The 288,358-nt window shown below is 41.0% G+C and overlaps 2 protein-coding genes and 1 non-coding gene across 4 annotated transcripts in view; 1 reads left to right on the top strand and 2 right to left on the bottom strand.

Annotated features, from left to right (window-relative positions):
• The first annotated feature begins 57,042 nt into the window (after window positions 1-57,042).
• LRP2 (LDL receptor related protein 2) lies at window positions 57,043-242,856 on the top strand. Its single transcript, XM_060105959.1, has 81 exons — window positions 57,043-57,176; window positions 57,557-57,659; window positions 76,757-76,781; window positions 82,163-82,270; window positions 84,570-84,692; window positions 88,224-88,340; window positions 99,939-100,049; window positions 100,359-100,469; window positions 101,909-102,028; window positions 103,164-103,316; window positions 104,693-104,812; window positions 110,083-110,211; window positions 111,834-112,003; window positions 116,105-116,328; window positions 118,215-118,421; window positions 121,302-121,504; window positions 123,322-123,462; window positions 126,035-126,238; window positions 133,337-133,529; window positions 136,021-136,146; window positions 136,834-136,964; window positions 140,788-140,925; window positions 141,270-141,551; window positions 142,583-142,825; window positions 143,968-144,087; window positions 144,707-144,823; window positions 146,789-147,166; window positions 148,317-148,565; window positions 149,980-150,191; window positions 151,072-151,256; window positions 152,116-152,344; window positions 153,150-153,324; window positions 155,204-155,326; window positions 159,900-160,066; window positions 161,020-161,163; window positions 164,923-165,032; window positions 167,602-167,779; window positions 170,058-170,271; window positions 171,578-171,814; window positions 173,248-173,436; window positions 175,124-176,044; window positions 176,178-176,343; window positions 176,700-176,858; window positions 178,152-178,438; window positions 179,379-179,582; window positions 180,150-180,392; window positions 183,209-183,334; window positions 184,477-184,596; window positions 187,186-187,317; window positions 188,613-188,814; window positions 189,856-190,151; window positions 191,620-192,136; window positions 194,965-195,117; window positions 195,632-195,802; window positions 200,999-201,225; window positions 202,387-202,564; window positions 203,629-203,825; window positions 204,551-204,796; window positions 205,532-205,660; window positions 206,595-206,714; window positions 207,465-207,581; window positions 208,334-208,450; window positions 209,318-209,455; window positions 213,368-213,490; window positions 216,908-217,036; window positions 220,812-220,943; window positions 221,979-222,110; window positions 223,806-223,949; window positions 225,684-225,849; window positions 227,492-227,620; window positions 228,686-228,906; window positions 229,686-229,862; window positions 232,766-232,885; window positions 234,453-234,543; window positions 235,263-235,330; window positions 235,518-235,635; window positions 236,139-236,268; window positions 237,309-237,443; window positions 239,225-239,332; window positions 242,446-242,517; window positions 242,695-242,856. Exons 1-81 carry the CDS (start codon window positions 57,043-57,045, stop codon window positions 242,854-242,856), a joined length of 14,166 nt encoding a protein of 4,721 aa, XP_059961942.1.
• Window positions 165,970-166,042, bottom strand: TRNAG-CCC (transfer RNA glycine (anticodon CCC)). The gene has a single exon. It is a non-coding gene; the product is annotated as a tRNA-Gly (tRNA).
• A 32,635-nt stretch (window positions 242,857-275,491) lies between the features above and the next one.
• The window catches only part of DHRS9 (dehydrogenase/reductase 9), a 19,663-nt gene continuing 6,796 nt past the window's right edge, over window positions 275,492-288,358 (bottom strand). Inside the window, exons 1-4 of one of the 2 annotated variants that reach the window (XM_060106293.1) lie at window positions 286,383-286,718; window positions 284,921-285,179; window positions 280,794-280,957; window positions 275,492-277,726 (exon numbers count right to left, since the gene is read on the bottom strand). In XM_060106293.1, coding sequence (XP_059962276.1) covers window positions 277,503-277,726; window positions 280,794-280,957; window positions 284,921-285,179; window positions 286,383-286,695 — 960 coding nt within the window. In that variant the 5' untranslated portion in view covers window positions 286,696-286,718 and the 3' untranslated portion in view covers window positions 275,492-277,502. Of the gene's footprint in view, window positions 277,727-280,793; window positions 280,958-284,920; window positions 285,180-286,382; window positions 286,754-288,358 lie in introns of those variants that run through there. The other variant, XM_060106292.1, reaches the window with a different exon arrangement.

Genomic DNA, 288,358 nt, shown 5'->3' with positions numbered 1-288,358 from the left:
GAGTTTTAAAGACTACGAAAGATGGGAATTTGGGTGAACTGGAGAACACAGGTCCCATCTTAAAGAGGTGGCCACTACTCAGCCTTAGCATTTTCTAAGGAGGAGTACAAGTCCAGTGTGAACTGAATTCAGTCCAGTGTGAACTGAATTTTTAAGAGAAGCAGGAAATCCAGTTTTTTATAAAAAATCTTCCAACTTTTAAATGACATCAACTCTCTGACAGTTTTAAAATCACTGTGCTGAATGGATCTGCATTCTGAATTTGACCAGCATTTCAGGACATCCAAAGCTCCACTGTCCTTCTGAAGTTTAGAGAGGAGTGAGGAGGTCAGAAGTGATTATGCTACAAAGCATATATATATTCTATATTTTGTGATAACCTATAATGGAAAAGAATCTGAAAAAGAATCTATATCTATATATCCATCTCTGAATCACTTGGCTGTATGCCTGAAACTAACACAGTATTGTAAATCAACTATAGTTCAATAAAAAAGGAACAGAAAGTTAATAATTATAGCTATAATAAAGAAAAATATCCTGAATTAAAAAAAAGTTTTTCTTCTGTGGCAGATTCTAATTTCCCAGTCTTTCCCCCACCAGAAGCAACTTCTATTACCAGTTCTTATGTATGTTCCTAGATATATCCTGTATGCACATACATATTTTTGAAAACCACCACAATAAAGGGGAATGTAATATAAACATTGTTTTACATTTTATTTTTTCCACTTATGCATCTTGGATATTATTATTATTATTATTATTATTATTATTATTTTTTTTTTCCTTTTTGCGGTATGCGGGCCTCTCACTGTTGTGGCCTCCCCCGTCGCGGAGCACAGGCTCCGGACGCGCAGGCTCCGGACGCACAGGCTCAGCGGCCATGGCTCACGGGCCCAGCCGCTCCGCGGCATATGGGATCCTCCCAGACCGGGGCACGAACCCGTATCCCCTGCATCGGCAGGCGGACTCTCAACCACTTGCGCCACCAGGGAGGCCCCTTGGATATTATTTTTAATCAATACACATATTGATTAAATATATATTATTTATATTTTTATAAAAATAATTAAATGCTTCATATGTATCATATATAAAAATCTCATCATTTCACTGCTATGTAGCATTTTATTATATGGTACTACCGTAATTTATTTAATTCTCCTGTATGATTTTAGGATTCTTTTTCTATTCAAGCAAAATCATGAATGTCCTTGTACATGAGTCTTTGAATATAAGTGAAAGTGTGACAGTAGAATAAAAGTTTAGATGTGAAATTACTGGGTCAAAGAGTATATGCATTTATGTTTTGAAATATTTTGCTAAGTTTTTTTCGAAGAAATTGCCAACATACAGCACTCCCCACAGGGGCCACCTGTCACACTGCACTCTTGCCAACAACACAGATTTTTTGTGTGTATTATCAAATTTTTTGAACTTTTCATTTGATAAGTAGAAAATAGTATTTCATTGATGTTTTCATTTTTACTTCTTTATCTATGAGTGAGGCTGAGCATCTTTTGAAAATCATTTGCTTCCCTTTTTTCAGTTATTCATTAAATATTTCTTGACCATGTATAATATGCCATGCATTGTGCTAGGTACTGTAAAACTGAACCAAATGCACACAACCTGTGATTCATAGAACATATTGTCTAGTGGAGGTGACAGACATGAAACAATTAATTACAGAAATAATTATTTGGTTACTGTTGTGATAAGGGTAGGGTGTTATGAGAGTGTGTAACAGGGGGCCTGTCCTAGTCTAGGAGGACAAGGAGGACTTCTGGGAGAAGTAAATTGAGATCTGAAGGAGGACTGGAGTTAACAGGATGCTAACAGTAACATCACAATGCCTTGGTCTCCCTCTTCTGACCCTCCCAGTCACTTAGGGAGTGACTACACTTCCTTTCTACACCAAACTCAGGCCCACCTGACCAACAGGTGATCAGAGAACAGGATGGGAAAACAAATCTGAATCAGTTATTTTCATTATTCTGGTGAAAAGTCTGGTGGCTGAAATCAATGACTAAGTTTTATTTTGAAATACACATTAACTTTTTTTTTTTTTTGGCTGCGCCACATGAGATCTTAGTTGCCTGACCAGGGATCAAACCCATGTCCAGTGGTTAAGTGCAGAGTCTTAACCACTGGACCGCCAGGGAAGTCCCTGAAATATATGTTAGTTTTAATAGCCTATTTGTTAATTTGTCAAAAATCAAGAGATAACTGAATTGAGATTATTTGGAATATTTGACAGAATGACGTGTTTTGCACCCCCTCCAATATTTTACATTTCTATTTTTTTTGACTACCCAAAACCGGATTCCTTCACCTAAACTTAATGCTGTCTAACAGCTGTTAAATCGTGAAAGTTTGCTGAAAAGATCTTTTTTCATTTACAGCCCTTTATAATATTGAGACCTTGATAGTAAGATTTCATATTTGAATTATGGGGAAATGAGAGCTGGAAGACATTTTTTTAAAAAAAGAGTGAAATTAGCAGTCAGCAAATAACTTAGGGAAAGACTACTGGGAAGTCATGTGACCTCAACCTAAACCTCATTGTGTCACCTTGTTATCATAATATCGCCTTGTTCTTTTTGAAATTTTAGTTATTTGTCTTAAATTAATTTTTATTGGAGTATAGTTTCTTTACAATGTTGTGTTAGTTTCTGCTCTACAGCAAAGTGAATCAGCTATATGTATACATATATCCCCTCTTTTTTGGATTTCTTTCCCATTTAGGTCACCACAGAGCACTGAGTAGAGTTCCCTGTGCTATACAGTATGTTCTCATTAGTTATCTATTTCATACTTAGTATCAATAGTGTATATATGTCAATTCCAATCTCCCAATTCATCCCATCCCTCCTCCCACTTGGTATCCATACGTTTGTTCTCTACCTCTGTGTCTCCATTTCTGCTTTACAAATAAGAATATCTATACCATTTTTCTAGATACCACATATATGCATTAATATACGATATTTGTTTTTCTCTTTCTGACTTAACTCACTCTGTATGACAGTCTCTAGGTTTATCCACGCCTCTGCAAATGACCCAATTTCGTTCTTTTTTTATGGCTGAGTAATATTCCATTGTATATATGTGCTGCATCTTCTTTATCCATTCCTCTGTTGATGGACATTTAGGTTGCTTCCATGCCCTGGCTATTGTAAGTAGTGCTGCAGTGAACATTGGGGTGCAAGTGTCTTTTTGAATTATGGTTTTCTCAGGATATATGCCCAGTAATGGGATTGCTGGGTCATATGGTAATTCTATTTTTAGTTTTTTAAGGAACCTCCATACTGTTCTCCACAGTGACTGTATCAATTTACATTCCCACCAACAGTGCAAGAGGGTTCCCTTTTCTCCACACCTTCTCCAGGATTTACTGTTTTTAGATTTTTTGATGATGGCCAGTCTGACCAGTGTGAGGTGATAACTTCATTGTAGTTTTGATTTGCATTTGTTTAATAACGAGTGACGTTGAGCATCTTTTCATGTGTTTGTTGGCCATCTGTATGTCTTCTTTGGAGAAATATCTGTTTAGGTCTTCCACCCATATTTTTATTGGATTGTTTGTTTTTTTGATATTGAGCTTCATGAGCTGTTTGTATATTTTGGAGATTAATCCTTTGGCAGTTGCTTCATTTGCAAATATTTTCTCCCATTGTGAGGGTTGTCTTTTTGTCTTGTTTATGGTTTCCTTTGCTGTGCAAAATCTTTTAAGTTTCACTAGGTCCCATTTGTTTATTTTCATTTTTATTTTCATTACTCTAGGAGATGTGTCAAAAAAGATCTTGCTGTGATTTATGTCAAAGAGTGTTCTGTCTATGTTTTCCTCTAAGAGTTTTATAGTGTTTGACCTTACATTTAGGTCTTTAATGCATTTTGAGTTTATTTTTGTGTCTGGTGTTAGGGAGTGTTCTAATTTCATTCTTTTACATGTAGCTGTCCAGTTTTCCCAGCACCACTTATTGAAGAGGCTCTCCCTTGTGTATTCTTGCCTCCTTTGTCATAGATTAGGTGACCATAGGTGTGTGGGTTTATCTCTGAGCTTTCTATCCTGTTCCACTGACCTATATTTCTGTTTTTGTGCCAGTACCATACTGTCTTGATTACTGTAGCTTTGTAATATAGTCTGAAGTCAGGGAGCCTGATTCCTCCAGCTCCATTTTTTTCCTCAAGATTGATTTGGCTACTCGGGGTCTTTTGTGTTTCCATACAAATTGTGAAATTTCTTGTTCTAGTTCTGTGAAAAATGCCATTGGTAATTTGATAGGGATTGCATTGAATCTCTAGATTGCTTTGGGTAGTATAGTCATTTTCACAATGTTGATTCTTCTAATCCAAGAATATGGTATATCTCTCCCCCTGTTTGTGTCATCTTTGATTTCTTTCATCAGTACCTTATAGTTTTCTGTGTACAGGTCTTTTGCCTCCTTAGGTAGGTTTATTCCTAGGTATTTTACTTTTTTGTTGCAGTGGTAAATGAGATTGTTTCCTTAATTTCTCTTTCTGATCTTTCATTGTTAGTGTATAGGAATGCAAGAGATTACTGTGTATTAATTTCGTGTCCTGCAACTTTACTAAATTCATTGTTTAGGTCTAGGAGTTTTCTGGTGTCATCTTTAGGATTTTCTATGTATAGTGTCATGTCATCTGAATATTGCCTTGTTCTAATCCTGTCTGAAACTATCTGAGGATGGCTTTATTGGGAATTCCCTGGTGGTCCAATGGTTAGGACTCTGCACTTCCACTGCTGAGGACACAGGTTCAATCCCTGGTCAGGGAACTAAGATCCCCTATCCTGCATGCCATGTGGTGTAGCCAAAAAAAAAAAAAAATGGGGATGGCATTATGCAGTTAAGATTCAGTTTGCTCTCTAATTTGAGCTGTTGGTATCCTAGCACTGTAAAATCTGTGTGGTTGTGATGATTACCCAGGCATAACTCAGAGATATTGTAGGTTTGGTTCCAGACCACCACAGTAATGCATATATTACAATAAAACAAGTCTCATGAAGTTTTTGGTTTCCCAGTGCATATAAAAGTTATGTTTATGTCGAAATGTGCAATAGCATTATGCCTATAAAAACCATGTATATACCTTAATTAAAAAATATTTTAGGGGGCTTCCCTGGTGGCGCAGTGGTTGAGAGTCCGCCTGCCGATGCAGGGGACATGGGTTCGTGCCCTGGTCCGGGAGGATCCCACATGCTGAGGATCAGCTAAACCCGTGAGCCATGGCCACTGAGCCTGTGCGTCCGGAGCCTGTGCTCCACAATGGGAGAGGCCACAGCAGTGAGAGGCCCGCATACCGCAAAATAAATAAATAAATAAAATAAAATAAAATAAAAATTTATTGTTAGGGAGTTCTCTGGCTGCCCAGTGATTAAGACTCTGTAGTCCCAGTGCAAGGGGCACGGGATGCAGGGGGCACGGGTTTGATCCTTGGTCAGGGAACTAAGATCCCACATACCACATGGTGAGGCCAACAATAAAAAAATTATTGTTAACAATGCTAACCATCATTTGAGCTTCCAGCAAGTCATAATCTTTTTGCTGGTGGAGGGTCTTACCTCGATGTTGATGGTCCAGACTGAGACTGATCAGGCTGGTGGTCGCTGAAGTTTGGGGGTTGCTGTGGCAATTTCTTAAAATAAAACAGCCACGACATTTGCCCCATTAACTGACTCTTCCTTTTGCGAATGATTTCTCTGTAGCACGCAATGCTGTTTGATAGCATTTTACCCACAGCAGAACTTTAAAAATTGGGAGTCAATCCTCTCAAACTCTGTGGCTATTTATCAACTAAGTTTATGTAATGTTCTAGATCCTTTGTTGTAATTTCAACAGTTCTCACAGCATCTTCACCAGGAGTAGTTTCCATCTCTAGAAACCACTATCTTTGCCCATCCATAAGAAGCAATTCTCCATCCTTTTTTAAAAAAATTTATTTAATTAATTTATTTTTGGCTGCGTTGGATCTTCATTGCTGCATGCGGGTTTTCTCTAGCTGCTTTTGACGTGCCTTCTCTTAAGCTGAATCATTTCTAGCTTTTGATTTAAAGTGAAAGGCTATCCCTTTCACTTGAATACTTAGAAGCCATTGTAGGGTTCTTAACTGGCCTAATTTCAATATTGTTGTATATCAGGGAATAGAGAGGCCTGAGGAGAGAGAGAGAGAGAGATGGAGAATGTCCAGTCGGTGGAGCAGTCAGCACACACACAACACTCCAACACTCACTGATTAAGTTTGCTGTCTTATATGGGCATGGCTTGAGGCACCCCAAACGATTTTTTTTTCTTTTTTGGTGGTACGCGGGCCTCTCAATGTTGTGGCCTCTCCCATTGCGGAGCACAGGCTCCGGACGCGCAGGCTCAGCGGCCATGGCTCACGGGCCCAGCCGCTCCGTGGCATGTGGGATCTTCCCGGACCGGGGCACGAACCCGTGTCCCCTGCGTCAGCAGGCGGACTCTCAACCACTGCACCACCAGGGAAGCCCTGCTCTCCAAACCATTTTAATAATAACATCAAAGATCAGTGATAACAGATCACTGTAACAAATATAATAATAATGAAAAAATTTGAAATATTGTGAGAATTACCAAAATGTGACACAAAGACGTGAAGTGAGCAAACGCTGTTGGAAAAATGGCACCGATAGACTTGCTGCAGGCGGCGTTGCAACAAACTTTCAATTTGTAAGAAACAAAATCTGTGAAGTGCGATAAAATGAAGTAAGCCTGTTAGTAGCTTCTTGAAGACTAGTTGTTTTCTTTTGGGGGGATGTCAATAGCTTTTTTGATGGCCACATGGGGGAGCTCCACCTTCCTTAACAGTTACCTTGGAAAATCACATTCTATGGTTTTGTTTGCATATTTATTTATTGTGATTACTTTTTATTTTCATCAAAGTAATCACCCACAAAATTAAGAACAATCAGATGGTTCTACCTCATCCCTCTACAACTTAGTCTTACTCCCTAGAACCACTTACTATCTATTTTTTAGCCATTTTCCCAAGTATCTATATTTGGCTCTCTGTTTCTAAATGTGGGATTTATACTGCCCTATCTTGATTTAACAACGTCAGATAGTATATTACATATGTTCTCTTATGGTAGATGTGGATTTAGCAATCTAGCCCTCTGACTGCCTGGATACACCCTCCCCACCCCCCCCATCCCCGGCCCAGTTGTGTAATTAGAATGCTTTCAAGTGAGAATTACAGAAAACTCTGACTCTACAGGCTTCATAAGGGAATTTGTTATTTCCATTTAATGTGAGGCTGAAAATAATATTTCTCAAGATTGCACAATTCAGTGGCATCACTGAAACCTGGGTACTTTTTATCTTTGCTCTGCTATCCTTGGGGTATTGACTTTGTCTGCAGATTGACTGCTCTCATGATTGCTAGATGGTGGCAGCAAATTTATTTGTCTTTTCCACATGTCCAGAGGAACAAGAAGAGACTGACTCTTCCTTCCATTTCTGTTTAAGAAGCCTCCCAACAGACTTGGATCTATGTTTCTTCCTAAAACTATCACAACTAAAGGGAATGGGGTTGTCATGATTGGGACTAATTAGACTTACCCTTTACGACTGGAGTTGGGATCAGCCTCCTCTAAAGCACGTTGCCAAACAGAAAATAGTAGATACTGGAACAAAATCTAGGCGGAGGAAGGTGGGAGATGGAGGGAAGGAATGTTGGATAGACAATAATACTCCACCATGATAATAGAATTATGTCATAATTTTTGGTCCAATTGATAGTTATGCATAACATCATATCATATAAATATTGTTCACTCCTGAGCCAAATAATGTTCTATGGTTTAATTTCTTTGCTTTTATAGTTCTTGTGCTTGCTCTTCCTGAAGTTGATGATTGTAACATTTGTTTTATGTATATACTTTTCTATTCTTATCCTTATTTTTTTCTATGAGATTTGTCAAATGCCTTTCAATAGTTTCCCAAATGCTGAGCAAGTCAGATAGTTTATTATCTTCATTCCTTTTTCTGGGAACATTCCTCCTGGAGCTCTCTGGGGATCACTCTGTACTGGTTGTTCTCTAGGTCAGCTGTCAAACTGCGATTATTCTTGAACTCATTCTTAAATTTGACACTCCGTTTGGGGGAATCCATGATTTTTCTTTTTCTTGATTCATTTGCTTATTTTGCTGGACTCATTCGCTTTCTAAGAAAGGGAGTAAGTTTGTTTAGCTATTACATGTCTGCAAATGCTTTTAGATTACTCTAAAGCTTGACCAGGTATAAAATTCTAACTTGAATTTCTAGGATGAAAGTCGTTATCTGTCAAAGTTTTTAAGACTTCTTACTTTTTGCCTTCTATCATCTAAGGTCATTATTGAGAGATTCAAGGCCATTCTCATTTCTGTTCATTTGTATGTGATCTTTTATTCTCTCTTCTGAAGACTTAAAGGATTTTCACATTATCCCCAATGGTCAGTAACTGTATGATGCTTTCCTTGGAGTGGGACTTTTGAAATTAATAGTGCTAGTCATTTGGCAAGTCCTTTCAGGCTACAGACTTGTGTCCTTCACCTTCACTAGTTGTCTTAAATTATTTCTTAGATTATCACTCTTTCATTTTTTTTAAAGTCTTTATTGAATTTGTTACAATATTGCTTCTGTTTTATGTTTTGCTTTCTTGCCGTGAGGCATGTGGCTTCCCGACCAGGGATTGAACTTGTACCCCCTGCATTGGAAAGTGAGTCTTAACCACTGAACCGCCAGGGAAGTCCCTCATTTTGTCTTTTTTTCTCTTTCTGGCACGTAGAATAATCAGATGTTGCATAACCTGGACTAATTTTCTGATTTTCTTATCTTTTGTATTTTTCATTTTTCCCTTATTCCCCTGCTCTCTTTTTCCTACTTTCTGGGAAGACTTTATTTTCCAACCCTTCTATTTAATTAAAAATGTTTTCAATGTATAGCTTTTTAATTTCTTTTTTTAAAAATTAATTTATTTTTGACTGCGTTGGGTCTTTTTTAAAAATTAATTAATTAATTAATTAATTTTTGGCTGCATTGTGTTTTCATTGCTGTGTGCAGGCTTTCTCTAGTTGCAGCGAGCGGGGGCTACTCTTCGTTGTGGTGTGCGGGCTTCTCATTTTGGTGGCTTCACTTGTTGTGGAGCATGGGCTGTAGGCACACAGGCTTCAGTAGTTGTGGCACATAGGCTCAGTAGTTGTGGTTCGCGGGCTCTAGAGTGCAGACTCAGTAGTTGTGGTGCATGGGCTTAGTTGCTCCGTGGCATGTGGGATCTTCCCGGACCAGGGCTCAAACCCGTGTTCCCTGAATTGGCAGGTGGATTCTTAACCACTGCACCACCAGGGAAGCCCTAGATTTTTAATTTCTAAGAGCTTATTCTTGGATTATCTGTTTTTGTAGTGCTTTTTTTTTTTTTTTAAGGGTACACCTTCTGTCTGAGACTATTCTCTTGTTTGTAAGTTTTAATCTCTTCCCTGTATTGTATACCCCCTTTTCCCTCCCCACTCCTTGAATATTTTGTGTTCTTTCTCTCTTTCTTTTCCTGTTTGCTTGTTGTGATTACTCTCTTCTATGTTGTCTTCTAGAAATATCTGATAAGGCATTCACTTATATTTAAGGGCAGAATCCTAAGCAGTTGGTTGGAGGTCTGTGTGTAGCCACTTCTCCTATGAGATCTTTCATGATTCCTCTAACCTATGTGCTTTTAGTCTTTTAATCCCCAAAGCACTCTGAATCTCTCTTATGGCATTCACATTCTGCTTTATATCAGTTACCTCTAACCTAGCTTATAAATGTAAACTCTCCTATGAGATATGGATTCATTCCCCTGGGATAAGTCACATCAAACCAGCCTGGATAACCCTGGAACGTTTTCTTTCTTCTATTTCACTGCCAATGTTCTTTATCACTGTCAGTTCTTGTTAATCAGGAACATGGTTGAAATTCCTGGATTAACCTTGCATAATCTGGTAAAAACAACCATAGAGTATTTTGCTAAATTTACTAAATAAAGGTTATCTATCTGTGTTTTATTTTTGCATTTTCATTGATTTGTGGGCAGGATAGTTATCCTCCAAGGTGTTGTGTCTGCCAATCATCAGGGAGCAGCAAATGATACCCCAAGAAGCCATAAAAGAGGGCTTGCTAAAAATTGGAGTGATTTGTATACATCCCTTGAATCAAAGAGTGATGTATAATAAATGCCTCTCAACTCAAACAAAAGTATAATTAGAAAAGAATTTTTCTTTTAAAGATGGTGAAGAGCTTCTAAGAAATATAGTGCTTCAAAGTGAATACATTTTTGTCAACTTCTTTAACAATAGTCATTATTCACTTGACTATCAAGAATATATATTTTTAAAGAAGGTAAGAATGATTTTAGTGCTAATAGATTAAATATTTTACGTCTCTGTTATGGACTAGAGAGAACATTTACCTTGAAACATTGCTATATAATTGTATATCAGGAAACAATGGCTAGTGTGAAAAATAATGATGTTTTTTAAAAAATTGAGTCAACTAATGTAAAAGAGTTGATAGAAAGCTCACTAAGATTTTCTGAAAGATGAAAAAAATGAAAGCTTAATTTATGTTGATGGTGAAAAAGTCACAATTTGCTTCCCTTTGCAGCCAAAAAAACCAAAAAAAACCCAAAAAGACTCTGAGTTTTCCTGAATCTTAAGCATAACAGAGATTTATTTGCTTAGCTAATTCCCTGAAAACTGTGGTGTGTGAGTGGCATGTTTCTGTGCTTGTGTCTGTTCTTGGCCAGGTGAAGTGATAGAAGGGGGAAGAAAGCAGGGTGCTTGATCTCAGAGATGCCTTACCTTTGCCTGATAACCCAAAATGGGGAAATGATGACCAAAAAATGCACACTTAGGACATCATTGTGTGTATTCAAGCGATGGTGAAAAAAGGTATGGCGGTTTTTAAGAATTGGCTGCCATTCTTTGACATGCCTCCCATCAAGGAGTATATATCCCCTCCCTTTGAATCTCAGCTGGCTTGTGACTCACTTAATAACCAGTAGATGGAGCAGAAGTGATGCTGTGTGACTTCTGAGGGTAGGTGAGTCACCATGTAAGTTCCCATGCTGCCATGTTGAGAGAAAACACTTGTAACAGGATCTATAAATGGAAGTTTAAGCTAAGATCCTAAGGTGACAAATGCCAGATGGCAGAGTGGATTGTGAGGATTTGTCAAATTTCAAGGGAAGTTTCTAAATCTTTCTCATATCCAAGTTCTAAAGGATAGGGTTGGAAATGGGAAGAGAGGATTGGATAGAGGATGTCTTTGAAGAGGGCTCTGTTGTGAGCCCTCCCTGCTTCCTTTCTCTTCATCTTAAACATGGTGAGAAGAGTTTCTGAGAAATCTTGATATGTGATTCATGCATTTGGGGTGGGGGGCAGAGGGTAGCCGTGAGGACTGATGTCTGACTTTTGACTGAAAAATGTAAAAGACAAGAATGTGGACTATCCAGCTGATCCAAGGGGAGCAAAGGATGTGTGTGTGTTTCCTCAATCAGACATGGTCACTGGGAGAAAAGACAGGCCTGAGGCTCTTTTAAATCTTGTCCAAGCCTGAGCAGAGTGATGGGAACCCAAAGGAGAAAATGGAGTGTGGAATGCTGAGGTGGAGCAGCTAGCGGTGGGGGGGAGAATGCATCCACCAAGACTAAAAACAAAATTGAAAGTTCCCACTGAGGACTTCTAGAAGGACTCATAAAAGGAACCATAAATTAAAGAGCCAGCTTTAAACGTCTATCAGATAAGAGGGCAAGGACCATTTAATGACAGTCTTGATTAAGTAATAACTTTCCTGTTCTCCCTCCCTGCTCCCCTTTCCCTTCTCTCCTCCTGCTTTGACCCTTGAGGAGTCAGATAACACATAGCAAAATAGGACATAGGAGAGAAGGGGTACAAGCCCAGGGTGGAGAGGTGGGATCATATTCCAGTCTTTGGTTGACTTACGTACAAAGACCTCAGTTGGAAGAGGGGAGAAGTTTAACTGTTAAATCAAATTCAATGTTTTGGTAATTACTTGAGATTGTGCACTTTCACATTCATTCTGAGACTTTGTTTGCAACTTGATGTGGCCATTTGGGCTTTTTATCATCTAAGAATGACCAGAAAAGTCTAGGACTGCCTGATTTTTATTCAGGGTGAAAGAAGGAGGGAACCAAGGAGCAGACCCTTTACTTACAATTTGAACTTCCCTCCTTGTCCCAACCTAGGAAGCTCTTTTATTCTTCTGGAGGTAAAAAGATGCCCTTTCTTTCAATATGGCACCATTACCATGGTTTTTACAAAGTTCTAGGCTTAGTCTTTTAGGTTTTTGCTGAAATCTTGCAAGTCAAATCCTGTTGCATTTCAAAACAAAATTATCACTGTACCTTCTCAAGCACTTGCAACTCATTCCCTTTGCTTTTGTTTTCAAATTGTTGTGTCTTCTGTGAGCTGATGGAGTAACTTGACTGGCTTCTTTGTCCTAGGCTAGGTAGGTAGGTACCCTCAGGGAAACTAGGAATAACTAGGGGTTATGAGACCAAAACTGCATTAGTTTAATATTTAAAAAATATTATCCTGCCTCACACCAGTATTAGGCAGGCCGATGGCATGTATTTCCACTGGTCTCCATTTGGCTTATACAGTAATGTACTAAGGTAGGGGGTGCCATTTGTGAGGTTGTCTCTGAGTTATAGGAGCAGGTGTAGAAATATCAGTTGACTCCATTTCAGCAATTGTGGTGCCTACAGAGGAATTATTGCTTCCTTCAATTTGTGGACTTGTGAGACCTCAGTTGGTGGAACCAAAAAACTAAACTAAAATAAAACTAAGTAAAATCAAAGTCAAATGGCATTAGAGGAAATGCTAGAGAAAGACCTTTATTATTGATCGATATGATATGGCAATTTTAAATCTCACCTGACCTTGGAACATTGTATGTTAGAGTTATCATTATCTGAGTTATGGTGCCAGGAACTCTTTTTCTATTCATTTCCACAGATCTTACTCTTGTGGTTAAAAAAATGAGTGAAGTTTAGGTACAGATGGAACAATATCTCAAATAAACTGTTTTAGGCTGGCTGTAATTCCTCAAGGAACATGGAATAAAATGGTTCAATCAGCATTCTGGAACCAACTATATTTTCCACATAGTATAGTATTTACTATTATTGTTGAACATGGAGTAACATTTTAATGATAAGAAACTGGGAAAATCTTATTGGCCACTCTCCTTGAAAGATTTTTGATAATTTGTACCATTCTTCCAGACTATTTGTTTACAGTTACCTATTGGTTGATTCCTTAATCTCAGTTTGGTATAAATATAGATGTTGTAGGGACAATTTCTGTTTCACTGAAAAACTATGCACTGTTTAGAGGATATCCTTCCGTGTTATATGGTTCTGATTTTTTATAAGCTTTTCACAATTCTGTAAATTGTTGATAACTGATTGCAATGTAAAACAGTTCTTGTCTATAGACATGCAGATTCTATCCTGTCTAGTAGAGGTGCAGTTGACTACTCTCTGCCACTGTGGAAGAAGCTAGTTTTGCCTCCATTTGCATGTTCATTTCACCATTTCTTTACTCCATGGAAAGCTGTGCTTTTTTTGACTTTCCCTTTGAATTTGTTGTAACACCTCCTCAGTTTCCTCACTGAGTTAAATATCTTTAACACACGTTCATTTTCATAGCTGTATGAGAGTCATGAGTTTACCTTAAAATATTATCTTTTAGGGACTTCTCTGGTGGCACAGTGGTTAAGAATCCGCCTGCCAATGCAGGGGACACAGGTTCAATCCCTGGTCCGGGAAGATCCCACATGCCGCAGAGCAACTAAGCCCATGCGCCACAACTCCTGAGCCTGTGCTCTAGAGCCCATGAGCCACAACTACTGAGGCCGTGTGCCACAACTACTGAAGCCCGTTCACCTAGAGCCCGTGCTCTGCAACAAGAGAAGTCACCACAGTGAGAAGCCTGCGCACTGCAATGAAGAGTAACCCCCGCTCTCCACAACTAGAGAAAGCCTGTGCGCAGCAACGAAGACCCAACGCAGCCAAAAATAAATAAATAAAATAAATAAATTATCTTTTAACAGTGTATTGTCAAAATATTAGTGTCTGGCAATCCATACGTTGCTCACCAATGACATGAAGTGGTGATTATTGTAGCAGAGATTTGAAATGGAACTATGAGTTTTAAATCAAAGTTTCTTGCTCACTTATCCTGGAAAATCAGTGACTTTGGTGCTTATGCTGCATAGCCTGTTATTTATGGGCAACAGATAAAAGGGCAAGGAATGTACATGTCTGGGGCAAGAGAATTCCGATGACTGCAAAACTATTATGGAATCCCTTAGCAACTCCCCCTGCTCACCTTCCCATTACTGAACCAGAGGACAACAGGAGAACAAAGAGACCAAAATATCAACATCAAATTACAGTAAACAAGGCCACCCATACCTCCCTGTGCTCCAGGGCATCCAGAAGGAGTTCCTTTCTGATAATACCAGCAGAGATCATCCCTAGAAGCTTAGAAAAATGTAAAGGCCAGTTTCTATATTTAACTAAGAGACTTCTGATGTTTTTTGATGGCCAATTAAAAAGAATCAGAGTGGTTCCTTGGCATGAACATCTTCTCCAGACACACAATATTATTATAGCAACAAGTCATGAAGAAGGCCTGATATAGGTTGACATCCATGACCTTGTCAACATTGATGGGAGCTTGTGTGGAAACCAACTTTTGTCCTCTTTGAAGTCTGAAGGTCTGAGTAGACTCTAGCTGCTTTGCTAGGGCCCTGACACTGATTCGTTCTGATCTCTACCTTTTAAGATTCTCTTAGCAATTTGGCTGCTGTACAAGTGCTGCCAGGGGCATGTGCTACCATTCCTCACAAATATGGTAGCGTACTTGGCTTTACAGTTTCTGACGCAGATGAAAACAATGCCAACTGAAGTGAAGCATAGTCACTTGTTGAAGTATAAACACATTCTAAGGGAGTATGTTTTCCCCATCTACTGGCCTCATCTACCAACTCCACTTTTGATACTACTTGGTCACTCCTCAGGCAAGAAGGGAGAAAGTATTGTGTGTGATCACCTTAAAGTCTAATTAGAGCAGAGATGTCATATAAGCCTGGCACATTTCTCTGGACACTTTCTTGGTGACGGGAGCAGAGTTACCCCCATCTAACCTTGATAATAGTTATTGAAATAATTGTTGCACCGTTGCCTCATATGAAACACATTCACATTTTATTTTTTAACCTAAAAGTTGAAGCCACTTTGTAACTTGGAGAATTAAGGTGAGCTCATTAAAATTTTATGTGGATTATTGCCCTCTACTGAGGCTTTATGTCAATGTCCCTGAGTTTTAAAAAGGGAGAGGGGCGCCATTCCACCCTGATCCCTGTGAATCTATAGAGATTAAAAATATGCAACACGGGGCTTCCCTGGTGGCACAGTGGTTGAGAGTCTGCCTGCCAATGCAGGGGACGCGGGTTCATGCCCCGGTCCGGGAAAATCCCACATGCAGGGGACGCGGGTTCGTGCCCCGGTCTGGGAAGATCCCACATGCCGCGGAGCAGCTGGGCCACTGAGCCATGGCCGCTGACCTTGCGCGTCCGGAGCCTGTGCTCCACAACGGGAGAGACCACAGCAGTGAGAGGCCCGCGTACCGCAAAACAAACAAACAAACAAACAAACAAAAAAAGCAACACGATGCCCTGGGCCTAAAGGTTGTAGCAATATGAGCTTGTCAGGCAATTAATTAGTGAATGGAGGTACATATATGTATAGGAGAATGCTTCCTTGGGCTCCCATATGTTCTTCATTTAGAGGTAAGTCTAGAAGCAGGAGATTGTAGTGTATGCTAGTCCAGTGGTTTCTGGCAGAACTCCTGCAAGGGTATAAGAAACAGAATCCAGAATCTAGGGATAGATTAGGCAGGCGCTAGGCAGGGAATCAGGAGGTGAAATATTCTAGAAAGAGCATGTCATTTGGAGCCAGACTGAAATGGTTATCTGGGTATTTCCCCTTCCTAGCTGTGTGAATTTTGTAAGTTACTTAACCTCTCTGAGTCTCAGTTTCCATAACTGTATGGTGGATTGGTAATCACTACTTCATAGGTTGTTGTAAGGATTAGAAATACTGTATGTAAACTACCCAGCACAGTGTAAGTCCATATGATGGCATCTACTCTAAATTGGTTAAGATACAAGTCCTAGTAAAGGATGAGAGCTCCAACCAGGTGAGCGGAGGCAGATGCTCATTTTGAAGGACTCCCATGACTTGGGTCAGAGAGAGGTCAGGTAGGTCCTGCCTGCTTGAAATTCCAAGGCTCATCCCTAGCAGAGTTCACCTTGTCTACAGGCTGAGAGGCCTGGGGCTGCTGATAAGGATTGGCTCAGAATAGGCCTAGGACTGAGGCTAGCCCCTATAGGGGTCAGAGGACAAAAAGGGCAATCGGAGAAGGCAGAAAATGTCAGTGCTTTTTGTTAGTAAGACTTACCTGTATCCTCGTGGAGTGGTCTTTGGTCTCTTGTCTAAAGAGACCAGATCTTTCGGGAGGATACTGAATTCTCAAATGTGTGTGTGTGTGTGTGTGTGTGTGTGTGTGTGTGTGTGTTGCAGTTTTACTGTTGCAGGAGGAAAGGACGTTAGCAATAATGATAGTTATTCATAGAATCTTTTCACTAACCTATATTATTAATGCTATCCTCACCACAAGTGTAAATATTATCATTTTTGCCTAATACATGAGGAAAATAAGGTAGAGAGTGATCAGGTGACTGGGTCATATCACAATTGGGACTAGAATCTATGTAGCATTTCTCCTGAGCCAGAGCTTTTCCCATTGTATAGATTTAAAAATAAAATGTATTGAAGGGATATTTTTGGTGCTGATAATAGGGCATATTTTCTTCTGTGACTTGTGGGATTTTTTTAAAGCCATGTAACAACATATGGGCAACTTTTAATTGTACCTCTATGTAGATTACACTTGGAGTAAAATTTATAGGAAATTTTACGGCAGAATTTACATTCCCAGTCCCAGGGAAACCTTTCCTGATAGTACACTTTTTGAGGCAGCCAACAGCTCAATAAACAGGATGGTTCTGGATTTGTCTGTAGCCAGCTATGTAGCTTTAGGCACGTTTCCTAGACTTAAAAATCCGGGAGACTGTCATTCTAGCCTTACCGTCTTACGTGACCTATGAAAGCTTCCTTCAGCTCTAAGTAATGATGATACTGCACTCCAAACACTGTATTTTACAGACAGTATCATATGTAGGTATAACCACCCTCCTTTGATACAAGAGAACCCTGAGGCTCAAAGAGATGAACAGACTTGCCAAAGTCATAAATGGAAGAGCAGTTTTCAGTGCAGGATGGGGACCTCAAAGCCCTTGCTTGTTCTACTGTGCCAGATCACCAATCAGTTTATCTCTCTCCCCTTTACTGGTAAAAAGTCAAACTGTTAGGGTAACAGCCTCCAGTATGGGGGTACCCCCTCAGGCATGAGCAAGATACTCTATTGGGGAACAGAGAAGAATGTCTGCACTTTGATTTATATTTATCTCATACTTTAAATATTTCTATTTTGGGAGTGTATTTTAAAATGTATATAATCAGTGTAATAGTACGTGTATGTGATGTGTAAATACATTAATTTACACACATCATACATGGAGGTTTGTGGGGTATGCAGTAAACTTATTTTTTCCTGAAAGTAAAAAAATTTGGCGAGCCCTGATTTTCAATCTAATTTTAATATTTGATTTAAAAATATTGTGAAAGTAAAAAGGCCATAAAAATGTTTTGTAATAGAAACTCAGTGGTAGATAATTCTATTTGGATTATTTGATCTTTTGGATTATTTACACTTTTAGATTATCTGGGGCCATTATTCTACATCAAAGCAGATGCCAGAAGGTTGATTGAAGAAGAGATGTCTGCTTCATGTGGGTATCGTTTGACTTTTGTAACCTTGCTTTTTCTTTTCCTTTTTTTTTCTTTTTAACTTTTTATTTTATATTGGAGTATAGTTGATTAACAATGTTGTATTAGTTTCAGGTATACAACAAAGTGATTCAGTTATACCTATTCATGTATCTATTCTTTTTCAAATTCTTTTCCCATCTAGGTGTAACCTTGCTTTTTCTGATATTCTGGTAGTAATAATAACTACTGTTTATATATTTATGTGCCAGGTACCTTGATAGCATTTTAAGTTGTATCTCATTTAATCCTCACAATGGCCCTGTAAGTCAGGATTAATAGCTCCACTTTATAGACAAGGCAATTGAAATTTAGTAAAGTGCCGAGATTTGCCCAAGATTACCCAGTTAGAATTTGGACTTTGGTCTTTCTGACTCCATAATTCACTTCTTTCTTGTTTGGTAATCTGTGTTAAACATGTTAGATGTATTTGCTAAAATATTAATTTCATACAAATCAAGGTTTTTTTTCTCCTTTAGAGCCATTAAAATGGATCCCACATTACACATCTCATCTAAACCTTATCACAAAATTTTCAAAGTGCTCATATAAGAGATCATTCTAACAATTATATATTTTATGTCTTTTTCTCCTCTTTAAATAGAGGTAAAATTAAACTCTGAAAGGGTTCCCTAATTAGCATATTTTATGAACAGTTATATTACTCTCAAGACTTTAAAATTACTAAATGTTAGATTATTAGAAGTAACTTAAAATGGGTAATTTTGCTATTTGATATAGGAAAAGTTAAGGCTATAAATTATTTTATTGTTTAATTAGGTTTGCTACATAATTCCGATTTGTCCCATTAGTTTGTATCAGAAATTGAATACGTTGTTTCATCAACAGAAGGCAAATTGTTTATTAATGTTAGGTAAGAAAAGCAAACAAAGAGGTTACAAACAAAGAGGTTAATAGAAAAAAATCTATTAATTATGTGTGAAGCAGTATTTACTAATTTAATTTGTCTTTACAAGATACAATTCACTTTCAGTGAACAGGTCATAGATTTAAATAATATTTTCAATTGAAATTTTGGAAAACGGCTAATCACATAGAAAAGAATTTCAGGGACAAAAAGGATTAACTCTGGCCACTGGGTGTCAATCTTGATCCATATTCACAAGTAGTAAAGGCAAGAGAAATCAATCTTAAGTGACTTCAGCTTTTCTTTGTAATTTTCTCTCCAGAGAGTTAAGGGAGTGGTTTTATTTAATAACTAACACGGTAGCACATTTTCTCTTTTAAAGTCTTTATGATTTCTCTTTCACCACCATGAAGAGTCTTCAGAAAATCTGAGGAGAAAAAAAGACTAAAAAAAGTAGCAAAAGAAAATCTTTAACAAAATGGACTGATATTTGCACTTTTAAAATCTTCTTGGGCTAAGCTGTGTTGACTGGCTATGTAAGACATCACTGGGTCACTTTATTTCTGCACAGTACTCTCACTATGTAAAATTTCAAAGCCCCATAGGTCAAATATTGGTCTGGAAAGTATAGCTCTCTTAGTGAAACAGTGCATTTTTTTGTTCATGATTACTTTTTCAAACTTGGAAGTAAAACTGTAAGAGGTGTATAGAGTGGGGGAGACATATCAGCCCCACGATCCCCTTATATTTACCTCTTTCTAATGTATCCTAGAATCTAGATATACTCTGTGCATACATAAACATTTATGTATACACATCTCCTCCTCTTTTTGGGTATACAAGTGGCACAATATACATGCCATTCTGAAACTTTTAAAACAATTTATTAGTGTATCTTGGAACTTGCTTCATGTTAGTCAATATAGATCTGCCTCATTCTGAATTGAGACCATCCTTTTTTAAAAGATAATAACTAGTGCTCCGATGTTCTCATCACTTAGTATTTTAAGAGTGGCACCATGGGCTTCCCTGGTGGTGCAGTGGTTGAGAGTCCACCTGCCGATGCAGGGGACGGGGGTTCGTGCCCCGGTCCAGGAAGATCCCACATGCCGCAGAGCGGCTGGGCCCGTGAGCCATGGCCGCTGAGCCTGGGCGTCCGGAGCCTGTGCTCCGCAACGGGAGAGGCCACAACAGTGAGAGGCCTGCGTACAGCAACAACAACAACAAAAAAGTGGCACCAAAGGCAAGAATTTGGTAGCACGTGCCAATCCAGATTAGAGGAAATGGAACGAAGGGAAGTTCGAGGCCTTTACCTCTAATGTCTGCAAGCCTTTGATGCCCCTTCTCCTCCTCCTTCCAACCCCCTCCAACAATCCCAAACATGCCTCCGACTTCTGTTATCTTATACTCCCTGATGAGCCTTTTTAGAAATTGGTGGTCTACTTATGCCAAGCCGCAGCCATGTGATTGTCCCCAAGACACATCATAGCATTGTAAGGGCCCAGAAGAAAACATATCATAAGATTAGATAAAGTTGGATATTTGCAAATAACATTAAAAAAAACCCAAACACCTCTCATTTGCATGAAAACCATGCAGCTTGATTTCATTCATTTCTGAACTACTGAACTGGATTGAGCATATTTTCATTTTCTCAAATTTAGTAGTTCGACTTAAGTCTGTCATCCTAGTAACAGGGCTGCCTCAAATGAGGGTCTATAATTATGGTGGATGCTGTGGCCCCAAATGTACCCTTCCATTATGTTGGACTGACATTGAAACCATATTGGACAAAGTGCCAGTAATCTTTCTAAAACCAGTGCAATCATGATGTGCTGAGATATAGCCTCAACAGGTAGCTGATGATTCCTGACTTTCTGGAGCTGCTGCACTCAGCTCTTGGGTTTCAATATCCCCTCCCATCCCAAGCACCATGGGAGGCTGTACTTAGGTTTTGAATTCATCTGGTATTGAGCACTTTCAGTCTTGCTCTGTATCTCTTGGTATCATTAGCTATACCCTGGGGGTTAAGTGCTGGGAATACTTTTTACCAAACTGTGTTCTCTTTCTCAGCACAGGCCCCTTGGTTAGTAAATGGACCTTTGAAAAGACTCAGGGCTTCATAATTCTACAAATGGTATAAAGCAGGCCCATTTGGAGCGACTCTGTTGCATCGCCTTCTAAGAGTTAGGAGACATGGTTGGTGCTTGTGTCCAGAGGGGAATGTTGGATGTTTTATGCCCTGTTAGGATTTTCAGAGGCTGCCCTTGATTTGCACCTGATGTCTCTAGTGGCCTTAGAACCTTCCATTGCACCTTGACTGGGAATGACTTTAAGTCAAGGCTGCCCAGCAGGTTGATTTGCAGGTCTTCCGGAGCAGTGTTTCAACGCATCCTTAAACTTTGCTGCTGTTTAACTCATCAGGCCTTGAAGGCATTAATGCATCTTCTGAAAGGGTCCTGCATAAAGATGGAGGGCCAGAGATGCCAGCAGCACAAAGAAGAGTGGCTCTCAGGCCTCCACCACCAATCATCCAGAGGAATGAATTCCCTTCCTGGATTGCTCTGGGGAACTTTGGCCTCTAGTTTCTACTTTTGCCTTTGGCTGGTAACTGCTGCCAAAAGCAGGGTCAGACTAGCCTTTCGGAAAGACAAGTATGGGAATTAGTGTCATTTCTTACGTGCCCTTGGCCTAGGTAGTAACAGTTTTTCATCTATGAAATAAAAAAAATAATAATGACACTGCCTGTGGAAATCAGTGAGATGGTGTTTGTAAAGAGCTTGGTACAACACTCAATAAATAGTTGTCACTAACATTAAGAGAGAAGGTTGCTTTAGTAGTTACAGGAATAGGGTAGTTTTTGTTGTTCCTTGACTAAAAGAGGACCTGCCCTCCTGACTCTGATTCATGAAGTTATGTAACTAGAAATTCACTTTCTTTCTTTTTTTTTTTTTTTTTTTTTTTTTTTTTTGCTGTACGCGGGCCTCTCACTGCTGTGGCCTCTCCCGTTGCGGAGCACAGGCTCCGGACACACAGGCTCCGCGGCCATGGCTCGCGGGCCCAGCCGCTCCGCGGCATGTGGGATCTTCCGGGATCGGGGCACGAACCCGTGTCCCCTGCATCGGCAGGCGGACTCTCAACCACTGCGCCACCAGGGAAGCCCTTTCTTTTTTAAAATATTTATTTATTTACGTATTTTGGCTGTGCCGGGTCTTAGTTGCAGCACGCAGGATCTGTTACTTGCGACATGCGGACGCTTCATTGTGGCATGCATGTGGGATCCAGTTTCCTGACCAGGGATTGAACCCAGGCCCCCTGCATTGGGAGCATGGAGTCTTACCCACTGGACAACCAGGGAAGTGCTGAAATTCACTTTTTAAAATCAAAATGTCTTGGTAAGCGTGAGAGAGAACATTCAGACTTGGCAGCCACTTACACGTTAGTGAGAATAAACTAATCTTATTTTGATAGGGAGTGATAAGGGAACTGAGCACTTTGGAGAAGAGAAAGAGTTCCCAATGAGTAGATGAAAAGCAAAAATTATTAAGCCTCCAGTCACTACAGATGAACTTCCTCTACTTTAGAGTTCTATACAGAGCTCCTCTACTTCCTTGAAGTCTGTGCCCCTTCGGGAAGAAATATCATCTAGTGATCCATGCGTATTTAGTCCCATGGCTCCCCCGCTCCATTATTAATCACTCATTAATTTCTTTGCTTAAGTTAGAGCAAGACTGGAAACAATATGGGGGCAGGGACCCCAGATCTGCTTTTATTAGCGCATGTATAATGCCATAATCAATATTTGTCTTTACTATACTACAAAGCTACAGTGATCAAGAGAGTATGGTACCGGCACAAAAACAGAAATATAGATCAATGGAACAGGATAGAAAACCCAGAGATAAACCCACGCACCTATGGTCAACTAATCTATGACAAAGGAGGCAAAGATATACAAAGGAGAAAAGACAGTCTCTTCAATAAGTGGTGCTGGGAAAACTGGACAGGTACATGTAAAAGAATGAAATTAGAACCCTCCCTGACACCATACACAAAACTAAACTCAAAATGGATTAAAGACCTAAATGTAAGGCCAGACACTCTAAAACTCTTAGAGGAAAACATAGGCAGAACACTCTGTGACATAAATCACAGCAAGATCCTTTTTGACCCACCTCCTAGAGAAATGGAAATAAAAACAAAAATAAACAAATGGGACCTAATGAAACTTAAAAGCTTTTGCACAGCAAAGGAAACCATAAACAAGATGAAAAGACAGCCCTCAGAATGGGAGAAAATATTTGCAAATGAAGCAACTGACAAAGGATTAATCTCCAAATATACAAGCAGCTTATGCAGCTCATTATGAAAAAAACAAGCAACCCAATCCAAAAATGGTCAGAAGACCTAAATAGACATTTCTCCAAAGAAGATATACAGATTGCCAACAAACACATGAAAGGATGCTCAACATCACTAATCATTAGAGAAATGCAAATCAAAACTACCATGAGGTATCACCTCACACCAGTCAGAATGGCCATCATCAAAAAATCTACAAGCAATAAATGCTGGAGAGGGTGTGGAGAAAAGGGAACCCTCTTGCACGATTGGTGGGAATGTAACTTGATGCAGCCACTATGGAGAAGAGTATGGAGGTTCCTTAAAAAATTAAAATAGAACTACTATATGACCCAGCAATCCCACTACTGGGCATATACCCTGAGAAAACCATAATTCAAAAAGAGTCATGTACCACAATGTTCACTGCAGCTCTATTTACAACAGCCAGGTCATGGAAGCAACCTAAGTGTCCATCGACAGATGAATGGATAAAGAAGATGTGGCACATACATACAATGGAATATTACTCAGCCATAAAAAGAAACGGAATTGAGTTATTTGTAGTGAGGTGGATGGACCTGGAGTCTGTCATACAGAGTGAAGTAAGTCAGAAAGAGAAAAACAAATACCATATGCTAACACATATATATGGAATTAAAAAAAAAAGGTTCTGAAGAACCTAAGGGCAGGACAGGAATAAAGATGCAGACATAGAGATTGGACTTGAGGACACGGGGAGTGGGAAGTGTAAGCTGGGACGAAGTGAGAGAGAGGCATGGACATATATACACTACCAAATGTAAAATAGATAGCTAGTGGGAGGCAGCCACATAGCACAGGTAGATCAGCTCGGTGCTTTGTGACCACCGAGAGGGGTGGGATAGGGAGGGTGGGAGGGAGACGCAATAAGGAGGAGATATGGGGATATATGTATATATATAGCTGATTGACTTTGTTATAAAGCAGAAACTAACACACCATTGTAAAGCAATTATACGCCAATAATGTTAAAAAAATATTTGTCTTTGAAGGCAGGTAAATGGGCATATTTTATAAATCTCTCTATGTATAAATATATATGTACCAAAATCTATATATAATTATAAACTATATATAATTGGACCATATATTTTTATATTATTAAATATATCTTCAATTGACTAAGTATTTATATATGAGTATGAATATTATATTTGAATATATATAATTATATATGTACACTTGAAAGTGATACATAGTTTAAAGTCTATATCCTTAATATTTTCATTCTGATGAGTACCTTCTTTCAGAAGGGAACTTGTACCTTTTCTAGTTAAATGTGCTTATTTTATAGAGAGGAATTTAAGGGCCAAAATGGAGAAGTTATTTCCTCTAGATCTCACAACTCATTAGTGGCAGGTCAGGGACTAAATCTGGGGTCTTTTGTTCCAAAATGGTGCTTACTATATAATACTCAGCATAGCTGAGTAGTCAAACAGTGAATGCCTGGGATGGCAGCTAGGTTAGTCCAATACATACCTGCAGATTTTATCTGGAGCCAAGTACTCAAAAAGACACAATTCAATTGCGTGAAGATTTATACTTCCTAAAATGAACCTATCTAGTTAGAGGTCAGAATAGTGGTTACCCCTGGGGGAAGTGATTGAAAAGGTCATGAGAGGAGCTTCCGTGATGTTGATAATGTTCTATTTCCTGATCTGGTGCTGACTACGTGAATTAATTTGTGAAAAATTCATCTAACTGTATACTTAATGATTTTTGTGTGTGTTTTATTCTTTAATTTTAAAAGTTTATTTAGAAGAATATAGATTGGCGGGCTTCCCTGGTGGCGCGGTGGTTGAGAGTACGCCTGCCGATGCAGGGAACGTGGGTTCGTGCCCCGGTCCGGGAGGATCCCACATGCCGCAGAGCGGCTGGGCCCTTGAGCCGTGGCAGCTGAGCCTGTGCGTCCGGAGCCTGTGCTCCGCAATGGGAGAGGCCACAGCAGTGAGAGGCCCGTGCACGGCAGGAAAAAAAAAAAAAAAAAAAAAGAAGAATATAGATTGGCTAGGCGCCATCTACATGAAAGACCTTTAGATGCTATATTTTACCCACATTAAAGTAAGAATTGAAAGAAGTAGTGTAAGGACAGAGGTGCACATTTTAGAATGATCGTATTTAATCCTCCACCTTTGTTCTTTTATTGTCTCCTGGAAGTCCAGTTCCTCCAAAGTAACTAAATTTATTTAAGCAATGTAACAGATAAAAATCTACCTCTTGGGCATCTTTTGACCAAATGGAATTGGAAGATACGAGGGCTTGTAGGTTTATGATTATTACCATAAGCCCAGAGTTAAAAATGCTTGTCACCTGTTTGGCCATTTTTAAGTGCACTTATCTGATCTTCTTTCCACTCCCAGCAGTAAAGGGGATGATAATTCCTCCTCTGGGCCTCGCAAGGACATTGTTCATGGGAGGAGGGGCGGAGGTGCCAGATGTAGAGCCATGAGTTGAGCAGAGCTATTTCAGATGTTCAGCATGTTTCTCTGCTTCTGCTCTTCACAGTGTGAAGGCTTGTGCAAGGCAGGTTCAAGCATATTTTTCTTGAAATGAATGTTAGCACAGAAGGGAGTGGGAATTAATGGGTTTTTATCAAGAAATAGGAGGAGGAGGCGGCTGAATGCTATTGATGTGGAGCTGACTACGGCCTGCAACCTATTTCTCATTCTTTGATCTTTTGCCATGATTTCCACCTTTAAAAGTTTTAATTAAGGCTTTGCCATAGAAAATATGGCGTCCTTATGGGCCCACCAGAGTAAGTGCAGTTTTGCAGTTTTATAGATTTTAACATCTAAATTATTTATAGAAAACCTGGGCCATTTTTTATTTAAAAATAACTATAAGCTTTCTAGAAATGTAGTGATAGTTGTCTCAAGGTTCTGTATTCCCATTCATTAGCTACTTTTTTTTTTAATATGACAACTCACTATACGCTGCTCTTTTTTTTTTTTTTTTTTTTTTTGCATCCAGACTTGCTAAAAAATTCTTTTGAAGTGTAGTGGAAATTCCTTCAATTTCACTTGCCCTTTTCTGGTTGAACTAAGAAAAAACATTAATTTAAAAAATATATACATCAATTTTAGCAATAAAAAATGTTCTTACATAGTTTGAAACATTCAAAAATAGCAAGAACCTCGTCAACATTTTAATTGAGTTCATATGATCATTCACTGCCTTTGCCTCCCTATATTTTTTCAGCTTCTTTGAGGTATAAGTGACAAAAAAATTGTAAGTTATTGAAACCGTGCAGTGTGATGATTTGATACATGTATACTTTGTGAAAGAATGTATATACTGAGTTAATTGACACATCCATCTGCGCACATTTTTGGGGGGTGAGGGGTGGGGGGTGGTGAGAACATTTAAGTTTTACTCTCTTAGCAAATTTCAATTATACAACTAAAGTGATCATGTTATACATTGGACTATTAGATCCTCAGACTTTATTCATCTTAAAACTGAAAGTTTTACCAACCTCTCTATTTTACTTTTCTATTCTCTGTTTCTATGAGCTCGACTTTTTTTTTAGATTCCACATGTCAATGATACCATGCAGTATTTGTCCTTCTCTATCTGGCTTATTTCACTTAGTATACTGTTTGGCTACCTATTTAAAGTGTGTTGAAACTCCTAGGTCTCAGCTCTCTGTGTATCAAAGCCAGACCAGAGACATTTATTTATGAGTAAATAAAAACAGACAAAATTTCAAAGAGCAAACATTTTGACTTAGTGCTATTTAAAGTTCAGATTTTACAAGATCTTTGCCATATAGTTTGCCATATAGTTCAGCAATCCCATTTTTGGTCTACCCACTATGTATCAAGCTCCATGTCAGGCAATGTACAATACAGTGACATTCAAAGTTGCATTTGGATAGAAGGGGTGTGATTCTTCCTCAGCTTGAGAATGAAATAATTGTATCAGACATAAACTCAAAGAGAAATTGGTCTCTGAGACTTATTTTGTTCTGCATTTTCACTCTTTTGATATTTCCATCTTTCAGTACATGTTATTTGAAAGCCATGTCTTTATAAATGCAATGATGCATCCAAAATAAGTTAAATGACAAAGCTTCAAACACAGCTGCTATTTAAAAAATTATATGTAGCTGAGAGGAGAAAACAAAAACTAAGAGACAAGTGAAAATTCTATAGTCACTAATGTGAAAGACTGGCGTAAATGAAATGGAGACACAAGTATTGACTCAGTACTTATTTTGAGCCCCAGATATTAAATGAGTATTTTTTTCCATTGAATGATATTGGGAAACCTCTTTGAAAAAATGCTGTGCTTAGGAGCACATCCATTGAAAAGATTCCGGGACTACTACTCCCGTCTGCACCCACATTCCAGCCCTATCTCTAGTTCAGAGATCTAAGAGTCAGAGTTAAAGAGATTTTAGAAAATAGTAATTTTTTTTCTTTTTGCTGTAATTCAACCTGAGGGCTTTTCATTTAAGTTGTCATTCCTGGGGGAAAACAAAAACCTACCTTCAAACCTGATAATGCTTCCTTGGCTGGCTGCAGATAAGAGCGCTTTTGCCGTAAAGGAATGAGTTGACTTTGATTAGCTTAAAATTACTCCAGTGAATTTGTTGTCAAAGGAGATATAATATCTTTGCATAAATTTCATATAATATCTATATTTTCAGTAATGTATAGCATTTTTACATGTTTACCCTTGTTGTCAAGGAATAAAATCTGATTTAAGATCACAAAAGGTTATTTTCATGATATATGTATAAGTGAGATTCTGATTAATTAATGAACTGTTTTTTTTTCCCACCATGGACTTGTGAGCATTACTCCTTTCTCTTATTATGTTGTCTAGAAAGTCATTTACTTGTACTAAATTAACTAACGTCTACAGGAAATCAGAAGATAAGAATATCGAACGAGTCTCTCTCTCTTTTTTTTTTTTTTTTTTTTTTTTGCTGTACGCGGGCCTCTCACCGTTGTGGCCTCTCCCGTTGCGGAGCACAGGCTCCGGACACGCAGGCCCAGTGGCCATGGCTCACGGGCCCAGCCGCTCCGTGACATGTGGGATCTTCCCGGACCAGGGCACGAACCTGTGTCTCCTGCATCAGCAGGCGGACTCTCAACCACTGGGCCACCAGGGAAGCCCCGCCCCATCTTTTAAGCTTTGTTTTTATGAGATTTATTGAGTACTAAAGATTAGTGCTTTTCCCATTGATTCTTATTCTAATAGTCACATACCTAGTTCTTGAGCCAGAAGAATATCTTTAGTCAAGAAGTGCTTATAGATTTGGGGGGACCCTTGGACGATCTAAGGGCTTCTATGGCCTTACTCTCAGCTGTGGAGACCTCAGCTGTAAATATCAACATGATACAATTCAGTTGGTCTCTAGCTCTACTATCCAGTAATATAGATACTTCTAACAGTAGAGTTCTAGCCTGTTTATCTTTCTTGCAAATTAAAAAGACCGGCCTTTCTGAAGCTGAAGTTATTAGATCTCATAAAGAACCACAGTGGGGTCTGATAAATCATGGTAAGAAATCAGGGTGCACACCAATGGAGGTTTATACTACATGGTGAAAAACGGAGGGTCATTAATAGAATGGACTCTGAGAAAGACTGAGGATTCCGTGACAGGAAGAGAAGAGCAGTAGGTATCTTGATTTTCTAGAGGACTTGTACATTGGAGCTGTCAATAATAATAACTGATACTTACTGAACATTAATCCTCACAAAAACTGTATGGGATAAGCACTCTAATTAGTCCCACTTTGCAGATGAAGAGACTGAGTCACAGGGAAGTTACAAGCTGAGGTTGTGTTGTCAAGGTTACGTAGCTGCACAGAGGAGGTAGAGTTGGGATTTGAGCTCAGGCTCTTAATTATGACGGTTGCCTGTGTTAGGCTCATCTTCATTATTATTGGGAGGATTTGGGGTGAACTTGCTGAAAATACCACCTTCCTGTAATACCAGCAATGCTCCCCTGGGAAGTGCTGCCAACCCTGATGTTGGCAGTGTTGCCCAGCCAAGTTTGCCCATGAAACTCCTTATGCATTGAATGTGTACAAAGGCAGCAACAAGAGCTAAACATTTCCTTTTCTAACCTCCCCCAGGGTTTATCAAGTAAAACAGTTACCTTAATCATCTCAAGGTCCAAGAGTTGGAACTTTGCTTTTTCCTAAGAGATGACTTTCTGGGAAGGTTTCTAACTAAGAAAACACCTTGGCAAAAGAGTAAAAAATTGACTATTTAGTGACTCAATCCAGGAGGCTCAGGACCTTTGGATTACTGACACAGTTCATCTGCTTTGGCAGTTATCTAGGATTTGTGGGGACTGGCACACTTTTATTAACTGCCTGTTAAGCCACCAGACATGCAAATGTAGACTTGACATATTAAAATACAGTCATAAAATGCTGGGGTATTTTTTGGGTAGAGTGTCACATCTGAAGACTAAAATTATACAAGCTTCTGTCCATTTTATTCAAATCACTGATAGTGTGGCTATGACCAATCCAATTCAAGTGTCTTCTATTTTTCAGACTATACAATTTTTTTTAACACACTTTGCTCAATAGTTCTTGCAATGCACTGAATTCCAGACAAGAGTGTTGAGTAAGAATTAATATATTACTATATTTAAAATTTGATGTTTGTGATTATTAATGATTTTTAGCATGTAATTAAGAGGGAGCAACCACTAAGTTATTCACATTTTTTGTTCCCAATAATTCCTTTTGATTGTAGCGTTGGAGTGTCTTCTCCCCAAAGCCTTTTTCTGGCTTATACTTTTCCTTCCCCTCTCTCTGTGCAAACTTGTCCCTTTGTTTAGAGTCTTCTGAATTGTCACATATTGAAACCCTTGTTGTCCTTTGATGACCAGTTTGAATGCTGCTTCTTCCATGATGCCTTCTTTAATTGCTCTGCTCTCCTCTGCAAGTCTCCCAGGATTCAGCACTGGGTAGGTGTCACTCACACTATGTTTACCTCATCCTGTCTGGATTTGCTGTTATTTCCATATGCATTTCACTTCACCTGCTAGATCAAGGGCTGGCAAACTTTTTCTATAAATGGCCAGATAGTAAATATTTTAAGCTGTGTGGACTATATGCTCTCTGTTGTAACTATTCAAATCTGCTGTTGTGTGAGATCATCCTTAGTCACTGTGTAAGTGAATTAGTATAACTGGGTTCTAATAAAACAATTTTTGGACACAAACTTGAATTTCACATAATTTTCACGTAATGAAATACTATTCTTCTTTTGAATTTTTTCAGCCATATAAAATTGTAAAAACTATCCTTAGCTTGTAGGCTATACAAAAATAGGCATCTGGTGGATTTGGCTTTGCAGTTTGAACTCTCTTCAAGACTATTAATCCACAGAAGGCAAGAGCCACATGTCAGACAACTTTGTGTCTATTTTATATGCGTGCCACAAAACCTTTAGCCAAATCAATGTTATTTGTTGAATTAATGGGAAATAAAAAGAAGACATATCTGTATCATTGAACAAAATCAGAAAACTTGAGTGGTTTATGGTCGTTTCAGGCTCAACGGCCATGGCTCACAGGCCCAGCCGCTCCGCGGCATGCGGGATCTTCCCAGACCGGGGCACGAATCCGTATCCCCTGCATCGGCAGGCGGACTCTCAACCACTGCGCCACCAGGGAAGTCCTTCATTTATTCTTTTATTCTTTCAGCTGCAAGGAAGTTTGAAGACACGAAAAAATGATGGATTTTGTTGGTGCAACTTTACATAAGCAGAATTAACCCATTAAAATGCTACTGCCACACGAAGAGCCTAATGAATAATGTAGCCATCACTTTACCTGGAGTTTTACCAAAAAAACCCTTCTGAGTTCATTTGGAGTATAAATGTTTTAAATTACACATTGCTTTTGAAACGGGGATGAGTAGGGGTTTGTATAAGTGAGCAGAAAAAGGCAAGAAATTCTGAAGCCCCTAAGAAGGACAAAGACATAAGAAGGTCTGAAGGTACTTTTCAGTGTATGTTGATTACCAACTGGATTTTCTACAAAAAGAAAGTAGGGTAAAGCTGGCTATTGTTGACTTCCATTTCTTTTTCTCTTATTGTCTGAATTTTTTGCTTATGGTAAAATATACTTAATGTAAAATTTGCCATTTTAATAATTTTAAAGTGTACAATTTAGTGGCGTGACATTAAGTACATTCACAATGTTGGGTAACCATCACCACTATTCATCTCCAGAATTTTTCATCTTCCCAAACAGAAACTCTGTACCTATTAAGCAATATTTCCCCATTTCTTTCTCCCCACAAATCCTAGTAACCATTATTCTTATTCATTTCTGTCTCTAGGAATTTGACTACTGTAGGTACCTCATTTAAGTGGAATCATACAATATTTGTACTTTTGTGTCTGACTTTTTTCACTAAGCATAATGTTTTCAAGGTTCATCCATGTTGTAGCATGTATCAAAACTGTATTCCTTTTAGTGGCTGAATAGTATTCCATTGTGTGTATATACCACATTTTGTCTTTCCATTCATATATTTTCAGTTCTTTTGATTATATACCCAGAACTGGAATTGCTGGATCATATTGTAATTTTATGTTTAACATTTTGAGAAAACACCAAACTGCTTTCCACAGTGGCTGCACCATTTTACATTGCCACCATCAATGCACAAGGGTTCCACTTTCTCCACAATGTTTTTTTTTTTTTTTTTTTCTGCACCGCATGGTACGTGGGGTCTTAGTTCCCTGACCAGATATTAGACCAGATGAAAATCAGCCAACTCTGAGGATGCAGAGGCAAAGGCACACAGGTATGGAAGATACCCTCATCTTTATCCACCCACTGGAATGGGCTGTGCTGGAAGAAAAAAAATTGCAAGTCTCTCTTCTAAAGCTTGTGTTATACAGTGCCTCCAATTTTCCAGTTTGAGAAATAGTAAGGGTTTTATTAGAAGGAGTCATATAAGTAGTAAATTAGTTTTTTTTTTTTTTGCGGGACCGGGCCTCTCAATGTTGTGGCCTCTGCCGTTGCGGAGCACAGGCTCCGGACGCACAGGCTCAGCGGCCATGGCTCACAGGCCCAGCCGCTCCGCGGCACGTGGGATCTTCCCGGACCGGGGCACGAACCTGTGTCCCCTGCATCAGCAGGCGGACTCTCAACCACTGCGCCACCAGGGAAACCCATAAATTAGATTTTAAAGAAAGATTTTTGCAGCTACTTGGTCAAAAGTGTTCTGTCAATTTACCCACAATTATCATGGTCAGTGAAATCAGATGGCAGCAGGATCAATATCTCTCTGCTGCTCACCAAACATTATTAATGGCAGTTTGTATTTTTATTTTTACTGTAATTTAAAAAATTTTCTATTTTGCCTAATTTGCCTTTCAGACTGAGGTATTTCTAGGCTTAAATATTATTTTATAAAGTTGTCACCTTTAAGTTGATAAAATGTTCAAGTTCTGAAGAGTATAGGTACATTTTTATTTATACTGATTATATCATCCAAGTGTTGTCTTGCAATATATTCAAATATAGCGAGTTATTCTTCTCGTGACATATTTGTTACTAAAGAGGTTCCTGTAACAATACGGTGCCCTGCAATCATTAGGCAGAACTTACTATGCTTTCAGTTGAAAAATTAGAAATTTGGAAAACTTATATCTGCCAGTGGACCTTGATAGCTTAAGAATGCTTGACTATTTTTGCTTGAGTTTTGTGGTAATATTAACCAGTGTGATTAAAAAAATTCTGTAATGAAATATATCAACTTTTTAAAGAACTGAGTAACAGTAAACTAATATTTTCCAAATGACTAGTGCATAATGTTACAAAATCCATTCAAAGTGAAAGACAGACTAATGGATTTTAGTATAACTGAGGATGAAAATTTCATTGATATGGTTTCAGGTTCCTTATTTGTAATTAACCTTTAAAAACTACAGCTTGATGGGTTTTGGTGTAGCATCAGAGAATAGTCACAATTATATAAAAAATATATTTTAAAAATTCAAATAAAAAACAACTGTTTAAAGTCATTGGAGAGCAATAAGACATCCAACAACTTGCGAGACCAAGATACAAAAAAGAAGGGGAGGGCCTCCCTGGTGGCGCAAGTGGTTGAGAGTCCGCCTGCCGATGCAGGGGATACGGGTTCGTGCCCCGGTCTGGGAGGATCCCATATGCCGCGGAGCGGCTGGGCCCGTGAGCTATGGCCGCTGAGCCTGCGCGTCCGGAGCCTGTGCTCCGCAACGGGGGAGGCCACAACAGTGAGAGGCCCGCATACCGAAAAAAAAAAAAAAAAAAAAAAAGAAGGGGAAAACACTGAGGTAAACCCCCAACTCTACTACGTTTTTTCTCAAGGCATTTCCATTTTGTAAGCTTCACTGAACTAAGAGGTCTAATACAAAGTGGATGCTAAGATGTTTAAATATCTATTTATTTATTTGGTTGTGTGGGGTCTTAGTTGTGACAGGCAGGCTCCTTAGTTGCAGCATGTGGGCTCCTTAGTTGTGGCACACGGGCTCCTTAGTTGTGGCATGTGAACTCTTAGTTGCGGCATGCATGTGGGATCTAGTTCCCTGACCAGGGATCGAACCCTGGCCCCCTGCATTGGAAGCATGGAGACTTATCCACTGCGCCACCAGGAAAGTCTCTAAGATGTTAAAAGTTTACTCAGGGCTTTTGGTAGTATGATGCTTCTGCTGAGGTAAATACTGGAGTTCATATCTCATGTTTCCACTGAGATACCTGAGGGGGCTACACCCTAGCAGTAGGACAGACCAGAGCCAGTTCAGCTTTCTTTTTTTTCTTTTTAAATTTATTTATTTATTTATTTATTTATTTATTGTCTGTGTTGTGTCTTCATTGCTGCAGGCAGGCTTTCTCTAGTTGCGGCGAACGGGGGCTACTCTTCGTTGTGGTGCGCGGGCTTCCCATTGCTGTGGCTTCTCTTGTTGTGGAGCATGGGCTCTAGGCACATGGGCTTCAGTAGCTGTGGCTCTTGCGCTTTAGAGCACAGGCTCAGTAGTTGTGGCGCACGGGCTTAGTTGCTCTGTGGCATGTGGGATCTTCCCGGACCAGGGCTTGAGCCTCTGTCCTCTGCATTGGCAGGAGGATTCTTAACCACTGCGCCACCAGGGAAGTCCCAGTTCAGCTTTCAAGAAGACTTAAATCCAGTCTTGATACACCTCAATTTGACTGGATCAAGGATTTACCTCTATTCTAACTGCCTGCTTGAGGGAAAATAAATCTTCTTTGGAGAAGGTGGCATCATCTATAGCCTAAACAATTTTTCATACTCAATATAAAGTATTCAATAAAAATTTGCCAGGCATACCAAGAGCTAGGATGGAATGCCTGAAAACAAAAATATAATTAATTAAAAACAAATCGATTGGGCTTCCCTGGTGGCGCAGTGTTTAAGAATCCATCTGCCAATGCAGGGGACGCAGGTTTGAGCCCTGGTACGGGAAGATCGCACATGCCGTGGAGCAACTAGGCCCCTGCGCCACAACTACTGAGCCTGTGCTCTAGAGCCCACGAGCCACAACTGCTGAGCCCGTGTGCCACAACTACTGAAGCCCACGTGCCTAGAGCCTGTGCTCCGCAACTAAAGAAGCCACCGCAATGAGAAGCCTGTGCACCCCAACGAAGACCCAATGCAGTCAAAAATAAAATAAATAAAATAAATAAATCTATAAACAACAACAACAAAAACAAAGCCAAAGGTGGTTCTTTGAAAAGACCAACAAAATTGATAAGGAAAAAAAAGAGAAAAGACAGCAAATAACCAATGCAGTAATGAAAAGAGAGATCATACAACAAATCATGCAGATTCCAAAAAGGTAATATGAGGATATGATGAACAAATTTATGCCAATACATTTAAAATTTTGAATTAAATGGAAAAATTCCTAGAAAAGCACAAATTGCTAACACTGACCCGAGAAAAAGAAAATCAGCCTCTTGGTGCCATGTTGATTACCATGGACCTTTTTCATATGGAGGGAGAAGCGATTTGTCCTTCTTAGAATCAACAGATCCTGTAATATGGGTTTGTTTTCCCTTCCCACAGTGCCTCTGCCAGCACCATCATTTGAAGGCTTACAAAATGCCTGATTCACTAACACGGAATCTTGAATCGTGTTGCCCCAGAACAGCAACCCATTTGTAGTGAAGGAGGTTTAATGCTGGGTGTTTGACCTTGCAATGCCTTCATCCTATTATGTACTTCATAACCCAGATGGAGCCACCCTAATGGAACAATGAAATGATCTATTAAATTCTCATTTAAATGACCAACTCAACAACAAAACCATGGGATTGGATGCTGCCTTCTGGGATGTAGTATGTAGCAGATATATCATGCTCTGTCCCTAAGAAGTGGAAGAAAAATTGGTGCCTCTCACCATCATCTCAAGAATTTGCTAAATGACAGAAATGTAATTTAGGCTCTGCTGGTTTAGAGGTTCTTGTTCGTAGGCATAATGATTCCACTGGGGGACACAATAAAAGTACCACAGGACATTTAGGTATGACAGCTCCCTGGTCAGTAGGCTCCTCATACAGGCTTCAACTCACGCTGGAAGCATTACGCTCCGGGTGCCTGCTGCAGCATACCTTTTACTTTTTGCCCTGGAACTTCTCCACTGCTGCAGACACGGGGGCCTCAGCAAGCGTACACGCATACCCCAGGTTATGGGGAAGGTAATGCCCATGAAGATAACTCTTTACCAGTAGTGGATGGGAGTTGATGGATGATTATTTCTTCCGGTTGATAGTCAGGTGGATAATTCTGAAAAGCATTCTCTACTCTTCTTAGAAGCCTCTGGGAAAACTAAGTGCCAGGTACCACAGTGGTGACATTGATATAGCACCCCTATATAGCTTTCCTCCTTCCCTGTCTCATTCTATCTGGTGCCCCAATATTGCTGCTTGGAGTTATTTCTCAAATAAATGACAGGCACTCAAGGGTTTGTTTCAGGACTCTGCCTTCAGGGGAAGTACAAGCTTAGGTACTCTGGAGCTGATCAGACTGGGTTCAAATTCTAGGTCCGCTAACTATCTTGTGATGTTCAGAAAATCACTTAACTTCTCTGGGCTCAGTTTCCTTTTTTAGATAACAGGAATAATTATAGTACCTACTTCACAGGGTTGCTGTGAAGATTAAATAAGTTGATATTCATACAGCACTTTGAACTGTGTCTAGCATGTAGTAAGCATTGCATAAATGTTAGCTATTACTTGTTTAAGGATCATTTTTTCATTTTATTAGTTTCTAGGAACCTTTCTGTAATATTAAATATTAACTTTTTTGTCATAGGTGTAAAAAGTATTTTCCAATTTGTCTTCAAATTGTTTATTGTGTTTTTTTGCTTACAAAATCATTTTATTTTTATAGATAAAATTATCAGTTCTTTCCATTCTGTATTGTAGGCTTTGTGCTTTGTAATATTAGGTTTTCCCGTTCTAATATTATAAAAATAAAATGTAATAGAAATAATTTCCCCAGACAATTCATTAAAAACAAGGTGTATCACTATTTGCATACTAGTTAGCTGGAACCTTGCTTGATGTCAGCAAGTTTTCATATGCATGTAAGATTCTTAGCTCATATCTGGCACATAAGTGAATATTCATCAAATCTTAGTTACTAGTTTTTTTTTTTTTTTTTTTTTTTTTTGCCGTACGCGGGCCTCTCACTCTTGTGGTCTCTCCCGTTGCGGAGCACAGGCTCCGGACGCGCAGGCTCTGCAACCATGGCTCATGGGCCCAGCCGCTCCACGGCATGTGGGATCTTCCCGGACCCGGGCACGAACCCGTGTCCCCTGCATCGGCAGGCGGACTCTCAACCACTGTGCCACCAGGGAAGCCCTGTCACAAACCTTTTGATTGCAGTTTCAGGGTTTCTCATCCTTGAATTAGTGAAATTTGAGGGCAGATAATTCTTTGTCATGGGATGGGGCGGGGGGATGGAGTGGGTGGAGAGGTTAGTCCTGTTCATTGTAGGATGTTTAGCAACATCCCTGGTCTCTACCCACTAGATGACAGTACAACCCCCAGTCACAACAACCAAAAAGGTCTCCAGATATTGCCAGATATCCCCATGGGACATTAGAGAAATAATGCTCCTTTTATAATTCAGATTGCAATGTTAATTGTAGGCCCTAAAGGCAAGGATAGCTAAGGAGAGGTTAAAACTCTGAAATACCTTTAGGATATTTCCCACAGTATACGAGATCTCAAGATCTCTTCAGAGTAAGTTGCATCTTGTGAGGTCTGATATGGGTGAAATGCCAGAAGCCAAATGCAGAGTTTATACTGTTTTATTTCATTTGTTCATTTATTCGTTCTGCAAACATTTACTGAGGGTTTGCCATGTATCAGGCCCCATGCCAAGTTCTGAGAATTTGGTGTTGAATAAGACAGACCCAACTCCTTTGATAGGGATCCTGGCTGAATGAATTCTGATGCAAGTCTCCAAACAAGGTCAGACATCGAAGACTGGAGTTATGTCTAATGGTGATACTGAGATAGTTATCCTAATTGATTTCACCTGGAGGATCATATATGGATCCTGACTTTACATAGGCCCTTTCTTCATGCATATACTGCTCCTTATCACATACCTTTCTACAACCTCCAGCCCTCTCACAACCCCTGAGATAAGAGATGGACTGAAGGAATTGTATTGGTCTTCTGGCTCTCAAGAGTCATTATCCAGGCAGATGTTTTCACCGACCTTTGCCTACAGAAGTTGCTCCTAAGAGAGAGGAATTTGAAAGCAGGAGGCTCACCAGGTTGACCCTGCTACTGTATTCCTAGCCTTCCTCATGATGCACTATCAAGTGGCCCCGCATAGACTCTTGACTGGTGCTTGTGGTAGCGTCACCATCTGAACACGTGTGCCTGCCCTAGGCCTGCCTGACTCCCAGGGCTTCCTGCCATTCTGTCTTTAAGTCCTAAGTTTTTCAGGCAAGTCCTAATTTTTTTTTTTTTTTTTTTTTCTTTTTGCGGTATGTGGGCCTCTCACTGTTGTGGCCTCTCCCGTTGCGGAGCACAGGCTCCGGATGCGCAGGCCCAGCGGCCATGGCTCACGGGCCCAGCCGCTCCGCGGCATATGGGATCCTCCCAGACCGGGGCATGAACCCGTATCCCCTGCATCGGCAGGCGGACTCTCAACCACTGCGCCACCAGGGAGGCCCGCAAGTCCTAATTTTATTGAACTTTTTTTTTGCAGTCTGTGAGACTCATTAGATTCTCTACTGTTTCTTTAAACCTCTGCCAAGATGTTCCCTATGACTATATTTGCAAAGAAGGAGGATTCCCTTGTCATATTACACCTGGTGTCTCCGTTTTTGGTTTGGAAAACATGGCTGCTGCCCTTGGTTGTCCTTTTAGGTGTGGCTGTGGCTTTTCCAGGCCTGGCTACCCACCAGGAACAGGCAGCTGACTTATGGCTCAGGACCTGGTCCTGAGGCTGGCAAGTCAGAAGTTGGAAAGAAAACAACAAAAAATGTTCTTTCCTTGTGAATGGCAGTTGTTATTACATCAGAAGCATACTGGGGCTGCCTGGTAGGTGAGATACCTTGTGATGTCTTTTTGGCAATTTTTTATGGTTTCAGTCTGGCTCTGTTTTACAAGGGGCAGAGATCCATTCAAACTTACTCAAGAAAAAGGAGGATGATTTTAAGGATAATCTAGGTTAGAAACTAGACCTGGAGTGCAGTCAGGAATTTAATCAGCCCCATGAGACTCTGTCTGTATCTCCGCCCTCAAGGCTGGGAAAGCAGACAGTATGTTTGAGGAAGCAGGTGGAGGCCAGTGTGTCTGGATAGTCATATGAGGTTCACAAGATGGTCAGTGTGAACCATCACTCCAGATCATTCAAGAGCTAGTAGCCTTGCTAAAATTTTTGAATTTTATTCCAGGAATAAATGGGGAAACTACTGAAGCGTTAAGACCAAGTGACTGATATGGTCTGGATGACTGAAAAAAAATTACTCTGGCTTCAGAGGGAGAAGATTTCAGGAGGCCAAGGGAACACAAAAAGTGTGACAAGAGCTGGGCTGGGGGAAATCAAGAGAGCTATAAGGGCATATCGAAGAACCTCCTAAGTCAGTGGCAGTGGTTAGGGAAGGCTTCCTGGAAGAAGAGGTATTTTAAATGAGACTGGAAAATTGAATAGGAATTAACCAGATGAAGGGAAGCATTGGGAGGAGAATAATATTCTAGACAGAGGGAATAATAGGAGCAAACCCTGGGAGACAAGAGAGGAATTGTCCTTGTGGAACTTATGACTTGATGCAAAGTTTCTTAAACTTAAAAAAAATTATTTTATTTTAACATAATTTTAAGCTCACAGAAAAGTTGCAAGAATAGTGCAAGAGACTCCCATACGCCATTTGCCCATTTGTTCTCTTTCTCTCTTCCTAATTGATAAATTATGAACTCATGTTCCTGAACCTCTATTTATTTATTTATTGGCTGTGCCACAAGGGCAGGATCTTAGTTCCCAGAACAGGGATTGAACCCCAGCCCCAGCAGTGAAAGCATGGAGTCCTAACCACTGGATGGCTAGGGAATTCCCGTTTCTGAACCTTCAAATACTTCAGGATGTATTTCCTAAAAAACAAGGACATTCTCTTTCACAACTAATATCATACATTATAGGATATTATTATTCAATCTACAGTCCATATTAAAATGCCTCTATTTTTTTCCCAATAATACCCTTTAAAGCTATTTCTCTCCCCAGTCCCAGTCCAACTCAAGGCTGTGCATTGCATTTAGTTGTCTTATCTCTAAAAAGTCCCTCAGCTGTTCTTTGTCTTTTGTGACCTTGCCAACCTGAAGTGTAGAGGTTGATTATTTTATAGAATGTCCCTCTGTTTGGATTCTTCTGATGCTTTCTCATGATTATGTTATGCATTTGTGTAGGTATACCTTGTGGTATCTGCTTTGTTTACCATGTGTCTAGCTTCTGTAATCCTGATGCATCTGCCCTGCATGCATATGCTGGACACACCTTGTCCTGATAATATACCTGAGTCACCTTGCCTTGACCTCCTGCCTCCTCCACAGTTTTGGGGTGGGGGCTGTTATGTTCAAATACTAACTATCCAATCCTAAACATGCTTACCCTGCCTGTCTGTTCCCTGTTCCTTCCCATGGAAATCACAATAAAGGTGCTTGCCCACAATTCCTCCCTTTTCCTCTCTGACTTATGACTCTGATGGTTGCCTGTGTGGCCCCCGATGTCCTGACTTGTATTCCCTCTTTTGGGATCTGTGAGCATAATAAACTATCTTTTCAGTGGCCATCATTTCCTGATCTGTTGGCCTTACCATACCTAAGTAATAATAAAACCTATTAAAACACCTGCTAGTTTCTCCACTTAAAGTTACTATTTTCTCTAATTAACGAGGAATTTGTAGGGAGGTACCTCAAACTTTTTTGACTGAGATGCATAATAAGAAATACATTTTACATAGTGGAATGCCTGTTGCACAAGAGCTTTGTGAAACAACACATGTCCTTTCCATATGAAAGTTATTTTAGTTTCTATTCTGCTCTGTTTTATTTGAAAATAAGTCTTGTCTGACCTACTACCTTGATTTCATAACCCTCTAATAGTTAATTACCTTTGTTTGAAAGCACTAGTCTGGTGGAAATATCACTTTGATCATCTGTTTGCAGAATGGAAAATAGATGTGAGAGGGCAGACTGACAGCAAGGAGCCCATGATAAGGTTCTGGCCATAATTCGGGTGAGAGAGGTTGGTGGCCACTGGCAGTGAGATTGAGAGAAATGGGTGAGTTTGAGAGAGAAGTGAGTGGATTGAGGAACTTGCATATGGAGTGGGGAAGAGAGAGGAGTCAAGAATGACAATTTTGGCCTTGGCCTGTGGGGTGGATGGTGGTGCCTCCTACTGAGACAAGAAACACTGAAGGTTTATAGTTCAGGCTCCATCATGTTGAGTTCGAACTCTTAGGAACATTGGCTTGGAACTGTCCAGTGGGCAGTTAGCTCTGTGGCACTCAGGAGGCAAATCTGGGTTAGATTATTAGCAAACCGAAGTTGGATCATACTCAAGGAGATTTTACAACTTCATGTCCACTGCAGGAAGCAGAAGTTGGATCAGGATAGGAACAAATGCTCTGAAAATGTTTCCAGTAATTTGGCGTTGAGATGCATAATAACATAGACAAGTCAAAAATAAATTTTAGGAAATCAATGAACACAAATTTACTAGGATAAATTTCACTTTTCCATACTTTCCTGTCTCTTTTGGTTAACTGTGCTGTAATGTATAGATGCATAGATGTAGAGAGAAATGTGGAACATAAAGAAATTACACGTTTGCATTACGTAGGAACAATGCTGGCGTAAATCACAACTGCGTTAGCCTGTGCTTTGCCGGATTCTGGTCCTTAGTTGTAATCCTCCAAATCTAGCAACAGGCATTCTCAGGTATAGATGCGGAGATAAAGACATGCGCACAGTGCAGGCTGTAAAAGATGCTTGGTTTTAAGTGGCACGAGTTTGGGACTGTATTGAAAAAAATGAGGGTTTCTAGTGGAAAAGAGTGTGGATGTGTGAGTTTACATACAGTGTTGGGAATGATGGGCCGTGCTTCGTTATTGGTCCCTCATCCTCCATCCCCACCCCTTTATCTGCTCCACTCCCTCCCCCTTCCCTCCATTCTTCCCCCCTTCTCCGGCGTTATTCTGGGATTAACGGCGGGGTCGGCCCCATACACAAACGCAGCTGGTTCGTACGGTCAGCCTGAGCCCTGCTGTGCAACCACGTCAGGAATTCCAGTAAGTTGGCAACACTGGAGCACAAAGACAACAACAATGAGGGAAACCCTTCAGTGCAGAAAGGAATGTTTGGAGCGGGGGCTGCTACAGTGAAAGGACACAACCCTCCCCCCCCACCATCGCGCCTGCGCTCACCCTCCCGCACCTCCGCGAGCCCACGCGCGCTCTGGGAGGGACGCAGCCCCTCCCGCGCCTCCTGTGCCCCCGCCCGCGTGCCGCTCCAGGCGCGCGCCTCCCGCGCCCGCCGCAGCTCTTTGTAACTCGGTGGTGCGGGGACGCTCATTGACTATGCAGCGCGGCCCCGGCGGGCGTCGGAGCGGCTTGACCCCGGCGCGGTCTCGTACCATCGCCCCGGCCGCCCGGAACCGGCATAAATCACCCGCCGAGACTAAAGTGCAGCTTCTTGCCCCCTCGCCCCTTCCCTCCTCCCACTCGCCTCGTCCCCCTTACTTCCCAGCCCCCCTGCCCCTCGGGTCCCCAATCCTGCCTCCTCCTCGGCGCCGCCCAGCGCCAGACTCTGTGCAGGGAGGCACATAGCGTTCCAGTGACTTTGGTCAGAGCAGAGAACTCTGGATTCCCAGTCCTCGAAAAGAAAGCCACAGAATCTCTCCCGTCCCTTCTCGCACCCTACTCTTTTTAAGGCGAAGTTTTCTCTATCTGTGGCTATTTCTCTCGTCTTGTCTTTCAAAAGTAATACCTATCTCCCCCTTCCACCTCCCCGCAAAACTTCACCAACCACTAAAGTCCGACTGTTGGGGGTCAGCAGAGTCCCACAAGATCCATGCTCGGGGGACTACGTGGAACGTGTTGGGCTGCCGCCTTCACGGCCACGGCCCCTCTGGCTGAGGGAAAGGGCTGCTGACTCCCTGGACCAGGGCCTGACTCCTGGGGCAGGAAATTCTGGGGTGACCCCTGGCCCGGAAACGGCCCCTCCTCACACAGGGCTCCCAGTGGCCAGGAAAGAGGTGGCACCAACCCTCCTTTTTTCTGTGGGCACTGGAGTCACATATCGGGTGAGGACGATGCTCTGTAAGGTTAGCTCAGTGCTTTTGGTGGCCGCCCACCCCCTGCCCCTGCCACCCTGGCTAACGCTGCCCCAAAGAAAGGAACTGCGGGGCCCTCTGAACCCCTTACGTTTCTCCCTCACATAAAGGGCACCAGCATCATCGAGAAGACGTCCATTCTTTCAATTTTGCTTCAAAATGGACAGATTTGTACGAAGTGCGATCTGGCCGTGACACCTGTAGACGTGGTGCTTACGAAAACTAAACAAGGATCCGAGGCGCCCCCCTGCCCCCAATATTGATCCAGCTCCCCCCATAACTTGTAAAAACACAGAGCACCCCATCTCAGCGCCCTAAGGGGGAAACCAAGGTGTCCGAGGGAGCCTGAGGATTGCAGACTAGAGAATGGTCTCAAACCTCTCCAGCAGCCTCTTTACTTCTCTTTCTCCTTCCCTTCTCTTCCTTCTCTCTCTCTCTCTTTTTTTTTTTCCCCCGTTTTCAAAAACTGTATAGGTGGCAGATATCCGCGTGGACCGCCTAGCGGACTTCAGTGCGGAGGCAAATCCTGCCCGCGTGTGAGTGTGTCAATGTGAGTGTGTGACTGTGAGGGGCGTGTGTGCGCGTATGAATGACCGCGTGTACCTGGGAAGTGTGCGTGCACGTGTGCGTGTGTGCGCGCGTGAAGGAGCGTATGAGACTGCGTGTGAGGAGTATGTGCCTCTGTGTGCGCGAGGCTGTTTCTGTAGGAGTGCATGCGTGAGTGTGCACGCATGTGTTCGGGTCCCCGCTCCTCTCAGAGCTGCAAAGTGCAGGGGGCGGGCCGGGCGGCAGGGGGCCTGCCCCGCGGGATTCCCGCATGCTAGTTCCGGGGCGGGCGGGTCTAAAGGGCTTTATGCACTGTCTGGAGGGTGGGGACTGGCGCGGGTAGAAAACGGGATGTCTCGGGCGCGGGGCCCGGCTTTCTGCCACTGGGAGCCCGCCGAGGTGCGGGCCTGAAGGAGCGCTCTCCAGCGGAGGCGCTGCAGTGCTGAGTGCGACGCGCGCCCACCTCCCGGGGAAGGAACGGCGAGGCCGGGGACCCGGACCGTCGCGGGAATGAAGCGCACGGCGTCGGCGGCTTGCACGCTGCTGCTGGCTTTCGCCGCCTGCCTGGCGCCGGCCAGGGGCCGAGGTAAGCGCTCACCGGCCGGAGTTCCGCGCGGAGCGCCGGACTTCCCCGCCTGGGGCAGGGTCGGGTCCGCGGACAAGCGGAGGGGACCGCGACCGGCAGAGACCAGGAGCGGGCGGCGGCGCGGCGGCTCCCCCTGGGGCGCTCAGGTTGCCCAGCGCTGGCAGAGCGGGAGCGCCCCTCTTTCGCCCGCCCGGGAAGTGAGCTGTCGCAAACTTGAGAAAGCAGCCCCTCCGGTTTCGGTGACAGCGCACCCCACGGGGACCCCGCCTTTGTTCCCATCGGGGTTTGTCCCAACCCTTCTGGAAGGCACTTTGCGGTTCTCCCCGCGAGTCCGCAGCCTGCTCCCCTCGCTGGTTTACTCTCTGCGGGGCCGAGCGGTCCTTGGCGCTGCTCGGTGCGCAGTTTTCCACCTGCAGCGCCCGGCCCGCGAATCCCTTCGCGCGCCCAGGCTGCGGGCTCGCGCACCCCGCCTCTCTTCAGCAGCGAAACTTGGTCTCGCCGTGACCCCCAAGAGACCGTATTTCGATAAAGATCATTTACGAGCCAAGATAAGGCCGGGAGGTGGGATTGGTCGAGAGAGCGGCTGATGTGCTGCAGCGTTTTCTTGAAGGGTTTCCCTTTCCACCCGGGGGGGGGGGGCTTTTGTGTTGATGAATGGGCCCGTCTGCGCGGCCAGAGTTTTGAGGGCTCGAATGGAGAAAGTTTCTGCTATGAAGAGCTGTAAACTTCTCTCAAGCCGTCGGGGAGTTTTCGGTTTTTTACAGAAACAGGCGAGGGAAAGAGGAGGAGCAAGTAGTGGAGAGAATAAAAATAGTAAGGTGAAAAGGAGAGAAGACAAGCAAGTAGAGAGTAAAAGGGAGAGAAGGAGGGGAAAGAGAGAGCGGGGAGAGAGAGGGAGAGGGAGAGAGAGAGGGAGAGAGGGAGAGAGAGAGGAAGCTAGGGATGAATGGGAAGGGCGAGGAGGCAGGGGAAGCAGCGAGCTCTCTCCCTGGCTTTGCGTTGCTAGGTAGCAGCCAAGAGCTGCGTGTGACCGACCGCCAGACAGACAGAGCGAACTCTGCTGCCTCCACGGGGACTAATCTGTCTGTGGGGATGGGAGACAACCCCCCCTTCCCCTCCTGCTCGGACAACTTAATTGCCCTACAATGAAAATGAAACCCCTATTGTTGTAGGATTAGCCAAAGCAATAAATTGATTTCCCTGGATCACATATTGGGGTTGACGGGTGGGGACTGCAGAAGCCCCCATTGATGACGGAGAGAGGGGAGGGCTTGTGGATGGGCCGTGGCATGTATTCAAATGGTTAATCTGCTTTCTTTCCTCAATTCTTAGCGTAAGCTCCTTAGAAGGAATCAACTAAGTAATTATACAGCAACTCCTAGCAGTACCCATTGCAGACTTCCTGGGAAGAAGTTTGGAAACGCCAACAAACCCCACTGGTTGTGTAAAAATCTTTGGAAAAGGAGGGGAGGCAGGGGGAGAACGTCAATAATTCTAACTTTGAACACCTTTTCTCAGTGTTGGTAACACAGAAAGAGGACTTATTATTATTGTGGAGGGTTTACTGCAGTGCTTAGCGTTATATATATCTCGTGTCCTAAATATAGCCATAGGATTTACTGTATGTTCCTGTCAGTGCCTGGCAAAAGGAAATGTTGTCCGGATTCAACTGGGATACATCTGGGTTGTCCGCATACAGCCAAAACAGATGTTCTCTTCCCTGGCTTGATGGTTTAGTCACCAAGTAACCTGTACTTACTCTTCTTGGTAGTTTAGACCCATCCATCTTTCATTCGATAATAATAATAACGTAATAATAATATGTATAGTAATAGTAACATATCATATACTTATATATGTGGCAGGCCCTGTTCTAAGTATTTTACACTTCTTGACATTTAATCTTTACCACACGCCTTTGAAGTAAGTACTCTTACTATTTCAGTTTTACAAATGGGAAATGGAGGCATAGAGCAAGTAACTTGCCCAAGGTCATGCTGCTAGGACATCACAGAGCTGTGAGGCAAATCCTAGAGATTCTGACTCCAGAGGCTATAATTTAACTCCTACTGTATGTGGCTCTCTATCTCTTTTGTACCAAAAATGTCATGCCCCGTAAGTTACTGTCCCCTAAGTTACTGTCCCCGTGTGAAGTTACTAAGGAAGCTGAGGGGCATTTTGCAAGTTTTTGCCACATAATGTAAAATCTGCTTACTGCTCATAACTAGATATTTTCAGAAACTCTTCAGGTTTCTATCACCTGAATCCTACTATCCTCACTCCCAGTCCTCCTTGATCATTTTTACATACGTGTCCTCTGAATGTCCTCAACCTGGGTGTTTAAGAAGATTTCTAGATTCCTGTTGTATTGATTTTTGATTTAGATGAAGTAAAGTATGATGACAGTGTAAATGCCCTTATTTTAGCATAAAATATTTCAGGTAAGATCTTACTGCAAACTTTGTATCATTAGAAGTTGGAAAGAGTGTCATAGTTAGTCTTTTAAAAAATATCACATGTCTGCAGCTAAAAATTATTTGCATTGTCTCTACTTTGTATAAAGCTGTTTAAGAAAAAAAAATGTGGGAGGGCCTGAACTCCATCAATGGCTTCACCACTTTCTAGCTGTGTGACCTTGGGCAAGTCATTTAACTTTGCATGGCTCAGATTGCTTATCTGTAAAATTGGTATGCTAATGAGGGAATCTACTCCATGACATTTTATGAACATAAAGAGATAAATGTGCTTAGTGTGGTGTAAGGCATGGTAGACAATGTTCATAAATAAACTAGCAGCTCTTTTTATTATTTTGATCAACAATAAATGTTACTTTTTTTTTTGCTTACTACTCATATTTCTAATTTCCAAATGCACATAGGAAAGTCTTTAAGCATTTTCCGTTTAACATTTCTTTGAGGAATTCCCAGATTCCAGAATGTGATTTGAAGTTTTTTGAGAAAATGGTATTGATTCTCAGGACAATGATATTCTTTCATCCAACAGAAGTTTGGTTGTGCCCTTAATAGTATCAGCTTTTATGACAATTACATCTTTGGGTGCAGTTTATATAGTTAAAAGGATTGTGTGGCCAATAACAAACAGGCAACATTTTGGTTCCATCACATCTCTGATACCTGCTTCTGCTTTTATTTCACAGCAGTTGGCTTCTCTTTCTCTTACTGAAGTTCTTCCTTGCCAGTCTTTGGGGCTTCTGCTTAAACTCCCTTCAACAGTGTGCTTGTCCTGTTTTAATAGAAACTTTAATAACCTTAGATATCAACTGGTCTTCTTGCATTATTTTATAGATAAGTAACTAAACCCTGGAGGAAGACTGAAAGGGAGTGAAAGGGTGGGGATTAAGTGCCTTGCCTAAGGGCATAAGGCCTGTGATAGAGCCAGGATCTGAACCTGAGTCTCCTCTCCTCATTCTACAGGACCTTTTTTAGAGACATGTCCTCTAAATGTCCCCAGGTTGAGGAAATTTCTAGATTCCTTTTGTGTTGATCCTGACTTATCAGATGAGGCAAAGTATGATGAAGAGATGATCTTGGCGAATCTTCAATTGGATGGGTCACCTGTCTCAGGCCTAAGCTGAATCTTATGATAACCATGTGTTTTTAGCTTGGTCCAGAACTTATGCCATGTCAGCACCCCAACTCACAAAGTCTCTGCCTCTGGATCCGTTTTTCAAAACCTTGGGCCATCAGAGCACATTCCGGAAGGTCTCTGGGTTTTGTAGTGAAGGCTGCTACATGACTAGATTTTTAGTGTTATTCAAGGTAATTATTCGGTCCTGGTTAATCACTGTCCATGTCCTTTAGTCATGTACTATAAGAACACTGACGGGTTTCAAAAAATGTAAGTTAAAAGTTAAAAAAATCATTTTAAAATAATGATATCAAGAACTTAAATGTATTTCCCATGTGACTGGAAGCACATTGCAATATTGTCTTTGGGGTTTCTGTTAAGTCCTAGTAGCTAGAACAGGGATGTAGAAAGTTGAGGTGCTTACAGCAGTTTGTTGAATTGAAAAGAGTTGGTATAACTCACATAGTTCTATCATATACTATTAACTTTGTGATCTTGAGGAATTAAAAAAATTGTCACCACTGTGGCATTCCACAAACATTTATTAATAAGTATCCACAGTGTGCTAGTGAGTAAGCAGTATCAACACTACAGAAAGGTTAAGGAGGATGAGAACTGAATAGAGAAGTCTAGGTTTCACAATTAAAATGGGCTGCAACTTTGCCTTTAAGATTTGGAGATCGTCATTCTCTAGTTCCTAATAACCCTGGCTATGATCTCACCAATATCAGAAAGATTTGACATGTTCCAGCCTCAGTGTTTTGGGCTGCTTCTTGAGAATGATCAGGTTGGTAGATGTTTTGAAACGTCAAAGACATTTCTTTGATGCTCCCCGTGTTCTATAGGGGTCTGTGCAAATGTCTCCTAATTGATTTCTTGACAGTCTTAGCATTGTGAGACAAAGTAGGAAGAGTGTGAGATTTTGGGGTTAGGGGATCTGGGTTTGAAACTTGCCTCTGCCATTTGCTATCTGGGAAATTCATCACAGTGTACTCAACTGCTCTGGATTGGTTTTATCTGTAAAACAGGCACATGTCTACCTGATAGGGTGGCTATGCCAATTAACTGAGATGTGTGTGAAGTGTTCTTTAGACTGTGAGGTCTCATATATTCTTCTATCCATCATTACTGCCTCCTTCAAGAATCTAACTTTTTCCAAACTTGAGGAGAAGATATTGTATCTTGGTATCCTTTTTTTTTTTTTTTGCGGTATGCGGGCCTCTCACTGTTGTGGCCTCCCCCGTTGCGGAGCACAGGCTCCGGACGCGCAGGCTCCGGACGCGCAGGCTCAGCGGCCATGGCTCACGGGCCCAGCCGCTCCGCGGCATATGGGATCCTCCCAGACCGGGGCACGAACCCGTATCCCCTGCATCGGCAGGCGGACTCTCAACCACTTGCGCCACCAGGGAGGCCCTTGGTATCCTTTTTTTATTTTTATTTTTTTAATACAACTGATCCTTTGAGTGATATTCCTGGGCATGTTTGACATAGTGCTTTAGTGGCTACAGCAACTTTACATAGTAGTCTAAATTCTCATGTTTGTGAATGACAGAAACCTAAGTTAAACTGCTTGAAGCCAAAAGGGAAGTTTATTGAAATACGTAATTGAAAAGATAGAGCCATTAGGTTGAACCATATGAGATTGCTGTTTTTCTAGGTCAGAAATAGTCAAATATGGCAATTTCACTTGGTTCAACCTAGTACAAATGGGGGCTCAGCATATGTCATGCTGATCTGGATTCTCTTTCTGTCTTCTGGCTCTGAGATGACTCTGTTCTCTAGCGTGTTCTTCTCTGGTGTTATAAGATGGCTGTTAATGGCTTCTGGAACCACATCCTTTCATGTCATATCCAATGGGAAAGAGCAAGAGTTTTTGTCTTAATTGTTCTCTGCAAAAGTCTCAGTTGCATTTCAGGGGCGCTGCTTAGGTCATAGCTTATCGGAGAACCAATCACTGTATCTAGGATGTGAAGTGCGTCTATAGCTTAGACTTGAGTCACATGCTTCGTCCCTGAAGTCATAGACTAAGGCTAGACCCCAGAGGGAAAATTGGGTAAGGCTTCCAGGAGAATTGTGAACAGATGTAGCGCTGCAGAAACAACAGGTGTCTAGAACACCTTATCAGATAAAACCATTTTTCCACATTATGTATGAAGACAGACTTGAAAAGGCTGTAGAAATTTCTCAAGAGCAGGCAGTCCTGGGGTAACTCAATAATTGAAGGGGGAAAAGTACTGGAAACATTTAAGGCAAAAAACATGGTGCTGTGTTCGTGTGGTCATGTTGCAACCAGAAGATTTGCTTGTAGCCTAAAGGATTCTTATTTGGAGCAGAACTTTGTGATGGACAGGAACGTTCTAGAAAATGAGCTGAGAGATCAAAGTAAGGAGCTCTTGAGTCCATTGTAGGATTTCATTTTTCAGTGAGTCGTAGGCCCTTGCTCCTTTTCCAACTTACTTCATTTGTTTTTATTCCCAAGATGTTGTCCCTTTTCCAGGCACTAGACCTTGGCTGTGAGAAAGAGGTAGAGAGAAAGAAGAGAGAAGTGTTTGGAGACATATTAAGATGCGTCTATGGAGACAAAGTGCACCTTGGTGCAAATCTAAGAGTCCTTAGCATACACCCTAGGGTCTTCTTCTATAAATGGTAGAATAGGTGTCTTTCACACTTCACTGGATTAATTCAGAAATGCCAAACATTTGCACTCTATGCCGATGATTATTTTGCTGGTCTTTAAGGCTTACTTCTAATATCATGTACCAAGAAACTGGAAACATCAGTTTCCTGGAAATATAAGTCTCACCAAGAAAATGACAGATGAGACAATGTGAAGTTTCATGTTAAAATCTCTATGCTTTTGGTCATTAGCCCTCAGGTCATGCCTAACCCCCAAGGTTATTGGAAACAGTGAGAAATGAATGAAAGCAGGAAATGTAATTACCATTCTGTGCATTGAAAAGTTAAGCCACTGTTACCATGGATACAATGGCTTGTTTATTGTCCAGATCTTGAGATTCCAAGTTTGGAAGCAATACCAGAGGTCTCCTTTAAGTTTATGTACCATCAGCCTCATGCAGATTCTTAGTAACTTTTAAAATAAGCCTTTACTCAATGATTCACATTAAGTAATAGCATACCTACTTTTGAGTGTCCAGCGGGTGTTGAGGAAACCCAATAAAGGGAAAGAAGACCGCAGCTACAATTCTGTTATGCTAGACTTTCTTGGATTCTCATATAAAAACATCCTGTCTTATAGTGTCAGAGGTTTGCTTGTCACCTTGGGTCCAATTCTTTGGTGTTTTTTTTTTTTTTTTTTTTTTTTGCGGTACGCGGGCCTCTCACTGTCGTGGTCTCTCCGGTTGCGGAGCACAGGCTCCGGACGTGCAGGCCCAGTGGCCATGGCTCACGGGCCCAGCCGCTCTGCGGCATGTGGGATCCTCCCAGACCGGGGCACGAACCAATGTCCCCTGCATCGGCAGGCGGACTCAACCACTGCGCCACCAGGGAAGCCCCCAATTCTTTGGTTTTTATTTTATTTTATTTTATTTTTTATTTATTTATTTTTTTCTTTTTGCGGTATGCGGGCCTCTCACTGTCGTGGCCTCTCCCGTTGCGGAGCACAGGCTCCGGACGCGCAGGCCCAGCGGCCATGGCTCACGGGCCCAGTCGCTCCGCGGCATATGGGATCCCCCCCAGATCGGGGCACGAACCCGTATCCCCTGCATCGGCAGGCAGACTCTCAACCACTGCGCCACCAGGGAGGCCCTCTTTGGTTTTTAATCTCATTAACAAGGAGAAGTTTTTCTCAGTAAAGGCTGAAAAATCAAAACTCATTATTTCAATAGGGAAATCCTCAAATAAAATTGAATTTAAGGATAGAAATCTTTTTTATATGTCAATCTTACCTACCTTTTAATCTCACTAAAGGGGAGGAGAAAACGCTAGTGTGTACTTCCACACAGGTTTGATTTTGATGTGGGAAGGGTGTGGAGGAAACTTTTTGTTGCAAGAAACAGAAAACCCACCTCAAATTGGCTTAAACAATTAAGGGTATTTATTGGCTCATGTAAGTAAAAACTTCTGAGTCATAGCAGGGTTCAGGTGAGGTGCAGTCATGGCTCCAGTTCTCTCTCTTTGTATTTTTCTTGACTCCACTCGCCTCTAGGTTTCAGCTTTGTTTTCAGCCTGGCTTCCCATATTGTTATATTATAGCTGCCAGGACAAATGGGGCTACATGTTTTCTTGATCCTATCTAAGAACAATTCAACTTTGGGAAGATTTCAGCTATGTTCTCAAAAGCATTATTTCATCATGATTTATAGAATGCTATAATCTCTAGGGTCCCTAGATGGGAATCAGCTAGCTTCCTACATTTGGCATATCATCAACATCACATGGGGAGCTTTAAACGGCATGTAGATTCTTAGGCCAAAACCCACACTTACTAAATTAGAAGGATGGAATCTGTTTTGTTAAGTAATTCTGAGAGTCAGACAGTTTGGGAACAACTGATCTGGGTAACCTGTCTGATTTTAGTTTTGTAAACGGAAACTAATTTGCCATGGCAAATTCCTTCCAGTAGCAGTGAAGTCTACTCTGTTAAATCTATTCTTTCTTTTGGGTGGGGATGTTACAAGGTAGTTACGGTAACGGGGAAAATTACTCTTTTATATCTGAGGGTGATATGAAGTACTGCCCCCGTTCCTGGCGGGTCTCCTTTCCTGGCCAACATGACAGTCCCTCCCTGTAGCTACTATTTGTGTCTTAATTAGATTCTTTGTTCTTTCCCTGGACACCCTTGATGCCCTTCCTCCCGCTCTAAGAACCTGAGATTCTTTGAGCTACTACTTCCAACTACTGTTGGAGGTCTTCTTGCCCTTTTCCACCCAAGTCAGGGATTCATCTCAAGAGAACCCCTGGCAGAACTCATTGGAATCTAAAGCAGCCGTCTATGTTTGGTATGGGAGTATTGGAAAACCTTGTAGCTCATTCACTTTATATCCTAAGCCCAACTCTTTGTTGATCCCACTGGCACTTATAGTCCATTGCTCCTGCCACCTCTTCACTGCCCTTCAAATCCCTCAGTTATTCACTTCTTCAGCTTATATTTTATGGCCCATCGTTAGCATCACTTCCTTGCCTCCACCCTCAGCAGTCTGGTCCTCTTTTCTCAAACCTCCATCCAACACCACCTGCTCAGACAACGTTGCTTCTTATAAACATGAAAATAGAAGCAATCAACAGAACTCCACAAACTCCCATAGCCCAACCATCATCACTTGAACTTCAGCCTGTACATTTTGTCTTTCCTCCTGTTACTCTGGATGAACTTTCCATGCTCTGTAACCAGTTCATTCATGTTCTAGATCACATTCTCTCTCACCTCTCACCATTTGTCTTCTCTCGTGAAATCTTCTTTTCCCCACATTCCTTCTTGCTATCACCAATTTTCTCTGTTTCTTGGCAAAAATCTCTTGGCAGATTTGTCTTTTTTGTTTTTTTGGCTGCACCATGCAGCTTGCAAGATCCCAGCTCCCCAACCAGGGACTGAGCCCAGACCCTTGGCAGTGAGAGCACAGAGTCCCAACCACTGGACCACCAGGCAGATTTGCCTTTATCCACTGTAGTTTTGTGTCAGTTGTTCTCAAATCCATGCCATTCAGGTTTTTTCCACCCCCACCCCCGCCGCCCCTTGACAGGTATTTCTTTGGCCAAGGTCACCGATGACCTCCATGTTGTTAAATCCAAAGATCCATTCTCAGCTCTCTTGTTTAGCTGATTAGCAACATTGCACGTAGTGTGTCCTGCCTTCCTCTGTGAAACCACATTCTCCTGGTTTCCTTCCTTCCTTGCTGGCCTCTCCTTGGTATCTCATGCTTGTTCTCATCCATCTTCCTGATTACTTTTCATCTCTATCTACATTATTTTGGTTGCCTCATCCTGTCTCTTTAAATACCATCTGTATGCTGACAACTTACAAATTTATGAGTGTAATCCAGACCCTACCCTAAACTCTAGTCCTATATGTCCAACTGCTTATTTGATATATCCACCTGGTTGTGCAATAGTCATTTCAGACTTATGTCCAAAAACTGAACTCCTGATCTCCACTAATGCCCCAAACCTGCTTTCTCCATAGATTTCCCCATATTAGTAAATGGCTTCTCCATCCTTGTTCAGACTCCACACCTTGGACTCTGCTCTGACTCCTCTTTTTCTTTTATACCTCACATCCAATACATCAGACAATCCCATTGTTTTCGATCATCAGAATATATGTAGAATCCAACCACTTTTCGTCTTTACCACTACTGCATTGATCCAAGTCATGGTCACGTCTTACCTGGATTATTGCAGTAGCTTCCCTACTGATCACCTGCTTCCCTTCTGTCCCCTCCTGTCAACTCTCACCCCCGCTTTTAGAAACCAGTCAGATCCTGTCACTCCTCTGCTCAAAAGCTCCAATGGCTTTTGTCACACACGAGTTGGGTTTTCCAGAAACAGACGCTGAGATGGAGTTTGGAGTGCAAGATATTTATTAAGATCAGTGTCTGTAAAGGGAAAGGGAGGAAGCAGAAATAGGCAGAGGAAGAAACTGGACTGTGACAAGGCCTTGCTTGACCCACTGGGGAGTTCTGGAGCTACAGTTGGCAGAGAGAGTGTTCTGTGTGTCAGGCTGAAATGGCCTTCCTCAGTTGCTAGATGTGGCCTGCCCTGGCAAGGTACCTTATTCTACAACTGATGGACCTCAGAGGAGCTCAGTGTAGGTAGAAAGTCCTCCCCTGCAGCTGGTCCTTCCTTGAAGGGGAATCTGGGTGGTACATCTCCTCATCTCCCTGTCTATCATTGCTTCCCAGCTCATAAAGAGTCAGTGTCCAAGTATAGACCCTAACCATCTGGCCTGCACATCACCCCCCTGAACTATCTCCTTCTCTCTCCCACTCACATTGCTCTAGGTACAATGATATTCTTGCTTTTTCCCCAACGCAGTGAGCACCTTAAGGCCTTCATACTGGCTTTCTCTCTTCCTGAACATTCTTGCCTCAGACTGTGTATGACTTGTCCCTCACCTTCGATAGGTCACTGCTTATATGTCACTTTCTCAGTGTCACCTTCTCTGATTTTTTCCTCCTACTTTCTTCATTGCACTTAACACCCTCTGACATCATGGACATAAGTTATTTGTTTTTTTAATTTATTTACTTTGTTTTCCCTTCCCTAAGATATGAATTCCAAGAAGGCAGGCATTTTTCTGTCTTATTCATTGACTTATCCCTAGTGTCCATAATAGGGCTAACTAAATACATATAAGTTGAATGAATGATGGATAGATGCCACCGTGAGTGCTAAAACCAAGAAGGGCAGCCTAAGCTCATCACCATGTCCTTGGTATTGCCAGCCCTTAATTCTGCCGGGCTCCTGGAGGCCCCATCAAGGTCCTGATGGAGGAAAAAGAAAATTGCCATCTCTATCAAAACAAGTGGCTTAGCAACGCTGTTTCTCTCCATTTGACTCTCCCCTTCCTCCGCCTCACTGCCCCCCAACTACTGATGAATCCCAATGCATTTGATAGTAGTGGATTCTGCATCAGCCTTTTAAACTTCCACCCCACACACTTGGTTACCCTGTGAGGATCCCCTGTACATACAGAATGGGGCTATTTTAGGGACAGATTTGATACAGTTGCTTTTACAAAAAGATAAGCCAAAGTCTTTAGACTTTATGTTAGCGGACTGTCATTCTGTGTTTAAACAGAACACAAAAGAAATCTGTCTGAGACCACGGCACAGTGAAAACAGCCTTGATCAGACAAAAGGCCCTCTTTGAAGAGGGGAGTGGTTTCTCAACCTGGGGAGGCGGCGTAGACTATGGAGGAAAGAACATCACATGTCAAGTCAGGACATTCATGGGTCTTGTTCCTGATGAATGAACCAAAAATGGGCCCAACCGAAGAGGGCCAGACTGCTGAAAAACGCCTGTGGCTGCTTGTCCCTAGGCACAATCTTTCTCACTTTAGACCCCATTCTTTTTTTTTTTTTTTTTTAATTTGGCTGTGTCGGGTCTTAGTTGCGGCATGCGGGATCTTTCGTTGCAGCACACGGGCTCTCTAGTTGTGGCGTGCGGGCTTAGTTGCTCCACGACACGTGGGATCTTAGTTCCCCGACCAGGGATCGAACCCATGTCTCCTACATTGGAAGGTGGATTCTTAACCACTGGACCACCAGGGAAGTCCCTAGACCCCATTCTTTTGATGACTTCATAATAATGCAACTGTGACCAAATAGGTTAGAGGCAGAGGAATGACTCAGCGACATGCATGTATCGGTGAAGAAGTTGGGAGAATGACCTGACATAATTACTGCTAAAAATTTTGAGTGCTTTCTATGTGCCTGATACAGTCCTAAGTGTTTTACAGGCGTAACTTTACCCACTTCTTTATTAACAGTTTGAACTTTATGGATAAAGAAGCAAGGCAAAGACAGGTGAGGTCATTTGCCCACAGCCATCTAGTTATTAAGTGGTGGAATCAAGATTTGAACCCAGAGTCCTTAATCTTATGTGTTATCACTGTGGGTAAGTAGGAGCAAGTGCAAGATAGTGCCTCTGTATCAATCACACAAACCCTCATTTAATGGCTCATATTATGATCAGGGGACCTCATTTCAGAAGCTGGTACCTTTGCAACTCAACTCTTGGACATTTTTGTGCTACTTTTGGCAGTCATTCACTCGTTCATTCATTACGTGTCGATGGAGACCATATCATGCTTTGGCATGTGTAACCGGGTACAACAGAGGATAGAGAGATTCCTGCCACATGGGCCTACCCCAAACAGCTTACTCTTGAAGAGTACATTTCCATTTTAACCTAGTCTTCCCTCTTTACTCTTTTGGTACTGGCTGATTCCTGCTTGCTGACTTTCTCCTATACTACCATTCCTTTATCTAGGAACGTCCTCTTCTCTATAATTACACATCTTTTAATTCAGAAGACCCTTCCCCAATCAGAGAGTTCTATTTTAACTTCCTCTTAGGGATGGCAGTGATGTACAGATTTTTAAAGTCTGCCGTTGCTTAATACTGATGGAAAAATTCCTACCAAGTTCTCTTACTCAAAGTCCTAGAAGAAAGTAATGAACAACCAAGTGAGAACTGAGACTCTTTACAGCTGAGAAGTTTAATCGTGTAGAGATGGGGAAGGCGTTTGCCTGTGGGCTGGAAGGTGCGGGAAGGGCTAGAAGTGCTGGAACATCTCTTGGCTCCAAAGCATCTCTCACCCTGGCCAAAGATGTCTGCTCCGTCACCGTTAGAGCCAGTTCTTTAGCGTAAGACACTCTTCCCCCCGAAACTCTGGTTAAAGTGAGAAATGCTTACCCCTGTCTGGTAAAGTAGTTCGTTGAGATAATAACACACAGTAAACATTTGTCAGCGTGAGGGTCAGAAAGAACGAGACGCAAAGCTGATGGTTTGATGCGGTGGTGGCGCGAAAGAAGGGAAGAAGGCACCAGAAGGCGAGTCTTGAAAGGGAGCCAACCTCATCTCCTAATTATTTTGCCTAAATCAGCTTTTCTGGGGAAAAAAGATATTATTGCTTGTGCTTTTTCCTTAGGATAATATTATGGGGAGTTTCTGCTGTGAATCTGTCAAAAGGATGTCAAAGATAGCACTTCTTACTTTCCAGTAAGGCTCTCCTTCCTCTAATTAGCTTAGCTGAAATACGATTGTTAGAACAAAAGGAAAGGTTGATCCTAAAAGCAACAAAGTTGCAGCACTCTATCAATGATTCCTTCGGGATTCATCGGCATCAGGTAAGGTTGAGAGGAAGCTTTTGGATTTAGTGTAAATGGAAGTTATAATTTTTCTAGACCATAATGATGACTATTGATAGGAAATCCAGTGTTCTTCCTTAGTTAGTATGCAATAAAAAAAACAGTTTGCAAATGAATAAAGTGAAATCCACACATTCCCCAAATCCATTGCTAAATGGTTAATTTTTATGTACCACCACTCTGAATTATTTTTCCAGTTCACTTCTGGCATAAAAATTTACTTCTTCCCTAATATTTGGTGCAGCGGGGTGTTGAAAGAATTTGCTAAGTAATCACTGGAAGCTAAGATTCTAGTGAAAAACAAAATGCACGGTTTAAAAATTGAATGTACTAACTCAGAGACAGCAAAAATTAGATGCTTCTTGCTGTAAATAATTAAACCCAGCAGGGCAGACAGGAGAGAACATGGGACTTGGGCTAAGAAGGATGCATAGTGTAACTGAACACTTTCACTTCCCTCTAAGGGAAATCAAAGAGGTCTTTAATAGTTGTTGCTGATTGTGAATATGTGCAACAAAATCCCACTGTAATCCAGATTTATTTTTCAAGCATTTTGCTTTGATTGAAGGAATGAGAAAGTGAAGGGAAGAGGAACGGTATTTGATTGAGGCCCTTTAGCCCTCTTTTTCTCTAGGAGGTCCAAGTGTGGTTTGTCACTGTGACCTGGGGCTTTGGTTCCCTTCAGGGCCTTCTTGCACTGGGGTTGCATTGGTAGATCAAAGACAACTGGTTCTATTTTCTTGCCAAGAAGCAGTGGATCTATTAATTGAGAACTGGGCTGACACGAGACACATAGGATGGATTCTGTCTGATTTTCTCTAACAGGGTTGGTTTCCTTAGTCTCCCCACTTCCTCCAATTTTTCGAGGTGGGGGGCAAGTAATTGGCCTTAATTTTTCTATCTGTATAAAAGGGAATAAGATTTTACCATTTTCATACGGGTGGGCTTGAATATTAGCCTTAATGAAGTGCTTTATTTTATTATTTAAAAAATTAACGTAGACTAAAATGGTGTGTGTATAGTTCTATAAATTTTCATACATGTATATATTCGTGTAACCAGCACCGCAATTGGGATTAAAACAGTTCAATAACCCCCCACTCCCTCGATTCCCTTATGCTATTCCTTTGTAGTCACACCCTCCAAATAAAGTTTCTAAGTTCTTTTTCTGAAAACTCACTTTCCCACATGAAAGCCTCAATTTCTGCCTTTCATTTGTTCATTTTAATTCAGGAAGTGTTTCTAGCTCATTTCTGAAGTAATTCAAAATGACATGGGTGAATGGTAAGTTTGCAAGGCTGGTTTCCCCTTATTGTATGGAGGAAAAAACTGGAAAGATGGAAGCTCTTTCAGTATAGCCATACAGGAAAAAAATTGCCTAAACTTGGCTTGTTGCTAGATTGGAATCTGCAAAGAAAACACACTCAAGAAATCTCCCTTGAAGAGGAGGACAGAGGTTTATTTTTTATTTAACGATTTACCCCTTGACACCTGGGAAATGATTAGTTGATGTTTTCAAAGAAGATTAAGTCAGTGTGGTTAATTAACTGTGGTAATCAGGTGACTTAAATTAATTAACTCCTTGTTAACAATTTCCATCAATTTTGTAAATAAATGACTAAATCAGTAAATTATATTCTTAAGATTAAAGGCTTTATTTCCTGATTTATTTTATTGATGACAAATTAGAGATTTTTCTCCCCATTTCATTCCCTTCCTGCCAACCTGACAAATGAGAACGAGCTGGTTATAGTTCGAGAGGAACACACCAGAGTACCTTTTAATATGTGGTTTTAAGGGAAAGTCAGGCTAAAGGACACTTTTGCTCCTTCATCTCAGCACATTTTAAAAGATTTAGGGGAATGAAACTTAAGAAGTATGTACATAGCAACATTAAGGGAGAATGGAGGTAGCAAGTAATGATGAACTCACTCTAGGATAAACTTTTTACTATGAAGTTTTTAATGTTTTCTTTCTTTTTTCTAAGTGAAAAGTGAATGAGGGATGTTATAACATGAAACAGAATTTGGCTTTGAGCTAGAAATAAATTTTAATGGATAATTAGGTGTTCTGTTTAGAAGGAATTTGTCAGAATGTGGGGATATAGTGATTGCATTAGTCAGTAAAGCTTGATTGCAGGTTTAAAATGCCATGCAAGTATACAACTAGAATGTTCTTACTTTTTAGAATCTTTATAATTGAAAATTCTCTTCCCTGCTTACATGATTATGTCTTGGTCTCCAATGAAACATGTGAGCTGGAACATTACCAACCTGTCCCCCATGCCCTCAAATATGCCGTTGCATTTTCTGAAAGGCATTGAACACTCAGGGCATTTGCATTGTGAGACAGATGATATAAGGTTATTTAGGATTCCTTCTAGAAGGAGTACTTGGCATCTTGAATAACTTTTGAGGAGTTAGAATATATTTACGTATTTGCAAGAATTCAATGCTAAGATCACTCACATTTTATAAAGAGAAAATTCCTACAGTTTCCTTGAAGGTATAGAAGGCAGCCTCAGTTGTGGGAATGAGCTGAAGTCAGTGACGTAAATTTACATCTCTGACTGCTAAGCAAAGTTTTGGGCTCTTCCTACTATTATGGAAGCTCTCTGGCCACACCCCCTGCCCCCTTCTCCACCTACCCAAGGGTCCTCAATCTCAAGGGTCTTCCCTGGATGTAGTTCACCTGTGGCCAAACCTTTCTGGTGCTGGGGTGCTGCCTGGTGTTGGAGTTTGGAGATTTAGCTCTGTCACGTTCCAGATGTGCCTCTCTGGGCTATTTGACCTCTCTGGGCTTCAGTCTCCTGGACTACTTAGTAATTTCTACTCCACAGGTTCCTGGGAATATTTAAAGGACCTTGTGAGCATGCAAGGTCCTGGCACTTGGTGAGCATTCAGTAAACATTTAACCCCACAGGGAACCTGGTGCTAAATCATTCATAGTTGACCAGCTCTTGGTTAGGTCAATGCAGCAGAGCAGCCACCATGCTGTGTCTTTTGAAATAAAGGAACCACTTGTCACATTCTCTATCCATAGAAATTGTTGAGGAAAAAATACAGTGTTTTTTTTTTTTTAGGAGGGGGAACTGTCAAACAAGGAAGCATTAGAAGACAGGCATTGTATCTTGCCTTTCTACCCCCAAGAACATTTATTTGGACTTTCACCTTTAGGGCTTGAAAGCACAGACCCAAAATGTCATGTTACATAGTATTTCAAACTTCTCAGTGGACTCAGTGTTTCCATTTCGTGTGTCCTGTACCTACTTCCTGTAAACCTGGTCCTCTGCAGAGTTTACTGGTGATGTCTCTGTAACTCTGAGAACAAGAATGATAGAAGCATGGGTCTAAGTAGAGCTCAGGTGTGCCCTCTGGTCAAGGAGAAAGCTTTTCAGAGGGAAGAGTACGTTAAAAGATGAACACTTGGCTTTGTGACTAGTTTTAATCAGACCATGTAAAAATCATAATCAATGTTATAACAGTTCCTTATTATTCCGTAAAAACAGACAAGGGTCAGTGAGAAGTTTAAGAGGTGAAAAGCTATCAGTCAATCCAGATTTGGTTCATAATTACAGTGAATACATTGATGTATTTATTCCACATTTACTGAGAGCCTACTGGGTCCAGAACTGAAGACACAAAGATGAATAAGACATGTACACAAACAGTTGTGCTACAAGGTGAGAGGTGTGGTCATAGAGGTTTGGGAGCACAGGAAAGGGAGTGAAGTCAAATGGACCTCAGGGGGCCAAGAGCTAAGGAAGACTGCCCTGATTTGCTATTTGAACAGTCTTTTTTTTTTTTTTAAATTCTAATCAAAATAGCAGCCATCCTAATTGAAGAAATATTTTCATTTCCCAGTGTGGATTTAGATGTAGTTCAGAAATTGACTCCCTATATCAAATGTATACGTATGCTAAGCTAACCAGTCCACTACTTTATTTTTTTATTTTTTGAATTTTATTTTATTTATTGAACAGAGTCTTGAGGGAGGGTGTGTTGGCAGGAGATGGAGCTGGGAGGGTCGACTCTGGTGAGACTAGAGGACTTTGTGTGTCAAGCTAAGCAGTTTGGTGCCTTTGAAAAAAATGTAAGCTGGGAAGCACAATGATTAGACTTAGATTTTATAAAGGTAATGCTTTTTCCATGAGGAAAAGCAGATCAACCAGTTAAATTAGAGAATTACTGTAATTATCTGAGAGACAGATGATAAGGGTCGAACTAAACTTGTGGACCTCAAGGGGACCAGGAGGAGAAAGAGTCATCGTGGAATACAGAAAAAGCTTTTTATTTGTTGCTGTTTTTGATAATTACCATTATTTGTTTTATAAGTTCATATGTGTTATTTATGGGAATATTAGACATGTCTTTTCAATGTACATTCATAAATACTTGATGGTATTATCTTGAATCCCCTTATCTGAAAAAGTTCTAGCATATTGGGTATGGCAAGTGATGTTTTCCTTGGTTTTGATCATTGATTCCTAGTTGGTACAGCTTCCTTGCAGAGTATCTGGAAATGTGTAGGGGCATTTTTGGGGTTGTCACAGTCCCTGGTTGTCACTGCTAGCATTTAGAGGGCAGACAAGGATGTTAAACCAGCTGCAACACATAGGACTACACTACAAGGAATCGTCCAGTCCCAAATGCCAATATTTCTTCTGTCAACCAAGGGCCCATATTGGTTGATAAGGAGTGGACAAAGAGGCAGGAAGGAATAATACTGGTAATAAGGGCTGACATTTGTTGAAACTTACTATGTGTCTGGGATATAGTCACCAGAATTATAGCATTTAGTCCCCATTTTACAAATGTGCAAACTGAGCCAGAGTGGAGAACTATCTCTGAATCTTGCATATTTAACTTTAATGTGCAAGTATAAGTGGAAAAGGAGAAAAACATTTTCTTTGTGCACTTGTAGTTTATCAAATCTCAGGATCCACCTCCAGGAAACATCTCTTCCAGTTCCAGAGAATATTGGCAAAGCATCACCTTCCAGTATTTTTTAAAATATGGAAAATATTTGATGACATTTAAAAAAAATTAGGGTGGCTTTATGGATTGGGAGAAACTCTCATTTGACAGCAAAACAGTTGGTGCTCCATAAATGCCTGGTGAATTGAACTGACTCCATGGAGGCACTCCGTGGCTTTAGAGGGTGCCAGGATCTTACAAATTTATTTTTTACTTCACATAAAAGGAAACCTGTTTCAAGCACAGTCTTGGTAATTTGAAGGCATGTGTCCGTGACATAGGATGAAGAATGTGGCTCTTTCTTGGTCATGCCCTACACTTTCCTGCCAGTTCCAGTTTGTTCCTTCTGCCAGGCACACCCTCCTCTCAGGCCCCCATATCGTAGCTTAAAAGCACCTTCCTCCACAGGGCCTTTCTTGATCTCCACTGAATGTTATCTGAGCCTCTCTCACAGCACTTATCATCACACCATGAATTACAATTATTTATGTATGTATTTTATCTCTTCCTCTAGAATAGGACCACTGATGCTAAGAGTTATGCCTACTTCCTCTGGTATCCTGTATCTGGCACAGAGCCACGTGTAAGCAGGAGCTCAAGAAATCTTTGTTTAGTGGAAAGTTCTTTTAAGAACTCCACGAGTTGTAGTAAAGCAACTCCGTCCCCCAGGGGAGGTGATAGGCATGCTCTACTGTGGATCGCTGTTGCAGAGAGGATTTTGTTTGGCTTTGTTTCTCCCTAACGTAACCAGCAATAGGAGGCTGGCTTGGTACTTCCATGGTATCATCAGGGACCTAGGTACCTATCTTCTTGCTCCACCGTCCTCTGCTGGTGGCTTCCATCCCTAAGGTCACCTCGTCCAAAATAGTTTCTGTAGCCATAGCTACTTCTGCTCCATGCTAGGTGTGGAGGAGGAAAAAGAAGGGCATGCCCTCCCTCTTTAAAGGAGACTTCCCAGAAGTCCTACATAACCCTATTGCTTGCATTTCATCTCATTGATCAAGACTTACTCGGGTGACCCTACTTAGCTGAAGTCTGGGAAATATAGCCTTTTGGCTGCACACACTTCACCTGAATAAAACTGGGATTCTGTGTCTGAAGAGGAAGGGGAATGAATATTGTGGTAGGCTATTGTGGTCCTGGCCATAGATGGTCAGGTGACAGTGGGCATTTGTTACACTTTGAGGACCACATTTTTGTAAAGACATTTGAACTGAATTTGGAGGACAGAAAAAAGGATGATGAGAGAACCAGAAACCATGTTACGGGAGGAATGATAGAAAAACTGGGGATGTTTCTTTTGGAGAAGAGAAGAATCAGGGGAACAGTGGCTAGCTCTCTCTTCAAATATTCAAAGGACCATCACATGGAAGAAGGATAAGGCCTATTTTTAATGATTCTAAAGGATAAGAAGGGAATTGTAGGCACATAGCATGCACCAAAAAAGAAGGCTGGAATTTGACTTTAATGTCTCTTTTAACCTTTGACCTTATAGAGATGTATACTACATACATGCATCTGTGAGTCTGATTTTGAGGTTAGAAATATTGTTTGTTCTATAGTTTCTTTGTTATCAGAATCCCCTTTTCTCAGTGGTTGCTGTAGTGGTGCTACTGCATTTGTAGTTTATATTTTGAAAAGCTCAGGACTTTTCCTTCTGTGAGGTGTGGGCTCTGTTTCCTTTATGCTTGGTCATTTTCAAAATGTCATCGAGAGTCAGAAACAGTTTCCACACTCAGGCTGAAGTGAGGAGAATTCTTAGGTTGTAGATACTAATATCAGGGCTTAATAATTCCATATTGTCTAACTCAGTAATTCAATAAATATTGTCACTATCAACTTTGGACTAAGATGTCTGTGCTTAGGCAACTGGTTAATGTTATTTAGTTAAACATGAATTCTTTTAAATTATTATGAAACATTTTAAACATCTGAAATGTAGTTGCTGAAATATCTTAAAAACAGAGGCATTATCAACCAGAGAAATAAACTAGCAGAGTTAATTTATCTCATTAAATAGTGATTTATTTTTGAAACTGCATAGATGTGTACCTGAAAACTTGCCTATCTTTGTGAATTAAGTTCGATTTTTCTATTTCAGTTTTATTTTTTTTTTTTTTTTTTTTTTTTTTTTGCGGTATGCGGGCCTCTCACTGTTGTGGCCTCCCCCGTTGCGGAGCACAGGCTCCGGACGCGCAGGCTCCAGACGCGCAGGCTCAGCGGCCATGGCTCACGGGCCCAGCCGCTCCGCGGCATATGGGATCCTCCCAGACCGGGGCACGAACCCGTATCCCCTGCATCGGCAGGCGGACTCTCAACCACTTGCGCCACCAGGGAGGCCCTCAGTTTTATTTTGAATATAGATGTTTTTCTTTTGTGAACCTCAGATATAAGAAATAGTTAAGGAGAGAGTATAATTTAAAATAGAAGCGATAATTTAGTAATAAGATAATATGAAATTTCTGTATTAAATCAGCTTTTTGGGGGCAATGAGCTATAATTCTAATTAGGGTAATTTAAAAAGATCTTCAAACTGGGTTGCAGGTTATGAATACAGAAGTGCTAGAATATAAGCAAATATATATTAAACAAACAAACAAAACCCTGAAAAATTCAAAGGGGGACCATATATAGAGTTTAAAGGATCAGAAAACACCTGCCTAAAAATAGCTAACGTTCGTTGACCATGTCCTTATGTGTCAGGCCCATACTTCTTTTTTTTTTTTTTTTTAATTAATTTATTTTTTTGCTGTACGTGGGCCTCTCACTGTTGTGGCCTCTCCCGTTGCGGAGGCTCAGCAGGCTCAGCGGCCATGGCTCACGGGCCCAGCCGCTCCGCGGCATGTGGGATCTTCCCGGACCGGGGCACGAACCCGTGTCCCCTGCATCGGCAGGCAGACTCTCAACCACTGTGCCACCAGGGAAGCCCCAGGCCCATACTTCTTACACTATTTCCATTTTAACATTATGAGTAGGAGCTCTTATTATCCTCATTTTTAGATGAGGAAACAGAGGCAAGGAAATTAAATAACATGCTCACTCACCATAGTGTCAGGAAGAGGTGGAGCTGGAGTTTGAACCCAGGTGTAGACTTCAGGGGCTTCTCTCTGGAAAGTTACTTGGGTTTCTAAGCAGTCTTTCCTCTTCCCTCCCTTTCCTCACCCCCCAATCTTAGAGTAGTATATCAAGCATACAACCATCTGGTTATTCAGACTTCGTCTCTTAAACTTCTGTAGAAAAGCTTTAGACATGCTGGGCTGAATGAAAGAAGGGAAATATAGACTCCTATACTTGAGATGCATTCCTACAGGTGTAATGGAAAGTACACATCCAGGAAAGCATATCAAGTCCATTCCTTAGTCAGCAAGCTTTGAAATGTTGGGCTTCCGTGGTTGTGTGTGTGTGTGTGTGTGTGTGTGTGTATCTGTGTACATGCATATATACACAGATACACACATACACATTGGGTGGAGTTGGTGAATCTTGTATTTCCCATGGAAGGAGTTCTTTGAGTTACGTAGATAAGGGGTTTCAGTTTACAAAAGAACCAATACTACAGTGTTTCAATAAATCATGTTCATTTGTTACTTGATTCTCTAGGCCTTTGGAGTCATTCCTTTTGCAATATTTCCTTAGGGCCTTTTTCTTCAGCCCGGATTAATCTAAGACACATTACACTGATTTGAGATGTCACCAGTTCTCCTGGGAAACCCTTGGACTGTATTTTCAATGGCCTGTGCTTTTATGGAAAAATGCTGTTTCACTGCTGATGAGGTTTCTGGTATCAGCAAAGACAGTTGATCACGTACCACATTAGAAGCCCTGATAAGATCCTCTATCCCCCTAAAATCTGTGCCATCAATCTGGCGAGGAAGGTATTTGGGCATTAGAAATGCCTAAAATGCCACAATTAGAAAATTCACTTCTTTGAGGGCCTCCTATTTTCTGCTGAAAGTACCAGTATCCATAAAGGCTTTAAAACTCAAACTTTGCCGTGAATAAGTTCATTTGGGTGCAGATTTTGGGGCTCAGGGTCGAGAGCCATGAAAACTCTGGCCACGTTATGGGGGTCTAAGGGAGAGAGGGGAAAGGATTTTTAGACAAGGGTGGGGGAAATGAAGCAGAGGTAGGACGCTTTAACTAGATAAGGCCCTAATCGCCTCATTCCTGGACTATCAGAGGAGCCTTTTAGATTTAAGCTGTTTTTACCTCTTTGTAACTTTACCGACCAAGCTTAGTGAACTGTTGAGTGCTCTTAGTAAACAGAGTGACCACAGCCCTTCTCAGGGAAGAACTGGCTTCACTTAGTTTCTGGCAGGAGGTGGGCTGGCTGTGCGGGCTTGCACGAGGACAGCCAAAGCTGTTGTGTGTTTGCTGTCTTTACCGTAGTCACCTGACAGTTGTTATTCTGTCTCCTTGAGAGCACATAGATAAATGGTCTGCCAGAGCCTCAACACACGCTGTTGGATTGAATCGAGTTTGGAGCGTTTGCTCTGTGAGGTGGGGACTGTTTAGGAGGGTGGTGAGATCTCTCTGTTTCATTACCAGGGAAGCGTGTTGCTGGGGTCATGGCAATGATGGGATATTTTATTCCTCCTTTTGGAAGGGTTGGATGTCTAGGTTCACGTAAATCCATTCTTATTCAACCAAAGAGAAGGTAATAACTAAAGATGATAAAGTTTTCCTTCGAATGTATTGCAAGGCATAATCACAAATGATTTTAGTCAAAGAATGTGTGCATTTGTAGCATTTTTTTCTATTACGTAAGAGAACGTTTAGAAACTAGGATAATGAATATCTTAGCATTTTAAGGAAGAATTTGAAATTTCTTTTTTTTTGAGCCTACGCCCTGGAGAATTTATGAGCTTTCTAAATGAAGAGCTTTTTAGCTTAGCTTCAGTTGATTAAAATCCTGGATTTCTTTATGTACTCAGTTCTGTGCCATATGTTGAGGCGAGCGCTGAGGTCAATGGGAATACTTTTATGACCATCAAAAGGTCACCGTGTCCAAGTTTAACGTGCAGTATAATGATTTAAAGTCCACTCTGGGAAAGCCTCTATATTTATCATCAAATTTTGGGGCTTCCCTGGTGGCGCAGTCATTGAGAGTCCGCCTGCCGATGCAGGGGACGCGGGTTCGTGCCCCAGTCCGGGAAGATCCCACGTGCCGCGGAGCGGCTGGGCCCGTGAGCCATGGCCGCTGAGCCTGCGCATCCGGAGCCTGTGCTCCGCGGCGGCAGAGGCCGCGGCGGGAGAAGCCACGACAGTGAGAGGCCCACGTACAGCAAAAAACAACAACAACAAAAAAACAACACATATCATCAAATTTTGTGTGTGTGTTGAAATTATACACTTATGGTATTCCACATAAAAACTCCAGAGGCTCACCTGAGATCGAGTGATTTAAAATAGACGAAGAATAAAAATGCTTGTTGTAGGAAAATAGGAAAATGCATAAAGAAGAAAATAGGAAACGAGTGGCAAGCTTGGTGTTGGCCCTACCTTGACCTGTGTGTCCTAGGATAAATCTTTTCAGTCTTGCCCTTGACCTCAGACTGGACCAGTGGCTACTTGGTTCATGGGCAGGCAACCACCATCCATCCTTGCTCTAAATGCTGAGCCTCCCACAAGCAAGGTGGCTCAGGCTTTGGGAGTTTTCTCTCAATTAATTATTAAGGGAACAAACAGGTCTTATCTGGTGAAGGCATTGGTCCCCAAATATTTTACTTCCTAGGCTGTTAGAATGTTCGAGATGGATGAGAAGTGAGTGTGCCCAGGAGGGAACCACCCTTCCCGGAGGGACTGCTATACTTCAGGCTTTATGCTAGTGGTTTACAGGGACCTCTTTAATCCTCACCAGAACCTGGTTTTGCAGGTCAGAGACTTTGCCGGTAAGGAAACTGTGTATCAGAGTTTAAGTCCCAGTTCACCAAGCCAAGTCAGTTAAGCAACCAATACTTACTGACTGAAGATTTAATGTTGAATAAAACAAACAGTTCCTGCCCTCATGGAACTTTTTGAACGATATGGAGACAGTAGTCAGTGCTACCCATGTGTCTTGGCTCTTAGTCTAGTATCTTCTCCATCACTATCTTCTTATTTTGTTTTTTAAATTTTTTTTATTTTTTATTTTTTGCTTTATAACAAATTTAATCAATTATGCATATACATATGTTCCCATATCCCCTCCCTCTTGCGTCTCCCTCCCACCCTCCCTATCCCACCCCTCTAGGCGGTCACAAAGCACCGAGCTGATCTCCCTGTGCTATGCGGCTGCTTCCCACTAGCTATCTACCTTACGTTTGGTAGCATCACTATCTTCTTATTTCAGCACTTATTGAGAAATCTGAATGTCTTACTGGAGTTCATTTAAATTGTCTTTAGTATAATACCTAAGAACCTATATTCTGAATATCAGTTCATTCATTCATTGTCTAAGTCAGCACTGTATAATTCAAGATGCCCAATGTCCAGACTTAAGACAGCCACTGAAAACTCTATTCTTGACCAAATCCCTAATATCAGTTTATTTTCTTGTAATTACTTTTTTAAAAAGTGTAATGCAGACAGAATTCCAGTAAACAATGGTTTTAGTTTGTTTGTGTCAGTTAATAGAGATTTTATTGTATGTACTTCCTAGTATAGTTTATTACTGAAACCATTACTTTTTTCCAGCATTAGAATTCTAAGATTCTATTTTAATGCATGGTTAACAGTTTCTATTTATTGTGACAATAAGTTCTTACTGTCACTACTTATTGATACTTAAAATACAGATTAGGTGAAATCTTAGGAAATATACGCTACTTTTTTTCTTCTTGCTTTTGACAGTCATTGCAGATAAACTTGTAATTTTATTTAAGCTGCTCTTAATACTGGGGGAATTATAAATTCACCATATATAGTTAGAAACCCAAACACCATTTCATTACACGTGGGTATCAGTGGGTGACAATATAATATTGTTGATTCTGTGTCAACAAGCTATTGAGTTTCACATTATAACATGAAGTGATGACATTTATAGAGCCTGGAAGTCATTTGGAGACCCGTAAATATTGTTTAAGCCCAGGCATAACAAACCAGGGCCAAAGAACTCCTGGTTTAACAGATAACCTGCTGGTGAGGCGTGTCCTGAAGTTCGTTTTGCTCAATTGCTAAAATCAATATAGTAGAGGAGACAGAGGAAATTCCGTGTCATTTTACCATGAAAATCTTTGTAAATGTAATAAATCCTATTTTATAGATTCCCAAGTTAACAAAATCACCTTTACCTTTGACTCTATAGGGAAACTAAAGTCGTGCTTATGTTAGCAAATTGCTTACAATAAAAATTACAAATTTTGATTTGTGGAATCAGATATTCTCCTGTAGCTTTCTTTTTCTCCCTCCTATTTTTTGTGGGGGAGCGTATAGAGTACTCTCTACTACAGAGTAATGCTGGATATAAATGTTTTGTATAATATGGGTGGGACGGGGGGAGGGGAAGTCCCATCCTTTATTGAAATAGCAGAGAATGACCTGGACATATAAATAGGCTCCTAAGGATTTGGAGTTGACTTCTTAAGAGTATTTCTGGACTCTCATGAGGGTCAGTATGGAAGATAATTGTTCAGTTGGTAATTAGATTGGAAGAAACAGTGGCTCTAAACAGCAGGATCTATTAAAAAAGTACACAAGTCATCATGATCTCATGACTTTATCACCTTTTGGAAATCAACTTCACCCATATATTACAATGCATCATATATCGTTTAGTTATTGAGGGTCATCTGGGTACTAGGATGTTCTGTGCTAGGCACTGGGATTACAGAGGTATTTATTCCTGCTTTTAGGAGCTCACACTTTAGAATAATGCTCTGTTATTGGTAGAGTCATAATAAATTCTTGCCACCTTACTGTCACTCTTCTTTTGGTCTCTTAATCTTATTTACTTTTTCTGTTCTTTATTTTTCATATATCAGGTCATGGTGGGAGAATTTTGAGCTTCTGCTTATAAAATCCTTTCTGAGATAGAACATCACTAGAAGGGAAAAAAATACAAAAACACTGTAAAACAACAAAACCAGTTTTTTTAAAAAAGTTAATGACACAATACATATGTTGTGTATGTATTACACATACAAAAAATGTTGGCTTCAGTTTACCAGATGATTAGTTATCAGTACTTATTGCCCAGGAATAGGCTTTTAAACTTATTGGTGGAAATATTTTCACATTGTTGCTGCACAGTATTTCTTAAGAGTTTAGGAAAATTTGTTGGTGGTAGAAGCCATACATGCCCATAACTAAATCATCAAGGTTGAGTCATGCATGTGTGCTCACCTCAACTAGTCTCCTAACCAATTGATAAAAGTCAGTGTGTAAACACTGTGATAAGCCACCATAAGCCCTGCCATGATCAACATTTCTGGTCAGAGTTGTCATCAGACTTGCTTATGGATGCGTAAGTATTTGTTGTTTCAGAGTAAATTTCATACATATATATGAAATTATATATATTGTATATAAAAATATATCTGATCTCTACTTTCTGAAAATATACACATTTAGAATGAGAGCTTATTTAGCTGAAATTTGTGACTCATAAACCCACTTACCAATTACAGACTGTTCCAGCCTGGATTTGGGCCATAGCTAGATAAGAATGAGTTACCATTTTGTATCAAATTGTGGTTAGGGTGCAAGATGCAAGGTCTCATTAAATTTAGTGTTTGGATGCTGATTGTTGACCTTGATATCTCTCCTTTCCTCCCCCTCTCTCTTCCTCGTTCCCCTTTTCTCTTTCTTCCTCTATTTCTGCCTCTTCTCCCTTTTCATGTCTTGAGAGCCTACTGGTGTAACTATTGTGAATGGTCAAGAACTAAATAACAGGGCTTCCCAGGTGGCGCAGTGGTTAAGAATCTGCCTGCCAATGCAGGGGACATGGGTTGGATCCCTGGCCCGGGAAGATCCCACATGCCGCGGAGCAACTAAGCCCGTGCACCACAACTACTGAGCCTGCGCTCTAGAGCCTGTGAGCCACAGCTACTGAGCCCGCGAGCCACAGCTACTGAAGCCCGCTCACCTAGAGCCCGTGCTCTGTAACAAGAGAAGTCACCACAATGAGAAGCCCACGCACCACAACGAAGAGTAGCCCCCACTCGCCGCAACTAGAGAAAGCCCGCACACAGCAACGAAGACCCAACACAGCCAGAAATAAATCAATTAAAAAAAAAGAATGAAATAACATAGAGTAAGGGATAAAGAATACAGCAAAGTGTTTGTTAAATGAAAACAAGGAAAAATTGTACAGCACAAGGAAATATAGCCATTATTTTGTAATAACTTTAAATGGAGTATAATCTATAAAAATATTGAATCACTGTGTTGTACACCTGAAACTAATATAATATTGTCAATCAACTATACTTCAATAAAGTCAATAATAAAAGTTAAAGAAAAACTAAAATAAGATCAGAACAAAAAGGTGTTTGTATGATTCAATCCAGAAGATCTGTTTAGTAGTTACAAATGATTTGTCCTGTGACTATAGAGAATCATCCCCAGATCCACCAGTTGGGAGTCAATTTCTTTTCCTTCTGCTGCTATTGTCATAACATCTGGTATCAAGCCATTGTTCACTTGATAACCTGGTGATCTAATTTGCTTGTTAAGGTGACCAAAACAGCAGTGATGCTTGCAGCTTTAACACACCTGTATTGATGTGACTTATGGTTCAACACCTGGGACTAATTAATCAGAAAAACCCTGGTTGGGTGCTATTTATAAACTCTGTGTTAGGATTGAGAGTGGGTCTATCACACCCTATGTAATAAGCCTTAAGCGGAAAGCTGCCTATCTGGAGATCTGTGTAGTCACTTATTTCTCACATGTGTGTGATTTTCCTTTTTAGCTTTTGATTCTGTTCAACCATCTTCCAATAATTTATCTTGCTAATCAGTAAGCTGTATAGGAATACTCTGGGCAGTTGGGGTTGGAAATCAGCTCTTAAATGGGGGGATTTATAGTTTTTGTACAAGTCATGTTAAAACATTGTGTTGAAGGGTGTTGTACTCTTTTCTCATGGAGTTTGATTTATTGGGTTCTTATTAACCAGAGCAGGAGGACTATCTTAAATTTTCTTCTGTTTGGATAGTGCTCTTTTCAGCATCCTATAAATATAGCTCTTTGGCCATCAGATAACCAGTTAGTTCCTTGGCGGGGGAGTGGGGACAAAGGTCTTGGACTTAGTTTTCTCCCATGTGGAGGAGGAGTCCATCTATATGAACCTCAATGATTCAGCTGATAGAGAAAACACTGCATGGATTATATGAGGAAATACAGAAAAGACTAATACAAACACAATTTCAGTGTTTGGTAATGGCTGGCAGAAAGTTTTCATTGCTGAGTGTTCTTGGTCAAAACTTAGAGATTCTTTCAAATGTTTTAGGCACTTAGATGATTGTCAATTCATATCTTTTAATTTTTTTATTTTTTTTTTGCGGTACGCGGGCCTCTCACCATTGTGGCCTCTCCCGTTGCGGAGCACAGGCTCCGGACGCGCAGGCTCAGCAGCCATGGCTCACGGGCCCAGCCGCTCTGTGGCATGTGGGATCCTCCCAGACGGGGGCACGAACCCGTGTCCCCTGCATCGGCAGGCGGACTCTCAACCACTGCGCCACCAGGGAAGCCCCATATCTTAATTTTTTTGTGAGCGTATGTGGCAGGGGTGGGGAGAGGACATTCGAAAAAAGTTTTTTCTTTTGTTCTGATAACTACACAGATGGGAAAACGTTGCACCATGAGCAGGTGTGTTTATGACTGTTTTTCATAGCAATGACCTTTTCCATTAGTGAAGAACTGCTTGAGGACTTCAGATTTGGGGCTTGTTTTTTTGGTGTGACTCCCCCCACCCTTGAATGGGTAAGCCTGTGGATGCCCCGTGGAGCACTCCAGGGTGAAGCAGGCCTCCCTGGACCTGAGATGCTTTACCACACTCCCAGAGGAGTTCATTTCAAGGTGCTAGTACTAACAGCTGCGGCATGATATTGCCCAATCTCGGGACCTCTTATTGATGGGTGGGAGGGAGTGCGAGTGCCACGTAAGAAATTTTATTATCTTTAGGAAGGAAGAATTTTTTTATTTACAGGGGGTTTCGTAGATGATCTCTTTCATGTGGGTTAAGACATTTTGAGCTCTGAATGTCCATGCTGCTTAGAGGTTCTAAGTTGTGCTCAGCTGGGGGTGGTACCACCACTCTCAAGGGGTGTTTGGACATGTATGTCACAGGGACGGGGGATGGGCAGTACTGGCATTCCACATGTCAGGGGCCAGGGACGCTAGACATCCTGCTTTGCCCACGGCAGTTGAATAATTATCCCATCCTACATGCCCATCACATCCTGTCAGGAACCCCTGAGAAGCGTGGTTTTATTTATAGTGCACTTCAGTGCTGATGAACCATCTGGTTGTAGGTCGAGGAGGTGCTCAGTGAAAAAGAAGTGATGTGGAAGAGATGGGGAAAGGGGAGAAAGGCAGGTAGCCAGTGTTTAAACAAAATGCGTGAGGAATAGCTCAGGAACGGTGGAAATGTAACTTCCCACTTCTCAGAATTGAGGGGCTTCTCTGATGGTGCATCATATTATTCTGCCGGCTTTGGATCATTGAAAAGGCACTTTAAAAATTATCAAGCAGGGCTTCCCTGGTGGTGCAGTGGTTGAGAGTCCACCTGCCGATGCAGGGGACACGGGTTCGTTCCCCAGTCCGGGAAGATCCCACATGCCACGGAGTGGCTGGGCCTGTGAGCCGTGGCCGCTGGGCCTGCACATCCAGAGCCTGTGCTCCGCAACGGGGGAGGCCACAACAGTGAGAGGCCCGCGTACCACACACACAAAAAATTATCAAGCAAATATTTCAGCAGTCTTTGAGATCCTCTGTCTCTCAAGGTCTGGCTGAATTCCTCATGCTGGATGCTCAGACACATGCATTCAGCTTGGAGAGAACAGGACACTAGGAGGCCTTGGGTGGCACCTGCGGAAACGGTTGGCCATTTGCCATGCATTGGAGCTGCTTTGGATCGGGCCTGGGGCAACTGGAGGGGCTGCAGGGTGAGCCCCATCCCTGCTAGAGCCTCTTGGTGGACCACCCACCGGCCTGTTCACTGAGCTCATGCTCTGGGCAGGGTTCTGAGGAGCCCAAGCCCTTCTCATGGCCAAAGTCTATATCCTCATTCAGATTTGCATCCACCCAGAGCAACTTTTAGTCTTAATATAGTTACTGGCACTAGAGATTTCTAAGCTTTCTCACTCTCAACCCATTTGATCATATCACTCTGTTCTTGGCATTCAAGGCCCTTTCTTCCCCATCTCCCCAGCTTGGTTGTCCCCCACTTTAGAAGAGGTTCCCTGCACTTGGGCCATGGAGGCCTACTTATTCCCCCCTCACCCATGCTGGGCCTCCCTCAAGTTGTTTGGGCCCATGCCTCCTCCCCTCCCACCCCCATCCCGCCAAGTCCTGCTCTTTCACACAGGCCCAGTGCAGTCTTACTCTCCTTCATGAAGCCTCTCTCATTGCATCATCTTGTGGTATTCATTTTTTTCTCCCTGAGACCAATTGGTTCTTATTACCTCTGCTGCTTATTTGGAACGAAATCATCTACTGTCATATGGCACAACTTTGGAGTCATACTACCTAGGTGTGAATCCCTGCTTCTCCACCTACCAGTTGTGAGATTTGGTCAAGCCTCAGTTTTCTCATCTATGAAATGGGGCTATTAGTACCATCTCATAGGATTGTTGTGAGGATAAGTGAGATAATCTATGGGAAACACTTAAAATACTACTGGCACTTAATAAATTCTGGGTGATTGAAAGCTGTCATTTGTTTTGTGGGATGGGGGTTGAGGAATAGAGCACAGGCTCTGAAATCACACAGGCCCTGGGTCTGAATCAGACTTCGACATTTTCTGCATCTGTGGGAATTTGATTAATGCCCTTGAGATTCAAGTTCCCCTTCTATTAAATAAATATAAATCTCACTTCACATATTTCTAAGAAGATCCAGTGGATATGTATAGGGACTTCCCTGGTGGTGCAGTGGTTAAGAATCCACCTGTCAATGCAGGGGACATGGGTTCGAGCCCTGGTCTGGGAAGATCCCACATGTTGCAGAGCAACTAAGCCTGTGCTCCACAACTACTGAGCCTGTGCTCTCGAGCCCGTGTGCCACAACTACTGAGCCCGCGTGCCACAACTACTGAAGCCCATTTGCCTAGAGCCCGTGGTACGCAACAAGAGAAGCCACCTCAATAAGAAGCCCGCGCACCGCAATGAAGAGTAGCCCCAGCTCTCCACAACTAGAGAGAGCCCATGCACAGCAACAAAGACCCAACACAGACAAAAATAAATAAAATTAAATCTCTAAAAAAAAAATGGATGTGTATAAAGCTTTTTATATTGTCCAACACATAGTAGGTGCTCAACAAATAGCAGCTATTGTTGTTACATGGCTATTTAATTTATAATGCATAAATACCTTTTGTCCCCAATAAATTTGTAAGTTCTATTAAAACAAAGGATCATATCTTATCATTCTTTGTTTCTTCCACAAACCTTGAACAAAGTTTTGCACACAGTGGGTATGTTTTTTTTTCATGTGTGGCTTTATTGAATCTGACATCATATTCTTTTGGTCCTTTTTTTAAAAAAAATTTCATTTAAGTGATGTGTGTACATGATCACACATCAGCTGGCTTTGTGGGTTTCCCTCAAAGTCTTTGACTTCTTGAAATGTCCTCTCAATATCAATATTGTTTTCCTCTATCAAAACATCAGGGCTCTGAAACAATAATTTGGAAAAAGCAGTCAACTCAGTTGTTTGTAAACTGGATTAAAAAAAAAAAAGCATAATTCTGGCCACCTATTTGGTGACCTGTTCTGAAAACCAGGCAGCTAAAATGTTGTACAGAAAGAATAGTAGGGCTTCCCTGGTGGCGCAGTGGTTGAGAGTCCGCCTGCCGATGCAGGATCCCACATGCCGCGGAGCAGCTAAGCCTGTGCACCACAACTACTGAGCCTGAGCCATAGAGCCCGTGTGCCACAACTACTGAAGCCTGCATGCCTAGAGCCTGTGCTCTGCAACAGGAGTAGCCCCCACTCGCTGAAACTAGAGAAAGCCCCGAGTGCAGCGGAGAGCCAGTACAGCCAAAAATAAAATAAAATAAAATAAAATAAAATAAAATAAATAAATTTTAAAAGATTCAAAAAAGAATGAAACATTAGTATGACTCAATATTTTTCTCTTTTTAAAACTTTTAGATATTCCTCCTATTTCAAATTATACCAGGTTTCATTTTTCTTTCTATAGATTTAAGATAGTAAACTCCAATTAAAAGACTCATTGTTTGCCTTGATGGTTTTATGAATCTCTGATATGTAATTTTACAAAGAGAAATCTTCATTACCTGGTGAATACGTGTTTACTGTCCCACATGTGCCTAGCACTGTGCCAGAGTTTGTAAAGGATACAGAAGTGGTGCTCTCAATTCCGTCCTGTGCCCCTTCTGGAAAAACAAACTTCTTCCCTCCTCTAGGCATTATCTGTTACTCCAGTATCTTATCTTAACACATTCTTAGTCCAACACTTAAACCAGGAAGCTTGGGCTATGGCTATTTATGAAGAAAGGATTACTCTTGTTTTTCTCCAGCTTGGGGCTCTATAACGTTGAAAAACAAGTTTATCCCTATGTCTATTGTAATTTTTCTTGAAGAGATTGAAACTCTTTTTTTGATTTCTCTGCATTGCTTTTTTTTTCTTTTTTTTTCCAGCATTGCTTTTTCTTAAAAAAATTATTTTATTGAAATGTAGTTGATTTACAATGTTGTGTTAATTTCTACTGTCCGGCAAAGTGATTCAGTTATACATATATATACATTCTTTTTCATATTCTTTTCCATTATGTTTATCACAGGATATTTCATATAGTTCCCTGTGCTATACAGTGAGAACTTGTTTTCCATTCTCTGTATAATAGTTTGCATCTGCTAACCCCAAACTCCCAATACATCCCTCCTCCACACCCCTCCCTCCTTGCATTGCTTTTGATTGTTGCAAATTTTCTTTTGTTTTTATGTGCAATGTTTGTTGCTAAGTAGATTACTCTTCTCCAATTGTATTGTATGAGCATATGGTGTGGTGTGGATTCCACACCAGTCCAGTTAATGCATCCAGAGAATGTTGATAGCAACTTTGGAAAATAATCAAATTTTTGCATTCATTTTTTTGGTGGAATTTTTTTTTTTTTTTTTTTTTTTCTGGTTTGAAGAGAACATAGAGCACTGGTAGTCAGTACAGTACAGACGCTGGACCAAAACTGTCAGATCCAGATCTTGCTTTGCACATGTTTGCTATTTGATCTTGGGCAAGTTACTGAATTGCTCTGTGTCTCAGTTTCTTTATTTGTAAAATATGCATAATAATGACATCTATCTTGTAGGGTTGTTATGAAGGTTAAATGACAAAGTTTACAAAAAGTTTACAAAGTACTTAGAATGGTGCATACCATTTAAGTACCACACAAATCGTTTTTTCATCTTTGCACCATCTATTTTGATTTTTGGGAAAGGCAGGGCCAGCCTGGGAAAGTAGGGTGTCCCTTTGGTTCTAATGGTTCCTTGTCAATGACTGCCTGGTTCTTAAGAATAGGTTTTTATTTCAGTGTGGATTATGATGTTTTCCTCTTTGGTTTTTATTAGAGGGAGACTGTTTTAAAGTTATAAAAGATAGTTTGCAAAATTACCTCTTGGTTAAAAATGGATTGGTTGAATATGGATGTTTAGAGACCATTTGTTGAAAGAAGTGTTAAATTTTGCTCTATTTAGATTTTTTTCTTTCATAAACTATGTTTAGCTCCAAAGTATGAAATTCCCCCACTCCCACCTTCTTTGGACTTCAAATTAGTAAACAATAAAGTATAGATAATGTGTAGTAACCTTTTTAGGGGTTATGAGTAAAGGCTACTTATTTTTTAAAAAACTCTCAGGGCTTCCCTGGTGGTGCAGTGGTTGAGAGTCCGCCTGCCGATGCAGGGGACACGGGTTCGTGCCCTGGTCTGGGAAGATCCCACATGCCACGGAGTGGCTGGGCCCGTGAGCCATGGCCGCTGAGCCTGCGCGTCTGGAGCCTGTGCAAAAAAAACTCTCAGAAAATAAAGTGCATACAAACCAGTTGAAATCAGGGGCAGCTGAAATTGTTATCAAACTTGATCTAGACCTTTTCACTAACAGTGTGTTTTTTTTTTAATTTATTTTTTATTTTTGCCTGTTTGGGAACTTTATTATTATTTTTGTTTGATTTCTATTTTATTATTGTTAAAAATTTTTATTTTATATTGGGGAATAGTTGATTTACAATGTTGTGTTAGATTCAGGTGTACAGCAAAGTAATTGTGTTATATATCTACATATATCTATTCTTTTTCAGATGCTTTTCCCATATAGGTTATTACAAAGTATCGAATAGAGTTCCCTGTGCTATACTAGCAGTTTGTTTTTCAACAACACATATTTCCTTTGTAATAGAATGGATGACAGTCTTCTGACACTAGTGGAGCATTTGGTTGATTACTAAGATGCCACCCAGCAAGTGATAGAGTATCCATTTGTTCTTCTGCAGAGATGTTTCCAAACAATAGTCATTTGGGAGTTATAACAGGCATGGAAGTTAATATTGAAAAGATGAACTTGACAAATGAATTACCATGGATCTGTTGATAAGTTGAGTGAATTGGGCTTGATACATTACTTGAGATAACTGAGTATTTGGGAGGTCAAATGTGAAAAATACTAACTAGAAAGAGTTACTTAATTGTAAAACTTCCCCTATCAGTTTAATTTTTTTTTTAATGTGTGATTTTTTCCCCCTATAATGCCAGCTGCTGGGCTTAGCATTAGGATTTAAAAAAAAAATAAATTCATTTATTTATTTTTGGCTGCATTGGGTCTTTGTTGCCGTGAACAGCGGCTACTCTTCGTTGTGGTGTGCGGGCTTCTTATTGTGGTTGGTGGCTTCTCTTGTTGTGGAGCATGGGCTCTAGGCGCGTGGGCTTCAGTAGTTGTGGCACATGGGCTCAGTAGTTGTGGCTTGCGGGCTCTAGAGTGCAGGCTCAGTAGTTGTGGCGCACGGGCTTAGTTGCTCTGTGGCATGTGGAATCTTCCTGGACCAGGGCTCAAACCCAGCATTGGCAGGTGGATTCTTAACCACCGAGCCTCCAGGGAAGCCCTAATGTGTGATTTTTAAATAATTGACTTTGAAGTGCTTAAAAAATGACTTTCGGGTATCTATTTCATGTTCTTTTCATGATGTGCTTAACTTCATATTTTAGCAAAAACCAAAAACAACCTCAAAATTTGACTTGTAATAAAAATTGCTTAAGAAATGAAAAAAGAAAAAAAATAACAAATAAACAAAAATGTTGCTTAAGAAATAACACTAATTATACATATATTTAAAAACAGCTTGTATATTGTTCTGAGAATTTGCTTCAGTATGCTCAGTTTCTAAGTGTATGATTTTTCCAGCAATAGGAAACTCTTTGTAAGTAGACTGACCTTTAGATTGTTATAATTTTTCAACCAGAAATTATTAGATACTAAGGGAAACAAATGTACTGAATTTACAAATGTATTATGTTGGCTTACTAACAATAGACCTAATTGATAAAAGTGACTTAATATATGTTGTGTTAATAGCTAAACCTCCAAAGCCTCTAATCTCTCATGGAAATATTGCTTTGTAGAACAAAATCCAATGAGAAGTTCTGGGATTCCAGAGTGAATTTGTACATTCCTTAGGGGCATTTTTGCAAGGGAGGTTGTTGTGTTTTAAAGGTAGTTGATAAGAGACCTGCACCACCAACCCCAGACCTGCACCACCAACCACCATCATGCATTAGTCTATAGAAGGTATTTGGGTGTACGTATTCCTGTACCACTCGGTACCACCATTTAGCCAAGGAAAGTTTCTGACCATTTGCAGCATACATTATAAATCAGGATGTCACTACCAGACAATCAGATTTGAACATTCCATGAACAAAGTAGCCTATATCCCCTAGGAATAGATCACTTAACTGTGTTTATGTCATGCTCTTGATAGGCCTGCATTTACACAAGACAGGATAGCACATTGTTTATTTATTTTAGGGGTAGGTAATTGATCTGTATATTTACTTAATTTCAGTTTAATTAGTCAAACATTGAAATGGGTAATTTAGCATGATTGCTTAAATACATGGGGAAAGTATAATTATTCTTCCAACCCCTCGAATTATTCCTCTACCACCATGGGTTTGTGAAAGAATAATTTTGAGTCTTCTCCACGTTGGGCTGGTGTTGGCTGCTCTCTTAAAAATAAAATTCATACTTGGCACATAATGTATGGGGAGGTTGCTGGTCAGATATTTGGGGAAACTCAGAGGATCTCTAACTGCCAAATTAGTCCCCTGGGGAGAACTAGAAAAACTGCAGGATATACTGGTTGAATTAAATGAACTTGTTTAAGTTATATTCACTTTCTGGTATCACTAGAGGATATCACTGCTACTTGGAAATGTGGCTAGTTTGATGCCAAGTTTGTGCACTCTGATTGGCTGCAGAGATTTTGTTTGTTTGTTTCTTGGCCTTTGTTTGTTGGCAGAGAAGAGCCGTACCTGGCATCTTACAAATAAGTTACAAGCAAAAAGCCATAATATTGGTCTTGTATCTAAGAATGAAGAACCATAAATTGCTGTATATGATTTAGTAATAAAAAGGCACTTAAAAAGACTGTAGGGTAGGAAACTGAAAAAAGCACAGTCCCACAAATGAAAATTTACTCATGATGGTATCAGAGATAACCACCCTTAACTTTCTGGCCTTTTCTGTGCTTTTTTTCTGTTATATATGATTCTGTTACAGGTAAAATTTTGCATCCTTGTCTTTGTTATAATGTGTAATGAAATATAACAAATATTTCTCCAAATCATTTAGAAGTTCTTCATAACTATTTTAATAAGTTCCTAATATGATATATAGATATAGATATAAGAAAATTTATTCATTTTCATATTATTGGACATTTACGAGGTTTGCAATTTCCTTTATTATAAATTATGCTATGATGAAAACCTCTACACATAAATCTTTAATTCTCTGCTTAGTTTCTTAAGGGGAAAAAAATTACCTAGAAGTAAAAGTATTAAGTTAAAGAATAAGCACTTTTAAAAAGCAGGATACCTGTTGTCAAATTGCTTTCCAGATTGGTTACCTCAAGGTGCACTCTGGTCAGCTGTGTGTGAAAATGACTTTCCTGCAGACCCTGAAACAGAATATAATCATAAAAATGTTTTCCTAATTGTATAAATAATTTACATTCTTCGATTACTAATTAGTTGAATAATTTTTTGTTTTCATCAAAAATTTGTATTTTTTTGAAATATCTGTGTAGGTAACTTTTTAAACTGGCTTTCTCTTGCTTGTGGGATTACAGAATGTCACAGTGATGAGTTTCAGTGCCGACCTGGGCTTTGTATCATCGCATCCTGGCGGTGTGATGGGACCAGAGACTGCGCGAATGGCTCAGATGAAATTGGCTGCCGTAAGTGAAGAGCGGTGGGGCTAAGCTCTGTTCTGAGTAGCAGAAGTGCTTCATGGTCATTTCAGCTGTAACAAAGAGAAAGAGTTGTGCCTTTAGTAGTAGACTGGACTGAGCTCCAATCTTTTGAGATAGAGAACTGGTGGCATTAAGAATTCAGTCCCTTTTGATCACGAGGTTCAATTCACATCAGTTTCTATCTTACTCTTATCCCATGACCTTGGTATGGAACCAACTTTCTGAGCTGTTTTCTGAAGCCTATAAATGATTATTTCAGATTATTCAGTCTTCAAGTTTTGTGCACTAACAAGAACAAAAAAATAATGTTGTCTGTACTGCTGTGATTTGTAATTCAAGGAAGAGTCTGTTTTTATAAAAAGGATGTAGAAGAACTTGTGTGCATTACTATCAAGAGGTCGCAGAAGGGGCTAGTGTGGTTTATGTTTTTTAAATAATAGTTAAAAACATGATAAAATTAAAAACCCCCAATTTAACTCTTTAATTTAGAAGAATTATAAAATCACTTTCATATATTTCTTCATTTAGTTCTCTCAACAATATTCTGAGGTAGGTTTCAGATGAGGAAACTGAGGCATAGAGAAGCTAAATTATTTATTAAAGGCTTCCCAGTTGGTACACTAATCCCAAGCCTTATGTCCATTGCTCTCCCACCTTGCCATAGGTGATCCATCACTCTACTGCAATTTCATTCATTCTGACAGGTGAACAGGCAAGGGTTATCATCCAAAAACCAAGAAAGCAGGTGAAAATTTGTTTTGAATCATTGGCCATCCTGTGGCACAACAGGACAAACTTTGGTGTATTGTTTGGTTGATGATGCATTTGAAAATGGGAGAAGTGTGGGGATTAGGTCCTATAAGGTGCTTCTCAAACTTTCATGCAGAAATGGATCACCTGGGGAGCTTGTTAAAGTGTAGGTTTTAATTCCACATGTTTGAGGTGGGACCTTATCCCAGGTAATGCTGATGCTGCTAGTCTGGAAACCACACTTTGAGTAAGGGAGTAGTTCTATTTGTAGAGATATGATCAAGTGCTATCTATTTGCCTCCTCTGGGCTTACTGGGTTCATTTTAGGTTAAACACTAGGAGCAGAAAGTCAGGAACAGTGTGTTCTGAGCTAAAGGAATAATTGAACAGTCATACCAACAATTTATCAATGTTCCATAACGATGATGATAAAAACATACCAATGACAATCACTCGCAACTTATTTACATGGTACTTTCACATATGTTACTCTACTTATTTTTTTTAACATCTTTATTGGAGTATAATTGCTTCACAATGGTGTGTTAGTTTCTGCTGTACAACAAAGTGAATCAGCTATACATATACATATATCACCATATCCCCTCCCTCTTGCGTCTCCCTCCGACCCTCCCTATCCCACCCCTCTAGATGGTCACAAAACACTGAACTGATCACCCTGTGCTATGCTGCTGCTTCCCACTAGCTGTCTATTTTACATTTGGTAGTGTATTTATGTCCATGCCACTCTCTCACTTCGTCCCAGCTTACCCTTCCCCCTCCCTGTGTCCTCAAGTCCACTCTCTACATCTACATCTTTATTCCTGTCCTGCCCCTAGATTCATCAGAGCCATTTTTTTTTTTTAGATTCCATATATATGTGTTAGCATACGGTCTTTGATTTCCTCTTTCTGACTTCACTCTGTATGACAGACTCTAGGTCCATCCACCTCACTACAAATAACTCAATTTCGTTTCATTTTATGGCTGAGTAATATTCTATTCTACTTATTTTCTATAGCACACCGTGAGAAAAATATAGTCCCCATTTTATGATGCATACATTGAGATTCAGGGAACCTGCTGAAGACTGTAAAGCAAGTAAATTGTGGAAATAATAAATTATTTGATTTGGGGTCTTATTTTCCAAATCTCATGGATTTTACAATTTATCATGATGCTTTACTATTAGTTATTACAAAACACTTCAAATAATTTAATAAACTCATGGTTGATTTTATTGAAATTAAAAATTTAATATTTTTTTGGTCATAACTTTGTATGAATATGTGTTTGGGCTGTTTGTTTTATTCTCTGTATTTTTTATTGCTTTGGATCATCATTTTGTTGTGGTGCCATTGCTGAGATTACTTGACAGTGAACACTGGTTAAAGTCCACAGGCTCTAAGGTTTTTTATATTTGCTATCAAATATATTGAGCAGGAGTTGATATACTTCTTTTGAAACGAGCATTGTTTGTTGGTATAATAGGGTGGATGTTAGACATAATGAATTTTTTTCCGGTTTATTTTAGCTCACTCTACTTGCCGTTCCAACCAGTTCCTGTGTCAGAGTGAGGAGCTATGCATCCCTGCCCACTGGGTGTGTGACGAGGAAGAAGACTGTATTGATGGCTCAGATGAACGGCGGCATTGCCGTAAGTGCTTGTAGAGGAATCTTGTTTTGGCCCTTTGGACACCTTAAATTCCAACCTGTTACAAATACAAAACACAATGGAATGAATCTTTGTAAATGCAGAGTTGGGCCTCGAAGGACAAGGGAACCTGTGCCAGCCATCTCACTCAGGGGTTGGATGATACTGAAAGTGTGAATATGCTGAAGAATTATCAATATAGCCAGTGATTTGGACATGGGATAGATTCCCAGTATTTAACTCAGGTTATGTTATGCTTAAGAAAGAAACAACACACTTATTGGTATCTGTATGTGGAGGTCTTCATTTGTCTGGTTGGCAGTTGGATGAGTCCACGTGCTCCTGGAGCACACTGTGCAGGCAGAACCTTCCACCCCTTCTGCCCCACTATTAAACTCTCTTCTTTCTGACTGAGTGGAAGTGGAGGTCTGTTGGAGGCACTTCAGTGATGGCTGCTAGAGCCATCGTAGGATGAGCTGGAACCAGAAAGCAAATAGTAGCAAGGAAGAGGACATTGGCGACTGCTGATTCCTGGACATTGAAGGGGTTCAGGGCAGTAACCTGGAAGAAACCCTTCCATTCTGATTTCTTTGGGATGGAACTGGAAAAGAGTGTTTTATTGGGCTTAAACAATTTTGGACAAGAGCGTAGTCTTGGGTGAATGTAAGATGGCAACATGTGAGAAAGATGTCTGTCATCTGTAGCATTCCTTTCTCTTAAGGATATTTGTATAATTTAAAATTATTCTTGTATCAATGGGGATGTTTTTGGCTGCAAAGAGTGAAAAACACAACTCAAAAAAGTTAAGCAAAAAGGGAATTTATTATCTCACCCAAGAAGCCTAAATGTAGCATTTTTCCGGAATTGATTGGAAGATAATGGAAAATCTCAATTCCTTGGATCAGTGACATCATCCAATTTTCTTCCACTATTCTGCCCTGCCATCTTTTTAGCCTATTCGCTTTTCATGATTGCATGAAAGCTGCAGAAGTCCTGAATTTTACATTCCCATAATTCAAATTTCAATATCTAGAAGAGAAAACATCAACATCTTTTCCCTGTGTTTTTACAAGACAAAAGAAAACAACAACAAAAAAACCCCAAACTAAAACCTTTTAGCGAGTCTAAGTTGGACTGAGATGGAAATTGGAGAGAAGATACAAGGCTGTAATGAACCACCTCAGGCTCTTGACCTCAGCTGTCCTCTGGAAAAGTCCAGCTCTGATCACTGTGTAGCATTCACCTTTCAACTTCCCCACATTCTGTTTCATTAAATGCACATCCCACAAATCATTGACATCTATCATCACTGTGTGTTGGTTTTGAGATACCCAAGATCCTGCTGGCATTTTCACATGGACATTGTCCACAAAGATCAAAGAAGAAACAGATATTTTTGATGGCTACGTCATGTGGGAATTTGTTTGTTAGGTGACTAGCAGTGGAGATGCTGTGGGCTTCAGTAGGTTCTGGATGTATTTATAAAAAATTAGAATTAAGTCCAGGAATTTTGAGTCCAGCAATGGGAGTATGAACTCTTTTCAGTCGAGCCACTAGAAGCCTTCTTTTGAGGAAGATAATGGAAATTCTCAATACTTATGAGTTTGACTTTGGTGTAAAGGTAAAATGTAGACTGTATAATTAAACAATCTGTTAGGGCTTGTCAGTGCTGGTCATGAGGTCTGCCAGCAACAGAGAGATGGTGATCCTTGGGACAGGGTGGTTCAGGGGAAACCAGCAAACTATGTAGGGCTGTGGAGGGTGGTGGTGGTGACAAATGGCAGTCTTGAGGAGGGCATAGACAGGAGCTAGTCAAGGCCAGATAGGAGCACGGCATATCTCCACCAGGTCCAGTTACGCGCATCCAGATCTGAGGTGGAGTGGCAAAAAGGAAGGGAGGTGGGGGACAGTAGTTCAGAAAGACTGAAAGGAGGAAGGAAAAGTACCAGGCATAGTAGGAGCAGGGAGAAATCCTTGTTTCTAAGAAATCTGTTCTGGGCTCTGATATTTCTGGCTGGCCTCTCAGAGGTCCTAGAGGAAAAAGGTGACCTAGTAGGTACTCAGTGCTAGATTGTGAACCTCTGGAGAGCAGTGACTATACTTTATTCAGCTTGTATCCCTAAGGCTTGATATTCTGTCTAGCAGATAGTACGTTCTTGATAAGTGGACACTGAATGAATGAATGATGCGTTATTTATCTTTTGGCTAGATATGCCATTTGGTTCCATTTTCCCTTGCTTCCCACACAGAGTAGGAAGAAAGCTGAGCTGTAGATTGTGATGCAGTGTGTGGTGGATGACCCGTTGATAATAACACTACATAGAGGGGATGGGAACTACCAAGGGCAACTGCTTGGGGAGACTGGAAATAACTTTACAGCAATAATTTATGAGCAAGGTTCCATACTATTTTAAATGAGTATGGATTTTATAAGGTAACTCTTGCATTTTAAATTTTACATTTTTTTTATTGGATCATCTTTCCCCCAAATGCTTCTCTTTTATGTGGACAATTAAAAAGTCCCATCATAATTCCTGCCTCAGGGCTTCCCTGGTGGCACAGTGGTTAAGAATCTGCCTGCCGATGCAGGGGACACAGGTTCGAGCCCTGGTCCGGGAAGATCCCACATGCTGCGGAGCAACTAAGCCCGTGCGCCACAACTCGTGAGCCTACGCTTTAGAGCCCACGAACCACAAACACTGAAGCCCTTGCACAACAACTACTGAAGCTCGCGTGCGTAGAGCCCATGCTCCGCAGCAAGAGAAGCCACCACAATGAGAAACCCACACACCACAACGAAGAGTAGCCCCCCTCGCCACAACTAGAGAAAGCCCACGTGCAGCAACGAAGACCCAACGCAGCCAAAAATAAATAAATAAAAATAAATAAATTAAAAAAATTCCTGCCTCAGACTCACAGAATAGAATTCACATGATGCTTGGAATATTGATTCATTTGATTTTGTCTGTTTTATCCAGAGGCAAAGTTCATAAACTACTGGGGCTCTGCTCTCACCTACCCTAATCAACTTAGGATAAAATCAAGCTAGCTTAAATTTATGTTTATAAAATTGACAGGTATTCAATGTAGAAAGCTTATATAGTAGAGAAAACTCTAAAGAAAAAAAAATCACCCACATTCCTAATACTCAGAAATAACCACTGTTTACTCTTTGGCATATTTCCTTCTTGTTTAAACAAGGATTTCAATCCTTGTTTACTTAAGGTTTACAAACTTTACTGATCCTTGATTAATACCTATACCTGCAAAATTCTTATTTCATCCATCCTTTATACTGTATAGATTTTCAAGCTATATTGTATTCTCAACACGTGTTGATAATATAATTGTCTACACTCACAACCTTGAATGTTGATATGATTCTGGGCATTTTGATAGTATCCTGATAATAACACTTTTGCTTTCACATTGTAAGATGTCTACATAGAGTAGCTGGGTTAATGTTACTGTCATATTTGTTAGTTGGTCTGTGTTTTTCAGTAATTACAAAGTAATATTTTTTTCCTTTCACAGCTGGGAGAACATGCTCAAGCCATCAGTTTACGTGCGACAATGGTGAATGTATCCCAGCAGAATTCAGATGTGACCATTCCACAGACTGCTTGGACGGAACTGACGAGAAAAACTGCCGTGAGTCCCTTACAGTCTTTGCACTGTATTTGGTTTCACCTTTGTCCCTTTGGCATTTTAATCAATTCGTTGATGGACAGAAATGCCTACAATATGCCTCTTGTTATTGAAATCTCTTGGCAGATTCTTTTGTGGATTAGAGGTGATGTTCTGATAGGAGTCTATTTTTAGCAAGACATTCTGAGTCTGTCCTGCCTTAGCACATCAAGTTTCTGTATGTCTTGAAGTAAGAAACTTTTAACTTTAACATAGAATCACAAAAAGTCAATGAGTACAAAATCCAGTTTGGTCAATTTTAACTTTTAGTACGTTACCATGATAAGCTTCTAGGTCAAATGTCTCAGTTTTTCTGCACTTATGGACTCAGCGTTTTCCAGATTACCTTTGGAAACGTGTTACATTTTGAAAATGGCTATCTGTGTAATGGAAGAATACTATATCAATTTGTAACTGATCACCACAAGATAAAAGCATACAAATCACAGTATTCTATGTATAATGTTTAGATATGACCATAAGCAAAATAAGAAAGTGCAATCACTTCTTACAAATGAGTAAAGAGTAACCTGCCTCTCTTGAGGTTTATATAGAATTGTTAGAATACAAGAATATACTAATTATTCTGCTGTGTCCGTCCTCTGGTTCATCTAACTCTGTCTTTAGTCTCAGACATACCCATTTTCTCTCAAAAGCGCTTATAGGTCTATCATTTATGAATTTACCCAGAGCTTCTTTGAGTTTTTATATATCTTTCCCTGGCATTCTTTCTGGCATACTGCATTTCAGACTTCAAGGAGTTATTTTAATATTCTAGTATTCTAATAATCGGTGGATAGATTTTGTGTACCTTAGAAACCTTGATCATAAACTTCTTGGTTATTATGTTTCCAACTAAAGATTTAGGTTTTAGTCTATTCTCATGGGACAACTCTTTTATTGTTTGATCATTTTGATAGGATTTTAGTTCTCTGGACTGTTTCTAAATTCCTTCCTTTGGTATATTGTATGCTTAATGAAAGAGCCATCTTCTGTATATTTTGCTACACTTCCCAATATGGCGCCATGCCTAGGGTGGGAGCTAACATAAACTGGTTATGAGCAAATTGTTCCTGTTTACTGTAGTGTTCAGATTGTGCTCTTAATAGAAGAAACACTCGTATGTGTGTCCAGATTCATGCTGCAACCTCACTGTCATCACACAGTACATTAAAACAAAACAAAAAACTTCTCCAGTGCTTTCTTCCATTGTATGTTATTTCCCTTTGAGAGGAGTCTGTGCTATTTGTCTTTATGTTTCCATTTCCTAGCAGAATTTCTGGTAGAGTTCTGTTGTAGTTTCCAACTTACATGTTTTCTTTTGAAAGAGATTGTGTTGCCTCTAGGTTGGGTCTTCTTTTTTTTTTTTTTTTTTTCTGTACGCGGGCCTCTCACTGTTGTGGCCTCTCCCGTTGCGGAGCACAGGCTCCGGACGCGCAGGCTCCGCGGCCATGGCTCATGGGCCCAGCTGCTCTGAGGCATGTGGGATCTTCCTGGACCGGGGCACGAACCCATGTCCCCTGCATCGGCAGGTGGACTCTTAACCACTGCGCCACCAGGGAAGCCCTGGGTCTTCTTTAACTTTGGAAAAGTTATGGAGAATTTAGTCTTGGTACCGGCAGTTTTAGAGATGATAGTGTGTGTCTGGAGGTCACAAATAGCAAGTCCAGAGTCAAGGACTCCCCTTTGAGCACTTTGTAAAGCAAACAATAAATTCTTTATTGTGGCAAGTGAAGAAAATATTTTTGATTAATAATAGAGACAAATCATACATTATTTTTTGCAGTATTATGTAAACTTCAAAGTGTTATGTACATTCCAGTGGTTATTGTTATTAGACCCCTCACTGAGGACATTAGGGCCAGTATTATAATACTGTCTTATGAATAAGGTAACTGAACCAGCAAAGGATGGAGTGGCTTGTTCAAGGTTAAATGGTGTGTGGCAGAGCTAGAGCTCAGCTCGTCCTCTGGTCCAAGTCTGGTGATTGCTCTTCATGAAGGACTTTATTTACAGAAGGAGGAAGTCCTCCTACCTTGTGCAAGAACAGGACCAGAGGCCTGTGCCACCAGCCAACAGTCTGTGTCTTTATCCCTTATTTACAAGTGGATAAAAATGAGTGCTTTATTGCAAATGCAATGGTACTGCAGGAAATGCTATTTTAGGGAAAATAAAAGACAGCCAAAACAGACTGGATTTATTCCATGTGAACACCCTGCAGCCAAGTCTCAGGTCACCAATACAGCTGCCTCATGACTTTGCCGACGGACCTTCTGGAAAAAAGCTGGCAGGGTACAAGCATTCAAGCGGCTCTTATAGAAAGGAATGAAGGAAAGGAAGTGAGCTTTGTAAAATATCTGGGCAGGAATCCTTAATCAAGATTTTGTTCATTTTTTTAAGTACATACAAGTAATTGTTGAACCAGAGTTAAACCTCATTGTTTCTGGAATCATACAAGTCATGAATCCTTCAGGGTTCATGGCCCTAAAGTGAATCTCACACATGTAAGGGGGTTTTACAATGAGGTATTTTTTCCTATTTCTCTCTACCTCATTTATTTATTGCTATGTGTTCTGTAAGGAAGAGTGTAAAAAAAATAACAAATCAGAGGAAATTAAAAAAGAATCCTCATACTTCCTTGTTAGTGCTTTGATCTCCTGGCCACAGCCAGATTTGTACAAGAAGGAAATGAATGACCTGGATCAAAGTCTTTAAAAAGTGCCAGTACTGGGGGGAGGATTTGCCTCATTTTATTTTCCGTCTTTGTTTGGAGCTCTTGTGGGAAATGGGAAAGGGGAGTGTCACTCCCAGGGCATCAATCACTATCGTATTCAAATTTTTTTTTTATTGGAGTATAGTTGCTTTACAATGGTGTGTTAGTTTCTGCTGTACAGCAAAGTGAATCAGCCATACGTATACATATATCCCCTCCCTCCTGGATTTCCTTCCCACCTAGGTCACCACAGAGCACCGAGTAGAATTCCTTGTGCTATACAGTAGGTTCTCACTAATTATCTGTTTTATACATAGTAGTGTATATATATCAATCGCAATCTCCTAATTCATCCCACCTTCCCTCTCCCCGCTTGGTGTCCATACGTTTGTTCTCTACATCTGTGTCTCTATTTCTGCTTTGCAAATAGTTTCATTTGTACCATTTTTCTAGATTGCACATATACGCATTAATCAGTACTACACAGTAGGTGTGAGGACCATCTCCACTTTACAGAGATCAAGAGGTAAGGGTAGATGAACCAGGATATTGACCTAGGTCTAAACCCTATGCCCATGCTCTTGGAATACTTTACTTTTGTATAAGAAGTTTACAGAGCATTTTTGCCTATAGGTTACATAGCTATTTTATTATTAAAATGATTGTTTAAAGCTTTTTATTATGGAAGGTTTTAAACATAATCAAAAGCAGAGTGACTATATCAACTCATAGCTAATTTTGTCTTACCTATATCTCTTCTCTCCATTATTTTGAAGCAGTTCTCAGATATCATATAAGTTTGTCTTTAAATAATTCAGTATCTATATTGCTAAAATATAAGGACTGAAACATTACAGTATCATGATCACACCTAAAAGTTAATAACTGTTCTTTAAAGTAATCAGATATCCATCCAGTTTTTAAAATTCTCCAATTGGCTTATTATTTTTTTACAGTGTCATTTAAATAAAAATCCAAAGAAAATCTATATGTTGGAGTTAGCAAGTGACTTGTTCTGGAGTCTCCCATAGTCTGGGTTTTGCTCACTGCACCCACCCTCCGATGTCCTTTAACATGTTCTTCTGTCCCCTGTATTTCCTAGAAATTGGTAGCTAGATCTAGAGTAAGGTTTTTCCATCTTGGAAATAATGACATTTGGGTCCAAATCATTCTTTATTGTGGGGAGCTGTCTTGTGCACTGTAGAATAGCTATCAGCATACTTGGCCTCTATCCACTAGAAGCCAGCAGCACCTCCCAATTGTGATGGCCAAAAATGTCTCTAGACAGTGTCAAATGTCCTCTGGGAGCAGAATTCCCCTCCCCTGCTCCAGTTGAAAATAGCACTAGTCTAGAGGCTTGAACACATGCAAGGGTGTGTGTGTGTGTGTGTGTGTGTAAGGGCAACAACACTTTGTATATAAAGGTATGTATTTCCATCAGGAGGCACCTAATGTCTAACTGCCCCTTTGTGATATTAGCAGCCATTGATAATCATGCTAAGCTCCATTTAGTCGTAGAGGTACTTAGCTATTTTAAATGTCACTTCAGATATATAGCAACTGTTTAATTAGTTATTTTAAATTAGAATGTTCCCACATAATGGAGGATTAAGTGAGGCTTGGCCAGAAAACCTTTTTGTGAGACATGACACTTTGTTCTATTGTTTTTGCAGTCATGATGAATAGGAAAATTACTTTTGGACAAACTTAGAATCAGTTTATGACTATGGCTTTAATTTGTCTATTTCTCAGAAATAAGATTATCTATAGGAATGGGTCTTCTAGGTACTAGAAATCACTTGAATATAGTGGTGGATGTTGGAAAACTGCCAAGAAGGACTTATTTCTTTTCCCCAAATATTTGAAAGGATCAGGAAGCTTGACTCTGTTGTTCGTAGTCCCGCCTGTCAGATCAGACCCCTAGGATATAGTTCTTACCGTTTCAAGCTTCTAAGATCAAGGTCTTGAGCTCCAAGACAGAGCACCTTGTGTCCATTCCAAGCACTCCTTTTACATAACAATGAATGGTGTGTAAGGGTCCACTCAGGGAAGCAGGGAGAAGGGAGGGAAAAGAATGGGTGAGATGGCAAGAAAGGCAAGGGTATTAAGGTCCCAATAAAAAGATTACCCTTGAAATAAATAGTTTCATATCATATTTGGTCTTTTTGTCTGCTGTGTTCCTATATGCATAAGGCATAAGATATTTTTGGTTATTCTACTGTTTGAGAACTTTCTGAAAATATATATGTGTGTGTGTGTGTGTGTGTGTGTACAGCTATGAAACAGGTAAAAGTTCATTTTTCCTAAGTTATTTTGCTCTTCAGTCTGGCCATCTGTAAAATGGCACCTGCTATTAAACAGCTTGTCAATTATTATTATTTTTTAAGGAACGGAGAGTTGAAACTGCCATCCTTTTTGCTTTTAATGGGATTAGCATCAAGGAAAACCCACTCTGAGTCTAAGATAAACATCAGAACAATGCAGCAATTATGGGTCATTCAATGAATATGTTGCACTGACTTTGTTGCTCAAAAATAGTATAATTTTTTCTTAGTTAAGTAAACAGATTATTTCATCTTTATCAAGTACCATATTAGCACGCTTTTGGTGTGAGTAAAACTATTGCTAATTATCATTGGTTTGCCGCACTTCTCTTTTGTTACTTAGGAATGCCAAAGAAAGGGTCAAATCCTTGTTACAATGGAGGCTTTCTTGCTGGTAATCAGCAGTATTTGGTCTGCCTGCCACGGGGGCGGCTTCATCTCTGAAGTTTTATTTCTACTGACTTTCTGTTCTTTAGAATTCTGTATATCTAACTTTATATTTCTAACTGTTGAAACTCCAACTGGGGGCATAACTGGGAGGGAGTGAAGAGGAGGGATAAGTCATTCTTTGGACAGTGATGCCTGGTGACGGACATGTTCATCAAACTCAGCCCCACTGCGCCTTGCTCTTACTATTCTCTACTCGAGGTGAGAAGGAAGAAGCAGACTGACCCCATCTTACATATCACATCACAGACGGACCTTTTTTTTTTTTTTTAGCAGTTTGAGATAGGATTCAGAGCCCTGAAACCTTGAGGAAAGAGAAAAATCTCTTATTTAGTCTTCATCTTACAAGCACATTATAAATATCTCCCATCTTTTAAAAGACCCTAAGATCCCTCTCAGCTGTTACCCTACTTCTCTGCTCCCGTTCACAGCAAAGTTACATAGAATTGTCTTTAATCACTGTCTATCTCCATTTCCTCTCCTTCTTTCTTTCTTGAACTCATTGAAAACAGTCCATCTCCAAATCCCCCAAAACATTCTTGTCAGTGTCACCAGTGACCTCCATGTTGATAACCCTAATAGTTCTTGTTCAAATGTCACCTTATCAGAGAGCTACTCCTCACTGTTACTCTTTCTCATTTATTTTAATGTCTGTCCTTCCACCCTCCTAAATAGAACGTAAGTTCCATGAGAGCAGGGATTTTATGAAGTTCATCACTTTCTCTCTAGTACTCAGCAGTCCCGTTACTATCTGTTGAATGAAATCGTTTTAAAAAGCTGCGTTACTTCACTTACAATTTCATTTATAATCTCTTTATCCAGTTCTTAGCACGGTGTCTAGGAAGATGGATTTCAATAAATATATGTTGCGTTATTCCCTGGAGCATTTGAGGCACAGTGTTCATCCTGTGGCTCAGTGACTCCAGTGCTAGGGCTCATGTGAGATTTTTATTATTTTTCAAAAAATTAGAACTATGTCAGCCTTTACCTCCTTTGCAGATTTTGGTGATAGTTCTGTGTATGAGAAGAAAGAGGTACAGCAGATCCAAACTCTTCAGAGCAGGCCTCTTGGGTGCTTTTTAAACTTAGGTCTGAGATCACGTCACCATGGATAGAGACCAGATAGGGATTTAGGACTTGAGACCCAGTAGTTCAAAGCGAAGGCGGTAAGGGAAACTATATAAGTTAATGTCTTTCCCTTTTTAGCTTCAGGCTCCTGAAAGCTGCTCAGACTAAACTTGAGGTTAGTCCAATTCTAGTAGCCCTTGGGAAGACCATATTTACTTTCTCTTTCCAAGGTACTGAATTGTTATTCACATTTTATAAATATTATGTATATGCTTTTTGTTGAAAGACTTCAAATTATTTTTGGAAAGACGCAGGAAATGCTTCTCTGTTGTCCTCTTGCTTATTACTGCACTGCCTAGATGCTAGTCCATGATGACAGTCACTTCAGGGACTTGAATTTGACTAACACAGGAGGCGGGGGCTCAGAGAGGAATAGGTTGGTCTCCTGCTGCTTGGTGGTCTGTTTTTTTGGTAAGGACTCTCTTGTTTGTCCTGGCACTCTTGGAAAGCTCTGTTTCCTAGCATAGGGTTTCCTGGAATTCTTAGATTATACCAGATTGAAGTCCTTAGTAGAATATGCCATAATTTGATGAAATTTAGATTTGGCCTCACTTCTCCAGACTTCCCAAAGTGGAACGAGAAACTGAATGGAAGAAAGAAAAACTTTCCCTTGCGTTGCTTCTTCTCTTTCTTTTCATGCTATCTTTTTAAGATTACTTCCTTTCATTCCATTTCATTCTTCCTCCTGTAATTTTCTCTTCCTATTACTCTGAAGCCTGTAAGTGGTAACAGTACCTATTATAGTGGTTAGGAACAAGCGTAGTGGGGCCAGGTTGCCTGAATTTGAGTTCAGATTCTCCAGCTTACCAGTCGTATGACCTTTTTTTTTTTTTTTTTCTTTGCGGTACACGGGCCTCTCACTGTTTCACTGTTGTGGCCTCTCCCATCGCGGAGCACAGGCTCCGGACGCGCAGGCTCAGCGGCCATGGCTCACGGGCCCAGCCGCTCCGCGGCATGTGGGATCCTCCCGGACCGGGGCACGAACCCGAGTCCCCTGCATTGGCAGGCGGACTCTCAACCACTGCGCCACCAGGGAAGCCCTGTATGACCTTTTTCAAATTGTTTAACCTCTCTGTACCTCAGAGAGGCATGTATATAAGATCTCTAAAATGGGAACAATAGCGTAACTACCTCATTGGGTTGTTATAAGAACAAAATGAGTTCATACACATTGAGTACTTGAACAGGCTTCTGGCACATAGTTTTCAATACATGTTATTGATGATTATTATTGTTTTTGCTTATTTAACTTCTTGGATAGTACTTGCAGCTAAGTGCTGGTGGCCAAACTAGTAAACTTTTTCTGGCAAATCATTACTCTGACTGGATTATCCTGCCTTGGAACCAGACTAACATAAAGTAACTTATAAAGGATGACTTCAAGACCTTGAAAAGTCACAGGTGTCTGGGCAGGACTTATATCAGTAACTTCTTGTTTTCCTTTTAATCTTGGCTTAAGTGTCATAATATACCTTTAAGAGGCCCTCTCTTTCATTAGAATCGATTTGTCTTCTTTTTGGCTATTTTGTCAAATTCTGAGAACAGAATGTATTTACAGCCTTCCTGTCAAGATAATAAAGAGTAGTGCCTACTATGTGTGTCTTACCCTGCTGTGAATGATTTCCATTCTGGGAGGCCTACGAGTTTCTCAAACCACATCTTCCTCCTTGATTATGTAAACAGAACTATAGCATGGAAATTTCTTGCTTCAAGCCAAATCATTAGCAGAGAAAACATTAAAAAAGTCTTCAAGCACCAATCTGACATGTATATTTGGAGGCAGCTCCCAATTTTGAGGAGCAAACATGGACATGTATCGTTTGGAAGTTAAAGAAAGGAAGGGAGAGGGAAGAGGTGGTGTGAATGAGGACGTTCTTTTTTTTTTTTTTTAACATCTTTATTGGAGTATAATTGCTTTACAATGGTGTGTTACTTTCTGCTTTATAACAAAGTCAATCAGCTATATGTATACATATGTTCCCATATCTCTTCCCTCTTGCGTCTCCCTCCCTCCCACCCTCCCTATCCCACCCCTCTAGGTGGTCACAAAGCACTGAGCTGGTCTCCCTGTGCTATGCGGCTGCTTCCCACTAGCTATCTGTTTTACGTTTGGTAGTGTATGTATGTCCGTGCCACTCTCTCACTTTGTCACAGCTTACCCTTCCCCCTCCCCATATCCTCAAGTCCATTCTCTAGTAGGTCTGTGTCTTTATTCCCATCTTGCCCCTAGGGTCTTCATGACCATTTATTCTTTTTTTTTAGATTCCATACATATGTGTTAGCATACGGTGTTTGTTGTTCTCTTTCTGACTTACATCACTCTGTATGACAGACTCTAGGTCCATCCACCTCACTACAAATAACCCAATTCCGTTTCTTTTTATGGCTGAGTAATATTCCCTTGTATATATGTGCCATATCTTCTTTATCCATTCATCTATCGATGGACACTTAGGTTGCTTCCATGTCCTGGCTATTGTAAATAGAGCTGCAAAACAGTATGGAGGTTCCTTAAAAAACTAAAAATAGAACTACCATACGACCCAGCCATCCCACTACTGGGCATATACCCTGAGAAAACCATAATTCGAAAGGAGTCATGTACCACAATGTTCAATGAGGACGTTCTTGCATTTTCGTATCAGACAAACTTTAGAGGTCTGGGCCTTAGTTAATAGGTGCTTGTCCATCTTTCCATTAAAACAAAACTTAGCAGGATGAGTTTCTCTGGTGTTCTTGTACAGTGTCTCCTCTCTTACTACACTTCCCCTTTACTTGAAGTCCTGTAGGACATTTCAGCTACTGATGGATTTGCTCCATGGGAAAATTTTACAAGGTTAGACTCAGACTCTCCAGGCAAATAAACCAAAAAATAAGACTTTAGAGATCCCCTATCACAAAGTATTGTGACTTCCTCTTTTCTGGGGTAGATTGAAACCCCTTAATTAATACTGTTAGCAGTAGAAATCTTTAAAGGAAGTAGAATCTGTTCATTTCTTACTTTGCTTAGTGTACCACTTGGACCTGTTCCCTCTGTGTGGGTATCCAAAGGGGGAAAAACTTTTGGAAACAGTTTTCCAAATCTTTTGTGTATTTTGTGTCTTGGCTCTGTGCAGTCTTTCCTGTGGGCATACCCCTCCACTTAATCATGCACAGAAGAGACCAGAAGGTGTACAGGGGTTGAGGCAAGTCCTTAGCTGATTGACAGAGATTCATTATCGGCGTGGACGGAGACAAGAAAGCTGTTCATTCTTCATTCCAAGTGTCAAACTGCTGACCTCTAACCATTCCAATACCCTCTCTGATGACATCAAGCTGGCCTTGTGGTTTGTTGGGGGAATGAGCCACGTCAGCAAACTTTTAGTCTTGTTAGTGGATACTGGTTTTCAGTTTTATAGGACTGGTTCTCAAAAAGCAGGACAGGGAGAACAAGAGATCTGCCCAGCATATTTGTCTCAGGCCCTTCATATCTACAATAATCACCTTAAATGAAAGAGTCACAGTCCAAGCCCAAATAAATTTTCCTCCTGATAGATAACTTCTCTATTGCAAAGAGTTGGGTTTTCTAAGATTTCTTTCCTGCCTGCTGCTCTCTTAAAAGGCTAGATGGCATACTGACCCTAAACGCTATCTGGCACATGGGGGAAAGGAATCGCTTGCTGGACTCAGCTGGCTTCTAGGTATCTCTTGAAGGCAGAATTACTTAACTGAGCTGTGTGACCCTTTGAAGGTGCATTTGCAACGTGCACCATCTCAATGATGAAAAGACATCAATAACCCTAAACACTAGCCGGTTCTTGGGCTATTAAAAAATAAAATAGGAGCTTCCCTGGTGGCGCAGTGGTTGAGAATCTGCCTGCTAATGCAGGGGACACGGTTTCGAGCCCTGGTCTGGGAGGATCCCATATGCCGCGGAGCAACTAGGCCCGTGAGCCACAACTACTGAGCCTGCGTGTCTGGAGATCATAAAAGGCAGACATTCAAACTATTTTTAAAAGCTTTTTAAAGTGATAACTGTAGCAATACCAAGCAATTCTTGAGCACAGTGAGTAATGACCCAGTCCCTGTACTGAGTGATGGGGATTTTAAAATGAGTAAGACAGGATCTTTGATCTCAGAGGGTTTCATGATGTCACGGGGGAAACAGATAATCAACCAACAGGATGAAGCCTACACTTAGGGATCATGAGAGATACATGTTCCAAGTCTGGGGAAGCACAGGGGAGAGACTGACAGTACCTTTTTTCTGCAAGGGACATGCTGATTTTTCCAGTGAGATCTCAAAAAACAGAGTTAAGCATCTGGTTAATAGCAGTGAAGTGACCATATGTGCCTAATGTGGTAGCAATTATTCGGGCTTTTCAAAAAGCTTTACCAGACATTGTCTTTTGAGGTCCCTGTACCCTGTGAAGGAACTTATCCAAATGTGTGGATGGGAAAGTGGTGACACAGAGAGGATGAACAACTTGAGTAAGAGTAAATAGGTACTGAGTGGTACCCCAGGTCCCAGGTTTCCTGGCTTCTAGGCCTGTTTTCTTTCTATGACCCTCCAGCCAAAGAACTGGCCCTTCATTTCCCAAAGCATATGTGGTGGTACATTACTTTCCTGGGATGTTATTTGTATTATGTAAACGAAGGTTCCATTTTGAAATAAGTTGAATTTCTTCTCATTCTTCAGCTTGAAGCTCGCAAGTCACTTCAGAGGAGACTTCCCTGGGCTCCCATTCCCTCCTACTATGCACTCTCATGGCACTCTGTACTTCCCACATTAAGCATGTAATCCAGTTTGTAATTTGCTGTTTGTGTCATTCTTAGGTTATCCAGAGAATGTATCTTTTGTTTGCCAATATATGCTTAGCAGTTAGTGTCTAGAATATAGTAGTCACTCAAGAAGTGATTGCTAAAGCAACATCTTCATTTAAGGTTTGTGTGCTCTTTCCATTCTTTCAGGATACCCAATATGTGAGCAGCAAACTTGTGCCAGTGGAGCCTGCTATAACACCAGTCAGAAGTGTGATGGGGAAATGGATTGCAGAGACGCCTCTGATGAACTCAACTGCAGTAAGTAATATGGTGAAGCTGGTTTATACTGGCCAGTTATGCACCTTTCTTCTCAAGTTTGTGTTCAGTGAATTCATGTTGGTAGCTTGAAGTCAGCCACGGTGGAGTATTTACACCATGGAAATTGGCAGCTACTACAGGTAAGGACTTTTATGTTCCTGGAGAACTGGTTATTAAACATTTACCAGAACACTACTGCATAGTAAGAATCTCTCTTTAAACTTGAGACAGAATCTTCCTATGAAATTAAGTGGCTACAGTGGAATTGAAATTCTCTCTTTTCTTTCCCTTCTTAACCTTGTGTCCCAGCTCACCGATGCTTGCGCAGTGAGTTTCAGTGTGGCAGTGGGGAGTGCATTTATAAAACCTACGTCTGCGACCATGACCTTGACTGTGAAGATGGCAGTGATGAACGTTCTTGCAGTACGGTGATTTCCTTACGCTGGGTCATGCTGTTGGGAATGTTTTTGTGTTGTTTTATTTTTTCTCCCTACCAATGTGCTCCTTTTTTTAAATTACAGTCACTATGTCTGATGGCAAAGGGAGCCAGACTGTCACTTAGGGCCCATGGCATGAGCCTCAGCAGTGTTGCTGAACTTGGACTTTAATTTCCAAGGACCTGTGTAGAGTTGAAGGGTTGTTGATGGACAGTTTGCATTCTTTCCTTAGGCTACAAAGATACAGAGTGTATTGTATCACTGGACTCTCAAATTACTCATATCTCAGGAATGGGTCTAATAACCTTCACAGAGTGAGACAAGGGCTTAGAAAGGGAGACAAGGTCCCTAATAGTAATGGCCCTAACTCTCCTCTTTACTTTGAAATTCTTACCACATTAAAATCACGAGTCGGGAAAGTTTCAGTATGGTTTCAGGTGGCTTTTTTTTTTTTTTTTTTTTTTTTTTTTTGCGGTACGCGGGCCTCTCACTGTTGTGGCCTCTCCCGTTGCGGAGCACAGGCTCCGGACGCGTAGGCTCAGCGGCCATGGCTCACGGGCCCAGCTGCTCCGCGGCATGTGGGATCTTCCCGGACCGGGGCACGAACCCGTGTCCCCTGCATCGGCAGGCGGACTCTCAACCACTGCGCCACCAGGGAAGTCCCGCAGGTGGCTTTTGTTACCTCCACATTTTCACTCTGGCCCTCCTTTTCTTTCCATGATATTGCCTGCAATGCACACGAATGCTCTCATTGTTGCCACCTCCAGACTCATTTTATTAGAACATGAAATCTCCATGAGAGAGTTTTATAAATTCCAATAAATTGACAGGTTTTTTTTTTTTTTTTTTGGTGGTCACTTATTTACCAGAATGCAGGATTTTCTCCACACCCATTTTGATTGGTGGGTAACCATGCATTAGAGGTTGTTAAATATTTTCAGTATCACTCTAATTTTCTGCGAGCCATGCCTGATTTCTTTTCTGGCGCCTGTGCTTGTTTCAGGGACTGTATTGAGAAGAATGTGACATCATGGAACGAGTTACTCAGAATCATTAGGTCCTAGATAGCAATGACTGTGCTTGTGGTCAAGTAAGAGAATGTTGGCCATTGGCGTGTCTATAGCATCTTTGTCAGTCTGTGTTCTCTGTTCTGTGACAACCTATAACATAACTGTCTTGTTTTTAATCTTGATGCACCTGAGTTCATGTCCTGGACCCAAAGCTGCTGTTTTCTTCTCCTCCTTCTCCTCTTCTTTCTCCTTCTCTTCCTCCTTTTTTTTTTCATTTTTGTCAAGATAGTTAAGGGACTAAATGGGCATAGAAATTTCAGTTTCTAGGAGCTTAGTTTAGGTGGCAAGGTGAGCACTTTGATTTTTCCTGAGTGGTTTGTATCTTTGGAGTGCAGCTGTCATTTTCTTCCAGGTTCTTATCAGACCTGCAAAGGTAACGAATTCACTTGCCCCAACGGCTTCTGCATTAATCAAAATTGGGTTTGTGATGGAGAAGGTGACTGTGTAGATAATGCCGATGAAGATGGATGCGGTAAGGAGGGGAAGAGCTTCTCATTGGAAAGTGTTTTCTTAAAGTGTTTTCCAGAACTTGTTTTTCCTACTTTCCTTGTTAGAAATTATCTGTGTGACATGCAAGTTTCTGGATTGGCTGGGCTTAAGGGGTATTAGTGGATGGGGAGGAAAGAGGTGATTCCACTAGCTTTTCCTAAAAAGACCCAAAACTCAAATATAACATAAATTATAATCCTTTCCTTCCAACACTAAGACCAAATAGGTAGGACAGTCTCTCCCCTGTCTATAGCCCTATCCAAGGTTTTCCCTTTAAGACTCTTATTTTAATTAGATGTATCTATATAAAAAATGTAGGCTGGGGAAGGAGGGAAAATGTGATTTGTCTCAAAACCTTATAACCTTGAAAAATGACTTAGAGCTGGAGATTGTTAGTTGTGGGAAAGGTGATATTTGCCCCCTTCACTGCGCTATTATCATCAGCAGTACCTCCAACAGTTCAGAAGTTGCTGACACCCATGAATAAAGCACGTCACCTTTGTGGGTCTAGCCCCAAGTATTGGGTTAGCCAAAAAGTTTGTTCAGCTTTTTCTGTAAGATCTTTATATTAAGAATGATCCTTGTTCTGGGAACATCCATTGGTTTCATGTTTCAGTGATCCAAGTAGTTGTTTTCCTACATTTGGGTGTTTCTTACACTGTTGACATTTCACTAAAGAAACAAAACAAACTGAACAACTCAAAATGACACACACACACACACACACACACACACACACACACACAAACAAACATAGGAATCCTGGCATTACCTTGATAGCCCTAGTTCTATTGTTCATGATTTAATTAACTAAATGTTCTCCTATGGGTTATTCATCTAGTTTGTTGATAATTCAGGCCCATTTCTGCTTCCTCTTCTTATAACCTGGCTGGGAGTTGCTTCCCCTAGAAAGAGTGGAACTTAATGCCATTTGCCACTGCTTAGAATCTCAATAAAAGGTCAGTTGTAGAGTTAGAAACTACTAGTTTACTGTGAAATATAGGTCATTTGTAGACTTCTTGTCCACCTGATCTCTATCCTCTCTTAACCATGTATTGAAAAAGAGTTGGCTCTGCCTCTAATGTGGCCTGTAGTAACTCTCTCTTTTTTCCCCACAGAAAGCAGAATTAACCGTACTTATGAATGTTACCCAAATGAATGGGCTTGTCCAAAGTCTGGAAAATGCATCCCAATTACTAAAGTTTGTGATGGGACTTCAGATTGTCCAGAAGGAGAAGATGAAAGCAATATCACTGCAGGACAACACTGTGGTGAGTATGGAAATTCATCTGGGCATCTTTCAGGTAAAAGTGTGTCTGTTTCTCTATAACAGATTGCCAAATACAGAGACTGTCAGTTGGTGTTTGCAGACCGAACAATCCCAAGACTTAGTGGCTTTAACCAGCGAACATTTATTATTTCTCACAGTTCTGTGGGTTGGCTAGCTCACTCACGTCTCAGGATGCTGCAGTAAAAGCACGGCTAGTCCAGGCTTGTTTGCATGGTGGTGGGAAGAGCAAACCCCAGTGAACAAGCTCTTTTAAGCCTCTGCTTATGTCATGTTTGCCAAGTGTTCTATTGGCCAAAACAAGTCACACGAAGCCCAGGTTCAATGGACTGAAGAAATAGACTCCATCTCTTAATGGGAGGAGCTTAAAAATATTTGTGACTCTCCTCTCCCCCTTCCCAGGAAGAATGGATTTAATGGTAATTGTGATGACTCTAAAGTGTTCTGGAGATTTTATTCCCTGGCTTATACCTATGGAAAAAGTGTTGTCTGGATATACTCCAAGAAGCTTCTGGTTTCAGGGATATGTACTTTGAGTCAGTGTTTCTTTTTTCCCCCTGTGGCTGTAGAATATTCCCCCACCATCACCCATCAACTCTGTGGACAACTGACTTTCTTGTAAGAAAATATAATTCATGACCTTGATTTTATCAATAGCACTCTCTCTAAATTATCTAGTAGTTGCCTAGCAGTGGCCATTAACTATAACCCTAAAGTTTTAGGGATTTTTTTCCTTGGAAAAAAGAGACTTCTATGGCTTCTTTTTGGCATTTCATTTGGGAACCCTTTTAAATAGTCATAGTACAAAAGTTAGAAAACTAAAATTAACAAAAATATAGTCACCTGAAATTCCACCACTTGAAGCTAGCCATGATTAATTAACTTCTTAGTGTTAAAAGTTAGGAGTTTAGTGTTTAGTGTCCAGTGACTTCGGAATTCTTGGGAATTTCCTTCTATGATGTTGACACAAAGATAGACTTATGACCAGATTTTTCCAAACAGCACTTCTGATGACTTGTGCTTACACTTAGTTACAACTTTTAAAAAATATGTGCTGAGCTTTTAAAAATTATTATTATTAATTTTTTAAACATCTTTATTGGAGTATAATTGCTTTACAATGGTATGTTAGTTTCTACTTTATAACAAAGTGAATCAGCTATACGTATACCTATATCTCCATATCTCCTCCCGAGCTCTTTATTGCATTGTATTGCAGGAAGGCTTGAATGGTGACAGATTTCCTGTGGCTGCTGCATGCTTACTGAGCTTTTACTTTTGAAAGAAGTTCTTACTCCTTGTAAATCAGCCTTGTCCAGAGGTCACCGTTCATTTCACCAAGTGTTTTTCTCTGTTTAGATGTGGATTTGTGTCCGTTCTTAGGCTGTGAGTACCAATGCCACAAGTCACCAGTTGGAGGGATGTGTCACTGTCCCTCAGGTTTTATCGTCAACGCAAATAGCACCCATAACTGTGTCGGTAAGTGACAGGTGGGAGGGCCTTGTCTTTCATCACGGTGCTTGTGGCACTGGTGGGTTCCATGCCCTCTAACATCATGGAGTTTGTACTTGTGGATAGGAATGTCTATTAACAAAGAGCAACACAGTCCTCACCGAAAACATGACAGTATGAAGTTTTAACTCTGAGAAGCTTTTGTGAGGCACCCAAGGCGAAAGAGTGGTTGTGTGATGAGTGAGTTGACTAGCTATGTGTATATCTTTCTACCACCCGACGATGGAGGTAGTCTTTTGGTGTTTTAAATATTTGTGTTTTATGTACTTGGAGGCAGAAATGATATGGCCATACTTGTTAAATACAGTTAGCCCTCCCTATCCGTGAATTCCGCAACTTCGGATTCAAATCAATTGGGGATTAAAAAAAAAAAAAAAAAGGCAGAAAGTTCCAAAAAGCAAAACTTGAACTTTCTGTGTGCAGGCAACTATTTATACAGCACTTAAATTGTATTTATAACTATTTACATAGCATTTACATTGTATTGATATTAAGCATTATAAGTAATCTAGGGGTGATTTAAAGTATATAGGAGGATGTGTCTAGGTTATATGTAAACACTACACCATTTTATATAAGGGACTTGACCATCTTTGGATCTTGGTATCCTGGGGGGTCCTGGAACCGACCCCGTAGAATGCCAAGGGTCAACTGTACTGAAATACTTCCATGTAGTTGGTAAATAGCTGCTGCCTTGAATCCATCAAGCACCTTACCCTGCTCCTCTGGCTTCTTCCCAGGATGTCCAAAACTTCCCAGGTTCCAGGATCTAAAGAGTGGTCACACAACAGAGGATCACCAGGTCACTGATCCACTGACCACACTGGTCAGTCAGTGCCCATGCTGTGCTGGTTGTTAATCCCATTGATTTTCGAAGCTAATACTAAAGAAAAACAAACTCTATCATGTTATTTCCATCCAGTGGCTGGCATTGAATTAGACACCAGTGCACTAAATATTTCTGACATCTTTCCTATCTGAAAGATAAGAGTGATTTCTCCTACTGGGAAAATTTTGATTTTGATGTAAGCCAGCTTTGCACCCCACTGTGATTAGGAAGGGGTTCTTATGATGGGAGAATTAGACATGGCCAAGTATCATCAATTTTCAGTTTTTTAGGGTTTGAACAATGAATTTTTAATGCTCTGATTTCTTTTTCCTTCCTTTCTAACTTTTGTTATGTGAATAACAGACATACTAGCAGAAAGTGACCACAGGGGTTTTTACTGGTGTTGGGAAAAGGCATCTGGAAGGCAACTGAAACAATTCATTACTATGAAGTATTCATCTATGGATCTTCAAAAGATAGATGATTCAGAATTTTACCAGGATATCTGTGTTCTTTTGATACTCCTTAGAAATTTGAGATTCTTTAGAGCTTTTTGGATGAAAACAAGCATGGCACATGTACGAAATACTTTTAGAAAAGTATTTCTTCTGAAATGATTTCTAAAATATTAATATAATTTGGCCCAAAATATTGAATTTGGATAAACCTAATGATGTTATTCAGTCTTTAGTCTCAGCTCATGGCTTCCAACTTAATTATGGTTGATCTTAATAATTTTCTCATAGTCAGAAAAAATTTTAATGTCAGAAAGACTCTGGGGGGGTTCCCTGGTGGTCCAGTGGTTAGATCTCTGTTTCACTGCCAAGGGCCTGGGTTCGATCCCTGGTCAGGGAACTAAGATCCCACAAGCCATGTGGCACGGCCAAAAAAGAAAAGAAAAGAAAAAAGAAAAAAAGAAAGACTCTGGTTTACAAACTCTTGAGAAAGTCTATTCCTCAGTGTTACTGAGAACTATTGTAATGGGGCTCTCTCATTTACCTGTTGTATGCCAAGATTTTTATATCCGGTAAAGCAATCCAGTTGAGGTTGTTCTTGTGGTGTTCAAAGTAGGTAATTTTAGATTTCTAATATCAGGACCGTGTCCCAAAGTTTGCCCTGGATCTGATTGCTCCTCTTAAGTAACTCTGTTCGACAAGACATGTTAAGATTAAATGCTTTATGCAAATCAGCCTGAGCGATCCTGAAGACTCAGAGAGAACTCTGAACTATTTAAGAAAGCCCCCAAATTTCTAATCGTCTCAAAACGTTTTATAAATAAAACATTTATGATCTGCAGCTAGCATTAAGTGATATTATAGGACATTTTTTGTGTTTTATTATTATCATTATCTCATTATCGTAACACTGCAGATGCATTCAAGTCATTTAAAAAGACTTTTCACACAAATGTCCTCATTTGTTAGGTGGGTTTCTGACTTTGGAAGCCCTGCTTATGCTTCCTGGCATCACTACGAGGGCTGCATCCCTTTTTTCTCGGAGTGGTGCTCATCTGTAGGTATAAGGCTGCTCGTCTGTTTTTGGCAAATGTCAGGCTTCTCCACCCCCTTTACTGCCACCCAGCTGCCAATCCGATTTCCAGTCTCTTAGTTTTCTAGGCCTCTCTGCTTTCTCTTAGTAGAAAAGGAATTCCCGTAGAGATACCAGAAGCCATGTTCTCAGTATTACACTAGCTTTTCTGTTTTTCCTCTCAGCCCCAAAGAGGAATTAGGCAAATGCACCCTTTGCCTCTGAGTTTTGAAGCTTGGTTAACAGTGATTTCATATTTCTTTCAAAGAAGACTATATTTTGCTCTCTTTGTAAAGAGAACTCATTAGTTTCAATACATGACACGACGAAACCAGTTACACTTGTTTCAGCTGAGCTTTTAGGGGAAATGTGTAGGTCTGGTCTTTCGAGCGTTTCAAGTCTTTCACGTTCCGCAAATACTCTCTTTATGGCTCTAATCCTCTGCATGGCTGACTCATCACAGAGGCTTCAGGTGTTGGAAACCTATACAACATTTACCATCTTAGATCTGGCTCCCCAGTGAATGCCTCAGTGGTCATCAAGAATAAAATGGAATAATCCTGACAAGAAATTTTGTGTCCTTCCGTTCATCTGCTCCTGGTAGGCTTGCCCTGGCTGCGGAGCCTCTGAGGCATGCTGCCGGAGCAGTTTACCGGGGTTATTGTTTCTGATGGACGGGACACGCTGTTTGTTGAGGGAATGACATCGTGGTGCAGAGTTAGAGCAGGAAGGTCATGCAGCACGGTGGGATTTCACACAGCCAGGTGGATCAGAGGGTGTCCAAGGGGGTCTATGCTAAAAACCATTTTTTGGAATTACTTTCAAAGCAGTATTTGTTGGTAGGAGGGGACAAAGAATAAAAAGGAAAGTAGATCAAGGTAATGGGCTGGAGTATTGCAGAGCAGCATTTTAGTGTTTTTTACAGTTTCTACTACCTTTTCTAGTCTCTTGAGAACCTCAGGTCTCCTTTCATTTCTCTTGTCTTCCCTTTGGCTGACAATGGATATTAATTAGCCTTCATTCCTCTTCATAATGGAGAATAGAATCTTATTCAGTCATTAAACGTGACAGTGTTTATACACGCACTTAAACCTGTAATGTATTTGTAGCCCAGGTGATAGGAAGGGCATTTGCACCCAAAAACTCCTAGTTATGACTTCACCCTCTTTTTGACACGAGAACGGCTCCCAGGGTGACTCTAGCCCCTTAGACATAGTCATAGTGTCTTGCATTCAAAATGAGGTCATGACACCCTGGGAGTCTGAGGGCGAATGTCCTGTACTTTTATTCCTGCTGAAGCAAAGCCTCACGTGGTGCTTTCTTAGGGCCGAGGCGAGGACACAGGGGACATAGATCAAATGCGGGCCTTTTATTTTTACCCACATGTCCTTTTATCTTGTCATGTCCAAATTGGATTAATTTTTTCTTCGTCACGGTCCTTGGAATGAAAGATATTCTGGTCAATGTTGTTATACTTGGTCTGAAGGGTAAATGGGAACCATTATCTTGATACCAGGACTTTCTTGGTCTTTCTTGCTGGGGAGTCACAAGATGGTGGGCCATCCAGCAGGTGTGGTAGAACTCAACTCACAACTCTGCAACTGTGATCGGGTCCGAGAAATTCTGGAGAATCCTAGACCTGAGGGTCTCAGGAATTATAATTTACTTGAGAATTTCCTGAAGCCCTGGGGGGTGGGAACCTTGTTGGTTTAGGCTGTGGAGGTCATTCTCCAAGGGAAGAGAGCAGGGTGAAGGAGGGTGAAGAGTGGATGTGAACTTGGGGGGTCAAATGAAATATTTGGCACCAGTGGACCAAAGATAGGACAATTTCTGTGCCCCTTAAGCTTTTTTTTTTTTTGCGGTACGCGGGCCTCTCACTGTTGTGGCCTCTCGCGTTGCAGAGCACAGGCTCCGGACACACAGGCTCAGCGGCCATGGCTCACTGGCCCAGCCGCTCCGCGGCATATGGGATCCTCCCAGACCGGGGCACGAACCCGTATCCCCTGCATCGGCAGGCGGACTCTCAACCACTGCGCCACCAGGGAGGCCCGCCCCTTAAGCTTTATAATCTTTGAGAAAGACACTTTCTTTCCCCCGCATATTGTATTGTTTATATGTCAATTATATTGAAACTCTTTTTACACGGTAGAACTAAGGCTATTATAGCATTGAACAGAGCTCTATTATGTAATGGATTTTCAATAAGCACTTATTAAATGAATGAATAATGCTAATGAATAATCAGAAGAGAATATATTTTTCATGTCTTAAAAATGATTTTAATTTTGGTTACGATTTTTGACATCAGAGGAAAGGCAGCTGGGTAAACAGACCTTTCCAGATACTTTATTGCAGGCACAGATTTGTGTCTTACTGAGCCACTGGGTATAAGGCAGTTTTTTCTGCAGTGATGGAAATGTCTGTGTCTTCCAGTATGGTAAACACTAATCATATGTAGCATTTGAAAGGTGGCAAGTGTGACTTGGAAATTGAATCATTAAATTTATTTTATTTTAGTTAATCTAAATATAAATTTGAGAAGCTGCAGAGGGCAGTGGCTACCATATTGGAAAGCACAGTTTTAAAGGGATGCATTTATACTAAAAGTCAGATGTTTTGTAAACCAACATTAACAAATGAAATGCAAAGGCAATGTGTCCAAGCAGTGTTGTGCATCACCTGCAAAGTTATCCTTTACGTAGATTTTAAAAAACCTTGGGTTTTCCCTAGTATGATGATGCCTATTTTTTTCCCCTTAGAGGGTACTTACTTAGGCAGGGGCATCACCATATTCCTGTATAGCTTGTCCAAGATTTTTTTCAGAAGGTGCTCAAGAAATACTGTTAAACATGATTACAAACGGTTATTTCCTATATGGCAGATTTTGATGATTGTCAGATGTGGGGAGTTTGTGACCAGATATGTGAAGACCGAATTGGCCATCACCAGTGCCACTGTGTAGAGGGGTATATCTTGGAGCACCAGCAGCGCTGTAAAGCTAATTCTTCTTGTGAGTAAATTAAAGACACTTGTGTTTCTGAATAGTAAACTTCTGATGACTATCCTCTTTCCATAGCAGATGACAAAAGAAATATCAGCATTGATGCAGATGGCAAGGTTTTATTACCACAAATCAGGAGTGGCTCCTGCTGTTGGAAGAATAGGTCAACATTAATTCCATACTTTGGTTATTAGGGACCAACTTGTGGATTAACAGGTTTTTTTGTTTTTTTTTAAAAATTTTTATTGGTTGTTTGTTCACTTTGGGACTAGAATATTATGTCATCTATCACATACATTTTATGAGTACATTTGACCTACTTTTAATTACTGTACCTACCATATGGTGACAAGTACCAATAGGCATTGTTTGTGCAAAATTTAGAAGTGGTTCAAAATGGACCTGCTAAATTTGGATTAGTTTGTGAAAATGCCCTCATTCTAAGAGTACTGTGGTAGAGAAAAGTCATGAAAATTTGTTTTAAAAAATTGGGCCTCCCAAAGCATTTTTGTCACCATGGATTTCTGGGTAATCAGATCTTCACTCTTTTTTTCCAATTGTTTTTTTCACACCTGTTTAAGATGCCTTTGGGGGCTTTCTGAAACTTATCTGCACAAATGATCTATGAATTGACCATTTTCTAGTTGTTTTTGTGTAGAAATACTGATATGCTGTGGACGAACTTTTAGATTTTTACAACTGATTTTTAACATTTATTTTTGAATAGATATTATACTCATATTTTCAAAAATTTAAAATTATTTAGAAGATATTTGACCTCCTCCCACCATCTCTGTTCCCCTCTGCCTAGTTTCCCACTTCTCCTCTCCTATGGATAATCACTGTTTATTTTAATTCTAGAGATTGTTAAATGCACAAATAAGAATATACAAATATAGACACAACCCTATTTTTACATATATGGTGGTAAACTATACCTACAGTTCTTCCTCTTGCTAATGTTGCATACTATATTTTCAAGGGCTTTCCATATCAACACAGACAGCTTTTTTTCATTTTTAAAAAAATTTTGTTGTATTTTTAAATTGAAATATAGTTGATTTCCAGTGTTTCAGGTATACAGTATTTTTTTAATAGTGGCAAAATCCATTTTTTTGGTTGTATATAATTTATTTAACTAGTCCTTTACTTATGGACTTTTATATTATTTCTTACCCTTTGATATTGCAAACAAGACCTCAGTGAATAACCTTTTTCATTTTGCATTCTTGCGAGTATACGGGTATAGCAAATTTGGATCCATCATTGCCATGTTTTTCACAGAGTGGTTTCCCACTAATCCTTAAAATGTGTTTTGTGTTTTACACAATCTAAGGTTGCACCTGGGGTAAGGTGCCCACATCATCAAAGATTCTCGATGATACCTCAGTGTCATTGAACTAGCAATCAGGACATTCGAGTTCTTGGCAGACTGTGTTCCTAACTTACTGTGATTTTGGACATTTCATTAAGCCCCTTTGTGCCTCAATTTGCTCATCTGGAAAATGGATAGAATGACATATATGTGTGACTCAGAAGGTTTAAAACCAAATAAGAAAACATAGTTGTAAGTTGCTTCGTCATCTTTGTTCACTTGAAAGACTGATAATGCCTTCCTTCTTCACATTTAGTTGGTGAGGCCTCTGTGATCTTCTCCAATGGTCGGGATTTGCTAAGGGGTGATATTCATGGAAGCACCTTTGAGATCCTGGTAGAGTCTCAAAATCGTGGATCGGCTGTGGGTGTGGATTTTCACTATCACCTACACAGAGTCTTTTGGACTGACATTGTGCAAGATAAGGTAAATAGAAATTTCTGGAGTGTAGCTTGGGAGCTGATAGAACTCCAAGCACAAAGTGTTGATAGCTTTTCATTTTTAGGGGAGTAGAGGGGAAAGTTCCTTTGTTTTCTAACAAAAAAGGCCCTTGAGATATTTTATGTTAATCAGCACCCTTTACAGCTATAGTATTACATGTGACCTATTAAACAAAGCACTCTATTATATGGATTAGCCTTGAGCAACTTTTAATTTTATTCGAAATGGAGTCCAAAAGCCTAATTAAAAGAAATAGTAGACATTCTTTCAAAACTGGGTAGATATTTGGTAGTAATTTTTGAAACTTGATCATTTAAAATGTAAAAAGTATTCTGCTTTCCTGTATGATAAAAATCAGATTTTTACCTGCATCTTCTAAATGGAACAGTAATTGAGGATTGGGTAACAAATATTGACAGTATTTTGTTTAACAGCCAAAATTTCATTATGCTCTCTTATTTGGAAAGTGTGATGGATCTGATTTCAACTTTGAGTAATGCAACGGAGATTGTTAAAACATAAATTTTAGAGACTCCTAAAGAGTTATGGAATTTTATTTCTTCCCTTACATTTCCTTGTACCATTAATAAAATTTTAATTCATTTAACTGATATTTGCATAAAATTTCTAAAAATTTTGAGACTTTGGATTATTAGCAGATCTGATTTCATGACAGCTAGAAATCAAAACAAACCACTACCACCTTCTCCACCAAGAAATCTACATTGAATTAAACTTTCTCTAACTACGAAGAATTAGAAATGCAGGCTTTTTTTGGTAAACCCAACTTTTTATATATGCCTCATATGCTTTTAAAGAAACTCCCTGCCCCCACTAACCCATGATGTAAAATAACAAGTCTCCAGTGAATTCTTTTTTTAAAATAGATCTTTATTGGGTATAATTGCTTCACAATACTGTGTTAGTTTCTGTTGTACAACAAAGTGAATCAGCCATATGCATACATATATCCCCCTATCCCCTCGTCCTGAGCTTCCCTCCCATCCTCCCTATCTCACCCCTCTAGGTCATCGCAAAGCACCCAGCTGATCTCCCTGTGCTATGCTGCTGCTTCCCACTAGCTAACTATTTTATATTCGGTAGTGTATATATGTCCATGCCACTCTCACTTCGCCCCAGCTTCCCCCTCCCACCCCGTGTCCTCAAGTCCATTCTCTATGTCTACATCTTTATTCCTGCCCTGCAACTAGGTTCATCAGTACCATTTTTTGGTTTTTTTTTTTTTTAGATTCCATATATATGTGTTAGCATAGAGTATTTGTTTTTCTCTTTTTGACTTACTTCACTCTGCATGACAGACTCTAGGTCCATCCATCTCACTACAAATAACTCAATTTTGTTTCTTTTTATGGCTGGGTAATATTCCATTGTATATATATGCCACATATTCTTTATCCATTCATCTGTCGATGGACATTTAGGTTGATTGCATGTCCTGGCTATTGTAAATAGTGCTTCAATGAACATTATGGTGCATGTCTCTTTTTGAATTATGGTTTTCTCAGGGTATATGCCCAGTAGTGGGATTGCTGGGTCATATGGTAGTTCTATTTTTAGTTTCTTAAGGAACCTCTGTACTGCTTTCCATAGTGGTTGTATCAATTTACAGTCCCACCAGCAGGGCAGGAGGGTTCCCTTTTCACCACACCCTTTCCAGCATTTATTGTTTCTAGCTTTTTTGATAATGGCCATTTTGACTGGCGTGAGGTGATACCTCATTGCAGTTTTGATTTGCATTTCTCTAATAATTAGTGATGTTGAGCATCTTTTCATGTGCCTCTTGGCCGTCTGTGTGTCTTCCTTGGTGAAATGTCTATTTGGTCTTCCACCCATTTTTATTTATTTATTTATTTTAAATTTTATTTATTTATTTATTTTTTGTGGTACGCGGGCCTTTCACTGTTGTGGCCTCTCCCGTTGTGGAGCACAGGCTCCGGACACTCAGGCTCAGCAGCCATGGCTCACAGGCCCAGCTGCTCCGCGGTATGTGGGATCTTCCTGGACTGGGGCACGAACCTGTGTCCCCTGCATCGGCAGGCAGACTCTCAACCGCTGCACCACCAGGGAAGCCCCCACCCATTTTTAAATTGGATTGTTTGTTTTTTTGATATTGAGCTCCACAGACTGGCTGAATGGATACAAAAACAAGACCCATATGTATGCTGTCTACAACAGACCCACTTCAGACCTAGGGACACATACAGACTGAAAGTGAAGGGTTGGAAAAAGATATTCCATGCAAATGGAAATCAAAAGAAAGCTGGATTAACAATACTCATATCAGATAAAACAGACTTTAAAATAAAGACTGTTACAAGACATAAGGAGGGACACTACATAATGATCAAAGGATCAATCCAAGAAGAAGATATAACAATTATAAATGTTTATGCACCCAACATAGGAACACCTCAATACATAAGGCAAATGCTAACAACCATGAAAGGGAAAATGGACAGTAACACAATAATAGTAGGGGACTTTAACACCCCACTTACACCAATGGACAGATCATCCAAACAGAAAATAAATAAGGAAACACAAGCTTTAAATGATACAATAGACCAGATAGATTTAACTGATATTTTTAGAACATTCCACCTAAAAGTGGAAGAATACACTTTCTTCTCAAGTGCACATGGAACATTCTCCAGGATAGATTACATCTTGGGTCACAAATCAAGCCTCGGAAAATTTAAGAAAATTGAAATTGTATCAAGCATCTTTTCTGACCACAGCGCTATGAGATTGGAAATCAATTACAGGAAAAAAACTGTAAAAAACACAAATACGTGGAGGCTAAACAGTGTGTTACTAAATAACCAAGAGATCACTGAAGAAATCAAAGAAGAAATAAAAAAAAAATAGAAACAAATGACAATGAAAACACGACGATCCAAAACCTATTTGATGCAGCAAAAGCAGTTCTAAGGAGAAAGCTTATAGCAATTTAATCTCACCTCAAGAAACAAGAAAAATCTCAAATAAACAATCTAACCCTACACTTAAAACAACTAGAGAAAGAAGAACAAACAAAACCCAAAGTCAGTAGAAGGAAAGAAATCATAAATATCAGAGCAGAAATAAATAGAAACGAAGACAACAATAGCAAAGATCAATAAAACTAAAAGCTGGTTCTTTGAGAAGATAAGCAAAAGTGATAAACCCTTAGCCAGACTCATTAAGGAAGAAAGGGAGAGGACGCAAATCAATAAAATTAGAAATGAAAAAGGAGAAATCACAACTGACACCACAGAAATACGAAGGATTATAAGAGACTACTACAAACAACTATATGCCAGTAAAATGGACAACCACAAAGAAATGGACAAATTCTTGGAAAGGTACAATTTTCCAAGACTGAACCAGGAAGAATTAGAAAATATAAACAGACCTATCACAGGTAATGAAATTGAAACCATAATTAAAAATCTTCCAACAAACAAAAGCCCAGGACCAGATGGCTTCACAGGCGAATTCTATCAAGCATTTAGAGAAGAGCTAACACTGATCCATCTCAAACTTTTCCAAAAAATTGCAGAGGGAGAAACACTCATTCATTCTATGAAGCCATGATCACCCTGATACCAAAACCAGAAAAAGACATCACACAAAAAGAAAATTACAGACCAATATCACTGATGAACATAGATGCAAAAATCCTGAACAAAATACTAGCAAACAGAATCCAACAACACATTAAAAGGATTATACACCATGATCAAGTGGGGTTTATCCCAGGAATGCAAGGATTCTTCAATATACGCAAATCAATCCATGTGATACACCATATTAACAAATTGAAGAATAAAAACCATATGATCATCTCAATAGATGCAGAAAAAGCTTTTGACAAAATTCAACACCCATTTATGATAAAAACTCCAGAAAATGGGCATAGAGGAACCTACGTCAACATAAGAAAGGCCATATATGAATTCTTTTTTTTTTTAAATCCAAATGACTGATTTGTGCAACAAAGATAGGTCCCTGGAATGAAGTATAGGAAAACTGCTCCCAATGAATTATGCTTAAGAAGTGTAATAATTTTGGTTTTTCTTTCAGGTTTTTTCAGTTGACATTAATGGTTTAGATATCCAAGAAGTTCTCAATGTTTCTGTTGAAGACCCAGAGAATCTGGCTGTGGACTGGGTAAATAATAAACTTTATGTTGTAGAGACCAATGTCAACTGCATAGATATGGTAAATTTGGATGGAAGCCAACGGATTACCATTATAAGTGAACATTTGGGACATCCTAGAGGAATTGCCGTGGACCCAACTGTTGGGTAAGTTATGTGAAAACATACTGATTCCAGCATTTTTGGAGTTTTATTTCTCCCCCTGTGAACAAAACATCCATTGGCATAATTGAAGGTTAATCCTGACTTCTTTTAGGTTCTGTACTCTAGAATCCATGTTTATTTCATATCTCTTTTCATAGAAGCTTTAAAGGAGTTGGCTAAATATAATCCAATTTGAGGATATGCAGTCCAAACACACCTACTGGTGTCCTAAAAATATGTGATATTTTGGGGGTATGAATTTTATTCTTATTGTTTGCCACATTCTCCTGGCTGAGAAATTGGATTCTGTTTTCTGACTCGAATAGTATTGTCACAACTAAACCATTATTAACATGATCACTCTAACGTAAGTTGTAAAGTTGTTTTAAAGAGGGGATAGATCTGAAACCACTAGGTGGCGTTGCGAGGGGCTCTGAATATTCTTTATGTCTTAGTGCAGCGAGAATTCAGCGAGAGGCAAAGTGATAGATAAGAAGTGATTTATTAGAATAGGATGCTTGTGAGGCTTACAAGCGGGCAGGTGAGTGTTGTGTTGCCCCGAGTACTTAGCGGGTTACATTTTTATAATCAAAGGAAGAGAGGAGAGGGGGAGAAGACCACCTTCTTTTTTATTCTTTGAGTCTTCCATCATTAACTCCTCCTATACGTTGGACGGGGGAGTTTTTGAACCTATATGGTGTCTCCGGGACTGTCACGGCACTATGGAGAAATTATTTCAGGTCTCAGTACAGTGAGGGTCTTTCACTTTGAAATATCACCTTTCCATAAGTTATTGTTTTTTGTGTGTGTGCAAAGAGAATGTCCTAGGGGTCATTAACTTGTTGACATCACTGGGCAGATTGTAGACCTTATTTTCCACTGTTGTTTTATTGTTTGGGGGCATGTCTCATGCTTCTGTTGCATGGTTTTGTTGGTAAGCAAGTTGGCTTGGTTTTGTTGTTAAGCAAGCCAGTGTGGCTTTGATGCTAAGCGACTTGCTCTGCTTTATGAAGTCAAGCAAGCCCACATTGTCTCAGGATTTTTCCATTACTTTCTTGAGTGATCATTAACTTACTGTGGTCTCCCAAAGCCCCCTAAAGTTCCCTCTCTATCTACAGTCCCCTAATGGGGTTTCTAAGCTGACTATTTGATTACCCTACTCTATCCCCTATCAGATCTACCCCTTTTAGTGATTTCTTGTTAGAGACTGGGGTTGAGATGTCAGTGTTAACACCTCATTACAAGTTGTTCAACTGTGAATCAATCCAGCAAGAGTGATAATGCTTACTTTTCTCCAGGTGTAAATTAAAATTTTCCTGACCTTCACATTTGAGACCAGTTATGGGAGACTAGCTTTCTCCTAGATTTTCACAGTTGGGTCTTAGGAGCCTTGGATGAACTTGAGGCTGCTTAAGTGTTGGTGAATGGTGATTATTCATTTCTATTTCATGATTTCAGCTGTCCTTCCTTGAAAATGATGTATATGTTCTCTAGACTCTGCCTTAGAATGAGGAATTAAGGAGGGAAATGGCTTGATAGTTTTTTCTTTTTTACAGCCTTTTTGCTGGCTGTAAAAAAGAGAAGTGAAGGATGGAGCCAGGGATCAGGGGAGAATATTAAGAAGTTAAAAAGGTAGATATGCTTTTTTTTTTTTTGCCTGCCAGTTAGTGTATTTTAATAGTTGTTATTTGGAGTTGTTCACTCTCCTGATTGGCCCTCACAGTTTCTGATTTTTAATACTTTAAAATTTCTCTATTGTTTTAAACCCCCATGGTTCTCTAATCAGCTAGAGGAAATTTCCATTGATCCAAACATACAATCTCAAAAAATATTTTCTAGGTAAACTTGTAAAATAATTGATTCTTTCATCTTTTGGTTTTCTTTTGTAGTTATTTATTTTTCTCAGACTGGCAGAGCTTTTCTGGGACACCTAAGATAGAAAGGGCTTTCATGGATGGCTCCAACCGTAAAGACTTGGTGACAAGAAAGCTGGGATGGCCTGCTGGGATAACCTTGGATTTGGTATCAAAGCGTGTTTACTGGGTTGACTCCCGGTTTGATTACATTGAGACTGTAACTTATGATGGAATTCAAAGGTAAGAAGTATTTTTTTTTATATCTTTGTAAGTTTTGGGGAAATACATAACATTTATGGAGAGAGAAACTGAAGGACTAGAATTAAAAGATTGCTTTGTTGGTTGACATAACTTGAATGATCTTTGTGTTGACATTGCACTTTGTGACCTGCTCTGAGTTTTAGCTTGTGTTCCATATTAACACTCATTAAATATTACCTATAGCATTTGTTCTTTGACTTCTCTTCTCCAAGCCCTCTCTCACTCCCAGATGAAGCACATTATTTTCATTAACTTCCAAGTCCATTTATTTGTCTGGGTCCCTTATGGTTTGCTTGCAAAGATCACTTTATCTTTTAGCTTTCTATCTTCCCTGCAGTAAATAAGTTTTATTATTATTTGTAATATTATCTGGTGAGAATTAATTGGGTTTTATACTGCTCTTATATATATATATTACAAATCTTAATGAGAAGTTCTGACTTTACCTGATATACTTCAAAGACATTTAAACAATATTTGAATGCAGAGTATGGCATACCTTTTTCCTTCATCTTAGTTGGATTAGAGCTCACTATAAATTAATTAAATTGTTACCTATTTTAGATTCTCTTCTTTTGGTATTTTCAAAAACTGGTTAAAACATGGTCTTTAAATTTTGACCAAGAAAAATTACTTTAGTCAGTTTGATTTTTCCAAATGACATGATTTTATTGTTTTCTCAATGAAAAGAATATTCTAGTTTTGGTTTCTCCTTTATCTCTATTTTGTAAGGATGGTATCACAGTTTGCCACTGGATTTTATATTCTTAGAACAATCTCTACTTGGTTAAATGAAGTGATTGGGTATTAAGGCTATGACGTATTGTCACTGAAACTGGTTCCCATAGTGAGGATAGGAATTAATTTAATGAAAAAATAATCATATAAGTCATATAAAAACAACTGAGAAATTGCCTAATTTTTTTTCACTTTCACGGTTTTTTTTTTGTTTTTTGTTTTTGTTGTTGTTGTTGCGGTACGCGGGCCTCTCACTGTTGTGGCTTCTCCCGTTGCGGAGCACAGGCTCTGGACACGCAGGCTCAGCGGCCATGGCTCACGGGCCCAGCCGCTCCACGGCATGTGGGATCCTCCCAGACCGGGGCACGAACCTGTGTCCCCTGCATCAGCAGGTGGACTCTCAACCACTGCGCCACCAGGGAAGCCCTCATGGTTGTTTTGACATTAATTTTATAGTCTAAATATTTTTATGCTATGGTTAAAGAAAAACATAAAAATCAATGGAATTTCAGAAAGATTCGAGTGTTTACTGGCTGTGGAGAAACATGGAGGAGATACTAAAACTCACAAGTATGGCTAAAATCATGAAGTCATTGCCTCTTGCTTTACCAGCAGGTGGCATTTAGATTTATGGAATTTATTATTATTATTATTATTATTATTTTTTTTGGCTGCTTTGTGTCTTCATTGCTGCGTGTGGGCTTTCTCTAGTTGTGGCGAGCAGGGACTACTTCTTTGTTGTGGTTCGTGGACTTCTCATTGCGGTGGCTTCTCTTGTTGCAGAGCACGGGCTCTAGGCTTGTGGGCTTCAGTAGTTGTGGCACACAGGCTCAGCAGTTGTGGCACATGGGCTCAGTTGCTTCGTGGCATGTGGGATCTTCCTGCACCAGGGATCGAACCCGTGTCCCCTGCATTGGCAGGCGGATTCTTTTTTTTTTCGCGGTACACGGGCCTCTCACTGTTGTGGACTCTCCTGTTGCGGAGCACAGGCTCCGGGCATGCAGGCTCAGCGGCCATGGCTCATGGGCCCAGCCGCTCCACGGCATGTGGGATCTTCCCGGACCAGGGCTCGAACCCATGTCCCCTTCATCGGCAGGCGGACTCGCAACCACTGTGCCACCAGGGAAGTCTTCTAGACTTCTGGAATTTGCTAAATGAAAAAAAACCCCATTAATTTTAATGTACCATGTCACTATTGAGTGTTTCAAAGTTTGCACTCACTTGCCATCTTGGGTTTCTTTGTTTTTTTCGCGTGCAGTGTGATTCCCAGTGTTAGTATCTTCAAGTCTTTTCTTAAAGCTCTATTGTGTTCTTTAGTTTTTCAGGGCTGCTGAGATTTTTCTTTGAGGTCTTTCTCCTATGCCAAAAGAAAAGAGGTTTCTTTCACGTACCATCCTCTACCTCACTTTACTTATGTGGCCTCAGTGAATTACTGCTTCTGTAGATGCAGTCATGGCAGCAGTGCTGTCCCCTTGCCTAGCACCTCGTACCTGTGTTGTCTTCCATTTCAGTGGCTCTGGGCACTCTGCCTCCACTACAAATATGCTCAGCTGACGGTTTCGTCAAAGCAGAGGTATACCAGTGGTAGCCCTGCTTTTTCCCCTCCCTAGAGTGACATCAGGAATGAGTCTGTGTGTTTGCGGTGGGTTGAATTCTCCAGCTCACTGTCTTGCTCCCTAATTGCTGAGAAACGGTCAGTGGTGCAGCGTGGAGTAAGTGTTGAAGTTGTCTACCAGACTTCCAGTCCCTTGTTACACTCTTTCCCCTACAAATTTCAAAATGATATTTCACATCTTAGACCTTTTATATGTGGAGCAACCTTAAAAGAATGAAGATCACGTGGGAAAACAGTAATTTTTCAAAAGATCTAGAACAAGCGAGGACAGAGACTGGAATTTAAGTGCCAAGGCTCTTTTCGAAGAGACAATAGGAAAATCCTTCTAGCGAGTACAGACAGAAATACACCTGCATCTTAAAGTGTATCTTGACTATATATTCTATATTTGTAGCAAGAAATGTTTTAGCTTTTTAAGCATTTATGTGAACTAATTCCACCTTTTGTTTTTTTGGAACTAATTCCACCTTTAATCAAAATTGTATGGTATATATCTTTTGTAACAGGAAGACAGTAATTCATGGAGGCTCGAACATTCCTCATCCCTTTGCAATAAGCTTGTTTGAAGATCATGTGTTCTTTACCGATTGGACAAAGATGGCTGTAATGAAGGCAAACAAGTTCAAGGAGACTGACCCACAACTGTACTACCGGTCTTCCCTGAGGCCTTTTGGAGTGACTGTTTACCATGCCCTCAGGCAGCCCTATGGTAGGCCCCTCAGCAGTGGAAAACCATGCTTGGTACTGGCCTTGGTAGAAAGGTTTTCTCAAAGTTCTCATGAGATTTGGGTGACATTCTCAGATATATGATGGATTATCTAGAGAGTTCAACCCTCTGAAATTGGCTTTGGCATTCTGGAGAACTTGATGTATTTCAGAGTTAAAATGCCCAATCTACAAAGAACTTAGAGGTGTATTTAACAGATATTTATCGGCACCTGCAGTATACCAGATCCTGTCTACAGGCTGGAGAAAGAGCAGCAAACAAACCAAACTAAAATACCCATCCTTATTCTACGGGAGGAATCTCCCAATTCAACCCTCTAATATTGCAGTCAAGGAAACTGAGGCCCAGAAGAAGAAAATGACATGCTAAGTGGTCATTTTAGGTAGTGACAGCTATTTTTTTCCTTCTTCTCTGTTTTATATTTATGACACCTGTTATTTGGTTTGCATTGGGTCTGTCATAGGTCAGCTGGGTTTGGTTATCTCTCAGGCTGGTCACTTATCAAAGAAAAAAAATATTTTGATTCAGACACTGAATGTTATTTTATAGTACTTATGTTACTTATGTTATTTTACAGTAAGTTTTATTTGTTCCAAGGTTTTAAATTGACATGACTGTTTAGACTGTGTATACAGCTCTCTTCTGTATTTGCTCATGCATCAAAGAAAAGAAACACAATGAACTAGACTACATCGGAAGAAAGCTTAATATCAGTGAATAGTAATTCAGAGAAAGACAGATTTCACTTTAAAACTGTAATGCTAAGTGATAAGTGGCTAGGATGGATAAAGACTATAAAGTAATTAGGTTGATTAAAAAAACTCAAACCAACCAACCATTAAACTGATAGATTCAGATGACTACCCTTCAATGTAGTCATCCTAGGAAACAAATACTTCATTGGAAAATATACACTGTACCTGTACTGTATTAGAAAATACCTATTTGGAATAATCAGTTCATGAGCTACTAAATTCACACCTGCCCTTGACCAAAAATATTACCCAGTTTTATTATCTAAGTTATTTCTATTATTTGCTTCAGAATTATACCTGCCTGTGTTTCTCAAAATTAATCTACCCGAGAAGGTGAAGAGACTATTTTAAAGAATAAGTCAAAGGCTAAGAAGACAATTTCAAAAGCAGACATTTTTAGCTCTGACAGCCTTGTGTACGGTGAACTTCCTGATGTCACTGCTTTGAGAGTGGTTTTTGGAAGTGTAAACTGGTTTGTGTTTCAGACATGTAGGGTTTTGGAATGAGATCTGGATTTGAATTCTAGTTTAGCTATTTGACCACTGAATAATCTTGAGCAAGTTGTCTCACCTTTTGGAACTTTGGTTTCCTTTTCTGTAAAATTGTGATAATATTTACCTCTTAGAGGCATTGATTGTTAAGTTGTCCTACAAAATAAGCATCCAGTGAGTTATAGTTATTTACTCTATTTTTTGAATGGTAAAAAATAATACTAAGGTTACTTGGGGGGCAGTTATATTTTAGTCACTGAGGCTAGCAGACAGAATCTGTTACAGTTATGGGGGGAAAAGAACCCCCAAGGTTATCCAGTTGCAGGAATCTTGGCTTTTTTTTTTTTTTTTGCCACCATCAGTTTCAGAGTAGATTCAAGAGCAACGATGACATGGGGAGCAGCTAAATGTGGATGTATTCAGTAGCAACACGTAATGATGTCTCCAAGGAGTTTCAAACCCATTTCACCCACAGGTCTCAACATGGCTTCGCATGTCTTGGATAAATATGCATTTCTAATTGAGATTTAACCATGTGCATTTTTCCCTCCAGCTAGCAATCCATGTGCAGATAACAATGGGGGCTGTCAACACATCTGTGTCCTCAGCCACAGAACATTTAATGGTGGTTTGGGCTACCGTTGCAAGTGTAGGCTCGGCTACATTCCGGATATGGATGACTACCACTGCGTTGGTAAGAAATCGGGTTTGGACTGTCTTTCTGACAGCACAGGGGTATGTGCTGCTCTTGGACTGGGCCAGTTCCCTGTAGCACTTCTTCACAGCAAATAAGCTTTTGGTAGCCCACGGGCATCTTCCTTGGTAGACACCTTTCCCTTTGTACAAAGAGCTGTGTTTGAAGATGTAAATTTCTGTCCTTTGGGACACATCTAGGGTTTCCTTGGGCTCCACTTTCCCTTTATTTCCTTCCTGAAATCTCTGTCTCTTTTTAATTTTTAATTTTTTTAACATCTTTATTGGAGTATAATTGCTTTACAATGGTGTGTTGGTTTCTGCTTTATAACAAAGTAAATCAGCTATACATATGCATATATCCCCATATCTCCTCCCTCTTGCGTCTCCCTCCCTCCCACCCTCCCTATCCCACCCCTCTAGGTGGTCACAGAGCACCGAGCTGATCTCCCTGTGCTATGCGGCTGCTTCCTGCTAGCTATCTATTTTACGTTTGGTAGTGTATATATGTCCATGCCATTCTCTCACTTTGTCCCAGCTTACCCTTCCCCCTCCCCGTATCCCCAAGTCCATTCTCTAGTAGGTCTGCATCTTTATTCCCATCGTGCCCCTAGGTTCTTCATCACCGTTGTTTTTTTTTTTTTTTTTTTAGATTCCATATATATGTGTTAGCATACGGTATTTGTTTTTCTCTTTCTGACTTACTTCACTCTGTATGACAGACTCTAGGTCCATCCACCTCACTACAAATAACTAAATTTTGTTTCTTTTTATGGCTGAGTAATATTCCATTGTATATATGTGCCACATCTTCTTTATCCATTTATCTGTCGATGGACACTTAGGTTGCTTCCATGTCCTGGCTATTGTAAATAGTGCTGCAATGAACATTGTGGTACATGACTCTTTTTGAATTATGGTTTTCTCAGGGTATATGCCCAGTAGTGGGATTGCTGGGTCATATGATAGTTCTATTTTTAGTTTCTTAAGGAACCTCCATACTGTTCTCCATAGTGGCTGTATCAAGTTACATTTCCACCAACAGTGTAAGAGGGTTGCCTTTTCTCCACACCCTCTCCAGCATTTATTTATTTATTTAATTTTTTTTTAAACATCTTTATTGGAGTATAATTGCTTTACATTGTTGTGTTAGTTGCTGTTGTATAACAAAGTGAATCAGCTATACGTATATATATATCCCCATATCCCTTCCCTCTTGTGTCTTCCTCCCACCCTCCCTATCCCACCCCTCTAGGTGATCACAAAACACCGAGCTGATCTCCCTGTGTTATGCGGCTGCTTCCCACTAGCTATCTATTTTACATTTGGTAGTGTATATATGTCAATGCCACTCTCTCACTTCATCCCAGCTTACCCTTCCCCCTCCCCGTGTCCTTAAGTCCATTCTCTATGTCTGCGTCTTTATTCCTGTCCTGCCCCTAGGTTCTTCAGAACCATTTTTTAGCATACGGTATTTGTTTTTCTCTTTCTGCCTTATCTCACTCTGTATGACAGATTCTAGGTCCATCCACCTTACTACAAATAACTCAATTTTGTTTCTTTTTATGGCTGAGTAATATTCCATTGTATATATATGCCACATATTCTTTATCCATTCATCTGTCGATGGACACTTAGGTTGCTTCCATGTCCTGGCTATTGTAAATAGTGCTGCAATGAACATTGTGGTACATGACTCTTTCTGAATTATGGTTTTCTCAGGGTATAGGCCCACTAGTGGGATTGCTGGGTCATATGGTAGGTCTGTTTTTAGTTTTTTAAGGAACCTCCATACTGTTCTCCATAGTGGCTGTATCAATTTACATTCCCACCAACAGTGCAAGAGGGTTCCCTTTTCTTCACACCCTCTCCAGCATTTGTTGTTTGTAGGCTTTTTGATGATGACCATTCTGACTGGTGTGAGGTGATACATCATTGTAGTTTTGATTTGCATTTCTCTAATAATTAGTGATGTTGAGCATCCTTTCATGTGTTTGTTGGCAATCTGTATATCTTCTTTGGCGAAATGTCTATTTAGGTCTTCTGCCCATTTTTGGATTGGGTTGTTTGTTTTTTTGATATTGAGCTGCATGAGCTGCTTGTATATTTTGGATGTTAATCCTTTGTCAGTTGATTCATTTGCAAATATTTTTTCCTATTCTGAGCGTTGTCTTTTCGTCTTGTTTATGGTTTCCTTTGCTGTGCAAAAGCTTTTAAGTTTCATTCGGTCCCATTTGTTTATTTTTGTTTTTATTTCCATTTCTCTAGGAGGTGGGTCAAAAAGGATCTTGTTGGGACACCAAGTTTTATATAAATAAATCTTAAGGATAAATTTCTCAGGGAGAAGTAAGATTGTAATACTTCAATTCAAGATTGTTTTGCCTTCACAGTATTTTCTTCCCTTCTTTCCATTATTTCCAACTATGTTTTCTACAGATTTTTTTTAATGTTTATTTCAGAATGACATTTCAGAATTATAACATGTGCTTTATGGGTGTATAAGTAATTTCTTTGGAATTGGGAGAAGGCAAGAACTATGCTGTGGCTGACTGTGTGTGTCCCTCTTTCTACAGCTGCTGAGCGATTTCTGTTCTTTTCATCTGATGTGGCTGTTCGTGGCATCCCGCTCACCCTCTCTCACCAGGCAGATGTCATCCTTCCAGTGACAGGAGGTGCTTCCGTCTTTGTTGGGATTGATTTTGATGCCCAGGAGAAGGCTATCTTTTTTTCAGATACAACAAAAGACATGATTTGTAAACAAAAGATCGATGGCACAGGTGAGAATGGGTTTAAAGGGTTTTTTTTTTTGCATATTTTGTCTGTCTTCAATAATAATACTAATAATTTTTTCAGTAAAACTTTGCATTCACTTCTTAAGCAGGGTCTTTTACTAAGCTTGCTAAATACTTTTAGATTGGGAAAAGAAATCTATTGCTTTTCTTTTGAATTAAGTTTAAGTGAACACTTCCTTTATTTTCAAAATAAGTTACAAATGAGAGTGCATTTTAAAACAAATATTGTTGGGCTTCCCTGGTGGCGCAGTGGTTGGGAGTCCGCCTGCCGATGCAGGGGACACGGGTTCGTGCCCCGGTCCGGGAGGATCCCACATGCCGTGGAGCGGCTGGGCCCGTGGGCCATGGCCGCTGGGCCTGTGCGTCCGGAGACTGTGCTCCACAGCGGGAGAGGCCACAGCAGTGAGAGGCCCGCGTACCACAAGGAAAAAAAAAAAAAAAAAAAAAAAAACAAATATTGTTGCAATTGGACAATTAAGAATATCAATATTGGGCCTCCCTGGTGGCGCAAGTGGTTCAGAATCCGCCTGCCGATGCAGGGGATACGGGTTCGTGCCCCGGTCTGGGAGGATCCCATATGCCGCGGAGCGGCTGGGCCCGTGGGCCATGGCCGCTGAGCCTGCGCGTCCGGAGCCTGCGCGTCCGGAGCCTGTGCTCCGCAATGGGGGAGGCCACAGCAGTGAGAGGCCCGCATACCGCAAAAAAAAAAAAAAAAAAAAGAATATCAATATTGACAAATATTAACCTATGGACACTCCATAATAGGAGTGTCAAATGTATGAAAGCTGTTAAAGGGTTAATTAACTAGAGGCTGTTCCCTATATTCAAGCAGCCAGACTGAGCCAATGGAATGACCTCTCTATAGGGATGCTGCACTATGTAAATGCTGGGCTTGGAATAATAATATTTATTTTTTAAAAGACATGAATTATTTGTAAATATGGATTTATTGTCAGTTTTCAGTTGATTGGAATTCTGTTAAAATCTTCATAATCCTCACAGAAAGATAAATTATAGTCAGTCATACCTTACCAGTTGGGTACTTTATTGGATGTTGTCATAATCCAGTACTTTGATTTTAGAATCCACTAATGGGTCGAAACCTGAAGTTTGAAAAACAAATCAGTAGCCAGTATAACATAGCAACTAAGAGGGGCCAGCTCAGGAGCTAAACTGCCTAGTTTTGAATCCTGGCTCCTCACATTTCCTAGTTATGTAATCTTGGGGAAGTTACTTACTTTCTTTGTACCTCAGTTTCCTAAATCTGTGAAATAGGAACGATAATAATAATAATAATAGAGGTACTACATAGCTCATAAAGTTGTTGAGAGAATTTTAGGCTAATACATGTAAAACACCTAGAATAATGCCTGGAAAATAGTAAATATTCAGTAAATGTTAGCTACTATTGTAGCTGTTCTCAATGAAAAACTCTATTGCTCCGCCCCACCCTGCCCCCAACTGAGACCTGCTCCCTAGAGGTAGTTCCTTACCATTCTTTTACCTGTTTGTTCTATTATTTGTCTCCGTGTTTCTAAATATTTTGCTTATACTGTTATTGAGTCCAAGTTTGTACTGCTCGCTGCATGACAGGCCAGTAAATCTAGAGATGAGGTGTTGGGGCAGGGAATAGCGACTTTATTCAGAAAGCCAGCAGACTGAGAAGATGGTGGATTAGCGTCCCAAAGAACCATTTTACCTGAGTTAGAATTCAGGCCTCTTTTATACTAAGAGGGGAGAGGGTGTGGTTGGTTGTTGCAAACTTCTTGGTGCTGGAATCCTTTGTTCTTGCAGCTGTCCATGTACATCTGGTCACTGTGTTCTTATAAACCACTAACAAGACAAATGTTATTCTCTGTTCTGCAACTTTTTATCTCTATATGAATGGAAAAGTCTTACGCCTTTAAAGATCAGAGCCTTGAGAATGGGCTCTCCTGTGTATTTCAGGCCATAGGCAACGTTCCTTTACGAAAGGTGCACAGCCAGCATGACTAAGCACAGGCAACAGAGTACAAAGGTTAGAGCTAAAGGAATAGATTCAAAATGGAGTCAGGTTTGTTCTTCTCTGTTGCAGTACTACTTCTTGATTTGCATATCAGACATTTATTTTCATTGTTATAGATAGGGATTTAGCTCTTACACTCCCCTCTACCAACTTCCTTCTCCCCCTGTTCTCCCTAAAAAGCTAGATTGTAATTTTTGTTCGCTGCTAAGTCAAGTAGTATTCCATGATGACATTTCTTGAACAAATTTTGATTTTTTTTCCCCTGCAGTTAACAATTGCTCCATCTTTATTTGCTTAGTTTTCTATGTAGCTATTATATTTTCCCCAAATGCTCCAACAGATCTATCAAATGCTTGTCTGTGTATCTATGTATCTATCAAATGTGAACAATCTCTAATTTTTTCCCCCTCTGCTGTTCAGTTGGATCTGGTACACAACTCTTGTCTTCCGATTTCCCTCTGCCACTTTCCTGTGCTGGTTTTCCTGTTTCTGGAAAGCCACTTGTTTCTCTTTCCAGACTGATTTCCTTATTTTGCTGAAACACATTATATAGTACCTTCTTTTTTTAAATTTATTTTTTATTTTTTTATTTTTTTTTCCTTTTTGCGGTACGCGGGCCTCTCACTGTTGTGGCCTCTCCTGTTGCGGAGCACAGGTTCCGGACACGCAGGCTCAGCGGCCATGGCTCACGGGCCCAGCCACTCCGCGGCATGTGGGATCCTCCCGGACCGGGGCATGAACCTGTGTCCCCTGCATCGGCAGGCGGACTCTCAACCACTGCTCCACCAGAGAAGCCCATATAGTAGCTTCTTAAGAAGAATGAGTTGGTGGTACATATTTCGAGTCTGAAGGTGTTTTTATTTTGCCCTCCAACTTGATCATTTGACTAGGTGTAGGATGAAAGTAATTTTACCTCAGAAATTTGAAGACATTGCTGCACTCTCTTCTAGTAGCCAGTGTTGGGAGTCCTATGCCATCCAGAGTAGCATTTCAGTGTGTATGACCTTTTTGGGGGGAGGTTGTTTTTGTTCCTTTCTGGAAACTTTTAGAATCTTTTGGTTATCCCATTCATCTTGAGATTTCTCTCCTATTCTGGGAATTTTCTTGCCTCTGCTTTTTCTATTCGAGGATGTTAGATTAATCATCTATTTTTTTCTTATCTTTTCTTTCCTGGTTTTCATCTCTATTGTTTTGTTCTACTTTCTGTGAGACTTTTTGGCATTTTAGTTTTAGCCTTTCTATCGCATATTTAATATCTCTTATGTTTTCAATGTTGAAGATACCCTTCTTGCTCTCTGATTATTCCTTTTTAAAAATAAAGCCTTTCTTGCTTCATAAGTTCAATCTTTTCTTATTCTATGAAGATATTAATTACATTAAAAATTAATTTTCCTCTTTCCATCTTCTTTGGGTTCCTTTTTCCTTTTGGTTTGTTTCAACTTTCTCCTTCATGGAGGAAGCTTTCTTCAAATTTCTTTGAGCCTTGTTTGATGTTAAGAGCAAAGCTATGAAACACTGATCAGAAGGCTGGTGGTATGAATGGGCCTCATCAGCTGGTGATAAGGCAGCCTTTTTGTTGGGAAGCTTCCAAATGTCAGTATCAGAAAATCCTCTCTGGAGATAGTCAGTTTCTCCTTAGTAGCTGCTTCCATTCTCCCTGTTGGGGTGAGGAGTAAGAGGGGGAAGCTAGTATCTGTTTTGGGAGCAGTACAGAGCACAGGGAGCTGAGGCCCGTTCAGTTCAGTGTTCACATATATAACCCTCCTGTGCTCAGTTCTGTGCCGATCCCAGCCCTCCATTGTGCAATGTGTCCTCAGCCCACGGCCTCTCTGCTTGAGGTCCCCCAGAGAAGAAAATCTCTGGTCTGTTCGGAGAGGAGTGTCATACATGCTCAGGCTCTGGGAGGAACCTCTGGGTCCAGTTGCTCCCGATGCCAACTTTTAACTAGGCCCCTTAGCGTCCCGCCCGTACCTTTTTCAGAGCCGGTGCTTCTGCGTGCAGACACGCTGAGGCTGTGTGTGTGTGGGTGTTGGCGCTCCCCCCTGCCGGCACGGCTCTCCTTCCGCTTAGTGAGTTACTTTGGAGAAGTCTCTTTCTCTTCCAGACTCTGTGGAAATCTTTCATCTGCTGTTCTTTCACTGTCATTATTAAAAGGAGTTTGGAAGGAAGAGGAGATAAACACAGTGGTCAGTCTGTTATTTTGAACCAGAATGCATCTTTTCTGAGGACTAGAATTAGGTCTGCTGAGCTACACACAGGCTAAGTCTCCTGTAGACGCCTTCATAGGTCAGCTTCCTTCTGCTTTGGCAACTGCAATTCTCATCGTGGGTTTTTTTGTTTTGTTTTGTTTTGTTTTTTTAAATCAAGTTCAAGTCCACATGCTGAGCAAATTGCCTTTTAAAAGTTTCTTATAGTTAGTGGTTAAACTGCTTGTGCTTCCGTGAGGGATGTATTATTGTACATTGCCCTGTTTTTCCGAGTGAGCAAGTTAAGTGTCAGTGAGTTTATATGCAAAAACTGAATTGTCAGAAATCAAATTGAAGTCAAGATGGGCTGAATGAAGCCCTCAGGGAACTTGCTCCATCAATGATCCCTTCTCTCCTCCAACTTCTCTTGTTCTACTGACTTTTCCCCATCAGATATGCTCAAGTCTCTCCCATACTAAAAAACCTTCAACCCACCCTTCACTCCACATTCCTCTCTGGTTGCAGCCCTCTCTCCTCAAGTTCATGAACAAGCACCTTAAAAGTTTGGTCTACACTTTCCTGGCCCTACTTCCACATTTCTCACCTCTTCACACTCTGTCACTTGAAACCCCTTATCCTGGTCACCTCCAGTCTCTTTGTTATAAACTTTATCCTTATCTTTGGCACCTTTGTCGTCTTCTTTAAAATGCTTTTTCCCCCTTGACAACACACTCGTGAATTTCCTTCTATTTCTTGACCATTCTTTCTAGTGTTCCTTACACGTCTTTTCTTCTTTGCCTGTCCTATACACAACTGTGATCTCTAGTGTTCAACATTGGTCCTTTTTTTATTTTTGTAATTTTTATTTTTTAATTTGTATATTTATTTTTGGCTGCGTTGGGTCTCCATTGCTGCGTGTGGGCTTTCTCTAGTTGTGGTGAGCAGGGGCTACTCTTCGTTGTGGTGCACGGGCTTCTCATTGTGGTGGCTTGTTTTTGTTGTGGAGCACGGGCTCTAGGCGCGCGGGCTTCAGTAGTTGCGGCTCGCAGGCTCTAGAGTGCAGGCTCAGTAGTTTTGGCGCACGGGCTTAGCTGCTCTGTGGCATGTGGGATCTTCCCGGACCAGGGCTCAAACCCATGTCCCCTGCATTGGCAGGCAGATCCTTAACCACTGTGCCACCAGCGAAGTCCGGTCTTCTTTTCTTATTCTGCATTTTCTTCTGCATAATTTTGCACCTTCCGTATCTTTTGTTACCATCTATGTAGTAGTTATAAATCAGTGTGAGGAGACTTATAATAGGCCATTTCCTGAATGTTTTTCCTCCTCACCTGGAGAATGAGGGGAAAGGTCAGGTAAGGCTTCTTACAGGAGGTGATGAAAGTCTCCATCCAAACTGTCTCTCTGGGGTTCAGACCCATAGAGCCAGCTGCCTTTTGGATGTCTCACCTGGATATCCCACAAACCACCTCCAAACCAATATGTCTAAATGTCTACCTTTATTCCACTTCTCCAGACCCCTGCCTTAGGGGAGGAGCACCGCCTCTCCCCTGCCCACCAAATCTGGTGGTCACCCAAACTTCTTCCTTTCTTTCAGCCTCTACCATTAACTTATTAACCTCCAGCCACGCTTTGGAGCATGTGGAATCCTGTCTCTCTCCCTCCCACTTCCACGTCTTTGCTTTCCTGCAGCCCCCCATTCACCACTTCCTTTGGGAAACTGCTCCACACCTGCACTTTGCCTTGGTTTCCATACCATCCTGTGCAAACCTCCATCACAGCACCTGTTACTCTTCTATTGTTTTCCCTCTTGGCCTAATTGCCTCCCCCCGCCTCTCCCACTTCATTACCTTGAAGGCAGTGTCCACATTTCTTTCAAAATGCTTCACTTTTTTATGACTCAGTTTCCTCATGTGCAAAATAGGGATAATAATAATTCCTACTGTTGAGCTGTTGTGAGGATGGATGAATTCATGTAAAGTACTTGGGCCAGTTCCAGGCTCATAGCAAGTGCTCAGTATAAGCTATTATTATTAATACCATTAGCAATATCATGTTTCCTCAATGTCTAATATGGTGTCTAGCACACAGAGGACTTTCTTTTTACAATTTGCTGAATAAATGAATGGGAAAAGCACCAGGATTGTTTTTCTCCCTTCAAAAGAAAGAGATGTGATTGTTTACTCTGATTCACTTTTTTTTAAAGAATATTTTGTTGTGATAGTTTCGGGTGTACAACAAAGTGATTCAGTTATACATTTTCCCATTTAGGTTGTTATATTTTAGGTTGAGTAGAGTTTCCTGTGATTCACATTTTCTTTAGTAAAAAAAAGAAAAAGGAGGGGAAAAGGCATAAAAAATTCACAAAGAAGAAAATGGTCTTTTTTCTCCTTGTACCCAGTTCTGATTTCCTTTCTGGTTGCTGGTCTTTTCCAAACTTGGCAACTTTGTGGCTATGAAAGACTGTTGATGAAAAAGTTGGGTGGGAATACCTCATAGATACCCCCAGTCGTACCTGGCGGTGTCAGCTTATCAGCGCTGTCTGTGGGTGGTGGTTGTGAGTATGTGAACTCAGGTATCTCTTCTTCAGATGTTCTGTACTGAGAAATTTTTTCTGGAAGGTTGAGCAAGGGAGTAAATCCAGGCCATACCACTCCTGGTTCTATTTATCAGAGTCATATCTATTCTTTGAGATCCAGACTTTTGGAGATGGATAGATTCTAGGTTTATCTCATGTGTTGCTTTGCAGTTTACTGTTGCTTTATTTTTCAAAAGAATTCCACATTACTGAAATATTCTCTAGTTCTCACACAAAGTTTAAATATGCAGTGGTAGGAAAATGTATGTCATGTAAATTATGCTTACTTTAAACCATGTCCATATTTTAATTTACAGGAAGAGAAGTTATCACAGCTAACAGAGTGCCAAGTGTTGAAAGTTTGAGTTTTGACTGGATTTCAAAGAATCTCTATTGGACAGATGCTTCTTATAGGAGTGTCAGTGTCATAAGGCTAGCTGATAAATCGAGGCGCACAATAGTCCAGAATTTAAATAACCCACGATCAATCGTAGTTCATCCTATTGCTGGGTAAGTGTGTTCATGTTTTCCTAAGAGCTTGAAACTTATGTCTTGTAGAGTCATTGCAAAGTGATGCCATAGGTATTTGGCAAATTCAGTAAATACAATATTGAACCATGTAAATTGAAATCACCTTAGATTGTGTCCTTTTAGCATATGCTGAAGTGATCACTTTATCTCCTTCCAAAAACTTTCTCCTAAGCTTTGGCTTCCCAGTCTTCACTGGAGTGTGTTTTTTTTTCACAGTCCGCAGAGGACCAAACAATGAGACACAGATTCTGTGGAGAAGGAATGAATATGCAGCAGAATTATCAGGAGAGGCTCAAATTCTTTCCCTGCTTTAATGTATCGATATAAAGCTTACGAAAACTTGCTTAATCATTCAGTAGTTTTCAGAATAAAACGTCTTTCAGACCACAGACAAAGTTTCATGTTTAACCATTGCATTATTGGTGGAGTCAGACAAGAAGACACAGAGCATTTCATGCCATGCTTTTTTGTTCTTTCCTTTCTTATTTAAATATGCTTGATAGCTAACGTAAAGTCTGAGATAGGCAGTTGTGTTTTAATAGAGTAGTTTTAAAAAAAAAAGATGACTGGTAATTCACTAAAGCCTGATTGAGGGTACATAGCAAACACTTTACATAGTACATAATCTTATCTAACCCAAAAGCTGGTTTGTGAGTGAGGTATATACAAGACCTGTTTTGGAGATAAAGAATCTGGGGGGCTTCCCTGGTGGCGCATGGGCTTCCCTGGTGGCGCAGTGGTTGAGAATCCGCCTGCTAATGCAGGGGACACGGGTTCGAGCCCTGGTCTGGGAGGATCCCACATGCCGCGGAGCAACTGGGCCCGTGAGCCACAACTACTGAGACTGCGCGTCTGGAGCCGTGCTCCGCAACGAGAGGCCGCGACAGTGAGAGGCCCGCGCACCGCGATGAAGAGTGGCCCCCGCTTGCCACGACTAGAGAAGGCCCTCGCACAGCAACAAAGACCCAACACAGCCAAAAATAAATAAATAAATTTATTAAAAAAAAAAAAGAATCTGAGGTTCAGAGAGATAAAGTAACTTGCTCAAGGACCCACAGCTATTAAGCAATAGTTAGTATTCAAATTCCAGACCTGTCTGACTGCAAAGCCTGTGTGTCTAACATATTTTAAAACTGATGATGTTATTGATAAGAAATTTTATTGCCCAATAGAGAGTTAAACAGTTGATTTTCTAATGAATTTATCTTAAGCTAAATCTTTGGCTTTGGGTTTTGAAAAGGGGTTAAATTCCTTTCCTGATGTATCCTTCATATTTTTTTTATAAATGTATTTATTTTTATTTTTGGCTGTGTTGGGTCTTTGTTGCTGTGCATGGGCTTTCTCTAGTTGTGGCAAGTGGGGGCTGCTCTTCGTTGCAGTGCGCGGGCTTCTCATTGCGGTTGCATGTCTTGTTGCAGATCACGGGCTGTAGGCGCGTGGGCTTCAGTAGTTGTGCCATGCAGGCTCAGTAGTTGTGGCTCACGGGCTATAGAGCACAGACTCAGTAGTTGTGGCACACAGGCTTAGTTGCTCCGCGGCATGTGGGATCTTCCCGGACCAAGGCTCAAACCCGTGTCCCCTGCATTGGCAGGCGGATTCTTCTTTTTTTTTTTTTTCGGTACGCGGGCCTCTCACTGTTGTGACTTCTCCCGTTGCGGAGCACAGGCTCCGGAGGCCCAGGCTCAGCGGCCATGGCTCACGGGCCTAACCGCTCCGCGGCATGTGGGATCTTCCCGGACCGGGGCACGAACCCGTGTCCCCTGCATCGGCAGGCGGACTCTCAACCACTGCGCCACCAGGGAAGCCCGGCAGGCGGATTCTTAACCACTGTGCCACCAGGGAAGTCCCTGTCCTTAATTTAATACAATATGAAGTCACGTTCCAGAAAGTTACCTTTTGGAAAGACTAATTTTAGTTTTTAAGGCTCATATGATAGAGAAAAGGTTTTTTTCCCTACACTTATCTTTTTGCCACTCCTCGGGATAAAAAAAGACCTCTTGGGTAAGATCGTTTAAAAGTTACGTTTATTTGGATGCATTTTTCATCAGGGTTGAAATGCTTTCCTGCAAATTTAATTCCTTGTGGAAGATGACTAAAGAGTGATCTAGTGGATCCTGGATGTTTATTCCAGAAAGAAAGTGAGAATTTAAAATCTATTTTCTTGCTCATAGTTTATTGTATTTCAAGAACATGAAGTATTTAAAATGTAACCTGAACTGTGTCTTTTTAAAGAATCTACTTGGTGACAATAGTTTTAGGTCCTGAAGTCTAGCACAGTGGTTCTCTGCTTTGGATGCCCATTTTAATACCATTTGTATTTTCGATATATTTTTCTATGTAAACCCAATAGCATACAGAAAATGAGATTAATTTGCAGCAAGTCTGGAGAATCTATGTTTTTGCTAAATCTCTCTAAGTCATGTAGTTTGTCCCAATGTTAACATCTTTGATTTATTACCTCCTTTTCTAGGTATATATTCTTTACTGATTGGTACCGTCCTGCTAAAATTCTGAGAGCATGGAGTGATGGATCTAACCTTTTGCCTATAGTAAACACTACTCTTGGGTGGCCCAACGGGTTGGCCATTGATTGGAGGTAAGTAGGAATCATCCCAAATTGCTGAGTTCCCACTTACTATGGAAGAAATATACATAGTTGGCCAGCTTCTGCTGGGATGAAAACATATGTAGTAATGAATATTCTGAGGAAATTGCTAGAGGAAGCAGAATAGGGCAAGACCCAAACCCCACTAGAAGTAGAACAGGGATTTGATGAGGTACAGGTTATGTGCAGTTTTTACAGGGGGCATCTTGAGGATAGGAAATTGTGTCAACAAATGTGTATTTGCCTATATACACCGTGGGAGGATTTTTGGAATATGAGATTTAAATTTTAAGAAATTAATCTGTCAAGGAATATAGGAAAAGGTAACAGGGTAAATAAGCTTACAGACATCAAATGCAAAAGCAGTTTATAGGAGAGAAAAAAGGAAGAAATGTGTTTAACCTTTTAAACATCAGTTACTATGAATAATTTTCCTAACTTGTGGATTTAATAAGGAGAAAACTAAAATTCCTAGCTTGAAGATAACAACATTTCAAGTTTTCTAAGACAATTGAAAATCACTTCATAAAAGTTGTTTTGTCTTTCTGGAGAGCATGAAACTATTAAACTTTGCTTAATAAATGTGTCAACTGAACGTGCTATTTTTGAATGCCCTTAGTATAAAGTGTGCTTTGCTAGTTTCTGGATAACCAATAACCAAGTATTTTATTATTTTAGCTCTTCACGATTGTACTGGGTAGATGCCTTTTTTGATAAAATTGAGCACAGTACCTTTGATGGGTTAGATAGAAAAGTCCTGGCCAGTATACAGCAGATAACACATCCGTTTGGACTTGCTGTCTTTGAAGGTACGTTTTGAAGCAAAAGAAGTGTGTCTTATTTATACTGTACAAGTTGTATAAAACTCATCCTCATTTGGCAATCTCACAATTCCAGAAAAGCTTGTCAGTTTTTTAATTGAAATGGTGCTTTTATGTATAAATAAAACATTTGATTAGTTGACTGAATATTTAACTTTTATTTTTTGTTTGAGAAATTTTTAGATGATATTGACAACTTATATGGTTATAGCACTTTATAGATTAAACATATTATACAGTTTAACTCTGTTATGTAAATACCATGCAAAGAAATAGTACATTACTGCTTCTTTATTTCCATGAATAAAACAGCAAGGGCTGTTTGTAATAATTATTGTAGCATTTCTTTTTTTTTAAGTTTTATTTTTATTTTTAATTTTTTTAAACAACTTTATTGGAGTATAATTGCTTTACAATGGTGTGTTAGTTTCTGCTTTATAACAAAGTGAATCAGCTATACATATACATATATCCCCATATCCCCTCCCTCTTGCGTCTCCCACCCATCCTCCCTATCCCACCCCTCTAGGTGGTGACAAAGCACAGAGCTGATCTCCTTGTGCTATGCGGCTGCTTCCCACTAGCTATCTATTTTACATTTGGTAGTGTATATATGTCCATATTGTAGCATTTCTTTGTTCTTTGATGTTTGCAAGAACCTTGTCAGAACCCTTGTGAGAGAACTATTACACATACTCATCAACTGGATAGCTGACGTCATCTTTGTTATACAGAAGTGTTAGCATATGGCTTATGAAGAATAGCTAAATGGGGCTTCCCTGGTGGCGCAGTGGTTGAGAGTCCACCTGCCGATGCAGGGGACATGGGTTCGTGCCCCGGTCCGGGAAGATCCCACATGCCGCGGAGCGGCTGGGCCCATGAGCCATGGCTGCTGAGCCTGCGCGTCCGGAGCCTGTGCTCCGCAATGGGAGAGGCCACAACAGTGAGAGGCCTGCGTACAGCAAAAAAAAAAAAAAAAGTATAGCTAAATGTAGTTTTTTCATCAACCTTTCCAAATAATTTAAGATTGCTGGGAGTATGGAATTCTGGGAAACTGCAGCAACAATGATCACACCGGATTATCTGTTTTCTTTCTCCCATCTCCCCTCTTGTGAGTGTAAGCATGTTCTCCTGGGTTCAGTTGCTGGGAATAAGAATCTAACTTGTTACTACGAAACAGGTGGTTTGTTTAGTCTTGAAAACAGGGTTTCTGTGAATGATTGTATAGCTTGTGGCAGGCCAAGAGGGCAAGGAGAAACAAATCTACCCTGGTTCTGCTTGATAAACCATAACTAGTCTAGTTAGAGAGGTGCCATTTTGTGATCCACCAAAGGCGCTATGCATATGTTAGTTGTCTCTCTGGTTGAAACTTCCTACTCTGAATAATTAGCATAGTGCTTTAAAAAAACTAGACACTGACTATAATTCAAAGGCTTTGTCACATACCTGTAGTGTGGAATGAATAACTAGTAAATATATTGTATATTCCACCCTGCTGTCTATCTGTGGAGGAGTGCATGGTATTTAAAAATATTTTTAAAATGGTCTTGTGAGATTTTTGATGAGTCAGTTATAAATACGCAGCCCCCCAGCCTGTGCATTCTTTCCCTTTCTACTAATGATGTCAGACACGTCCTATTTGTTGTCACATAGGAACATTATAAGAATGTTAAATTTTCTCTGCTCCTTGCTGGGATATTTTGGGATTGAAAAGTTTCAGTACCTTTTGGTTTCATCAGTATGAAAAAAATTTGAGTGCATACCCATGAGAATAACACAACATTACAATAATAGTATCACTAATAATAATAATGTGTTTTTTCAACATTGCCCTTCATTGTGAATTTCTTATAGAAAGCTTTTTTATTCCACAATGCCATGGAAATTACATGTCTTTTTAATGAAAGACTAGATCTCCTTGACTGCGCACCACACAGGACCGACAGGTTTATTGAACACGTTATATTTTTAAATATAGTAAGATGCCTTCCTGGGTAATGGGCCTGAGATGGCCTGTCCATCTAGATAAGATTTAGTGAGTCCCGATGACTGATTAGTCATTGATTAGACCATAGATAAGGAAAACTGGTTTAATGATAAAATTTGTGACATCTTAGTCATTTTCTGGTTAGTTGGCAGTTTTAGTTAAGTTATTGTTAAAGAGAAGATCCACTTTGATTCAGTTTTTTCTTTGAAAATTCTGTTGAAATATATATGTTTATTTCTCTGTTTCAGTATCTAAGGTAAAATGAACATGATCAAATTTTTGAGTTTTAGAATCTTGTATTGCCTCTATCTTCTATTTTCAGCTTCATGGAGCATTACTCAGTGTGCTTTAGGTGTAAGAACACTTCAGTGGGTAGTTGTTATTGATCCCTAAACATACACTGACATTTCCTTCTTAGACTAGGCCTGTACTTTTCCTTCTCAACAGCTTGTTATGAAACCTGAGGGTCAAAGTTTTTTTAAAAATGTTCTCATTAAAACATGGGAAATAAAATGTTTGACCTGGAAGAGAGCTTAGAGATGATTTAGTCTATTTCCTTAATTTTAGTAGAAATATGAACCACCCCCCCATGGTAAAGTATTTGCCTAAGATCACTCAGCAGGTTACTGCTTTAGCTGGGATAAGAACTCAGTCTTTTGAGGCATCAGCTAATGCTCTATAAAAGAATCCTGAGATTTAAAAAAAATTTTACCCATGGCAATCTAAGCCTAATTTCTATTAAATACCATCACAATATTCCATACATTCTTGCCTGAACCTGAACGCTAGTATTATAAAAAATATAGGCTTCTGGGACTTCCCTCGTGGTGCAGTGGTTAAGAATCCTCCTGCCAATGCAGGGGACTTGGGTTCGAGCCGTGGTCTGGGAGGGTCCCATATGCTGCGGAGCAACTAAGCCCGTGCGCCACAACTACTGAGCCTGCGCTCTAGAGCCCGTGAGCTACAGTGACTGAGCCCAAGGGCCACAACTACTGAAGCCCACGTGCCACAACTACTGAAGCCCGGTACGTAGAGCCTGTGCTCCACAACAAGAGAAGCCACCGCAATGAGAAGCCCACACACCACAACGAAGAGTAGCCCCTGCTGGCCGCAGCTAGAGAAAGCCCGCACACAGCAACAAAGACCCAACACAGCCAAAAAAAAAAAAGGCTTCTAAGATGTAGGGTCTCTCTCAGAGATCCATACCAGCAACTCCTATTGTTTTTTTTTTTTTTGCGGTACGCGGGCCTCTCACTGTTGTGGCCTCTCCCGTTGCAGAGCACAGGCTCCGGACACACAGGCTCAGCGGCCATGGCTCACGGGCCCAGCCGCTCCGCGGCATGTGGGATCTTCCCAGACCAGGGCACGAACCCGTGTTCCCTGCATCGGCAGGCGGACTCTCAACCACTGCGCCTCCAGGGAAGCCCTCCTATTGTTTTTATTCCCTGGTTATATTACACTCCTCTAGAGCTCTTCCCTTTCTCTCCAAATCATAGAATTTTCACCTCTACTGCAGGACAAATTTGTGTCAGGAAGTATTCTTACAACTCTGTTTTATTCAAGGTCCTTAGCTTCAGAAACTCAAAAGTCAATAAATAAATGTTTTCTTTAAGGAAAAAAAAAGAATATATATATATATATAGAGAGAGAGAGAGTCATTTCTAGAGACTAACAAGTCATGGAAAATGATTACAGAAACATATTACAGATATTTATGGAAGAAGCTTCCCACATTTGGAAGAAGCATTACAAACATATTGCATTTTCCCAAGTGATTTGTAAGTGAGCTGTGGCGAGAATGCTAATCACCGTGTTCCTTCTTAGACTACGTGTATTTTACTGACTGGAGACTGCGTGGTATTGTTCGAGTCAGGAAAACAGATGGTGGACAACTGGTGGTTCTCCGAAGTGGCGTTGGTATTGTAATGCGTGTGAAGGTATATGATACCAGAATCCAGACCGGTGAGTGATGTTGCCAGCTTCTTTCATAGGGATGTGTTTAATATGGTGCTTCTTTTCTCTTTAAGTACTTATTATTTAATATAACTCCTGATATTTTTATCTTCCTGTCACTCAGATAGTTTTAAAGTGTAAGATTTAGAATTTCTGTTCGACTCGGCTATCTTTAAAACTGTGTTTGAGAAAAACACGTTTCAGCAGTTTTCTGTATTTAAATTGAATGTGCTATTTGGCACGTTGATTTCCAAGAGGAATCGAGTTTTTAATATTGGATCTGACAACGAAACCTGTGATCAACCTAAAGGAAATGTGCTTGACTCACTTATCTAGGGGCATTGCTTTTTCAGGGTCTAACGCCTGTAACCGGCCCACCAATCCGAACGGTGACTGCAGCCACTTCTGCTTCCCCGTGCCAAATTTCCAGCGGGTGTGTGGTTGCCCCTATGGAATGAGTCTGACTTCCGATCGTTTGACATGTGTGGAAGACCCATCCCGTGAGCCACCGTTGGAGCAGTGTGGTGCCTTTTCCTTCCCCTGTAACAATGGCAGATGTGTGCCCATTCACTACCGCTGTGATGGAATTGATGACTGTCATGATAACAGTGATGAGGTTCAATGTGGCACATTTAGTAAGTAGCTATCCACTAGCAATACTTCCTAGGATGAATAGAACAGAGAGAGGGGGCTTTAAAAAAAAGGCTTGGGTTATCTCTATAGGAAAGAATATTCCTTTCGGATTGTTAATATGTACTCCAAAGGCTTTTAGGAAGCTAGGCGATGAATATCATTCATGGATAATGTTGCAGATGATTTCTAGCATTGATTTGGGCTATCTTCAACAAAATTTCTTTCTGACATTGGCTGTTTGGATCAATGCAGAGTCATTGCATCTTGGCATACTCCTCAAAAAGTCAACAAAACAAACTGGATCTAATCTTTAGTATTGGAGAGAATAATATCACAGAACAGGTGCTTGCAATAATAGCTTTTGAAAATCTCATGTGCTATATTCCTTTTTCCTCCTGTTGATGTAAAATGAATTATGGGTGAAATGGTGGTTTTAGCCTTTACATTCTTCTTTTGATGGTAATCCAATTTATAATAAATGCTATTGCAGAAGACAAAACGATAGAGGACAGTTGAAATCTCAGAAATTTCTATCAAGGAAACATTAATAGAAAGAAAAGTGACATTTGAAAATGAAAGTGCTCATTTGTACATTTTTGAAATTTCTAAAGTTTTATTTTGTCTATATCTTTTTGTTTTTAAAAGTGCAGATTTTACATGAATGTTTTATCAATTTCCAATGACCCATGTGATCAGAGGAAGCATAGCTTAGAAGTAAAGGATGGGCCTTAGAGTCACACCAACTAGAGCTTTGGTCTTGGGCAGATTCCTAAGCTCTCAAAGCCTCAATTTCCTCATCTATAAAATGCAGATAATTATATGTACCTGACAGTATTCTTGTGAGGATTAAGAGAGAAAAAAATGTGTAAACACTTAGGAAAGTGCCTGGCATATGATAGTTGCTGAATAAACGTGCACATTTTGTATAACGCTCCCATTGAAAAAGGAGAAGAAGTGGGCCTTTACAAGGTAAGATCTCATTTAAAAGGCTGTAAAAACAGATGTCTTTATGACCAATTCGTTTCTGTTGTAGATACTTCCTGTGCACCTTCAGCGTTTGCGTGTGGCCACGGAGGACAGTGCATTCCTTCATACTGGCGCTGTGACAAACAAAATGACTGTGTGGATGGCAGTGATGAGCAGAACTGCCCCACCCGAACACCCACTTCCTGTCGTGCAGACTTCTTCACCTGTGATAATAACTTGTGTATCCCAAAGAGCTGGGTCTGTGACACAGATAATGATTGCGGGGATGGATCTGATGAAAAGTCATGTGGTAAGTTTTGAACTGATTTCTCTTGGTTGGTCAGCCTAGTGAATAGATTTGAACAGTCAGTAGGCCTTGTGCACTTTCCTTGAAGGCTTACATAATTTTTGTTGTATCTTAGCTACTTCTCTTCATCTGTCAATCCCTGTATTAATAGGCTATAGGAGCAAAGACATGGGAAGTCTTCCTAAGTATTTTCTATGCAAGCAAAACAAGGACTGTCTCTGATGTCTAACACCCAGCTAGAAACTGGAAAATAAAATCCCTCAACTAACTATTCAGATATTTAAAACAATTTTTCTTTCTAAATCATATAAACACATCCAGACATTTGGCTATTGGTTTTCCTTTTCATTTATACAGGCGAAAAGGCAACAGAATAAAGAGGCACAGGACATTTAAATTTCATTAATCTTACCCACCTGCTTTTCATCTTGTGAGTTCTGATTTCCTCTAGGTTGTCGTTTGTTTTCATATCAGCAGTCATAGTTTAAGGTGGAGCAAGAGTTCCCTGGACTAAATTCTGTCTTGCTTGCATGATTAGGCAATTCGCTTTTTCTCAGGACTAGATGAGCTTTAAGATCCCCTCCAGCTTTCACATTCTGTGAGACTATATTTACTATGACTTCACCTTTTGGGTAGGGGGAGGCAGTGCATCTGACTCGAAGGCTGTGTCTCTTCACCCAGCTAGGACCCTGGTTTTGAGGATCGTTCTGCTTAGATTTTGGATTAAATCCAGTTATCATGATCTGTCTCTACACTGTTGCTACTAGGCATTGTGGTCATGCAGACCATGTTGCCTTGCTGGGCTCCATTGCTTAGCTTTGGTGCAGAGCCTTGGACTTCATAGCATTCAGGAGGTGTAAGCCAGTCCAAGGCCATGATGCTTACTTTCTAAGTGTGGTCTGTTTTTCAAGGTGTAATCACAGTTTCTGACTCTGCCCTGTAATATTTTTGTTCCTCTTTCCAAAAAGTGTCCTAGCTGGGCTCTGGATGGGCTGACTTTGGCAATCTGGCTGACTTGAAGGAATTTTGAGCACACATACAACTGAGATAACTTAACATATTTCCTTAGCGTTTTACAGTTTGGCTCTGGTACACACTGAACAAGAAATAAACTGTTACTTGGTTTTGTTTTTGGATGACATTAGATCATACAAAGACATGCTCACCTAGTCAGTTTCATTGCCCCAATCATCGATGTATTGACCTATCTTTTGTCTGTGATGGGATCAACGACTGTGCTGATGGGTCTGATGAGAGTGCTTGTAGTAAGTACATTGTTTTATTTTTAAATTTTTAAATTAATCAATTAATCAATCCATTGAAGTATAGTTGACTTACAATATTATATGTTTCAGGTGTATAACATACTGATTCACAATTTTTAAAGGTTAACTCCATTTATAATTATAAAATATTGGCTATATTCCTTTGTTGTATAATATATTCCTGTAGCTTATCCCTATCTTGCCCTGCCCCCTTCCTTCTGCCGATTGTTAACCACTAGTTTGTTCTCTATATCTGTGAGTCTGTTTCTTTTTGGTTACTTTCACTAGTTTGTTTAATTTTTTAGATTCCACATGTAAGTGATATTATACGGTATTTGTCTTTCTCTGACTTATTTCATTAAGCATAATACCCTCCATGTCCATCTATGTTGTTGCAAGTGGCAAAATTTCATTCTTTTTTATGACTGAGTAGTACTCCATTGTATATATATACCACATCTTTTTTATCCATTCATCTGTTGATGGGCACTTAGGTTGCTTACATATCTTGGCTATTGTAAATAATGCTTTATTTTTATTCATGATGTTTAGAAAAATGTCAATGTTTAGTTGTTTGCTCCTTGGCTTAATTTCTAATACTTTTCTCTCTCATTTTCAGTAATTAATTGCACTGCTTCTCAATTCAAATGTGTCAGTAATGGTAATTGTATTAGCAACACATATCGCTGTGATGGTGTTTTTGACTGCAATGACCACTCTGATGAGACAGATTGTCGTAAGTACCATATACCTAGCATGTTTCAGGTGAAGGGGTCATTTCATGTTTACCAGTATTGATATTACCACAGATTTTCTCTTAGACAAACTAGAGAGAAGGCAGCCTGAATTACAAAGCATTGTCAAAGGAACACAGTATTGAACATATAATAAAATCGACTTGACATTACCAAACAGCGACTTATAATTTGTGAATCGAGGGGTTGTAAATTGGCACTTTCAGATTGTCTCTTGAGTAGGTTAAATATTTCTCAGATATTTTTGTTCTCACTATTAATTTTTCCTAGGGCATATCAAATTAGTGGGTTTCAATTTTTTTTTTTTTTTTTTTTTTTTGCGGTATGCGGGCCTCTCACTGTTGTGGCCTCCCCCGTTGCGGAGCACAGGCTCCGGACGCGCAGGCTCCGGACGCGCAGGCTCAGCGGCCATGGCTCACGGGCCCAGCCGCTCCGCGGCATATGGGATCCTCCCAGACCGGGGCACGAACCCGTATCCCCTGCATCGGCAGGCGGACTCTCAACCACTTGCGCCACCAGGGAGGCCCCGGGTTTCAAATTTTTGAGGTTTACTATTTATAAAGATATTTTAATGGTTTCTTTTAAATCTCAATAGGGAGGTGAAATCAAGCAAATCATTTGTTTAGTATCTGCTAACATGTTACATATGGTCTTTGTCCTGAGAGTCCAGTAAGAGAAATTATCGAAAGTAAGAAACAAAGCAAGGTAGATAGTTACAAGGGCCTTATAGAAACAATACAGATAAAATTCTATGAAGGTTCAGAGAAAAGAAATTTTTTCAGAGGATTCAAGGAGGACTTCATGGACTATAAATCTGTTGGACCTATAATCTCCACAAGCTGTAGACCTATAATGGACAGGATTTGTTATTCCCCACTTTTTATATTAAATGAGGTGAGGTGGTCATTTGTTTGAATAATGGTATTTTGGACCACAAATCGTAGGTTTCTATCAATTCTCCTCCCTAATCAGAAAAGAAGTGTTTAAATCTATGGATCAAAAAGAAAAGTTAAATGCTTACATACTGTATAGGTGTGTACAATACCCAGAAATTCTTAATCACCGAATTTCCTGTCTCACATTGAAAACATGGAATTCTTCTGTGGTGATCTGAGGTTAAAGTGCCATTGCCCCTGACTTGCTATTGCCTTAAAAAGTTCCTAGGAGGGAGTTTGGGTTTACTCCTGTGAAATAGGCAAGCAATTCTTACTTATCTTGTAAGGATTGCTTGGTGAATAGTGGAAAGTTTGCAAAGAATTGAGGATTTACAGTCATCTTTTGTTTACTTAATGTGTGCTGGTTTCATCTGATATAATTCACTTGAGGGAAAATGATAACATCCAAATGTATGACATTAAACCCATGAATTCCAATTCACCGTAGCTATTTAAGCTCTATTTATTTATTTTATTTTTTTTTCTTTTTGTGGTATGCGGGCCTCTCACTGTTGTGGCCTCCCCCGTTGCGGAGCACAGGCTCCGGACGCGCAGGCTCCGGACGCGCAGGCTCAGCGGCCATGGCTCACGGGCCCAGCCGCTCCGCGGCATATGGGATCCTCCCAGACCGGGGCACGAACCCGTATCCCCTGCATCGGCAGGCGGACTCTCAACCACTTGCGCCACCAGGGAGGCCCTTAAGCTCTATTTAAATGCTCTGGTGATTCTTTATTATTTAATCCATAATTAGAAACACAGGAAATAGAATCTTCTTTTGACCCAGGGACTTATCTTCTATCCAAGAGTTGTACATCGTTTGTTGTCAGATCCACTAATCTGACGCATAAAGATCTCTACATGCCACGATGTCAGAGAAGACTCGTGTCATTTTCATAGTCATTACTATAAACCTACCATTGATCCAAAATCATTTCCTCTGAATCTAGGAATTCTATAAAAGGGTTTATGGATTGCCTTCACAAGCCCATTTTCCCCATTTTGTTCTCTCAGCAACCAGGCCTCCTGGTATGTGCCACCAAGATGAATTTCAGTGCCAAGCAGATGGTATCTGCATTCCGAAGATCTGGGAGTGTGATGGCCACCCAGACTGCCTCCATGGATCTGATGAGCACAATGGCTGTGCCCCCAAAACCTGCCCTTCATCTCATTTCCTCTGTGACAATGGAAACTGCATCTACAGAGAGTGGCTCTGTGATGGGGACAATGACTGCAGGGATATGAGTGATGAGAAGGACTGCCCTACGCAGGCCTTTCAGTGTCCCAGTTGGCAATGGCAATGCCCCAGTTATAGCATCTGTGTGAATCTGAGTGCAGTATGTGATGGCAACCCTGACTGCCCCAGTGGGACAGATGAGTCCCCACTTTGCAGTAAGTTTCCTGACCACAGTTTACTGCCCTAAATTCATCCTGAGCAGTGGCCGGCTGTGCATCATCATTGTCACAGGCATGACGTAGCTTTTGAGGAAGGGATCTCAGTTCCTCTCTGAATTTAGATCTGTGTAGGGATAGCCATCATGGAATCCATATAAATCATCACTGGATAATATTTCTCATTAAATCCTTTGCACCTGGTTCTGTGTTTTTACTTCATTAGATCGTCAAATTAAATCTGGTTCTGTTGGTAATGCGCTCATAAGTTTTTCTAACTTTAATATTTTCTGATTTCAATCAGAACTTGCCACAAAACAAATGAAGCCTGGGGATTTGTGTTTGCTATGATTAAAATCCTGTGATTGGCATGTAATCCTAATTACTGTCCTTTCTTTATTTCTTCTTTAATCAATGCTCACTCTCAGATGATACCCAGCCAGGTATGATTGCAAAGTATTTTAGATTCTTATGATTTTAAACGCATTGCGTTTGTGCTGAAAATGTCCTAATCATTTTGACTTACTTCCCCTTCTAGTGCATGTTTCATATCAGGACTCTTATAAATAAGAGTATACACATGGAAATAGAGGGCATTTGCATCCTCAGGTAGATGAACTATCTTTGGGTGCTTCAGGCATTGCCCTTTTAGCCCTGAAAGTAAGGATGATGGCATGTCAGTGCATCTGTGCCCTGTAGTCTTCCAATCGCCTTTCTCCTGTATAGACCTTCCAGCTCTGCTCTTCAGTGTCAAAGTCTTATCTTCCATTTCTGTGTAGGTAGAAGAATGACAGGAAGCAAATGTCAAGTAATTTAGGTCTCTTTGCATGCTTTACCAATGATAGTTGTGTTTCTTGATGTCCACCATATTTCCCCAAGTTTCTCTCATTGCACTAAATGGAGTTATAATAGAAGGCTGTAGTGAAGAAAGTGGTCCAAGTCCAGTGGACGTGAAAGATGGTAAATCCTCAGGCAAATCGGAGCACTGAACAGCCTGTGGACCTCATCCAGGTGGATTCTGCTCATAGCTCTTACCTGGGTATTGTGTTGAAGGTGGCCTGAGACTGTATGACACGTAATACAACTGAGTGAACCAAAGAAGCAAAGATTCCTGACTTTTCCACTCTGTGATTCTTTTTCTTTATTCTAGACCAGGAGAGCTGCTCAGATTCCAATGGTGGTTGTACTCATCAGTGTATTCAGGGGCCCTATGGGGCTCAATGCCAGTGTCCATTGGGATACCTGCTTGCCAATGATTCTAAGACCTGTGAAGACATAGATGAATGTCGTATTCCAGGCTTTTGCAGCCAGCACTGTTACAATATGAGAGGTTCTTTTCGGTGCTGGTGTGATCCGGAATACAGGTTAGACGCTGACCAGAGGACCTGCAAAACTACAGGTAATGAAAGTGAACTAACTCCAGCCAGTTTACCAAACACACTCCAGAGCTTAAGATTAAATGTCATGTTTAACAAATTTCACCATCTTTATATAATGCTTAATGAATTCAGTTCAACCAGTATTAATTCAGTTTCTGCTACGTGAAAGTATTTGTACTATGTGTTAGGGTATTGCTTTGGCTGCTTTAAAAGTGACCAGATAGTGACCACCTAGAGGGGTGGGATAGGGAGGGTGGGAGGGAGACACAAGAGGGCGGGGATACGGAGATACATATATATATGTATAGCTGATTCACTTTGTTATACAGCAGAAACTAACACAACATTGTAAAGCAATTATACTCCAATAAAGATGTTAAAACAATAAATAAAAGTGACCAGATAAAGAATGCTAAAACAAAGTAGGCAGTTTCTTTCTTTTTCAGGCAGGAGTCTGGAGGGTAGACGGTTCAGGGGGTAAAAGCTGGTGTGGCTTCCATCTAGGGATCCATTGCTTTTGCTCCAGTCTTTGCCTGCTCCCAGAAAGTAGGAAAGGGGCGAGTAGCTTCCTTTTAAGGATGGCACCTAGAATTTGACACATCGTTTCTGTTCACATTTTATTGTTCAAAACTTAGTCATATGGTCACTCCAAACTGAAATGGAAATGGGGAAATGTCTCTAGCTGGTAGGCCCTGTGCTGTGCTAAAACTTGGCATAATTTATTACTAAAAAAGGAAGAAGAGGAGAGGGACATGGGGATGATTAGAAGTCTCTGCCACAGACCTACTTGAGAATGGACTTGAGGATATGGGGAGGGGGAAGGGTAAGCTGTGACAAAGCGAAAGAGAGGCATGGACATATATACACTACCAAACGTAAGGTAGGTAGATAGTGGGAAGCAGCCGCAGAGCACAGGGAGATCAGCTCGGTGCTTTGTGACCGCCTGGAGGGGTGGGATGGGGAGGGTGGGAGGGAGGGAGATGCATGAGGGAAGGGATGTGGGAACAGATGTATATGTATGACTGATTCACTTGGTTATAAAGCAGAAGCTAATAAAAAAATAAAAAAAATAAATCAGATAACAACAACAACAAAAAGTCTCTGCCACAGCTGAATGCAAAGTACAAAATAAGCAAGTACAAAAGTAACGATAGTAACAGGAAGAATGCAAGTAGAGTTCACTCCAGGTTGATATTTAGATAAACACTAAAGTGTAATTCAAGGAAGAGAGATATTTCGAAAAAGCTTACTTTCAACACTCATGAAAATCAGCTAACTATTAAGGTAACATCATTCTTATAGGAATTTTTGTTTGTTTTTCCCGTTACTCTAGTTTGGAATGATATCTTCCTTCTGTTACCAAAGGTATTACATCAAATATTGATTGTTTTTTTCTCCCAGAATCGTTGACACTTGTATTTTCTTCTTGGACAGCCTCTGAAAGTCTGCTGTTACTGGTGGCGAGTCAGAACCAGCTTGTCGCTGACAGCATCACCCAGCAAGAGCACTCTATCCACGCCCTTGTCCAGGATGGTTCTCACATTGTGGCTGTTGATTTTGATTCAGTCAGTGGTCATATCTTTTGGTCGGATGGAACTCAGGGTAAAATCTGGAGTGCGTTTCAAAATGGAACAGATAGAAAACTAGTAAGTACAGGTCTACTGGCCTTTGACCTGACTAGTTCCCCTGTCTTGGGTCTATGTGCTGTTACTCACCAGTGAGAGAAGGCCCTACTTCATCTTAGGTGGTTCTCATGTTTTCCTCTGGGCCACATCACACCCAAGGGACCCCGATGTTCCTAACTCCTACTTGATGGGATCTGAAGGGAGATGCATGGCTCTGAATTGCAGGTCATATGATGCAGAGACCTCACAGCATCTTGGAGGTCCCTTTTGCAAATTTTTTTCCTAGTGGATGAGAGAGAGAAGGGAAACACAGGGGAGGTTGATTTTCTTTCTTTTATCTTTTAAAAATGTTTTTAAAATTTATTCTTTTCTTTGCCATTATGGTTTATTACAGGATACTGAATATAGTTCCCCATGCTATACAGTAGGACCTTGCTGTTGAGGTTGCTTTTCTTAGCTTTAATGCAGTTATGTTTCTTGATCAGTCTCCCGGAGTTTCAGTTTCTTGATCCTTGATGGTTATGTTTCCTCTGCCCCTTAGAAATTTATTTTGTAATTGTTGGCACTCAATCAATAAAGGTATTACTTTTGCCATGTGAACACTGTAAAGTTTCATAGGGTTGCCAGCCTAGCAAACGGATACAGCTTTTGTTTAATTGAAAAAATTCTGAAACCAAAATGAAACTACATACTAATCCAACAATAGAGTATTCAGTCCTACACAATCTTGTATATTTTTCCAGAAAACCCTACTGTTTCTACATGGGAAGACAAAGTTTTCTAATCTTCATAAGCAATCATAGGACAAATTAGATGCCTTATTCTCAATTTTCATATAATTTCCATGTTTGCATTCATTTATTCCCTTTAGAATTCACTCGTTATTCACTTTTGTCTTTAGACGCTTGACAGTGGTATCACCATGACTGAAAGTATTGCAGTAGATTGGGTAGGACGCAATCTTTACTGGACAGACTTTTCTCTGCAAACAATTGAAGTCTCTAAACTGGATGGGAGTCACAGGACTGTGCTGCTTAGTGAAAACATAACAAATCCAAGGGGACTAGTGTTAGATCCCAGAACTACGTAAGACTTCTTTTTTTTTTTTTTTTTAAATGATGTTGCCTTAACATTGTATGAGGGAAAAATAACATGACATGCTGTGGCTAATATTCATAACACAAAATTTACACATTGATTTATTAGCTTGGCAATATATGATTAAGTCTAATGAATGAATGCAGTAATATTCCATAGATGGGCCATGGTACTTGTTGTACCATGTGTACCTCATGGTTATACAACAGAAAAGCCAGATTTTCCTGCTTCAGTTTCATATTGTTTACTAGAACTTCCTTTTATGTCATGTAAGGAAGTTTTTGCCTGCTGGCCCTAAAGGGAAGAAGAAATTCTCCCATGTGCTTAGAAAACTTTGAAGGCTTCTTTCCTTGAATTTCCTTAGATTCTCTTAGATTCTTTTCTGCAGGAAGATGAGTTAGGCAAATTATGTTCAATGCAACGCAGACTTCCTAGTTATTGTAAAGTAAATTTCACATCCGTGACATTTATGATGAATCTCTGATGATGACTAAATTGACTTATCTTAAAAGCGACAGGGTAGATAAACAGGGACAGATGAACTTTTCTAGATCAACTATTTGTGGATTGTACAGAAACATGAATCGGCCTTGAGACGTTTCAGTGTCACAGTATACTGCATGTTTTCTGAACATTATAAAAACACCCAGATGGCTTGTGATTGCATTATGATTACAGTTTTACTTTGTGACTCTCAGAGGAAATAGTAAGCTCTGTGCATATATTCTGACCTGGAGATGAGTTATTTTAAGCAGAGCTTAAACATGATATTCTGTCACTTAAAATGACAGTTATTTTCCATTTTGAAATACGTCCCATCCAATTGGTAACTAGTTTCTTTTCACAGTGCCCATGTGATGTTCTGGTCTGACTGGGGCCATCACCCTCGCATTGAGCGAGCTAGCATGGATGGCAGTCTGCGCACCGTCATTATCCAGGAGAAGGTTTTCTGGCCCAATGGCTTAGCTATTGACTACCCCAACAGGCTGCTGTATTTCGTGGATGGCTATCTTGATTACATAGACTATTGTGAATATGATGGAAGCAATCGGCGGCAGGTGATAGCCAGTGATTTGGTAAGTTGGTAGTGAGGAAAGGAAACTAAGACCACAATAATGGTTTAGTAGGAAGCAGATAGAGTAACAAGAAAGCTAAGAAATTCACTGTTGTGTTGTAGACATTACAAGGTCCATCGAGGAAATATCAACAGGAGGAAGGGTCAATCTATCTTTTATTATTGACAGAAAATCAATATTCTAGTTCATGGTCAGATTGTGCCACGTCCAGGAAGGATTAATAGCTCATGTGACTTAGTTGATCTGTAGATGCTAATCCATTGCTTCTCTAAGTCCATGTAAATAATGATTTAATTACATGTACATTCCCTCCATGAAATCATAGCCTGTTATATATTTTGTATTTGTATTCAGGAAATTCTGGTGAATTTACTGTCACAAGTTAAATGAGAAAATATGTATTTTACCAAAAAGCTGTTATTGACTTCTATTTAAGATTGTGATTGTTTATAGTTCTGTGGCTTGAAGAGGCCCTGGGAGATCTCTCCTGTAACTAGACAGGTGATCTACATAAGTCACCTTACTTTCTGCACTTCAGTTTTGCTTTTGTTTATAAGACTGATGCCCAGTGTAATTACCAGAGTAAAAATGAAAGCTAAGTGACACAGGTACATGAAAGTATTTTGGTTGGTAAGTGGGATATAGGTCAAGAAGTATATTTTTTTCTGTCTCTTGACCAATGATTTCACTATGTCTTTATTAAGTTAAATGCTAAAGGAAACCATCTTCTTGGGGAGGTATCCTTTTCTACTTTGTTCATCTTCATTTTTATTTCTAGGTCTCATTGTTCTCTTCTGCTTCACAGACTCTGCGGCATCCCTACTCCCTAAGTCTCTTTGAAGATTCCGTGTACTGGAGTGACCGTGCTACTCATGAGATTATGAAAGCCAACAAGTGGCATGGGGGGAACCAATCAGTAGTACTGTCTCTTCACCAGCCCCTTGGAATTGTTGTGGTTCATCCTGCAAAACAACCAGCTTGTAAGTGATAGAGATATCCTGCATGGTATAGCTTGGAAAACATTGATCTGGGGAATGTAAAATGTATAACGTTGCAGACCCATTTGTTTGGACAATACATTGCCATGACCTCTGTTTACCATGGAAAACTCAAATCTTGTATGTCTTTACATACTCAAGTCTCCCTGGTCTTTTCTCCCACTTTCTTTTGCCACACTGGACTTCACTGGACTTCATTTTGGTACAAAAGCACACCAGGCTACTTACCATCTCTGAACGTCTGCACTGGCTCTTCCCTCTGCCCTGGGACGCCCCTCGTCCAGATGTCTGCCTGAGTTGCTGCTTCATGTTATTTAGAATTCTCTTAGGTGCTCCTTGGTGGGCCTCGACCATCCTATTGAAAATGGCACTGCCTCTCATAATTCTTTTGCTCTTTACTCTCACGTACTAAAGTCACACAACTTATGAGTTTAGTTTTATCTCCCTTTGTTAGAATATCTGCCTCATGTTTACAGTATTCCCAGTGCTTGGAGTGGTGTTGGGTACATAGTGAAGGCTTGCTAGTTTTTGAGTGAACAAATGGATTACTGCATCTAACGAGGTGTATGTAATAAGAATATATAGGACCTAGAGAACATCCTATGAGCACAGGATGCACACAGGATCCCTCTACTTGAAGGAGCAGAAACACACAAAGATGTCATCAATAGAAAAATAAAAGATTATTATCTGGCTTCCCTGGTGGTGCAGTGGTTGAGAGTCCGCCTGCCGATGCAGGGGACACGGGTTCGTGCCCCGGTCCAGGAAGATCCCACATGCTGCGGAGCGGCTGGGCCCGTGAGCCATGGTCGCTGAGCCTGCGCGTCTGGAGCCTGTGCTCCGCAACGGGAGAGGCCACAACAGGGAGAGGCCCGCGTACTGCAAAAAAAAAAAAAAAAAAAAAAAAAAAAAAAAAAAATTATTATCTAACCAAAACTTGGACAACAGTGGGTAAATGTCAAGGTCACATAGGGAACACACAACTTGGTTTCATTTAATGTAAAAAGATCTCTTTGGGGTCAGCCAAGGAGACACATCTTATGTAGCATCAAATTTCTATTACTAAGCTCTGGATTACTCAGTGGCTGTTTGTTCTGTTTATAGACTGGATTGATCTGTGACCTTGGGCAAGTCACTCCTCCCTCTTTATGCCTCTTATGAATTCTATGTTGAAAGAATGATGTTGGGGAAGGGTAAAGTAGTTTAGGGCAAATACCAAACCAGCCAATGTAACTTAATGTATTGTGTCTCCAGATATTGGGGGCTTCTGGGAGGACAATTTATTAATTGAGATATAATTGACACATAACATTGTATTAGTGTTAGGTGTACAACATAGTGATTTGATATATGTATGTATTGTGAAATGATCACTATAATAAGTTCAGTGAACATCTATTACCACACATTTTTTTTTCTGTGATGAAAACTTTTAAGATCGACTCTTTACTATAGTCATTATGCTGTACATTACATCCCCAAGACTTATTTACCTTGTAACTAGAAGTCTGTACCTTTTGACCACCTTCACACGTTTTGTTGCCCCGCATTCTCTGCTTCTGACAAGCACCAGCCTGTTCTCTCAGTTCATTTTTTAAAAAAATTTAGGTTTAAAATTTAGATTATTAAAAGTGATATCATATAGTATTTGTCTTTCTCTGTCTGACTTATGTCACTTAGCATAATACCCTCCAGGTCCATCCGTGTGTTGCAAATGGAGGATTTCCTTTTTTGCGGGCCAAATAATATTCGATTATATGTGTATATATACATACCATGTCTTTATCCATTCATCCCGTGCACTTTAAAGTGGGCGGTTTTCCATTCACCAACGTTTTCTTCTCTTCTCTTTGTATTACAGCCACAAATCCATGCGTCCATGCCCAATGCAGCCATCTATGCTTGCTTTCCTCAGAGAGGCTTTACTCCTGTGCTTGTCCTTCAGGGTGGCGTCTCTCTCGTGATTCTGTGACTTGCATGAGAGGTACAGTATGTCCTTTAAGTATGCCCTGAAGGTGGAGCTTGCCACAGTTTGTACAAAGCTGTGTGAGCTCTAAACCACTTGGTGATGGAGTGTGTGCTGTGTTCCCTCTGATCAGCAGGTATCTGTAGAGTGTGTGCTATATGGGGTGTTAATTGAGCACCATATACAGAAACTGTATTACAACTGAGTTGTAATTGTAATGTCGTTTCTGTACATGCAGCTAATATTATGTGTGCATGTAATTCAACAATCTTTAACCTCACATTTTCTCTTACCTGGTTATAGTCAGGCAAGCTATGATAATAGGAAGTTCCAGATTCTGCATTTAGAAGTAAAAATCCTTGATATTTGTGGATAGCTTCATTTTTTAGGTTCCTGATCTCATCTTTATTCTCATAACCAATAGTCAATAATGAGTGTTATAGTCTGGGTCTTCTGACTCCAGTTTCAGTACCTTTACTATTACTGTATGGTACTTTAAAAATGAAAGTTTTCTCTGTATGAAATATTTTAAGGGATTATTTGAACAATTTATTCTTCATCTCATTCTAGATATCTTACTGGGTTGATTGAAGAGTATGTGGAGAGTTATACTAAGTATTTTAGGGAGCAAGAAAGGAAGGACAAGATGTAGTCAATCGACAAAGGAGATTTCTACGAAATCATTTCCCTTTGCTTAAAAATCTGAAGAGGTAGTCTAAACTCAAGTTTCTTTCATTACTCAATGAAGAGGAGTAGATGTGTTTTGATACTGATAAAAAATGGCTATAGACCAGTTAAAATTAAATGATTAATGGGAAAAAAATTGCTAAATTAAGAGAAAAATAGAGTCAATCTAGAGGGAAATTTAGTTTTCAAATGGAAAATATATTCCTGAATCCAGGAAATTTATGGTGTTTACAGGTTATGCGGATGTAAGGTTACTGAAAATCAAATTCCATAGACATGTAATATTTTGCAATGATACTTTTGTGATGAAAGATTTTAATTATTGGTAATGCTTAGAAAGGGATTGGCATTTGCCATTTTTCTTCAGAGCTTTATTATAAACCTAATCCTTGTTGACATTGTTTAATTTAGTGTGTCCTCAGAGTCTTTCAGCAGAAGATTAAACTGGGCTATAGACATTCTGCATACAAAGCATTCTTTCACCACACAAAGATTGTTGAACTGTGCATTGGGGATTGGTGTAATCTGTATTACTATCTGATGGTGATTGATAAGTGTAAACTCTGAATAGTACCTTTTGTTGTTTCACAAATAATTCCACTAGTGGTTTTCCCATGGACTGACTTTACTGAGCTGGAACCTTTTCAATAGTTTCCAACCGGCTTCTGAGCACCAGCTGGGTAACTGAGTGCCAATATATGTGAACTAAAAAAAAAAGTTGCATTTTTTTTTCCAGCAGGAAGCTTAGAAGACTGTTAACATTCATAGATGAAAATGTTTTACTTGATTTAAATGTTCGATTGCCTCTAAAATTTTGTCTGCGAAGTGTCTAAAATATCTTTGGAAGTGCTTATGTGATAAGATCAAGTGAAAAAGCAGAGATGGTTTAATATTGGCCATGTAAAATCATGCATTAAAAAAATCTGGAGGACAAGATACACAAGTGCCAATAATGCTTACAGTTGGGAAGGGGGATTATGGGATATTTCTATTTTTTCCTAATTTTATGCTATAAAATTTTAAAGGGAGAGCTTTCTCTGTATGAAATAGTTTTTTTACCGTTTAGCAAATATGTTCCCCACAATGCCAAAGAAACCCCCAAAACTCAAACCAAAACATCTTCCCAGCACCCGCTAAAACTAGCAACTGCAAATCCAGGGCTGTTCAAGGTCATACTTTGGGAGGAGCTAGGCTTGGGAGTCATAAATATCACCTCTTAATGACAACATAAATTTCCCATTCCTGACTGCTGTTTTTCACTTCTTTGCTCTGCTAACACTAATCTTAATAGGATCATGACATGAAAAATAGAAAATGAAGAAATGTTCTTTCCTTTCAAAAGAATAAGACCTCCTGAACTCCTTTCCAGCCAACCCTAGGTGCTGCTGTGCCTACTCTTTCATGGTCATGGTCCATATACTTTGTCTGGCCCTCCAGACTCTCAGTTCCTTGAGAATAAATTCTCTACCTGATTCCTTGATGTATGCTTTTTGCCCGTGGCACCCAGTGGCACTCAGTAAATGTTGAGTGGATGACAAACCCTCCAATATCCCTTTTTGCTTCTTCTCCATTCCTGTGTTTTTCACCTGCTCATCCCTTTCTAGATGTGTACAGTCATCAAATCACTCCTCCTGTTTTCTTTCCCACGGAGCACTTTTCATGCACCTTCCTGTGCCACCTGCTGTCTCAGTGGTCACTTCTGCCAGTGCAGCATTAAATGATACCCCATCTCTGGTCTGTGGCCCACAAATGTTCACTGGCTGTAAACCCTCTCAAACACACCTGCAGTGGTCAGATGGAGGTCCTGAGACCCATCCCCAGGGAAGAGTAATGGCTGAAGGAGTAGTGCTGGGTGCTCTCAAGGAAAGAGCTTGTTAGAGGAATCAGGAAGGCCCATGTTTGATGGATGAGAAATGCAGTTTTTTAGGCCTTAAACAGTGCTTTGGTTGACAATTCTTCCAATTAAGCAAAAGAAAAATTACCCATTAAAAAGAACAGAATCAGGTTTTGAGTAAGTAAAAGTTCCCCTGTGAAACTGGGAAATATTTCTTGTTTCTCTGAACCAATGAACATTTATAACGTATAATTAATACATTAATTAATTATAATTAATTAATTAATTAATTAATAATTAATTATAATTAATACATCATTAAATATCATCTCAGCGTATTCAGGGTACATCTTAAACTCATAATTTTAAATTTCTGCAGTTAAATCAAATGAATCGAGTGGTGATTTGATATTCGATAAGTAGTACCCAGCCTGCACTTTTTGCAGAGGAGTGATTAAGAACATAGAGAGTTCAAGCAACCTTGCTGTGACCTGGGTGAGATATGCTAATTTCTTTGTGCCTCATTTGAAATTTGGGGGAGAGGGATAACTATCTAACAAGCAGGGTTATGAGGCTTCAGGAAGAGAAATTAAATGAAGTAGTACTTATTTGCTACATGCTGTGTAGCGTGTCTTCTCAATAAGTGGCGACGATTATCATGGTTATTGCAGTTGTTCAGAAGAGAGGCATAGTGGAGCGGCTGAGAGAGTCAAGGCTTGGGAGTTAATCTCATTGCCTGTTTCCTGTGGAAGCTGCAAAGCTGTGGGAAGCTCCTTGGCCTCAGTTGTTTCTGAAAACAGCTTTGCAGGGTTGCTGTGAAAGACTAAAGGCTATATATTGTAATACTTTGTAAAGTATTAAGCATGAAGAGTTGCAAATTTTATTTTAGATTTGTACCAGGTTAATAAATTGAGTCATTTCTTAGTAGTGGAAATGCCAGGAACAAGGAAAAACTAATTGGACATGAAAGTAAGTAAAGAAAAAATTGTCAAAATAATCCTGCTGAAGATGTAAAGCTTCCCTGATGATCAAAGTAATGCAAACACCATTTTTAGCCCATGAAGAGTATGCAATGATTAATCATTTTATATAGTGTCTTAATAGGTGCTATATCTTATATATCTTAATAACACAGAACTCACATTCCAAAGTTTTCCTTTTCTCACATAGGAATGGTAATAAAACCCTACTCGTGAACTTCCTTAATTTTTTGATAAAGGGACTATAATTTGGATAAAGATCATCTTTTAAAATGGGCCTCATTATCTATTAAAGAGCCTACTTGAACTGGTAGGTTTAAATAAGGCATTATGAAGATGTTTAAGTTGCAAAGTACAGATACTTTTGAGAACTTTAGAAGGTACTCTTTACATATTTACGTATGTATCCATCCATTTATTCATTTACGGGGTCATTCAGTTAGCAAATATTTATTAGACAACTATTATAAGCCAAGCTCTGGGGACATAATAGTGAGTAAATCAGACAGGGTCACTGCCCTTTGGGAGTTAGAATCTAATGTGGAAGGTAGACATTAGTCAAACAACAATTGGTAGGATTATAAATTAGATTTACTTAGTAATTAAAGTTTCTCATAAACGCTAGGCAACACTTTGTGGTGTTATTTTCTGAACATAATTAAAACAAATGAACTGCCATTCACCAAGAAGAGTCTATAAATTTTCTTTCACATTTTGGGGCAAAATCCAACTCTCCTTTCTCTGAGTTATTCTGCGTATAGAAATGGAAGAACTTCTTGTCTGTGACTCTTAGCAAACTTGGATAGTTTAGCAGCATGAGTAAGGAATTAATGAAGAGTATGGTAAATGCTGATCTACTTTGGGTAATTCCAGAGGTCTTATGTGAGAAGTTGATGGTCTGGTGACGGAGCAACCCATTGAAACCCAATGGAAGGCCCTGGATTATCTGGTGAAATATCTATCATGCATTATAGTTATTGCAGCAGTTCTGCAGTGGCATTTTGTCCCATCAGATGGTACCAATCCACTACCTTCTGTTACTCTAAATGTCTGGGATATAATTTTGAGAGATATTCTGTTATTTTCACAGGTGATGAAGCGTTCCTAATAGTTGTAAGACACAGTATAATTTTTGGAATCTCCCTTAACCCTGAGGTGAAGACCTTTGATGCTATGGTGCCCATATCAGGGATACAGAATGGTTATGATGTTGCAGTTGATTACTCAGAGCAATTCATCTATTGGCTTGAAAATCCAGTAAGTTTCAAATAACATTCAAAGTATGCAACTTGTTCTTGAAGAGCCTACCTGCACTGAGGCCTTCTTATATTTATGCTGGGTGGGAAATGGCCCAGACATAAATAGATTTACCACTAAGCATTTTTTAATTTAGTGAGGGATGTCAATGGGAAGTTGGCCTGGAGCAAAGACCCGATAATAAGCACATTTAAGCTATTGGGTATATTTATTCATTCAACAAGTATTAAATGACTACTCTTCTCCCTGCACTGAACTAACTGCTTCCAACTGCAGAGTACATGCCAAGAGGAAGCAGTAACAAAGCTCGCTCTTAAGGAGCTTTAGTCTATTAGACGAACATAAAAATGAGGATATTAGACTAACATAAAAATGATCATCGCTCAAGACCAAAAGCAATAGTTTCCTAAGGGAATTCCAGGAAAGCATCTGATGTGGCCGCTGTGGCCTTCACTCAGAATCTTTGCCTCTAGGATAAAAAAGAACACTCCTCCAATTTCCTTCCCACTGGGACCCTTTCCTCACCCTTTAGGGAAGAAACCTGTGAGGATGGGGAAGGGGCAAGGAAAATACAAATGAGGAAGAGAGGGAAGATCTATGTGGTTGATGCTTGTCACCTCTGTGGAAAACTATACTCCTGGCCTCCTGATTCACACCTGTGACTTGGATTATTTTTATGACTCTTTGGCCTGTGGTGGTTAAGGAATAAACTTCTGTAGCTGATATCAGAGGGAGCCTGAATGGTAAGCCTTGTATATTCCTGTGATGCACTTGAAAATCAGTGTTTTCAGTGTTGCTGGTGTTAGCATTATACACAGTAACCCCAGCCAGAGGCCCTGAAACTTTGCCTTTATTCCACGTGTGAGGCGTGTTAAAGAAACACAGTAGCTGGCAGTAGCTGCAGTGAAGCTGTGGCCTTGAAACAGCTCACCCCTCCTTGTCTTTCTCACCAGGGTGAAATTCACAGAGTGAAGACAGATGGCACCAACAGGACAGTGTTTGTTCCTCTGTCAAGTTTGGGGGCTTCTACGAGCCTGGCCTTAGATTGGCTATCAAGAAACCTTTATTATACCAATCGTGGAACTCAGTCAATTAAGGTAATGATTCCGTAATACTATTGACACAAACGCTGGTTTCTTATTCATGTGAAATCTATTCTCAGGAAATGCTGTCATATGGAGGAAGCAAAAGGGATATTAATATTAACTATCAAAGTCTCTGAAGCCAAGGAGAAACCTAAAAATTGGAACTTTCTACTGCCCTACTTTGTCTCCTCCTAAGCATAAATGGTAACTTGTTCATGTAAAAGGATGTTAGATAATTTATTAGGATATATACAAAGATAAATAAAAAATTAGGTAAGGAGTTCAACATAAAGGGAAGCTTATAGTAGGCAAGGCCTTTTCATTATCTTTCCTCATCAAGTATTCAATACTATTTCAGTTCTAAACCAAATTTATAGGTTACCTCTGTTCTTAGATGGAAATCTTTCTATGGCTCCAACAGTGAAACAGAAAGTAGAAACTTGATTCTGATTCCTTTGATGCTTTCCTTTTTTGAGATAAGTGTTTTTTTTACTCTAATTTCCAGAAGAAATTCTATAGGGGCACAGGTATGAAATCACATGAAGTAAATCAGAGGTAACTTGACTAGTACTGGTTTGCTCCGCTCTGGGACAAGGTTAAAACATGTGATGGATTATTCATTCAGAGTAATTTTGAGAGTGAGAATTCCTAACGCAAAGGGGTGGTCTTGGGAGAGCGACAGTAGGGTGACAGTCCACTGCTCAGGATGAGGCACCAGTTAGTAAGTTGGTTCTCTCTGGGGCGTTCAGAAAGATTAATGCTAAAGATGAGGAAGGCGCACAGCAGCTAAGTGGCTAATTTAGAGCAGATTTGCTAGGAGGAGTGCTTATTCGATAGTCAGAACAGTGCTTTACAGTTTACAAAGGTCTTCCACAAACATCATCTCATCCAATCCTTACAACATTCCGGAGGGCAGGCAAGTGTAGTAAACGGTCACAGTGACGGGGACATTCGCAGTACGCATGCAGTATGCTAATCTCAAGCCGGGTAGAATCAGCAGCTCCTAACATGAAGGGAACCTTGGAGCCTCATCTGGTTCAAGCTCTTTGTTAGATGAAAATCTGAAGCCCACAGAAGCTAAGAAACTGGCTTAAACAGTCAGCTTCACTGCCCTGATTCTGGGGGAGGTGGGTGGTCTAACTTTGCCTTGTTATAAACCACAAGTTCGGCAGTCTAGCCTGCTTCAACCCCCTTTGACAGTGACAGAAGGTATTTTGCACAACCTCAACGAAAAATATCACTGACCCATCAAAACACAGGCAATATTTACTGCCCAAGACCTTTAATACCAAACTCACATCTCTCTAGAGTCCACTCAGTAGAAAACTGTCTTCATTCCACATGGCAGTTAATCTGCTCCTGCTTTGTAAGTGGGGTCTTCTCTTTTGGACTGATACTCTTCCAAGAGCAGGGCACATGTCTCCTCCATCAGGGTTAGATACAACAGAAAAGCACCAGTTGAAGAACTGAGTATGTGCGTGTGCATGTGTGTGTATTGGTGAGGCCACTTTAACCACGGAAACCTAAAGTTGGTAATTGTGCTCCAAATGCAGTGAGGTCCAGAGGAGAGAGAACTTGCTTTGGAGTCCTGGCTTCGAGTCTGGCTTGCTTGCTCATTTATGCATTCATTCAATAAGCACTAGGAAGTGCTTTCCATGGATTGGTGCCATGGTTCGTCCTGGATATTCAAGGATGAATCAAACATTTGTTTTTCCTGCTTTTAAGTAGCTCACACGTCTGAGAGCTAGACACATAAACAAATATCTTTGCTCCAGTGTAAGTGTGATATGTGCATTGAATATAAAGAGAGTGATTAAGGACAGAAGTAAGTGTGTGGGGAGAGAACGGTGGGCTTCCCCCAAGAGGTTACTTGAGAGCTAAGTCTTGAAGGATGACCATCCTTCATTTCTGCATAATGAAGAAGAAGGGAGAAAAAAAAAAACACTTGAATAAAGACCCTGAGATATGAAAATGCATTTTGTGACTCAGCACGGTGTTTACTCACAGGCTGTTTGACCTTGGACAAATTATATAACTTCTCTGAGTCCGTGCTTCCTTATCCATAAAATGGGGTTCATAGTTCAGTAAGTAAAAGTACTTGACGCTAAGGTATCCTGCGAATGCAGAGCCCTGTTTCCCTCAAATCATCAATATATTTAGACTATCCATAAAGGTAAATTGCCCCTTTAGTGTTTTTATCGGTTTTTTCCTTTGGTGGTATCAATTGTGACTCTTCCAGATGAATGTTAGATCGATTAAAAAAACAGAAATTGTGTCCAAGTACTGTTTTCCTGTATGATATCCGTTCCAGAGGAGAAACTCACATTCAATTCCAACTCTTCCGCTAGGGGTAGCTGTGTGCTCACTCACTAAAAGCAATTCTGTAGCTGAAGCGTGAATCCTACAGCATGGCCTTGTGTGAGAGAGCTCCATCTCTGCCAAAACACAAGGAGACGGACTTCCCTTTGAACCAAAGCCATCCTTAGGGAACAGAGAGAAATTGCAGCAGGAAGAGGCAAATTGAAAAGAGAAAAATTATTTTAGTCCAAATAGGAGAGAAACGTACCACACAGGAGAGAGAAAATATAGAGAGAAGAGTGAGGGAGAGAAGGGTGTGTGTGTGTGGTGTGTGTGTGTGTGTGTGTGTGTGTGTGTGTGTGAGAGAGAGAGAGAGAGAGAGAGAACGAGAGAGAGAGAGAGATGTATATAGATAGAGAGGCAGAGATAGAAACAAACACAAATAATCAGTTTGTGTTGAAATGTAATTTTATAGAAAAGCCTTCATGCAAATCAAGAGGTATTTTCTTATGTCTTACGAGTTTTCCTCATCTCAGACTGTCTCAAGTGCATACCAAAATAGCCTTGTTTCTATAAAAAACTACATCTAGTCCAGTAATCCATATCCCTCTGTGGTGTTTCACAGTGTTATAACACTGTGGTTATAACAATTCTAGCAAGATTACTTAAAAACATAACATTGGGAAAACCACAAATCCTCTCTAGGCCTCTTTTTCATCACATTATATGAGCATAATAATGCCATCTATCTCACAAAATTACTGTGAGGATTAAATCCGATAATGCTTAGTATAAGGCCTGCTACATAGTGAGGTCCCAATAAATGGATCAATAAAAAAAAATTGAATACAGTTGTGCTGGGTGCTGTGCGAAGCACTTTACATGCATTGTCTTATGTTCCTGGAACCTCTATGCAGAAGGGAATTTGTCATCCCCATTTACTGGTAAAGTTCAGAGAGGTGAACTTACTTGCCTCAGGTCATATAGTCAGATCTGGCCGGGTCAGGATTTGCACTCAGGCTGTTAACTTGGCACAGAGTTCACTTTAACTCTGTGTAAATTTGGACTGTTTGATCAACTGTGTTTGCAGTGATGGGCCACTGCGTGCTATGGCCCAGTCACTGGGGTACAGGAGACCTGTGGGGTTCCCATTGGTCTTCCAGAGTTTTCTCATCTTTTTTCTGTAGTTTCGCTCAGGCAATGATTCTGTATGTTCACTCATTTGAATCTTTCTTTTATCCGTATAAATATCCTCTCCTGGAACTTTAGGTGAATTGAAAATAGAAATTTGAGAGGTGATTTTGTTTTCTTACTCCCATTTTCTATTGAGCCGATTTTCTCATAGCCCTGAAATGCAATTAGGGATTATCCGAATATCATGCAAACCCTCCCATTCACCACAATCATGCTTTGAATTCGTTGTGTGTTTAAGTTCTCCTTCATCATAGCTTTCTTTATTTTGCCCTTATATAGGTTTTGACACTCCGAGGAGATGTCAGATACGGAAAAACACTGATTACCAATGATGGGACGAATCTTGGAGTTGGTTTTCCGGTTGGCATAACTATTGATCCTGTTAATGGGTGAGCGTTCATTCATAAGTAGTGTATGTCTTCTATACAGCACCACCCTTGTTAATATTATGGTCTAATAAAATGGAAGATTTCAAACGTAGGGCCTTTTCTGATTTCATATGCCAACATTTGAAAAATATAGATCTCAGTAAGAAAGAAATAACTCTAAGTTATATTTAATGTGTATTGTGTTCTGTTTTTCAAATTAATAACATTGAACTTAAATTAATTCCAAACAAACAAGAATTTCAGGCATTTTAAAATAGAATTATAAGAATGAACAATAGGGCTTCCCTGGTGGCGCAGTGGTTGAGAGTCCGCCTGCCGATGCAGGGGACACGGGTTCGTGCCCCGGTCTGGGAAGATCCCACATGCCGCGGAGCAGCTGGGCCCGTGAGCCATGGCCGCTGAGCCTGCGCGTCCGGAGCCTGTGCTTCGCAACGGGAGAGGCCACAACAGTGAGAGGCCCGCGTACAGCACAAAAAAAAAAAAAAAAAAAAAAAGAATGAACAATAATGCATTTTGACTTTGAATGAATGTGGAAAGCTTTAAGGGGGTGGATAAACACTTGAAATAGACCTTGAAGGATGAGAAGGCTTCCAGTAGGTGCAGGATGGGTTGCAGCTGAGAAGTGGTACTTGAGGCCAAAGAACAGTGAAGGCCCAGAGGCATGGTGGTATTTAACATGATTGTGTGGAGGGCTGGAACCAGAGACTTCGAGTAGGGGGCAATTGACTAGATGGGAGATACAGCAGCTAAAGTCATTTGGGGACAAATCAGGGAGGGACTTTATTTATTTTTTTAATATTTATTTATTTATTTGGCTGCGCCGGGTCTTAGTTGCAGCACATGGGATCTTCTTGCCTTGTGTGGGATCTTTAGTTGTGGTATGAGGGATCTTTTAGTTGTGGCATGCGAACTCTTAGTTGTGGCAAGTGGGATCTAGTTCCCTGACCAGGGGTCGAACCTGGGCCCCCTGCATTGGGAGTGCAGAGTCTTAGCCACTGGACCACCAGGGAAGTCTAGAGAAGGACTTTAATGTCATGCTAAGGAGTTGCACTGTATTTTTTTTTGAGAAATAAGGAGCCAGAAGGGAATTTGGAGGAAGGGAATGATAGAACCTAATCTGTATTTTAGAAAGATTGATCAACACTGGAGTGGAAAGGGTCAGGGGAAGGAAGAAAATGTTCAGTCAGGGATGAGAGTTCTTAGCTAAGTTTAGGTAGCTTAAATTTTTAGTGAACTCAGAATTCACAAGAGTTTTGTGACTTTGTCCAGAAAACTTTTGGCAGCCTGGAATGGGAAAGGAGAAAGAAAATAATGACAGGAACTCAGGGTTAGTAGTTAGCAATGTAGGCACAATGAGAAATCATGAGAATAAATCAGAATATTGTTAAAATGGTTAAAATGGTATGAGGTCCAGGCATAGAGGGCCTGAAAGATTGAGAGCTCAGACAAGTTTTAAGTGCAAAGAACAGGTTCAATGGAAGAAATAAAATAGGAGCAAGGAAGAGATGGAAGAGTTTGGTTGAAGCAGGGAATTTTAGAGTTTGAGAACTTAGAGGTAGAGAAGTTTAGAACTGAAGAGGAGGTTCATGGGATGGGTATCTTGGATTGGTGGTAAAAGAGGTCTGCATATAACGATGATGGGAATTAAGTGTTTCTAGGACTTATAGGAAAAGAGTGTGAGAGGGTTGTCTGTTGAGGCTATAGCAGGAGGTGAGATAGAAAGGAATGAAAACTTGGATTCAAGTCTAGAAGTTATGTCCTCGCAGTAAATGGAAAGCAACCCTCATATATTTTAATGAAGTTTCATGGATCACGGATTTGGTAATTCTGTGTGCTGATTAGGGTTCATGTGTACACATGGCATTTCCATCACGAAAATCAGAAAATAAAGTAGCTGGTCTTGTGGTTGATGATTTGGAAAAGAATTAAATAAGAGGGCTGAGAGGTGATCAGGGAGGTACTTGACCACATTTACATTAGTTTTGTCCTTCCTAGTGTGCTGGGCATACTGAGTCTTTGAAAAGGATCGACTGTTGATACAGGCTCTTCTTAGTCCGTGAACTTCCTGTGTGACCAAGCTAAAGGATTGCCCACCAATGGAAAACGGTATCCTGTATCAGATACCATTTTTTTTTTTTTTTTTTTTTTTCTGTACGCGGTTCTCTCACTGCTGTGGCCTCTCCCGTTGCGGAGCACAGGCTCCGGACACACAGGCTCCGCGGCCATGGCTCGCGGGCCCAGCCGCTCCGCGGCATGTGGGATCTTCCGGGATCGGGGCACGAACCCGTGTCCCCTGCATCGGCAGGCGGACTCTCAACCACTGCGCCACCAGGGAAGCCCATCAGATACCATTTTAAATGGCCTCTCCCCCAGTAATAACGAAGAAGTATACAGACATTAGAGAACACTGATTAAGGACTCCTCCACCTTGGATGTAACAAGATATTAATGTTTCAGACTTCCTGCATTGAATGGTGTGCATCTTGAGGACAAGAAAGACATGTTTTTCATTTAAATATGTAGTGAAAGCATCTGTTTCACTAAACGCCTTTGTTTTTCATGGTTATAGGAAACTGTACTGGTCAGACCGAGGAACCGACAGTGGCATTCCCCCCAAGATTGCCAGTGCTAACATGGATGGCACATCTCGAAAAACTCTCTTTACTGGGAGCCTGGATAATGTGGCATTTATCACCCTCGATATTGAGGAGCAGAAACTCTACTGGGCAGTCAGCAGCACGGGAGTGGTATGAGCACACTTTCTAGTCTGTTGTTCTTTGTTGCCGAGCTTGCACAGCTGACATTGATTGTTCTGAGTTGTCTGGCAGTGGTTCTCAAGAAATCTCACTTGGCCATTTGTACCAGTGTTATTTATTTATTTATTTGTTTGTTTGTTTTTTGCGGCACGCGGGGCCTCTCACTGTTGTGGCCTCTCCCGTTGCGGAGCACAGGCTCCGGAGGCACAGGCTCAGTGGCCGTGGCTCACCGGCTCAGCCGCTCCGCGGCATGTGGGATCTTCCCGGACCGGGGCACGAACCCGTGTCCCCTGCATCGGCAGGCGGACTCTCAACCACTGCGCCACCAGGGAAGCCCTGTACCAGTGTTTTATTGCCCTTTCTCTCAATAACTTCTTTCCCTGAAGTCCAGTTCTTTATAGTGTGTGCATGGTTCCTTACAGAATGTTTATTTTTTCCCGCATTCTTTCTTTTTCTTCAAGATAAAATAATTCCATTTCTCATTTTGTATTTGTCCTTTAAGAGCCCTTTCTTTCATGTTTCAGTGATTTCAGTGCTTTTCTTCGCAAGTTCTCAAAGGCTCTCCGAGTGCAGAGACTAAGAAAAAAAAATAGCAAGCTTCTGAGCTCAATGTCCCCTCACAGCTACATATGACGCTCTAATGTCCTAACATGGTAGATGGATGTGTGAAAACTCCCTTTCCTGGTAATTTTAAACTCCAAGGTGGAGTTCATTACATTCTGCCATAAGAAGCAGGAACTATAAATTCCGTTCATTCACAGAAATAACATTTGATCTTCACTACCGTGCTTATGCAGCTGAGCTGGGACTGGGCACATAGAAGGTGCTCAGTAACAATTATTGCTCAACTAAAATATTGCTTTGGATGTTGAGTGTGTGCTGGTCTCTTCCTTGCTTTAAAGAACAGGAGTGATTTCAGATCTGTCTTTGACATGGATGCTCTCCATAAAATTGTGCGGTAGGTTTGGTTTTCAGTTCATGACAGCTCGCTGAGTACTCATTTCACTCCTGATATGTGCTTATAATGGTGAAAAAGAAGTAGGTGATGTGTGTGAAAGCACTTTGCAGAAGCTCGTACCACATGGTGTGATTTCTGCTTACAAATAAGCGCGTCCCAGACCAGACTCCCCAGGCCCCTCCCCTTCCTGTTTCCGCATCTGTTCCGCTCTCTGGAATCTGTGAGCTGATTGGTGGTATGACTCTGCATCCTTTCTCCTAGGCTAGAACCCACATGTTCCTCCTTCACTCCAATAACCACATCCTTACTTAATCATCACAAAATCCTGGCAGCTTGTCCCCATGCTTCTTCTCTCAGGTCCAGCCTTTTTCTGCCACTTCCACTATCCTGGGCCACTTCTCTCTAGCCTTGATGAGAGCACGGCCCTCACTAATGAACCTGTTTTAGTGATGGAGGCATGTGGTCTTCATAACACCACAAGGAACCCTGGAACCCTGGTCCAGATAAGTAGCTCCAGATACTTCAGCCAAGCGTGGTCAGCTCATCTGGTCCTGGTCACTCCCTCAGCAGCTCCCCTCAGAGGTTATCTCCCCTGTTCTCTACCCTTCTGGAACCTCTGTTTCTAGGGCATAACCTGCTCTCGTAACTGCTGGATTCCCTTGTCCAGGAAGGCAGGAGCCACACCCCATTTCTCTCTTACCAACACTCAGCTCAGATCCTGGCACAGAGGAGGCACTTGAGACAAGTTTCTGGAATGAAATCAAACCAGCTATGTCTACATTTTGTTTTTCTTCCAGAGCATAGTGCTTGTCACTTCCTGTTAGAAACTTCATTCTTGAGTTCTTTTCTAGTTCATCAGAGTCATTTTGACTCAGGCTTGTTACTGTGCTGATTTAACAGCACTATCTTGCTGTCTTCTGTGAGTGTGTCAAGCACGTTTCCTATCTCCATTGCAGAAATAGTTGGTGAAGATGTTAAACGCAGGGCCAGTTAGACATTAAATGTGTATTATCCTTGACCAGAATATCACATGCAGGGATTAGTCCCCTATTCTTCACCATGCCATCTGAGAAAGTTAATTGGCTTATTTGGACTTCAGCTTCATTGTCAGTGAAATGGGCACAATGACGTTTGTCTCACCTACTGCTCGATGTAGATGTGACTATCAAATATAGTCAGAAATATAGTCAGAAATCCCTGGAAAGAATAGAGTGCTATATACATGTGAAACATTATTAAGAGAATATTGGTTTTAAACATTTTCCTCATTGCACCCTGAGACAGTCAATAATGAAAATTTTGATCTTTCAGATTGAAAGAGGAAACGTGGATGGTACAAATCGAATGATCCTGGTAAACCATCTTTCCTATCCCTGGGGACTTGCTGTCTATGGCCCCTTCCTTTATTATACCGATGAAGAATATGAGGTCATTGAAAGAGTTGACAAGGCTACTGGGGCCAACAAAATAGTCTTGAGAGATAATGTCCCAAATCTCAGGGGACTTCGAATTTATCAAAGACGTGGTGAGTATTTGTCACTGAAACATACATATTCATGGGTGTATATATATTTATTCATGGGTGTCTGCACACTGACATGCCCACACACAAACCCACATATGCACAAAACTGTGTGCATGCACATGCATGCAAACTGAAATTACCCCAAGATATTTAAAAAATTATAACCATGTCTTAAGCATGGCTAAGTGTCAGAGACTAAGCTGGCATCTGAAAGGCCAGAGTAAACTTACTCCCATTCTTTCCACGGCACTTTAAACTCCTTACTTTGCTTTTATTTTATCATACTCCCTGACATATTACGTATGTGTTTATCATCTGGGTTCTTCATTAGAAGGTAACCTCCATAAGGACAGGTATTTTGTGTCTTGTTTCTTACTCTCTCCCCAGTAACTAGAATAGTTGCTGGAGCATTGGAGGTGCTCAGTAAATATTTGTTGGATATCTGCTGGGAAAGTGATTAACACAATAGAATTTTTTTAATCTTAAAAGGAATACTCTTAGATGTTGCCTTTTTCAATAGATTTATTTCCCAGAGATAATCTAACTTCTGATTTGCCCCTTTATATTAACATTATGATCTGGAGATTATTTTTTATAATTTTGAAATATTTTATAGCTTTTAGTCCCTAGCCAAAGATTTGTTTGCTGTCCTATAACCTAGGTTTGTTACTCGGTATTATTTTATTGCATGTTCAAAAAAACCCTTAAATATTATTATTTAATATACTTTAAATCAAATGCTCATCACAGTGTTGATCATGTAATTAAAACGGATATAATTTTTTTTTATTTTTTTATTTTACAAATTTAATCAGTTATACATATACATATGTTCCCATATCCCCTCCCTTTTGCGTCTCCCTCCCACCCTCCCTATCCCACCCCTCCAGGCGGTCACAAAGAACCGAGCTGATCTCCCTATGCTATAAAACTGATATAATTTAAAATTCCAGTACATAGGTCAAGAGGGCAAAAAAAAAAAAAAATTAGAATTTGTTGACTGACCTCCCTAATTCCTCTAATTCTTGAATGATTTGTGGAAGAAAAACAATTGGTGCTCCATTCTCTTTTATTATATAATATATAAACTATATAACTATTATATAGTTGTGGTCCTGTTTTAAACCTCTGTACATGTTAGTTCTATAAGCAGTAGGCTCTCCAATATTGTTTTTAGGTTAACTCAGATTCCATATTTTGTTACTTACTTTTATAATGACTTATTTGGTGACTCGGTTGAAAAATTTGACATGGAGTGGCGAGTAGGTGGGGTGAAAAGTTACAAACTAATTTTGATTTCATTTAGGCTCCGAATCCTCAAATGGCTGTAGCAACAACGTGAAAGCCTGTCAGCAGATTTGCTTGCCTGTACCAGGAAGACTGTTCTCATGTGCCTGTGCCACCGGATTTAAACTCAGTCCTGATAATCGGACCTGCTCCCCATATCACTCTTTCATTGTTGTTTCCACGCTGTGGGCAATCAGGGGCTTTAGCTTGGAATTGTCAGATCATTCAGAAGCCATGGTGCCAGTGGCAGGCCAAGGTATGCCAGCTCCAGTATAAGTCACATTTGACTCCATCTGATGCCATGTTGAAGTCCTTGGTACCATAAAGCATTTCTCCATGTCTGGATTCGGCACATAAGGAAGCTTGTTTATCTTGCTTGATAACCATATTCACATGTCCTCATGACTCATCTCTGTTTTCTTATATCTAAAAAGTCATGGATCTAAGTTACCATCTTGTAAATAAAGTCACTAAGTTTTTCAACCAACTTTTCATTTTGAAAAATATCAAATGCAGAAAAGTTGAAAAAAAGGTATAGAGCACATCCTTATACCTGCTAGATTCAACCATTCTTAACATTTCACCACATTTGAGCCTTCAATCTCTCTGTGTGTTTATGTGTGTATACATAATATACATACATTTTGAATGAACCTTTCAAAAATATATTGCAGATATCATGACACTTCACCCCTGTCTATTTAGCATGCAGCTTGAAGGGCATTATCATCTAATTCATATTTTTTCCTGTTGGCCTCATAATATTTTTATAGCTGTGGATTTGTTCCAGCCAAGATCTAATCAAGATTCATGCATCGTATTTGGAATGTCTATCATTCCTTCTACATTCATTCTTTTAAAAAAATAATTAATTAATTTTTGTCTGCGTTGGGTCTTTGCTGCTGTGCGTGGGCTTTCTCTAGTTGCGGCGAGCAGGGGCTACTCTTTGTAGCGGTGTGTGGGCTTCTCATCGCGGTGACTTCTCTTGCTGTGGAGCACGGGCTCTAGGTGCTCAGGCTTCAGTAGTTGTGGCATGCGGGCTCAGTAGTTGTGGCATGCGGCCTCAGTAGTCGTGGCGCACAGGCTTAGTTGCTCTGCGGCTTGTGGGATCTTCCCGGACCAGGGATCGAACCTGTGTCTCCAGCATTGGCAGGTGTATTCTTATCCACTGCACCACCAGGGAAGTCCCTACATTCATTCTTCTATAAAGGAGAGCTCTCCTTTTTACTGTCACATGCACTCAAGTTTTTATTTTTTTAATTCAGTGTAGAATCCTTTAGCGTAATTATTCTTTTGATGCTCCAGGCAATCCATTTTGGCCGGGGAGAGCCTCTCAAAGTGGCTGCCTGTATTTTTTCGACATGATCCCATTAGTGTTTGAGTGCTTCCTTGTTTCCTGGTCTAATAAATATGTTCCAGGCTCACCTTGTATCTTCCCTTCCCAAACCTATAATTAGCCATTTCTCCCAGGAGCCAGTGCTCTTTACTGTGGGAAGTGGTTTTTAGAAACTAAGATCTGGGGGGTAAGTGTGCTCATTGCAACTGGGAAATAAATAGTTATATTTCATAATGGGGGCATGGTTGGAGCAGGGGGGTTGGGAATGAGAGTTTGAGAGGAAGGGCAGACATTTTTAAAAGTTCTAGTTCAAGCTAGAGTATTGTTTAATGATCTTTTCTTAAACGTTCTAGGACGAAATGCACTGCACGTGGATGTGGACGTATCTTCTGGCTTTATTTATTGGTGTGATTTTAGCAACTCTGTGCCATCTAATAATGCAATCCGTAGAATCAAACCAGATGGGTCTAGTTTTACAAACATCATTACAGATGGGATAGGAGAAAATGGAGTCCGGGGTATTGCAGTGGATTGGGTAGCAGGTGGGTAAGCTATATAGTGATTTTATTGAAAAGGCTTTTCATGTTTGCATTTCTTATTTCTTATTTATCATCTTATTTATGCTATAAAGTTTAACATAAGTGCGACAGATCTGTTTTTCTGAATGTTTATTGAGATTACTTAAAATAGATTGAATTGTGTTTTTAGAATAAATGTAACAGACTTGTGTCTGTTAATGATAAGGTGTTTCAGTTGACAGATTCATTAGAGATTATATCATTTGCTTCTATTATTAACAGGATCAAACTGTAGGCAAAATGGATAGAAATATTTAATTATGTAGGTTTATTTCACACTTAGATGAACATCTAATTTCTAAATTAGAAATGTCTAAATTTTCAAAGAGAAAGGGATATCAAAATATAACGTAAACCATGAAATATGACATTTACTTTAAAGGTTAGCAATTGTACTTGCCGAATTCTTAATTGCTTCCTCATGTTAATGTATGAAAACCGTTTTGATTATTAGGTACTTTATTGTAGTTAAATTGAAATGCCTGACCCAATATTACATTAACTTAGCTATACTGATTCATGTACTTAATTTTGGATTACCACTGATTTTTAATGATACACTGACAAACAAATGTATTATACTTCTAGAATATAATCCCATTATATCAAAATAGGTATCATTGTGTGTTATCAAGCTTGGCAAGTAGATATCACTTAGAAATATTAAAATATATTATGAAAATCTAGATACTATAATAGTTAATTGCCAATAGTAAACATGGTAATATGGTTAGGTAAGGCTTTAATTTGGTTCTTAAATTCCATTCTTGATTACAAATTTACCACATTATTTCTGAGGATATAGATAAAACAAGGGTCAACAGCCTATAGCCTGTTAGCCACATGCAGCCCACCACCTGTTTTGTAAGTAAAGTTTTGCTGGAACACAGCTATGCCCATTCATTTATGTATTGTCTATGATCGCTTTCATGTTACTGTGGCAGAGTAGAGTATACTGTATACTCTGCAAAGCCTAAAATATTTACTGTTTGGCCCCTTACAGAAAAAGCTTGCCAACCCTTAGTAGCAGTGCAACAGACTTCTAACTACATGGAATCAATGTGGGCTCCCTCTCTATTCCTTAAACTATCTTCCTGCCATGCTTTTTATTCTAGCGTTTACATTGTTCTTTAATGCCCAAAGGCAAATGGCCTTTTGTTTTGGTGACTTTAGAAGGTCCTTGGGATGAAAACCTCTACACTAGTTAGAAAGACAAGAAAAGATCTCACGTTAATGCCAAACAGAAAGAGCATTTGGTGACATAGGTAACAACCTGAGATATTGCTGGTTCTCACTCTTTGCTCCTTTCATCATGTTGGAGTAGAAGGTATGTCATGATAATGAGTTTTTGAAGATTCAGGTAGAAGAGGAAGGACATTCTGGAAAATACATCTTTCAGTAGAAAGTGGGTTATGATATTTGCTATGAATTCTTATCTGCTTTAGAAGTTGAAGAGAGTTACATTCTCTTTAAATGTGAAGAAACAATCTATTTAGTTCCTAAGAGTAAATATTTAGTAAGTCTAAACTGAGATATTAATCTGTCATCCTGGAAAAGACAACATATACTGACCCAAACCTCAATCTTACAAACAGTATCTTCTTCCTTCTTGTTTTTCCATTCATCAGCATGCTCTTTCATTTTTCTGCAGGAAATCTTTATTTCACTAATGCTTTTAGGTCTGAAACACTGATAGAAGTTCTAAGGATCAATACCACCCATCGCCGTGTTCTCCTTAAAACCACAGTGGATATGCCCAGGGATATTGTTGTAGACCCCAAGAACAGATACCTCTTCTGGTCTGACTATGGACAAAACCCAAAGATTGAACGTTCTTTTCTTGACTGTACTAATCGAACTGTGCTTGTATCAAACATCGTTGCCACACCACGGGGCTTGGCATTGGACCTTAGCAATGGCTACGTTTATTGGGTTGATGATGCTTTAGATTTAATTGCAAGGGTCAGCATTGATGGAGGGGAATCTGAAGTAATTCGTTTTGGCAGTCGTTACCCAGCTCCTTATGCCATCACTATATTTGGAAATTCTATCATATGGGTAGACAGGAATTTAAAAAAAATCTTCCAAGCTAGCAAGGAGCCATATAAAGCAGATCCACCAACAGTTATAAGGGACAATATCGACTGGCTAAGAGATGTGACCATCTTTGATCAGAATGTTCAGCCCCGGTCACCAGCAGAGGTCGACAACAACCCTTGCTTGGAAGATAATGGAGGATGCTCCCATTTCTGCTTTGCTCTGCCTAAATTGCACACCCCAAAATGTGGCTGTGCCTTTGGGACCCTGCAAGGTGATGGCAAGAGCTGTGCCATTTCATCAGAAAATTTCCTCATCTTTGCCTTGGATGATTCCTTGAGGAGCTTACACTTTGACCCTGAGGACTATAGTCAACCTTTCACAGCAATAAGTGTGGAAAGAATTGCTGTGGCCCTAGACTATGACAGCATAGATAACAGAATCTACTTCACACAAATTTTACAATCTGGAAAAGGCCAGGTTTCCTATGTCAACCTGAATTCAAGGAGCAGTTCTCCCACCGTTGTTGTTTCGGGTAAGTGCACTCTAAGTGTAGCTTATCTTGGAAGGAGACACAATGGGGTCAACACACATGGATAGAACCAGGGGTTCTAAAATGCATATTGAGACTCTAACTTCTTTTTGTGTTTTTGTTGGTGTATGTCCAGGCATAGGGAATCCTGAGGGCATTGCCTTTGACTGGATCAATAGAAGAATTTATTACAGTGACTACACCAACCAGACAATTAAGTCCATTGCCACGGATGGGTCTAAGCACACTGTGATAGCCCGAGTTACAAAGCCAAGAGCAATTGTGTTAGATCCTTGCCAAGGGTATGCCATGGTCTGCTTATTTCTGGAGGGAGTGGGGTCTGAAATTATTTTATGCTCATAGAGAGCCAGTGTTTTGTGGGCTTGTAACACTGTAGCTACAGATTCAAGGGTGAAAGAGCATGAGTGACTCTACCTGGGAAGGAACTCCGAGTGATGCTAGGAAAATTGGCAGCATACTAGGGAATTAATGCTCTGACTCAGTAAATCCACATTGGGCAAGTTGTATGGATGGGAATGGAGTAGGGTTTCATTTTGCCATATTGGTGTCAATTTACAGTTAAAGAATGCTGCCATCTTTCTTAAGTAAAAAGAGTGAGGTTCTTTGTGATGAATTATGACTCCTTTTGGATCACTAGGTACATGTATTGGACTGACTGGAGTACTAATGCCCAAATTGAGAGAGCCACACTGGGAGGAAACTTCCGGGAATCCATCGTGAACAGTGACCTGGTCTGGCCCAATGGGCTCACTCTGGACTATGAAGAAGGCTTTCTCTACTGGGCAGATGCTAATCTGTATGTGTCTTTGGTTATTCCTGCGGGTGTTGATGAGAAGATTTCTTCCTCCCTCTTCAAAAGAAGAGGGATATGCATAATGTGATGAAATATTGGTGAATACACCTGTGAAAATTGATCTATATCATGAGATTGAATAATTGTGAACTGAAGGCATCTAAAGATGCATTACTAGACAAGTTAATTTCAGCTATAATTACAAATGTCGTCATTCAATTTATAATTTACAGGCCCCATGTAACTACCATAAAATATGAATGACTTTTAAATGCACACTGATAGTAAGTTTTCTCTGGGCTTTAGCATTCAGTATCTTGTAAAAACATTTTCCTTCAGTCTTTGTCTTTTCATTGTCTTCTCAAAAAAGTTCTTTCTTCTGTGCCAGCTTCTCAATTTCATAGTGTTTTGCTTATAAACTTCTCTGCCAGCTCTAATTTTATATGTAACTCTCCAGGTACTCCTGAAATTACTCACATTCCAATCATCCTAAAGATTGAAGAGATGAGATGATTTTATTTATTATGGCTGGTGTCTACATGGTGGGAATCTTAACTTTTCTTGCTTATTTTCTTATGATTTTGGTCTTGTGACACTGAGCACCTAACAACTTCATCTTTATTTTCTCACTTGAAACAAAACAGTGGTATTTTGTGTCTAAATTTGGATCATTCTAGGTAAATACCTCAAAGTAAATGACAAATGGAAAAAGTCATTAAGGGAATGGGAAGGGAAAAGTTATTCACATTAAAAATATGTTTATTTATTTATTTGGCTGCATCGGGTCTTAGTTGCAGCATGCGGGAATCTTTAGTTGCAGCATGGAGAATCTTTTAGTTGCAGCATGTGGGATCTAGTTCCTTGACCAGGGATTGAACCCCGGCCCCCTGCATTAGGAGTGCGGAGCCTTAGCCACTGGACCACCAGGGAAGTTCCATATAATTCACATTTTATTGAGTGACTATTTTGTGCTAAACACCAAGTTCCATGCAATACATGTATTATTTCATAATGCCCTCCCGTTTTCAAATGTCAGTCTGGTTCCCTTTGTAGGATTACTTGTAGGTTATATTAATATGTGGAAATCAATGATTTATATAGGCCATTGTTTGATAAGCAGATGAAGTTCTTCTATTACCAGAAGAAACATTTCTTGCTGCCATATGCTGCACTTGAAAAGAAAGTCGAGGGCTTGTGTAAAGCCATGGTTGGGCTCAGGCATTGGGTACCAGTTGAGGAACTTATTCTTTCTGGATTCCAGCTTTTTTTTTTTTTTTTTTTCCATCTTCGTTTTAGGCAGAAGATTGAGCGCATCACTCTAGAGGGCCTGGAGCGGGAGGTCATTGTCAGCAGAGCCAATAATCCTTTTGGTTTGGCTGTCTATGGCCAGTATGTTTACTGGACTGACTGGTTCAATAAAAAAATTTACCGAGCGAACAAATATGATGGGTCAAGTCAGACTGCAATGACCACGACTCTTCCCTTCCTGCCTAAGGGTATTCGTGCTGTCGTGAAGGACCAACAGCAGTGTCACAATCCTTGCGACCAGTTTAATGGGGGCTGCAGCCATATTTGTGCACCAGGTAAGGCACTGGCCATGAAGATAGACTCATGGGGCCTCCCTGGTGGCGCAGTGGTTAAGAGTCCGCCTGCCGATGCAGGGGATACGGGTTCGTGCCCCGGTCTGGGAGGATCCCATATGCCGCGGAGCGGCTAGGCCCGTGAGCCATGGCCGCTGGGCCTGCGCATCCGGAGCCTGTGCTCCGCAACGGGAGAGGCCACAACAGTGAGAGGCCCGCGTACCGCAAAAAAAAAAAAAAAAAAAAAAAAAGATAGACTCATGGAGAGTAATAATAATGATGACCACTAGTAAGGAAGGCTGAGGGAATATTCAGCTCTAATAGGAGAAAAAATTCTCTTTGTTTCCAGAGTAACTTATAAAATAGATTTCAGGGTTTGTATGTTGAGAAGACTTGGAAAGGTTTCTTTTGTATTCCATATGGACCCTTCTTACAAAGACATTTTTAATTCAAGCTTGATGGAGGTAGAAAGAAACATGCAGGTTTGGCTGCTGCATCTCGTGTCTTGAATAGAAATTTCATCAGTGAGCTAACGTTCCTTATAAAAGGATTTAATTCTTTCACTTAGGAGGTACTGTTTATAGTGGATATTTTAGAGTGTGATGTGTGCTTCAGAAGTGTGTTTTATAGAGAACAAAACAAATTCATAGGAAGACGTGCCTTTTGAGACTGTTGCTTTGCAGATTTTGCTGAGAAGGTAGAATCATTGCTAATGTTTCAGTGAAGACAAGAGATAGTGGTTTAAAGATTAAGGTGAAGTAGCCACATTTATTAGAAATTGTTGGTGGTTCTTATTGATGGAAAAATGACTCAGAGTAGAGTTTCCATGGCTTATCTTATAGTGTGTTTAATATAGAAGCTGTTGCCAATGCCCTTCTGGAGGGGAAAATATGAATGTTTGCTACACAAATCTTTAGCTTTTCCTGGGCCTACCTTTCTTCAGGTCCAAATGGCCCTGAGTGCCAGTGTCCACACGAGGGCCACTGGTACCTGGCCAACAACAATAAGTACTGCATCCGGGATAATGGTACAAGGTGCCATAGTTCCAAGTTCACCTGCCTCAGTGGGCACTGCATCCCAGAGCAGTGGAAATGTAATGACATCGATGACTGTGGTGACAGCAGTGACGAGCTGGAAACTCTCTGTGGTGAGTTGGACTCTTGGAACTTTTGTTAAGAACTCACAATGTACCAAGCGTTTGGTCCTTTTAGAAGTGAAAAACATTTACTCTTGAGAATCTAGACTGCACTTGGCTTAAATCACACATAAGCTGATATATGTGCTGTGAAGTAGTGTATGATGCTTTATTAGGAAGCACCTCTATAGTGGTGCTGGATGCCATTTACAGTCTGTAGAGCCCTGGGAAAGTTACGTAACCTCTCTGAGCCTCAATCACATTAAAGCATTGTGTTTGAAAACTTGACGGGATTAAGTTTTATGTGACTGAGATAAACTTATACATTGAGATGGTAGAGAAATGGAGTGACTTTGCCATTTGCTTAAAATACTTCATTTGCTAAAAGAAGCATACAAAATATTTGCTTAATCTAACTACTTTAAAATGTTATCTCACTTTGCATACAGTGCGTTTTGCAGCTTTTGCCTTGGAAGGTAAACCCAAAGTGTCTTATTTTATTTGCTTGTATCTTTTTAGAAAATGGGATGATGCTTTAATCCAGAAGCTTCTTCAATGTTTTTTTTCCCCTCCTCTTAGCGTATCACACCTGCCCTTTGACAAGCTTCACCTGTGCCAACGGGCGATGTGTCCAATATCGTTATCGCTGTGATCACTACAATGACTGTGGTGACAACAGTGATGAGGCAGGGTGCCTGTTCAGGGCTTGTAACGAAACCACGGAATTTACTTGCAATAATGGAAAGTGCATCCCGCTTCACTTAGTCTGCGATGGGATGGACCACTGCCATGATCACAATGCTTCAGATGAGAAAAATTGCTGTAAGTTCATCTTCAGTACTTGTGCTTTGGAGTCTTGAAGTCTTAGAGCTTGGGAGATGAAATTTTTATATAAAGACAATGCATTTTCTGAGAAAAAAACCCATAGTATTCATCTGAAACATACATTTCATTTTAATACAGTCTACTAAGTGATTTTTAAAAACAATTCTACCTAGTATTTGAATTATTCACCTATATTTATGGATCCGTACAACCATTGACTATTTAACGTTCAATATTTTCTCCTTGGTTTATACATCTGACTGTTTTAAAGCTTTACCAGTGGTTACTGACAAAAATGATTGATTAATGTGTTGTGTTTAATGTTTGTTGTGCAAAAAGGTATGTAGTACAGTGTTGACTGAAATGGTTTGTCTCTTTAGTTTTTCTGGTAAATTGCTTTTTAGTGAATTGATTTTCCAAAATTTCTGGGATTTGCACTTTAGAATCTTGAGAAAACAAAAGGGCGGAGCGTGAGCACAAATGTATTTTTAGTTTGGGTATATCTACAGGCTCCATTGCTTTTGTAGGCACTTAACCACAATATTTATTTGGGTGTGCTTTTTTTTTTTTTTTATCAACAAGTGGCCAATCTGTTTCATCTATCTCCCCAAACTTTTTTGTTGTTGTTGTTGTTGTTGTACACGGCCCTCTCACTGCTGTGGCCTCTCCCGTTGTGGAGCACAGGCTCCGGACGTGCAAGCTCAGCGGCCATGGCTCACGGGCCCAGCCGCTCCACGGCATGTGGGATCCTTCCGGACCGGGGCACGAACCCGTGTCCCCTGCATCGGCAGGCAGACTCTCAACCACTGCGCCACCAGGGAAGCCCCCAAACTTTTTTTTGAGTATTTTAATGCAACTCCCAGACATACATATCACTGATAAAGACCTTTTGAAAAACAACTACTATGCCAGTATTATGCCCAACAAAATCAACAATACTTATTTGATATCCTCTAGTACTCAGTCCAAATTCAAATTTTATCACTTGTCCCCAAAATGTCAACAGTTGCTCTGTTCAAATTATGATTCAGGCAAGGTCTACACATTGATTTAGGCTGGAATTGAGGCCTAGAGTTTTGATTACATTAGACTCAATTCTTTGGGCAAGAACACTCCATAGGTGAAGCTATTTCTTGTCGTATCACATAATGAAGCACATAATGCTTGATTGTTCCACTTTAAGTGAGGATGAAATTAATTAGTGAATTTAGAAGTCAGCCTGAATCTTCCCTTAGGAAGTTCCCTTCAACCTTTCACCCAGTGGTTTTAGCATCCATGGATGGTTGTTCCATAAATTCATTATTACTTTAAGGGTTACAAAATAGGCATTTTAAAATTTTATTGTTCCTTGCTCATTTATTAGCTGATGTTCCATAAAGAAGAAATTTCCCTTATTAACTATTTTGTTACCCTGAAATAAAATTCTGCAGGGTAAATGTCTGATTCTTTCCCTTTGTCATTTTTGAGAGTAATGAGTTGGTGACCAATGAGCACTAAGTTTTTGCTTTGTTTTGTTTTTACTATTGTGTTAAACTCATGGATTTTTACGTTTTTGAGTTTTAATGCAGTGAAGTAAGTTACTGGTTTCGGTGCTTAATTGTTCTATCTTTGGCCATCAGGAACCCTGGTAAAGTTGGGTTCTCTGTTATTTTGACTTGACCCCATTCAGTCTTCCATAGCTCAGACTTGTACATTTCCTCTCTCAGACCTAGAATTGGCCTCATTCCTTTTGTGGTATTTAAAAATTACCACAGTGTTGCATTACCCATTCCTATTTGGCTTTTATTGCTTCTAGGCCTTTTTATTGGACAGAGCTAGGAAATGCGATTCTTAAGGGGAAAAAAATGATATTGGTATTTTCCATTTTAATTTGGGATAACAGGTTTTTTACCTTTTGGTTTTTATAATCATGTCTCTTTTACTTAAAAATCTTGGTTTGTAATAAGTGACATTAACATAGTCACTTACTTGCTTTATTCTATAATAATTTCAACATGCCTATAATAATTTCAAAGTAACCACACAAATATAATTAAAGATTTTAGGTCCTTCTTGTTCTTAGATTATTTCCCACTAGGAATATGCAGTCATTTGTTACTGTTTCCAAATTTTAGGAATTGCTTTTCTTTATCTATTTTTATTTCATTATGTTTATTTATACAAAATAATGTGCATGGTTTCATAGTCAAAATTATATGACAAGGTACATTCACAGAAGTCCTTCATCCTTGTCCTCTCCACCCTGCTCCCTCCATACTATTCTCAATCTGTTCATAGGGGTTACAATTTTCATTAGTTTTATCTTTTCATCGTTGTTGTTGTTTTTAGTGTAAGCATTTCTTTCTTGCTAGACATACACACTGCCATCATTTTTCTTACACAAAATATAGCCTAGTGTTCTGCTTTCTTACTGTTGATATATCCTGGAGATCATACCATCATTCCTTATCAATATACAGAGATCTTCTTCATTCCTTTTTACAGCTACATATTACTCCATTGTGTGGATATGCCATCATTTTATTTAACCAAGAGTGAGGAGTCATGCTGATGCTATTAAATAATGAAACAGACAATTAAAACTATAAAGCAGCCTCCCCTCTCCTCCATGGCCTCCGGTATCAGCTGGAAGTATCTCTTTTTACTGTAGAATGTATGGCATCCCATAAGTGTCATGGATCATGCCTCTGTGATAGCTTTGAACATCCTTCCCTTCTGGTGGTTTGATTCTGCAATAGATCTGTTAGCGTGGACGTGTATGATGTATATGTGGTGGGTAAGTTCCAAATGTTTATCTGGTTGTCTTTTTCAAGCTGATCGCACGTGCCAGCCTGGATATGTAAAATGTATGAATTCAACTGTTTGTATTCCTCATCTTTTCTTGTGTGATGGAGACAACGACTGTGGAGATATGAGTGATGAAAACCCCATTTTCTGTGGTAAGATAAAACTGCTTTTTCTTCTGTGGTTCCAGGGATGCATGTCTTGAGCTAATGCAAAGATACATCGCCTGGGTGTTTGGGCTAATTTCAATTTGTCATCTCAAATTGACCTTGTAAGTAGATTCCGTAGGCAGTTACTTTAGGATGTAATTGTAGGGGCATAAGAAGCCCCTTCTCTCTGTTCCCTGGCTGGATGCCTGACTCCAAATATTTCTTCCAGAGACCAGCTCTAATGCCTAACTTTCTACAATTAAAGACCTTTTGTCTTCAGCAACTCCAGGCAGAATTTGCACATTGAGCCCTTGTATTTGCTCTCAATACATTTGTAGTAGCCATTAGTAACTGAACGAATTTTTCTCTCTTTTTCATACGTTTGACTTTCAGAAACCTTAATTTCATATTTAGCCATTTGGTTTAATCAAATAATTTCCTGTATCTATTAAACTAAAAGGCCTTTCTTAAGCACGATGATTTTGAGACTATTGGTGTAAACAGATGCATCTTTTAAGGACTTAGTGATTGTCACCAGGCCAGGTTACAGTCCAAGAGCAGGAGTCAGTTGTAAAAACAGCAGCAAGATGTAGCAGAAAATCTAGAAAACACATTAGACCAGAACTACCTCAGGTTATGCGAGAAAAGAATCAATGTTCACGTGTAGGCAGAGTCATTTACTCAAAGGAATTATAAGGATGATTAACAGCAGAACTTGGCTAACTCTCTAGAATCATGGCCTAAGATGGCTAAAAGATTGTGTGTAGGGTGAACTCAGATTTGGTTATATTGTTGTTTTTGCTTTTCAATAGCATTTATTTTATTTTATGTTATGGCAGAAAACATAGAACCAAGTTTTCTTTTATCTATAATTTGTGATTCCATGTGTCAAAAAAATAGTCTTTTGGTATTTCTAACAAATGCAATTCATTTTTGAACTTCTGGAACTTAGAAAAAAATTCTGGGAAACTGGAGCAGTATTGCTCTCCCATACTCTTCCCTCCCAATGGAAAACTTAAACAAAAATTCATTTCTCAGGCCTCAGCCTTCCTTTCTTGGCACCTCGTATCCAGATCAGAGCTACAGGCAGGTTATTAGGAACAAGCTTGTGTATTGCTCATGGGTTTTATCTTCTTTCCCTCCTGCAGTCTCTAAGTCGTGTAAGAGCGACGAGTTCCACTGCACATCTGGATCCTGTATTCCTAGCTTTTGGTTTTGTGATCACGAAAGAGATTGTTCTGACGGCTCTGATGAACCTGACACTTGTGGTAAGAGAGTAAGCAAGCATGAAAAGCATTGTAATGCGGCTGGAGACCCTCTTCCAACCACTCCAAATATAGACTATGATTCTGGCTGCGGGATGTTTGCACTCCTTGCTGAAGCCACTCAGCAGACATTCATTAAAAACCTGTTCATGCAGCGCACTGGGTGGGTTGCTGATCAGGATATGGAGGTTGCTGATCGATGCAGATGAGAAGAGAGTATGTTGGTGATACACCTGGTACCTGCCTGGCTTGTAGAACTCAATTAATTGTAATTGACTCTGAATTGGAATTTCTGAATTTGGCTGAGTTCTGACCCATAAGACTGTGGGAGGATCCAAGAGCGATTGAAATCATCATATACAGGTGGAGGGGGCATATGAGGGGCACATATTTCTTCCTGTTCTGTGTGCCAGCTGAGGAGGTAGGGTCCCATGGCCATCTGAGCTTCCTGAGATGTTCCCAGGACCTTCTAGTTATATTCTTAGAGGCAGTTGTGTGTTGCTTGTGTTTGAAGGCTACTATTTACCTTTGCAAGTCCTAATCTATATCCACGCACAATTTTTTACATAATTTTAAAAATATAAAGGTAAAATCTAATACATTGCTTTTTTGTCTGTCAATATTGCTGTATAGGGGTCAACAAACTTTGGCCATGGGCTAACTGCTTGTCTTTATAAATAAAGTTTCATTAGAATACAGCCACATCCTGGCTATGGCTGCTTTTTTGCTACAATGGCAGTGTCAAGTAGGCGCGACAGAGAACATATGGCCTGTAAGCCTAAAATATATACTGTCTGGTTAAGAGAGAGTTTGCTGACCCCTGTTACAAAGTCTTCATACTTCTATTTAATGGCTGTGTGATATTCCATTGAGTGGTTATATGATCATTGAGTTAACTGCCTCTATTTAAAACATTTAGATTGCTTTATTTTTTTCCTGTATTATAAATATCACTGCAGTAAGTACCATCACATATAAAGCTTTTTTTTGGAGTGGTATTTTCTTTTTTCTTTTTAAAAATTTATTTATTTTTGGCTGCGTTGGGTCTTCGTTGCTGCGCACAGGCTTTCTCTAGTTGCGGTGCGTGGGCTTCTCACAGTGGTGGCTTCTCTTGTTGCAGAGCACGGGCTCTAGGGCACGTGGGCTTCAGTAGTTGTGGCACACAGGCTCAGTAGTTGTGGCGCACGGGCTTAGTTGTTCCACGGCAATGTGGGATCTTCCCGGACCAGGGCTCGAACTTGTGCCCCCTGCATTGGCAGGCGGATTCCCAACCACTGCGCCACCAGGGAAGTCCCTGGAGGGGTATTTTCTTAAGACCATTAGCCTAGTTTTGCAGCTGAATTCAGACTATTTTCTATTCCTATTTTCCCTCAGGTTCAAATTCTGTGGCTAATAGAAAGTGGTATTAGAAGCTCTTTGCCAATTTCTTTTTCCCCAACACTGAGATTTTTGAGAAAACAAAGGGCACATAGAGTTTTGAGGATCTGTAAAGGAAATAATTAATAACTGTTAGGTGGGTAGAATAGTCTTAGAGATTGGTTTAAATATATGAACTATTGGTTCAAATATATGAAGAATAAATATAGTTTCCAGACTTCTCCATGGGAACCAAAGTCATAGTAATAGCAATTAGTACCAACTGTCTGACATATTTAAATAGAAGTAAACACACAATCTAATATGAATGCATTCTCACAATATGCAGAGATTTTTTTCTAGTTTTATTGAGATATAATTGATATACAGCACTGTGTAAGTTTAAGGTATAGAGCATGATTTACATACATCATGAAATGATTACCACAATAAGTTTGGTGAACATCCAATGCTCAGCTATTGTTTTAAATAAATAATAAGATGTGTATAAAAGAGTAAAATCCCCATTCCTTCACCCTCCTACAGTCCCCTCCCTCCCCAGACATAATCACTATTAAGTGTGAATTCTTCTTATCTTTATCTATATATCCTGACACATATTTTTTAAAACACAAATGGGATCTTACTACATATATTTTTTCTGCAATCCCCCCCCCACTTTTTTTTTTTAGCCTAACAGTATCTTGACAGTTAGAAAATGCAGCTCTATCTCATTCCTTTGCACTGCTGAATATTGCTGTAAAGTATGGGTGTTCCATGTGTTTTTATCCCTTTCCCAGCTGATGGATATTTAGGTTGTTTCCATTTTTTCACTATAAGACATAATGCTAGCATGAACATCCTGCGTATGTGGGAAGATTCTTATAGGCTAGATCTCTAGGAGTAGCGTTCCTGTGTCAAAGGGGATATGTTTCTTTCAAAGACTGTATTGATATGTACTCTTTTCTTACCAGCTTATGAAAGGTCATGTTTCTCCTTACTGTTATTATTGTGCTGTATTTTTAGTGGTTAAAATTATATTTTCTTTAGCCCTAGGCTAATTTTGAGGGGTCTCTGGGTTTATTGGCATATGACAACTTGATTCGTTGACATGTGGGATATGATTAAAGAACTCTAATTGGTGTTCTAGAAAGCCCATGCTGTAGTAGGCTTCTCTCAAGATTCCTGGACTGCAAACCACTCTTCTCACCAAGAGCGCTTTTTATATTTTTTCAGAGTTTTCTGAGCCAACATGCTTCAGTGATGAATTCAAGTGTGACAATAACAGGTGCATCCAAGTAGAGTGGGTCTGTGATGGTGATAATGACTGTGGGGACATGAGTGATGAGGATGAAAGACACCACTGTGGTAAGTGCAAACAATCAATTCCTCTGCATTGTCACATTCTAGGGAAACTCAGTAGATTTATTTTTCTGTCTTTGGAGTATATGGTTGTCAGAGAGGTTCCTCTTCGTTGAATGCACACAGGTAGAATGTTACCTTTATTTTTAAGCTCAAGAATGTTTGATATCATCCACTTAAATGCTTTAAAATGATGAAAAATGATTTTAATGTTTACTTTTTTTCTCTTGCATTTAGGTAATGGAAATAATGTCCTACATTTCTAGAGCAGATAAAGAGAACTCGTTGGCCACTCTTAATAGCAGTTTTAATAGTGTTGCAATTAACTGTGCCTCCAGTTTTATCCATTACCCTAGAGCTGTTAGGGGGTGGGGGGGGTCATTCCTTTTAAGTGAATTATGGAACAAACTATGGAACACCATCTCCCATTACCAACAGAGCATAGAACTCTTAGCTAAGGTGTCTTGATAGAGTGTCTTTCCATGGTAGAATAATAAAAACAATGACTGCATGATGTTTGCATTTGATTGTTACCTCATATGTCCATGACTTTGGTGGTGGTCCATGGTTCTACATATATTCTATGAAATGGGTAGTTGGCAGCTCCACAAACATGGGCTGTACCATATACTTTTCTCCCATATCAACTCACCAAGACTCCCTTCCTCTTGTCTCCTCTTTACCCTCAGTGAGATTGGATAAAATACCCATATTTTATTCTGCAGGCTTTCATGATTACATGTTAGCATCTTAGCTCTTTCCTAACAGTGTCTTGGTTTCTGACAACTCTTATTGACATACACAGCTCCTATATACCTAGGAAAGAAGCCCTAGCTTCTTGGAAAATTCTATGACTTTGAGCTATCTAGTCAACCATTGCGAGCTTCAGTTTTCTCATCTGTAGAACTGGCATAAAAATGCCTATCTCACATTGTGTTTGAGTGATTATACTTTGTAAACTAAAAAATGTTACCAAATGTAAGGGATTTTGGGTATCCAATTAATAAAATGTGAGTAGTTTTGATAGGCCTAAGGGAAAAATGTGACCTTACATTAATTTTATGGAAAACTAAATGAGGTGTTTTATTATCTGTACTTTTTACTTCTGAAAAAAATCAAAGATCCAAAGCAATTAAAATGAAAATTTGGGAGGGTAGTTTGTCTACCTATTTCCCCTTCATTTCCTTTCATCCCTCAGACTATTATGTAATGTAAAGCAAGATAAATAATGCTTCAGAATGAATTTGACTTCTAGAATGAGCTCTCATGTGATTTCTGATTCTCATGTGCTTTGGTTTCAGAGAGTCACAGCTGCTCAAGTTCTGAGTTTCTCTGTGTAAGTAGCGTGTCTCCATCCAGGAGGTGCATCCCTCAATCTTGGGTTTGTGATGGCGATGCGGATTGCTCTGATGCCTATGATGAGCACCAGAACTGCACCAGGAGATCCTGCTCTGAAACGGAGTTCACCTGTAGTAATGGACTGTGTATCCCCGACTGGTTCAGGTGAATTGGGGATTAAACAATCTACCAACAAACTTCCATGAGGCAGGACTGGGGCCTGGAGTCCATGGTACTTTTAGTGGTCTATGAAAATGTTTGGATTTCTTTTAAAATTAAAAGAAAAAAAAAGAGAAATTTTAGGTCAAAGAAAGTATTTTAATACCAAATAATATTAATATATTAATATATATTAATTATATATAATATATATCAATTATTAATAATATATATTAATTATATACAATATATATATAGTTATATATATAATTAATAATATATTAATTATATATATTAATATATCTGGCTTTATACCAATGTGGTCCTTAATTATAAATGTTTTTTATGGTGGTAAAAGTCACATAATATAAAACATACTATTTTAACCATATTTAAGTGTACAGTTCAGTGGCACTAAGTATTTTCACATTGCTGTGCAACTCTTAACCCATCATCCATCTCTGGAATTTTTCACCTTCTTAAACCGAAACTCTGTACTCTTTAAACACTAACTCCCCATTCGCCCTCCCCACTCCCCTTAACCCCTGGCCCCTGGCATCTACCAATGTACTTTCTGACTCTATAAATTTGACTATGGAGGAAGGGGCCCATGAAGGCAGAAGTGCCTAGGGTCCATGAAGGTCATAATGTGACCTTGCACAGAGGGCCAGAGAGATGAATGAAGTGGGCTTGCTAGAAGAAAGTTCTTTCTTGGGGTAGCTGAGGCTCTTGGTTTTCCACTTGCAGTAGAGGCATAGGTACAAGAAATACTTCATTCTCTTCTCTCTGCTGTAAGAAGAATAATGGTGTGAGCATGATGATAAATGGGTCTGGGCGCTGCGGCTCAGGGTCAACCAGACAACAGTGAGGGGCAGGTGAGGTGGACCTTGGGCAAGTGCTCCAGCTAAGAGACGCAGACACTAGTCAGCGTCATTCGTTTGGAGGGAAGTTGGGAATCTGGATTTTCACCTGAAATATTCTGATTTTAAATGCTGGAAACGTATTTAAAAAACCCTCTCAAGAGTGGTACTGGGTTTCACGACACAGGTGTGACCGGCGCAACGACTGTGGTGACTACAGTGATGAGAGGGACTGCGTGTACCCTGCCTGCGACAAGGTCCATTTTACCTGTCAGAATGGGCTCTGCATTTATAAGGCCTTCGTCTGTGATGGGGAAAATGACTGTGGAGATGACTCAGATGAGCTGGAGCACCTGTGTCACACCCCGGAGACCACGTGTCCCCCTCATCAGTTCAGGTGTGACAATGGGAACTGCATCGAGATGGTGAAAGTCTGCAACCACCTAGATGACTGTTTAGACAACAGTGATGAGAAAGGATGTGGTGAGTATAACAGAAGATCGGGGAAAAGGAAACCAGGGGGACTGAATGTGGATTTTCAACCCTTCATGACTTAGCAGGACTTGTCAGTTGGTTCTCTAAGTAGAACATTGCCAGAAAATTACTATTGCTTGTCTAGCAAAAAGCAAGGATTTCTTGGTATATAAGGTCAGTCACAAACATTTTTTGGACTAATTCATGAGTTAGGCAGTCATTACATAGAACAGGAGATGAACAAATTCAGGCCATCGGTATCTAACAGCAGAGAGTGTTGATTCTCTTTGGCCTCTTGCAATGACTTGTTGCCTTCACTGCCTCTCTGCTAGGATTCCTTAGCCTGTTTTTTTTTTAAATAAATTTATTTATTTTATTTATTTTTATTTTTGGCTGTATTGGGTCTTCATTGCTGCGCGCAGGCTTTCTCTAGTTGCGGCGAGCGGGGGCTACTCTTCGTTGCGGTGTGCAGGCTTCTCATTGCTATGGCTTCTCTTGTTGCGGAGCACGGGCTCTGGGCATGCGGGCTTCAGTAGTTGTGGCTCGTGGGCTCTAGAGCGCAGGCTCAGTAGTTGCAGCACATGGGCTTAGTTGCTCCGCAGCATGTGGGATCTTCCTGGACCAGGGCTCGGACCCGTGTCTTCTGCATTGGCAGGTGGATTCTTAACCACTGCGCCACCAGGGAAGTCCCCTTAGCCTGTTCTTAATTTTCATCCTCAGGTGACTAAAGGGGAGAGTTTAACTGGCAGCCCCTCCCCCCATCCCCACCGAACTCCCACAAGTAAACCAACCTAGAATTTATAAAATACAGAATCTTAAGGAAATGTTCTCCCCGCTGTGTAGTTAGTTTTTGAATGAGAATGGCCATGTGTCACAGGACCAGCCAGAGGTACCCTCCTGGGGTGCTGGGTGGCTCATCCCCTTTGTGAGACTCAGTCAAGTGAGCGCTTCTCTTTCCATCTCCACATTCAGGGACGTCACACTGGGAGCCTGAAATTGGCCATGGTGTGAGTCGTGGCATCATTGAAATGGAAGAGGCTACAAATTAGAGCTCCCCCCTCCCCGAATCCCACCCCACACCCCAGACCTGTTTTACCAGCACACCACTGTGTGGGCCCTTCTGCTCTCCTCTCTCCTGCTATTTTACTTCTAAATTTATCGATTAAAAGAAGATTGGCAGGTATAGGATTAGAAGTCAAACTTGTTGGTTGTATTAGTTGTTAAAACCACTGGTGAAGGATCAAGTTGGGAGGAAGTTGAGTAAGAGTGACTTTTGAATAATGTAGGGCCTTTAGAAATCCCTTCTTATCTGTCTTCTTTTAGCATGATTCATTAAGAATTGGGTCTGTCCAAACAAAGCAAAACAAAACGAAACAAAAAGGATTGGGTCTGTCCAGTGGAAAGGTTGACTTTGGACCATTATGGTGGATCCATTGCTGTCAACTTAGGTTCTCTGATAACTGTCTTTTACCTACAGGTGTTAATGAATGCAATGACCCTTCACTCAGTGGCTGCGACCACAATTGCACAGACACTTTAACCAGTTTCTATTGTTCTTGTAACCCTGGTTACAAGCTGTTGTCTGACAAGCGGACTTGTGTTGATATTGATGAATGCAAGGAGACGCCCTTTGTCTGTAGCCAGAAGTGTGAGAACGTACTGGGCTCTTACATCTGCAAGTGTGCCCCAGGCTACATCCGTGAACCAGATGGAAAGACGTGCCGGCAGAACAGCAACATCGAGCCCGATCTCATTTTTAGCAACCGTTACTATTTGAGAAATCTAACTATCGATGGCCATTTATACTCCCTCATCTTGCAAGGACTGGGTAATGCTGTGGCAGTGGATTTTGACCGAGTAGAAAAGAGATTGTACTGGCTTGATATAGAGAATAAAGTCATTGAGAGAATGTTTCTGAATAAGACAAACAGGGAGACAGTCCTCAAGTACAATCTACCAGGTACAGAAAGTCTGGCTGTCGACTGGGTTACCAGGTAAGAAAAGGCTGAGGAGCTTTTTAAGAGTTAAAAGGGTTTTTGTTTTTAAAAAAGTATCCAAACCATGTTTCCATCCTAACAGAGAACTGATCTTTTCCAACTTGGGTTAATAGGTGGATACATTTTAATGCTTCTGCATGTTTTTGTTTTTTCTGCTATGTACCTAATAATCAAATGGGATACCACAGAACCTAAAATCTAGTGATTTTAAGAATTTATGATATCAATTTCATGGGGAGGGGCATCACAAAGGAGGAAAGAGCTCCGTTATTACTGGCCATTCAGTTAACTGGAGGTGACGTGAAGGGATGATGCATGCATTTGTTGGTGCATTCAGTCATTTAAAGCTGTTGCCTAAGCGCCTCCTGCATGCAGTGCTATGCTAGGAACTGGGGTCTAGAGGTCTACAAGACAGACACAGCCCCTGTTTCCTGGCGTTCACAGGCTGCTTGCAATGCTATTTATTCTCAGCCTGGGCTGGTCGTAAAATAGAGAATGGCTGACTTGAAACTCTGAGCGTCTTTAAGGGAGACGGTGATACTTTAATTCAACTCCACCAGCTCAACCACACTTCTTCACATCTCTACTGAATATCGAATCTATCAGATATTTGGCTTTGTGGTTGACATGAAGCTGGAGGCACTTAGCCTGCAAATATTATTGCTTCAGTCACCCCAGACCTACAGAGGACTCTTCCACATCTTCTCTGTTTGACCATCTTAAGGGTAAAGATCCTAAGATGGGGGATGGAGAATTGGCCCCCTAGTTCTACCTGAATAGTAACTGGCCTGCCATACGTGCTCAAGAACTGCCTACAGAAAAATGAATAAAATATTGATCATGTGAATACAAGTATTTTATATATAGTGGCTCTTTTGGGTGTCAAAAAGCATAGTGATGAATGATTTGCAGGAACAGAACTAATTGTGGTACTGTTCCTATCTCACCCTTTGCTGCAATGCAAGGAAAGGTAATATTTTAGCCTTGATATTGTCATTCAGCCCTCTCTCCCCAAAACTGGTAGGATGATATTTTCTCCTGGATTTCAGCTACTTTCCTCTCACTCTAGGCATGTTCTTGACCAGGGGAAAGAATTAGGTACATGTGTGGTACTGAGGAAAATGGAGCAAAAAAGTCTAGGGTGAGGGTAGGATAAAATGTCTCATGACCGAAGCATTTTCTCAAATGTTCAAGAAGGAGCACAGCCAGGCTAAACATTCCTTAAAACACAAGGCAGGATAGAACCCAGTCACGTTTAAGTTTGTAGGGGACAGTTCTAAGATACTAATTACATTGAAATTTGAAACAATTTCCCCAATATCAATAAAGATGTTCATAGCGAACTCAAGGATGTTTGGTTTCCAAGGCCCTTAAACTTGATATACAAGTTTTTCAAAGCGCCATTATGCACAGTGGAAAATTGTGCCGGTTCTCAGTCCTCTTAATTTTTCCTGGAGTGGGCATGGAGTGTCTTCACCATATTCTGTTCACTGGGTCAGTGTTTTGACTGTGGAATAAAGAGAAATTAATGAGTTGGCAGTAAGCTTCACAAAGTGGAGTGCCCTGTGGTGTAGCCAGTCTTGAATTCCTGCTCTAGCTCTTACTCATCAGCAACCTCTGGGCCTCAGCAGCCTCATCAAGAAAACAGGAATAAGATCTTATATAATATAATATTTTAAAAAGTCCTTAGCCCAGGGCTTGGCATTTAATAGATGGCTGCTATTATTATTGCTATTATTACCCTCTACAATGTTGGATTCTAATATTGTGGCCATCTCATACATCAGGATTTACCCAACTGAATTAAATAGCAAGGCTTGTGCATTTATGCATACTCATTCCCTCATCCCCAAGCCTAAAAAGATGCTACTGTCCTAACAGTTAAATATTCTGACACCTCGCATGGTTGGATCAGGCTTACCTCTGGCAAGGAGACATTGGGGTCTTTTGGAAGAGAAATCGTTTCAGTAGGAATTGACTATCAGATCTCAAATGACACTCATTCTAGGAGTTTTGAACCCTTTGGAAGGTTATGGATACTTTAAGACTCTGGTGAAACCCACAGACCCCTTGCTGGATAAAAGCACTTAACAAATTTATGCTTATACAATTTTGCATCAGTTTTAGAAGGTATACCCCCCGCCCCCAGAGCCTAGGCTACCCTGGTGTCAGATTAAGGACCCCAGATTAAGAACCCTGCCTTATAGAAAATAAATGGATTTTATTGAATAGCAGTATATTCAGAACTGAAATATCCTTGAGGTAAGAGATTCTAATAAGTTTCTAAAGCTTTCTGAGTTTAAGTAAAACTTGGCACAGGGTAAGAAACTCATTTTGCCAGCCTACTGGGACAGGGCCAGGGAGGGGGTCAGGTTTCTCTTTATCTGAAGGATGCCATGATTCAGAGTTCCCTTGTGCAGTCTCAATGATAACACTTAGACAAGTTTGTTTCCTCGACTCCACCATTTAAACTGTAGTTCATGATACTCACTGATCACTCTCACTTCTGCTTCCCTGCTCCTCTAAAGCCTGGAACATTGCTTGGGGAAGATGCCTTTTGCTGCATGAAGCAAGTAAAGGTAGAATCCTTGTGTGAAGTGTGGCCCCAGAATTTCCTATTGTAAGGTGACATCACCTTACAATAGGAAGAGTAGCACACATTCTTGCATCTTTTGTTGTCTCACTGCAGGAAGGTCAACTGTGTTTCCCCTTGTCCTTGTTTGCCTGGGGGAAAAGTGCTTGGATCGGAAATTGTGTGGCTAAATGTGCCTTGTTTCGCAAGTAAAATGGCTATAACTCCTGGTTCTCCATTTCTCCATTTTCAGAAAGCTGTATTGGGTGGATTCCCACCTGAATTGCCTCTCTGTCTCTGACCTCAATGGTCGATACCGCCGCAAGCTGGCCGAGCACTGTGTGGATGCCAACAACACCTTCTGCATTGAGAATCCCAGAGGAATTGCCCTTCACCCTCGATATGGGTATTGTCTCCCTGTAACCTTGGGCTCTTCTTTCATGCCCTTCTTCCACCTCTGTTACCAGAAAGGCTGTTCACGTAGCGATATCAAGGCCAGTGTCTTGTTGGAGTTTGTCTTCTGCTTTTCCTACCTGGCAAATGGCTTAGTATAATGGGTAGAAGCATGGCTTGTTCGAAGGCTATTCATCGGCGATTCTATTTTCTTTGCCATGACACACCATTTCACTTTCACAGTCACATATGTTGGCTGCATGCAAGTAATTTATGGTTTAAAGAAACAACAACCCACCTTTACTGGACTTTCCATGTCAAATCCACTGAAATCCCCAGCTAATCATGTTCATTCCTGAGCATTTCCTGTGCATCATGCCCTGTTAGATTATTTTCTGTTAGTTCTCTTTCCTTTGTGAAAGGCTCTGTAGGATGTAAACTCCATTTCTCTAATTGGAGAAAGCTTATGTCTTTGCCACGGAGTTCTTTTGGCTTCAGGGACTGACCCTTTGTGTTTGCTCCAACAGGCATGTCTATTGGGGAGACTGGGCTGACCGAGCATACATTGGGAGAGTAGGCATGGACGGAACCCATAAGTCTGTGATTATTTCTACCAAGATCAAGTGGCCCAATGGCCTCACCATTGATTACACCAATGATCTACTCTACTGGACAGATGCCCACCTGGGTTACATTGAGTACGTACTTCGAAAAGAATAAAGCAAACTGGGTGACTGCTGATTCCAAACACCAGTGCTTGTGTTGCCAGTGTATTTTTCCCAGGCAGCTTCTAACTGGCCTGTTTGTTGGAAGTCACTTCTAACTAAAGTGCCTATAGGCAATTCACCAAGCTCTGTGGTATGGTGCAAGAGAAAGAGCATGAACTTTGAAGTCATACAGATCAGGATGTTGTCTTGGTGCTTTTACTTATACTCCTAAAAAAGCAGCTAGTAATCTCTCCCCTATGGTAGTCAGCTTAGTGCTCAACTCATCTTAAGTCCCTTGCCCTACCCTCCCAAATATACGATTAATAGACTTGGAAAAATTATACTGTTCAATGAAAAATACTCCTTGTAAAAAAGCTAATACAAATTATTAGCCAAGCAGTACATGTTTATTTCGGGACATTGCTAATTATGGCCTAGTTGGACTATGGTAATGTCTTCTGGGTATTTATGAACTAGTACCCAGATACACAGCCTGTTGCATGCAAAAGCAGGGAATCGTCGTTAATTCACTAGAGCTATTTTAAAGGTTTAAAAAATCCTGTCATTCTATTAAATTTATTTTGAAAAAAATTACACTTGACAAAAAATACTCATAAAAGTATCTGAGCTCTTTATATCGAGATCATGCAAGAACTGAAGGGAAGGCCTCAAGACTGCTTTCTGGTTTATGACCTTTTTAAAGAAACAGATAATGACTAAGTTCTAGTCATCTATCTGCAGTCTTATTAACAGAGGTCAAGAAGATATTCAGGTTTTCCTATGCCTTCTTTAAGTTTCCATAAATTATGATACTTTGGAAAAAATTTCTAACATCACACGGCTCATGTTATCAACTTCTTTAGTTGCTAGCTCATTCCACCTCTTGTGAGTTTTACGGTCTGCTCCCAGTTTTTTAAATATTAAAATATCAGTATTCTGACACAGGTTCAGAGGAATGAATGAGACCTAGATTCACTAATAATGTCTGGGTCATGATTAATAATACATGTGCTAGCAGTGTGTACAAAGCTAACCCTGCTGGCCTCTAGGTTAACTCAGCTAGTCTATACCACTCAGGTTATACTGAGAATCAAGCTGTCTCCGAAAACTGCTTCTCCCCTTGTCTTCCTGAGGAGACAGAAGTCCAGCTTTAGATTGCTTTCCTCTGACTTCTTCTGATGGCTTAGGAAACAGTGTTCATCCCAGGATATCGAAAGAATGCTTCATGGAGAACATCAACATAAGAGGTTATAAACCTTCAAGAGCTGAACCAGCTGTATCAGCAGGAAACCAGCTGTGGTTAGGAATTAGTGATCTTTAAACTCCTCTGGTTATTCCAATTATTTTTTTGTTTTGATTTTTTTAATGTCTTTATTAGAGTATAATTGCTTTACAATGGTGTGTTAGTTTCTGCTTTATAACAAAGTGAATCACTTATACGTATACATATGTCCCCATATCACTTTCCTTTTGCATCTCCCTCCCTCCCACCCTCCCTATCCCACCCCTCTAGGTGGTCACAAAGCACTGAGCTGATCTCCCTGTGCTATGTGGCTGCTTCCCACTAGCTATCTATTTTACGTTTGGTAGTGTATATATGTCCATGCCACTCTCTTACTTTGTCCCAGCTTACCCTTCCCCTTCCCCATATCCTCAAGTCCATTCTGTAGTAGGTCTGCGTCTTTATTCCTCTCTTGCCCCTAGGTTCTTCATGACCATTTTTTTTTTTTAGATTCCATATATATGTATTAGCATACAGTATTTGTTTTTCTCTTTCTGACTTACTTCACTCTGTATGACAGACTCTAGGTCCATCCACCTCACTACAAATAACTCAATTTCGTTTCTTTTTATGGCTGAGTAATATTCCATTGTATATATGTGCCACATCTTCTTTATCCATTCATCTATGGATGGACACTTAGGTTGCTTCCATGTCCTGGCTATTGTAAATAGAGCTGCAATGAACATTGTGGTACATGACTCTTTTTGAATTATGATTTTCTCAAGGTATAGGCCCAGTAGAGGGATTGCTGGGTCATATGGTAGTTCTCTTTTTAGCTTTTTAAGGAACCTCCATACTGTTCTCCATAGTGGCCGTATCAATTTACATTCCCACCGACAGTTCAAGAGGGTTCCCTTTTCTCCACACCCTCTCCAGCATTTGTTGTTTATAGATTTTTTGATGATGGCCACTCTGACAGGTGTGAGATGATATCTCATTGTAGTTTTGATTTGCATTTCTCTAATGATTAATGATGTTGAACATTCTTTCGTGTGTTTGTGGGCAATCTGTATATCTTCTTTGGAGAAATGTCTATTTAGGTCTTCTGCCCATTTTTGGATTGGGTTGTTTCTTTTTTTGATATTGAGCTGCTGAGCTGCTTGTAAATTTTGGAGATTAATCCTTTGTCAGTTACTTCATTTGCAAATATTTTTTCCCATTCTGAGGGTTGTGTTTTTGTCTTGCTTATGGTTTCGTTTGCTGTGGAAAAGCTTTTAAGTTTCATCAGGTCCCATTTGTTTATTTTTGTTTTTAATCTCCATTTCTCTAGGAGGTGGGTCAAAAAGGATCTTGCTGTGATTTATGTCATAGAGTGTTCTGCCTATGTTTTCCTCTAAGAGTTTGATAGTTTCTGGCCTTACATTTAGGTCTTTAATCCATTTTGACTTTATTTTTGTGTATGGTGTTAGGGAGTGATCTAATCTCATACTTTTACATGTAACTGTCCAGTTTTCCCAGCACCACTTATTGAAGAGGCTATCTTTTCTCCACTGTACATTCTTGCCTCCTTTATCAGAGATAAGTTGACCATATGTGAGTGGGTTTATCTCAGGGCTTTCTATCCTGTTCCATTGATCTATATTTCTGTTTTTGTGCCAGTACCATACTGTCTTGATTATTGTAGCTTTGTAGTATAGTCTGAAGTCAGGGAGCCTGATTCCTCCAGCTCCATTTTTCTTTCTCAAGATTGCTTTGGCTATTCGGGGTCTTTTGTGTTTCCATACAAATTGTGAAATTTTTTGTTCTAGTTCTGTGAAAAATGCCAGTGGTAGTTTGATAGGGATTGCATTGAATCTGTAGATTGCTTTGGGTAGTAGAGTCATTTTCACAATGTTGATTCTTCCAATCCAAGAACATGGTATATCTCTCCATCTATTTGTATCATCTTTAATTTCTTTCATCAGTGTCTTATAGTTTTCTGCATACAGTTCTTTTTTCTTCTTAGGTAGGTTTATTCCTAGGTATTTTATTCTTTTTGTTGCAATGGTAAATGGGAGTGTTTCCTTAATTTCACTTTCAGATTTTTCATCATTAGTGTATAGGAATGCAAGCTGTGCATTAATTTTGTATCCTGCTACTTTACCAAATTCATTGATTAGCCCTAGTAGTTTTCTGGTAGCATCTTTAGGATTCTCTACGTATACTATCATGTCATCTGCAAACAGTGACAGCTTTACTTCTTCTTTTCTGATTTGGATTCCTTTTATTTCTTTTTCTTCGCTGATTGCTGTGGCTAAAACTTTAAAAACTATGTTGAATAATAGTGGTAAGAGTGGACAACCTTGTCTTGTTCCTGATCATAGTGGAAATGGTTTCAGTTTTTCACCATTGAGGACGATGCTGGCTGCGGGTTTGTCATATATGGCCTTTATTATGTTGAGGAAAGTTCCCTCTATGCCTACTTTCTGGAGGGTTTTTATCATAAATGGGTGTTGAATTTTGTTGAAAGCTTTCTCTGCATCTGTTGGGATGATCATATGGTTTTTCTCCTTTAATTTGTTAATATGGTGTATCACATCGATTGAGTTGCGTATATTGAAGAATCCTTGCATTCCTGGGATAAACCCCACTTGATATGGTGTATGATCCTTTTAATGTGCGGTTGGATTCTGTTTGCTAGTATTTTGTTGTGGATCTTTGCATCTATGTTCATCAGTGTTATTGGCCTGTAGTTTTCTTTCTTTGTGACATCTTTGTCTGGTTTTGGTATCAGGGTGATGGTGGCCTCATAGAATACATTTGGGAGTGTTCTTCCCTCTGCTATATTTTGGAAGGGTTTGAGAAGGATAGGTGTTAGCTCTTCTCTGAATGTTTGATAAAATTCTCCTGTGAAGCCATCTGGTCCTGGGCTTTTGTTTGTTGGAAGATTTTTAATCACAGTTTCAATTTCAGTGCTTGTGATTGGTCTGTTCATATTTTCTATTTCTTCCTGATTCAGTCTCAGAAGGTTGTGAATTTCTAAGAATTTGTCCATTTTTTCCAGGTTGTCCATTTTATTGGCATAGAGTTGCTTGTAGTAATCTCTCATGACCCTTTGTATTTCTGCAGTGTCAGTTGTTACTTCTCCTTTTTCATTTCTAATTCTATTGATTTGAGTCTTCTCCCTTTTTTTCTTGATGGGCCTGGCTAATGTTTTATCAATTTTGTTTATCTTCTCAAAGAACCAGCTTTTAGTTTTATTGATCTTTGCTATCATTTCCTTCATTTCTTTTTCATTTATTTCTGATCTGATCTTTATGATTTCTTTCCTTCTGCTAACTTTGGGGTTTTTTTTGTTCTTCTTTCTGTAAGATTAGGTTGTTTATTTGAGATGTTTCTTGTTTCTTAAGGTAGGATTGTATTGCTATAAACTTCCCTCTTAGAACTGCTTTTGCTGCATCCCATAGGTTTTGGGTCATTGTGTTTTCATTGTCATTTGTTTCTAGGTATTTTTTGATTTCCTCTTTGATTTCTTCAGTGATATCTTGGTTATTAAATAGTGTATTGTTTAGCCTCCATGTGTTTTTATTTTTTACAGATTTTTTCTGTAATTGATATCTAGTCTCATAGCACTGTGGTTGGAAAAGATACTTGATACGATTTCAGTTTTCTTAAATTTACTAAGGCTTGATTTGTAACCCAAGATATGATCTATCTTTGACAATGTTCCATGAGCACTTGAGAAAGGTTATTCCTATTTTTAAGGCTTTGCTTTTGCAACTTTTACATCTTTCATTCAGTCCAAAAAAACTTTAAGTTTAGTTTTTGTTTTAATTGAAGACTAAAAGTTTTGAGGAAGATCTGAACTTCAGTTACCTCTAGAAGGTAGAACTTTATTCATTGATTTGTCAGCCTCTATCCTTAAAGGCATTAGAGGAGGGGCATCATCTTCACTGAGTGACTCTTCCTTCCTCCAACTCCAGGTACTCTGATTTGGATGGCTACCATCGGCACACGGTGTACGAAACCGGGACACTGCCTCACCCCTTTGCTATTACTGTTTTTGAAGACACCATTTATTGGACAGATTGGAACACAAAGACAGTTGAAAAGGGAAACAAATACAATGGGTCAAATAGGGTGGCGCTGGTGAACACAACACACAGACCATATGACATCCGTGTGTATCATCCCTACAGGCAGCCAATTGGTGAGTAAGTGATTTGGAAGTTTTTGCACAGTTGCTTTAGGGTCTTGTGCATTCCATTCTTGTTTTTGTTTTTTAAGCATAAATATCATGATTTATACTGGGAATGGTGTTACTTGCTAATGTTTTTTACAAAGCAAATGCTAAGAGTTGAGGGGATGGAAATATCTTTAGAGTTTATTCCCCTATTCCTGGAAAAGTCTGCTTACAATTCTTTTTCATAACACCTGCTCTATTCTTAAAGATCAGTCTGGGCTTTCTTTTTGATAAGAATCAACAGTTGTTATGTTGCCTTTTGACATTTCAGCCCTAAATACTTAAGAAAGCACCTTTGAAAAATAAGGACATTTCCTGTATAGCCACAATAAATTGTAACACCTAAGAAATGTATTATAATAACATGGATGTATTTATAACAATCATTTCTTTACCAACATCAATCTGCTGAAATGATTAGTTTAAAAGAAATGCTTAAAAGAAAGTTATAGTAACTATAAAACATCATTTATTAAATGTCTGTTTACATTTGATATCTAGCCAAGTTCTGGAGTATTCTTTGGGGATAGAATGGATTTTGTGGGCCTGCTTTGTCGTGGTGTCTTGTTAAAACATACGATAAACTTGGAAGTTAAGAAAAATGAGAATTGGCAAAATATTTTTTTCTGGAAGTTAATATTCTTCATATTATTTAGCAGAAGTTCAAATTCATCTTTACCTCTGAGTTGTGGCCCAGAAAAGTAGTATAGATGTTGCTCAGTTTATCCGTCCACCTGATTCTTGTGCAACTTCTGTTGCCTATATCCTTAGGATGAGAGAATATAGCATCTGCTGAAAATTAAAACTTTAACTTAGATTGTGGGCACATGGATGGAAACTAAATTTCCCACCTGCTCTCCAAGAACTTTGGGAGACACATTTTTTCTAGCCCAACACCAGTGAGTAAGCCTCACTTCTGGTAGCACATAAATCAGTTTTATGTACTAGCAACCAGGTTGCTAAAACAACTCTACCATATGTACTCTTTATGAACTTTTGCACAAAGTATGAATCTAGGATAACGTTTTTTTTACTAAGAGGTGATGAGTTTTATGTGGCCAGTAATCAGCACGTCTATGCTTGATACTCTAAGTGAATGAACATATATTTTCTTCCTTCTTTCACTAGTGACTAATCCCTGCAGTACCAACAATGGTGGCTGTTCTCATCTCTGCCTCATCAAAGAAGGAGGCAGTGGGTTCACTTGCGAGTGTCCAGATAACTTCCATACTGTCCGGCATAGTTACAGCACCCAGTGCCTGCCCATGTGCTCTAGCACCCAATTCCTGTGTGCCAACGGTGAAATGTAAGGCTCTCTTCTCCCTCTCCCCATTGCCTCTCCAGCCCTTGGACACACATTGAACTTCAAGGCTCCAGGGGATGGGAGTTTTCCAATGAACCAAGATTTTGGCTAATTAACGTGGCTCATTTGGGATGCACCACGACCAGGAAAGTTAGATCTCCAACCGTCCAACTTTCTCTAATTTCAGATAATTTCGTCCATGAAAGAAGGAATTTGTGAACCAAACGCCCATGCATGCAAGTTTTTGTTTCTGTAGCAAGGAAGCGAACTGTGTTTTTTTTTTTTTTTTATTTCTAAGGAATTGTCCAAAGTCTCAGGGCCAAGAATGTATATAAGTGTACGCTGAAATATAGCCCTCAGGAGTGATAGAATTTCTCTGTCTTTTTCAAACATATGCTGGCCTAGCTTCTTAGATGACTATGCCAGAGGATCCAGGGTCACACATTCAAATCCATTTTTGATGATTTGTATTTGTTATGAAACATGGTCACAGATCATTTCCCTCACAATGGCCACAGGCCTTGATGACTAGGGCCTCTGAGTCAGAGAGTGAGGTCAAGAGGAGGTGTTAATGCAAATCATAACATCTAAGATTCAGTGGCAGATTATTTTGACGATGGAATAAGGTATCCTAGGTTAAGAATCTAGCATACACCCGTCATGACATAGGCTCTCAACAAATGTTAGTGCCTCCAGCTTTCCAGCCAGTACCCAAATGTCATATATCCCTCTGGCTGACAGTCCCAACCAATCCCTGTTTCCAGAACCACAGCTCCAAACACACACTCCAGTCTTTGTCATGGCAGGAATTTAATCATCATACTCAAAGCATTTTTTCAGTGTGTGTTGGGTCTTAACAAACCTGTTCTATGTCACCTCATTATGTTTTCTCTGAAAATATTCCACAGTAGCCAAGGTTTAATTGATCCTCTTCTTGGGCCGTGAGAGAACTCATGTGTATCATTGCTTGGAATTCAATTTTGCCTTCTTCTCTCTGGATAGTCGTTGCCTGCTCCTCTAACCACTTGGTGTTTTGCTAGGAGAAGTGCTTTGTTTTCTCTGTGTAGGTGTATTCCTATCTGGTGGAAATGTGATGGGCAGAGAGACTGCTTGGATGGTTCCGATGAGCCCATCACTTGCCCGCAGCGCTACTGCCGGTTGGGACAGTACCAGTGCATGGATGGCAACTGTACCAGCCCACACTTCATATGCAATGCTCATCAGGATTGCCCTGATGGGTCCGATGAAGACTCTGTTCTTTGTGGTGTGTTGAATTGCTTTCTACCTTCTTTGCCCACTTCTATAGTTGATCGCCCATGGTTCTGTAGGGATTTTCTGAATGTCATAATCCAAAAACTGGTCCAAAATCCTATGGAAAAAAAACCTCAGAGTCCATCCTATATCTATTTTTATAAAGTTTTAAAAAATCCCAAGGTCTGTACAAGGAAGATGGTTGAGGTAGATACTAAGTTGTCTATATTGATGGTTCTTTACTGTATGCTGTGCATAGACTCTCCTTTGAGAGCTAACATTGAGGGCGAAATGAGGGATTCCCACATTTTAAACAGGGGCTCTCAGTTGTAATATTTATTTATGTTTCCATTTTTAAAAAGCCAAAAGATAAAAAAGCCCCACCAAAACGCAAAAAAAGAACTCTCCAAACCAAACTCAACACATAAACAATAGCAACAAACAGAAAATTTGAAAACCATTGTCCATTAGGGCAACAGGTACAGGAGAAGGTGAATTTAGTAGGCTGTCAGCGATTCAGTCCTTATCCCCTAATTCTGCATGCAAGAAAAAGATATTTAAGAATAATAGTCCAAGGACTAACTGCTCATGTAGTGGTACTGGTTAATAATAAGTGCATTAGGGCATAAGTCCTCTAAGAAGAAATTATAATCGAGTTCTCCGGGATCCATTAGTGTAAATTAGGAGCTTTTGTTCCTGACACCTTCCAAGCTGATAACCAAATATCCTCACTTGCAGAGCATCACCAGTGTGAGTCCAACGAATGGCAGTGCGCCAACAAACGTTGCATCCCGGAATCCTGGCAGTGTGACATGGAGGACGACTGCGGAGATAACTCAGACGAAGACAGTTCCCACTGTGCCAGCAGGACCTGCCGGCCGGGCTATTTTAAGTGTGCCAATGGCCACTGCATCCCTCAGAGCTGGAAGTGTGATGTAGACAATGACTGCGGAGACTACTCAGACGAGCCCCTCCAGGAATGCTGTAAGTTCCTGTGAGAGGGACCTGGCCTGACCGGGAGCAGGGAACAAGAGCGGCTCTGTGTGGATGGAGAGAGGGTGTGCAGCCCCTGCTGCAGCCCCATGGGGTGCCCCCTCTTGGCTCTTGCCCGCGGCTCTTCCGGCACCGCAAGGCAAAGGAGAGCCGCACGCACAGCCTGCGGGTTGAACCACGCCCCCTGTTCTCAAGTGGCTGATTCCTGCTCTCCATACATGAATGTCTAACTGTCCAGAATATGATAACAAGAGCTTACACTTTGTCTATCTAGCACTTCCTCTTTTGAGCCTCAGAGAAACATGGTGAGGTAGGGAAAGTGGGTGTTGCCAACTCTCATTTTACAAGTGAGAAACCTGAGCTTCATGGTAAGTGGCTGGTCACTTTTCTACTTCAGGCCAGAGCTGACACTTCAACCTGTTTTTTTTTTTTTTTTTTACTTCAAACCCAGTTCTTCCCCCCACCCCACCCCACTCCCCCCAAAGTTTGACTGCAACATAAATGAGTGGTAATGAAATGGTGAGAAAACTTAAGGACTCTGTCTTTCTGCTTTGGGTGAACGGATCACACCTAAAAGAGATACAGTTGCCAGAGTCCGTTTGGTTGGTAACACGGTCACCGTTACTCCTCAGCACCGCATCTTAAATAAGACAATGGAAAGGTGTCTTTGGTTTCCTGGCAGGACCGAGACTTCAGTTCTGACCTTGCCCCTTCCTCTCTTTTCAGTGAGCCCTGCCTACCGCTGTGACAACTATACGGAATTCGACTGTAAAACAAACTACCGCTGCATCCTGCAGTGGGCTGTGTGCAATGGTTTCAACGACTGCCGGGACAACAGCGATGAGGAGGACTGTGGTAGGGAGGGGCTGCGGGGGAGGAGGGAGGGACAAACAACTTAGCAGGAGATGAGAGCGGATTTCCCACAGCATCCTTCCTCTGTTCGCCTCTAATAACATGTCACATTTTTGTAGCATTTTACAGGGATATTGGGAGTTTACTTTATACATCTTAAATGAAATGTGTCTCAAAGGATACTATACTTGGGGCAGACCTTTTGAAGATATTAGGAATTTGTGTAATTTCTCCCAAATGCAGAATTCCTATTTACGCTTGACAAGTTTAAACCGTCTGTCGAATCTTAGAGATTGATTGAAAGGAATGAAAGGGGGAGTAGAGAAAAGATTTGGTATCTATCTCTAAAAGGATATTTCAAAATCAGAATATTTCTTATTTGGAGATTTTCATATTCTGAATCTCCCTCTGACTTTCCACGTCCTCTGTGTCTGGCAACATAGAACATTTATGGACAAAAGGCCAAATGAATGAATGGAATTTGCCAAGATTAGGCATATACTCTGACTTGAAAACAATGTCTCTGTGTGTGTGTGTGTGTTAGGTTTAGTTGGAAGAGAGGTAAGGAAGATATTGGGTTATTTTAATAAGAACACTGAATCTAATCAACTAAAGACAATGTGATGGACATGTTTTGTTTGCTGGTGGCATCACTTAATTTTCCTTTCCAGGCCTTCGTTGCAAATTGCAAGCCAGGGACCAAATCATTTTTTGAACAGTTTCTACAAAAGAGAATGGATCTAGTTTCTAACAGTAGGATAGATTCAGTTTAGCCTAAAGAGGAATATTGACAGTGAATGTGGCTGGCTTTCCTCTTTCTGGGAGCTTTGAGAATATGGTGGCGTAAGCCTCAGACCATCTCACAAGAAAGCCAATACTACTTCGACATTTCTTGACCATGGGTTTCTGAAGTATTTGCAATGACTGTGCTTTGCAGAGTCGCTGACATGCAAACCTTCTGGGGAATTTCGCTGTACAAATCACCACTGCATCCCTCTTCGCTGGAGATGTGATGGGCACAATGACTGTGGAGACCATTCAGATGAGGAAAACTGTAGTGAGTGTTCAGGGTCCTTCATCCTTACGTGCCACTGGAGTGGTGATGTCTGCTCTTTGTCTGTAATTCAACTGTCTATGCCGTTCATCCTCAAAGGGTAGGAGGACGGCTACCTGATCTCTTTTCTGACTGGTACATTACTACTTTTTTAATCTCCTTCTCAGCTGCTTGTAATCAAGCTCTGGGAGAAGAATATTTACCCAAGTATATCCTTTGTCTCTTATTTATTTATTTACACTCAAGTTTTTTTTTTTTCAAAAAGAACTTGAGGTGACTTACAATATATCATTGCCTTATGATATATATCAATTTCAGATTAACTAACATGAAGTACATTCTGACTTTAGTCCCCTTTTGGAAGTAAGAAGGTATAGGCAGTTGAGAGAATCAGGATGCTGATTACACCCGCAATTATCAATTGACTAAAAACTTCTTACACAAAAGGGCGATCCAATTGGCATTTTATTGTTCATAAGAAAGTTCATGTTGAATCCTATAGGAGGTTATCTGGAGTTTCAGGAAATGAAAAATTATCTTAAGATTAAATCACCTTTGGACAAACTTTTTGACAAAGTCCATTCTTTACAGACTTACAATTAAGGTAGAAAGTCTATTTTGGGGGGCTGGACAGTCTGGGACTTGGGACACAGGAGGGCGTTAGGCACAGAGGACACTTAGGCCAGTCCACAAGCCTGTCCCTTATGTATGATTCCTGGTGCCCTCTGATGGCCATGTGGCTTTCTTTTTCAGCCCCTCGGGAATGCACAGAGAGCGAGTTTCGGTGTGATGATCAGAGCTGCATTCCTTCTCGATGGATCTGTGACCAAAACAATGACTGTGGGGACAACTCAGATGAGCGGGACTGCGGTAACTGTCACAGCTCTTTAAGGGGCTTTCCAGAGAGTCTTGTACTAGGGTCAGCATATTGGTCGGAAGTAGGGACTTCACATGTGTGTTTGGAAGGTTGTTTAGACTTAAATGATTTCTGTGTAATTTATGTAATACATAAACCTTAGCATTACAGTACCTTCTGCTTTATATATATTTTCTATGGTTTATGATTACCTTATAGCAGTCTAGATCAATAATAATAGGGGGAAATCTCAAGAGAGTTTTAAAAATCTCATTTTAACTTAAACCTCTGCTAGGAGCAGACTTTAATCTGCATGGACCTTATAAACAAATAAAAACATTGGTCTTCCTCCTGTTCTCCAGAAAGTGGCCCTAAGATATATACAGCTGTAGCTCCCTGGTGTAGAGGTCAGATGTTAGAATAGGAATCATAAACCCCAAGTAGTTTTATAGCTCTTACTGATTAAGGGTTGAGTCTGAGAAAAATCAGCATGCAAAGCAGTAAAAGTTGGGGAGTTCAGGGTTTTGAGGAAAAGTTTAAGAGCTAGAGATATTTAATAGAGGAGAGATCGCTACTTCCATCTCCATATTTTGAACGGGGAAGGTGTACCTTTGAGAGTTTATTTACTCGCCACAAGGCATGGGGTGTTGTGAGCCAGTCACTGGGTATGGATAGGAATGTGATGGAAGACTTACTACCCTCCACGGAACTAACAGTTGTCTGAGAATGCCAAGGCATCCTGGAAATGACAGTCTTTTCTCTTCAGAGATGATGACCTGCCATCCTGGATATTTTCAGTGTGACAGTGGGCACTGCGTTCCTGACCAAATGAAATGCGATGGGTTTGCAGATTGTCACGACGCCTCTGATGAAGCCACTTGTCGTAAGTTTCTAGACACCCTTGGCACCGTTGGTCTGAAATGTATAGATATGGCAGTTTAGACCCAACATTTCCCATCAGCCACCACTTCTCATATTAAAAGACCATAGATATTTTCTATTCAGCATTCATTGATAATTATCAGTTTACCTGGGGCCTGAGTCACCACGTCCATGTATTTCACCATAGACATTCAAGTGCATTTCATTAATAATATTTCATATAGAGAATATATTAAGTGTCTGTGCTAATGAAAGTATTTATATGTTATCAGCTACTCTACAAATCGTTAACTGGATAAAAACTTAGCAGGTAAAAGAATATTCAAGCAATGAATAAAAGGGTATTCAAACATAACCAAGTCCCAGCATTAAACATTTTCTGAATTGAATAATGGCATATAAAATTGTTTAAAAGTATAAAACCAATATGATCATTTGCATTTTAGCCTTTTTGAATCACTGAATAAATATTAACTGTTGATGATTATCCATGATGGATTTTGTTGATAATGCAGTTGTCGCATCTTAAAACCTGGTTTCCAAGAGACTGTATAAATGGATGATAGGAAAAGCCGGTGCTGACACCGCTGAAGGGTTGCGCTTGCCTATAACGAAAAAGTGCAGAGCTCTCCACAGAAGGACTCATGTCATTGAATACTGGGCTTGGTCATCTATCCTTAAGAAGTGTTCCATCAGAATTTCAGACAGTTTAAAGCCACCGAACACCTGGTTGAATCAGGAAGAGCAGGCTATAATGGAACTCTTTCCATTAAGAGAGCTCTTTCTGTAAAGGAGAAATAGATGCTGGATAGCTTTCCAAAAAGTATCTTTTTCTAATAATTTGACTATGTCTCCTCCCCACCAACAGCCACTCGCTTTCCCAATGGGGCATACTGCCCAGCTACTATGTTCGAATGTAAAAATCATGTTTGTATCCAGTCATCTTGGAAGTGTGATGGTGATAACGACTGTGGCGATGGTTCCGATGAAGAACTTCATCTGTGCTGTGAGTGAGAGAGACTGGGGGTGGTGTTGTCAGTGTTTCTATGTGGAGCATGTGATCCAGGAGGGTGATTGTACAGTTTTTGAGTACTGGACACATGATCTGCATTAGTGTGCTTTCACTTGGCCTTCCTGCTTAGTTCTCTGCTTGGAACATGAGAAAGTTGGGCAAGCATCCATAGCATTAAACATTTTGTGGCCTTCAAAGGCAATTTGCATAAATAGCGGCAGATCTGTTGTGGTTGAAGTCTGAGGTAGGGTGGGGCTGTACATCACTCCTGCTCCATCCTACTTTCAGTGCCTCTGAGAGTACTTCTGCTAAACCTCCAGAGCTTCAGAGAACACCTTTAGGACATTTTAAAACTAGTTAGTCCTTAGTCACTTCACATTACATCATAATTCAAGCCCATCTAATTCTTTTCTGTTGTATGATGCATATTTATTTATTTATTTATTTAAACATCTTTTTTTTTTTTAACATCTTTATCGGAGTATAATTGCTTTACAATGGTGTGTTAGTTTCTGCTTTATAACAAAGTGAATCAGTGATACATATACATATGTCCCCATATCTCTTCCCTCTTGCATCTCCCTCCCTCCCACCCTCCCTATCCCACCCCTCTAGGTGGTCACAAAGCACCAACCTGATCTCCCTGTGCTATGTGGCTGCTTCCCACTAGCTATCTATTTTACGTTTGGTAGTGTATATATGTCCATGCCACTCTCTCACTTTGTCACAGCTTACCCTTCCCCCTCCCCATATTCTCAAGTCCATGCTCTAGTAGGTCTGTGTCTTTATTCCCGTCTTACCCCTAGGTTCTTCATGACTTTTTTTCCCCTTAGATTCCATATATATTTGTTAGCCTATGGTATTTGTTTTTCTCTTTCTGACTTACTTCACTCTGTATGACAGACTCTAGGTCCATCCACCTCACTACAAATAACTCAATTTTGTTTCTTTTTATGGCTGAGTAATATTCCATTGTATATATGTGCCACATCTTCTTTATCCATTCATCTGTCGATGGACACTTAGGTTGTTTTCATGTCCTGGCTATTGTAAATAGAGCTGCAATGAACATTTTGGTACATGACTCTTTTTGAATTATGGTTTTCTCAGGGTATATGCCCAGCAGTGGGATTGCTGGGTCGTATGATAGTTCTATTTTTAGTTTCTTAAGGAACCTCCATAGTGTTCTTCATAGTGGCTGTATCAATTTACATTCCCACCAACAGTGCAATAGGGTTGCCTTTTCTCCACACCCTCTCCAGCATTTATTGGTTTTTTTTTTGTTTGTTTGTTTTGTTTTGTTTTGTTTTGTTTTCTTTTTGCGGTATGCGGGCCTCTCACTGTCGTGGCCTCTCCCGTTGCGGAGCACAGGCTCCGGATGCGCAGGCCCAGCGACCATGGCTCACGGGCCCAGCCGCTCCGCGGCATATGGGATCCTCCCAGATCGGGGCACGAACCCGTATCCCCTGCATCAGCAGGCGGACTCTCAACCACTGCGCCACCAGGGAGGCCCTGTTTTGTTTTTAACATCTTTATTGGAGTATAATTGCTTTACAATGGTGTGTTAGTCTCTGCTGTATAACAAAGTGAATCAGTTATACATATACATATATCCCCATATCTCTTCCCTCTTGCGTCTATTTACTTTTTAAACCAGTGAGTCTCAATTTGGGTACCCATCAGAATCACCTGGGGAGAGGTGTTTCAAAAGCACACGCTCTGGTCCCACCCTAGGCTTAGACCTATTGAACCAGAATGTCCAAGGACATGTCAGGCCTAGACAAAATATATATTGAGAAAGCTCCTTACCTTTTAATTTAGTCTCCTAGTTGAGAACTACTGATTTTAACAAAGTGAATGAAAACAGAGTGTGTTTTGGTCATTTTGCTCCATGCTTTGAGTCATTGGAGAGACTCGAGGGCAGTAGTTCTCAGAGTGTCACCTCTGTACTAGGAGAGTCAGTATTACCTGGGAACATGTTAGAAATACAGATTCATGAGCCCACCCCAGATCTACCCGATCCGAATCTCTGGCAGGGGGACCTAGCACTCTCTGCATTAATAAGCCCTCCAGGTGATCCTGATGCAAGCTAAAGCTTAAGCATTTCATGTAAGTAAAAGCCCCCAACACAGGAGAAGGCACTCCCAGAAACATTACTTCTGGAACTCTTGGTTAACTCCTAGTCTGACTTAGCTGCAACTTGCTTCTGAGGTTCTCATCACCTCTTCCATTCAGTTTCCTAGATTCGTCTGCATTAGTGTGCTTTCACTTGGCCTTCCTGCTTAGTTCTCTGCTTGGGACATGAGAAAGTTGGGCAAACATCCATAGTTTTAAACATTTTGTGGCCTTCGAAAACAATTCATTTTTAGCCCAGGGATTTGACTCTAGAAAATGATATATCAGAGTATTCCTTCCCCCCAGAGAACTTTGAATTAGCATACATTATATTTTCCCAGTGACATCCCAACACTTTCCTTGCCACATCTTAGTTTTGTATAAGGAACTAACCATGTTTTGTTTTGTTTTTCACTTGATGAATCTTGAAAAACATCTTAAGCATGTGTAACTTTCAAAGGAGAAGTCCTCAGGAAGTTGCTTCCCTCTAAAAGATAAAGTGCCCATAGTTAGTAAAATTAAACTTTGCAGAGGCAGAGACATATAGCCACATGAAAAAGTGACCAACACTGTTTTATAATGTTGCATTTGCCTTTCACAGCAAATAATTCTTGCAAAGTTCTATTAACAATACTTCCAAGAACCAGTTCTCAGAGCTGAATTTTTTTTTTTTTTTTTTTTGTGGTACGCGGGCCTCTCACTGTTGTGGTCTCTCCCATTGCGGAGCACAGGCTCCGGACGCACAGGCTCAGCGACCATGGCTCACGGGCCCAGCCACTCCGCGGCATGTGGGATCCTCCCGGACTGGGTCATGAACCCATGTCCCCTGCATCAGCAGGCGGACTCTCAACCACTGCGCCACCAGGGAAGCCCTCAGAGCTGAATTTTTCCCCCCCAACCTCATTACAAGTCTCTCTTCTTGCTCCCTGTTTGTGGTACCAAGGCAGAAGGAAAATCAAACAGCCCAAGTCCTCCATGGGAAAGAGGAACACATGTGTGTTGAGTTCACTGAATTCCTGGTACATGCATAGAGGACTGTTTCCCTATAGCAACCAAGGGACCTGGGTTCTACCGGTAGGTTCCTCTACAGGGACACAAGCATTAGCCAGAGGTCTAATTCTGGATAATAAAGTGAGTCAGGGTTTGTTTATGAAATATCAACTTTAAGTGCAATAAGTGAGGGAATTCAGGTAGGAAAGTCCATCATGGTGTAAAACTTTAATGAAAAGACTTTGTGTTCTAGAGACTCAATGAGAACTCCAGTCAGAGGGACAAACAGTGGCCTCTTGGCTCAGGTATGGTCCTGCTGGCCTCTCCAGCCTCCTGGCCACCATTGTCCTCCTCACTCCATGCTTCAGCCCAGAGACCTTTTATTCAGGTCCAGAAGCCTGCCTTCCTGACTCAGAATTTTTCCATGTGAAGCCTCTTCTGACCCCTCCTCCCCCAGATCTATATCATATCTCCACAGTAGATGCTTTCACAGCATGTTGCCTTTGTGGCTCTTATCACAGTTGTAGTTGAATGGTTAATTTGGAAAGTCTGTTCTCCTGCTAGAATAAACATCCCATGAGGATAAGGATTGTGTCTTTCTTTTTCCCAGTTGAATCTGATGCCCGGCACAGCGCCATGGTGTCAACTAGACACTCAAGAGCTATTTGTCGATTGGTTAATCGAACAAGCCAATGAAGGGATGAATCAAGCAAGCCTGGCGCTGGCACAGGAGTGTTTTTAGATACTGACCCTTATGTTTTGCTCTTAACCTGTATTTTTGCTTTTCCATCTGTGTTTTAGTGAGTGTTCCCTGTGATTCACCACACCGTTTCCGGTGTGACAACAATCGCTGCATTTATCGTCACGAGCTGTGCAACCATGAGGATGACTGTGGAGATGGAAGTGATGAGAAGAAGGAGAACTGTAAGTAAAAGTCAAAAGGGAGAAGGGAGGGCTTCCCTGGTGGCGCAGTGGTTGAGAGTCTGCCTGCCAATGCAGGGGACACGGGTTCGTGCCCCGGTCTGGGAGGATCCCACATGCCGTGGAGCAGCTGGGCCTGTGAGCCATGGCCGCTGAGTCTGCACGTCCAGAGCCTGTGCTCCGCAACTGGAGAGGCCACAACAGTGACAGGCCTGCGTACCACAAAAAAAAAAAAAAAAAAGGAGAAGGGAAAAAGTAGGGCCCCCAATTGCTTGCAGTTTGCAAAATGTACCTCAGGGATTTCAGTTTGTTCTGTAGAGGCTTGAGCTGCACCCGTGAGTGCAGATCTCCGTGGACATTATTGTTTGCAAGACCCTATAAACACGCATCACTCAGATGCAGCCCTTCCCTGCTTCTTCCTATTTCATTTGAAGCAGTTGTTGGCAAGTTCCTTAAGAAAGTGGTTGAGTCACACTTCACAAACTAATGGTTTCTCTCTTTTCAAAGATGAGGTTTGGTCACTCTTCAGCCTAGAGTTTCTAATTGCCAGTCTAGGCATGGGAAATTCTCAATGCCCCACTGAAAAGATCATGCTAAATAAGGCAGCTCTGATGTTCACAGAGCTTATCTAATATCCTTCTTTAAAATGAAAATGCATTTCCCAGAAGAGAAAGATGATAGATTATTTTAAGAGATAAGTTTCAAACTGGCTGCATTTAATATTTTAGATATTGAAAAAATCTGTGCTTTTACATTTTGAGACGGTTTTAAATCTATCCATTGAAGGAGAGAGTTGATTAATTTTCTGGGCAATTCAATTTACCTAGAAAAAGTCAGTGAGGAAAATTATTTCTCCTGAGTCGAATTACTTTTTTTCCTAAAAGGATATTATCTGGGAAAATTTAGATAAATGCTTAACTTTTCTATTTTCTATTCCTTATATTGATGTGGGCTTAGAATGCTTGCTGTCACCTGCTATCCCAGATGGCCATCCCAGGGACTGGGTGTCAGGGGCACTTTGATACTATTGCCATGTTCAAGTTTGTACCCTCCCTCTCCCTCACCTTTTTGGGGCAGAGATGAACCTGTGGTTATAACATTGTTAATATGTTTGTTTGAAGCATAGCACAAAAGAACGAAAACCCAGAAATAAAACCTTTTTTAAAAATTGGGGCAGGTTTACCCCTTTCCCTCTTCTCTTTCCATTTCCCCTATCAATCATGCCATTTTTCAGTGGAGCCAGACATTCGTAGCATGTGGTCAAATCCCAGAGTGGAAAAAAAGGGGTAGTAAACTAAAATTCTTCTCATGGAGCAGGATGTTAGAGGAAACACTGCTAGCCACCACAGTAGGCGAACTTGCAACATTTCAATAGCTTAAAACAGCAGAGGACTAAAGTTTGATGAAGGACAGGCAGCTCCCTCCATCCTGTAATTATGCCATCTGGAACACATAATCTTCAAGGTTGCTGAGGCAGGAGAAGAGAGAAATGGAGGAGACAGATTCCTAACTTCCTGGGCCTGGAAGTGACAGGTGTCACGTGTGCTCACAGTCCGTTGGTTGGCAGTAGTCACGTGGTCCCAATCTAACTGCAAGGGGGACTGGGAAATGCAGGGAAGTGCATGGATATTTAGTGAACACCATTTGTTTCTACCACAATTTACCCTGGTGTCACTAAAATTCCCTGTGCACTTTTCTTTCCATGCGTAGAACACTCTTAACCCCTCCCCCAGGGACATAACCCAGAGTCCCTCTCAGTAAATGGAATCCAGAAGCTCCAGGTGACAGGCACTAGTCATGCCATCGATTCCAGATGTGTTTCCTCTTGGTCTGGAGACCCATAAACTAAGAGACTAGTTTTATTTGTGTCTCCTGCCCCCAGTAGATAGTGGTAGAACAGGGGGAGCATAATGGAAGTAAACATCCTCATTGGGAAAGAAAGAATGAGAGACTCATTGCCATCCCTGTTCTGTAGCAATTCTGAAATGCCACTGGGCTGTGGTGGCACATGTTGGCCCAGGACAGTTCTGATTTACATCTGTTGCACTAGTGGAATTGTTAATAGAGCTCCTTTCCCTCTCACAAGCGTATCGACTTGGAGAGTAAATTGTATGTTTACCCTGTGCAGACATTGTGAAGGCCCTTATATAGTGGGGAATGGAGGAGATTTATTGATGAGGTCAAGACTCTGCTATGCCCATTTTTCCTCATTGTCTCTGCCTCCGCCCTTTGGGAGTGGTTGCTTGTCTATATCTCTCTTCAAAGGAAGAGGGAACAGGGGAGAATGCCCTCCTTAGGGGCACTACAGCTTTCCCAGCCACTCCCTGCTTGTAGAAGGTTGGGGTCCCAAGAGTTTTGTCACCTCAGTCACAGTGTTTTGGTTTATTTGGTCGTATGTTTTGGAAACCGAGCAGGCTTTTGATCTGCTTGCTTCCAGTTAGTTCTAAGTGTCAATAACCTTACTCAGTGTTTTTGTTTGTTTTGGTTTTGGGTTTTTTTTTTTTTGAGACACAGTTCTTGAATTTGTTGCATTTCTTTGCTTTGTTTCCCTCATGCACCTTTGTCCGTTATATTCAGGCCAGAAAAGTAGATGGGCATTCATTTAATTCACCTAAGAGATTTGACTGGTTCTTTTTAAACTTCAAAGTCTTGTGTCATCTAAATGCAGTAGGTTCTCTGCAAACTGCAAATTTCTGGACTTTATTTTCTTTGATTTCTGCTTGTAAATCAGCTAGTTCTTCCCCGAGCTTATCGCTTTCTTGCCAAACTCAGGTAATGGCAACCCGTGCACATTACTGACATTCCATTTTCTAACCTCTTTGCCCAGATTGACAAGTTCAGTGAACATGTGGTCCGCCTTCCAGTTTTTCCAAGGTGACAACTTTACAAATACTTTGCCGCTGCGTAACACAGGCCTCCATCTTTCCCTCCTTTGGGATCACTTTCCTCGGTGCCTGCCTCCTGACTGACGCCAATGCCGAATATTTTAGGTTTTGTTATGGAAGTGCCCTACTTCTATATCATTTAGGGTAATTAATACTAGTGACCTCAACCAACAAATTCAAACTCTCAGTGGTGTGACGTAGCAAAGGCTTATTTCTCACTCACGTAAAGGCCAGTGCAGGTTGCACGCCCTTTTCCATCTTGACGCAAGGCCAACTGATGCACATGGTCCCTGGGTTGCTGAGCAGGGAGGCACATAGGCTTTAATAGCTTCAGCTCAGAAGTGACACGTGTCACCTCCAACTCATAGTCCATTGGCCTGACCTAGACACATGGTCCCAACCTAACTGCAAGGGAGATGAGGAGTTGTAGGGAAGCGCACGAGCTTATTTGTGGAAATACTGCCTCTGCCACCGAAGGAAGCGTCGTGTTTCACAGAAGAAAAAGTTTTGACTTTACCTTATTCTTAAATTTTAGGTGTAGAACCGACTCCTAGACCTTGTACAGAAGATGAATTTAAGTGTAGCAATGGACATTGCATTTCACAGCACCTGGTATGCGATGATGTCAATGACTGTGGTGACCATTTTGATGAGATGGGATGCAGTAAGTAAATACTTATTTTTATACTTCATTGTAGTAACTCAGGTTAACCTACTGGAAGCATGCAATAACATAAAGTAGACGATAACCGTGTTTCTCTTTAATTTACACATTGTGTTCTGAACTGCAGTCAAGCCCGTAGCTACCTGTTATTTAACACTTATTCTATACCAGACATTGTGCTAAACAGTACATGGATTATCTCATTTCATCCCTGTAACAATCCTATGAGTTAGGTATTGTCTGTCTCTCTGTCTCTGTCTTTTAAACAAGTGAGGAAACCAGCTTACGGGTTAAATAAATTGGCTATGTCTTCCTGTCATTAAGAAACTGAGTCAGGATTTGAACTCTGATCTGTTTAACTGCAGGGCATATCCTGTTCCCAGTTCATTAGGTGCCTCTCAGCACCTTAAAGCTATTAATTTTGTTTCTTTGTACATATTTTCATCTTAAGCCAAATGCAGTATCTTTGGCACATAGGGAAAGAATGGCTGGTAAGAATGGAAATGTCACAGGGGACCTTGGAAGGACCACTTATTTTTAAGAGAGGATTTTGTGTTGGGAAAGGATGATGTATGCAATCAGGGATGATTCTAGCTTAATATTGTGATGGAAATCTTGGAAGGACATGCTAATAATTCGCACTTTGGTAGTCCTTTATAGCATGTATGAAATGCTTTCATATACATTCTCTAATTTGTCACTCAAGATAGCTCCAGGGGATTACTGCTATTATGTCTAACTATATAATAAAGCTCAAAGAGCTTAAGTAACTTGCTTGAGGTCACACAGAGTGGCAGAGGCAGAATTTGAACAGTCCTGGGACTGCAGTCTGGAAGAGCCGGCTTCTAGTTCCTCTGCAACTAGCTGTGCCACTTTGAGTATATACTGACTTCGTCAGGCCTCGATTTCTTCTTAGGAAAAAGGAGGGAGTTCTTCAAACCCTACGAGTCTGGACTTAGTCACCTTAGTTAGCTCCACGTGCTTTCAATTTTGTGGGCTTTAATCGCCTTTTTCTGAGGCACCCCAAAGATTTCCTGGCAAATTTTCTCCTGTGTGGGTTACAAAAGAAGATGAAGAATCAGCCATATTGAGTTGATTTGCCACTTGTTTCACACACCTTCTCAATGGGGTCTGGAGTTTTTGACATAATAATGTGACTTGATTAAATATTTAAAAAGCATAAACATGATGGAATTTGTAAAACCCAAAGGTAGATTTGGGTTCTGCCGCCTAGAGACTGATATGTGAATGGTTCCAGGACTTTGGACTATTTCCAAGTTAGGCTTAGGTCAAACATTGGTTTCTCTTTTAGTTACCTGTGCCAATTAAAAGCCTTAAAATTAACTGCAGTACTTTTAATTCAAATGACATTTAATTAAAAGCAGGGTTTATTTAAAGGAAATAGATATCACAGGCATTAATATGGTATGGAAGCAGCATTTCTTTTCAGATATTAAGTGGATTTGTGATATGGAATTCAGTCTTACTGCAGTGGGCTAATTTGACTAAGACATAGAATTCTTATTTAAAACACCAGTTCTTGGATGCTGCTAATCCACTTGCTTTCCTTTTCTTTTCCTTTCTTCTCCTCTTCCTCCTCCTTTTCTTTTAAACAGGATCACTGAAGTGTTTTGGACACATGTTTTCTTTCTTTCTTTCTTTCTTTATTTATTTTTTTTGCGGTACGTGGGCCTCTCACTGTTGTGGCCTCTCCCGTTGCGGAGCACAGGCTCCGGATGGGCAGGCTCAGCGGCCATGGCTCACGGGCCCAGCTGCTCCACGGCATGTGGTATCTTCCCGGACCGGGACACGAACCTGCATCGGCAGGCGGACTCTCAACCACTGCGCCACCAGGGAAGCCCTGTTTTCTTTTTTAAAAATATTTTAAAATCATGAAAGGAAAGACATTAATATTTTTCTCCTACCATTGAGGGATAAAGAAAAGAAGTTAACCTCAGGTTGCAAATATTATTTATATGATTACAGAGATAGATTGACCTGCTATTCCTCTGTCTGGTAGTTCTTATTCCTTCTTCATAAAATGGAAAATAGAGTGTCTACTTCAGAAATAGAGTATCATATATCTGGGTTGGGAGAGATCTCTTGTATTATGAATTAAAATGGTGATTGTTTTCAAATGAAAAAAGTTACAGGAAAGTCTTGACATTTGAGGATGAATCTCATAATGTTATAGAGTTCTGCTCTTGTTAAAGACTCATGTTTCACAATAGTATAACTCATTCAAAGGAACACTTGGTCCAGAAATTTTTACCTCCTGGGATCCCTAATCACATTATAGATTTTAGAACTGGGGAGGAAATCACAGAGCCTCATGATGTACTTGAGACTCAGAGAGGTTATGTGACTGGCTCAAGGCTATTCATGTTGATAAAAATAGGGTCACATTTATTGAATAATGCTGTGGAGACATTACTTACCAACCTTACAGAAATTTAAAAGGTAATAGAGAAATGCTATGAGAAACTTCATGCCAATGCATTAGACAACTTAGGTGAAATGGATAAATTCTTAGACAAAAAATGCTAAAACTGCCTCAGGAAGAAATAGAAAATCTGAACAGACTTATTTAGCAATGTGTCATTGTTAAGAGCTCAGACTAGACCTTTATTATAAGAGGTTCACGTATAAAGCTTTTAAGTATGAAATCCAAGGGCAGCACTCCATTGAAGGTCATTGTGCTTTATTTTGTGTTTTTGAAACTGAATGTTTTTCGTTTATTCAGACCACATACACTCATAGTCGTTGTACCTTAAAGCAGCGGTCCCCAACCTTTTGGCACCACAATTTTTCCACGGATGGGAGCTGGGGTTGGGGTGATGGTTCAGGCGGTAATGCGAGTGATGGGGAGCGATGGGGAGCCTCAGATGAAGCTTCACTCGCTCGCCCACCGCTCACTGCCTGCTGTGCGTCCCTGTTCCTAACAGGCTGCGGACTGGTAGTGGTCTGTGGCCTGAGGGTGGGGCACCCCTGCCTTAAGGGACCCTGAGAAGTGGCTAAGTTCACTTCATTGCCTACTATAGAAGACAAATAGATATAAATCTATTTTTATTTAAAAGAATTGAGTCAGGAGATACCTGTATCAGTGTCTTTTATTTATACATGTGTGTATATATATACATGTATACACACAATTGAGATGTATCTATTTATATATAAACATTATTTATATATAAATATAATTATATAATATTAAGATAGTGGAGGGCTTCCCTGGTGGCGCAGTGGTTGGGAGTACGCCTGCCGATGCAGGGGACACGGGTTCGTGCCCCGGTCCGGGAAGATCCCACATGCCACGGAGCAGCTGGGCCCGTGAGCCATGGCCGCTGAGCCTGCGCGTCCGGAGCCTGTGCTCCGCAACGGGAGAGGCCACAGCAGTGAGAGGCCCGCATACCGCAAAAAAAAAAAAAAAAAAAAAAGATAGTGGAGCAGGTGGTTACAGTTGTAAAGAGTCCCTGGCTGTGATTCTGTCCAGAACTGGTTGCTCTGAGAATGAGCCTGGCGGTGCTGAGTATAATCGGAAAATTGCCTCAAGGATCTAACATTACATGTATTTGTACAAATGGTTTTCAAGCCATTATCAGATATCCCTATACAGAGGTCTCTGATACTCTGCAAAGCTTATGGAAAGGGGTCATCTCAAGATGTTCTATAATTGGCTACCTGTAGGTGTTCTTCTGATATACCACTTGACTGTTCATTTGTGGCTGATGTGCTTTGTACTTTTCATTTGTAATGCTGGGATTTTGTTTTTCAGATACAGGAAAAGAAAGGTCATGTGCTGAAAATCTATGTGAACACAACTGTACCCAATTAAGTGAAGGAGGATTCATCTGCTCCTGTAGACCTGGGTTCGAAGCCAATAGTTTCGACAGAAACTCCTGTGAAGGTGGAGTATATTTCCTCCACTTCCTATTAGGGAGAACCTTGTACTTTTTAGATTCTCCATTCATTCCCTTTTACTAAACATGGTTTAATTCCTTTCATGGGGCTAAGCTCATGGTCCTAGCTCATGAGCTAGGACCATGACTCAAGGATGCCAGTTGCTTTTTCCCCAGGCTATCTTACTGGTGCCTTGCAGAGCATTGGGCTGTAGCTCATCTTCAGTAATGTCTGTGAAATTGATATGATTAATGAAGACCTGAGTGATGATGGCTACTTACTGTACCAGTGTCTGAGATCAAATTTTCTTTTTTTTTCTTTTTTTCTTTTTAACATCTTTATTGGAGTATAATTGCTTTACAATGTTGTGTTAGTTTCTGCTGTATAACAAAGTGAATCAGCTATACAACACAAGCCTTACTTTCTTCAAACAACACGTATTTATTACATACCTCCTTACGTCAGACAGAAATGAGTTCCCAGGTGTGGAGACCTAAGGGAGCTTATCAAGAATGGTAAATATCAAGTATGATTTTAGGTGTATTTGATCATTTGAATTTACTGTTCCTATCTCATGATGTGCCATACTCAGATGATTAGAATAGTTATTCTAAGGGCTGAAGCTTAAGAACTCAATTGAAAAAACCAATCAATGACTTCCCTTTCTGAAGCCAATTAGCAGGAGGGAAGTGGTACCAAACATCAACAGCACAATACCTGCTTCCTCAAAGGGAAAATCTTGTTCTGCTGTTGTACAGAGTCAGACTGCTTCTGTTTAAATATGGTCTTTGGGACTTTGGGTTCAATAATAGTCCCTACCTCAGAGAGGCTTGTTGGAAGATTAAATGAGGAAAAAACATGAAAAGCTTGTGAAACACTGTCTGAAACTTGGTCAGTGTTCCACAAACACTGGCATCATTGCTTATGTTCATCTGCACTCTTCTCATCCTTATTGCTCGTGAATATGTATTGAAACAGAAGCAGGGTCTCTGAGGAATGGATGGGAGCAGATGTTGCCCATTTGGTTTTATTTTGCCTACAGACATCAACGAATGTGAACAATTTGGGGCTTGTCCCCAGAACTGCCTTAACACCAAAGGAAGTTACGAGTGTTCCTGCGCCGAAGGGTTCAGGTCTGTGACTGACAGCCACGGAGGACGGTGTGCAGCTGACGGTAGGATGGTTGACCTCGGGATTAACTGATGTACCCAGCAATGCTGATGAGTACAGTATACCAGGAAATAAACTTTAGAGTCTTATTTTGTAAATTCACCAGCTACTTCTCTTCCAACACCCATCCACCCTCTTCTCCTCTCTCCTCCCCTGCCAAATTAAAACACTAACTACAACCCCCCAACAAATACCTAGGAGTTAAAACAAGAGTCAGGGGTTACGTATTATTCTGGATTTAGCCTCTGGTCCACCTGGATAAAAACTTCAAAAAGTGGACAAGATGTCACTCTCCAGAGGATTCAAACAACAAATGCTTCCCTGTAGGATGGTGGTCACCAAAATCTCCCAGTCCACTGAGGTCAAGGTTTGAGGCCCAGTAATCCAAAGCGGGTCACAAAAAGCATTCCATTCAATGGGTCACAGTCAGTTGGGGCAAATCAGGGACATTCTGTTGAGAAATGTCTTTTTATTGTTCATGGACTACTGATCACAGACAGAAAGCATCTGGCTTATTTGCGACTTCAGTGATTAGCTCTACATTTTAGGTTAATGCCAATATTTGAGAATCAGGCCTGAGTGAAAGCAGTAATAAATACGAGATAGAAATGACAATAAAAGTCAGAAGTATCATAGTCCAGATTTCCAGAGGTCTGATCTAAATCAGCATATCTCAGTTAAGGGGTCTTTATGATCTTATAGATTTGAATTTAAAGTTTGTAAATGAGTTTAAGGACTTGATAAGAAAATAGCATTTTTATTTTGCAAATGAAGGGTAAAATGGCTGTTCAATTTCTTCATACAAATTGGGCTTTTAAAGCATACATTTGACTAGCATACTTAAATATTTTACCCTCCAAGCATTTTTGACACTGAAGGAAATCTAGAGTAAAGGCATGTGAACAGTTGGTGTGGTGATTAAGCAGCAAATTAGAAAATGTTTAACTCTTAACTAACGAGATGACTGAAATAAATTAGAATATTTATATAAAACATTATGTCAGGATAAAGCAAATATATAAAATGAACTTTCAAAAGTTACTTAAGTTAGATTCGAGTGACATTATGAAAGTAAATTAAATTTTAAACATTCTAGGCAGTGCATCTTGGAATGAGTCACCATTTACATAGCTGCTTTAAGTAAAAAAAAATTTTTTTTAACCAAGAACAAGCTGCTTTTTGTCATTAGCTAGAAGCTAAATTGGGTCACAGAGCTGATTGCCTGCTAAAAGAATCACTAAAATCTGTCAGTAAAGAATGGGAAATGAGGACTTCAGGGTAAACTTTTAGTATGACTCTACATATTATATTTCTTCTGTGAGACTGAATGTCTACAATCTGGTCTTACTGTCAGTGAAAAAAAAAATCAGTGAAAAAGAAGTAGCTATCCAGGGGTCTCAGTCTTGGCTTAGCTTTAAACTGTTGCCCAAAGATAAAGAACTGATAATATCCCTAACAGAAATGTTAGCTTTCTACCTGAAATGGAGACAGGGATGTCGACAGTCACAGATTTTGCAACCCAGTTGATGGTCCGCTCTATTCATGAACAGAGATCAATTTTTAGAAAAATTCCTTTTTTGTTTTGTTTTGTTTTGTTTTTTAAGGGCAGGGAGGATATCTGCTGTTTTATATCCTACTGTCATAAACAAAAGTCCAGGTAGCATTCAAACAGATTAATCAGCCCTTCATTTGTTTACAGGTTACCCTCCTTTGCTGCTACTGCCTGAAAACGTGCGAATTCGAAAATACAATCTCTCATCTGAGAAGTTCTCAGAGTACCTTGAAGACCAGGAACGCATTCAGGCTATGGATTACGATTGGGATCCAGAGGGCACAGGCCTCAGTGAGTATAACTGTGGCATCGGTCATTGATAGCAGTTGAATACATTGAATTATAAAGTGTTGAACTTTGGGGAATTTATTTCTAATGAGTGAATGTTGTTGCCTGAGTGGAAGAGGATGCTCCCCCCACCCAGCGTGCTCCAGACAATTTAGCTGTGGCCGTGCGTCCCAGCCAGTGTCTCCCACCTTCTCACTGAACCTTCTCCCATTTCTGGGGACTATCCTTTCAGGATCACCTCATGTCCCATTGTTTACTGTCTCCTTGTCTTTGCCCTTGCCTTCCCCACCGTTGTACGCTTGGAAAATTTCTACTCAAAGACCCAGTTCAAAGTCACCTCCCTTCTGATGTCTTTGATAATCCCTCCTGGCACAGTTCTGTGAGCCTGTAGCATTTTATACGTGCTTCTACTAAAGCACATGTTATGTTGAGTTATAGCTAATTGTCTACGTATTTTTCTCCCTACATCTTAACTGTGTACTCTTTGGAGACAGAGATTGAATTGAATTCATCTCTACATGCCTGGCATCTGACCCAGCATCTAGTACAGTGTGTGTGGTGGGTGTTCAATGAGGGAAAAATGAATGAGGCTTACTGTGGAGTCTCTCATGGCTCTGTATGGCGTGTGGGAGACGGTAGTGGGGCAGGAAAACTTGTGTTCTATGCCTGTCTCCCTCATCTACTAGCTTTATGACCTTAAATAATTGTAACAATTCTCTGGATCTCCATTTCTTATCTGTAAAATAAAAGCAGTAATCTTGTTCGGCCTGCCTTCCTCTGAGAGTTGTTTTGAAAACCAGGTGAGATGACGGATATGAAAATGCTTTGCAAACTAACTATGTAAGATTTATTGCTGTTGTGTTTTCACATTTCATTATACAATACAATGAACTTTTCAAGAATGGTTCAGGGACTTCCCTGGCGGTCCAGTGGTTAAGACTTCGCTTTCCAGTGCAGAGGATATGGGTTTGACCCCTGGTCAGGGAGCTAAGATCCCACATGCCTCGCGGCCAAAAAACCAAAACATAAAACAGAAGCAGTATCATAATAAATTCAGTAAAGACTTTAAAAGTGGTCCACATCAAAAAAAATCTTAAAAAATAAAAAAGAATGGTTCATACCTAGGGAAGTATGTGCCTTGAAAGTCACCGTCTTCCTATGCTTTTTTTTTTTTAACATCTTTATTGGAGTATAATTGCTTTACAATGTTGTGTTAGTTTCTGCTGTATAACAAAGTGAATCAGCTATATGTATACATATATCCCCATGTCCCCTCCCTCTGGCGTCTCCTTCTTCCTATGCTTTTTAAAATGCTTGCTGTCCAATATCCTTTAGTCTATACATAAAATAAGACTTCTCATCTACACAGCTCCTTTATTGCTAGTATGGACTCAAACTCTTAACAATTTGCCCCTGGTTTATCTATATGTTCTGTTTTGGAAACTAGAACCTGATCCTAATGGGGGTAAATAGGCTGAAATATATTTTAATGGATTACCTTCAAATAGAGAGGACTAAGTGTCAATAAGTTATCAATTGAAGCATTTGTAGCTAATAGCTCAAGTATGATAGATTTTGAGGTTTGATCGTACTGGTTAAATTGAATTATTAGTATTATAGGAACGCCGATGAGGTAGAGGTGTCAATGAATGAACAGTACTTCACCTGATTAGACCCATTTCCTCCCTTACCTGGTGTTCCTAACAGGAGACTGACCTGTGTGTCTTGCCTCCGCAGGTATTTTATATTACACTGTGCTAGGGCACGGCTCTAATTTTGGTGCTATCAAACGTGCCTACATCCCCAACTTTGAATCTGGCAGCAATAATCCTGTGCAGGAAGTTAACCTGGATCTGAAATACATAGTGCAGCCAGATGGATTAGCAGTGGACTGGGTTGGAAGGTAAGTTTAGCCTCATTCTCCTCTTGCCTATTCTATTTTCCTGGCCAGAGCTCCCCTCTGCTCACCATGGCACATGAGTTAAACTGTCCCAGATTATAGGCACACTCAGCCTCAGGGGCAGCTGGGTGATGCCCGGGCTTCCTGTAGCCTCAGCAACTACCTCTGCTTCCCCATTGTGTCATATAAACATCATCACTTCCTATATTCTATGTGTACCATGAAAATTTTGGGAAAGCCCCAAGGTCAAGATTTTATATTTTATCTAGGAGAGCATTCTTGCCAACAGAGGTCTGGATTCCAAAGTGAACTTTCAGTATGGCAGCGCTGTTCATTTTGTGAAGAAATGGGACAGACTTACATTCTGCCAGCAAAGCAGTTGAGATGAAACATGTTTCTTTATGGTATTGTTTTGAGGAGGAACAATCCACATGTTGTGTTTTTAAGAGGCTATGTTGTCTGAACAGATTGGAAATTTGACTCCCCTGTTTAATCTTTGGGTTTGAGTTAATACAGCTGTTAGCTTTGATCTGCTCTTCTATACCTTCTAGAACTTCAGGGACCAGAGCCAGACATTTTGGACGATACCTGAATAAGAACCTTAAGTAGGTTTGTCATCAGATACATGCATGAGAGGCAAACTGATGTGGAAGAATTAATAACCTCCTTCTTCAAGGAAGAGCCTTGGGTTGGAATGACATTTGTGGGAAAGTAATTACATTACAGTCAGAATTCAACCATTTGTAGAACCGCTTATGTCCTTGAAATGAACTAATACAGGAAAATGTTTGCTGCACTCTGGGAGAACAGAGAATCCTTTGTAGTATTAATTAATTTTCACCTTTTCACTCACTTGTCTGGTGCTCTTGGAAGAACTTGAGCATCTCTGCAGAAGTTAAGTAGGTCCCACTGTGCCTGCAGCATAACAGGAGACTCATTTTAGCAACTTCTGTCAGGAAACCAGACCTCGGAGAGTCATGAACTGGAAACTCTAGACTTTAGCGCTTCCTTCTTCAAACCAACCACTTCCTTCTTCAAACCAACCAACCAAGATCTGTCTTCTTGTTTGAAGGTTTACCTCTTTTTCAGCCTTAATGAATGAGTAAATTTAAGCAACTGCTGGAACTCTTTCTGCTTGTTAGAGACTGAGACCTGAAGCCTTAGGGATGGAATAAGGGCAGGATGGCTTTGCTGAGTTTGTTATTTTGAATGGCTATTTCCACTCATCCTTGGAGCTGATGCCAGATTCCTAGTGATTCCAGTGGGCTCTTGGCTGAGGAGGAAGCCAACTCACAGGCAGTCAGAATGAAAGGACAACAGTGCCTCACAACTATCTAGAAGCAATTGTCTCATAATAATGCCGGCTGTGAGTTTTGTCATTGTTACCAATCCTGGCTGATACAGCTGCTTTGGCTGAATATCCCCTTCATCCGACACCCCATCAGTTGTAACTTTCTACAGATGTCCCCTTGGCTGAAGAGATTGGGGCATTCCTGGGAGAGGGAGGCTGTGCTCTCATCACTGGTGTCTGAGTAGCTGTCTTCTTGGCCAGAACTTCCAAACCAAATGCTCTCATCTTCACACCTCTTCCCCAGAAGTCCAGTCTAGACTTTTCAATTGTTTAACTTTGTCTCTCTAAATTCAGGCATATTTACTGGTCAGATGCCAGGAGTCAGCGGATCGAGGTGGCTGAACTTGATGGAAGGTACAGAAAGTGGCTGATTTCCACTCAACTGGATCAACCAGCTGCAATAGTTGTGAATCCCAAACTAGGGTAAGTACTTGAAGGAGTCCTTAATGTTCTAGATATTTTCCACTGGATTCTCAAAAAAATTATATCTTCAATTATTTTTTCCTAATTGTACTGAAATTGTCCTTGGACTTTTTTGAGTGGCACCTATGACTATTTTCAAGAATTATAATATGCCCTAAAGATCACTTAGGACAAAACAGGCTTCAGAAGATGGACACTGTGTCAGGGGAAGGCCTCTGGCCACACTTTTTCCACAGCCCAGTTTGTCTAAAACCCACACATTTCTCAACAGAATTTAAGGATTGAGCAACATCTGATGATTGGTTTAGACTAGACATTGCAAAGTGGTGGCTGATGGGCTAAATATGGCCCATACACTTATTGGACTTGAACTTCACAGAGCTTTAAGTTTTTTTTTTTTTTTTTGTAAACTTAGTAGATAACATTTAAATTAAAAACAAATATTTGTATTTTTGGTTTGAAAAATCAGAAGAACTGGTAAAGTTAGGTAGGTATGCCTTCCTTGACGCGGTATTGCCTGGAACTCTTAGACAGGGCTTTGCTTGATGCGGTGTTTGCCCATCACTCTACATTCATAACTGCCCTGTTCCACCCATTTATCTTGCCTGCCTGATCCTTTCTAGATGTTTAAAGTGTACAGTCCCTGGTCTGCTCAGTTCTTCTACAATTAAGTATTAATTGCATGCAAAGTAATACCTTTTCAAAGAGTTAGAATGTAAGCTCCATGAGGGAAGGAATCTGTTTTGTTCTCTGATATGTTCCAAACACAGGATAGTGGCTTCTCACACAGCGGGCATTCAAGAAATATCTTTTGAAGAATGAACAGCTTTCGTGATTATATATTTTAAAAGGTCTGGATATATATCTTTGGACAGGGCTGGCCAGTTTCTATTGGGAAAGTGCAGTTCTCAGGAAGGATAGATCACAGATGCACAGGCTCCCCCCTTTCTCTCCCTGTCTTGTGTAAAGTATAAAAATAGCATCATTTAGGACCCAAGCCTCTTTGAAAACCAGTTGATTTCTCCACTAGATGAAATGCTGCCATGAGGAAACCTTCTGTTACAGGTTTATGTACTGGACTGACTGGGGCAAAGAACCTAAAATCGAGTCTGCTTGGATGGATGGGCAGCGTCGGAAAGTCCTGGTTCAGGAGGACCTCGGTTGGCCAACCGGCCTTTGTATAGATTATGTGAATGGTGACCGGATCTACTGGAGTGACCTCAAGGAGGACATTATTGAAACCATCAAATATGATGGGACCGATAGGAGAATTGTTGCAATTGCAGGTTAGAAATTTCACTTAGAATTTCATATATTAAATAATTAATGTGTTTCCAGTCTCTTTGCCCATTTTCGTAAGAAGGAACCCTAATCTTAGGAGAGGCTTTTTACAGTTTCTTAGATACCACTCTGCCCAGCTCCCAGCTGCTGATTTAAATGCAAATGAATCTATTAGCAATTATTAAGCCCTTTTTGTCCTTTTTGTATAATTAAAAAAACCTGCTGTCAGCAGCAGATGTTGAAATAACCGTTTCTTGTTAGGTTGCTCTGATAGAGATGACCATCCTGTGTTCCAGTGGTAATCCGTGTCTAACCACTTCTAGGTACATTAGTTTTTAATGTGCTAGATTGCTTTTTATGCACAACTGGAAACATCTAGGAGAGAAGCATTTTGTTTTCTTATCTAGACTCTACAGAACTGCAACAATCCAGCACGTAACAGGTTTTTCTGCTAACTGGTGTCTTATGTTCACAGAAAAAAAAGATCTCTGCCATACAGATTGTTTTCTAAAAATAAAATCAGCAACTTGAAAGTGAGTGAGTCCCCTATAATTGGTGTCATTCAGTAGGCATTGATCTATTTTAATTTCTGTCATCTTGATCTCCTGGTGCAGCACACTTTCATGGTCATGTGTACAGAGAGTCTGCCTGAATGTTGCTGGAATTTTAATGTGTTGCCTAAGAGATTGATCCAAGCAGTTTGACTTCTGACATAAAAGTGGGGCTCAGGTATCTTCTTTTCAGTAACCTTGTTTTGTTTTGCTTTTCCCCTGTGGGTGAACAGCAATGACCCCTTATAGTCTGGACATCTTCGAGAGCCAGTTATACTGGACATCTAAGGATAAGGGAGAAGTATGGATCCAAGATAAATTTGGGCGAGACGAGAAAGAGAAATTGCTGGTAGTGAACCCTTGGCTCACTCAAGTTCGAATCTTCCATCAATGGAGATATAATCAGTCAGGTAGTCACCAACCTTATTTCAAATTAATGGCTATATTTCTTTTGGAAAATGGTGGTGGATAATAATGGGCTGATCTCCCTGTGCCTGAAACGTGTGTGTGTGTCTGTGGGTCTGTGTCTGTGTGTATTTTAACCGTTTTGACCAAAGAAGATAAAATTGGAGGTCGAATGAAATGGTGCACACCACCAGCAGATATGGAGTAAGAATACTTCTGTCCTTTTTGCTGCTTGGAGTTGTGGGTTTGTACTCTTAGGCCACAGAATCCAGTAGGTGTCAGACCCCCTGCTAAATGTGAGTTGGGTTGCCAAGTCACATAAGAGGCTTTGTGGACATCAGAAGTCTTACCCACTCTAGCAACTGCAAGGCCAGGCTAGTCAAGTCATCCTGAGCTATGCGAGCCTTAGCTTAAAGCTTAAAGGATGCATTTCTACATCCTCCCTTCTTTCTCATTTTCTGAGTTCTGGATCCTGCTTCCTCAGGTTACCTGTGTTCTGATTCATCATCATTGTGTGGAGTAATGTGAAAGGGAAAGGACATTATTTTTTTCCAGTGGGCACATTTTTATTCACTGATGTCTTTAATGATTTTTATTTCAGATATAGGTAGTTATATATCAAAATATTCTATCAAATCTTTTTTTTGGAAATATCTTCCTTTTTTTAAATTAATTTTTATTGGAGTATGGTTGCTTTACAATGTTTTGTTAGCCTACACTGCACAACAAAATGAATCAGCAATCGTCATACAGATATCCCCTCCCTTTTGGACTTCCTTCCCATTTAGGTTACCACAGTGTATTAGGTAGAGTTCCCTGTGATATACAGTATGTTCCCATCAGTTGTCTATTTTATAGAGTATCAACAATGTATAGTGGGGAAAGGACATTTTAAAAAATTTTTTGCGGTACGTGGGCCTCTCACTGTTGTGGCCTCTCCCGTTGCGGAGCACAGGCTCTGGATGCGCAGGCTCAGCAGCCATGGCTCACGGGCCCAGCCGCTCCGCGGCATGTGGGATCTTCCCGGACCGGGGCACAAACCCGTGTCCCCTGCATCGGCAGGCGGACTCTCAACCACTGCGCCACCAGGGAAGCCCGGAAAGGACATTTTTGAAGTGAGGAAAGGAAATAGACTTTTATTAAGTTCTGTATGTCAGATTCTCTCTTCAGGATTAACCCAGACATCTGCTTCTTCAATTAATCTTCTCCCAAACTTATAAAGAGGTTTAATTCTCATCTCACAAGTAAGGAAACTGACAATAGGAAAGATTTAGTAACTGGTGCACCCAAGTCCCACAACCAGCGGACAAGCTTTAAACCCAGAAATGGTTTTTAAACTCAATGCCATTCATCCCAAAGCTCAGCACCTTTCTGTTCTGGTGCAGCTATCAGTGTACCCAATTCCAGACTGCATTCTGTGGCTGTGTGGCCTTTGACAAGTCACCTCCCTTCTGATCCCTGCCTGTGAAACAGATGTGGAGCCTGAGGTCCCCCTGAGTTCTCTGATACTCTGAGAGCCTGAATCCGTCTTGACAAACTGAAGTGCAGAACGGAGGCTCCCAGGAGATTACACTGGCGGCAAATGCCTTTTCTAGGGATTAGCCCCCTTGTGTTGCTGGTAGTGATTACCCTTCTCCAGACCTTCTCCAAAACATTCCAGATCCCACTGATATAATAGCTCTTGTGTCCTAAATCCTCCTGCAGCTCTTATGTTTGCCAGTTTCAAGGGCAGGAGGGGAGAGCCCAGTATACCTGTGGAGCCTCCTCTGGCCCCTGTAGAGAGGACAGCCCAGGAGTCAGGCAGAGGAAAATCTGGAGACTTTCCCTGAAAAGCATCTCAGCCAGCTGATACTCTGAGCCTCCTTTGCAAAGTGTTGATTGATGAGTAGGCCAGAGACTCAGCCCAGCTGTGCCAGGTTAGCATTTACTCTGGACCAATAGCTCTCCAGTTTTAGGGCGTGCCAGAAACGTCTAGAGAGCTTGTTGAACACGCCTTGCTGGGTCCCACCTGAGGGGTTTCTGACTTAATTTGCCTGAGGTGGCCTAAGAATTTGCATTTCTGACAAGTTCCCAGGTGATGCTGATGTTGCTGGGTCAGGAACAACATTGTGGGAATCCCTGCTCTATTCAAAGTGTGAGCCATGGACCAGGAGCATTGGTACAATACGGGGGCTGGTTGGAAGTGCAGACTCTCAAGCCCCATCCCAGCCCTCTTGAATCCGATTCCCCAGGTTATTTGTACGACATTAAAATTTGAAAGCTGTGCTCTAGAGAGCTGAAGAAATGGTCATGGGACAGGTTTTGAGTGAGGCTTTTTACAGCCATGCCTCGTCCATGGTCACGTTTTTGCATGACAGAGAATCAGGATTATAGAATGTTAGTCTGAGAAGGAATTCAGAGACGACCTAATCCTTGGATAAATCATAATATATGCTAAGCTAGTGTTCAGAAGACTCTAGAATTACCTGAGGTGCTTTTAATGGTAATACTTGAGTTCCATCCCAGAGCGATTTTAATCTGGATTTCTGTGACAGGGCATCAATCATTGTGAATAGCTCCCAGGTGATTCTGATAATCATAGCTCTAAATTCCCTAATCTTGCAAATAATGAAACTGAAGCCCAGAAGAAAGTTCTCTGTGGAGAGCAGGGGTGGAAATCACATCCAGTGTATGCTTTGGCTGGACCACACTTTATGATCTAGCCAAATTTGGGTGAGGACAAATCTTGATATAATAATGGGGTCTTACTGACCTTTTAGAAATATCTCAACTTGCTTAGTGCTGATTGTTTTTGAAGTCATGCAGGGCTCTGATGTCACCTGGCCACAACTCAGTGGATGGGCATGTCCTTGGTTGGGGTATTCATTCCCTCCTCAGAAACTAACCACTGTTCTCTTCTGCTTTCCAGTGCCCAACCGCTGTAAAAAGGTCTGCAGCCACCTTTGCCTTCTGAGACCTGAAGGATACACCTGTGCCTGTCCCCAAGGCTCCAAATTTATAGAAGGAAGCGTCACTGAGTGTGATGCAGGTAGGGACACTGCCTGGGCAGCCATGGGGGCCTGGGAGAGCTCCTTTGCCTTCGTTAGTAGGTTCCCTTACCCGTGCTTCACCTTTTTCAGGAGCATGAAGAATCCCTGTTTACTGGTCTCTTGAAGAGTAGAGTGGGGATGGCTAGAAAGAGGGATGGGAGATGTGGAAAATATGAACAGAGCTGAGTGGGGCTTAAGGGACCAAACAGATCTTGTGTTCCAATGAGTGCTAAGAATTATTTGCCAAGATCTGCAGAGATTTAGATCCAGTGCCCCTAAATCGACTGTTGTGTTGTCTATAAAGACATTTTGAAGAGTGAGTTTCCTATAAGGCCTCTTCCTCCTTTCTCCACCCCATACTGGATCCCAATCACCCCAGAATCTATTCAGTCTTAACGGGAGCTCCTCAAGGTGGAGAACTAGGCTCCTGAGGTGGGACGTGGGCGTTTATCCAGTACGGAGGGGAGGCCTAGAGGAGGTTCACTGGTTTTCCCACTTGCTCGTTTCAAAGTTTGGACAACTGAAAAAGGGCCACGTTTTAAAATGTACCTTATGCTCTTGGGAGATGGAAGCTGGAAGTAAGTAAGTAAGTAAGCAGTGGTTTAATTCTCATCCCAAAGCTATAGATGATCTATTCTTGGCAAGACCTTTCTTCAGTGACTCTTTTAAATTAAGGAGTTAATAAGCCATAGGGAGTAACTAGTTAGTGTCCCTAACTAGTATCCAATGCTTGATAAGGGTGTTAGAAAATCATCCTGCAGTTCACTAGTGGCCCATTTTATGGCTCACATCCTTGGGCCCTTCCCCTGCTTTAGCTGATGGGGAAATGAAGAGGCGTAACCATGTTCTGCCACCAGGGGGCGCAAGCGGTTAAACAAGGCACCTCCTGTTGACTTCCCAACCAGGCTGAAAAGTTGGCAGGTTTAGAGCATGAACTCAGCAAGTAAAAACTGCCCCATCCCCTTCCCCTATCCCCGCTCTTATCCCAATGCTACTGGGGAAATATTGGCAAGATTACAATCTTTAGCAAGGGCAATTTTGAAGGTCTTAAAAAATGAGGAGATCTCCAACCAGCTGTCCATTAAGCGGCTATTTATCTGTTTACGTGTCCGTTTATTGATGAATGGATTGCTGATGCTTCGGAGCCTTTAGTGGAAGTTTCGGGGTGTGCCTACGTTGAACTCTTGATTTTAACTGGGTTCAAAGAGAAGAATTCTGAAAACTTCAAAAGAAAATGTCAATGTCCTAAGAGATTTCCTTTACCACAATGTCCTTTTTAACTATTAGTATATATTCTGGAGTCTAGTATCTCACCACTGTTTTGGCGGGGGGGGGGGATGCTATAACCTGCCTTTTTTTCCCTACCAAATGTATGTTACTCCCCAAGACCTTATTGATAAAGAAATTCATCTGACTTAAGGGGAAGGTGACATTTAAAAGGGAGATTAATTAGCTGCCCCACCACATGGGCTCCCCACTCCAGCCCTGGGCTGAAGTAGGTTTGCATGGTAGGGGGCTCTGCTGAGCGCCGCTGACTAACACCTGCGTGGCTTTCCCTTTCTGCAGCGATCGAAAGTCCTATCATCATGCCCCCTCCATGCAGGTGTATGAACGGAGGAAACTGCTATTTTGACGAGAATGACCTCCCCAAATGCAAGTAAGTCTGAATGCTGTAGGTCTTGCATCTTCTGGGGAGAATTTGAGACCTCAAAGTAGCCAGAAAAACAAGTACAAGAACCTTGCCAGTTCGCTAATTTTCACATCATAACCAGCTTGCCCTCCAATGGGGGAGTCCACAGAGAACTAAGGCAGTGCTTCTCAAACTATAATGTGCGTTAGAATCACCTGGGGCTCTGGAAAAAATGCCCATCTCATTTACAGGGATTCTGCATTTCTGACAAGCTCCCGGGAGATGCCACAGAACTGTGGGCCACGCTTTGGGGAGCAATGAGTTAGAGAAGTGACAATCCCATTTTCCTACTCACCTCAGATTACTAATTATAATTGGATTGTGGGAGAGCAGCTGTCAGCAGAGCTGTTACAGTGCCAGGTACTCACGAGGGGCAGAGACTGGGCTAAAGGTTTGGAGAGCAGAGAATTCAAAAGAAAGCTCTTAATATGGAGAAAGATGATATTTAACGAAAGCATGTCAAAGGAAAGAACACAATGAAGGTTTCTAGTTCCACCCTCCAAGGAGGAATTCCATAGATTAGAGAAGACACCAATAGGTTTATTTGTTGAGGCTGATTCTGTAGAATCAGCATTCTATTCTGTAGAATACCACAGGTATTCCCTCAAAAGTGAATTTCCACAGTCAGATTCCAATCAGAGCCCAAGAAATCAACAGCTTGTGAATGATTCTTCTTTTCCTTTCAGATGTCCTAGTGCCTATGTGGGAGAATATTGTGAAATAGGGCTTTCAAAAGGCATTCCTCCTGGAACAAGTAAGTTTTAAGAATACGAGGGACATGGGAATGCATCATGGTAACTAAACTGAGTGTTGTCTCTATTCTGTTTAACTCAGTTTTTGAAGAATGAATGGTTCTAGCCCCCAGTCCCTATTGCTAAGACTACCGGCTCTTTTCCTTCTCCTCACGTTCATATGTTTGCTTCTTCTTCCCTCTTTGACAGCAGCGGCCGTGCTGTTGACAATCATCCTGATCATCATAATTGGAGCTTTAGCGACTTTAGGATTTTTCCACTATAGGAAAACTGGCTCCCTTTTGCCTTCTCTGCCCAAGCTGTCAAGGTCAGTTTCATTAGGTGGAATATTGATTTTAGAAGTCTGTGTGATCTGTAACCACGTAAATATCTTAGTTTTTCTTTTAAGTTAAAAAAGCATCCTAGGCTGTTCACCTATTCTGCAGAAACAAAAAATACTGAACTTAAAGCAGTCACTTCAAATCACAATGTCTTAATTGATTGCTTCTCTGAAGCCTGAGTACAAATCACATTTTAGAGTCTAAAGGGTTGTATGTTGAGGTTACACTGGAGAACAGCGTCGGCTGTTTGAGGGACCAGGCTTTCTTTCTGCAAGTGCCCAGCTGGTCCTCTCCTCAATCTCAAGCATTCAGGAATGTGCTCAAACATTTCCAGGTCACTAAGGGAATTTATTCCCATACATGATGTGTCAATTCAAAGTGGGAATTGAGCCTTTCATTTAAGGAAGAGCTAGGAAAAGGTACAAAGAAAGAATCCTATTGCAAAAGATTGTTTCTTAAAAATAATAAGACACTGATTACTTCTTTTCAGCTTAAGCAGTCTTAGCAAATCCTCTGAAAATGGAAATGGGGTGACCTTCAGATCAGGAGATGATGTTAACATGGATATTGGAATATCTGGTTTGGGGCCCGAGTCTGCTATTGACAGATCAATGGCGATGGTGAGTTTGGTTTCAAAGTGACTATTTGATGGTTTTCATTTTTACTGTTTTATCAAAGAAACACTTTTTATAAAGAATAAAATTCACCTACAAAAAAATGAAATACAGTATGCTCCATCACTATACCAAGTTAGGAAACATTAGGTTTGTTGTAGGAATGTGTCTAAAAACATTAGTAATGAAATTAAAATTAACCCCTGATCTAAGCCACACGGTTGAACTGGAATCATGAACAGTTTTAAGTTTAATTAGAGTCTTAAACAATCTATGTTTTTTGGGAAACGGGAGAGGTACCATGATATTCTGTTTTTATTCGATGACTTTTTGTACATTTAAAGGAAGAGGCAGGGAAATAACATGTTTCCTAGTCTCATATATTTTCCCACCAGTGTGTAGTGTTGGGATAAACAGTGAAACGTTTTAGAGTCAGTGGTTGGTTCACATCACAACTCTGCCACCTGCTAAGTATGTAATAGTAGGGATGGAGCTTGATCACTCTGTCCCCATCTGTAAATAATCCCTCCTGTGAGGACCAAATACTTTATGAATGGACTGGGATCCACTATGAAGTCTACCATCAGTGTTGGGAAATCATTCCCAGTATTCTGCCTCCCCCCCAATCTTTCCTTTTTGTTCCTGCCTAAAGGTACAATATTATCCCTCCTGTCTTCTTTCCCCCTCTCCCTCTTCTCTTTGCTCCTCTTCCAGACCCCCACCCTTTTCTCTATGTCCAAAGCCAATCACCAAGTGAGTTATTTGCCTTAAGGAGCCATAGAGAACTCAGATAAGGGAAGAGGGTTTCTGTTCTCCTGACCTGAGGAGTTAATGCATTTACGTTACTTTACATAACGATTTGCCTCATGGAGGCCTTGTGTCTCCGTTGGCTTTTGTTGGAGGTGGGGGGCAAGTTCTTTTTGGGTCAGTTTGACGTAGCACCTAGCGTACCTCCAGGTGTGAAGAGCACATCCTCCTCTGTGTATGAATCAGATCAGCATGGTATGATCTTTTTTTGTGTGTTCTTTTTTCTTTCCCTCCATCAGAGTGAACATTTTGCCATGGACCTGGGGAAGCCGCCCATAATATTTGAAAACCCGACATACACCTCCAGGGACACTGCTGTCAAAGTGGCTCAGCCAACAACAACCCCGGTGAGAAATCACAGTCCTTGCTGTCAGGTTTGGCTGTTGCTGGATCTTGTTCTTTGGAATAATGTAATTTTAGGGTCCTCCCAACCTTCCCTCCATGGAAGAAAGCACACTGGTCGCTTCCTCAGCTTCACTCCCTGCAGTAACAGGACCGACCCAAGGACCGAAGGCCTGAAAACAATCAGAATCCTGGGTTTTGGCAGCCATTCTGGGGGTGCCGACCAAGAGCCTTTTCATCCTGAGTGGTCAGAGCAAGAGGTCTGAGTGCATATTCAGAGGCTCGGCAAACACTGTGCCCGACACACACATACGGGCTCTCTGTAAATATCTGTGAACTGAATGAGTGGATGGTCGTCAGGTCATTATGCAGAGGTTTGGGGTACTGGGCACACTCTCTGGGTTCTGACTGGTATCACAAGGGTGTGATTTGAGGTGACCTCCCTGCTTGCCCTTGCCATACTTTTCTGGAAAGTACAAAGGTCTTCGAAGTTGATAGGCAGATACATAAATTTCCTTTGATGAGGCCCTATTACTCACTCATCTTTAAGAGGAACAGGGAGATGAGATAGACGTATGGATGAAGGAACAGAACTCTTCATTAGGTCTGGATCAATAGCCCCAGTGTCACTGCCAGTGCCTGTCAACTGTTAGTTAGCCTGTCTTTCCTTTGTCAAAGCAGCTAGGGGGGCTTCCCCGGTGGCGCAGTGGTTGAGAGTCCGCCTGCTGATGCAGGGGACACGGGTTCGTGCCCCGGTCCAGGAAGATCCCACATGCTGCAGAGTGGCTGGGCCTGTGAGCCATGGCCGCTGAGCCTGCGCATCCGGAGCCTGTGCTCCGCAACGGGAGAGGCCACAACAGTGAGAGGCCTGCGTACCGCAAAAAAAAAAAAAAAGCAGCTAGAGCCTCGGCAAAATACAGTTTCACTGTTAACACCTAAATTTCTTTTGAACTCACAAGGTATAGTACATTTTAATGTAAGACAGAAATGTTTATTTTATGAATAGCTTTCTTAAGATCAGCAATATTTGAATCTTGAAAGCATTTTGCCTGATCCTTTAATATCCAGATAGCAAAACTTTAAGCACATGATAAAGTAGATTTTTGGCATTTTCCCTTGAAATAAAATGAAGCCATGTTTACCAATACATTTCCAAGTTTGAGAAGAAATAAAGTGGTGAATGTAAAAATATAGGAAAAGGCATGAATTTCTACCCTGTAATTTATTAATTATATATCTTTGGTAATTTGTGCTTTAAGAGGGAACCTCGGAATCACATGAATGTTACAGAAAATATCTAGAGGGGTATTAATGTCATTATGCCTCTTGTTTTAAAAATTCAACCTCTTTCAAGCAGTCCTCTGAAATCAATAATTTTATTCTAAATATCCAGATGTAAAACTCTCAGTTCACCAATGCGTCTGGAAATAATTCATACTGTTCTATTAGGATTTGGCTGCCAATATACAACCAGAGTATCCTTTATCCAAAACTATGGTCAACAGTGGGAGTAAGGGGCCCTGGAGAGCACCGTAGAAGTTGCTATTACTACATGAGAGTGTGACCATTGATGGGTGTATTTGCCTCCCAAGATTAAGGCATCAGATAGACAGCTTAGTAGTTGGTGCTCCTGATGTTGGGGAGACGAGGGTGGTGTTTATTCCTGGACCACAGGGTTGGTCTCATATAATAAAAATGGTGCCTGATCATGTTTGTGGGAGAGCAAGGTGATAAACAGAACCAAAGAGCTGATAAGAAACTTTATAGCAAAAATTCTTTCAAAACTGAATAATGGCCTTCAATATGCACACAGGTAACTGAATCTGGAAATGTGTACAACGAAAACTATGGAAGTCCCATAAACCCTGCTGAATTAGCTCCAGACACAAAGCCAACTTCCCCAAGTGCTGATGAAACTCAGGTAACAGTGACTGACTACTGAAATGATATGGGATTTGGGAAGGACTTTGGAAGTGCTGGGTTTATTAATCCTAGGCAAACTAGAGAGACCCTGATAGGCTCATAGAGCTCAAGATGTGTAGGCAGTTAGTAAAGATAATTTTATCGTAAACTGAAAAACTTTCCACTGAGTAAAGCTACATGCTAACACTGAGCTAGCTGGTAGTGATGTTCCTTGTGACATGGGAGGTAAAGCAGAAAAGAAGAGCAGCCGACTTCTGGACCCAGCCTCTTCAAATCAGAGGCGTTTAATTTGAGATAACAACTTAGTATGAATAAAGTGATGCATGTAGAGGACCTTTTCCTTTCCCGTGCAATACAATTTTTCTACAGTGTATGTCTTTGTTCCCTTAATAAGGTATGTTGTTTTTAGCTCTACTCTTGTTACCAATGTTCACCACTAGATGGCACTAATTTATACTCTCTTCGTCTATCCATCTGTCCATCTTCCATCTAACCATCCAGAGAACATTACTGCCCTCGATGTGCCAGGCACAGTGTTTAATACAGAAGATTAAAAGAAAAAAAGACCACTAGATGGAGCTTCTCTACCTTGTCTGCAGGCCCTTTGAAATTTGTAAACTATGTTGTCTACAGAGAGAAATTCAGTAAATAAACTTGATACAAAACTTGATAATATATCATTAGTTTTAACAGACACGTAGGAAGCTATCTCAGATATAGTTGTTTGATTCTGGGCAGCTATTTTACCTCTGAGCACTAGAGTCTTAATGTTTCTCATTGGGGGCACTATTGGCTTATTGGAAAGGGCAGTTCTTTTTGGTACAAAACTATCCTATACATTGCAGAACATTTTAATATTCCTGGCCCCTGTCCACTAAGTGCCAGTAGTGTTTTCCCCAATGCATTGTGATCCCGGAAATCACTCCCTCCCCCGCCCCTGGCCCCCAAACATGCTCTCCCAGTTGAGAACAGTAGGATCTGGAATGTCTCAGTTTGAAGGTTCTATGACTTCTGTGAAGTAATATAAAGAAACAAAAGCCCAAGGGTAGTTAGAAATCTTACCACTTTTTACAATCCCTATTCTCAAATTGCATAATCTATAAACAAAATTGGTATCTGCAAAGTCATGTTGGATTTTCAGCACCTCACAAATTGGTTCCTGTTCTGCTTGTTTGCGTCAAAATAAAAGTTGAACTAAATTGATGCTAATGAGGAGAGCTTATAACAAAGGTCACTTTGTCCACCTTTTCATATTCCATTTACTAATTCCTTCTCACACACACACACACACATGAATGTTGTCTTAGAAAGGAATTTCCAGTTTCATATTTTGCATATTTCATATTTTCAAGGGACTGAATTTTTTTCTTTAAGCTACACTGAAAAGTTTATTTCGAACACTAATCTTCCACAGACACCAGAATACTTGAATGTCACATATTTGGTTCCCCAAGTCTGACTCAACTCCACCGCAGTGCCAGATCTATTTTATATTCTCAACATTTTTTCTCAGTCCATTTCAAGTCTAGTGATCTTCCCTAGGCAGAGTTCTCTCCCAGCTGAGCAGGAAGGGGAGTGTGATGGAGATGCTTCAACCTCTGACCTGCACATCAGTCATCAAAAACGCTGAGAGTCTTTCAAGTGAGAGCGAATGTTTACCAATTATAGTCCTTTTCTTTCTCATCTCCATCTTTGCAGTACATTGGCTCTTCTTCCTTTTTTTTAATCAGTGGAGGCTGAGACCCTCTAAGGTCTATCCTCCATGGTACATCCAGGGACTTTTCTATGACCTTTGCCTTCTGGGAACTGAGAGAACAGCCAGGTGGGGCTTAAAGCAGTAGAAGCCTTTGGTTAGGATGGCCCTAGGTTGACCTTAATATGCCAGAGAGGCTCACAGGTTTCTCTTTCATCAATAAATCTGCTCAAAGGACTCAAAGAACATGAAGTCCTGTGACTTAGTCCTGTCATTTTCAAAAGCCATGTCGACATGCATTGGATTTCCCAAGGAGATGACAATGAAAATCACCTGCACTTCTCTTGTTAATAGTTACTCAGCTCCATGTAGCCATTCCATACCGAAACAATGAGTTTTGGCCTTCCCTATTGAAGTGTAGTTTTCCAGAGGCCGGGCTCTGACTTGAGTGTCTCCATCTTGCCCTCGTGCCAAGTAGGTGCTCACTTAAATGTGGGTGAATGGCTGCTTCTACTTCCCCTGTATTCACGTGCTCCCCACTCCTTCACATGTTGGCCCCCTACTTTCACAGAGCAAGAGACAATCCATAAAACACGTGGGCTACCTTAGCTCTGTGGGAGGAGGCTGTTTCCTCATCCCCTGTTGTCTTGTCTCCTTATATCCGGCAGCAGGGCCATGGCCAGCACTGCTGCCATGGGCAGCTTTTCAGCCAGACAGGGGCCACTCATCATAGACTGGGGTGATTTCTCTTTGGGTTCTTCAGTTTTGAGACCTCCGTATCCTGGAGGCCCTGCCTACTCCTCTATCTACAATTTAGTTACATGAGTTTGCTGTGACTGCCTTTCCTCCTCTGCAAAAGAGCATCTACCTCACAGAGTCCTTGGGAAGATTACATCAGAAACTTGTAAAGCTCTTGGAATAGTCCCCGACACATAGTAAGCACTCAATAAAGGTTAGTTGTTTTTGTTGCCATTATTATTATTGATTACAGGAGGAAATGATGGAGCGAGACACAGCATGTTTGGGTTGACCAAGGATCAAGACATCGTTTTAGGAAATGAGAGTGACAATCTGGCTTGTTCCTTAAGGTTTCAGGCAGCCCCTGAAGAAATCTCTTGCCTGGCTCTGTCAAAGCTTCTAGATACTCAGGGCACAGATTCTGTAAACTGTACACTTCAGGTCAAGGAATTTTTTTTTGAAATTATTAGATAAAAAGAGCCCAAAGAGTTTCAGTTACTGTTCAGGGCCCAGCCGAGGAAGAACTGAACAATTTACCACATGGGCCAGGTCACGTGTTCCCAGGTCCCAAATTGCTTTCTCCCTCTCCCTCTGTAAGAAAACTTAAAACCTAAGCAGAAGGAAGAAACCCACCAAAAAATTCCATTACTGAAGGTTTTCTGTTTCCTCTTTTCACTTAGGCAACAAAGTGGAATATCTTCAAACGAAAACCGAAACAAAATGCCAACTTTGAAAATCCATTCTATTCCGAGGTAATTTTTAACAATTTTTCTCAGCCCAGGCATTCTTTCTTAGTATTAACTTGCTAAATCAGGCATACACTCAGATGATTCTGAGCAAATTGGCCAAGATTTGTCTTCTTCACACAAAACCATTTCCCATCACGTCGGGGTAATAAATGGTTGATTCCTGTTTCTTTGTGGTCTTAGATGGAGAGTGAACCAAAGGTTGGTGCTGCTGTGACCCCACCTCCATCACCTTCTCCCCCTGATAAGATTTCTTGGAAGAAAGGCCCAAGTCCAACCTACAGTGCAACAGAAGACACATTTAAAGATACCGCAAATCTCGTTAGAGAAGACTCTGAGGCATAGCTGTGCCAGCTATTTAGGGAATAATTAGAAACACTTTTGCACATATATTTTTTACAAACAGATGAAAAAAATTAACATTCAGTACTTTATTAAAAAGATATTTTTCCCCTGTACTCCTGTAGTTGGAAATATTTGTGGAAACAATACCTTGTGTGTCTTTTTTATTCATCTCATATTTTTACAAATAATTATCACAATGTACTATATGTATATCTTTGCACTGAAGCTATCTGAAGGTAATGCTATAAATATATTGTATATTTGTAAATTTTGGAAAGATTATCACATCATTAAATTTGCTAATGAAAGTATCTGCTGAATTGGTTGGTGATCATTACATTAAATGATCCATTGGGACTTCCCTGGTGGCACAGTGGTTGAGAATCCGCCTGCCAATGCAGGGGACACAGGTTCGAGCCCTGGTCCAGGAAGATCCCACATGCCGCAGAGCAAGTAAGCCCGTGCGCCACAACTACTGAACCCACGCGCCTACAGCCCGTGCTCCGCAACGGGAGAGGCCACCGCAATGAGAAACCCGTGCACTGCAATGAAGAGTAGCCCCTGCTCGCTGCAACTAGAGAAAGCCCGCGCACAGCAACGAAGACCCAACGCAGCCAAAAATAAAATAAATTAATAAATTCATTAAAAAAAAGAAAATGATCCATTGAAGAAAGGAATTGACTTGGGGCCTTTAGCCATGTCAGAAGAGGAGGCACCACTCATAGTCCCTATAGATTTATCAAGGAAGGGAATCCAGGCCACTCCTGGGTCTGTTTTCACACATCAGCACTTAATGTTCAGTATTATATGTAACCTGATGAATAGCGTAATGATAGAGATGCAGATAATGCAGTAGGTAGAAAAGCAATTCAGTCCCACCCTTCTGCATGTTTGCGTTGTCTAACCAGAACACTGTCTCCTGTGTGTTATCTTGCTCGCTGCCAAGTCAACACTTTTAATGTCTGAGAAAGTCTCATGTCATTAAGTGTAAGTGTCCTGAAAAGAGTTTGTATCTAATCGCATGAAATTTCATTTGATGGACCATAGGGTGATTGACACCCTTGCCTGGCATCTCAGGTGGTCACCTACCCTAGAAACTGGAGCTCAGGAGCTGAATTAACTGAAAGTAAATCTGTGTCTTCATAAAGGAAGGTGCAAAACAAATACCCGTTAAGCAAAGCCTCAGCTGGGTTTGTGTTTCTGTGTGTGAAAATTTCCTTATAATGACTATTTATTTCCTCAGTTGAACATGAATAGAAAGGGAAACCGTTCTTACTGAGCCTTTTTTAGGTCCTTGGCAAAATCGTTCATTTTGAGGAACGTAGCCCTCCTCTTGAATAGCAGCTGTAGTCTCCACAGCGGGAACCGTGGCAGGAATACACAGTTTCCACACTAAGTAGGTAGGGTTCCTGGCTCTCTGTGCTAATATTAATATGGCACATCTTTAAAACAATGAATGAATGAGTGTATGAATGGATGGATGGATGGGTGAAACATGTACTACTGATGATTTTATTCCCGAGTTCTCAGAATATTTTTTGTTCATATTTTGAGTGCTTATTGTAAATTACTTTGACATGGACTTTGATTAGAAAGCAAATGGAAATGATGCTGCTGAAAATTTTCTAATAAATGTGTATTTTATCAGACTTGTTCTGTGTGCTTCATAAGCCTGGGTCATGAATCAGTTGTATTTTGCTGTGCAGAGAGCTTGGGGCTTTGAGTGCTAGGCAGCTGGGGAACCAGGAATGCCCAGGGCTCAGGGATGGGGGGGAAGAGGAGGAGGAATCCACAACTCACACAGCCCTGACAGGCCTGGTGGGGTGAGCTCAGGAGAGTAAACTGTGGGTTTCTGGGACTTCCCTGGTGGTCCAGTGGTTGAGACTTCACCTTCCAATGCAGGGGGTGTGGGTTCGATCCCTGGTCGGGGAGCTAAGATTCCCACGTGCCTCATGGCGAAAAAATAAAAAAACATAAAACAGAAGCAATACTGTAACAAATTCGATAAAGACTTTAAAAATGGTCCACATCAAAAACATCTTTAAAAAAGAAAACAAACTAGGTTTCCACCTGAACTCTGGTCGGGCGGCCCCCTTAATTTCCTTTCAGAGTCACCCATTTCCCCCTGCCTTTTTCCTTCCTCACACCCTAGGCCCCCAGCCAGTTTCCCATTTCGGATCTAACTGTGATGTGAAAGCAGCGAGCACGGTCACAGCTGGAGAGGGTTTTGTTCAGCCTGGGATTCGGGCTCCAGTGGGGTGCGTGAGAGGTATCAGTCCACGAAGTGTGAAGTCCGAGTAAAAGGGAGCTCAAAACTGGTTGTGATTTCCAGCTTTGATATTTGTCTCAGGCCTTAAGCGCAATAAGGAATTATTCTGGGGAATTTAAAAAACGAGAATTAGTTCCCTGCTTAGCTTCATTTGTGGGTCTCCCCAGAAAGGAACCAGAAAGCCTGCTGCTGCGTTTCTGTTCTCTCCCGTGTGAGCTAGCACTTGCAGGTCAGAGCGTCAGTGGGACGGTTGCCCCCGGTACCTGGTCGGCTCTCCCAGCCCAGGTCCTGCCCCTGCTTTACTCTCTCCATTTGGAGCAGCTGGTGGGAAGTTGTGCAAGGTTGGTGGGGGTACCCTGGAGACAGGGTGCTGTTTAGAGGATGGAAAAGCTGATGTGATTCAACATCTCATCACATGAAGCAGGAACAATTTTACTAGCAGAAGTGTATAACTGCACAATGTAAGATCACAACCATGAGCAGGTGTGTCCATAGGAAGCTGTCAAATCACACTGGTCACCTGTCCAGGGCTTCCCATTGATTTTTTTTTTTTTTTTTACTATTTATTCCTTTCTTCCTTCATTGATTCACTCACTCACTCACTCACTCACTTGCCTGTGTTCTTGCCAGCACTCAGTTGCAAACATATGGACATAAGAGACCACGAGTTTAAGGAAAATATGTGAGAGGAGAACTTTTAGTGGAGAATTCCATCCATTAACTTTTTTTTTTTTCTCCTGAATTGGGAAAAGATCACTATTATTTGATTTTTGAGGTGGAGTATCTCAGGCTGGCTCAAAGATGAGAGCTAGTTAGGCCCTGGGGTTAAGGAGTGGTCTGAGGAAGCTGGTTAGAGATGCACATTCTGGAAAGAGCCCTGGCCTCACAGCCTGTAGCCCTGGGTTGTCCTTTGAACTCTCAGCCTCTCTTCAGTCTTCCCCTCTGCATTCATCAAGGTCACAAGCCACAAGTCATACTGAGGATAACATATGATTATGTGTTTCTTTTTTTTTTAATTTAATTTTTATTTTATATTGGAGTATAGTTGATTTACAATGAAAAGGTTGGACGTATATGAAAGGTCTGAAAAGCCTGGGAAAGGAAGACCAGCTCTGGAGAGCATTGCCTCGTGCCGCTGGTGGCCCTAACCATGGCCATCGCAAGGTGGGGATCAAAAAAAAAAAAAAAAAAAATCACCTGGGTGTGTCAACTCCTGAATTTTACCAGCCTTGCTGACGACTTTTAGTCACACCAATTCTGTGCCTCTTCCTGGAAGTGAATTCAGAGCATTTCGTGTGAAAATTAACCAAGCTTCTGCATTCACTTTGTGTCCATGATATTTTGGAATAAGTGATAGGAGACAAAATAAACAGGTCTCTAGAATCTATTTGACGTCATTGAGCTCACTTAGCTAAGAATATCACCAGTCATAGAATGCTGTCCCCACATTACGCAGACCAGAGAGGAAGGGCTCATATTTCTGTTCCTCTGATAACTAGTGTCCCCTAATGACAGTCATTTGCCAACAGCACAGTTTCCCAACCAATTACTTTCATCGCTGGTGCTGGGTCACACGCCTGTTGCTCATCTCTGAGGCTCAGCTGCATCTTCTATGAAATAGAGAGGTGGGCTGTGAACGTCCAGTGTGAAACTGTATGTAAAGCGTGTGCGCAGCCCACTGCCCAGCACAAAGTAAGCCCTGAATCTGCAGTAGCCATGATTATGATCATTTCTTAAGTGGAAGAGAAGGGAAGAGTTTTTTTTAAAAAAGGGAGATGTATTTTTTAAAAGCTCCTTGGTGATTTTAACATGCCGCCAGGGTTAGAACTAATCTAAATAGAAGTGGCTAATCTTCTTTAATTTTCTTTTCTTTTAAATGAAGGATGCTATGGGGGTGGTCAAGATTTTCTCCTGGCCTTTGGAAGAACGCACAGATCTTGTCTGTAATGAGGCTGGAATGAAGATGATAAAACGGAGGGTCTCATTTTATTGTCACTTAAGGGTAATGAGAAGGCAATAAGGACCCCTGGACGTGAAAGATGGGAAACCTGAGGCTGAGAAAGGGAAAATGCATATTGAGGTCACAGCATGGGGAACAGACTCACATTTCCTGTTCCAAAAATCCAGGGGTGGGACCCTGCACAAAATTCCCAGTGTCCCGCACCCAGCCCTTCGCTGAATTAAAGAACAGGTTGATGGAGGAATTTGTTCTTCTATCCCTTTCCATGGTTCCAGACTCCAAGGGACTTTAATTATGTTCTATTAGTTTCCCTGAACCTCATTGTGGCTGTAATTCCTCAGGAGGCCTTTTGGGGGCCTGGGGAGAGGAGGAGACCGGAGCATCCTGAACCTTCCTGACAGGACTTTTACCGCAAGACAGGTAGGACGCAGTCTATTTCCAAGAGTGCAGTTGTATATTTATTGCTTCTAGGTTTTCGTTTGTTGAGTTTTTATCTTTATTTTTTTGCAAATTCAGAATTTAGAGGATAAGCAACCTCGAGCTGTTCTTGGCAACAGTGCTTTGCCACCATTTTCCAAATCTTCAAGGGACCAGATTCATTCAGTGGAGGGCAATGGAGACTTTATTTGCTGCACAGAAAATGGTTCCCCACATTATGGAGGTAGTGCCTAGACTTTGGGTGTGGGGAGTCCATTTTTCTGTCGTTGGCCCTTGCCCAGGGCCTTGTGCAAATGGCTGACACAGACCTCAGTCACATAGGCAAGGAGCCCTTCTCCTGGAGAGAGCGAAGCTCTAAGTGGCCGTGTGACCTTGGGTAAGTCGTTTCACCTCCCTGATGGTTAGTAGCTTTATCTGGAAAGTGAAGTGGTTGGACAAGGTTATCGCTAAGTTCTCCTTTAGTATTCAAGTTCGATGATTTCTCTCTGCTTCAGTCTTCATTTGGAATTTGGTTCAATTCAAAATCACTGCAGCTGTTCCTGTAAGTTCTAAGCCTGTGATAGCAACTTCAAAGAAGACAGATTCGATTATAACTTCTTAGTTTTTATCCTCAAATGCTGTCTCTCTCTAGGTGAGTTATCAAAGAGATGCATTTTAGAAAATCTTTTTTGTTGTTGTTGAAGTATCTGAAAGCCTGCCTGTCAGTTTCAGGGCTGAAAGTTGCCATGAGGGGGTTATTTTTGCAGGAAACTCCTACAAACTTCGTTTATAGAGTCAAGGCTGCAGGGGCCTTTCATGGGACCCCGGGTCCATAAGGAGTTTCCTAAGGCACATGAAGGGACCCTAGTCAGAGAGTAAGGCTGGTTGGAGGACCAGGAAGTCACCTATGAAGAGCCAGTGGCATCCTGCAGACTTCTGATGAGATGCGAGGCCCATAAATGGGCTCTGGATTAAAGAACAGATGAACCTAGAACTAAAATAAACTAATCATGATTTTCAATTCTTTGAATGTAAAACTTGAATTTATTTTTCAATTGTGGTAAGATACACGTAATGTAAAATTTTAAATTTGGATTTTTAATCGTCAGTCTGACATCTGGAGCCGTTTTTGTTTTTGTTTTTCCAAGATGGCCTTAGAAATATTCCTGTAATGGCTTTGAAAACCACTGAGGCATGGTATTCCTTCTAATATTCTGACTGTGTCAGAGCCTGTGAAAATACAGCAGGAAACACAGCTCAGCTCAGCCCAGGCCAGCAGGAAATGCCCTAGTCACCTATGTTGGCCACGTGAGTTACTTCTCCGAATGGGTTGAGCTGGGGTGTTCAGAGTGCAAAGCCGCCAGTTAATAACTTAAGCAAATGGCCACCACGCCCTGGTTTAGGAGTCAGCCGTGGCATCTGGGAAGGTGAAATAGGGTTGGAGCCAGGGTTCTTTGCCTAGCTAGCTGGCTGACCTTGCAAAAGCTGTTGAGTTTCTCCAAACTTCTGTTTCTTACCTAAAAAAAAAAAATGAAGATAATAAATTCCATAGGGTTCTCATGAGGATAGTATTTATTAATTCATTCTACAAATATTGAATGAGCATCTACTAGGTACCAAGGAATAGTATCAAGTAGTAACAGTTAACATTTCCTGAGCACTTTAAGTGAAGTATCTCATTTAATTCTGGAAGATTTATACTGGAAGTACTATTTGTACCATTTTACAGATCAGAAAACGGAGGGAGGGGCTTCCCTGGTGGCGCAGTGGTTGAGAATCCACCTGCCAGTGCAGGGAACACGGGTTCGATCCCTGGTCCGGAAAGATCCCACATGCCGTGGAGCAACTAAGCCCGTGCACCACAACAACTGAGCCTGTGCTCTAGAGCCCGTGAGCCACAACTACTGAGCCCACACGCTGCAACTACTGAAGCCCACACGCCTAGAGCCCGTGCTCTGTGGCAAGAGAAGCCACTGCAGTGAGAAGCCCGCGCACTGCAATGAAGAGTAGCCCCCACTTGCGGCAATTAGAGAAAGCCCGCGCACAGCAACAAAGACCCAACACAGCCAAAATAAATAAATAAAATTAATTAATTAATTAAAAAAGAAAAAAAAGAAAAAAGAAAACGGAGGGAGACCACAGATGAGAACATGCTGTTTTTAAAAAAAAAAAATCATGAAATTATATTTCGATAATTATAGTTATAAAATAATTCTATAATTGTGTGTAAATTACAAAACACAATACAACATGCTTTGGCACAAGATCGTGACCTAGGAAAAAATTTCCTTTACTTTCTCCATTTTATTTCTGTGGCTCCTTAGTGACCTATACTGTCCAGCAACAACAGCTATAAGAGTAGGTATTCACTGAATCTTTCCTATGTGCCAGGACCCTTTCTAAGCACTTTCCAAGTATTAACTCATTTAATCCTCCCAACAGCTCTATGATGTAGATTATTATTATTATCCCCATTTTACAGATGAAGAGACTGAGGTAAGAGAGGTTAAATAACTTGCACAAGGTCTTATAGGTATTAAGTATTGGATCTGAGACCCCACCTCAGTCTAGTCCCTGGGTCCACACTCCACACCATTGTGCCACACTGAGTCCTCACATAGGCAGGCAAGGAAATATCCTGCCCTACCCAGCCCCGACTTAACTCCCTCTCCATCCCCTTCCCACTCTGCCCTGACTGTCCAACAGCTTCCTAGTCTTAAAAACCTTTCCAAACTCCTGGGCTTCCCTGGTGGCACAGTGGTTGGGAGTTCCCCTGCCGATGCAGGGGACGCGGGTTTGTGCCCCGGTCCGGGAGCATCCGCGGCAAAAAAAACCTTTCCAAACTCCTATCAAAACTTCCTGTCCAAAGGAAGCCTTCAGTGACTTTTATTCTACTGAGGGCAGGTCAATGCTTTCTGGACCCTGTGGGTTAGTGTCTTGACTTCAGTTAATGCTAATGCAATTTAATAAGAACCCTTGGAGGAGAGGGCTCTGGTCACATGAGGGAACTCTTTGGGCTGGACTGGCTCCTGGGTGCTCCTTCCCCAGTTAGGTGCTGGCTTCTCTCCCTATGAAGGGCCACGCCAGCCCCACCCACCTGTGCCATCCAGCATTAACCTTTTCTTCACGCAGTCATTAGCCTTTAAGTATATAATGAACCAACACCTTGATTTATTCTGCAGAGAAATAAATCTGCCAGGACAGGCTGAATATTCCTGGTGTGTCTCCTGCTGTGTCCGACCGTGAGGCTCTTGTTTCTGAGAAACAAAAGAGGCAGAAAAATGTGAAAGGCAGGAGAAATGATTGTTCTGAGCTCCGTCTCAAAACGGATGGTGGAGTCAAACAGCTAGGACAGCTAAACCTACCCTAGATGTTATTTGTAATTTCCCGGGCAGGGAGGGAGGCTGTGTGTGTGTGTGCGTGTGTGTGGTGTCTTTCTTTAATCAAGTGAGATTCACACCCTTTTTCTGCCCTCACAAGACCTTCTAAGCTCATCTCCATTCTAGTCCTGGTATACATTTTAATAATCCCTTTTCTTGTCTCTCTCTCCAACCCTGTGTCAATGTCCCAGGGATAATGACCATCTTTCACTCCTCTCTCCATAGCTCCTAACATTGAACCTGGCACTTAATAAGTGCTGAATAAATGTTAGTTAAGGAAATTCGTGAAAAAAAGTTAAAGGCTAAGGCAAGAAAGAAATCCATCAAATCCTGAGCCTCCAGTGAAAGATGCATGATCTCACGAGCACGTTCATATCCTGTCTACCTCAAGGGATGGTTCAGAGCTCATGTGTGTGGTGACTTCGGTCACGATCAGGTGCCATTTAAATTTGTACTTTGACTTTATTCTTCTAAGTTCCTGGGACTCGTAAAGGCTTCTTATTGAATAGAATGGTCAAATATGTGGGCATATACCCTGAGAAAGCCATAATTCAAAAAGACACATGCACCCCAATGTTCATAGCAGCACTATTTACAATAGCCAGGACATGGAAGCAACCTAAATGCCCATCGACAGATGAATGGATAAAGAAGAAGTGGCACATAGATACAGTGGAATATTACTCAGCCATAGAAAGGAACGAAAATGGGTCATTTGTAGAGACGTGGATGGACCTAGAGACTGTCATACAGAGTGAAGTAAGTCAGAAAGAGAAAAACAAATATCATATATTAAAGCATATATGTGGAATCTAGAAAAAATGGTACAAGTGAACCTATTGGCAGGGGAGGAATAGAGACGCAGATGTAGAGAATGGACTTGTGGACACAGTGGGAGAAAGGGGGGTTGGGGTGAATTGGGAGAGTGGGATTAACATATATACACTACCATGTGTAAAACAGATAGCTAGTGGGAACCTGCTGTATAGCACAGGGAGCTCAGCTCGGTGCTCTGTGATGACCTGGAAGGGTGGGATGGGGGGGGAGGTCCAAGAGGGAGGGGATGTATGTATACATATAGCTGGTTCACTTTGTTGTACAGCAGAAACTAACACAACATTGTAAAGCAACTATACCCCAATTTTAAAAAAAGACATCTGAAGAGTTAACCTCATGCTCTTCCAGAAAGATGACTGAGAGGAGATGAGCTATTACTAAAAGCTCACCTGGCGGTAGGCAGGGAAGCTCCACCCCTCCCGTGTCACTCAACCCCTAAAACTTACCAGTGCTCGTGTATAAGACAGGGCTGTGGACAGCCACTCACAGAACCAGGCTGGCTGGCTGGCCTTTTGAGACCAAGCTGGCTAGGAGCCTAGGCCTGCGACAGCTGGTGTCCGCCGAGCAGTTGGCACATGCTCTTCTGCACATAGGCCCTTGTTCAAGGGATACACCAAGCTGAGGGAGGTACTGTTATGAGCATCCCCATTTTATGGAGGAGGAAACTGAGTCACAGAATTAAAACAGCCTGCTCAGGATCGTGCAGCCAGGAAGTGGCAGAGCCAGGTTTTGAACCCAGGAGCTTTGACCCAGAGCCACGTTTCTAACCAGGGTCAGAACTGCTTCCTGGTTCATCTCTATGACCTGAGACATGATGTAATGGAAAGAGTCCTGTTCCAGGGAGGAGGAGATCCAAGTCTCAGTCCAGGTTGGCCAAAATTTAGCGACGTGATCTCAACAAGTTGCCTGCTTTTTGTGTTTCTTAAAAGGGGATAGAAGATCACTGCTTTACAACCTAAATATCCATTGACAGATGAATGGACAAAGAAGATATGGTACATAGATACAATGAAATATTACTCAGCCATAAAAAAGAATGAAATAATGCCATTGCAGCAACATGGATGGACCTAGAGATTACCATACTAAGGGAAGTAAATCAGACAGAGAAAGACAAATATCATATGATATTGCTTCTATGTAGAATATAAAATGTGACACAAATGAACTTATTTACAAAACAGAAAGAAACCCACAGACATAGAAAACAAACTTATGGTTACCAAAGGGGAAGGTGGGGGAGGGATAAATTGGGAGTATGAGATTAACAGATACAAACTACTGTATATAACATAGATGAACAACAAGGATTTACTGTATAGCACCAGGAACTGTATTTAATACCTTGTAATAACCTATAATGGAAAGGAGTATGAAAAAGAGTATATATGGATATATGTATAATGGAATCACTTTGCTGTGTACCTGAAACATTGTAAATCAACTATACTTCAATTTAAAAAAATGGAAAAAAATTAATTTTTTTAAAAAAGATCACTGCTTTAAAGTCTTTCATAAAGGAAGACCCTCTTTAATTAATTACATGGGACCCATGCTTTGAAAGTAACATTAATCAAAAGAAGTATATTTGTTGAGTAGCAATTACCTTGTTTTCCATTTTGAATTACTGAAGTCAAATTAGAGTTTGACTCAGTTTCAGTGAGGTCCTGCTTGTACATTTCACCTAGTTTCCACCTTCTGTTTTCCTGTGTCCCATCATGGATTATTTTTCTTCCTTAGTCTTAGCCACCATTTTCTATGTAATAAGTCTATCTGTTTACTCAGTTTTGTCTGTCTCTCCCTCCAGAATGTAAGCTTCTGTGTGGGCCAGCAACTCACTGCCTTATTCTCCTCTGTATCTTCAGGGTCTAGCACCTAACAGTTGCTTGATAAGTTGTTGGACTAATGAATAAACTGACTTATAGGTATTGACAAGCCTGTTAGCTGAGGCTATTGAAGGGTAAGCACACCATTTCAATCTGGCTTTTAACAATATTGAAAATAACTTGAAGAGCTCCATTTTTGCTCTTTAAAAGTCTGTAGGCTCTGGGTTGGGAAGGGCTGGATGGCATGACCTCTAAGCTCACATCTGCTTCTGAAATTTCACAACCCAGTGGTTTTCCTTTGTGACGGCGGCTGGAGAGATTCACTGAAGGCAGGACACTAGGAGGTGGTTTTCCCCCACTGATGTAATTCATGGGAAGTAGGGAATGCTCTGGTACCACCCACTAATACCCATCTGTCTCCAAGCAGGGTGACCCCAAGGCCAGATGACAGAATAACTGTATTCATTCTGGAGAGATGTCCGCAGTAGCAGAACTTCTTTAAAGGTCCCAGTTGATAGCAAACCTATAACCTTTCTGCTCAGTTAATGTATAAGTTGAAGGAATTAGAAAAAATTATCCTCTTTCCTATACGTATGAATGATTCTTGGATCTATCCTTTTATGAAACTAAATATTAATATGGGACCTCATGAATGTTGTGGAAAGCCATGTGTACAGCTATAACGATGAGTGGGACAAAGGCAAGCTGGGGAGAGGGAGAAGCTCAACTCTGAGGCAGTTGCCATGGAGGCCTCAGCCAATGACATAGGATGCTCTGGAGCTGGGAATGGTCCTTCTGAGTCATCCCTAATTGAGGCTGGGGCCAAGACTTTGGTCTCTCCATCAGCCCGGCATTGGCTACCAACCACGCTGTTTTAGTCTATTCAGGCTGCTATAACAGAATGCCATAGACTGAGTGGCTTATAAACAACAGAAATCTATTTATTTCAGTTCTGGAGGCTGGGGAAGTTCAAGATCAAGGCACTTGCAGGTTCAGTGTCTGGTGAGAACCCACTTCTTGCTTCATAGACAGATGGCCATCTTCTCACTGTGTCCTCACATGGCAGAAGGGATAAAGGAGTTCTCTGAGGTCTCTTTTATAAGGGCACTAATCTCATTCAGGAAGGCTCCACCCTCATGACCTAATCACCTCTCAAAGGCCCCACCTCCAAATACCATCACATTAGGGGTTAGGGTTCCACCTATGAATTCTGGAGGGACACAAACATTCAGTGTCTATCACACCCCCGTAAGCTTGTGTGAGGCAGCACACTGGCTGAGGGCAAGTCCCTCAGAGGACACAGTCCTGAGCCCTGAGCAGCTGGGGGGTGGGTGCAGACGCCCCAAATAGGGATCCGGAAGGAGCACCAGAGAGTCTTTAACTTTCCTCTGTTGCTGTCACCATATCCTTGCATACTTGATTCGCCAGAATGGAATAAAGTAGAACAAATTTCCTAGCCAGGACTGTGTTGCATTCAGCAAAGGATGAATCAGCCTGAAAACAAAGATGGCCTGGCCCTCCATTTGCCAGACCTCCTGGCAGAGCAGCCAACCCAAGAATAAGCACCGGAGGAAGGTTCCTAACCCTCCTCCCTCTGTCCTCACCTTCTCACTTACCCTTTCCCTCTTCTTAGTTTTATTCTCCAGCTAAGCTGTCAGAGGCAGCCTTTGAGGGGTGTGTCGTTGGTCCTTGGAGAAGGAGGCTGAGGGGGCAGTGTGGGAAGGGGCTTGCACCTCCAGGTTGGGTGGCAGGGATGGGGATGGGAGTCTTCCTTCTGAGTCAGAATCCTTTTGCTGACAGAACTACGCATATGATAGCTGTTTTAAATGGAGGAGATGCCCAATTGTCTTCCTAGAACATAAAACTGAGCTAGGTGGCACCAAAAGTCCTATCTTGCAGAAGAAGGACATTTTGATCCTGTAGATGTAAAGGGCGTTTCTCTGAGGTCACATGTTAGCAGACGAGGTGTGTCCTGGGGTTGCTGGTTTGTTTTTGTCTTTGAAGAACAATGAATCACCCTAAAGAACTAAACAGATATTCAGTTCTAGGAAGTTCAGGGGTGTGAGACTGTGCTGTCCTGGACTTAGCGAGCCTACTTTCAGACCTCAGGGGAAGCTTGGTCCCTCTAGGTGTCTACTTGCTTCTTTAGCTCTTTGACTAGTGAGTGTGCATGTTTCATACTGGATTGCAAAGGAAATTTATATTTTCTAATTTTTTTTCTTTTTGCGTAAAGTATACCGATCCTTCAGATTCCAGGTAACAGCTTTTGGATGAACCTACTATTCTAAATGTTTTATTTCAAGATGGAACGATCGGGGGCTTCCCTGGTGGCGCAGTGGTTGAGAGTCCGCCTGCCGATGCAGGGGACACGGGTTCGTGCCCCGGTCCGGGAAGATCCCACATGCCGCGGAGCGGCTGGGCCCGTGAGCCGTGGCCGCTGAGCCTGAGCGTCCGGAGCCTGTGCTCCGCAACGGGAGAGGCCACAACAGTGAGAGGCCCGCGTATAAAAAAGAAAAAAAAAAAGATGGAACGATCTATAACATGACTCACCCGTTTGACAATTATGGGTTCTTGTGGCTTCAAGGAGGCTTGAGAAAACCGCTAATTAGATCCACAGAGGCAGTGGTCATAAAGACAGCCCGCACCCTCCCCGTTCACATATGGGCCAGGGCTCCCACACTTCCTGTCCCCTCTACCCTCCTCTCAGCTTGGGGGAAAGGTGAGACCTCTTAAGAGTCCGTGAGTTCCGAAGACAAGGAAGGGAAGAGGCTGACAAAAGCACAAACAGCCCGGGGCCGTTGAGCCTGGGTTTTGGACCCCATCTGTGGAGGGGGCAGGAGCTGGGGAGCACTGGCTCCCAGGTGGCCTGCTGCTGAAGACAAGGACTCAGGCATCACAGGGAGCCTGGCTTGGAGTCCTACTTTCATTACTTAACCAGCATATTCTTGCAGTGCATGATTTAATCTCCAGGCACCTGAGGCTTGGTTTTTTGTTTGTTTGCTTTTGACTGAGTAAATTGGGGGTATGACCTTTGCATGCTCCTAGGTTGTTAGGAAAACTAAATGAGATAATGCACGGGAATGTAAGCTCCGTGAGGACAGGGACATTTGTTTCATTGGTGCTATAGTTCAAATGCTCACATCATTCTTCTTGGTGCTGAAATATTTGACAAACCACATAGCACAGGGCCTGGATTACAGCTAATGCTTGTAGCAACACAGCTGCTGTTCTTCTGCTGGGGATGCTTCCCTACACCCTGATGCTTGCAGATCTGAACGTCTGCCAGGAGCTCTTGTGCATACTCACGGGAGCGCCAACGCGTAGTCAGCCCTCGCACTTGATCACGAGTTGATTGGCTGGTTTCCTTCAGTGAGTCGGCAGATGGCAGACCTATGCAGAGGGACCCTGGGATTGGGGCAGCAAGTCCAGTGTTGTTACCTGGAGCCTGCTGAGGGTGGGCCAGCCTGGGGTGGGCATGGAGGACTGCCAAGCTGAAGGATGTCAAATGGCGGGAGTCCTGGAATGCTTGAGGAGAGGCTGTTAGGTGCTGGGGAAGGGGGGAAATGGCAGGGAGCCAAAGATGCAACGGTCTTGGTTTGTTTTAGGAAAGGTGCCAGGAAAGCAGAAAGATCTTTTCCTTTTCCTTTTTCTATATTCTTCTCTCTCTGAGAATGGAGCCTAGTACAGTTGGTTCTACAGCTGAGCCACATTTTGGGTTCACGGGCTCTTGCGAGCTGGAGAGGGACCTGGGTCACCATTGTTTCTATGAGAAATTCATTCTCAATTCCAAAGAGATGATGAATGGCCTTGGTCTCAGAGTGAAACCCGTTCTGTGTTCTGTCCTGGAATCCAGACAAATCAGGGCTTGTTTTTGGTGGGGGCCATTGGAGAGTTCTGCTTGCATACTAGAGACCTCGCAGGCCCCCGGGAAGAGCACAGGCAAATTCTGGGGCTGACATTCAGTCCCAGGGCAGAAGATTCTTGAATAAATTGGAGGGGTGCAAACTGGAGGCCAAACATCCTTCAACATCCTTGACATGCTAGGAAGTGTTCTAGTGGGGGGAAGAACTCCACCTGAAGAGAGAGCCATGTACCAGCTGGTCCGGAGGCTAGTTGAGTTTCAAGGAACGTCTTGACAGGGGCCATCAAAGGGTTTATATTTTCTCCCAGCCAGGTTCCTAAGGGGGCCTGGGGCACATGCAGGGGGAAAGATGCCCATGAAATGAGCAAAGAAGGCCAAGGGAAGATGTGCAACACTAGGGGTGTTACGGACACCCAGAGAAGAAAGTCCTTTCTTAGGAACCCCGTCAAAGATTGATCATGCTGGTGGGAGGGGTCCTCGCCTGGGAGAGCAGTGACAGGGCCATGTCAGGTCTGAACGGGGAAGGTGACCAGATCACCCTTCAGTAGCTAAGGACTGACCTGGTCACCCGGGGGATGTCGGGTGCTGGGAAGAGGGCAGTTGGCAGGACTATTGGTACCCACAGCCTCCTGGCTGCCCAAAAGATGCAGAGCCCCACTCACCCTGCCTGAATATAACCTTCTTGGCTACTGTCAGAACTAGAGCTACATGTATAAAGAGACTTCTGGAATACACGACTTTTGAAATCTGGGGACTTACTTGAATGGATCTCAGCTTGGGGTCTCCTCCCACCTTCCCTCTAATAAGGAAGAGAGAGGAGGAGCCGGCCAGATGGTACCAGTGTTAATGGACCAAGCACAGTACATAAGGTAGAGGTGTTTCCAGTTAGTTCCCTGCCTCCCCTTGTTAGCTATGGCGAACCGATTGGACGGAGTTTCACCCGAAGGGCAGCCAGATCGCTTCTTGCTGCCTCCTTCTCCTCTCGCTGCCCTCAGTAAGAATGCTAGGAATTGTTGCCAAAGGATCAGAATAAAAGAAATGGGACACCAGCGGTTGACTCAATGCAGCTGGGAGTCCAGCTGCTATCTTGATGTTGTGTTTCTCTAGAACATTGCAGCTCTTTTCACAGATCATAAAATGTTGGGTTAGCTTCAAAAAACATGCCAGCATGTGTCAATTATCCTCAGTAAGGAAGGTGGAGGGGAAACAAAATTGCATAAGAGAAGTTAAAAGGTAACTCCTAGGGTCTTCCCTGGTGGCACAGTGGTCGAGAGTCCGCCTGCCGATGCAGGGGACACGGGTTCGTGCCCCGGTCTGGGAAGATCCCACATGCTACGGAGCGGCTGGGCCCGTGAGCCATGGCCGCTGAGCCTGCGCGCCCGGAGCCTGTGCTCTGCAACGGGAGAGGCCACAACAGTGAGAGACCCGCGTACCGCAAAAAAAAAAAAAAAACCCAAAAACGTAACTCCTAAACCCAAGCTTAGCAAGTGGTTTCCACTCCACTCACCCTGGGTGTCACCCCATCAAGAGGAGTTACCAGAAAAGAGCCATTTGGTGCCCACTGCCCAGTGGAGGCTCTAGGGCCCCGAGGGGATTCAGTTGATCTGACGGGGGAGGCGAAAGGACAAAGGCCAAGTGTAGTAAACACAGGGACGCATCCGCTCAATTAGGAGATACCCACGGCCACTGGGCTGGCAGGAGATCTTGACGCTCGGATGCTCTGTGCCTCTGGAAGGTGATGCGTGGTTCCTGAGCCTCACTTTTTCCCTTCTTAAAAAATGTGACTCCTAATACCTGCCCCCATCTCAATAAGGTGATAAAATCCAAGAAACGTTAAAAGGCGTTGACACCTCAGAGAAGGTTCTGTGTAGGGGTGGTGGCCACAGGAGCAGCAGGTGCCTAAGTGTGTTTCATACAGAAGGCAAGGGTTATTATCAAAAACAACAGGAGCCTTAGGGGCTATAGGAGCTGGAGAACATTGCTGGGAGCGTGGTGTTGGGTGTGGGATGGTGGTAATCTTCTACCAGCCTGCAGAGGTGGGTCCTGGAGGTATTCTTTTCATCCATGTTAGTGCAGCAGTCACGTTCCATGCGACACTAAGGCCACTTCTTCCCGGTTCTGCACTAGCACATAGAACATAGTCTCTGCCTGGTCTCCACCCTACATCTCCTGCAGCAAAATCTTGAATTCCCCTGCTCCCCAAGAACACCAAGGCAAAGAAACATCTACAAACTCTGATTCCTTTCATAGAGCGTCAGGAATTTTGAACATGGGTGTAATTCATCTCCTAGGAAATAAACATTGTTTTCGTTGTTTGTTTCTTTACCATTCAGCTGTTTATATTGGTTTGGTATGACAGCTGATTCGGGCTTTATTTAAATGTGTCCCTTTCCCCACGGGCAGGGTGAACTTGCCATTGGGTTCATCAGTCAGCGCCTGCTGTGTGCCTGCCCCGGTCCTCAGAGAGGGAGGTGTGGGAGAGCCTGACCATCACGTTTGTGTCTCCGAAAAGCAGTGGATAATGATGAAAATTCTTTTTTATAATTATGCTTGCCCGGCAAATTCCCCAAACTCGTTGTCACATCTTGTTATAGAGATGTGCCTGCCTCTGAAGTGCCCCCCTCCAGGCCTGGGGAGCAGGCAAACAAAGGAAGAAGTATGGGAGCCAAAGTGATTATTGGGACCAGAGTGACAAGATGGAGGGACTGTAAGGAAATGATACGCAGAATTAGCAGCCTGGCAAGTTTACAGACGTTACTCATTAAGATTTCCCCGAATATGTTGATGGGGCCTTTGTAGCAAACTTTAGCTTCGTAACCATGTTAGTAGTAACGAAAATAGAGAACTGAAGTTGATTGACAGAACTGCATAGTGCCCGTCTATCCATTCCCAAGCTTTTGTGAGAAGGGGAGGCGAAATGTCTTTGGCATTTAGTGGTCAAGACCCCAGCCATCTTTCTCTCTGGTCTGAAAAGTGCTTTGGCTCTAGCACGAGGAGGTCAGTGGGAGAAAACAAGCAAAGGTCAGACTACTTTTTCTTTCTCCTTTCTTTTTTGTTAGTCACGGTGAGTGACTGGATTTTTAAAAGGATCCAAAAGCATGCAACGGGAGACTTGAATATTCTGATTTGCATATTCGTGTCAAACCTGGGTTGCCAGCCCTCAGTTATTTCAAAGGCTGTTGCCAAGAGCCCAGCTTCGAAAGGCCTCAGCATGTCAGGGGCACCTGGGGCCTCCTCATGGGGCTTCAGGAACTGAGAACACCCTGCCGCTCCCCTTCTTTCTGCTGTTTTCTGGGCTTCCCCGGGTGAAACGAAAGACAGCTTCTCCAAGGGGCTGACTTCACCCGTCCAGCACCACTTCCTCCATGAAGACATGTAAGCACAGTGAGCTGTGGGCTCAGGAGATGGGCAGGACTTGGGAGATGGCGGTTATTTTTCTTTTATGCCTTGTAGTACTTTCGATCCCCTGTTTAAAAAAAAAACATTATTATATTAATCATTGACTGTGTTCTGCATTATTCTGGGTTATCCTAGAAGCTAGCAATAGCGGGGCTGGGAGGATTATGGTTTTCCATCCGACAGAGGGAACTTGTTTTTTACTGTGTTTTCATAGAACTAAACTACAGCATGTCAGATTTAGATGGTCTAAAAGGAAGACTTCTCCAGTAGGAAAAGCTATTAAAGAAAGAAACGAGTTCATCTGGAAACGGTAGATTTTAATCCGTTAGAAGTGATATTTCTTAGGGGTAGAACGAATGATGATGTTCCTTCTCTATGAGATCGAACAGGAACTGCATGGTCCTGCCTGGGAATCCCAGGGATTTTTATGAGCATCAGGTTCCCCCTAGTGTCCAAGTGGCAGTATTGGCCTTGCATGCTTTGATCCCAACAAAACTGGAGCGCGGGTACGGGGACTTGGGAGGGGAATCTCAATTTGTCTTCATTTGTTTCCTGGGGCCAGAGGTGTTGGGGGAGGAATAGAAGTAGGGAGGGGCGTGGTGTTAGGAAGTGGCTTGTCCAGTCCCCTGGAAGCTGCAGTTCCTGCACCCACACCGTTTGAAGAAAGAGCTGACTGTGCATCCTTACCGAGTATCACCATGAGGGGACCAGGTCCATGCAGTGGAAAGAGCTTAACGCTGGGAATTAAAGAGACTGGAGCTCAACTCCTAACTTCTTGGACTAAGCACTTAATCCTTTGGATGGAGCCGCCTTCAAAATGGTGGCAGGAGTAAGTGTATTTCAGAGACAACTCTTGTGAAGCTCCTGCCCCCTTTCCCCATGCCTGTCCCTCATCCCAGATTTGAAGCAGCTTCCTGGGTCCAATTCACTTGACACACAGCTATGTGGGCTGGCTTCATGCATATACTATTTCTTTGTAAAAATATTATAAAGGTTTGTGGGTTTTTCATTTGTTTGGGGCTGCTTTCATTGATTTTTAGAAGTCAGTCTCCTTCAAACTTGACACTGAAATAGCTCATGCAACCATTTCCACCTGAGATGTGGCCATTGCACTTTGACAGTTATGAGACACAGCTGGGCCTTCAAGTTTGTCCGGCCTGCCAGCCAATGAGGAAATCCACTATAGGGGCCCTGGAGGCTCTGGCATAGTACCTCCAGGCAACAAAACTCTCGTCTTGCTGATGTAGTGCCTCTGGCTTCACTAGAAGTCGTGAATAGATTTTCCTAGTGACCCACTCCAACGTAATATCAGAATATCTTCATAACAAATCCCAGATCTTTTTCGCTTCTAATTTTCCTCCTATCTTTAATTCATTTGGGGCAGCTTTTCTATCACAGAAGAGTTTGGATTTAATCAGAAAATACTCTTCTGCCTTCCATTTTCACCATGGAGGGTGGAAAGAGGGATTATTTTTAGCTTAGGTAGGTGAGGTAAATTGGGACTCTTTACAGAGTAACTTCTCTGACTATAGCCTTAACTACTTAAAAGAAAGAGGACTAAATTAGAACACATGAATAGGTCATTTTGAAAACTTGCCGTGTGTTGGGGAAGGGACAGCAGAGATGGAGACATGCACAAGTATCTGGTGAACCAGGGTTGGCTTCCAGGCCAGTCAGAGGTGTGTGCGTGTATGTGTGTGTGTGTGTGTGTGTCCCCTTAGGCATGACACTCGACCTCTCCCAAATCTCTAGTTTTCTCATCTGTAAAATGAGGCATCATAATAGCACCTACCACAATGTTGTTGAGAAGATTATATCTGATAATGCATTATAGCCCACATTCACATAAAAATTGTTCCATAAATGGTATATCTACTATTATTCATTCACTTTCTTTCTGCTTTCACTGATTTTGCGTTCATCTTGTACCTTTTGGAAGCTTCCTTGGCAATTTGCAGAAGTACAGGTGGTCTTACTTTACTTCCTGCTGAAATGGAAGCGCAGTTGCTATTTTAACCACCTAGGGATTAGATGCAGAGAGAGATCCTATGCAACCCTGCAACAGGACCTTCTGCAGCTCTCAACTTGGCTCTGAAAACAGAATGTGCTCAGGAAATGCTTGTCACCTAACTTGGAGCCAAGTACAATGCCAACTAGGAAATACACTAACACTTACACATGCAAGCATCTCCTCAAGTACCCTCTCTCCAGCACACGGCTTCTGGGAGTTGAGGGGTGCCCCAAGTGGGGTCCCCCTGGTTTGCTCTTGGTTTGGGTTTAGATGGAGACATTTATAACCAAGACCCTTAAGTCAGGTCCCCTAAATGATGTTTCCCTTGTCCCCTAAATAAGGACAGGACCTCCCAATTATGTCAACCCCCCCCGCTTTGTTTTTATTCCACAGTACCCTTGTCGGGCTTTTGGAATTAAGCATGATGGCTCAAGTTCAAAACCCAACCACAGAGTTTCCTGTGGTTTCCACTGCATTTCATTACACTGTGCTAGCAAAATACAAGGGGAAATGCTGCTATGTCACCCAGGAGAAAAGCAATGATTTTGGCAAGCTTCTGATAGTGCAAAAGCAATCAATACCAGACCCAAATGCCATGGAAGATTTTTGTCTGAGAGCCCATTCTTACACCAAGATGAATGTGGTGGTTATTTTTGATATCATTTTCACAGTTCCAAACTCTGTATGGAAGACCAAGTAAATCGATTTCACTGATAAGAGATATAATTTCTCAGTGCTGTGGCTTCGATGTTCTAAACATATATACTCACTGAGCAAGAAGGCCCCTTAGCAGCATCTGTTGCAGGGGGCTGCCTCTAAGAGGCTGTCCAGCGTAGAAGCTGATGGCCCTCACCGCTACCCACCAGCTCTAGGTGCTGCGGAAGTTGAGTATCCTATCTGAGCTTTCGTCTTCTTTGTAACCCCCTCAAAGGGCTGTTGTGTGAGGATTAAGTGAGGTAATTGTGCATATAAGACAATCAACACAGCACTTGCTGTGCATGTAGTAGCTGCTCAATATTTGGTACCATCATTACTATCATCATCACCTCATCTTCGTTATCTTATTTCAGCAGCGCTTCAGGGATGATGATGTTGGAGCTCTTAGATTTCTACTGAGTCACTCTTTGAGGTCTCTTATCTTTCTCACAGGAGAAGTGGCCCATTTCTTATCCGAGCCCCGTTCTGTTGCGACTCTGACAGATAATGCTGCTTTCAGGGCCCCTGTTCCCTTTTCTTTGAACAGAGATCTGAAGGGCCTTGCAACCCCGCCTCTCTCCATTCGAACACTCTTCTAGTAGCTGAAGGCTTTGCCAGGTCCGTCCTGCATCTTGGACTCCCTTCCTCTGTAGTCACAGAACCTTGGGTGGGACTCTCCACGGAGTGGGTGCTGAGAAAACGGCGACCAAAGGATATTCTGTGGGGCTCTTTTTTCTCATGCTCTACATCCAATCCCTCCTTATCACACTTAACTTACAAAATTGGGAAAAACAAAAGGCAGAACAATTGATCTTGTCTTTGGCCAATGCATTCAAATAACAGGCTGAGTTGGGGCTGACCTACACTAAGTTCTGCCATGAACCAAGGCCAATTTAAGAAGGTGCCAATAGAATGAACAATAGCTGACATTTATTGAGCACCATGCTAAGCTTTGCCATGCATTCACTAAGTTAATTCTTGTAACTGTCTGAGGGATAGTTACACCCAGTCTACAGATGAGGAAACTAAGGTAGAGAAATTAAGTATCCTGCCAATGGTGAAGCCAGTGCTAAGGGCAGAGCTTGGTTTTGACTCCAGCATCTTGATCCAAGAGTCCTTGTCCTTAACCACGTGTGAAGCACCTCTGGACAGATTTATCACAATTTTTTTAAAGGAACTCACTTGGGAAAGATGCTTAGAGGCAAGAAACCGGACCAGGTGAGTTTCTAAGGATTCCTTTCACTCCAAGATTCTGCCAAACCAATGCCGTGTTAGTACCATCACATGGTTCTGGAATAAAGTAGGACAAACTGGGTGGTGCAGATGAGAGAAATTTATTGTCTCGCAGTTCTAGAGGCCAGGAGTCACGGTTGGTTCCTCCCAAAGGCTGTGAAGGAAAGATCTGTTCTGGGCTTCTGTCCTTGGCTTATAGATGGTGGTCTTTTCCCTGAGTCTCTCCACATTACATTGTTTTCCCTCTATATGTGTGGGTCTCTGTGTCCAAGTTTCCCTTTTTTAAAAAAAAATAAATTTATTTATTTTATTTATTTATTTTTGGCTATGTTGGGTCTTACTTGCTGCACACGGGCTTTCTCTAGTTGTGGCGAGCAGGGCTATTCTTCATTGTGGTGCACGGGCTTCTCACTGCAGTGGCTTCTCTTGTTGTGGAGCACGGGTTCTAGGTGCGTGGGCTTCAGTAGTTGTGGCATGCAGGCTCAGTAGGTGTGCCTCGTGGACTCTAGAGCACAGGCACAGTAGTTGTGGCGCACAGGCTTAGTTGCTCCGCAGCATGTGGGATCTTCCTGGACCAGGGCTTGAACCTGCGTCCCCTGCATTGGCAGGCGGATTCTTAACCACTGTGCCACCAGGGAAGCCCCCAAGTTTCCCTTTTTATAAGGATACCAGCCATATTGGATGAGGGCCCACCCTAATGACCTCACTTTATGCTGATTTCCTCTGTAAAGACCCTATCTCCAAATAAGGTCACACTTGGAGGTACCAGAGGTTAGGACTCCAGCATATCTTTTTTGAAGGGAGACACAATTCAAACCATAACACCACCCCCACCCCCCCGTCATTTTGAAGTAGTAGTCAGCAGGGAAGTAGTTTACTTAACAGGAACTGTCCAGGAGGTTTAGCTCTTGGAGTGGAATGGGCAACTTTGTTAATACCTCATTTGCTACTTTTAGCCAAAAATCCAGTAAGTTGGTCTCTAGGTTCTCATCTACAAAAATAAGAAATAAAGGAAGAAAAGGAAGGTTTCAGTCAGTGTCTAACTTTTAGGAGCCCTTGACTCTTGATGACATGGAATGGACTCTCAGTGAATCAGACACTATTTAGGAATTAGATATCACCCAAAGAGAATGTATTGTTTTCTAACTGGTTTCCTAAAAGAGTTAATTACCCTCTCATAGAAGAGCAGCTTACCTTCAGACTTATTTATTAATGCATTGGTGATTCCACTTGTAAATGCTAATGTTGATAAATAGCATTATGTTCTTTCTTGTTGTTTGTTTTTTGATGACATTTATTAGAGAGAGAACTGTGAATGTGAACAAATCCAGTTCAAAGTACACCCAATACACTAAGGTCTCTACAGAAAAATGTATGTGCTATATTCATTATTTTTAGAATCTAGTGATTCTATAAATCATTTTTGTTAGCTAGCTACATAATGAAATCTTATGACATTATACTACTACATTTTGGATAATGCTAACTATGTGATATTGCCCATCATGAAATGAGAAATGTAAAAATTAAGGATTCCATAAAAATCAAAACATAGATTTCACAAACTGAAAATCATACTATTTCAAAGTAGAAGGTGAAATGAGTTTACTGTAACTTCCCAGAATCCCAGTTGATAATTTGTACGAGGTTCTCAGCAATGTTACTTTTTTAACTTGAAAATTATTGTTTAAGGAGTTTTAGGTCATAGACTTGATCTTTTTCTAGAAATTTTACCATTTCTTTCTTTTTTTTTTTTTTAAACATCTTTATTGGAGTATAATTGCTTTACAATGGTGTGTTAGTTTCTGCTTTATAACAAAGTAAATCAGCTATATGTATACATATATCCCCATATCTCCTCCCTCTTGTGTCTCCCTCCCATCCTCCCTATCCCACCTCTCTAGGTGGTCACAAAGCACCGAGCTGATCTCCCTGTGCTATGCAGCTGCTTCCCACTAGCTGTCTATTTTGCATTTGGTAGTGTATATATGTCCATGCCACTCTCTCACTTTGTCCCAGCTTACCCTTCCCCCTCCCCATGTCCTCACGTCCATTCTCTACGTCTGCATCTTTATTCCTGTCCTGCCCCTACGTTCCTCAGAAACTTTTTTTTTCTTAGAGTCCATATATATGTGTTAACATATGGTATTTGTTTTTCTCTTTTGACTTACTTCACTCTGTATGACAGTCTCTAGGTACATCCACCTCACTAAAATAACTCAATTTCATTTCTTTTTAATGGCTGAGTCATATTCCATTGTATATATGTGCCATATCTTCTTTATCCATTCATCTGTTGATGGACACCTAGGTTGCTTCCATGTCCTGGCTATTGTAAATAGAGCTGCAATGAATACTGTGGTACATGACTCTTTGAATTATGGTTTTCTCAGGGTGTATGCCCAGTAGTGGGATTGCTGGGTCATATGGTGGTTCTATTTTTAGTTTTTGAAGAACCCTCCATACCGTTCTCCATAGTGGCTGTATCAATTTACATTCTCACCAACAGTGCGAGAGGGTTCCCTTTTCTCTACACCCTCTCCAGCATTTATTGTTTGTAGATTTTTTGATGATGGCTGGTGTGAGGTGATACCTCATTGTAGTTTTTATTTGCATTTCTCTAATGATTAGTGATGTTGAGCATCCTTTCATGTGTTTGTTGGCAATCTGTATATCTTCTTTGGAGAAATGTCTATTTAGATCTTCTGACCATTTTTGGATTGGGTTGTTTGGTGTTTTTTGATATTGAGCTGCATGAGCTGCCTGTATATTTTGGAGATGAATCCTTTGTCAGTTGCTTCATTTGCAAATATTTTCTCCCATTCTGAGGGTTGTCTTTTCATCTTGTTTATGGTTTCCTTTGCTGTGCAAAAGCTTTTAAGTTTCATTAGGTCCCATTTGTTTAGTTTTGTTTTTATTTCCATTTCTCTAGGAGGTGGGTCAAAAAGGATCTTGCTGTGATTTATGTCATAGAGTGTTCTGCCTATGTTTCCCTCTAAGAGTTTGATAGTGTCTGGGCTTACATTTAGGTCTTTGATCCATTTTGAGTTTATTTTTGTGTATGGTGTTAGGGAGTGTTCTAATTTCATTTTTTTACATGTAGCTGTCCAGTTTTCCCAGCACCACTTATTGAAGAGGCTGTCTTTTCTACATTGTATATTCTTCCCTCCTTTATCAAATATAAAGTGACTATATGTGTGTAAGTTTTTCTCTGGGCTTTCTATCCTGTTCCATTGATCTATATTTCTGTTTTTGTTCCAGTACCATACTGCCTTGATTACTATAGCTTTGTAGTATAGTCTGAAGTCTGGGAGCCTGATTCCTCCAGCTCCGTTTTTCTTTCTCAAGATTGCTTTGGCTATTCCGGGTCTTTTTTGTTTCCATACAAATTGTGAAATTTTTTATTCTAGTTCTGTGAAAAATGCCATTGGTAATTTGATAGGGATTGCACTGAATCTGTAGATTGCTTTGGGTAGTATAGTCATTTTCACAATGTTGATTCTTCCAATCCAAGAACATGGTATATCTCTCCATCTGTTTGTATCATCTTTAATTTCTTTCATCAGTGCTCAGAGCAAAGATAAAATTTTGTAGCCATCACCAACCTTACTCTATATGTTGTAAAATTAAAGTTTAAAAAAAGATCAAGGCATCATTTACTTTTTTTTCTCCTTGTGCAGGGAGGGGAAGGGGGAGGGTGGTTACATAATATCATTACATCACACTGTTGGCTCACTTTGAATGGATATTGCACAAAATGCATCAGTCATTGCCACAATGTGGCTCTGAGTCCTATGCTTGTTTTTTGGAACCACAGCAGAGCCCTGTGTCTTTCCCTTTATCATTTTGTCTTGTGAGTCCACAGTTAGATCTCATAGAGCATATGAGACCCCGATTCTATCTATGTTTTTCCCCTGGTGTGTTGACAAATCTGCCTCTGTGTCTTCATCTAAGTTGATGGTAAAAAGTGCTCCTCTCTGGGGCAGAACTAGGATCAGATTCTGTTCCCTTTGGAGGGGAAGGAGGTGCCAGTGGCGGAAGGGGACATAAAGAAGACTTGAGTGTTTGGAGAGATTTCTGACCAGACTCTTTATTTCATTCAGAATGAACATTGGAATTTGTAAAGTGTGGAAATAACTGTTCGCATTTCTGCTCATGAAAACAGCTGTATTTCTTAGAGGGGTGTTAGCAGCAGGGGTGGAGAGTAAGTAGGAAAATGAGAAGAGCCTGCATACCCTTGTCCATCCTTTCTCTCAAGGGTTCAAGAGCATGGAGGAGCCTGGGAATCACTGGCCATGAGGTAGTCGTATGCTTTCAGTACTCAGAACTTTAGAGTTTTTCATTTATGATGGCTCTAAGGTTCCAGAAAAAAACTTAAAAAAAACATTTTGGGATTAAAGTCTACTGTCTGATTTCTCTCTCTCTCTCTCTCTCTCTCTCTCTCTCTCTCTCTCTTTTTTACCAAGAGGGGATTTAGGAACTTTTAGAATTAAAAGCAAGTTAGGGGAAGGGTAAGCTGGGACAAAGTGAGAGAGTGGCATGGACATATATACACTACCAAATGTAAAATAGATAGCTAGTGGGAAGTAGCTGCATAGCACAGGGAGATCAGCTCGGTGCTTTGTGACCACCTAGAGAGGTGGGATAGGGAGGATGGGAGGGAGACACAAGAGGGAGGAGATATGGGGATATATGTATATGTATAGCTGATTTGCTTTGTTATAAAGCAGAAACTAACACACCATTGTAAAGCAATTATACTCCAATAAAGGTGTTAAAAAAAGCAATTTGGTTATCAGGCTCCTCATTTGTAAGATGGGACAATAAAAGTACGTGTTGTGTAAAAGTTGTAAAGATTATACATGAGAAAATGCATGAACAGTCCTCTGAGTGAACGCTGGCTCATTTGAAAGACTCGGTGAACACACTATTATTGTCATGATTGCAGAAATAGCATGGTTGCAGAAATAGCAGACTTTTCTCTCCTCTTTCCTCTCCACTGATAGATTTTGGCTCAAAAATAATAAAGAACATTCTATTAACTAGAGCCAGTCAACAAAGTAATTACAGGTGGAGAGCTTCCCATTCTTCAGTGGTATTGGAGCAGAAACTTGTTGTACTGGGAATGTCATTAGTGGAAACATCTCTGTGAGACATTCTAAGCTACATGTCCTCTTCCAGCCAAGTCAGAATGTCCAGCTACCTTACTAGTATTATCTTTGATTGCAGGGTGTTAGCACTAGGAAGACCTTACCTTGGCCCAGCTAAGATCCCCTCATTTCTCTCATTAGTATTTCCCGGGCTAGTGCCAGCCACAGTGACTAGGACAGTCTACCCCATCACATCCCAGTGGTACTTACATCATCACTTCTCTGCATTGAAAAATATACAGTCGTAAAGAAACACAGTATTTGCAGTATCTTAGTCTGCTGTTCCTTTTTCCCTTTTCTGGTCTTAACAGCTAAGATTCAAAGAGTTGATCTTGGGTCAGGACAGATAATCTAAGTCTTTTATTGAGATTAGAAAAAAGTATTTACATATAAATTCCTGAAATGATTAACAACAATAATAACAATAAGTAAAATCAACAACGACAACAATGAAAAAAAGATAGAAAGAAGGAAAGAAAAGAAATCTAGAAATCCAGTTAGAAAACTTCAAGGACCTGAGGAATGATGTATAAGTGCTTTTGTTATTTTGTCACCAGTGAGAAAAATTTAAAAATAGAATATAGGAAAACAAAACAGAGTGTATATTTATATATCCTCAAATTTATGCATTACTCTTATACATAATAATTATTAGCTAGACAATACTCATGTTAGATTAATTTAATTAAGGTTTTGTTTCTATAGACCCAGTATTGAAGTTTAGAAAAATACTCTGTAAGACTCAATTTCTATATACTACAGTGGTTCTGAGCGTGAATTCTGACATTAGCCTGCTTGGGTTTGAACCCTGGCCCATACTTGGGCAAATTGTTCACCTCTCTGTGACTTCATTTCTTTGTCTCTAAAAAACATACCTAATATCCAAAATATATAAGGAACTACTCCAACTTAATAGCAAAAAACCAAATAACCTGATTAAAAAATGGACAAAGGACTTGAATAGACATTTCTTCAAAGAAGATATGCAAATGATCAACAGGTACATGAAAAGATGCTCAATATCACTAATCACTAATCATCAAACAATGCAAATCAAAACCACAATGAAGTATCACCTTACACCTGTTAGGAGGGCTATTATCAAGAAAACAAAAGATAAGTGTTGGTGAGGATGTAGAGTAACTGGAACGCTTAAGCATAGTTGATGGGAATGTAAAATGGTGGAGTTGCTATGGAAAACATTAAGGAGGTTCCTCAAAAAATTAAAAATAGAAATACCATATGATCCAGCAAATCCCACTTCTGGGCATTTATCCAAAAGAATTGAAATCAGAATCACAAAGAGATACTTGCACTTCCATGTTTATAGTAGCACTATTCAAAATAACCAAAATATGGAAACAATCTAAGTGTTGAGCAACAGATGAATTGATTAAGAAAATGTGGTATATACAGAGGGCTTCCCTGGTGGCGCAGTGGTTGGGAATCTGCCTGCTAATGCAGGGGACACGGGTTCGAGCCCTGGTCTGGGAGGATCCCACATGCCGCGGAGCAACTGGGCCCATGAGCCACAACTACTGAGCCTGCGCATCTGGAGCCTGTGCTCCGCAACAGGAGAGGCCACGATAGTGAGAGGCCTGCGCACCGCGATGAAGAGTGGCCCCCGCTTGCCACAACTAGAGAAAGCCCTCGCACAGAAACGAAGACCCAACACAGCAAAAATAAAATAAAATAAATTAATAAACTCCTACCCCCAACATCTTAAAAAAAAAGAAAGAAAATGTGGTATATACATACACTGGAATATTATTCAGCCTTAACAGAGGAGGAAATCCTTCTATATGCCTCAACATGGATGAACCTAAAAGACATTATGCTAAGTGAAATAAACCAGTCACAGGGACTTCCCTGGTGGAGCAGTGGATAAGACTCCATGCTCCCAATGCAGGGGGCCTGGGTTCGATCCCTGGTAGGGAACTATATCCCACATGCATGCCTCACTTAAGAGTTCTCATGCCACAACTAAGGAGCCCACCTGTCACAACTAAGACCCAGTGCAAACAAACAAATAAATAAATATTTTAAAAAAGTAAGAAACCAGTCACGGAAAGACAAATATTGCATGTTACCACTTATATCAAGCATGTAAAATAGAAGCAGGGGGTAAAATGGTAGTTGCCAGGGACTGGGGGGAAAGGAAAAAGGGGAGCTGCTGTTCAACTGGTGTAAAATTTCATTTATGCAAGATGATTGAGTTCCTGAGATCTTTTGTACAATACTGTACCTACAGTTTACAATATCGTATTGTACACTTCCTTTGTTAAGAGGGTGGATTTCATGTGGTGTTCCTACCACATTAAAGACAAACAAAAAGCAAAAAAAACCCATATCTAAGATATGATTAGGGTTAGGTAAAATCATTCATGCAATGTACAAATGCATTAAGAACCTGACATGTACTGAGTGTTGAATAACCATTACTATATTTTTCTTATTATACCTGTGAGAAGCCAGGTTGCTTGGATTACTTGATCCATAACAAAGGTACCATCATTAATTGGGTGGCATCATGCTCAAGTTTTAGTTGCCATATCTAGGAGGAAAAATCAGACCCAGAGGGCTGAGAGTAAATATTTTACCTAGACATGGGACTGGATGGTTTTTGTCAGGGCTTATGCTATGTGTCCATAGCAGAATGCTTTCCATCTCCAGTTTCTCAAAAGAAACTGAAATGGAACTGTTCAGGGCAGTTGCTGGTGTAGAATGTGACAGAATGCTATGTTGCTTTGCATGACTTGTTTCAGGCTGGAGTGTTATTTATTTCCAGGAATGGATTAGGCAAGAGCTGTGATCTGGTTTTTTCCTAGGCAGGTACTGTGTGCAGAAAGAGCTTGGAAACTTTGCTAAACCAGAATCTGCATTAGAGCCCTGGCTATTTTAATGCCTCATATAGAAGAATGGATATTATTCATATTTTGTTTTAAAAAAATGAATCACAGAGTTGAGGAAGAATGTCTGAATTGAGTATCAACAGAATTGTCTTATTTTTCAACATGCAAAATTTCATGAAACTGTTGGCCAGTATTATCCTTATAAACTGTGGCAAAGATTAAGTTGCCACAAATAATTTGTAAATATTAAAAAGCTTTTCATTTTATGAATGTTTAGCTCTTTCCTCCACACTGATGGTACAGTTATCTTTTGTGTTCTTGAGAATTATTGGGATTAATAGGGTGGAGAAGAGCCAAAATTGATCACTTTTCTTAGAAGCTCCTGGAAGTTTTCCTCATTAAATGCTGGGCTGGGTTTCCCACAGAAGTTATGGAGTTTCTGGAGAGATTTTAAATATAAGAGATTCTCTTCAGCCTGGATGGCATGGACATGTCCTGCCTACAGTCAGAGAAATGGACAAAATGATTTTTTTTTTTTTTTTTTGCCACATCACGTGGCTTGCAGGATCTTAGTTCCCTGACCAGGGACTGAACCCTGGCCCTCTGCAGTGAAAACACGCAGTCCTAACTCCTGGACTGCCAGGGACTTTCCTGGACAAAATGATTTCTAATGTCCTCTTTTTCTGTGACCACTGGACCCAGGAAGTCTCAACATAGATGCAGGCTCCTTCACAGTGTCTTTGGATCAACAGGTCACGGGAAATCACTATGGCAACACTGACTAATCTCTGAGGGAATGCTGATAGCAGAACCAGAGGTAGGGAACCCTTGTGGAAGTACTCAAAGGCTTAAGGAAGTTACAGGATTTTGTTGAACTGACACATTGATAGCACAAGTAATGGGGCTGGCAAAATTGATCTTAAGTGATAGTACTGCACCTTAGTCAGAACGGCTAATACAGGCTGATTTCTGATTTTATTCCACAAATATTTATTGAACACTGGTCTATGTGCCAGTAATGTGCTAGGCAAGGGAATACGAAGATAAGCAAATCATCATGGTTCCTGATTTCATGGAACTTAAAATTTGATAAGGAGAGTCATACTGTTCACTCTCAAGGTGGCTGTCCCCCTCCCCCATATGTACAGACAATAATATGGTGTGGAATGTCATCAGTGGCAAACACTTCACAGATTTTTATTTTGTTTCTGTCTTCAACATTTTTTTTTTGCAGTGTGCGGCCCTCTCACTGTTGTGGCCTCTCCCGTTGCGGAGCACAGGCTCCGGACGCGCAGGCCCAGCAGCCATGGCTCACAGGCCCAGCCACTCCGTGGCATGTGGGATCTTCCCGGACCGGGGCACGAACCCGTGTCCCCTGCATCGGCAGGCGGACTCTCAACCACTGCGCCACCAGGGAAGCCCCTGTCTTCAACATTTTTGACACCGTGCTAATAGTTATATTCAGTACGTGAAAAGATACTACTGTGTTGAAAGCTTTTTAGGAAAATTTGACAGTATTTTTGTACAAAACATTTTTTTGAAAAAATACTTGTTAATTTATTCTATTTTAATTTGCCAATGTCAATAAAAAGTTAAGAAAAAAATTGATAGGGAAGACCAATATTAACTAACTTACCAGCCACACAAATACATAATTAGAGACTGTGATAAGTGCCCTGAAGTAAATTATAGGGTGCTGTGAGAATGTATAAGTTGGGATGAAAAGATGGTGGTCAGATTTTGGAATTGTACATGCTTCCCTGAGGAAGGGAATGAGATCGTAGGATGAGGAAACTAGATAAGCAGGTAAAATCAGAACGTTCTAGGGAGAAGCATGATCAAAGGCCCTGAGATGGCAAAATGAGAATAGTAGCCTAAAATGAGGCTCATGAGGCATGCCAGGACAACGTGGTTTATGTTTTGCATTTTAATCTAGTCAAAGTGCAATGGGAACATACTGAAGGGTTTAGGAAAGTGGAGGTGGGGAGAAGACCAGCATGATCAGATTTTAATTTTGAACAATTTGACTGCAGTGAGGAGAAATCATTGAAGCTACACAGGGTAAATATGCTGTAGTTGAGATAAGAGATGATGGAAGCTTGAACAGATGGTTGCACTGGACATGAAGAGAAGTAGATGGACTTGAGGTCTCCTCAGGAGATAAAATTGACAGTAATTGGTGCTGGACAGGGAAAGGGTAGGTGGGGCGAGGGAGATAGAAACTCCAGATTTGAATATATTGTTCAGATAGAGCTATATTGGACACAGCTGGATTTTTAGATCCGACCAGAGGGAACATCTGGGAAGTTCTCCTGGTCCCTCCAAACTAAGTGGGGAAGGACCTCCCAAGCTCAGTGTGGCAGAAGACGATGTCTCAATTCATTTTGACCACAGATTCCTGGAGAAGCTCCTCTAAGGCATCCTGAGTGGCAGCCTCAGTCTTTGGGTTACCTTAAGCTCTGTGATGGAAGGGACCATATCCATTTTGTTCCTGACTATAGGCCAGTGTTTAGCAGAAAGTCCACCACATATGTCCACCAAAATATTATTGATAAAAATGTATTTCCCCAAGAGCACAGAGAATATGAGAAGTGATTGTGTGATGGAGAGACATCTAGGAACCCATAGTTCAGACTCCTGGTGCCCTGACCTTCCCATGTCCCTACCCCCTGAGTCCCTCCCTCCCTCCCAGGTCTTGTGCTTTTGTTGAGACTATGTCTTTATACTCCAAATGCCCCCACCTTCTCATTTAGTTGAAAAACTTTAAAAGTTGCTTGGATGAATATATTTGGTTTCATTTTAAGGTGATATCATATTTGAGAGCATTCATTTAAGTACAGCATTTTTTTGGTTAGGTGAAACAGGGAGTTACCAATTGTAGCTACTTGGAGAAATGAGTAAAGAACTCAGGCCAAGGTGAAATAAAGGAAATAACACCATTAGGCAAGCCCAATGACATGGTGGAAAGTTCAGCAAATGAGGTTCCTGCAGATTCTAAAGCCCTGGAGGCCCAGAAGGTCAGGAAGCAGCAGGCTAGATGTTTTTAAAGCAATGAAATGAAGCCAAGATCTAGGAGTTCAAGGTGAGAAGGAGGAGCCCCAGCAAACAATGCAGATGAACTTCAGCTCCAAGGATAAGCTGAGTGACAGTCACCTAACCCATAGGTGGTTAGTTGCAACCAGAAGAAATCAGGAATCTGTAGGTGGATGGTCTCTGGGGCTAGGACCAAGATGGAGATGAGTTCATAAGTAGGTAGTGATGATAGTTGAGATAATTTTGCCCGAGAATTTTTCTATCTGATTCTTGCTGTGATTTTCTTCATTTTCATGCAAAAAGGATGAGTGTATCTTCTCTCAAAATAATGAAATATATGTTCAGGTGGACCTGACACCATTGGAAATTTGATTTTGCAAAATCATCAGTATGTTGCAAACGTGAAAGGAGGAAACTACCTCATAGGCAGATGTTTCCTGAAAGGTGAGTGTAAATGAATTGAATTACTGATATCTTCTAAGTGACATGGTTTCAAGCAGCAGACATTAGTTTCTTCGCAGTAAGTTCAGTGTGTGTGTGCGTGTACACACAAATATGCACACTAGATAATTTCTCCCGCTGTTTCACCCTACATTAATCTGTAGCAAATGTCAAAGTTTGACAATTCGGGCTTTTCATGTAAATATTTAGCCAACCTCTGTGAGTGATACTGGGCTGGGTGCTGGGGTTTGGGCAAGCATCCGTTTAGGTAGATGTTTCTTTTGGGTGGGGGGGTGGGTCCAGAGTCAACCCAATTTAGAACCATAATATGAGCCAGGAGCAGACCTGCTCTCACTGTCACTGTAGGTGAAAGAGAGTCTTTGAATTTAGCTCTGTATTTTCATGGGGCTTCAGAGACCCCCTCAAATGTTGGATTTCCAACCATCTCAGGTGTAATTTTATTAGATAGTCTATGTCTTGTTGTATTTACAATAAACCAGAATAAACACACATGTTCTACATTTTTCTTCTTTTGGAATGACTGGTTCCTCTGTTGTTACCATCTTTCCACAGAGAGCTGTATGGGCATCAGTGTTCACAGTGGCCTTGAAGAAGCTGTCCATCCTCTGTAGTTCCCTCTAGGATAGGCAGGCTTGTCTTGGAATCTCCCTAACTCTACTTTTACACTTGTTTCTTTTTTTCAGTCCTCCTATTCCTTTTCTCCTTTTCCTTCCCTCCTACTTGTAGTCTTACCTAGTACTTTTCTGTTGCCCCTTAGCTTATACCAGTTCCATAATGCTTCATTACCCTTCCTTTTCTTGCCTCCACCAAAGCTCACAGAACTGAGTTCTAATCCTTATCTCAGCAAGATAACACACCTAATCCACTTATGAAAGTCTTCTACTTATCTCTCAATGTTTTGATAAGGGACAAATATTTAACATTCAGGAGTTACTTTTAAGTGCTGTGGACTAGAAGCATGGGGCAGGCAAGGGGTGGAGATCATTTTGGATGGGAAAGCCTTCCCATTTTCCTTACATCATACCAAGCAGGCAAAGCCTAAATGTTGGACAGCTGTCATACCTGCCCATCTTTTCAAACAAAGTTTGAGAAGGGACCCTGGGACATCATCAGTGAGGGTGGGATCTCTTCTTTTACCAAAAGAAGCATCTTCTAAATGAGTCTAGGTTGGATTAGGTAAAGAATGAGATGGAGAAGGAGATATGTCCTTGGAATCAACCAATCTCATAGCCTGGGGCAGGCGTCTGTGGTCAGCTTAGTCACACTGCTTTAGGATTAGCCAGCTCTACTTTCTGTTTCAACAATAAAAAGTCTTGCAAAACTGCTGGCATGTGAGACAGAGGAATCCAGAAAGTTTTGGCATCTTTTCCAGCAGCATAATGGGTTTTAGGGAAGAGACTTGTGAGAGCGTGGTCCATACATTCCACCACCAGGGAAAGGTCCATGTTCACAAGGGATGTAGAGCCTTTCAGTTTGTCTAGACCTGTAAAAAGAGACAAAAGCACATTTGCTCTGTGAAAGAAGAGGAGTAGGGGAGTGTGAGGCCAGGTTGCAAAAGGGAGGATGCAGTGAGGGAATTTATTTTGAATTTGCCATTATAACTGGGTCCCCTTGTCATGGGTTTCTATCTATTCCTCAGAAAAGGATGCAACAGTGATTTCTTTAGACCGCTGGCTCTCAAACTTGAGTGAGAAGCAGAATCTCCTAGAGGGCTTGTTAAAAGCCAGGTCCCACCTCTAGTTTCTGACTCAGTGAGTGTGAAGTGGAGCCCAAGAATTTGCACTTCTATCAAGTTTCCAGGTGATGCTGATGGCGCTGGTCCACGGACCAAACTTTGAGAAGTGCTACTTTAAACCAATGTAGGAAAGATACTTCATAAAGTCTCTGAGGCTCCTGAACCCAGGAAGTTAGTAGTTTGATTCCGAATTTGTTTTACGGGAGTATTAAGTTTATAGGAAATGTGAGTGTGCACATGTGCTTGTGCCTGTGTGTGTGTACACTCATATAACATGTGCCTCTATAAGTCAGTGAATAGAGAATTATCTCCCAGAGCCCTGACTCAGGAAGCTAAAGTTATCCTGCTTCTCAGGTAAATGAAGTGTTTGAGTAATGAGCTGACACTTTTTAAAAAATTAATTTATTTATTTACTTATTTTTGGCTATATTGGGTCTTCGTTGCTGTGCACGGGCTTTCTCTATTTGCAGCGAGTGGGGGCTACTCTTTGTTGTGGTGCATGTGCTCTCGTTGTGGTGACTTCTCTTATTGTGGAGCATGGGCTCTAGGGGCGTGAGCTTCAGTAGTTGCAGCACGCAGGCTCAGTAGCTGTGGCACACGGGCTCAGTAGCTGTGGCACACGGGCTCAGTAGTTGTGGCTTGCGGCTCTAGAGCGCAGCCTCGGTAGTTGTGGCTCACGGGCTTAGTTGCTCTGTGGCATGTGGGATCTTCCCAGACCAGGGTTCAAACCCATGTCCCCTGCATTGGCAGGCAGATTCTTAACCACTGCGCCACCAGGGAAGACCCAAGCTAAGATACCTTTAAAGAGGCAGGTATTTTATCAAGGGAGTGGTGATGGCTTGGAACATTCCTCCTAAGCTCTTAAAACATACCTTGAGTTGTGTCTTCTCAAGGGAAAATCTATTGTGTTAAATCTTTCATTCTACTTCAGGACCAGTAGCCAAAAGGTGTTCAAAGAGTCTAATTGAGGCTAGCTCGTAAGTCTTAGTCAATTTTAGTCAATTTTAAATTCCTACTACTCCACCTTGCACAATGAAGCAAGGTGAGCTTAAATTTGTGGTCTACTTTGGAACTGTGAGTCTGGCTGATCTTGAGGTCCTGGCTCAGAAAACTCTAATGAGCATCCAGGACAAAATAGGGCTCTATTTTGGGAATTCCTTTGGGAATTCTGAGAAAGAACACCTTACCCAGGGGCCAAGTCAAAAATAATTTTGAGATAGAAGTTGATGATATATTCACAGGCACTTAGAAAGTATCAACATCAACATCAAACAGGGAAAGCTCTTTTCAGTGACGGATTTTGTTTCCCAACTTACTTAGAACCTTCAGAGGCAGTATGTGAGTGAGAAACAGAGCGTTTAATGGCAGTGGTTGTAACCCTACACATAGTGACATATCAGCACTGGGAGGTTTGTCAAACCAGATGTTCTAGTTGACCTGTGTGTGTGTGTGTGTGTGTGTGTGTGTGTGTGTGTGTGTAGTGAGGTGGCTGGGGAACTCAGTCTGTCTAAAAACCTCCCCAGCTGGATCTGACTAGGCTCTTGGCTCCACCTTGAAAACTCCTGGCCTTGAACCTTGTCACAGTTGGCTGTCTTACCAAGCCTGTTGATGAAGAGGTAAGATCACAGCTGGGGTTAGAGTGACACAAAATCAGGTGGGGCCCTGTTTGGCTCACAGCAGGAGCTTAGTAAGTGTTCGAGGAATGGCAAGTAAACTAACAGGGCCAGGACGTTTGACGTGGAGGTGGGCCCCTGACACAGGGAAGTTCCAGCAGTTCCTCAATGCCTCTTCCCTGTTGCAGTGCACGGCCCAAGAATAGATGGCGAAGTCAGGCTGTCTGGGTTTAGATCTAGCTCTTCCACTTACTAGCTGTGCCACTTTGGGCAAGTTACATCCCTGTGCCTCTGTTTCTATAAAATTCAGAGGGTTTGTTTGGGCATTTTAAATGAAAGAGTTTGTGTAAAGCACTTAGAATGGTGACAAGTACATAGTAAATGTTCACTATGTGTTAGTCATCGTTATCTAATCTTTATGATTATTCCTCTATCCCTGACTCAGTCTGACTTATGTTACTTTTCCTTCCATCTCCATCTCCCATGCATTCCTGCTCCAGAAGACTTCCACCCAAATAATTTCTTCCTGTTTAGGCCTTATTCAAACCTGACCTTTCCTATAAAGGCTTCTTAACCAGCAGTACTTTTTATCCTGTGCTGAATTTCTTGGTAATTAGAGAGCATACTATCTAGCACCCCTTCTGGGCTGTTGGGTTGTGTCTCAGAAGTAAAGGATCAAGTTTCTTGCATGTTGTACAGTCTCATCTGCTTACGTTTTGTTGTCAACTAGATTGTAAGCTAGTGAAGGGTCAAAGTCTGAGTCTTTATATTTTGTAACCTCCATAAATCCTTGAACAATGTTGAATGAGTAGTCGGTGATTACCAAAAAGAGGAGGTTTGGGTAGAGGTGATGACCATGGGCTCCAGTCCAGGCACGGCCTGGGGGAGTTGTATAAGCTTGGGTAGGACATTTCCCCTTTCCAAGCCTCTGCTCACTACTATAGTTCTTTTGAGGAATAAATGATATAATTTATAAGGCACTTAATATAGAACTTGGCACTTAGTAAATGCTCAGTAAGTGTTTATAAACACTTGGAGGAGCAAGAGATGACACTGGAATTAATAAGCATCCCTGATCCATATTTGAGATCTCTATTGGTGTATTACCATGAGAACCTTATTTTTTCAATTATGTTTGAGTCTCATTCAAGCTGTCTAGGACAATGAATACCAGAGGACCCTGGGTCCACCCAGAAACTCACTTTTTTCGATATAGTCTTCTCCGTATTGTTGTTTGATGTCTGGAGACAGATGCTTCCAAATGGTACGTTTTCTTTCGGTGGACTTTACTGGATCTGACAGATATGTTTTGAACAATCCTGGTTCAATGCATGCGACGTGCACATCAAAAGCTTTCATGTCTCGCCTGTGAAAAGAGCCCATAGAAGATGTTTAATCCAGGCTTACTTGGAGAATGTTTGCTTATGAATCTTTTCATGGAATCATGGAATGGGGTGCATGGGAAAGAGCATCTTGTTCTACCCTCTCAGTTTGCAGATGAGGAAACTGAAGTTCAGGGTGGTGAAGTGAGGGCTGGTTTAGTGGCAGAACAGGAAAGGGATCTGGGTAGACCCACCCCCAGTGCAGTGTTCCCCCAAAAGATAGTGTCTCATTAAGTTGACAAGCATTTGGGTTGGGGACAAGGTTCTTCTCAGTACTCAAACTACCTGATGGTGAAATCGACTAATGACTGGCCTGGATGGTCAAGTTTACCTCTCCTCCAGGAATGTGAGGAGATTACAGCACAAATGAGGGGGGCTGAGGGATACAATATGACAATCCCTGGCCTGACTAACCTGCTCCCTATGCTGCTTGGCAAACTCTTTCATCATGTCGCCTTGGAAAACCAATAGTCTACTGGTTTACCGGGAGACATGGTTTTAAGGGAATATGGTGTCCCTTTCTTTAAAGCAAACCAAAGTATTACGAACGGTTTATGAATAATCGTTCCCTAAATTTAATTTCTAGTTCCACCAGTAATATATAAGGAAATAGTTATTCATTTTACAGAAGTCTCCACCATAACATTTTTCAAAGAGCTCTACCAGTGAACTTAAAATGTGGTTTATCTTAGGTTCTGCTTTCTAGAAACATACCTGTTGTCTAGTTTGAAGTATATTTTACTAAAAATGCAAATTAGCTTGACCTTGAAAGATATAGAAATGTATATTGCTTGCATTAAAATTAAAAAGATTATTTTCCAACTTAATTGTATTTTTCTCACCTATCTTCTGATCCCCTTTGGATTTTGGAATGTAGCAGTGCCAAGGGGGTATTTGGGAAGCCTTGTCTCTCCACATGCTCACGAAAATAACATATAATCTAGGGACAAGTGACTTCAAGTCCACAACTAAGCTTACCAGGTAAGTAAAACCAGTATGAAACCAGTATGCTTGCTGGGCAAATACAGCTTTAAAGAGCTCCAGCCTTCTCCCAATTGGACTGCTGCTCCTAATCCTCTTATAATATAGAAATTCTGTAGCTGTCACTGGAGTGTGGCCTGAATACACAGTAGCATTTCTAATATCAGTTCCAAGCCTTAGAAAGAAATAAACACCCTTATTGGTTAATTTCAAGCATGGTATAGTTCCATTGTAATCCTACAAGCCTGTCTGTTGAAATCTCTTCTTAAAAGTGAGTAAATCCCTAAGTATACTAAAATTTTATTAGGATACTGTTGCTGAAATCACGGAACTAAAGGGCAACCAAAGAGACTAATGGAGGTTCCCCATGACCTTGCTAATCAAAGTGCAATCCCTGAATCATGGGCAGTACTTGGGTACTTCTTAGAAATGCAGAAACTCAGGACCCACCTGAGACCCACTGAATCAGAATCTGCATTTTGACAAAATCCTCTGGCGATTTACTGTTTGAGAAGTGTTGTTCTAATGCTATTGTGTTTATTTCCTGGGAGAATCAAATCAGGCAACCAGATTAAATGGCAAAATGGAGCTGCTCTGTCTTTATTAGTCTCCTTGGAATAATCTGACCTTTTACTGGTAAGCTAAGCCTAGATCCATGGTTTAGATGACAAACTCTAACATGTGCTTTCAACACATGCTGGTTGAATAAATAAATGTATAAATCGAAGAAAAGGCTCTATCTAATTTGTCTTTCTTCCCTAAGGCACACTCTGCTGGATACCCTCCATTTGCTCCTCTAGTCCCCTCCACCCTTCTTCCTGCACTACATTCTGGGATTTTGCCTTCTATTGGGTACAGTCAGTTGGGAGTACTGGTGGGAGATTACAGGGAATGATGAGAGGAGGTTGAGCTAGTTATTCCTCCTGCGGTGTGGACACTGGTTGGTTTCATCCCTCACCTGAAGGTGATAGCCTCTATGTATCCAGGTTCTGGAGACAGCCCTGTCTCTTTGTCCCTTCAGTCCTGTGGACAGATATACCCCTGGTGGCATTAACTCCTAGAAACTACACTACCTTTTGAGATTTCCCTACACAGCTCCCATGTCTGCAAACAGTCCTTTCAGTAAATCTGCTCCATTGACCCAATTTTAATGTGCCTCCATTTCCCATGAGAACCTTAACTGATATAACCATTTGCAGTTTAGAGGCTTTGAACTGACGGTCACAGGTTCTGGTTTCAGGTAAGATACATTAAGCACACACACACTCCTGTCTCTCCTATTGAAAGCAGCTACAATACCTGGACAGAATGCATGGAGCAGCTATTTAAAAACTCTAAAAAGCAAATGTTAGTAGGCAAAGTAGGGAAGAAGAGTAGATTTTGAAATACCACTGAACCAAACGTGGGTTTCCTATATTTCCGCTGCTCTAGATCCCTGGTCTGGACTCAAATCAACCTCAAAACTCAGAAGTAGAAGGAAAGAATTCCAGGAGAGACCCAATTCATAAACAGAGAGAACTCCAGGCGAAGCCCATTGTTCTGGCTTGAGGAGTTGGCGTGGGGGATCCTAATGCTCAGAGAGAGCGGGGAATCCTCTTCTTTCCTTCTTCCCTTCTTTCCTCCCTCCCTCTTTCTTCTTCTTTCCCTCCTTCCCTTCCCTCCTTCCTCTTTCTTCCTTCCATCCTTCCTCCCTCCCTCGCTCTTTCTTCCTCTCCCTCTTTCATTCTTCTCTTCCTTCCTTCCCTCCTTCCTCTTTCTTTCTTTCTTCTTTCTTTCTTTCTTTCTTTCTTTCTTTCTTTCTTTCTTTCTTTCTCTTTATTTCTGAAGAAAGGAAGAGGGAGGGATAGAGAGAGAGAGAAAGAGAGAAAGAAAGAAAGCTTTCAGAAAAGAAAGAACCAAATGAAAATTTTACACTTGAAAAATACAATAATCAAAATAAAATATTTACTGGCTGGACTCATTAGTAAAATGGAGAAGATGAAGGAAAAGCAGTGAATTTGAAGATAGATCATTAGAAATTACCTAATCTGAACAGCAAAGAGAAAAATAATTGAAAAGTGAACAGAAACATAGGGATCTGTGGGACAAACCCAAAAGGTCTAACATTTGTGTTAGAATCCTAGGAGAAGGAATAGTGGATTGTAGAAAAAAAAAAGTTTGGAGAAACACTGGCTGAAAATTCCCCAAATCTGTCAAAAGGTATAAACCTAGAGATTCAAGAAGCCCAGTGAACCTCAAACATCATAAACCCAAAGTAATTCATGTCTGCGCACACTGAGTTGGGGGACTTTGTTTATTAAATTGGTCATCTTATGGTTTTATGCTCTGGGATTCTCTGATAGCACACAGCAAAAAGATGTGGTCAATGCTTTCTGGTGGTAGCAGAATCTTCACCTCTGATTAGCAAGCTCCTACTCTGAGTTTCATTTGGAAATGGAAGCATCAGAGGAAAGCTGTCTTTCTTGTCCTTGGAGTGGGGGTGGGGAGGTTACCATACATTCAGATATAGTGTGTGAGGTTTGAGTCCAGAACTTGCAACAAGAGGAAATAAAATGCTGCATAGCTGAGTCATTATTTACCGGATAATTTTTTACTGAGGGTTTAAATAAAATGCTACTGTTGTGTCTGCAGCTGACAGTAACACCAACAGAGAGACTCGATTTAGCTTCTCTCTGGGATTCCCTGTTAAATAAGCTGATCTGTTGAATATAAGTTTGCCACCACTATCCACATCATGCACTAATGCAAAAAGGAAAAAAGACTTCGACAGAATTATGTTCAAATCTTAATTCTACCACTTGACAGCTGGGTGACCTTGGGCTAGTTACTTCATCTCTCTTAGTTACAGTGGTATCATCTATAAATTGGGAATAGCGTAAAGCACCAAAAATAGTGTCTGGTACATAAATAAATGTTCAGTGAATGTTAGCACCTATTATTTTCTAATATACCCATCTTTGCTTTACCTTAAGCTGTCATTGAAGGCTTCTACTGCATATTTGGATGGAGCGTAGCCCCCTCCACTGAATGCAAGCCGACCCCCAATGCTGGAGACGTTGATAACCCTCCCTCGAGCTTTTTTGACCAAGGGAAGCATATTTAACGTGACACTGATGAGTCCAAACAGGTTCACTTCAATAGGTTCTCTGTAGTCCTCCACTGTCAGCCAGTCAGTGGGCGCCAGCACACCGACAACACCAGCATTGTTGATCAGACCCCAGAGACCTAGAACAGAGAGGAAGGGAAGGAGGTGTGGTAGAAGGTGGCATTATATGGGCATCCTTGATGGAAATACAGCCCTTGCTTTACCTGATGGTGCCATTTCCTGCTTCTAGTCATACTCCTTCCTGCTTTGAAATACTTTGCTGTCTTGGGAAGTGAGAGCACAGAGGGTGGGAGGCTAAACTGAAATGGCTGAAGTTCTGCGACTGGAAGCCAATCTCACAATTCTTCTGTTTCTGCTTCTGAATGTCAAATACTGATACTGTCTGAGTGAGACTTTTTGCTTTTTAATCTCAGATGTGAGTAAACTGGTCGATTTTTCCTACTGTGCTAGATGGCAAAGCCAGAGAATATTTACAAACAGTTCTTTATAGACAAAGAACAACATTGATCTATTTCACAGTTATTTTTGGTAAAAACCCAGTCATTCACTTGGCTTATTTTATAGTGGGGAGCATTTAATATTGTTAAAGGTGTTTGGAATTCAAGCATTAAAAAATAACTGGAGCCTCGTCAAACCATTGTTTTTGAAAGTTTCAGAGTCTCAACTATATGATGAAGATGTGATAGAGAAAAATCACATACATTTGTTTTTTCCTTTGTGGACTCAAATATCTTCATTCATGAGAATATTTCAAACTTGATCCAAGCCAATAAAAGTATTCTAGTTCAGAATGCTGCCATCTTTGCAGAATCTAAGGCAGAATGAGGTCCAGTGACTCACTACTCTATCACGACTATCTAAGACACCTTTGCTCAGATCCTCAGACCATTTTCTTTCTTTCCCAGTGAAAATGTGTGAGCTCTGGAACCATTTTGTAGTGAGAAGTGGGTCCCAATACAGATGACAATTTGGAGATTGCCCCCATGATCTCCTGTAGTTTTTAGCCCCAAGTTCTTTGCTGTGCAGGGGGCTAGAGTAGCACTTCACAGGAAAAGACCAGGAAAAGTTAATACCTCTATCTCAGTTCTAAATTCACCCACTGGGACTTAGGATAACGTGGGCTGTGTCTCTCATGCATGTAGAGAGCTTGAAACTTAGAACTACTCAGGGGTTATTCTAAAATTTCTCCAATCTTCTCCAGTACACAGCTGGTATTTAGGAAATATTTTTTTGGAGGAACTATTTAAAATCAGAACACATTTTATTTAGCTTTGGCAACTTCTCAACACCCCTTCCATTCTTCCCATCCCCACATCACTCACCTTTCTCCCCTGCTTGGTTTTTCACCCACTGGGCAGTCCTCTTGACACTTTCTGGGTCAGTTACATCCAGAAGCACAGTATGAAGTCTCTCTGAGGTTTCTTCCTTTAAAGCTGTTGATCCTGATTCAGTCAGACAGGCAGCAATTACATGAAATCCTTTTTTGTCAAAAGTTCTGGCTGCCAAGTTTCCAAAGCCAGTGTCACACCCAGTGATGAAAATGTACTTATCAGTGATGTCTGTGATCTTTAGCTGTCCTTTATAATGCCATAGAAAACCACAAAGGGTCAGGAGGGCTAACACCCAAAAGAGCATTTTCCCCCTGTGTATGACGGAGACACTTCTTTCTTGAACAGTAAAAGAAGATGGTGTCCTGAGTGTTCAAAATTAGAAAGAAAATTCAAATTAGAACCATTAAGGCATTATAACCCAGGAGTGATGAACTTAAGATATCTTAATGCATTTGAGTGTATAAATAGATAGTTAAAAATACAATAACTCTTATTTGGTTGGGAAGATGGCCATTTAAGTGCTAAAACACTCCTCTAAAGTAATGCAAAAACTAACCAAGTAGTAGAAAAAGTAATGGCAAAGTTGACACAGGTCATTGGGTTGATAAGACATTTATTTCCTGCATATATATACAAATGTTTCTTTCCTTAATAAGGAATACAAACATACATACAGATAGAATGGTACACACACACACTCATGTGCACACATACACACAATTTTATTTCCATTGCTTTACAAGGAACAGATTATTTCAGATAAAAAATAATGTAGTATATCTTCACTTATCATGGAAAATTTGGGCTCTGCTTTCATCTTTTTTTCCTGCCAAAAGATCTATAGCTAAAGAAAGAAAAAAAAGAGTAAAAGAATTATTAACTGATAAACATAAGTCAGAGGTAAATGGTAGGTTTGTGCAAACTAGTTGATTCTTATGATATAGCTGTGACTATTTCTAAAGCAGTCAGGTTTTTAGACTATCGTGGCGTAAAAATTTGGTATAGTTTCTCCAAATCTTCCCTCTGTAGGAGTTATTCGTTTGTTGCAAATTGTGTCCATGTAGCAGGATTTCCCCTTCTCAAATATATAAATACATTAAAAATATATAATTTTGAGGGGTGGGGTGGTGTAACCAACTCTTGCAAAATTTCATATTTAGACATTTTAAGGAAATTTCATGTTTATACATTCAATTGGTATAGTGTTTTGTTCAAGTCCTTGTCTTGATAAATAATTGTCAAATAACTAAATGTTGACTATATTCCCTGAATGGATTCTGTAGCCTTTGTTGCAATCCGAACTCCCAAGGGAATTTTGTGAAAAATACAAATACTCATGGGGTTTAATGTGCCCTAGAGCAGAGAGCGGAAATTTTCTGTGTCGTTGTGTTTGGCCGATGGCAGGCATAAGGTGAACAATAGTAAAACAATGGCTTACATTTATGAAGCATTCTGCACTGCACTTTTACATATAGGTCTCATTTGATCCTCTTAACAGCCTTCTCAGTTAGAGAGGGCACATTACCTGCCTCATTTTATAGGAGAATTAATATGCCAGTTAAGAAGTGTAAAAGGAATGATGGAATTAGCAAATCATCATTTGGCAACTGACATAGTGACAATTGTTCCAGGCAATTTTAAACTAGTGGGTGAAATTCTGATAAGAAACAATAACCATAGAATCTCAAAGAATCTTTGCATAAGATCTGTAGTAATTAAAAAGAGAGCAATAGTAATTTCACAGTGGAGAAATCTGACAGATACCACTTTAATCAAGTGATAAAAATGAACACTACTAGTTATGGGACAAACCAACATCATGTCCCTCCTGGTATAGCCACTGAGAAGGACACAGCAGCACTTCTGTGCATAACTGAAAGCTAATCATGCATAAGGCACATCTTTCAACTCTACACAATGTGTGGCCTGTACTCTTCAAAAATGTCAAAGGCATGAGTGAAGGAAAA

Source organism: Mesoplodon densirostris, chromosome 8, assembly GCF_025265405.1.
Source record: "Mesoplodon densirostris isolate mMesDen1 chromosome 8, mMesDen1 primary haplotype, whole genome shotgun sequence".
In the NCBI taxonomy this organism is placed as follows: domain Eukaryota; kingdom Metazoa; phylum Chordata; class Mammalia; order Artiodactyla; family Ziphiidae; genus Mesoplodon; species Mesoplodon densirostris.
Note: the sequence above shows the minus strand (reverse complement) of the source record. Positions and strands in the feature narration are given on the sequence as shown.

Bases quoted from the DNA above. Each gene is read 5' to 3' on its own strand.
- LRP2 (XM_060105959.1), top strand. From the start codon at position 57,043: ATGGGGAAGGCGTTTGCCTGTGGGCTGGAAGGTGCGGGAAGGGCTAGA. The intron at 121,505-123,321 runs GTAGGCCCCTCA...TTTTCCCTCCAG, and splicing joins TGCCCTCAGGCAGCCCTATG to CTAGCAATCCATGTGCAGAT. The intron at 205,661-206,594 runs GTAGGGAGGGGC...TGTGCTTTGCAG, and splicing joins CAGCGATGAGGAGGACTGTG to AGTCGCTGACATGCAAACCT.